This window comes from Acomys minous, assembly GCF_964271855.1.
Source record: "Acomys minous genome assembly, chromosome: 7".
NCBI lineage: Eukaryota > Metazoa > Chordata > Mammalia > Rodentia > Muridae > Acomys > Acomys minous.
The window spans coordinates 106,643,749-106,932,106 of record NC_140488.1 but is presented as its reverse complement, the minus strand read 5'-3'; the positions used below and the strand labels follow the sequence as shown (position 1 = coordinate 106,932,106).

Sequence of the window (288,358 nt, the reverse complement as noted above, 5' to 3'; positions counted from 1 at the left end):
CCCACTGTAAGCATAGCCAACTATGCATGGCTGGAGAGGTCATGGACTTGAGAGAATGATACTATGGCTATTTTTCTAAACCAATATAATTTCTAACTGTATTCTAAATATTTATCCTTATACCCACAGAGACATCTTAATTGAATGAGCTTCTTTTTTGCAGAGCATGGGGATAATTACAAATATCTACAGCTGGTCAAAATGCAAAGAATATGTGACTGTTGGTTGCCCAGCCCCAAATGGTACATCTACCGTACAGCTAAGGCTCAGGGAAAATTGCAAAAGAGGGGGTGGAAAGATTGTAAGAGCCTGAGAACCAGGAAGTCTGTTGCTAGTTTTTCTAGACATGAAAAGGGCACTGCTGCCTAAATAAAACTGCATAATGACAAGACCAGTTGACATGACAGTATATATAGAGGAAATTCCACAAGGCTGCAGCAGTAGATGAAGAGTTACAGGCAAACAATGGTTTCTGAGATACGGAGAACAGTTTTCCCCAAGGACAAGCTATCCATTTCCATGTGGTCAGCCCTAAACACATGCACATACAAGCATCATCAAATATACTCAGTAGTTTACACACACACACACACACACACACACACACACACACACACACACCATAATTAAAATATTGCTGCTAAAGGGAATGGAGAATTTTTCAAATTTAAATGAGAAAAAAAGGTACTCATTGTAGACAAAGAGAAAATCTTTGTGATTAAGAGATGGTTTCTCAGCCAGGCGTGGTGGCACACGGGTTTAATCCCAGCACTCAGGAGGCAGAAGCAGGTGTTTCTGTGAATTCGAAGCCAGCCTGGTCCACAAAGTGAGTCCAGGACAGCCAAGGCTACACAGAGAAACCCTGTCTTGAAAAAGATAAAAAACAACAAAAATAAAACAAGAGGAAGAAGAAGGAGGAGGAGGAGAAAAAGAAGGAGAAGAAGGAGAAGGAGGAGAGAGATGGTTTCTCATCAGAAGCAAAAGGGAACAGAGAAGTGGGAATAGCTTTACCTTTCAAACAAGTGCATCACACACAGTAAAACTACGTCCTATAAACAAAGAGGGAAGAACGACACTCAGAAAATCCTAGGATCGTTTGTTATTAGCAAACATGGTTTTTCTGAAATACTGGAGAAAGATTTTCAGTGGGCATCAAGTGATTCAAATGCACAGGAAAGCCAGAAAGTAATTATGCAGGTAATTATTCATAGCTGTTAGGCTGATGTATAATATAGTGACAAAAACAATATGTATATGATTGATTTTGTACCTGTAACATTGTAAAGCAATGTGTTTCATAAGAGAAGAAAGAATTAATGTAGTTTAGATTTGGAAATGACAACAAATAGTTATTTGACTACACAATAATCAAAACAAAACTATTATAATAAACTATAAATATGTATTTGAGATCTTTTTATTTTCTCAGTTTTTTTAAGAGTATAATAATGTGATAATTATAATAATACATTAAAGTATATGGATATAATCTATGTATAATCTAATAGCATAGAACAGTATATAAAACCATATAGTAATAAAGTTTCTATATCCTACTAAATTTAAAGTAGTATAAATCTGAAGTAGATTCTTATGTTTAAAATATTTATAATAAACACTAGAGAAAAGAGAAACCAAGATATATGTTTATACATGCACACACCTATACATACGCATGTGCACAAGCAAACACGTATGTACTTACACTAGAAATGTTCACTAATTATAAAGAAGACATTAAAGGAAGAGCAAAAGCATTAAGAACAAGCAATGGAATATAACATTTCTGAGATATACAGAAGCAAAAAGTAAAATGACCAATGCAGGAGCTGGTGACATAATTCAATGGTTAGGAACATATACTATTCTTAAATTCAATTCCTAGAACCATTTTGGGGAGCAGATAGCAACCACTTTTAACTCCATATCCAGGGGATTTAAAGCCTTTGGCCACTTCAGGCACCTGTACATACATGCTCATATGCACACACAAACAGAGAGGGGGGAGACAGACAAATAGACAGATAGATTGACAGACACAAAGACAGAGAGAATGAGAGAGGGAGGGAGGGAGGGAGGAAAGAGAGAGAGAGGGAGGGAGCGACAGAGACAGAAAGAGAGGGGGGGAGGGAGGGAGGGAATTTAAAACAATGAACCTAAATGAATGACCAGGGTAAATCTGAACCACTACAATAAGAATAATATTGCATTTTAATGGAGTAAACATTCAATAAAGAAAAAAAAGATCATCATGTTGGATTACAGAAAGACTCGCTAAAAGATAAGTTAATTTTACAATCACAGAATATTTTTCCTCCTATTATTCCTAACCAAAGTGCCAACAATGTCACTTTATAGTTACAATAGAGTACAGGATAGAGAACTTGGAGATTCTTTAGAAGAGGAGTTTCTAAACAGAGTGCCTAAGGGAGGAGAGCGTTAAGGAAGCCATGAGAACATGCAAGATGAAAGGGGGTTGAAAGGGGCCAGAGGTAAAGGAAGTACAGGGACATCAGGTGTGAGGGATGCAGATTGCATCAGAACTAAACATACATAAAAATGTTTCTGATCATTATTTTCTCAATAATGTAATTTTATTATATTTATATTGTACGAGATAGTTGAAATTAAAAGAAGTTTTCATATGAACCCAAAGTCTTCAGGGAAGGCAAAAACAAGAATATTACTGGAAAGTGAAGCTCATGATGCCTCTATTGGTAGAAAAATATCAAACACAGCCTATTTCGTAGACAGAAAAATAGAACACCTCATACTAAAGATGCAGCTGTCTCTCGTGCTATTATTCGATGTTATATCTGAATTTTCAACCCAAAATGATAAGAAGTAATAAAAATAAACGCAAACATAATGAGAGTTAGACTCAGATATGGTAGGTATAGAATGATCCAACTGGGAAATAAAATAATTATGAGCTCTATGCCAAGGGCTCTCATGGAAAACTGGACACCATGCAAGAACAGATGGAAACTCTAATAAGATCCCCAAATAAATTCTAGGTGTCAAAAACACTGTAAGAGAATGAAGTGTGCCTTTGATGAGCTCACAGGAGACTGGACACAGGGAAGGAGAGAAGCAGAGAGCTTGGAGGCACATGAGAATAGGAATGTCAAAGCAAAGGGAAGAAAGAAGGCAAAAGACAGACCCGAGGCCAGTTAGGAACAATGTGCCGTATGTGAAATAGTCATGGAGAAAGAAAATAAAGACAGAATCAAAATAATATTGAAGGGAGCAATCTGAGAACTTGACAGAATTCACGAAAGACATAGGCCAAGGAAACTCAGGAACAAAAAGCTAAATAACATATTCAAATGTCACAACATCTGAATAAAAAGGCAATTGTGAAACAAATAAGAAAGATAAGATAAAATTCCACACCTATGGAGGAACGAGGGTAAGGTTAACACAACTTAGTACAATGACAACTGTATGTTTGTCTAATGCTACATCTTTTTGTTTGATTTTTTTTTCTTTTGGTTTTTTGGAGTCAGGGTTTCTCTGTGTTACCCTTGGCTGTCCTGGACTCACTTTGTAGACCAGGCTGGCCTCGAACTCACAGAGATCCACCTGCCTCCCTTAAACTACTGACATATCTATTTTCACTGCATATGATAGTCATTCATCAAAACATGTGTTCTAGAAAGAATTCTTTATTTAATAAAGTTTTCATGTGGGAGAAAGAGAATCTTTAAATCTAAAATCCAAATGCCCCATCCTTTAAGAAGGAAAGAAATAAGACCCTTTCAGACAAATAAAAACTATAGGGGTTTGTCACGAGTAGACCCATCTTGCATAAAATGTTAAAAGTTTATCAGAAAGTGAAGGAGAATGATATGATATTGTTTAGAAACTCAGATTTACATGAATGAAGAGTGCTAGAAAATTATTTAATAAGATCAAATAAATTTCCTCCTATTTCTCATTCTTCTTTCTAGACAATCTAAGGGCTGACTGTTCAAAATAACAACATATGTAATAATTGTAACTTATGAGTAAGTGACAGTGATCTTGCGACAGATGGGAAGCAGGAATTAAAAATAAACTGTTCAGAAAATTCCTCTTCGACCTATCAAAAAGTGCACTATTATTTGAAAGCTGAGTTTGATTAATTGCAAATTATATTAAATTAGAAATGTAGTAAGGACATCACTAAAAATTGATCAAAATAAGGATACTTGTCATGCTGAGAAAGGAGAAAAATGAAATTATGAGATCTATTCAATTGAATTCAAAGACGTGACTATTGGATATGTTGATCCATACCTCTATACCTAGCACTTAGAAAGCTGAGGCAAGAGGCTCTTCAGTTTGAGGTTATTTGGAGGTACAAATGAATTTAAATCAAGACAGAGTTATAAAGTGGATTCTAGACAAGTTTGGGATATACAATGAGAGCTTGTCTCATATAAAACCAAATAAAAATATTTCACCTATTTGAGTCACAGAACACGGATAAACCACTCTTGTGCTGACCTGGAAGCTCATCTCTACTGGCTAGCGTTTGAAGTGCTGTGAGATGCTATGAATGCTACCAGAAGAGGAAAGTAGTCACCAGTCTTACCTAGTTGTGAACCTTGTAAGCTACAATAAACAATTGGCCTGGTAAGGCATGCCCACTGGAGCAGTGGCAGCACATATGACATAACTGTAACCACTCATGCTCTACAAGATGATACCATATCTGGCAGCATTATCTGAATCAAGAAACTGTGTCTTCATTATAGGCCATGGGCCCTACTGTTGACATATAATGTTAAACTGATTCCAGAAGATTTCTCATTGTACCCATAGATTGCTGTACCATTCAGTCCTCATCGGAGAAGCTTTTTCTTGCAGTAGATAGCAATTAACACAGAGACCGCAGATGGTCAGGGTCAATAAGAGCCTTACGTGGGAAGTCTATATCACATACTTTCCTCCCAAGCCTCAGGGATCATTGCAGAAGAGTGGGCAGAAAGAGTGCATAAGCCAGAGGTAGTGGATGACTACAAGGAAACAGTGTTTTCTGGACACAGTGGAGCAACTGCATACATGAGTTCATGACATTTGAGACAACATTGACAGGCTCAGGACAGACAAAATATGGAGGGGTTCAACCCCAAGCTAAGATCTATTACCAATGGACAGCTTCTGAGGGGAGGAGAAACTAGTTCTCTTTAAGGGTATGGATACTAGTGTTTTGTCCACTCCCTATTGAGTGCCACCTGGTTTTGATGGTTAAAACAAAAACCTTTTTATTCGGGGGTGGGGGGAACACAAAGTTATGTGAGTAGGGAAATGGGGAGTGGACCTGAGGGGAATTGAGGGGAAACGGTGAATATGATCAAATTGTAATGTATGAAGTTCTCAACCAAGAAACTGAGAGGAAAGGCAAAAAAAAAAAAAATTGAAAGAAATATAAAAAATGGAGCGGTTGAAAAGAAACAAAAAATAAGTGCAATAAACAGAAAAGTTGATAAGCTAATTAGAAACAATCACTTTAAATGTGTGTCATATGACTACATAAATGAAAAGACAGAGGTTTTCAGAAAAAGTAAGACTGTATAACTACGTTCTAAGCAATCTGTAAATATAAAAACATATTAAGACTAAGAAAGGTATGACATGCTAACTATTATCAAAAGAAACCTAAAGTACTAACATGAGTTTCAAAAAGCAGATGTCATAATGAAGGAATTTATTAGAAGTAAGGGAGGTTAGGAAATGACTACAAGAGATAAATGTCTTGACTGTTTATGCAGATACAGGGCCTCAAGATACATGAGGCAAAAACAAATAGGTCTCTGAAGAGGGATGGATGAATACATTATTAACATTGGAGACCATAGTACCGTCCTTCAGTAATTGACAGATCCAGTTGACAGAAAATCAGTAAGGATATATTTGAACTCAACAGCACCATTGATCAACTAGGTCTGCTTGACATTTATAGAATACTATACTCCAAAATAGCAGAATGCACAGTATCCTCAAGTTCACATGATACAATACAAAAAAAGACACACTCTGGGCCATAGAACACATCTCAACTTTTAAGTAACTTATGAAACATATATTAAATCTACATTGGAACTATACTAGAAATAAGTAACAGGAAGATAGCAGAAAATATAAATATATTTGGAGATTAACCAACATGCTTATAAATAAAACAAATATCATAAGGGGAATCCTTTACAGCCTGAACACACACAGAGGTGGAACTGGAATTATTGTGGTTTCATTTTTGCATTAAGAAAAAAACTGTACTCTGAGTTTTAAAATTTGAACTTCTCCATTGACACTCTTAGGATGTTAACCATGTCAGGGAGCCACAGGTTCCACCCAACCATGCGACCATGTAGATGACAAGAACAATACTCAACAGTGTGTATTGCAAAACTATGCTGCTTGGTAGGTTAAGTATATTAATCCACTCTAGACTTGATACTTTAAATATTTAAAAAGAACCATATCATTTAGAGCACCATAATATTAAGTATTTTGGCTTAAGCCAACAAAATTGTAAAGTACCTAAGTGAGGAGAACTCTAAACCTCTGGGCTGGGGATCCTATAGTAGGATACTCACCCAATATACATAGGACTCCCTATTTAATGCTTGATACCACAAATCCAGACAAAGAAACTATAAAACTCAGATGCTAGAAATCAAAGCAGATACAAATTCACAGGATGATATTCCATATTCATGAAAAGGAATACTGAGTCAGTAACTATAAAAAATGGTGTGATGCCAGATCTTCCTAGTTCGATGTCGAACTCAATGAAATTTCAAAAAGAATTTTTAAAAAACACCATTAAATTATATTATGCTTATTGGGAAAACTGTAATAGTTGCATGAAAGGCAAAATATCCAGAATGGACAGTGTCATGACAAACTAAAACAGAGCCATAGATCTCGTAGTATGAAGTTGGGAAGGAGAGCAGGGATTAGGAGGGAGAGAGAATGTGGTCATTACTGTGGGGTTTCTGCAGACATTACAGCTAGCAGATGAATGATCCTCAGGAGGCAAGAGGGCAAGCTGCTGGTTCAACATGACTTAGCCAGTGCTAGTTCCGACTTCTAGAGTTTGACCCAGAGCAGTTTATTCTTGACATCTTTAAGCACAATACAACTTTGTAAAAAGCTTCCCTGTGACAACTATCACAACAAAGCTTAAGGCATGGCTGTTAGGATTCTGTCCCAGTCTGCCTAGCAACCTGTGATGTCATTGCCTATCTGCTGCTAGGCATGGCCCTGCCTAGGACTATATAAAAGGATAAACCTCTCTCTCTTGCCCTCTCTTCCTCTCTCTTTCTTGTTTCTCTCCCTCTCTTCCTCTGTCTTTGTCTCTCTCTCTCTCCCTGCCCCCTTTCCTTCTCTTACTATGCTCATATAATAGACCTCTGAATATCATATGTTGTTTGACACATATTTCATATTTTATAATATATCTCATATCTCATATTCCATTGGTATTTAAAATGACTACTTTAAACTCCCTTGCAAAGCACATGTGACCTATTCCGTATGAACAGGTTCTTTTGACCGAGAAACTATGGTCAGGATAAGGGTCCAGGGACGAAGGGTCTGGAATAAGCACAATAGTAGACTCTGGCAAAGTACATGGGACCCCTTTCATAAGAATGGGTTCTAAGCCAGGCGTGGTGGCACACGCCTGTAATACCAGTACCTGGGAGGCGGATCACTGTGAGTTCGAGGCCAGCCTGGTCTACAAAGCGAATCTAGGATAACCAAGGCTACACAGAGAGACCCTGTCTCGAAAAAGAAAGAGGAGGAGAAGGAGTAGTAGTAGTAGAAGAAGAAGAAGAAGAAGAAGAAGAAGAAGAAGAAGAAGAAGAAGAAGAAGAAGAAGGAGAAGGAGAAGGAGAAGGAGAAGGAGAAGGAGAAGGAGAAGGAGAAGGAGAAGGAGAAGGAGAAGGAGAAGGAGAAGGATGGAATTGGTTCTCTTGACTGAGGAAGCTGGGGGACTCAGGGGAGGCCTGGCTCCACAGGTATCAAAAGATTATCAGCTTATTAGCAGCAACCTCTCCCAGGTTTCTGGGTGGAGGACAGGTGTAAAGTCCTTCTGCTGAGTTTTAACACTACAGGAGTTTTTAAATATTGCTGCTTTCTCTGGTGCCATCTAGGAGAATGAAGACCTCGTGCTCTTCTACAGTTCTGACTAAGATACATTGTACACATTAGTGATATTTGTAAAAACGAAAATAAAGCCAAGTATCCTAGAAGCCATAGTCGTCAAAACAGCATAGTAAAAAATGACAGTGGAACCTTGTGATTACTAGCCTATTCCTGTGACAACGGCATTAATCAATTCATGAAGGCACTACCCCTGTAATCACCCAGATATCCCACTTCTTAGCACTGTTAGAGTGGAAATTAAATGTAAATATGAATTTTGAAGGGGAATTTCAAGGATAGAAGATGTAATTGGTTTTGACTGAAATAAGTAGCAAACTAGACTACCCTTCTCATCAAGACTGCTGCAGCTGCCTGGTTCAAGGTTTGGCTGTCAAGTATTGAAGTCAGAGGGCCAAGGTAGATGTTGATGTTGATAAACTCCATAAGGGGAACTAGGTGAAAGGTTGGTGCACTTCAGACATTATGGAAATCGGACCAAAGATTAGATTTGATGTGGTGATAATAAGAGCTCATCTTCCCTTATTACTCGCCCCTGAATTTCACTACAGAAATGAATATTTTTTCAATTATAAATTAGCGATTGAGCAGTCAGTCTTTATTATCTTCTTTCCAGTGTGCTGAAGACCTAGAAATTAACAGCAAAGTGATGATTCAGACACGGTTCTTGCCGTCGGGAATATCAGAGTTTAAGGGCAGATATATCGATGGATATTTCTAGATTAGTATGAAAAAGATTCCAATGATGGATTTAAGCCCAAGGAATTGTGGAAGCACTGCATAGGGGCATGCGTGCTTGGCTCATTTGGAGCTTCCCCGATGAAGCTTCCTATTTACGGAGCCAGGGAAATAATAGAATTAGCTGTAGCAGTACACTGTGTTTTGTTTCATGGTCTTTCCTGTTGTCATACACTTTCTTGTTTATTCAACAAACATTTCAATATTGGCCATTCATGTTCAGTAGAGCAAATCACTCAAACAAAGGCTCTTGAAAAGTGTTGCAATATTTTCCCTCATGAAAAAGTTTGCCAAGTACTGGCAATAGTGTAAATACACAAGTGTGTGTAATGCAAAGAAGAAATGAACTCCTTAAAAGATACAAGAAGAAAGGCAGAAATTCTAGTTTCCCTCTCATATGTTTAATTTTAGACATGTTGTTTTATGTTATAGACCCATAGGATGTTGAGCCTTGAAATGGGAATAAAAGTACACGTAGGCAGGGTTGTGTTATAGAAGACAAGAAAGGAATGTGTTTACAGTTATGTGTATGTGTAGTAGGGGAGGGAGCTATTGTACATTCAGGAAAGACTAAGAGGAAGAGCTCCTGAAAAAGGACCCTTGAGTATGGCAGCAGTTACTCTTCAAAAGAAGAATTGCCATAGAGTTCAGGTAGCTTTTCAGAATTCTGGAAGGAGTAGGTAATGAGAGACTGTCTACAGGGAATCCAGTGTGCAAAGACTTTCTTCAGAAAAGAAAGTAAGTTGCACATGACCTTATAAGAATGGTTGTCAGAGATGCAGGCATCTGAGCTGACACTTGAAATTACCCAAGAGAGAAAGTGAGGAAATGCTCTTCTAAGAGCAGACAGTGTAACATTACTGCAGAATTGTGGGAGATCACTTCATAATTCTGGACTTTTGTGGCTATCAGTATGAATGAACAGGAGTGTCCCAGAGAATGGTACTGTGAGTTGCATAGACAGAAGGTGAGAGTTTAGTAGGCAGAAACCAGATTAGATAATTTTAGGGTATAGTTATTTTGTGTGTCTTTAGATCTCTTCTGTGTAGGTATTAGTTTTTATCTTTTATTGAATTGTATTAATATTTTATCCACATAATATAAAATTCACACTTAATGTATATAATGCAATGCTTTGATATATTTAAAGGTCTATGAGCAATTAGAAAATTTTGTCATCTAAGAAGAAATCTTGTATACTTTAGCTTTCATTCTCCTGCCACTTATTCCATATCTACCCTGTGTCTTAAGCAACATCCAGTATCTTTCCTATATCCTTGGGCTTCTTTCCTTTTGTATGATTGTGATTATAGTACATGTGATATTCTGTGACTGACTTTTTTGACTAGACATAATGATTTCAATATTCATCTATTTTGTATGGGTCAGCATTATATTCCTTTATAGGAGTGAATGGGTTGGGAAAGAAAGGTAGTACAGATGGAGAGAGAAAGAATAAATGCCACTAAGAATATTATTTTATGTTTTCTTAAAGATATATTACATATGCAAACACACAGAAATGCACAGAGCCGAGAGAAGAGAGAGAGAGAGAGAGAGAGAGAGAGAGAGAGAGAGAGAGAGAGAGAGAGAGAGAGATTAAATGAGGTTTGCCACCACTTGGGTTGATAATGCTTAGAAGAGCCAGCCGATCTAACTAAAACCTCAGCATGGGAAATGTTCCTTCAAGCCATTTTTCATGGGAGCACAACAGAGTTCTAAAACAATTATACTATTGGTATGGTCCTTGGTTGACTCCCAGAACTTGGAAGTCTGTTTCTGAGGACTCTTTCTAAGACTCTTTCTGAAGATACAACAAACTTTGGACACAGGATTTGGAAGGATAGACTTGGAACTAACCATCAGACCTTGGAGATTCTAGCTCCAAATGATACATCTACACGTCAAAGCCCTACACGTAAGGTATGGGAAAAATCAAGGAATAAAGGTTGTAAAAACCATTATAAGACCCAGAGGACTGGATGGGAAGTCTGCTGTGAGATAGTGTCTTTTAGACAGGACAGGAAAACTGCACTCATAAAACCTTTTTCCTAATTAGGACCTGAATAATGACCAGAAGACTTGACATGCCAGTGTAAACGGGAAAAATTTACAAGGCCCAACCCAGGATGAAGAATTACAGCTGGTGAGAGGGGGAGAATCCGTTTTCTCTTGGGACAAACTGACTGAAGTCATCAGTCTTTAACACGTAACATAGAAGCAACACTAAATGAACTCAGTAGGCGTCTCTGTCTCTCTGTCTGTCTCTGTTTATCTGTGTATCCCTGTCTCTGTCTCTGTTCTCTCTGTCTCTCTGCTCCTCTCTGTCTCTGTTTCTTTCTCTCTGTCTCTCTGTCTCTCTCTCTTTCTGTGTGTGTGTGTAATAATAATAATTAAATAGAGGTCATGGATTTGAGAGGTACTGGCAATGGCACGGGGGGAGTTGGAGGAGGGCTGCAGAGCAGTGCCTCTGAGAAGCAAATCTTCCATATTTTAAGGAAGCTCATTAAGACCCAGGTTGTTAAAGAGGGGCGAAACAACAGGATGTTCCAAGGGGAGGGGACACATTCCGTCCTGCTGGGAAGCTTCTTCAACTTCAAAAGTAAACAATGGCTTCAGGAAGTCTCTGAAATGACCAAACTCATTGGGCTCCTTCCTTCCTAAGCATATATAAAGTGTAAGTAGTGCTAAGAGGCCCCTGGGGAGGCAGAGCTGCCTGAAAGAGGCTTAGGCCAGCTGAGCCACGTGAAAGACAGCAGACCAACTTAACTGCCTGGAAGAAGAAACAGAGGACAAAACAAACTGTCTGGAGGAGGCTCACACTAACTGAAAAGGAAACTTTCCTAGCTCTTGTCCTACCTGAGGGCTGTCCTGTATCTCCGGGTTTCCAGCTTTGATGCTGGGGTCTACTTTTGATGATACAGCGGTTAAAACTGTTTGGCTCTCTGAGTTGTTCTCTGGTGCTATCCTTACTTAGGTTTCTTGCTGCTTCCTTATCTGAGGTGAGTAGCCAGCTGTCTATATCGCCTCAGGAGTAGTGTCACACAACAAAGCAGGAGAAAGACAGGCTGAAAGGATGTAAATACATAGGTGAGATTCAGAGAAAAAAATAAAAATTTCAAATTAAAGTGAATGTCCATTTTGCTTATTCACCCATCAACTGATGAACACTAGTATACTATTACATCATTTTACATAGGCCAAATCAGAGGTAAGGGGTAGAAGTAAATACATAGGTGAGATTCAGAGAAAAAAATAAAAATTTCAAATTAAAGTGAATGTCCATTTTGCTTATTCACCCATCAACTGATGAACACTAGTATACTATTACATCATTTTACATAGGCCAAATCAGAGGTAAGGGGTAGAAGTCCCAGACAGTCCAGACAATCTGGCTTCAGAATGTAATATCTTACTTGGTACTTTGCCTACTTCCTGGTAGCATGCAGGGCATTTCTATGAGGGAGTGCGTAGATAGAGGCCTGCTTTGACTCTGTCAGTCATGGAGTCAGCCAGTCCGATAGGTAAGGAGGGAGTCACCTTCCAAGGAACCTGAATTCTAGAGACTTTATTATCAAACATCACAGAAAAAGGACTTCAGGGCACTGCTTTCAATACTGAAGCCACTAATTAGTTTTGTGACACAAGGCAAAGTCAGTGGTTGTTTTGCAGTATATCGATAGTAATTTGGTACAGTTGTAATGATCAAATAAATGAAAAATGCAGTTTTATAGAGTAGGTCACCATAAATGGAAACCATGTCTATAGTGACCTGTTGGCTTATGGAGTTGTCAGTCTGGCCCCCAAAATACTTGTTTTAATGTTCCTAGACAATGACTCCTTAAAGTGCCGTCTAAGTGGAATTCCTTGGTAGGCACATGCATGTGTTTATTTTCTCCCCTGGTGATGTAGAGCAGATCTCACTGGGCACTGGATTGCTCGTGCCCTTCCAGTCGACAAGTACCAGCAAAACTTGGCAACAGTTAAGTGAGGGTAGTGACTCTTATTGAGTGCTACCATTAGCATGGGTACAGCTAAAAAAAAAAAAGAACGCTCTGTCTCAACACCTCTTCTTACTCTCAGCCCTGTAGTAAACTCTGGAGATGTCCTCAACACTAGTCATTTTAATCTATGCCAGTCAAGTTCAGGGACCTTGGCCTTTACCCTCTTTCATAGTGTGTGTTTTTTCCCACTTAGATAAAATATCATACTTCACCCATTTTAATTTGTAGATGTACTAAGGAAAAACTGAACCTGGATATCTTCCTGGAAATGTCATTGTTCAAAGCATGGCTAGGATTAGCTGCTATTCTCAAGAATCTTGAAACTGCAAATCCCAGTAAATGGGACAAAATAAAAACCAGAGAAAGGAGAAGAGCAAACCCCTTGATTTCTCACATATCTATAAATGCCTTAATGTACGTACAGCTGCCACCTAAGACAGAAAACCAAAGGATTTTCTCTCTTCTTCCAAATGTCAGCCTTTGGATCAGGGGCAGTTTTTAAAGGCAACCAGAAACAGGCAGAATGGATGCCCTGCCTGAGGTTATTATCTGCAGGCTATAAAAGAAGTCTTTGGTAACTATCTGAAAGAGGGGACCAGGAGGCTACACTAGTTTCTGTTCAGGCTCCCATGACTGTGTGATGCATCCATGACAAATGGATACACACAGCCTTTCTTGACGTGGTCCCCGAGCATCTGATCTGAATGGGAAAGGGCACACTATGTCAAGTGGCCCTGCATTCCCTAAGGTGGCCCGGTAACTGCTCTTTAACTCTCCCAGAATGGCTTAGAAGGCACTAGGCTCATGAGAGCACGTCACCCTTCTGCTCTGTATCCTCAAATTTAGAGTGAAATAAGGATAGGGAAGGAAATAAAAATAGAAGTTGCTTCGGTCAGATTAATTCTCAGGGCCAGCGAGCAGTAGAATGGGGGAGCCGGGAGCAGTCGCGCTTGGTTCCCCCCATTCATTCATACTGCATGACTATTCCTTCCTCAAAAACCGCATCTGCCTTGAGGATACACTCAATATTCGGCCACTTTTCATTCCTTTTACCACTCACACTGTGGACCAAGCCTCCATTCACCCACTGTAACCTCTTTGTTAATTCCTTCAACAATTAATTTTCTTCAAAGCAGCCAGGGAAGGGTTACTTCTAATTCTCAAGCCATATCACTTTTCTGTTCTAATCATCAAATGTCTCTCATTCAAATTCCATTTCAATTGCTTATGATCACTATATGGTCTGTTCTCTTCTTAAACCCTTTAGCGCCACATCTTACTATTTTGCTTAATGGGTGCTCTCTTTCAACCATACTGACCTCTTGGCTGGTCCCTGGACATGCTGAGTACGCCTGTGTCCCCAAGACCTTTGCATCATCTTTTATTTCCACCTGTTAACAAGCTATTCTGAGTACTCACATAATAAGTGCTTTTTATCTCCTTCAGATCAGATTTATGTCCCTTTTCAGTGAGTTTTTTCCTGAGTGTAGCCAATTTAAAATTGGAGCTACTGAAACTGTTGGTCTCTTCCCCTTTTTATTGTTCTTATCATACCATCATCTTTTAATATGTTGTATTTATTTTATTAATTTTTAATATGCTTTATCCCCCTCCCTTTACAATATAGGCTTCACGAAAGCAAGGCTTATTTGTACTGTTGTTATTATAAGTCAATGAGTAGCCTTTATACAAACCACAAGACCTCCCATTAGCAAATATTCAATAAACATATTGAATGATTTTCACAAAGATTAGTGTGGTTCAGGAAAATGTTCTTTTCTCTACTTGAAGCTCAGGTTCTTTCATTGATACACCATACATATTGGACTGGATGGTTTCTCAACTCTTGTGTATCTGTTTGGCTAAATCTGGAGTTCCTAGTTAAAACCACAGTCCCATGAGCCAGATTTCTTGGGTTTCACCATTTGGTACCCTAAGACAGCTTATTTCACCTTTATGGGCAGCTCAGTTTTCTTGTGTGAAAAATGAAAAGGATAAAAATAGACCTTCTCTCAAACAGTTACTCTGGAGATTAAGTAAGCTCGTCACATATAAGTACTTCTTTAATGTATTCACTTAGCACTACTATTTCTTTTACTGTGATCATAAACAAATAGTTTCCTTAGATTCAAAACTAGTTTCAGTGTCTGGTAGTTATGTATAAAATATAATATATAATATATAGCATATATATTTATATACATATATAAATATAATATATAATATATAGTATATATATAAATATAATATATAATATATAGTATATATATATATATATATATATATATATATATATATATATATATAATAAAATAGCCAAACAACTTCCATAACAATGAACTAACCTGAGGTTCATATGCAGCTCATATGCAACTCATATGCAAACAGCTGGCCTCTCCTCCTTCCTTCACCCATTGCTAAGACAGAAGAACAGCTTGTTCTCCTGTAACCTGATGTCCCCACATAAAAAAGGGAGGGGGAGAGAAGCATGGTGTGATTGTCATGGCTACCCACTGCACCTAAGCTTTGGTAGACAAACAGGACAAGGGCCCTTATTCTCAAACACTCTCAAAATTGTCCTGAGTAGCTTCAACTAAACACTGTAGAATACATGTCATCCCAGTGACAGGGGCCCATCATAGAGGCTATGCCAGATGAGCAAAGAATGAGGTTCAAAGCCATGCCAGGTAGACATGACTTTGACAGCTGCCCAGGTCTTTGGGACCAGAGATAAATGCATAAGCTTGTCACAAAGACAGGTTGTGAAGCAGTTGCCAGAATGGAAACTAGAAAAGGTAGCCAATGAATAAGCTTAATAAGATGATAAGATTATTAATGATAGCTTACACTTCCTGTGAATTTATTATGTACCAGATACTTTATAAATGTTTTAAATTCATTCAGTTCTCCAATGAACCCAGTGATCACTAACTTTATATATTTGAGAACTTGGGTGGTGGGAATCAATGACCAGAAAACACGGTGCCAACAGGATTCGTTTCTGATAAAATTTGGTCTTTTAAATTTTATTCAGATAATTATAATGTACAATCCAGGACTGAGAAGGACTGTAGAAGGACTGTAGTGTGTATGTGTGTGTGTGTGTGTGTGTGTGTGTGTGTGTGTGTGTGTGTGTGTGTGTGTATGCGCGCGCGCGCATGCGCGCGCACTCGCATGCACCTATATGTAACAGATTAGAAAAACAATTCAGATCATTTTATCAAGATTCTCCACTTGAGAATCAGCACCAGACTTTATAGATCCAATGCCAATATTATCCACTGAGGGCTATACCAATTTTATGAGGACAGAACACTGTGATATGGCTTGGGGAAAACACCATGTAAATATCCTGGTGCCAAGTTCAGGATGCCGCTTTGTAGAAGTGAGCAACTGACTCAATTATTACTTTTCAAGAGCAACTGACTCAATTATTACTTTTCAAGTATTAACAGGCTCATCCATTCAGTGTTTAATGACAAAGTTGTCGCTCTGCCATTCACTCTTCTCGTTTGTTCTGTTTGTGGGACCTTAAGTTTTCCATAGTAGTAGCAGTGACATTAGATCATTACTTCTTTACCCATGGTATAGGAATCCACAGAGGTACACAAGATGCTGTATGAGGTAAGCCAAAGAGAATTTCTAGCAGCTATGCATTTATCTTGCCATGTAATAGAAATATCTATCTCCACCACACAGTTCATAATTTCACAGATATTATTAAGCAAAGCTAAATTCATTAAAATATTTTGAAAAGTGACTTTAGTTAAAGAAACATATTAAGGAATTAATCATAATAAAGATGGTTGGCATGAAACTATAGCTCCAAAATTCAGAATGAGATAGAAAAATAGTTGGAGAGGAAGGGACACTGGAGCCTTTCATTCGTTCTCTCATCACTTATTCACTTAACAAACTTTTACTAGATGACATTTATGTGCCAGGTAGCATGTTATACATAATAAATCATTAAAAAAATCAAAGAATGCTTCATACCTTTAGGTATCTCATAGAAAAGAGAGGGGCTCATAACATTATATACAAACAAGCACAGTGTGAACATGTTGAGGGCAGCTTGCAAAGACTGGGGTAATGGGGATTTGAGGAAATTTCTGAGAGGTGGCTCAGCCCTAGAAATGAGAGAGGAAAGAGGGGTGATATCAAGCTGAGAGTAGTATGAGCAAGCCACGGAAGTGTGAAGCAGCGGGGTGTAAATGTGTAATAGGTAGTTGCCAGGGAGAGAGAGAGAGAGAGAGAGAGAGAGAGAGAGAGAGAGAGAGAGAGAGAGAGAGAGAGAGAGAGAGAGAGAGACCTCAATTACAAGAAGAAAAAAAAAACCACGAGTTGCAGAAGGGAGCTAAGAAGACTCTTGACTAAACTGTGCTGGGGCTAACCACATTAGTACACTGTAAGAAAAGGCTTTTGCTTTCTGCTTTTTTTTTTCTCCCCAAAGACTTGCTTTATATCTCAGAACTAGTGTCACTGTCTATAGTCTAGTTCGATCCCGTGTTCCCGTGTGTCGTTGGGTGAGTTATCCAACCTTCCTGAACTTTGTTTCTCTTCATATGTCAAGTAGGAAAATTAATACCATGTCTTTTTAAGCATCAATTCGAGAGGTTCAATGGTAGCTCATATAGAAATAATTTTTCAGGGTACTTAACACACAAGGTAAACCCTACTTAATGTCTGCTCCTTCCTAGCAGGAAAAAAAAAAGACCATATCTCTTGTGGTTTCCTTCTTTGGAGGTAACAACAGGATGAGTTTACAGTACTAGCCAGTCTGTATTACTGTCTCATTTCATCTCCATATTCAACAAATTACTAAGGAACATCTGTTGTGGAGCAAGACCCTTTACCTATTTTCTTTCACTTAACTTGCACAAGAGTCCTGATGACAGGATGACTCTGCGGTGAGAAGCTCAGTGAAAAGGGCATGGCTGTCATGTCATCGTGCTGCCATTGGAACCATAGCACATAAGAATAGTACAGGACCTGCATGATTAACCTAAACAAGGGGACTGCCCAAAATAGAAAATTTGATGGGGATTATGAATTGTGTAATATCATAGCAGAAGTTAGACTACTTTTCAAAATGTGTTCAAAATAACCTGTCATATAAAAACTAGGGAAAAAATTTGAATGATAAAGGCAACTTAAGTGACACAGATACGCAAATGAATCATATCTTAGAATTATCGGATAAATAGTTCAAATCATTAAAGGACCTTAATGCCACATTAAGAAAAAAGGTTAAAACACACAATGGGGGAAAATGAAAATCTCAGATGAAAAATAGAAGTTATAAGAAGAGAGCCAAATGTAAACTGAAAAATATGCTAACGTAAGAAGATTATTTCAGATCATTAGGCTGAGTGAAAACCTGCTATCAAAAGGTTATGTATTATATGATTTTATTTACCTAAAAATTGAAATGATAAAATAATTGAAACTGGAAACAGTTTGGTGTTGTCAGGACTTAGGTTTTTAGTTCAAGGAAAGGACAAAATGAGAGATACCTATGATTTTCAGCATACTGACTGTAGTAATTCTTGGCATATAAGTGGCCTGCCTCTAGGTTACTTAGCAACCTGTGATGTCATCACCTGCCAACAGGTGTGTGACAAGACTATAAAAAGGCCTACCTGCCACCTTGTCTCTCTGTTACTTTGTCTCTTACTTTCTTACTCTTGCATTGTCTTAGTCTGTCTCTCTCTGTCTCTCTTTCTCTGTCTGTCTGTCTGTCTGTCTGTCTCTGTTCCCTTGGGGTGCCCATCCTTCCTCCACTTCCTTCTCTCCCGTGCTTCTGCAATAAATTTCTTCATATCCATATCTGTTGCATGCCATCTCATTTTTAATCTTAATAGTAATGTACACAGATATTTCCACATATATTGAGTTATACAAAACTAAAGGAGAGAGGGAGAGGGCAGCAAAAGACAAGAAGGAGGAGGACAAAAAGATGAGAGGAGACAAAAATAGGAGTAATGTGTGTAATACTAGTGAAATCGGAATGAGATGAACATATTGTATGAATGCCGACATTTTTGTTGTGATATTGTATAATTTTCTGGTTTAAGGGGGAGTGAATGAAGCAGGCATGGATTTCTCTATATTGTTTTATATTTATTTTATTTTTGGTGTGAAAGTCTGTAAATTGAATATAGTGTTATTGTGATTTCTCTGTTCATCTCATACAACTAGGTGTGGATGACTCATTCTTTCAAATTAAAAGTTCAATAACAAATGAAGGAGCATGAATATAGCTCCATGTTAGACCATATGTTTACTATGTATAAGGCTCTGCATTTAACCCTCAGCACCCAGAAGAGTTAATTAATTAAAAGGTAACCTCTGTCATAAGCACTTAACTATAATAAAATTGATTCTTTGGTTTGTGAGATTGAGAAAATAACATCTTATAGTAATTCATGATTTTTCTTTGTGTAAATGCAAATTATGGAATAAACTTGTGAGTTTTCTTATTATATAAATAACTTTGAAAGTTACCTTACTCAACAATTTTGACATATGGAATCTTAAATTTCACTGCAGATTTTATAGCAGCAGTACACTTAGAAGCGAAAACAACTCCATCTATTAGGTCTTTCAAGGATTAGAAATTACTTTATAATATTCATGTTTTCTCATCTACATTCATTTTTAAAGTATTATAAATATATATATGAATTATATTAAAAAATAGAAATTTTATGCTAGTTCCCATTTGGCAATGCTGAACAGAAGCCCAGTATAAATTCTTTATAAATTATTTGCTAGCCATCAGTTGGCTGAGATATTTTTGCTCCACCTGTAAAGAAATTGTGAGGCGGCAAGGAGACATCTAGTGTTGTCAACCTTAGGCCTTTGAGTACCAATGACCTAGTGGATGTCCATCAGGTATTCCCAGATGCTTATAGTTCCAGGCCCTGACATTGCCTTATTGTCCCTACCTAATGCAAGTCAGAGATGTACCCCTTAGGTACTGACATTCAGGTTAAAGATGCATTGCTCTGACATTTAGTTGCCAGAAGCCCTGGCACTTAGAAACTATTGCAATCAATGGCTTCAAGCAGCAGTGCTCAGCAGCACCAGGCAACACTGGTAGTTTTACAGCTCCTGAGTGGACCTCAGTTCCTATGATCATTAGCTTCTAATGCAGATAGGGTTACAGATCTCAGGCCTAGGGTGACAGGATTCTCAGAGCTTAAGGTCTGACACTTTCCAGAAAATCTTCCAGTAGATACACTCCAGTACTGAAGACAAAGATTTAAAAAAAAAAAGCAGAAGAAAGCACCACTAGAAGGAGAACTTTAAATAAGATTAATAGTACAATCCTTAAAACAGCACATGAGAGTATCTCTTGGCTGACTCAAAAAGTGAGCTGAACAGACTGCGTATATATTACAGAGGTTAATGGGTGGCAAGGGTGTTTGCAGCAATCAAGGCTCTGCCTTTCATGTGAATGAGGAGCTGTGCGTGGATGAATCATGAAACAACTCTTCCTGCAAATGAATGCTAGTGTTCTTCAATCATTTCACATCCTTTCCAGCAAATGAAAGATTACGCTTTCACCGGCCACAGAATAGCTTTCCGTGGAAGTGCAGGATTGTGTCACTACAGATTATGGCCTAACCTTCATGCAAATGAAGGACTGTGTCCATGTCCTATCATACCAAAGCCCTTTTATACAAATAAAATAAAGTTTTGTTCCTCCACCAGTAATGCCACAGCACTTTAGGCAAATGAAGGAAGGAATCGTTCTACCTATCATATGAAGGACTATAAGAATCATAAGAATATAAGAATCATAGCTATGAGCAATCATGCATACGCAGTATTATGTACTCAGCAACCACAGGATACCCCTTCATGCAAATGACATATTATGCCTACACTCGTCATAGGATGGCCCAGTATAGAAATGATGGATGTATCTGAACCAATCACAAGGTAACCCATCATGCAAATGAAGGATTGGGATTCTGCCAGCCAAGACATAACCTTTCACACAAATGGATAGTGCCTGTACCAATCATGGCATAGTATCATTTAAGGAATCTTCTTGCACCAATCAAAGCACAGCCCTTCATGAAAATAATAGGTTGTGTGCCCACAATCAAATCATAGCCCTTCGTGCAAATGAAAGATTGTGACTGCATCAAACATGGCAGAGCTCCAGGTATTTTAAGGGATATTCCTGCAAATCATTCTTTTATGGAAATTTTGGTATTTGATCCCACCAATCAAGGCACAATACTTCATGCAAATAAAAGATTGTTACCACACCAAATATAACAGAGTTTGATGCAAATTAAGGAATGCCCCTGCACCAATACAGCCCTTAATGCAAATGATGGCTTGTGTCCCACCAATCAAGGCACAGTCTGATATGCAAACTACGGAGTGTGACTGCACCAATCATAAAAGAGCTTGCTGTAAACTAAGAAATGTCACTGTACCTAGCACATCACAGCCCTTCATGCAAATGATGAATTGTGATCCCGCCAAACAAGCTATAGCTCCTCTTGCAAATGAAATACTGTGACTACACCAATGATGGCAGCGCTGGATACAGTTTAAGGAATATTCCTGCACCGTAACACAGCCCTTTATGCAAGAGATGGGTTGTGCCTCTGCCAATTATAGCACAGCTTTACATGCTAGTGTAGGCTTGATTGTTCATTGACCACTCTTGCCACTGTTCTCTTTGAATAATTGTGTTACCATCAATTGCTCTACAAATACAATGTGTTCTTGCAACAACCAGAAGGCTTTTCTGGGACACCAGGGAATGTAGTTCTCTCTGTTCTTGGTGAAAATAACTACATGTAGAATAATCTATAATTCACTGAAATCTCTGATTGGAAAAAGACCAGAGAGCGCTGTTTGAAATAATCATGGCTATATGGTGTCATTTGAAGCCAGAATTGTACTTTTGTAGCAAGGAGCTGCAGTTCCTGTGTAGCTTCATCAAAATGCTCATGAAAGGTTTAATGCATCCAGGCTGATAAGAAGACAGTCCTAATGGCTTCCAAAGATAGGCTCCTAGGGACACATTCCTCTCATTAAGGCAGTAAGACATCAGAGAAGGGCGCAATTAAACAGCATGCTTTGAACACTTTTAGTTATTTACAGAAAACATTCAAATATGTCTCATGAAAACATTCTATCCTATGGTGCTTGTTTTGTAGGCAGGTATGATAGAAAGCTGAGGAGTTGATGGGATCTTATACCACAGTTCCAGAGAGTGACTGAGGCTAGGCAATGTATGGCCAGATTGGAGACTCTTTATGGAGACACTCTTTCTCCCCCCCCCCCCCCACGCCCCATCCCCAGGAGGCCATTTCACAAATATGTGAAGGTGAAACTTAATTTGCAATTGAAATTCCAGGATGTTGGAGGTGCCAAAGCTATGGGATATCTGCTAAGTAAAGCTGCACATGTGGAGTAGAGTTTACTCAAGAGAGAGGTTGTACCTCAAGCAGAAGAGGTGGAGAAGCCCCTTAGTGTGATGGTTTGAATAGGCATGGCTCCCAGAGACTCGTGTGTTTGAATGCTTGTCCATAGGAAGTGGCACTATTAGGAGGTGTGGCCTTGGAGGAAATTTGTCACTGGGCTCTGAGGTCTTAACATATGCTCAATCCAGGCCCAATGTGACACATGGTCTCCTTATGCTGCCTATGGATTAGCTCCTTCTCCAGCACCATGTCTGCCTGCATGCTGCCATGCTTCCCACCATGACAATAATGAACTAAACCTCTGAAACTGTAAGGCAGCCCCAATGAAAAGTTTTTCTTGGTAACCTGCTATCCTTCTTCTGAGTGCCACCAGGTCTTCCCATCCAGGGGATGTGGTCAAATATGAGGCACCAGAGTACATGTGAAAGTCAGTCCTCACTCTCCACTCAACTGTGGAGAATGTCCTGTCCATTGGCTAGATCTGAGTAGGGGTTTGAAGTTTATGGCCACTTGATACCCTATGAGCATATAAAGGGGGAGGAAGTCACCCTCAGTCACAGTCATAGAGGAGGGGAGTAAGGGGAAAATGGGAGGGAGGGAGGAATGGGAGGATACAAGGGATGGGATAACCATTGAGATGTAATATGAATAAATTAATAAAATAAAAAAGATAAATGCTGAATAGAAAAAAAAGTTTTTCTTTATTAGAGTTGCCATGGTCATGGGTGTCTCTTCACAACAATGAAGCCCTGAGTAAAACATTTAGGATCCAAATTGTTTCCACAAAGGTACCAAGGTGCCAGACATGGAGCTATAGGATTTAGTGCTTGATCTGATGGCTTTTACTCTTGCTTTTGCCGATTCTCCCTTATGGAATTAGAGTATTTACCCTGTGCCATTGAGTATGGGAGTAGGTAAGTTGGTTTTAGATGTTATATAGGGGCCCATAATTAACAGGCAGTTTGTGTCTCAGAAAAGACTCTGAACTTCTAGAATTTTAAATAGTGCTGAAACTATTATAAAGACTGGGGGGGGGGGACTTTTGAAGTTGGACTGAACATAGTTTGCATTAAAAGATTACCATAAGCCAAGGAGGAGAAGAGGGGGAAGCTTCCTGTGATGGCTCATCTTGTTATGAACTTGACCACACCTTTAATCACCTAAACCCCAAAGAGCTGTGCAGGCCTGGGAGATATTTTTCTTCATCACATCATTGGAGGTGGGAACACCCATCATAAGACCCCACCTTCTGGTGGTAGCATATATAAAAGGTCTTAGAAAAACAGAACACCAACAGCCCAGACATTAATGTCAACAATTAATAAATGGGACCTCATGAGGCTGAGAAGCTTCTGTAAGGCAGGAGACACTGTCAAGAGAACAAAGCGACAGCCTACAGACTGGGAAAAGATCTTCACCAACCCTACATCTGACAAAGGTCTAATATCCAAAATATATAAAGAACTCAAGAACTTAAACACCACCAAACCAAATAACCCAATTGAGAAATGGGGCTTGGAACTAAACAGAGAATTCTCAACAGAGGAATATCAAATGGCTGAGAAACACTTAAAGAAATGCTCAACCTCCTTAATTATCAGGGAAATGCAAATCAAAACAACTCTGAGATTCCATCTTACACCCATCGGAATGGCTAAGATCAAAAATTCAAGCGACACCACATGCTGGCAAGGATGTGGGGAGAGAGGAACACTCCTTCATTGCTGGTGGGAATGCAAACTAGTACAGCCACTTTGGAAATCTATCTGGTGCTATCTCAGAAAAATGGGAATAGGGCTTCCTCAAGACCCAGCTATTCCACTCCTTGGAATATACCCAGAAGATGCTCCAGCACACAACAAGAAAATTTGCTCAACCATGTTCATAGCAGCCTTATTCATAATAGCCAGAACATGGAAACAGCCTAAGTGTTCATCAGTAGAAGAATGGATAAAGAAACTGTGGTACATATACACTATGGAATACTACTCAGCTATTAAAAACAAGGAATTCCCGAAATTCGTGGATAAATGGATTGAGCTAGAAATGATCATAATGAGTGAGTTAACCCAGAAGCAGAAAGACTCAAATGGTATATACTCACTTATATCTGCATATTAGCCCAAGGGGCAGGTCCCACGAAAGCCTACACTTACCAGGAAACTGAGACAGAGGGGAGGACATTCTAGTGGGACTCTAGATGAGAGAAGCATGGGAGAATGGCAAAGTAGAAGGATCCAGAGGGTCCTAGAAGCCTACAAGTAGAACATTATGATGGGCAGATTTGGGCACAGGGGTCCCACTCAAACTAAGGCACCAGCCAAGGACAATACAGGCAGTAAACCTTAAACCCCTACCCAGATCTAGCCAATGGACAGAACACTCTCCACAGTAGAGTGGAGAGTGGGATATTACTTTCTCACATACTCTGGTGCCTCACCTTTGACCATGTCCCCTGGTGGCACTCAGAGGAAGGACAGCAGGTTACCAAGAAGAGACTTGATACCCTATGAACATATACAGGGGGAGGTAATCCCCCTCAGGAACAGTCATAGGGGAGGGGAATAAGGGGAAAATGGGAGGGAGGGAAGAATGGGAGGATACAAGGGATGGGATAACCATTGAGATGTAACAAGAATAAATTAATAAAGGGAAAAAAAAAGAAAAAGAAAATTCAACCTTTTGAGCTTTTCCTCCTTGCCCAAATTTGCTGACACAGTCATCTATCCAGCTACTGACACATTCCTCTGCTGTTATTAGAACCTAGTTCTTTGGGATTCCAAGGTAGATTGAAGATCAGAAGCTCCCTAGAAATTCCCTGGCACTCCAGCACCAGACTAGGACTTCTTAGACATCCAGTCTCCAGTATTGAGCAGCTACTATATTCTTTGCTTTCTGTCAGAAGACAGCCATTAATGAACTACCCAGACCACAGCCTGTGAAGGAGTCTAATAAATCCCATACATGTATGCATATAAGTTCATTCTATCAGCTCTATTCGTAACACAGTTAGAAATTAAAAGTGATGCTTGAGTATCAAGGTGACGAGGAGTGGTGTAGTGGTGGTTACTCAATTGTCAAACTGATGAGCCATACAATTACCATAGTTTCTTGATAAAGTTGTGGTGTGAAAACCTACCCTAAATGTGGGCAGAACCATTTTGTGTTGGGGATTCTGAACTTTTAAAAAGAGAGGCAAGTTAGATGAGCACCAGCCCTCATGTCACTGGGGAAGCAATGTGATCGGTTATTCCATCCCCTTGCTGCTATGCCTTCCCCAGTAGAATAGATATAATCTCAAACTACGACCCCCAAATACTTCTTTCCTTTCAGTTGCTTTGTCTGATACTTCATCATAGAAACAAGAAAAGTAACTAATTTAGATGCTTTTAGATTCTTTTCAAGACTCTTATTTTCAATATTGACCGAACACGTAAACAGAGCTAGGTTTTGCATTTTATTTTTAATTAAAATTAGGAAAATTTGTTCCTTGGTACATAGTTCTTTATTGTCAAATAAATACTGTTATCTAGCTACCACTGCAATCAAGATATGTAACAATTACATCTCTATCCCAAGTATCTACTGCTATCATCTTGGTAGTCAAACCTCCCTCCTCAACCCTCATGCTATGTCACTGGCTGGTTTGGCCTCTGTCCTTCAAGGGTTTTCCTTTTTCAGAATGTCACACAATTAGGGACATAATCTAAGGCCTCTTGAGTCTGGTTCTTTTCACTTCAAATAATTCATTTGAGATCCACCTAAGTTGCCCGCATAAATAATTTCTTTTTAAAAATGACGAGCGAGTGATATCTTAATATCCGGGTATACCTCCCCATTTGTTTATCCACCCATTATGTAAGAGATATTGGCATTGCTTATAGTTTTGACAAATTATGAGTAAACCTACACTAACTATCTGTGCTTGCATTTTTGTTTGAACTGAAATTTTATTTCACTTTAATAATGAACAGAATGGGCATTATAATATCACATGCTAAGCATACACATCTGTATTTTTAAATGAAATTGCCAAAGTGTTTTCCAGGCTACTGCACCAATTTCTGATCCCCACTAATACTGTCTGAGTTTTAGTTGCTGTGCATCCTTGCCAGCACTTGGCAATGTTAGTGGTATCATATTATGGTTTTAATTTTCATTTCTGCAATGTCCATTTTTGTACTGTACCAGCCACCTGTACTTTAAAAATGATCTTTACCTTATAGTGATTTTCAATTCCCCAAAAATGAATATATAATAGAGTTTGCATACCACAGTCAATTATCTCATTGCTCATACTCTATATTAGTAAATTCATCATAATTAACAAACTAATATTAGCACATTACTTGGAATCTTAATTATTCATATTTTCTTGGTTTGTTATTTAGAGTCACTTCCTGTTTAAGGATCCCATTTAGCCATCATTTCTATGTAAGCTGCTATTTTTTTTTCAATAGAAGAATCTGCTTGCTTGTTTTCTTTCTTTTGTTCTTTCTTTCTTTCCTGTGTGTGTGTGTGTGTGTGTGTGTGAGAGAGAGAGAGAGAGAGAGAGAGAGAGAGAGAGAGAGAGAGAGAGAGAGAGAGAAGAGAGTGAAAGACACAGAGAGACAGAGACAGACAGAGACAGGGAGACAGAGAGACAGAGACAGACAGAGACAGGGAGACAGAGAGACAGAAAGAGACAGAGAGAGGGAGGGAGGGAGAGAGAAGGGGAGGGTTTCTCTGTATCACTGAACACACATGGAGGTCAAGGGACAACTTTGGGGAATCAATTCTTTCTTTCTTCCTTGTAGAGGCAGGGTCTCTCTTGTTTTTCTTTTAGTACTGTTGTGTACCCTAAACTAGCTGGCCCTCTAGCTATAGGGCAATTGTCCTGTCTCTATCTCCCATATCACCACAGGAATATTTGGATTTCAGATGCATGTCACAACATCTGGCTTTTCCCCCTCATTTTTTATTAGTTCTTTGAGAATTTCATACAATGTAGACTGATTTGCATTATCCCCTTTCACAAGCTCCTCCCAGATCCACTCCTCCTTCCTCCCCACACATTTTCTTGTCTTTAAAAAAAAGTCTATCAAGTCCAATTTACAATGTTGATGTACTTTTTGATGGCCTTCTGGACATAGTAGGTCCACATATGAACTCACAGCAGTTGAGACAATATTCACAAGACCTGCACAAACTCAAGCAGACAAAACTCCAGCATGGATCCTGAAGTTGAACATGAAGTCCCAGGCCTATTTAGGAGCTATTGCTAATCCATAGCTTCTGGGAGATGGAGAGTCAGTTTCCCCTGTTAAATTGACCAAACATCTGGCTTTTTATTTTCCATCAAACATGGCCTGTCAAGCTTATAGAGTTAGCACTACCATATACTGGGCTCCCCCTGTTCCCTGTAAAATACTCTTGACTAAGCCAGGCACGGTAGTGGATGCCTTTAATCCCAGCACTCAGGAGGCAGAGGCAGACAGATCTCTATGAGTTCAAGTCCAGCCTGGTCTACAAAGTGAGTACAGGGCAGTCAAGGCTACACAGAGAAACCCTGTCTCAGAAAAACCAAAGGAAAAAAATACTCTTGACTATAATATTTCATTAAACTTTCCTTGTTTTTGATACGTTGACAGTTTTGAGGAGTGTCCTTGTGGTAGAATGGAGCATCCTTCGGATATAAATCCCAGAGCGGTATAGCTGGGTCTTGAAGTAGAACTAGTCCCAATTTTCTGAGAAATTTCCCATATTGATTCGCATAGTGGCTGTACAAGTTTGCACTCCCACCAGCAATGGAGGAGTGGTCCCCTTGCTCCACATCCTCACCAGCATGAGCTATTATTTGTGGTTTTGATCTTAGCCATTCTGATGGGTATAAGATGGTGTATCAGAATCATTTTGATTTGCGGTTCCCTGATGACTAAGGACATTGAGCATTTAAGTGTTTCTCGGCCATTAGCAATTCCTCTGTTGAGCATTCTCTGTTTAGCTCTGGACCCCATTTTTTAATTGGATTATTTGCTTTGTCGATGTCTAGTTTCTTGAGTTCTGTATACATTTTGGATATTAGCCCTCTGTCAGATGTAGGGTTGTTGAAAAATATTTTCCCATTCTGTAGGCTGTCACAAAGTCCAAATGACAGTGTTTTCTGCTGTGAAAAAGCTTCTCGGTTTCAAAAACAAATAAATAAATAAATAAAGCTTCTCAGTTTCATGAGGTCCTATTTATTGTCAGTCTTAGAGCCTGTGCTATTGGTATTCTGTTCAGAAAGTTGTCTCCTGGGCCAATGCTGTCAGGGCTATTCCCTACTTTATCTTTTATCAGATTTAAGGGATCCAGTTTTATGTTGAAGCCTTTGATCCTCTTGGACTTGAGTTTTGTGCAGGGTGACAAATACGGTTCAATTTGCATTCTTCTACATGCAGACAACCAGATAGACCAGCAATATTTGTTAAAGAAGCTTTCTTTTTTAAAATTTTATCTTATTGATCATATCCCCTGAGAGGCTCCACCCAGCAGCTGTTCAAAACAGATGCTGAGACTCACAGATAAACAGGTGGAGCCCAGGGAGCCTTGTGGAAAGGAGGCGGGAGTATAGAAGGACCAGGAGGGAACAAGAACTCCACAAAAAGACCAACAGAGTCAAATAAGTTGGACCTAGTGGGGCTTACAGAGACTGAAGCAGCAACCAAAGAGCATGCATGGTCTGGACCTAGACCCCCTACTTATATGTAGCCAATGGGCAGCTTAGTCTTAATGTGGGTCCTTCAGTAAGAGGACCAGGGGCTGCCCTGAGGTGGACTCTGCTTTCCAATCACAACCCCCTGATAGGGCTGCCTTGCTTGGCCTCAGTGGAACAGAATGCATTTAGTCCTGATGCTACTTGATTGTGCTGGGGTGGGTTTGGAGGGGTTCCCTTTTCTGAGGAGTAGGGGAGGGGAGATGAGGAAGAGACTTGAAGTTCTTGTCATACAGGTCTTTTACTTGCTTGGTTATAGTTACAGCAAGATACTGTATATTGTTTGTGGTTATTGGGAAGGGTATGGTTTCTCTAATTTCTTTCTCAGCCCATTCGTCATTGTATATAGGAGGATTATGGATCTATTTAGTTCATTTTATATCCAGCCATTGTGCTAGAGGTGTTCATCAGCTGTACTATGAGATGTCTCCAATTTCTTTATGAAGGTACCTAGTGCTACAAACTTTATTTTTAGCGCTGTTTTCATTGTGTCCTGTAAGTTTGGCTACGTTGTGCTTTCATTTTCACTGAATTCTAGGAACTCTTTAATGACACAGTATCATTGAGTAGAGAGTTGTTCAGTTTCTATGAGTCTGTAGGCTTTCTGTTGTTTCTGTTGTTGTTGAAATCCAGCTTTAATGTTTTCTTTGACTAATGCATATCTTTTATTGTATCTTCCACAGCTGAGATTCTCTGTTCTGTCTCTTGTCTTCTGTTGGTAATGATTTTGTCTGTAGTTCCTGTTTGCTTACCTAGATTTTTCCGTTTCCAGGTTTCCCTCTGTTTGTGTTTTCTTTATTGCTTCTATTTCCATATTCAGGTCTTAAACAGCTTTGTTCATTTCCTTCAACTGTTTGTTTTTTCTTGGCTTTCTTTACAGGATTATTCATTTCCTCCAATTTTTTCTTTGCCTTTTCGTCAATTTCTTTAAAGGATTTATTCACTTCCTCTTTAAAGAACTCTATCATCTTTATAAAGTTGTTTTTAAGGTTGTTTTCTTGTGCTTCAGCTGTGTTGGAATAGTCAGAGTTTGTTGTAGTAGTAGGATGGTTGAGTCCTAGTGGTGACATATTGCCCTAGCTATTGTCAATTGTGTTCTTACACTGACATCTAGGCATCTGGGTTTGAGATGTTTATAGGTCTATATGCCAATTTCTGAGTTTGTCTTTCTTGGATGGGTGTCTTTTTGTGGTGGACCTGATTTGTGTAGGTAAGAGGATTTTATAAAGGTATTAGAGGCATCACAGAGGGGTAAGTTTAAGGAAACTTTTAACATTTCATCTTTGTTTCTTTTTCAAGTACCTACCAATGTCACGGCATTTCAAGGCAGAAGGGAGCAGAAATACCCTACACTGCAGTTATCATCTGTGTTTGTCAGAGAATATCAGGGCCACAAGACATCCATGCTTGTTTGAGTGAGAAGTTGTTAAAAATAGGTGATGATGATGACATGTGCCTGTAAATACCAACACTTCCAAGACTGAGGCAGGAGGATAGCCGCAAGCTCAGGGCAAGGCTTGGCTACAGAGGGAGCCCCTATTGAAACAAAACAAAAGATGACAAACAAACAAAAACAAAAATAGATAAGAATAACCCTGATCAAAAAGCATTTAATTTTTGTAAATCTTTGAAGCTGGCTACTATAAGCCAGAGACAATGACATCTGTTTGCTTTGCCCAAAGACTTTCAGTATAAAGTCCTGATCATAGCAGCAGCTTACAGATTAGAAGCAAATGGGAATGACTAGCATGTTCTGTGGTATCTCTACCTGTCCTTTCCTTGCTCCTCACACTTTTTTTTAATCTTCAAATGTCTTGAAGCTGACACAGCTGAGGAGAGGTACACTCTGCAATCCTGGTGGCACACACCTGTAGCCTGCAGATCTAGGAGAATCACCAAATAAAGGCCACTCTGAGCTGTATAGTTAGCTACAGGACAGCCTGGGCTATATCGGAAAAGTAATACATTGAGAAATCAGATACACATACACAATGAAAGAGAGATAAGAGAGAGGGGGGAGGGAGGGAGGGAGGGAGGGAGGGAGGGAGAGAGAGAGAGAGAGAGAGAGAGAGAGAGAGAGAGAGAGAGAGAGAGAGAGAGAGAGAATCTTGGAATTGGACAAAACAGGACAAAGACAAATTTACCAGGTGTTCCAGATGGAGAATACATCTCTATGAAGTCTCTATGAAGATTCTTGCAGAAAGAATTGACTTGATAATAGACTTCTTATGCTCAGTTGTGAACACAGTAGGACAATTGAGTGATATGTGTGAAGAACTGGATCTGTTGTGCTTAGTGACTTTGAGCCTACAATTTCACAGTCATCTCTTGTTTTCGTTTAAATGTATCCAAATAATCAAAATATGCTGGGACATGCCATGTCAAAGGAGGTTTGCCATACAAGTCCCTCCCTGAAGATAATTTTGGAAGAGGCCATTAAATGAGAAAGCATACAAAAGATGATGCGTGAGTCATTGATAATAAGAGTAAATATAATACACACACACACACACACACACATACACACATATATATGTACATGTGTATCAGTATGCCATGAGATATCTTCCTGACAAGTGAAAAAAATTAATGGGGCACTGAAAATAAAAGAAGAAAGTATGTACATCCATATTAACCCATAGTTAAATATTTTAAACATGAACAAAATGCAAAGCGTTAGGGTCAACGTGGTAGATCTCAAAGGACATATGAAAAATTTCAAGTGCTTATATTAATAAATTGAAAAATAAAAATGAATACATTTGATAATTGATATGGTTAATTAAGTATGGGTATATTCAGAACAACAATAATAAAACAAACACTAGAGGAATAACTAAAGCCAGGATAAGAAAATTCAATTTACACTATAGAAAGCTGGGAAGAAGAAAGAGATAAATGAATCAAAAGTGATCTCCATTTTGTTCCTCTACGTGTTGAAAATATCTGTGTCATGGATGTCATCTGTTGAAATGAAGAATTGAGGTATACAGTGGAACTGGGAAGCAGAATTGGTGGCAGTTCTCTATGAATTCATTGCCAGAGATGAGAGAAAAAGCATTTGTTGTTAAGACATACATCTTTGGGTTTTCCTATCGTCTTTCTCAAACCTAATAATTTATGAGAAATGAGAAAATGAGCAGATTTCATCAGAAAAAGCTGTATGGAAAGTAGTATCTTTAGGGTAAATATGAGATCTCAATTAAGGAAATATATAAAGGAGATATTCATATAAGTGAGTGACAAAGAATTTCTATTTTTATAGCATAAACTTGTACTATGCAAGAGTTAAAATGATGGTTGTGGGAGAAGTGAAATAAAGACCAAGCGATGATGCAAGAGAACTGGGGAAGGAATTCATGGTTTTATGAGGATAGAGTGAAATAGTAGGAGATGGAGTAAGAGGTAGTTGTCTTTGGGAGATGGATGGAGAGTACAAGCAAGAAAAGCACAGATGGTATTGTTGCCCACAAATTCCCAAGCATTGCTTCACAAAGTTTTATGTACAAATGAATGGATGCTAAGGAGTCTCACTAGACAGGTTGCTGTGTTCAAGCAGAGACAAAGCAACCCCCCTACAGCATCTACCCTCATCCCATCTCTTTTCTTCCTCTCTTACCTCCTTTCATATCCCAGTAACACATCACTAATAATTACCTCAGGACAGTTAGATGGCCAGATCACTAGACAAACCCACTGAAAACATTGGTCAACCTCAGGGGCAAAAGACAAAAGTCGCCACCTAGTGGTCAAACACCAAAATAACCAAGAGGAGACTTCCATTAAAATGTATATAATAATAATAATAATAATAATAATAATAATAATAATAATAATAATAATAATAATAATAATAATAGTAAGTGTGTCTTGAATTTAGGTTTTGAGTGTGACTCACAATTGCACTGAAGGCTTGTTAAAACAGAATGCTGAACCCTACTCCCATAGTTTGATTCTGGGTTGCGACACAAAAACTATGACTTTTAATTTTATATTGATGTTGCTTTTCAAGGACCAGACTTCTCAAAGTTTCAAACTATTGCTTCGGACAATCCACTTTGAAAATATGCAGGCTTTTACTTGGCTCTACACAACTGATTGAACTAGGGTTCCACATTTTCTGCGTCGTGACTTTGAAATGCATGTGGTATTGCTTGTGCAACAGTCACATTCGTTTTCTATGTTCGCTAGACAGAGTAAGCACCTAACAGAGGAGGGAGTATCATCTATTCTCCTGAAATAGGTTGGATGTACTGTTATACTTCATATGTTCTCTATTGTTGTTTCACACTTTTTCATAATAATTAACCATTTTAGAGTTAAATCCTTTCTTCATAAATCTGTCTCTTACCATTTGCTGATATAATTAGTTTACATTATGTGTGTTCTGCACATGAGTGCAGGTGCCTGCAAAGATCAGAGGCATCAGATGCCCTGGGGCTAGAGTTATAAGTCATTGAAACATTAAGAGCTACTGAACCTGGGTACTGGGAAGCAAACTCGGGTTTTCTACAACAGCAAATCAATGCTATTAAATGCCGAGCCATCTATCCAAGCTCCCAATGCAGATTTTGGTGGATTTTTTTTCCATTCTCATAAGTCCTGTTAGTGACAATACCAAACAGAACATGGAAGCCATGAACCCTGACCTACAATAGACAGCATTATAAACAAAATTAGGCATAGACTCTTGTTTCCCTCTACAGAATACAATTCAAGAAAAGACTTAAATATAAGGTTGGTGCAAAAAGAAAAAAATAGAACCAGACTATGATTTTTAAATCATTATAATTAGGTTCACTAGGTACTTATTAATCAAAATAGGATAATTGGAAGTAAGCTTGTAGCCCTCTGTAGTGTAAAAGTCCATGCTTAGGGACTTTGGACCCAGCTCCTGGAAAGCATTTTCTACATCCTGTCAGTCACGGCAGTATTTTGACTGCAAAAGTTGAGGTATTTGAAAAATATGTACTTAGTTGGCAGGTGTAACAATGGATAAGGCAAAACCTCTTACCCAATTCATTCAACCTTTGAAGTGTTGCTGGTGTGCAATCCAGCCAGTGTTGCCATGGAGAACTGGGTACATTTTACTGACCAACAGCCACTGCAGGTGTAGTGGCTCTGCATGCACCTTACAGATCTGCTGAGCCTACTGCTTGGATGTCAGGATTTAGCCAGGATTCAAAAAGCTGTAATGAATCAAATTGGTAGTGGAGCATTGACAGTGGCCATGACCGTATGTGTGTGTGTGTGTGTGTGTGTGTGTGTGTGTGTTTGTGTATTTTCGCCAGTTAGTGCAAACAAGCCACTTTTTAAAAAAGCACATGTTTGATCACAATCTAATCAAGAAGTGGCTCATTTTTGCATAGACTGTGAGAAGACAACAGTTAAGTACCATAGTTCAGATGATGCTTTTTTTTTTAGTGCTTTCTCAGTCAGCTAATGAGGCACCCCCTCGTCAAGCTTTTCTGCTGTTCCACTTTGCTTCAAAGGCTGAATGACCCTTAAATTGCTGACAATGAATTCGGGCATGGAATTCTTTGGCAGGTTCTCCAGCAATTTTAAGGGGATTGGCTTCGATGAATATTTTTCACTAGTCATGGTCAACTGCTAATGGTGGCCACTATGCTTCAAGGCTCTTGTCTCATTTGCTGACTTCTTGGCCCAGCACCGCACTGTATTCTCATTAGCTAATCCTGGGACAAATGAAGTCTTGATGCTGCTACTTGGCTGCCACTATACAGCCCATTTTGAAATGAAATAAGAAATCGCTTGTCATTAGCTTTTAGTCTAACATCATTTCCATAGTATAAAATAAATATAAAATATATAGCAGATAATAAGTCACTAGCAAAAACTCTGAAGTGAAAAAAAAATGTACATTAAGATGATATATAACTGAGGGCGAATCTAGCAATGGGGCATAAGGAGTCTGAACCAGCCATCTTCTGTAAGCAGACTAGGCTTCCAGTGGTAAGACTGGGGCATCAACCCCGCCACAAAACCTTTGACCTACAATTTGCCTTGCCTGCAAGATGTGCTGGGGTAACAGTGGCACAGAACTTACAGGAGTGGCCAACCAATGATTGGTCTAATTTAAGGCCTATACCATGAGAGGGAGCCCACCCCTGACACTGCCTGGATGATCAAGAGCCAGAGGCTGCACAGAACAGAAGCCTAGGATTGATAACAAAAAGTCAATAAAATGATTCTTAATTATCTTCTGTTATACTCATAGACTGGAGCCTAGCCCAGTCGTCATCAGAGAGGCTTCAGCCAGCAACTGATGGGAACAGATACAGAGACCCACATCCAAACATTAAGCAGACCTTGGGAACCCTGAGGAGGAGAGGGAGGAAATATTGCAGAAGCCAGAGGGGGCAAGACCATCACAAGAACATGGCTCACAGAATCAATTAAGCAGGGCTTATAGGGACTCACAGAGACTGACGTGATAAACATGGGCCCTGGACCGGTCTGACCTAGGTCCTCTGCATATATCTTATGGTTGTGTAGCTTTGTGTTCTTGTGGGACTCCTGACAGTGGGAGCAGGAATTATCTCTGATTCTCCTCCCCCGCTTTGGTTTTCCAAAACAGGGTTTTTCCATGCAGCTCTGGCTATTTTGTACACCAGGCTGGCCTAGAACTCAGAGAGATCCACCTGCCTCCGCCTTCCAAGTGCTAGAATTAAAGGCATGTGCCACCACGCCTGAGTGTCTCTGACTTTTTTGCCAGCTTTTTAGACCCTTTTTCCCCCTATTGTGTTGCACTGTCCAGCTCTTACTATGAGGGCATGTGCCTAGTGTTATTGTAACTTGCTATCCCCGGAAGGGTGACTTTTTTCTGTAGGGGAATGGAGGAGAAGTACTTCTGGGGAGAGGAAAGGTGAGGGGAGGAGGATCTGGCAGGAATAGAGGGAGGGGAAACTGCTATTGGAATGAAATATATAAGAGAAAGAATAAATTTAAAAAGAAGAAGAAGAAATGATGCTGTGTAGCTGTGAGGCCGTGGTGGCACACGCCTTTGATGCCAGCACTCAGGAGCCAGAAACAGGTGGATCACTGTGAGTTTCAGGCCAGCCTGGCCTACAAAGTGAGTTCCAGGCCAGCCAGGGCTGTAACTCAGAGAAACCCTGTCTCAAAAAACCAAAAGAAAAAACCAAACCAAACCAAACCAACCAACCAACCAACCAACCAACCAACCAACCAACCAACCAACCAACCAAAACCCTGACATATAACAGAACCATGTCCAACTATGAATCCATATCAAGTCAAATGAATTTCAACAAAGTAAAATACACAATTACTTCTGTATCACCCACTATTAACAAAGCAGTCATGCAAAAAAAAAAAAAAAAACCCGTAAATTTGTGGCTATAAAAATGCTATGAAGGGCTGGAGAGATGGCTCAGAGGTTAAGAGCACTGGCTGCTCTTCCAGAGGTCCTGAGTTCAACCCCCAGAAGCCACATGGTGGCTCACAACCATCTATAATGTGATCTAGTACCTTCTTCTGGCCTGCAAGTGTACATACAAGCAGAGCACTGTATACATAATAAATAAATCTTTTTTTTAAATGCTATGAATGAGCTGGGCATGGTGGTACACATCTTTTAGCCCAGTGCCCCAGAAACAGAAGAAGCCAAATCTCTATGAGTTGCAGACTAGCCAAGGCTAAATAGTCAGACTCTGTCTCTGAAATGCAACAACAACAACAACAACAACAACAACAACAACAACAACGCCTCACATGCTATGAATGGGAAATGTAAGCCAGGCAATCATTTTCAGAACATTGTTCTCAGACTGTAGAGTTAGACTTTCAGACCTGGCCACTGACATTTTGCTAACAAATTCATTATGTTATTATTACTGATCTGTAATTTCAAATGTGTATCCACTTTTGAGGTGGCCTTATGATTTTCACCTTCTGGTATCCACATGTTTGTGTAATCCCTTTCCTCTTGAGTGTGTGTGTGGGACCTATCTATGGCTTTTTCTATTGGCCAGAATGTGGCAACAGGGATGGATTTTATGTTCTTGATTATACTATAGGAGGCTACTTCTTGTTAGATGACTAAAAAAAAAAAAAAAACTGTCCATCTATCTCTGCCTCTCCCATCCCACCCCATTGCTGGCTTGAATGAAGCAACCTGTCATCATAATTCTTAAGGCAAAAGTTCTGTGGGTTGGTACAGGAGTAGTTGGGTTTTTTTTTTTTTTGTTTTGTATTTTGTTTTTGTTGTTTGTTTGTTTTTTGTTTTGTTTTGTTTGTTTGTTTTTTTGCATTGTTGAAATTCATCTTAGCCAGCTACTAGGCCCAGCTTGGAGTGGAATTTTTTAAAAAGATGTGTTTATTTATTTATTTATTTATTTATTATAGAGTATTCTGCCTGCATGTGAGGCAGAAGGCCAGAAGAGAGGGCACCAGATCACGTTACAGATGGTTGTGAGCCACCATGTGGATGCTGGGAATTGAACTCAGGACTTCTGGAAGAGCAGCCAGTGCTCTTAGCCTCTGAGCCATCTCTCCAGTCCTTGGACTGGAATCTTAAACCTTCTAGATGACAGTCCAGCACTGACCAAGACTAAGGGGGACCCTGCAGCTGATCAGGGCAGGGAAATGAAGCACCAAGAGGTGAGAATAAAACTTGGCTCAGATTGACTTTCTCAAATAGGAGTAAGACTTTGGGGTGTCTAATGCCAGGAGGTTTGTGGCCAGCATATTTAAACCCAGTATAATTTAGGGAAAATTCCCTGCTGTAATACAACCCCCAGTGCACAGAAAACATAATTACATTGAAACTCAACTCATGGTACGTGCCATTTCTTCCAAGAAGATGGGTTCTGGAGATAGGCTACCTGTCCTAGCTTAAGGGCCCAAGGAAGGACCTGGTGTGGTCTTAGTCATGCAGATAATGCAGAGGTCATTTGGGCTTTTAGCCACATCTGTTCCTGGTTTTGGGAGCTTGGGGGAGCCTCTGGCTATAGTTAATTTAAGGGTCATTTAGACTATTACGTATCTCTGGGGCTGTTTATGAGAGCTTTGTGGAGCCCCTGGCTGTAAGGGTCATTTAGATTACGAGCCACCTCCAATTCTGGTTGGTAGGATCTTATTATATCCTGGCCCAACAGATAACACAGATCACCAGACTGTTAATTACCCCAATTCCCAGCTTTCTAGATGGAAGAACAGGTTTTATACCTTTCCCATTGGAAAAACAATCCTGCGTGCTTAGCATTCCTGGTTTCTCTGGAGATCTGTGAGCACAAGGACCTTCATACTCCCAATACAAGACCATGATGGCAGCACTACTAAGACTCAGCCAAGCTGTGCCTGGAGTCTTCCGTCATAGATACTGACATTTAAAATGTCTCAATTTTTAGAAAATAATTTAATTTTTAATAGGCTGAAAAGGAGGGCAATCTACAAGTGTATACTAAAGTATACCACTGTCTAAGCTCTCCTCAAAGGTTAAAAACAACATTACCAAAAGAGAAAACAGGCTTTAATTAAGATGATGTAGACTTTCTTTTTAAAAAATAATTGAAATGTCTGCTGTGACAGCTGCTCTCTCTCTCGGGGACCCATAGCCATCAAACTTGGCTAGAACTTGGGTAGACTAACCTTGCCTTCCTTCTCCTCCCCCATTCTGGACTCCCCAGATTACTTTTGGACCTGCAACTTTCCACTGACCTGAGTCCACCTCTGTCGCCTTGGTACCTGCCCTCATCACAGTTTCATATGCCTAGATGCCAGCACAAATTCACACCGCAAATAACCAAGACAATATGCTTCCCCCAGAAGCCTATTCTAATAGGCCCTGGGAAAAAGCATTTAGCTGAAGGGTGAGAAAAGGATACCCCTTAGTTATTTACTGCCACCTCTTTCAGCCTTTCTTTCTAGCCCATCTCCATTCCTTTGTGACTCCCCAACTACCAGCAGAACCTCCCTCTACCAGGGAACCCACAACCACCACATTTGGTTGAAACCCAGAAAAGTTTTTTTTTAACCAGAGACCCCCACAGCCACCATACTTGGCTAGTACTCAGAATTGCTCGCTAGAGGAGACCCCACATCTACCACACTTGTCTAGGATTCAGCCACTCATTCTAGGCCATCTCGATTTCTTTGCAATTCTCCATCTACCTGAAGAATGAAATATCCACTCAACAAAGGCATTGCCAAATACCTACATCGAGAAACACCTCAAACATCATAGTTACAGAGGTCTAGACAACAGCACAAAACCACACCATGAATAACTAAGATAGTATGCATCCCTAAAAGCCTATTGTAACAGGTCCCAGGAAAGGTAATTTAGCTGAAGCACAAAACAAGGATTTTAAAGTTGCAATTATGAGTATGTTCAAGAACCTTAGAGGATATGAATAAATACCTTAATGAAGATCATAAAAATACAAACAATTGGATGAAATAATGAAAACAATTCAAGACATGAAAGTAGAATGTAAAAAAGAAATAAAATTACTTAAGAAAAGCCAAACTGAAATAAAACTCAAAATAAAAAGCTCAGGACATCAAACAAAAGGCTCATAGGAAAGCCTCACCAACTGAATGAAAGGGGGGGTGCGGGGGGAGAGGACCTCAGGCATTGAAGGCAAGGTAGAAGAAATGGATAGTAAATCCAAGAAAATGTTAAGCCTAAAAAAAAAAAAGTCCAGTCATGAAGCATCCAGAAAATCTGGGACACTATGAAAAGACTAAATTTAAAAATAATATGTATATGAGGAAAGAAAAGAAACCTAGGCCAGAAAATATTTTTTTAACAAAATCATAGAAGAAAATCCCTCATTCTGGGGACTGGAGAGATGGCTCAGCGGTTAAGAGCACTGACTGCTCTTCCAGAGGACCTGAGTTCAATTCCCAGCAACCACATGGTGGCTCACAACCATCTATAATGAGATCTGGTGCCATCTTCCGGCTGGTGGGTGTACATGCAGGCAGAGTACTGTATACACAGTAAACAAACAAACAAACAAACAAATATTTAAAAAAGAAAATTCCTCAATCTGAAGAAAGAGATGCCTATTAAGGTACAAGAGGCACACAGAATACCAAATAGACAGGGCCACAAAGAAACTCCTAGGATACATAATAATTAAAATATTAAATGTACTAAATCTCCTAGAATATTTATGATTATGCCAGATCCCTCTTCCCTAGATCTTTATCTTGAGCATTGTTTCTCAGTCAATAGAACCCATCCTTAGGAGAGATGTCTCATATACTTTTTAGCATGGTGATACATTATCTGTATGACAGAGACTACATCACACCCTTAACCTTAACCTATAGACTCCATCTTTATGTAAGAGGTCATGTGCTGTTTGCCTTAAGCTTTATTGTGCACATGGGATTGAGATAATTTTTTTTAAATCAGGAAACATTTTTCCCAAAATTTCACTGCACTTAAACGGTTAAAAACTAAACTGCCTGACACTAGACTCTAGAAGTGTGAACTAGTACCAAGTAGATCAGTGTTGAAATGGATTTCCTTCTTGTCAGCCTTGGTGCTTGCAAGGACCCCCCACAAGTACCAGATGGATTCAGCATAGAATTCTATTAGACCTACAAAGAAGCAGTAATGCCAATCCTCCTCAAATTATTCCACACACACACACACAAAAAAAAAAAACCAAAAAAACTTAAGGAACATTTCAAAATTCTTTTTACAAAGCTCCTATCTTGATACCAAAATCACAACAGAAAAAGATCTCATAAAAAACAGACTAAAACAAACAAATAAATGTGATCATCTCATTAGGTGCAGAAAATGTCTTTGAAAAAAAAATCTAATGCCCCTTCATAATAAAAGCACTGGAGAGATGACTCAGAGGTTAAGAGCACAGCTGCTCTTTCAGAGGTCCTGAGTTCAATTCCCAGCAGCCACATGGTGGCTCACAACCATCTATAATGAGACCTGGTACCCTCATCAGACCTGCAGGTGTACATGGAGGCAGAACACTCATATACATACAAATAAATCATTAAAAATAATGTAATAAAAATAATTAAAAAGCCCTGGAGAGACTAGGGATATAAGGGTTATACCTAAACACAATAAAGCCAGTCTACAGGAATCCTATAGTCAGCATAAAGTTGCATGGAGAGAAATTCAGAGGATTTTCATAAGATCAAGAAAAAGACAAGAATATATCCACTCTAGACCTATTCCATACGTACTTGAAGTCTTGGTTAGAGCAATAAGACAAATGAAGAAGATCAAGGAGATACAAATAGGAAAGGGAGACGTAAAAGTATTTTCCTTTGCAGATGGTATGATTTTTATAAATTAGTGAATTCCTACAGCTGACAAACACTTCCAGCAAAGTAGGAGGATACAAAATTAATACACAAAAATCAGTAGCCTTCTTATATACGTATCAGAAATGTAATGGAAGTTTTGGGGTTTTTTTTTTTGTAAACTCACTTATGTAAATATGTTTTTGTTTTAATCGCAAGTGTGGGATTTTAGTTTGGGCTTTAGTGTGTCCACAGCTGATAAGTGTGATAAGTGCCTGCTGTGGGGTGTGGTCTTTGCCAGCTGGCCTGCCACATGTGGTACAGAGAGGGATGTGGTCTAGGGCTTGGAGGGAGATAAATAGGAGAGCCCATAGAGAGAAAGTGTGGTGTGCAGTGGTGGTGGCATGTGGCAATGTAGCAGTTTGGAGAGACCAGAGACTGATGGTGTGGCTGTTTGGAGATAGACTGAGAGAAACATTTCAACACAGTAGCTTGGAAGAGGTTGCTTGCTGCATTTGCTGTTGATGGAGACTGGTATTGTCCCAAAAGAACCCCGATTGACCCTAAGCAACTGGGGGAAGTAGAGGGGGTCTACACCCCTTCTCCTCACTAACCTTTCTCTCTTACACAAGGTTAAGGAGTTTGTGGAAGGGAGGTAGAGGCATCAATATCCCAAATAAAATAGAATTTTAAAAAAGAGTGTCAATGGAGAAACAGAAAAAGAAATAGGGTAGACAGTACCTTTCACAATAGCCAGAAAATATAAAACAGATAGCATTATATGAACTGGGAGGAGTATGTGGGAGGATTTGGAGGCAAGAAAGAGGTAAGAGAAACATTATGATTTCAAAAAAATGTAAAGGAAAAATAAAAATAATAGTATCTTGGAATAACTCTCACCAAGCAAATGAAACACCTGTATAATCAAAATTTTAAGAAACTGAAGAAGACATCAGAAGATGGAATTATTTTCTGTGGTCATGGGATGGTAGGATTAATATTGTAAAAATGGACACCCTACCAAAAGCAATCTATAGACTTAGTGAAATCCCATCAAAATCCCAACACAGTTCTTCACAGACACTATTATTAGAACTATGAAGGACTGTTGAATGGGATAAACTGTGAGTCGATACCATAGTATGAAGTGAATTCGGCATTGTCAGCTAAAGCACAGAGCACTGAGGCTGCATGGTTCATATGCAGGATGAGCTTGAGCTTGGGATGAGTGCGGAAGCTGTCAGGAGCGTGAGACAGAGGCATCTACAAAAGACAAAGACTACGTAAGGACTTAGGGCTTCGTTCTATGAGCAGTAAGACCAATTGGAAGAGCTTGGGTCAGTGGGCTGCTTGAGTACCAGATGTGAGCATGGTGTTGTTACACCTTATTCTCAGAGTCTTGAAGGCAGGGTGTTACCTCCTTAACACTCACCGCAGTACCCCTTTCACTGAACTGAGAGGAACATTAGTTGCAGAGTGTGGCATATATGATGTTAGGTATGAGCTCTGAGTGCCATTCCAGCAAGGTACAAAGGCTGCGATTGCTTCCACACCAGACTACACTTAGTGAAATATGCAATTGTTTATAAAAGATTTTTTTATTAATTGTTTGAATCTTATGACATGTTTATTTGATAAAGAAAATAGCCACCAGCATGTAGGAACGTGACCAAATCCTGTTCAAAATAGATAACATTATCTAATTTATTTACAATTTCATTAGTTTTCTCTGTCTGCCTCTATTTACTCTTACCTATTTTGCTAGAAGATAAGTAATGTTTCTATATTTGTAAAAAGTCTTTAAATATATAGTCATCTATAAGTCTTGGGAACAATATCATTTTAAATTTAGCTCAAATACAGATTTTTCTCAATTAGAAGTTGTCATTTGTTCCGTCCAGTAATGAGTTTAGTCTGCTATTTCACATTTACCAAACTGATAAGTGAAAGATATCCAGACAGGGATTGTATAGTCTTTAAGTACTTTGATTTATTCACATTTAACCCAAGGCAATTTAAAGTCAGGAAGACTCTTCATTCATGGCCTTTTCTAAATTATTTCCTCAGCAAAAATACAACCAACTCAGTGCTGGAGGAGATGAATTCCTTTAATTTCTCTTTAAGAAAGGAAACGAAAAGCTGCGGGGGTGGGGGCGAAGGAAATGAGGATTCAAAGACATGCTGCTCCTTTTACTTAGCTATGGACAGTGAGCCACTCCAGGGTGAAGGGCCCCAATTCCAAAAATGAGACCCATGGACAGAGCATGGCATCTTACACTGTCAGAACCCTATATTGAGCCTTTGGCCATGATTGAACAATCTACAGAAGGGCAATTCCCATGTGATGTAAGTTAAGTGTTGTTGTTGTTGTTTTCTAGTAGTGGAACTCAACCTTGTTGTCTAAACTGTTCCTCAATATGAATTTGTCATTCCTTTCATAGGCATTTAAACATTCTCGACAAAGGCTTGAACATATTTAAGAACAACATGTTTTATACACATGTGTGTATGTGTGTATGTGTGTGAGACCAACGACAGTCACACTAGTAAAATATTCATTTTCTTCCAAGGTATCTTTTTTTAATTCCATGGGAAGGGCCTTCTGAAATTTATGTTCTTAGTGACAAATTTCCAGTATGCAATGTAGTATGGCTGCTAATGATATCACCCTGCTGTGTGTTAGACCTCCAGACTCCCATCCTATTCTCCTGACTGTGGCATTGGCAGCCTCCTCGTGTCTCTCCCCTTACTATTCACCATTCTATTTGGTTTCTGTGTTAATTAAATACTTTTAGAGTCTGCATATGCAACATATTTCATCTCACATTTCACTTATTTTATTTAAGGTGATGCCATTCAGGTCCATGAATATTGTCACAAATAGTTGTTATCAAAAAGAAAAGAAAAAAAAATGTTTCTGAGTGTGTAGAGAAAAGGGAAGCCTTACACATGGGCGCCGAGGAGATAAATGATATCAGCAGTAAATTGGAAAAGAGAGAGAAGGTTCTTTGAAAATTAAAGTAATGTGACATGACCCAGTGATTTTATTTCTGAGTGGACAACCCAAGGAAATTAAATCAGTATTTTGAAGAGATAACTATATTCTCATGTTCACTGAACCACTAATCTTTGCTGAAAAATAATGTAAAATATTCTAGTTAATTTAATAGCAAAGAGAGTTGATTCATGGGCTGTGAAAATCAAGAATTGGTTTGGTGTTCCTGAAACAAGATAAAACATGATTGCGTATTCTCATTGTGCATATGTAAATACTGTGTAATCATAGATTGACTGCACTATCAATTTCATTAGGGCAGAGGCTTTACAAGAATGGGGACTTCTAGCTTTTTTTCACTTTTAAATCCATTTCCCTTTATGAAGTTTACAAACAGCAAAACATGCTCATACAATTCTAAACTTAGATTTAAAAATTAAGAAATTTAAGTATCGCAGTAAAATTTTTAAAGATTAAAATGAAGATTTTTTTAAAAAAATGAATGTTTGCATAGAGAAATGGTGTGTGAAAACACATAACACGGGGTAAGGGACTCCACATCAGAAGATGTGTTTGAAGACTATGGGCTTTCCCACAATTCTCAAATTGGAGCCCAAGTAGACAGCTTGCAAATTAGGTAATCATTTCTTTTCTACTAAGAATGGGGCATTTTCTTCAGTCTATATTCTGTCATCTTACAACTGGCTTGTAATTTGTTCTTGGAGGGAGAATGTTGATAATCGCAGCATTATGGTTATCAGAAATTCTCCTTTCTGAGGGAAACTCCTTAGCCTGAAAATATTTTATCTGCAAGTCCAAGGAAATCTTTATCTGGTGTGCAGAGCAGGGTGAGGGAAGGAAATCGTGATTTGTGGAAGTCCTACCATATGTCCAATGTCCAGGAATGAACTCTGTTCTTCGCATCATGATAATCAGGGTTTTTTTTTTTTAATGGGAATGAGACAGAGGAAAACAAGGAAATTTTTATATAAAAAGTATCCAGAAATGATTCACGTGTCTGAGATGAACAAAGCTAAAACATATAATCCAATACAATAGCCTTATAGTACATTGGAAGAGTCAACCACTCATGGTGATATTCTAATTTTAGAATGTTCTCATGACCATCTGCAGAAAAGTCATGCTCCTTATCAGTCATTCCTTAGCCCCTTGGTATTTAGGCCATGACAAGCACTAATGTGCCCTTTGCCTATATAGATTTCCCTATTTTAGACATTTGGAATAAATTGAATCATAGACTACGGTTCTTTGCTTTTGGTTCCTTTTCACTTAGTATAAAATATGTTGAAGGTTCAGGCCTGTTATAGCATTTATCAAGACTTTATCAGGGTTTTTTGTTTGTTTGTTTCTTTGTTTTTTGAGACAGGGTTTCTCTGTGTAGCCCTGGTTGTCCTGGACTCGCTTTGTAGACCAGGCTGGCCTCGAACTCACAGAGATCCACCTGCCTCTGCCTCCCTAGTGCTGGGATTAAAGGTGTGCGCCACCACACCACACCCAACTTATTATTCCTGGCAGGTGTAATAAGTTGGTGCCCATTGTGATGCCTGTTTATATATCCTTATCAATAGGAAAACTGACCACCTATCCCTGTGTTTACTGTATGCATATTTTCACAGACTGAATGTTTGTGGCATCTTGAAATTTTTTTGTGATTTGCAAGGTGATAGCATTTAGAGAAGGGGCCCTTGCGGAAACAGTTCTGTGAAGATAAGATCACAAGCATTTAGCCTTCAACTGGATCAGTGCCGACTTAAGAAACAGAGGGGGGGGGAGGGAGGGAGGGAGGGAGGGAGAGAGAGACTTCTTTCTCCCCACTGTATGAGAATATAAATAGGTGTCCATCTGCACAATAGGATAGGGTCCTTTACCAACACCGAATCTGTTGGTACCTTGATCTTTCAGAAAAAAATAGCTGTGTTTTATTCTCGGAGTATTTCATGTACGTATGCAAATGAAGCATGATCATACCGCCCATCGCCCCTCCGGGTCTTCTTGTATCTCTGTCTCCCCACTCAACACACTGCTTCCCAGCTTCATCCCTCCTCCTCCTCTTCTTAATAATCCACTACGTTCAGTTAATGGTGGCCATGGACTATCTGTGCTCCATGACTATAAGAAACCAATGTTTGTTGTTCAATTCACTCATTGTAATGGTGTTATGCTACAGAAATTCAAGCAAGGACATATAATTCTTTGGAGCAGCTTCTTTAATCCAGTCATGTTTTCTCTCTAGACATCCAGCTGTACCAGCACTGCTTATAGAACAATTATTGCCTCAATTTTATGTATGTGACTTATGCATGTATGTGTACATTTGTTGAACATTACTATAATTTTCATGGTTTATTTCTTAATTTTTAATTTCCATTTATTTGTATGTATGTCTCTGCTTGTAAATAATGACTTCTTTTACTCTTTATTTGTAATAAAAGTTGAAATTTGGAAGGCTAAGTCCTATATTTTATTTTATTTAAAGCTAGTTTTGACTATTTTAAGTCCTGTGTAATTCTGTATAAATTTTTGGATGATACTGTAATTTAGGCAAATAAATCAGTATGAATTTTCTTAAGAATTATGGTGAATTTGTAAATCAGTTTGAGGTTTATAATCATCTTAGTGATAGTATGTCTTATCAATAATGAATATGGCACATTTTTCTGTTTAGAAATTCCCTAGTTTCTTTTATTGATATTTTATTGTTTTAATGGAAAAGTCTTGCATTTTTGTAAATATATTTCTAGGTATTTTATGCTTTTCTATGCTACAGTAAATTGAATTATTTCCCCCTTAAAACCATTTATTTTCTATTTAGAATTTACTCCAATAATTATACACATTTCTGAGAATACAGCATTACATTTTTATACATTAACAATATATAGATGAGGCAATTGATGTAGCCATCACCTCAGACATTTGTCATATTTTTTAATAGCAACAGTCAGGGATTATTTTATTTCCTTTTCAGATTGCTCCTTCAATTTTTGTGTATTGCTACAGTTTGGATGTGTCTCCCAAAAGTGTGTTTTGAAAACTTAATCCTTTTTGTAACAGTGATGGGAGCCCGATGGGAAGCACTTAGGCCATAAGGCCTCCGCCCTGAAGACTATATTGCTACTGATTATAAAAGCAGTTAAGCTCTGACTCTGATCTCTTTTTTTTTCTCCCTCACTTTCCCCTTCTGCCATGAGGTACAGAAAAAAGGCTCAACACAAGATGCTGGACTTTTGATCTTGGACTTTTCAACCTCTAGAACTATAAGCCAGTACATTTTTTATTTACTATAAATTACCCAGTCTTCGATATATTGTTATAGCAGCCCAAAAATGAGGTAAGAGATATATCAACTCTGCATCTGGAGACCTTGATTAATGATTTGGACAACTGTGATCAAAATGAGAAAAGATAGACTATATTTAGGATATAGAATCAAGACTATAAAATGGTTATTCTTCCAGGCTATGTTGGAAACATATTAGCAGTTCCAAACTTTAATATTAAACACATGAATCTCCCAGGGATTTAATTAAAAGTTAGACTTGTCACTGGCTACAGGATGGGGCCTGGAATTCTGCCTTTCTAACAATGCCTCAGTATATACCTAGGAGCTTTTATTTATCTTCCAAAATACAATTTATTTCAAATTATAATACCTACACTAGATTATTACTCCAATTTTACAACTAAGATGGGAGGCAAGGGTAGAGGAGTGAAGGCTATGACATTTGTGCCACCATTGCACTGGTTCGATTGTTTTGCCAGGCCAGTTTTTATTCTAACTTACAGGACTCACAGCTGGGTGAGACTGGTGGTTAATTTTATCTTTAATAGCACTTGTAGTAGGAATGGATGCCTAAAAGCTATTCTTCTAAGAAGGCTATGAAAGATCCTGTTCTGTTACTGGTGATAATGAATGAAGCATTATTAACACTGTCCGTAAGGTGTCAAGAGTGTAAGTTTAAGAATATGGATAAGGCTTTGGTCATATAGCTGTGTAGGAAAGACTACGGATAAGTAACCACATTCCTTGCTATTATATTTCATCAGACTCTTAGAGGATTTCTCTTCCATAAGCAAAACATAAGAGACAGTTCCTTTTGTCCTTAGCACCTTTATTGAAGTATTACCCTTGATGACAATAAGGCTGGCATATCAATGTCAGCCAAGAGGGGAGTGGTGGAGGACACAAACGCAGAAACAGGATTCAGAAAAATAATAGCATTACATGGGATAGACAACTCCCCAAATTGTACAGCAAACACTGATTCTGTATCTATATACATTGCCCCACGCCCACCCCCGTCTAAGGAGTTAATCCTCAAATAATACAATATTCTGCCATGGAATTATTATTGGCATATGCAGCTCCTCTAGCAAAGAGAGGGAGCTGCCAAGTTCCACGTGGGTAGCTAGAAGTATACCCACCTTCCTCCATCTGAGGCTTGCCACTAGAAGAGCAGCACCTTCAGGGAACCTAGAGCTGAGGAGATGGTTCTGGTACCCCTGAGGCAGCTTTCTTGGCACATGAGGTTAAGTGGCAAACAGAATTATGAACCCAATCTTGAAAGAGGCTTTCTATTTTCACTGTCTTTCCCTTCCTAGGCATCCAATCTCTCCATTTTTAGGGCTTTGAGTTCAGTATTATCTGTCCCACTCTCTGAGATTCCACTTGAGTATTTACTTCTATATCTTAGCTGAGTCTTCACTTGTGGGACTTGATGAGAGTCAATTCTCTAGAGCCCTGGGGATGGGGGAAGAATAGGCATAGGATAGTAATCGTGCATTGACTCCCTTGTATCCGTCACCCTGCTTTCCTTTTATCCAATGAGATTTATGTAAATATTTGAAGGGAAAGAGTGGAAAATCAGTAAACTTTTATGGGGGACATCGATATTTTACCCTACGTTCACACTGCGATCTTCTCAGAGGCCTTTAAAAAAATGGCTGATCCCAGAAACCAAGACCAGAGAGAGATGCCCCATGCCAGTAGCACTGGCACTTTGCAGCGGTGTTCCCCACTGTGGAAATGCCACAGCAGGAGTAGGGCAAGCCAGTGTTAGTTTAGTGTGTTGAGCTTTATTATTCCATAGAGTTTTGAAGTTCTCTTTCAAATGCTTCGGAAACTCAGCCCTGTATTCTGAATCCAACTGTACAAACTCTTTTGAGGTGGGAAGAGTGACAAAATTGAGAATTAAGGCTGGAGCTCTAGCTCAGTGATACAGCACTTGCTCAGTATACATAAGACCTTGGGTTCTACCTCCAACAGTGCCAATCAACAAACAAACACAAACCACAGATAATAATATTTTTGGTATCATATATCATAGGTATAATAAACCTAACAAAGGCTACAAATACCCAGCCTATGGCCATGATATCCAGTAAAGTGACTGCTCCTTGCTCTACTGGAGCCAAACACATCTTAGAATGATAGAGCACACAACTCTCATCCTAGTATAAGACATTCCAACTTCCTTATTGATTGTCCTAGGGCCCAGTATCACAAGAAGGTAAGGCAAGTGTGACTTTTATTCAAAGCCATTTCCTTTGGGTAAGTTCTCAGCTGTCCTGAATAAAACAACAGAACAGGCCTGCACAGTGCCTCGCAGCACACCATAGCACAGACAGCACAGCACAGCACAGAACAGCTACAGAGCTTCACTACTCAGTATAGTTTTAGGACTATGCTTAAAATCCTTGGTAATCTTCCACTTGAGGGGAGAATGACAGGACTGATAGACTAACTGTGCTTATCGTAGAGGCAGCAATGCTCAAAAGCATAAAGGTTACCACCTCTTTAGAATACCCTGCTAACCAAGATTCTCCCGTAGTTGTCACACACAGCCTGAAGAGCATGGAAGATAGTGACGTGCATTTGTAGCAGCCTTGAAGTTCCTTGGCAAACTCTTTGGTTGGATGAGGTAACACTGCAGCTACAGTGAACCTCCGGGGAACCTGAGGAACTCAGTGGAAATAGGTGGTGATGCTGGGGCTTGCTTTTTTGGGGGGGCGGGGGGAGCTTCTGTGGTATTGCTAGGAGATAACATTGAGGAATGCACCCAGTTAGTAAGGAACAGTGGATTGAGCGAGATCAAAAGGAGCTTTGGTGGTAAGTCCCCTGTTGCTATTGCCCCGCTGAATGCTTTTCCAGGGTAGAAGCAGGCTACCAATGTCAGGCCTTGGTAAAAGCACCAGCTTTGGTTCTTGGTATGTAAACCTCTCTTATCCCTTTCACTGTGCACTGTTCCAGTTCTCATGATCAACCACACTTTGACAACATTCAATAGACTATGAAATAATTAAACAACTGGTAAGTTTTAAATGATGTGCCATTCTGAGTAGTGTGATGACATTTTGCTCCATCCCACATGGCTCATCGATCATCTATTTATCCAGTGTATCCATGCTCTAGAGGAGATCTCTCCTTAGCCACTTATGAGTCCCTTCGGTGATGACATTAATAATTGTGGTATAAACAAGCTTTGGTACGATCCAAGATTCCAGGCGTCCACCAGAGGAGATGCTTTAGTACATAGGCCCTGAAGATAAGGACGGCTCCTGTTTGTCTAGCTCCTGGGTGGATGAGAATTTGCTCTGAGGCCTGGCCCTGGCTGAAAATACTCTCATGGTTTTGGTTCCTTGAGCTAGCCACTGGCTGAGAAAGCAGTTGTTAAGAGAGGGCCTTCCATACTCTGAATTATTCATTCATTCATTCATTCATTCACCATTCATTCATTCATGTAGTCTATAACTATCAGTTTTAGGAGAGTACTCTGGTTTCAGGACCGTTAAGGTTATAGTCACCCAGACCCCAGGGAAATACATAGCCAAGCGATGGTAGGGAGGCTATGAATTCAAGGGGAGACATCTCTTAGAGACTTAAAGCTATGGGGAAGAATTCAATACCTTGGCACTTGCTTACGTAGCCAGGGTGGACTCAGGCTTATGTTTTCCATCTGGCTGACTTCCCCCTCTCTAACTTATTTTTTTTCTCGCCTCATTAGTTCAAACCAGAAAAAGAAAACATACATCTCAATACAAACCAAAGGTGATTTAAAGTATAATAAGAATACTCTCCCCCAATCAGGAAGCTGGAATTGAGATATTAGAGGATCGGAGAGTGAAGCCCCGGTGTGTGACTGCTCGAGACATCAGAGCCAGACACACTATAAAGCAGCAGGTCTATCCTGTGGAGACAGGCTGAAGGCCACAGTAAGAAGGCTGTCGACTAGCTGTCGGGGAGGGTAGACATGGAGCCACTTTGTTTAAGCCTGGCTATTACTGGAGGGGAGGGAGAATACAGGTATACCCCCATGCTTGTGCCTGTTGTATACAATCTCCCCTTCTGTGTCTCCTGCTGCGAAGTTGGGGCGAGGTCCTGAAACTGGTTTGAGGTGAATGTATTGAAGTCAAGCAAATCCGGGCGGACAACGGCTAGCTAGCTCACTAGCCCTAGGGAAGAGGAAACATTGCACAGACAGATCAGCTCTGAACCTTAAGGAGGGTAGTGTGTGCGAGGGAGAGTTTGTGGAGTCTTTGGTGTCTTAGGACAGAGATGAAGGCACTTTTCGGTTCCCACTCACTGGGAGAGAGCATGGTAGCATGGCCACACCTTGCTGTGACTCTGTAAGGTAGAAGCTTAGGGCCCTTGCAGGCTCTCCTTGATGGCTAGCCAAGGTAGAGATAGATGGCTGGAACCATCTGTTAAGTCATTTCTATATACTTGGCTACCAAATGGCTATTGAAGATTGAAAGCACTTTGCACTGTGCATGGGCAGTCATGCAGTGGCACACGCCCGGTAGAATTAGAAATTACTGGGCCCCAAGTGCAGGCTCTCTTTGAGGCATCTCAGCTGCTCTTCCCCAAGTTTGATCTTCTCCTCCAGCTCTCGCTGTTCAATGATGAGAGCAGATTTCATCTTCACAAAGTGCTGGTAATCTTGGAGCTGGTCCTGAGGCAGGTAGCGGGAGACCATGCCGAACACCAGCTTCTCCCTGTGGTCCACGTGCTCCTTCAGCTCCTTGGCATCTGCCAACTGGCTCGTCAGCTGCCGTTTCTTCTCTATCAGCACCAACTGGGGAAGCAGAGAACCAATTAAAGGCTGGTCCCAGGCACCAGGCATCTGTACAGCAGTCTTTCACCAAGGAAGCAGCCACAAGGCAGCTACGCATTCTGCTAATTAATCAGCCTTAGATCTCCTGCTCTGAAGTTTGCATTCACGCATAAATCTCCCTTTCCTATAGCTGGAGGAAGACAAGCATGACAGCAGTTTTGGACAGGGGGTGTGCAATCCCCTCTTTCGATTTCTAAGGCTGTCTTTAAAGCATGGGTCATCACTTGGCTTGGCACAGAGGCCACCTCCGACAAAGCCATTCTAAGTCCCTTTCATTTGCTGAACAAACATCACTATGGTGATGCTTTCTATATGGTGTCTCAGTGTGAGCGGACATGCGTAGGGGTGTGTATGCATGTGTACGGAGCTCTTACTGTGGATTCAAAGCCACTTGTAAAGCGAAAGGTAATGGAGTTTAATTCGGATATAATCACAGAATGAAATAACCTCTAAAATTGAGGGCCTCTTTGCAGCTCTAAGGGGATCAGAGGCAAATTTGCTGCTGCGTGCTTTTCCTGTTGCTGCTGCTCTTACTGCTTCTGCTACCACCCCCACCCTTATCGGTACCATCACCACCACCACCATTAGCAGCTAGCACTAATTCCCTATTTACTCTGTTTGGGACCCTATTTTATGCAATTACCTTGGATTATCTCAATCCTTACAGAAAACACATGACGCAGATTGTATGCTTATTTCATTTTGTAAATGAAGCAACTGAAGACAGAGTAAGGCTAAGTAAGTTGCCCACACAGCTGACGTGCAGAACTAAAATTTCAGAGCGCTTACAAAGCGCTTAAAAGCCAGCGCTTACACTTTTAATGCTGTTTTTTCTCCTCCCCCTTAAAAGCTAGAGACATTTCTTCCATTTACACCCCCAGAGACCCCCCATCTGTTACCTTCTCTTGGGTGGCCTCTGAATCGATGCTATTGAGAGCATTCTCCACCCGGGCCAGTCGTCCAGAGAGTGACAGCAACAGGTTGACCACTTTGTCCAGGTCCCCAATAAACAACTGAAACTTTTCAAGCTCATTGGGCTTGCAGACAGCCTTTAAGGTGACCTCCACCTCCTCCCCAAGGGCAGCGTTGGCATTGATGTCATCCACTAGTCCTCGCTGGGCCTCCCGCAGGACCGAAAGTTTCCGACCAATGCTTTCAATGAGCTGGAGCTAAGAGAGTTAAAAGGAAGACAAAGGGTGACCATGGACATCAACAGACACCGGTCTGGGCTTGGGCAGAGCACATGCCTCTCTTTCTAGCACTTGGAAGGTGGAGTCAAGAGGGCTGCAACCTGGCCTACACACTGAAGCCTTGTCTAAAGGGAAAGACTAAAAATGGAGGGGGAGGGGTGGAGGATAGGAGAGAGAAAGAAGGACAGCAGGGATGGAGGGAAAAGATGGCTTAGGGGTAAAAACTTGAGCAAATGATAAGTAATTCTAGGGTTGAGTAGGTACCTTCCCTCCCTGTTTGACAGGCATCTCCATGTCCCCACCGAAGTCGTTGGCACTACGCAAATATTACCCATGAACCAAGCGGCATTTGCAAAATGCAACTGAAACTATAACAAAAAGGATCTAGAGAACTACCGAGATTCTACATTGGAAAGAACTGTCATCACGTATCTACTAATCACTTTATGTGTTTTCTTTCAGTGGTCATGACACTGGCCTATGTCTCTGTCCCCTTGGATCACTTTTGAGGCCTTTGGATGAGAATGGAAATTCTGCAGTCACAATGACTGGGTTCTTCCAGCTCTGCCAATTTCTATCTTGCAGGACCTTGGATGACTTCATTTAATTGAGCCTCACTTTCTGTCTTTGTAGGAGGATTGTGGGTAACTGTTGCGACCATTACACCAAGTGGTAATGATACAATAATAATTTAAAAGGCCTAGCACAAAAAGTGTTCAATAAAAGATTATTATTACTGCTCAATATGACCTATTATTTCCACTCTTCAAAATCATTCTGGTTTAGCTCTCCACTCTGCTATATTCCCGACCCTCATTCTTGATTTCCTGATTTGATTATGCAGTTTCACTTCCTCTGGACTTAGGCTATTCATTCCTGTTCTTTCTGCAAGGCCTAGCTTTGTCCCCACCCTTCTTAGATGAACACTTCCTTTGGAACTCTTCTCTCAGTGCTTTTTCCTCTTAGAGCTTTAAAGTATTTTACTACTGGGGGGGGTGGTATAGTACAATAGTGCAGTGCTTCCCCAGAATATATAAGGTACTGAGTTCCATGCCTAGAACCACAAACAAGCAAACAGATAACCATAGACAAAATTACAAAAAAAATCAGGACTTCTAGAATTAGAACTTTATAGTATGTGGTGGTTTGAATAGGAACAGCCCCCATAGGCTCTTATATTTAAATGCCTGGTCATTATGGAGTGGCACTAATTGAGAGCAATTAAGAGGTAGGGCCTTGTTGGAGTAGGCATGACCTTATTGAAGGGAATGTGTTACTAGGGGTGGGTTTTGGGTTTTTAAAAGCTCAAGCCAGGCCCAGTGTCTCTCTCTTCTTGCTGCCAATAGATCTGAATGTGTAGAACTCCCAGCACCATGTCTGCCTGCATGCTGCCATGCTCCCCGCCATGATGACAATAGACTAAGCCTCTGAACTGTTAGCCAGTCCCAGTTGAATGTTTTCCTTTAAAAGAGCTGCCTTGGTCATGGTGTCTCTTCACAGCAACAGGACATTGGCTGAGACACAGTGCAATTTGAATTTGTTATAATTCTGTTTCATGTGTGTGAGTCTAATCCCTCACTGTTTATTATAAGTTTCTCAAGGGAATTACTATCTATGACCTAGGTTTTATTGGTTTTTGTTTTGTTTTGTTTTTTTGGTGTGGTAAAATGTCCAAGAAAAACACCTTAAGGGAATAAGAGAAGAAATGTGTTCTATGGCTCACAGTCTCAGAAGTTTCAGATCATAGTGGCAGCCAGGAGCACAGAGGGAGAGTCTGTGCTATAGGTTTTCCTACTCTTCCTTTATTACATCTGGGCCTCAGGCTATAGGATGATGCCATCCACATTCTGGGCCTGCCTTCACCCTTAGTTAATCCTTTGTGGAAATGCCTCACAGAGCTCCCAAGGGACTGCTTTACAGCCTCGAGGCACCTGTCAATCTCATCAACTTGACAACCAAGAGTAAGTACTATATAGCCCATGTTCTCCAATTTATAGCAGTAAGCAGTTGTGCAACTGGACTCATAGGAAGGCAATGGGGTACTGTGGAATTTTGGAGTCCTATAAACCCCTGGCTAGCACTCCTGTCTTCTACAAACTCTGAACCTTTTGGTACAAAGAACTTTTACTTCTTCTATAAACTAGAGTAGTCTACATTTGTCCAGGGTTGCTGTGACAATTTATAGTAAATATGATCGCAGAAGCAAAATATTTAATGTTGTGTTTTGAGACCGTAAGCGCTTAATGCACATTTATTTGTGTTATCTTTATCATAATCATTGCTATTAGTATGACTATAAGGAATTCAGGCATACATGTCTAGGGGTTGGAGTGATGGCTCAGTGTTAAAGTGTTTGCATGCAAGCATAAGGACCTTAAGCATGAGGATTATGAGAAGCCAGGCACAGCAGAATGTGTCTGTAACCCAGCACTAGGGGATGATGTAGACTGAAGCACCCCCAGAGCTCACTGATGATCCAGTCTAGGCAGTCAGTAAGCTCTAAATTTAGTGACATCAACTTTCTCAAGAAGACTAAGGCAAGAAGCAACTGAAGAAAAAACGTAGTGTTGACATCCAGCCTCCACACACATGTGTGCATCCAGTTACACATATATACCAGAGCGAGTGAGAGTGAGTTAGCAAGCTAGAGAGAGTCGGAACATTCAGGGGAGGGGGCAGGGGAGGGGGAGAGTGAGAACATCTTGCTTAGCTAAGAGGCTCTGAATGTCATGTTGCTACATCCTTATTTTCCTACAGTTTTTGCAGCCAGTAGTACATGCGGTTAAGATCATGGTCTCTAGCAACAGACTATCATGAATTTGAATGACAGGTCTGCCAGAGAGTAGTGGCCTAACCCTATGTGCCTCAAACTTCTCTACAGGAAAGAAGGTAGGATAATAATGATACCCATATTGCAGAGCGGTTATGGGAATTAAATGAACTAATATATGCATAAGCTAATATCTTGTACACAGGAAGTAAGCGCCATTCAGTGTCAGATCTATTATCATTCTACTTTAGGCATTCTGGGATGCTTAGGTATGGAGTTGCCCTTTCTAGTTGTCCTGGAAATGTTGATGGTGACCAAGACTAGGTGGTTCCAAAGCCCACTGTCAGGAGAAGTCAGGAAATCATCATGATGGTGCCTGCGAGTATGAGGGAAATGACCACATCCACTGAGACCTGGGTATCCAGTGATGTGAGTGGGGAAACATAACTAGGTCTCCACGCATTCTCAATTCTCAATTACTTTGTCACCTTCCATTCTCTCATATAAAAGTCAATGTCACTGTCAAAGGATGGCCCTCTTGATTTGTCACTCATCCAGGATGCCAACTTCTGGGGATGGAGAGAAGAATGGAAACGGGGGGGGGGGGCGGGGGAGGGAGAAGCTTGTTCTTTAGTCCCTGGACACTATATCCTGACTCTGTAGCCTGGAGAAGGTATACTGTATGAAGCTTTGGATTTATTACAAGCTCAGCCAGGACTCAGCCGTTTTTCTGGAACACTGCAAATGAATGACCTTCCTCCCCTCTCCTCCTTACACACAAACATAGCCCTGCCCCATCTGTAGTCATTACAAATCACTCTCTGTTATTCTGTGCCTTGCTATTTCCAGTCATCTTTCTTCCCCTGGCTAGACTTTCATTATGTTTGTCCCTGGAAAGGCCAGGCTTTCAATAAGCAAGGACCAGCTCTGCCATGGTCAAGAAACATAGACTCCAAGGAAGAGCATCTGGATCAATAAAATTTGACACTTCCATGGTCCAATTATTTCCCTGACATTTTGCTTCAGATGGGAAATTGGGAGGACAGCTTCTGAAACTGGCCTTATGTTTTCCTACAGGTCATCTCCTGAAAGAGAAATATGGGCAGAAGAACAATTTACATTGAGTTCACATGTCCACAAAATGGTAAATTGGGCCTTTGAGGTTACCATGACAACTCTATTTGCTTATGAAATAAAACAGGTAAGTGCAAGGGGTGGGGGTAAAATGATTCCAGGAACTTGATTAAAAAACTAGGCTACTGGTACTTAGAGGAAGAAAGGGAGGCTTGGAACAACAACAACAACATCCCCATTTACCTATTTTGTATTTTCAAGAGATAATTGACCATCATTGCAAATAAATAATAGTCTGCCAGCCTATAATTTCTCCTTAGTCAGTCTGTTCTCTCTCCCAGAAACTTACATAGAATACAAATTAATGGTGCTGCCATTGGCTAGAGCTCTGATGTGCCTTAGGCAGTGAGTTAGATTGCTTAATTCAAAAGGACAGTATGGCAGAGAAGAAATCCAGTCCTGCCTTTAAGTCCAGGACCTATAATTTAGTCTGTAACCCTTGGAAAAGGTAGTTCCTTTAGCTGGTAAAAAAAAAAAGGGGGGGGGGAGCAATAGTAACACTTACCTTGCAGGGCTAGAGCTTAACTGAGTGGTAAAATATTGGCCTGCCAATTACAAGGCTCTGGGTTCAGGCCTGGGGGGTGGGGGGAGAGAGAGAGAGAGAGAGAGAGAGAGAGAGAGAGAGAGAGAGAGAGAGAGAGAGAGAGACACACACACACAGAGAGAGAGAGAGAGAGAGCGAGAGAGAGAGAGAGAGAGAGAGATACATAGAGAGACACAGAGAGACACAGAGGGAGAGACAGAGACAAAGAGAGACAGAGACAGAGAGAGACAGAGACACATAGAGAGACACAGAGAGACAGATGGAGAGACACAGAGAGAGGGGGAAGGAAGGAAGGAAAGAAAGAAGGAAGGAAAGAAAGAAGGAAAGGAGGGAGGGAGGGAGAGGGGGGAGCAGGAGGGAAGGAAGGAGTTTGGGGATGCAACTCAGTGCAAAGTGTTTCTCTAACACATGCTAGGCCTCAAGTTTGATCCAAAACACTTCAAAAAACTTGACTGAGACTCTTTCAGGTTGAACATTTAGATCAACAGCAAAGCACCAGCTTAGTGCCCACAAGGTCCTGGGTTCCTTTCCCAGTGAGACACACACAAACACACACACACACACACACACACACTCCTACCTGAGTTCAGTCCCCAGGGACACACATACAAGCACATATACCCCTACCTAGGTACAATCCCCAGTGTGTGTGTGTGTGTGTGTGTGTGTGTGTGTGTGTGTGTGTGTATCTGTCTGTCTGTCTCTCTGTCTGTCTGTCTGTCTCTCTCTCTCTCTCTCTCTCTCTCTCTCTCTCTCTCTCTCACACACACACACACACACATGCACACACCCTTACCTACAGTGGGATGGTTCTAAGGATTACAGAGGATCACTGTTATTTCAACTGATTAGAGAACAGACAGAGGAGGAACACAGGAGTGAAAGACATGCTAGGAGCGGCTGGTTGTCCTTCAGACACCTGGCTAAATGCTGAAAATCTCTGGGAATATACCAAAACCTTACCTTTTTTTGAGCCAGTTCATAGTCAACAACCTCATCTCCCAGGCCTGCCTCTGCCATCTCAGGCTGCTCCTTTAATTTATTCAGCAGTTCTGCCTTGGCCACAGAGATGTTATAGTAGGCTGAGTAAGAGGTAGGGACTCCTGGGCCCCCCGGAGGAGGTGAGAAGTGCCGAAACTCTTGTCTGTGGAAACAAAAGGTGACCACTTGAGCACTTTTGTTGAGAGACCAGTGATGTTTCTCTTTTCTTAGTTTTCTCTACCTATAAGATAAGATAAGATACCACTTTCCCTAGCTGTTATAAGAAGATGAACCAGAAGGCACCATTCAAACATAAACAGGCAACATGAAGGTTCTCTAAAAGCCAAGTGTAGGCAAACTTTAAGCACGTAGATGTCTATTTCTATGTTCTTCTATGCCCTTGACCTTAGTAATTCATAGGACTTCTTTATCATTTGGCTTGGTCCTTAACACCCTATTAAATTATAGAACTTACAAGACCTCAAAATTGTGGGCTTCTTGTGATAACCGATTCTCCTTAGTTCATGACCTTCAGGGAGGAGCTGGGCAGCAGAGAAATCAGTGTTCCTTTAAGCCTGGTGACCTCGCCTTTACCTAACTAGCGACCCTCCTCAGCCCAGCTTTATCTGATCTGCTTGTTTATAAAGGTACCCCATGACTTTCCTCATACTCTTTTCTTTTATCCTGATGCTACTCCTGCTTGAACTGACCCCCTCCCTGCTGGAGTTGTTCCATAGCAAAGAGGGCACCTGTGAGCTCACCCAAGGTCACCCATCATTTGAACACTGGGCCTAGCATCCCTACCAAGGACTTGTCATAGCCCATGACATCTCTCATGAGCTCTTCTGACACTGCCTCTTGTAGAGCAGCCCTTTGGTCTGATAATGAACAGCGTCCCTCCACTTGTAGCTTACTCCCACTAGCCCCTGTGTCCTGCATGGTTGCAGAGGGAAATGGGGATGATGAAACCAGTAACAAACACCGAGAGCCAGCACCAAGACCCTATTTACCGACCCCTGAGGGGACAGAATGGTGCCTCTCAGAGTCCCAGCCCGTGAGAGAGAATTTCTCCTCAGGAAAGAAGTAGCTCCAGCTCTACCCTGGGTTGGGTTTGGACTGGTGGAAATAAGGGAAAATGAGAGCTATAAAGTCAGGTTTCAGTAATGAAGGGGAGAAAAATTCTGCTGTGTGTGTGTGTGTGTGTGTGTGTGTGTGTGTGTGTGTGTGTGTGTGTGTATGTATTCCCTTTGCGTAGCACCTACTTCCACCATCCACCTGTCTGTGTCATCAGCCCTTTCTAACCTCTAGCTGTTTGAAAGAGAAAATAGGAGAAACTCATTAGTCATTTTTGCAGCTATTTGTAGCTCTTAGATAAAGGTCAAATATAATGGCTTAACGGGCTCCACAGCTATTTACTGATTCATGCTAGGCTGTCTCTTAATTCATCACACAAAGGCAACTTGGGCATGGCAATATTCCTCATTACAGAGACATTTATTTTACAAATAGGCTTTTGCGATTAGAACTATAATACCAATATATGGACAGTGCTCGCTATACCCTAGCAACTGTCCTAAGACATGTAGCACACATGTGCACATATGGACACACACAACTGAATGATCATCATAGCCAGTTGACAGACAGGTAACATGAAGAATCAAGAGGTAAAATTACATTCTCCGGGTCACCAGCCAGTAAACTTCATATGAATGGCACCCTGATTCCACATCTGTGCTTTTATCCTTTATATTACGTGATAGTGACAAATGAACAACTTGATACTCTACAAAACCCTATTGTAAGGGACTTTCCACCTGGACTATGTCTTTGATATCACAGGAGACATAATATTATAGAGGTAATACAAATAAATGGGTTTGAGAGCTCCTATTTATAAGAATTTATGGTACGCGTCAACACTCTCAATCAGAAACAGGAAAGATCAAAATTCCTGGGCTACATGGAAAGTCAGTTCCTCAGCAGATATGGCCCTGCACCATGTCACAGTGGGTCATATTCAGCACTGTGCCCTACTGTTCTTTTCCTCACTATCTTCATGAACAGGAAAGGGATTACCAGAAATCTCTAAGAACCTAATCTGACTTTGAAAGTGAACATTAAAAATGCAAGATCAGAGCCTTCCCCTGAGCAATGGCAGACGTGCTTAGTCTGCAAAGCAACCAAGATCTACATTGGTACTAGTTATTAGAGCGGAGCAATGTCTGATCATTTCTATGACTTCCTTCCATATGTGTTCCTGAACCTGGAACTCAAATGACAACACGTGGTAGGGATCCTGTGGTTAAGCATGGCTGAAATGTGGACATCTTTATGTGCAGTCCATACTGAAAACCCTACATGTCTACTGGCCCCGGCATTGTCATGTTCTTTCCTAGGGTCTGAAGAGAAACTTCTTCAGGGCCTGAGATACTGACTTCACACTGTAGGTAATGAGCTAGCCTGCCTGGGCTCTGGCTACCTGGAATCTTGTGAAAAACTGGCAGTGCCTCCTTTAGCTTCTCTTTTCTCATCTGAAAGGTGGAGGGGAAGAGATTTAAGTCTTAGGTTTATTGGGAGATGCCCCAGTAACCCTATCCTGAATCAAAACTACTGATACTACACCGGTCTTCGAACCCTCACAGCTCAGCAGCGAGGCTCACTGTAGAGGGTCAGTGGTATCTCTTGTGATTCCAGGGCTCAGGGCCACTTCTGCTTCCCAGCAGCAAGAACGGTTATTATACAGCCTCTCGCCAGCTTAGGAAAAAGTCAACACTCCCCCCCCCCACCTTAAAGTGTCATCTGTACTGAGTGCATGTTGCTTTTGCCCTTTGTAAACCCTAAGAAAGAGTACATCACATGCCAGGGATGATCTGTACACAGTTAATCATGCTCAGCTCATGGTAAACAGGTGGAGATACTTCATCCGGGCCAGAAATGATGCTCTTCCTTAAATCTTTATCATTTGAGGAAACATCTAGAATTGATTTTTTGCACCTAGAAGCCAAGGCTGTGTGAAGGGAATGTACTCCCTTGCATCCTATAATTGGTTACAAAGAAATCTCTGGAGCAGGCTAGAAGATGTCTAGTAATAGCAATTTCTTTCTCAGTGGTCCAGGTCTGGACAACACAAGTTCCTAAATGAGGAAGGGCCATAGCCTGGGACTGCTGTTCCAGGCACATATCACCCTATAAGAGAGAAGACAATGTAAATTCCCAGCCAACTAGAAGAACAAGACCTGTTTGAGAGAGGCTATAGAAGGAGGAGGAAGATGACAAGGATGACAAGGGGGCCACAGCAGCTGCAGTAGCCTGGATTTAGAGGCAGAGAGATCTGGATTTGAGCCTTTGCTGCACAACACTGAATTAAGTACACCTTTACTTTACGCAACTTCAGCTACCTCCTTTGTCAAATGGAGACATTAATGGCCAACAGGGACATTGGGAAGAGCAACTTAAATCATGTACATTAAACACCAGGCAGTGTCTGGCACACGGAAAATGCTTAATTGAAAACTTATTTGATTATCTGTTTTATCTTTTGAAATATTAGCTTAATGCCTACTATCTGCCAGGTAATCTTTCAATCTCCTAACTGTAATATACAACAACCACGGCACAGTTAATTTCTGCAACCTATTTTCCAGTTGCAATAAGGCAGCTTGAGAAGCGGCCACATGTGGTCTGCTAAGGGCTTCTCGCAGAGCCCAGGAGCTGCGATTTATAAATGCTTTCTTTATGGCACCTCAGAGAACTGCTCAATCAGCTCCAGATAACCAAGTAACAAGATTAGCCTGTCCATAAAAGTCACACAAACAAGGTACTTCCAATAGCGACTCCTCCCAGGAAAGATCCTGCTATTAAGAAAAAAATTGAAAGAAAGCAATTAGGGGACACCTGTCTGCTCGTCCCCAGTGGAGCTCTGAAAGAGGGCAGGCAGAGATAAGAGCCCCAGCACTTAGCAATGGAGAGCTTGACGGTTCTGTTTGGGAGCAAAAAGGACAGACACACAGTGTGATGCCCAGATGAGCACTCACATAGGTGGCAGTGGCAGTCCACCGTCCTCTTTTGATCTCCCAGCTTACCCTGTCAACTCTTGCCTATTGTCTGGCAAAGCAAAGGCAAAGCAGGGGACCAAGAGGGTGGAAAAAAGGTGGAAGAGACAAAGAGCGTCATTAGCTGATAGAATTACCATGGAGCAAGTGCCTAGCTCCAGCGACACGTTTCTTCTGGAGCTGGGGGAAGAATTCAGAGGCCTAGGCTAATTGGCTAGAGCAGAAAGGAGGCACGTTTCAGGAAAGGCCTAGGACAGGCCACGAATGCTTTATGCTTTCATGATCAGGGGCCAGATAGCGATATAACCTGAAACCTACACTGAGAAGCAACATCATCTTTTCTTAATGATGTGGCTAAAAGGTTTAAACTTTGCATTTCCTGAGCACCTACTATGTACCAAGCATCTGTCTGTGTCCTTTAAATGCAAGATCTTAATAGTCAGAACCATGTACATCAGGCACATTGTCATGTCTGCTTGCAGGTAAGAAGACTGCGGAGCAATATCAGACAGTTGGCAGCCTTTTCTGGGACCCAGTATCTTTCCCAAACACTTACTTTGGGGTCACAGTAGCTTCCTGCTCAGTTGTCCTCCATAATCCATGAGTGCCATAATAGCAAGGAGGTTGAGCTCTCTCAGGCTGGGCTCCGACGCGGCCCCTGGCTGGAGGTGTGCAATCACTGGGATGCAGAGCCAAGGCTTCTTGCTCTGGGATGCTCTGGGACCCCTGCCTTGAAGCCTCCCGGTGGCCCATCTTCAGGGGCTGTGGCTGCTCCAGGCCCTCGGCTGGATTAGGGGCACAGGAAGCAGTGGTTTCTGAACTAAAATACCGGGGTAGTACATCTTCCTCTTTTCCTCCCTTCTCCTCCTGTCCTTGTTCCTCCTCCTCCTCCTCTTCTTCCTCCTCACATCGCTGTTGTTGCTGCTGCTGCTGCTGCTGCTGTGCTGCCCGGAAGAGCCTATATTTTTCCCAGTTGGGAGGAGGAGGGCGAGGGGGAGGAAAAGGCTTCTTCCTTGCCCCTAGATGGTCTGGCTGAGTCTCACTGCCTTTAGGAAATGGTTCCCTCTGAGGCTTCCCCCAGGCCCGGGTGTTTTGAGGCTCGAAGCTGATGTGACTCTCTGAGAAGGCTCGGCTGCGCAGTGGGCGGGGCATGGAGGCAATGGAGCTCCCATCTTCATAAACTGAACTTTCCTCTGGTTTGCTTTTGAAGTCTCCAAGGAGGTCGAGGGAAGAGACTGCTCGATGGTTTGACAAGTCCAGTGGTGGGTTCTCATGGCAAGGATGGAAGGGAGTAGACCGGGACAAGCTGGCCTTAGAATGAGCCATTTCCCTGCAAAACAGCAGATAAGCCTTGACCAAGGCAAGCATGTAGTGGACGGGCCCCATATTCTGGAGGACACACTTTCTGCAACATTAAAATGGCCATAACATTCTAATATATGTAGTAACCGTAATGGCCATAGAAATAAGAATATAATAATGATGACAGCAAGCACCTTTTGCGCATAAACAAAGTGCTAATAAATATTTGTACTAGCGGTTCTCAACATTCCTAACACTGCAACACTTTAATACAGCTCCCCATGTTGTGGTGACACCCCCAACCATTAAGTTGTTTTCATTGCTACCATTATGAATTGTAATGTAAGTAGCTGATGTGCAGGCAGACTATCTGATATGTGACCCGCCGCTCCCCCGCAAGGGGCTGAGAAACATTGTACTAGTGCATACTTCCAATGCTTTCCATGTTCAAGTGTATTTTATTTGCCCCTTATATAGTGAACCTAAGAGGTAGCTCTTAAGAGTTTGGATTCTATAGTTTGGAAGCCTGAGACATGGTCAGAATAGGTAAACAGTCCGTGGTTATAAAGGTTATGTGGCAGAGCTAGGATTTGAACTGGAACTGTTTAGTTACAAAGTCTAAATATACACCTAGTACCTCAGTCTGTTCATAGCATTTAGATTAGATTTATACTCATCTATGGCTTACAATCCGGGTTGTCCTGCTTTATTTGTTGATTTTACATACTTAAAAAATATTTATTTATTTTCATTCTATGTCCATTGGTGTTTTGCCTGCATGTGCCTCTGTGAGGCTGTTGGACCCCCTGGAACCAGAGTTAGAGACAATTGTTAGCTGCTATATGGGTGCTGGGAATTGAACCTGGATCCTCTGGAAGAGCAGCCAGTGCTCCCAACTCCTGGGCCATCTCTCCAGCCCTGATTTTATCTATTTTTTAACCATGAAAAGTTTCTAGTGTTTACAAATGTATAGTGATTTTCATAATGAATATCCACATTCCACTTACTATACAGAACCAACACACACACACACACACACACACACACACACACACATATTATTACACATGTATAAGACAAACTACATACAGCAGGGAGAACCATGTGACAATCATGAGAATAATGAATTCTATACGTGTTACATTCATAGTGACTTGGCCATCTGCATTTGTCTCATTTGAAGTAGATGTTTTTCCTGTCTTGTTGGGTCTAAATTTCTGAATGATATGCAATATTTATCCTATCTCAATTCTAATAGCTTAACTTGTTTATCTTTATCTAAAACGATCTTGTCCCCTAACCAACTAAGCTTGGTTGTAAAACTATACTATCTTGTCTTCAATGCCCCTCAGAGACTTGAGAAGGAATAAAACTTAAATTCCTGAGTGAACCAGCAGTGTGGGTTAGCAGCTTCCAAAATGTATAAATTGCCTTAAGACAGTTTACTGCCTGACCAGTCACCCAAAACACTTTATAACGTTAGAGCCTCATCTTCAGCTTTCTGGCCTAATATCTCTGCCAGATTTGTTCGCAGGGCAGGAACTATTGAGGACTTGCTTACCCTGACTTGGCAGACTGCTGCCATTGACTGCCTGCATCTAAGTAGTCCATTTTTAGAACCAACACATTTTAATACTTTACTATTTAATGCAAAATATAAATGAACACATAATGCTTTCCAGTGCTTATATGTGCAATAAAAATACTAAATAATTTATTCATAACTATCTGCTACTTTTGGATATATATATATATATATATATATATACATATACATACATACATACATACATATATCCTTCTGTTACGTCACAATCTGAAATTTCAAAATTATAGGCTGTTCTGAAAACTAACTTTCAAAAGTGTGCAGAGTATTGTATTAAGGAGTACTCTGATACAGAAAGATTGAGGATTGGATAAAGAAGGATTAATAACATTTGCAAAGTTCACATGAACTCACAGAGTCGGAGGCAGCAAGCACAGGGCCCGTACAGGTCTGCACCAGGTCCTCTGTGTATACATTATAGCTATTAGCTCAGTATTTTTTTTATGGAATTCCCAAGTGTGCAAACGAGCAGGTCTCTGATTCTTGTGCCTTTTCTTGGGCTCTTTTCCCTCTTTTGGTTTGTCTTGTTCAACTTTGATGCGACAGTTATTTTGTCTTATTGCATTTTATTTTGTAGTATTTTTTAAATGAATGAGTGTAAACCTAGCCACTAGGGTAAAGGTTAACAACTGAACTGTCACTCATACCTGCTGGAAGAAGGAAAATCAATTTTCCCCCAATAAAGTGACATGAGGTATATCAACCCGTCTAGGACAGGCCTCATGGGCAGGGGTAGTTGACCACCATATAATGGATTCCACAGGCTTTTTGTTTGTGCTTATATTTGGCTACAGTTTGTTTGTGGTGGTAGTTTTGTTTTCTTGGTTTTGAGATTTTTGTTGTTTTACTGGGTTTCTGTTTGTTTTTTTGAAAAAGAACTTAAAGTTGGGTGGGTAGAAAGGGGAAGTAGATCTGGGAGGACTTGAGGAAGAATATGATCAAAATATATTTAAACTTTAAAACTGTTTTAAATTGTGTGTGTGTGTGTGTGTGTGTGTGTGTGTGTGTGTGTGTGTGTTTGTGTATTAAGCATCTTATGAAGAAACTGTAAGTAAAAGTATATTTTTGACTTATGGAACAAAACAGTGAATACAGAAATAAGATAAAGTAGCCAAGCATGTTAGCACATGCCTTTAATCCCAGAATTCATGAGGCAGAGGTCAGTGGATTTCTGTGAGTTCAAGGCCAGCCTGGTTTGCATAGTGAATTCCAGGACAACCAGTGCTATATAACAGAGGAACACTGCCTCAAAAAAGAAAAAAAGAAGGAAGGTAGAGTATAAAAATATGCTATATATATATATTAAAAACTTCCAAAACAAGGAGATAAAGACTACTCAGTAAATCTTTTTAGATGTTTGATCAGTGCTATATATGTGTATATATACTTAATATTATATTTATATAAATAAGAAAAATTGAAATTTAAAATATGATCTCTCATAAGAAAAAATAATATTCTTTTAAGTTATAAAAAATTAATCTCCATGTATTAAATGTCAAATTTCTACATGGTAAGACATCAAAATTAAATGACATCTCTTCAGTTGATTATAAAGAGTTAAGATCTTTAAATTTCTGATAGGTTTCCTATGGTACCCTGTGAGCAATCAACATCATGCTGAGTCCTGACTACTGCCAGGAAATTCCCAGGGTTCAATTAGATCAGCAGATAGACTATGCATTCAACAGTCATTATGATGGCTGGGAATGTTTCTTTTTTTAAAAAAAAACTATACATAATGCTAACCAAGTTCAGATAAAATGGAAGCAAAACATCATTCCCCTCATCATTAGTTTCCACATGGAGGAGAAATTCCTACCCAAATATCTCCACTCTTCTCATTGGGTCTTAGGTTACCTGTAGATACTCACAGACTATCCAACTAGTACATCCTCTTAAGAAATAAAATGAAAACAAAAGGTAGTAGGGGGACAGCAGAAAAGATGACAAATATATATCAGGCAGAGACGGCCCTGCCTGATGACCTTCTCTATTATTTTTAATTACTCTGATTCTACTTTGCATTTATTCCTCCTAGAAAAGAACACCATAATGCTAACATGATAAAGATCTAATTACACAAAAAATCTTTCCTTTTTTCCCTTCTTGCTCTTCGTGTGTGTGTGTGTGTGTATGTGTGTGTGTGTGTGTGTGTGTGTGTGTGTGTGTGTGTGCACGTGACACGCGCGTGACAGAGTATTGCTGTATAGTCCATGCTGGCTTAGAACTTGAAATCCTCATTTGTTAGCCACATAAGAACTACTGTTACAGGCATATCTTGTTATACCCAGAAGCCTGAATATATTTTACCCAAAAAAAGTATAGGATCAAACATCATAAGCAAACTATAGGTAACAGAAAGGCAAACAAAGTCAGAAACAAAATTAAGGTTATTTCAACAGACAACAGACCATAATAGTTAAAACTGAAATAAGAGAAAACTCTTAAAACTACACTTTCGTTTCAAAACTACAGTAAATTTTAAAATTGCCTATATATTGAGCCATAGGCAGTACAGACCACATTCTCTTATATTTTTGGTTAAAAGACTAGCCTTTTAAAGTGGCTGAGCCATCTCTCCAACCCCAGACTACATTCTTTAATCACAATTCAGTAAAACTGGGTATACTGGAAATAATTCCAACCATGAAAGGAGAAAACATTTTAGGTGACTATTCAGGTAGCAAACTGTCTCTGTCATCTTCTCATTTGGAAAACTACTAACCTGCACTCCCAGCATACTCAGGTAATCAAGTTTATTCCTTCTCAAGTCTCTGATGGGGTTGTTTAGTTTTACAACTAAGCTTAATTGTTTAGGGGTTAAGATGTTTTTAGGTCTAGATAGATGTTTTAAGTTAATAATGATGAGACATGATAGATATTGATTTACATTCAGAATTTTAGATGCACCAAGATAGAAAAGATGTTTTCTTCAAGGCTGCCAAATACAAACAGCCAAAACACTAAGAACGTAATATTTACATAATTCCTGATTGTGTCATGGTTCTTCTTGCTGTAGGTAGTTTATTATATATATGTGTAATACTATAAATGTATGTGTAAAAAATTTAAAAATATTTAATAAAAAGTAGAAAAAAAGAAAATAAAAAAGAAAATGTATAATACATAGAAAACAAACAGGAGAAGCTTTCCATGTTAGGCAAAGAAGAAACCTGAAACTTAGAATATCAAGAAAACATCTGAAGCTAGAGGGTATGTTTCACCAAAGTGGCAGGTCAAGGAAAATTCACAACTCTCAACACTTCCATTAAAAGATGACCTCAGAACATTCATAGGGTGTCTCTATCAAATTCCTTTGGGAGTTCAGGGAATAGAAGAAGAAGAAGAAGAAGAAGAAGAAGAAGAAGAAGAAGAAGAAGAAGAAGAAGAAGAAGAAGAAGAAGAAGAAGAAGAAGAAGAAGAAGGAAGAGTGTAAGAGCCAGAGAGGATCGAGGACTCCAAGAATACAAAGCCCTCTAAATCAACCAAGCAAAGGTCACATGAACTCACAGGGACAGAAGCAGCAAGCACAGGGCTGCACCAGGTCCTCTGTGCTTATATAGTATAGCTTTCAGCTTAGTGTTTCTATTGGACCCCTGAGTACGTGATCTAGTTGGTCTCTGCTTCTTGTGCCTTCTCTTGGGGTTTTGTCTTCTGTTGGTTTGTCTTGTTCAATTCTGTGTGATAGTTTGTTTGATCTTATTTTATTTTATTATTATCACCTAGAAGCCTTGTCTAATGAGAAACAGAAAGGAAGTGGATCTAGAAGGAAAGGGAGGAGGGGAGAACTAGGAGAAGCAGGGCAAGGGAAAACTGTAATCAGGATAAGGGTCTATTTTGTGAGAAAAGTATCCATTAAAAAAAAGGGATACTACCAAAATAAAATAAAGGAATTAAGTACTAAGTCAACAAAATGTTAAAAAGATAATCTAAAAATTGATCTAAACAAAGCAGAAATATATTAAAACTAATACCAGAAATGAATATAGTAGAAAAATAAATGATATAACCGATAATGAAAGCTAAAAATAGAGGGGTACATGGAAGGGTTTGAAGGGAGGAAAAAGAAGGGGGAAATAATATGATTATATTATAATCTCAAAAATAAAAGAAATTCATTTTTAAAAAGAAAAAAATGAAACAGTAAAATTGTAAACCACTTACTAACCAAATAGAACACTCTCAAACACTACATTGCTAACAAACACGATAGAAACTTGTCATACTTTCCAATTTTAAATCATGAATCAAAAATAAGTAATAGCTACTGCAACTGATGGAAACATATGCAGAGACCCACAGCCAAACAATAGACAGAACTCAGGGAGTTTTGTGGAAGAGTAGGAGGAAAGATTGAGGGAGCTGGAGGGGACAAGAACTCCATAAGAAACCTACAGAGTTAACTAACCTGGACCCATGGGGGCTCACAGAGACTGAACCACCAACCAGAGAACTTACATGGGCCAGACCTAGACCCCCTACACATATGTAGCAGATGCATAGCCTGGTCTTCAGGTGGGTCCCCCAGAAACTGGAGCAGGGGCCCACTAACTCTAATGCCTGCCTTTGATTCCCATTGCCCTACCTGGACTACCTTGTCAGGACTCAGTAGAAGAGGATGCTCCTAGTCCTGCAGCAATTTAATGTGCCAGTGCGGGTTGGTACCCAAGGGGACCTCCTCCTTCTCTGAGGAGGAGGAGATGGGAGAATGAGGGGAGGGGTGTGTGAGGGGAGACTGGGAGGAAAGGGGGTGGGGCTGAAATTAGATGTAAAGTGAATAAATACATTTAAAAAATAAATTAGAGAACTCAACTTGTAAAATATACAAATACAATATGTTACAAATGGAGAAATAAGTACAAATATGGAATAAATGCAAGCAGTAAGAATAGCTTTTGATATAACAGTTTTGAAAACATGGGGCAATTTCCTAAGAAAGCACTAAATACCAATATTGATTGGAAAAGAGACTATACTCATTAGTTATCATTGGAAAAAGCAATATATTTAACTAAAAAGTACACAATCATGCAGTTTTATGTTGTTACTCCAACTTTAAAGATACATACAACACTAATATAATGTATACTTCCTAGACTCTGAAATCTAGAAGCGGTCGAATATACTTAATTCCAACAAGTAGGAAATATAGAAACATATAGTAGAGACAAATTTCATCTAAGAATGTATGCACAAAACCACAAAGTATTAGTGAGGAGAATCCAGGAGCATGTTTAAAAAATGCTATATCATAAACATGCATGTTCATCTTAGAAATGAAAATCTTGTTCAGCATTAGAAAATCTGTTCATATAATTGACAATTCTAATAAATCACAGAATAAATGGTATAAAACAGCTTCTCTAATCCTAAGTATATCTGACTGTAATTATCAAACCTTTCCAGGTTTAAAAAGGAACTAGCAGGAAAATGTGGCTAGTTCTATAAAAATCACTTTGTTGTTATATCTGGGGCTTCACTCATGTTGGGCAAGCATTTTAGCATTGAGCCCCAGCCCAGCTAAACAGTAGAGATATTCCTATGAAAATGGGAACAAGGGAAACTGCCCACTTTCCCAACTAGTACTTAATATTGTTCTGAAAATGCTATATATGTGATTTGACATGAAGAACACCTTAACAGTGTAAGATGGTGTTATGTAGACATGGTATTATTTTTCTGAAAATTCATAAGTAGAAATGTACTACCAACAATAAGAAAATCCAATAAGATGTCAGGGTATAAAATGAATATATAGAAACCAACAACTTTCTTATGTGTGCAACAATTAGAAAATACAATGGAGGGTAAGATCATACATACTTGGCATAGCAATTAAAAATATAAAATATCTAGAAATAAATCTAAGCAAGAAATATCCAGGACCCCTATACAGAAAACTTTAAAAACTCTACTGAGGGACATAAAACAGTATGTCCATAAATGAAAAGAAATACAGTTTCCTAGCAAGGATGACTCAACACTGTAAAGACATCAAGTCTACCTAAATCAATACATAAACTTAATATGAGTCCAATAAAATTGCCAGAAGATGGGACTTTTGGAACATTATTCTAAATATTATATGGGGAAAATAAAATTGTGGTGATTACCATGAACAGTAGAAAAGAGGTAGGAGAGAGGAACCGGAGGATACAAGCGATGGGAAAACAATTGAGATGTAATCTCAATAAATTAATAAAAAAAGGAAATATGCTCTAAAGTTACAGTGAATAAGGTAGTCTCACAAATAGAAAGGTAGACTCATGGCATAAAACACAGACTACTGGCCAGAAGTGGGAGTACATACCTATAATCCCAGCACTTGGGAAGGAGGCTGAGGCGGGCAGATTGCCACAAATTCAAGGCCAACCTGCATTACACAGCAAGACTCCGTCTCTAAATAAAGAAGCAATAAAAACAACAAAACCCACAGAATGCTAAACTGGTAAAGTAAGCTCAAGCACATGCAACATTAGTTCATAATAAGCTAAGCTAAGAAAGAAAGATGACTAGATTCAGTCCAGAGCAAGCGGGCAAGCTAGCAACCTAGCAGCTAGTGGACAGCAGGCGTGAAGCACTGCCTGATTCAAAGGAACTTGTTTCCTCAGGCTCTTTAGGCAGTGATTCTGACAGCAAAGTTGAAAACCAGTTACAGAGGAAAAGGCAAGTTGTTCCAGAAAACCCTGTGAAGAAACAAAAGCCTGGTGAGACTTCAAGAGCTCTGGCATCTTCCAAGCAGAGCAGCAACAGCAGAGATGACAACATGTTTCAGACTGGGGAGATGAGATACGTCAGTGTCCAGGACTTTAAGGGGAAATTCTAACTGATATTAGAGAATTGGATGGACCCAGAAGGTGAAATGAACAGTGGAGCCAACTGAAGGAACAGATCTCTGACATAGAAGATGCAGTAAGCAAGCTGTAAAATTTGAGCCATAACAAATCTGTACCTGTTGTAGTCATTTTACATTGGCTTTTTCCCCCTAAATGTTATTTTCCAAGCTGTTGTATATTTGGATTGTAGAACGATTTGTAAGATGAATACATTTTTAAAATGTGCATTATTAAAAAGTTCTAAGTGAAGCTAATTGTCAACTTTATATGAAGGATTGCTTTGTGTCCCCTACCTAGTATAAAATAAAGTCAGATCATTACAATCTCAAAAAAAAAAAAGAAAGATGATTAATTTGCATATAGATTTGGAACAACTACATAGCTATTAGTGATAAGGTCAAATCTTCATGTCACTCTTTCCAATTAAGTTCATGTATGTATATATGTATGTATGTATGTACGTATAACACATATGTACACACACATATATATACATATGTACATCAAGTACAATATATATATATATATATAATTTCAAATGTAGAAAAATGTGCTAAATTCTAGAAGAAAACAGAAAACACAAGAAAAGCTCTAATCTTAAGGTTAAATTCAAATGTAAGTCAATAAATATAGAAGTAACCAAAGAAAAGTGATGTTTGATTTCTAAACATTTTAAAATTCATGATGAAAAAAGTATCATAAACAAAACCAAAAGGTAATACTGAGAAAATCTGTTTTTCTATATACAACTAAGAGTCAGTGCCTTTGATGTGTGAAGAACACTTACTAATTTACAATAGAAACCAGCAATACAACAGAGAAAAAAAGTATACAGTCCATAGCAAAGTGAGGATGTCTTATCAACATAACATAAAGTCTTTAACCACATGTAAACTTTTAAACTGCATAGACAAATGATAAGAATTTATAAGGATGTTTTAAAAAAACAGGCGATCTCATACACAGTTGGTGGAAGTGTAAGCTGGTGTAATTTCTACAAAGGTCATTTGTAAAGAAAGAGGAGTCAATAGTGCTTATGCTTTGACCTAGCAATTCAATATCTAAAGATTTTACATATTTCTATATTACATATATATACATAGATATTCTGTTTATGTTTCAACATGAACTCAGTTGGATGTATATAAGGACACTCATTATAATAGTTTTGTATATAATCACAAGGATGGAAATAGTCTAAATGCCTTGCTATAGCAATTAAAGGTAAATAGGAAGAGCTAGATATAGAATACTATATAGCTGCTCAAAATAATGCAATAGATCTGGATACAACTTACACAAAAATGTATAGAACTATCATAAAATTTAAAAAAGCGAGGTATAGAATCAAGTGTACAAATATATATATATATATATATATATATATATATATATATATATATACACACACACACACATACTAGTTTTTGGGTATGCAAGAAACTTCTAAGTGTTTGGTGTGGAGCTTGTGGTGGTTTGAATGAAACTGTCCCCCACAAACTCAGAGAGTGGCACTATTAGGAGGTGTGGCTTTGTTGGGGTAGGTGTGGCCTTGTAGAAGGAAGTCACTGTGGAGGCGGGCTTTAAGGTCTCAGATGCTCAAGCCACTTCTAGTGTGGCATTTAATTCTGCTGCCTGAGAAACAAGATGTAGAGCTCTCAGCTCCTCCTCCAGCACCATGTCTGCCTGCATGCCACCATGCTTCCCACCATGATGAGAATGGACCAAACCTCTGAACTGGAAGCCAGCGCCAGTTAAACGGTTTCTTGTAAGAGTTGCTGCTGTGGTCATGGTATTCCTCCCCAGCAATAAAACCCTAACTAATATAGAGCTGTACTGATGGATCTGAGGAAGGTTCTTCTATATGTATGAGCATGTACTATGTATAAGTGTATGATCTACTCAGAGAAACTTCCTTATGAATTATATTACTATGTACAACCAATATATATCTATAAAAAGTAAACATAGAAATCTAAAATAATTAGTAACAGTCATGGTTAACATAAAGCATAAAACTGATGTTATACACTTCCCTGCCTGGAGTCCAAATTATTAAAAAAAAAAACCCAGGACTTTGCGTTTTATAAGGGACCACTTCCACACTTCCTATATTCCTTGCCCATATATTTTCTGTTCCCTTTTTATCTCATTCTCTGGTCATCATGTATTGTGTCACCACAGGCCCAAAGTGATGAACCCAGTGAGTCAGTGGTGCAAAGCCAAAATAAAAACCCTATCTACTTTTCAATACTTGGTACCTAATGCCTAGGGATTAAGCCTAGTAATAAGCACCTTGGTACTTTTGTGGGTCCTTTCTCCTTCACTGGTGTGGAGGGGTCTGTGTTTTGAGAATGATTAAGTCACCGTTCTACTGTAGTTGTATTTTAAAACACTCGACGTTCCTTTTTCAAACTTGACTCTACAGAAGCTAAGGAAACAATCAATCAAGTGAAGTGGAGGCCAACAGAAGGGGAGAGAATCTTTGTCATCTATATATCTGACAGAGGATGAATAATATCCAGACTACGTAAAAAACTAAAAAAAAAAAAAACCACCAAAGATTCAAAACAAACAAACTGAAAAATGGGCCTGAGATGCAGAGAGTTCTCAAAAGAAGAAGAAAAAAAAGGTTAAGAAATATCTCAAAAAAAATGCTCAGCATCCCTCGCAATTAGGAAAATCCAAATAAAAGCATTGATGTTTCACCTGATGCAGCCAGAATGACAAAGATCAACAAAACAACAAATGCTGGAGGAGAATTGGGGAAAAGGGAATCCTTATTCACTGTTGGTGGGATTCAAAACTGGTTCCACCAGTGTAGAAATCAGTGAGGAGAATTCTCAAAAGGCTAAAAATAAATCCACTATGACCCAGCTATACTTCTCCTTGGCATACACCCAAAGGATTAGATATTCTACTTTAGAGATATGTTGCTTAGCCATGTTCATTACCACCTCATTCCCAATAGCAAGGGAAGGGAAACAGCCTAACTGTCCTTCAACCAATGAATGACTAATGCATACACAGGACATATCCACTATAAATACTATTCATCTGTAAAGACAATGATATCATGAAATTAGTAGGTAAATGATGATCCTAGAAAAGATGTTAATGAGTGACGTAACCCAGAACCCCCACCCCAAATGCCGCATCCCACCCCCACAACTCTCATTGGTAGTGCCTAGCTCCAGAACCTCAGATGTGAGTGCGCAACATGGATTAACAATGGAGAACAGGAAAGTATAAACAGATCACAGGTCAGGGAGGGTTTTGGGGAAGGGACTAGCAGGAAGCAGATGATCTAAACGCAGAAATGGAATAATGAGGTGAGCTCCAAATGGGGAGAAGGGGTAGATATCAAACCAGAAGGAGGAGGGATGTGTAACATGTAACACTATGTTTGAGAAAGCCTTAATTGTATGTTATACTTACCTAAAATTATTCAATTGTCCTTTTCCTCCCTCTCCTCTCCTCTCTCTCTCTCTCTCTCTCTCTCTCTCTCTCTCTCTCTCTCTCTCTCTCTCTCTCTCTCTCTGTATTGAAGGAAGCTAAGCCCCTTTAGCTGACAGTGTTCCCCATAAGAATCATAGACTAACAAAATCCATAGAGCCTATTAGGCATGAGAAACTTCCATTGAATAGTTGGCCAGGGTAGTCTATGCAGCTCCCAAAACAATCTAGATTACCAATGTAGCCCTTGGTTATCTCTCAGGGCACAAGGGTGAGACCCTCTTGCTGAAGATACCACCCACTTAGGAAATAGGACTTGAATGTACAAGCTCAATATGACTTGAAAGATTTTTTTTCTATGATATAGATTCATGGTTTCAAAAATACTATGCAAACTTCCAAGGGAGGGAAGCAATGAAAAAATCCTACCCAGCTGTAAGACCTATGAGCTACAGCAATGGCAAGGATTGTTAGGGTAGAGCACCACATTAGTCTCAAGGTATCTCAGAAGCCCTTAGCTCCTCGCTGAAGAAAAGGGGGGAACGCATGAAAATTAAGGAAAGGCTTTGTTGACACCATGGAAGAGGTTATATGGCTATATCTAAAAAACAAAAGCCAATTACGTGCCAAGGCTTGGGCTGTTTTCTTGTCCCCTTGGCACAGGGGGCCTTTTCTTCTGACAGATACAGTTTGCTCCTTTGGTAAAAACGTTAGGGAGATCTAATTGAAAATGAAAAGCTGTACTGTCAGAGACGGGCTCATTTCCTCGTGTCTCTTCCTCCAGTCTTTTGAAGTTTTCTTCTTTGGAAATTTTAGTTTTGAACTTGCCACAATAGCGTGGCATTCCAGGATCATAGTAGCGAGAGCACACAGCGCCAATCTCTCTTGCTTTTCCCTTCCCTGCACAGCCAAGAGAGAAGACTGCTTCAAGAGAAGCTGCCACTCCCAGGTTATTTATTACAGGAAGAAACATTTCAAGGTCCAGGAAATAAGACACAAGGAAGCTACGAAGGAGAAAAGACCCAGGAGCTTGCTCTTGTCATCTCTTCCTGTCCCTAAGCTCACAGAAACTTCCAGTTGTTAATAGCAATTGCCAAGTGCCAGGACTTACCCTAGACCTTCTTTCAGTCTCCAAGAGGTGAAAACAAACTGGCTTTCAAAGAGACAGGGAAACCCTTGCTTTGGTGGTGTTGCCATGCATAAAGCTTAGTTCCCCACTCCTTGGCCAAATGACTCTAATTTCTATATGTCAAGATATATGTAACTGAAGTTACATTGGTAGACAGAACATGTGCTTTCCCCCCTTATCAACAAGACACTGATTGAATGAAAGTATTTTTAAAATTTATTTATTATTATATATACAGTGCTCTGCCTGCATATACACCCACAAGCCAGAAGAGGGCACCGGATCTCATTATAGATGGCTGTGAGCCACCATGTGATTGCTGGGAATTGAACTCAGGACCTCTGGAGGAGCAAACAGTGCTCTTAACCACTGAGCCATCTCTCCAGCCTGAAAATAAAACACTATGTGCTTTCAAGTTGAGTTGGTTATATTTGATTAGATACTCTCCTGAATTTTCCTTCAAATTCAAAACATAGTTTAGTATTTACCTTCCTGGGGTTAACATAATTACAAATCCCCATTTCTGTGAAAAGTCCTGGATTTGTGTAGCTATCAATTGCTAGTGGCTGCTCTACTGTAGCCCATCATTTATGATATAATACAGTGCTAAGTCTTTTCAATGACCATAAGTAGAACTAGAATGAGTATTTTTTCAAGAAATTAATTTTATCTTTTGAAGTTTTTCCTTGGGTGTATATGTTAGGTCAGAGAATGCCAAATAATGTATTCTTGTCACATATTTCCAGGTTGTCCTCTAGGATAACGGAACCAATATATACTGCTTCCAGGAAAAAAAAATGTTTACCCACGCCTTGCCTAGGTAGGATTTTATAACTTCACTTATCATTTCCACAAATTGCCGACAGCTTAATATGAAGACTATAATACATTGAAACTGATTTTTATTTATATTTCTTTAATTGCTACAGAGGTTGTAGTTTTCCACAAAATGATTTTATAGCTTTTTCTTTCCTCGTGTGTAAAGTAAAAAAAAAAGTCTGCTTATTTTCTTTGTCCACTTAGGAAGCTCTATCTTCAAGCTGACCTTCTCTATCTGTACCCATCCTTTACAGATGTTGGACAGGCAACAGATGTCAATAATGTTGTTCCCATGCATTTCCCTCATTGTGCAGCTTAGCTTTTTTTTTTATTACATTTTGTTGTGCAAAATTTTTTTCCCTAACTTTTTTATATTTCAACCCATCCATCTTGTCTCCAATGACATCTTCAATTTAACAGACACAGATTTATCTTGCATCCTCACAGCCGGAGTAACTATGTTATATTCCACTGATTTACCTGCAGGCTAGCATATGCTATGGATCTAAGTTAGGCATATGATTTGTAAGTCAATTTTCCTTCGTGTGGATACCTTAAATTCCTTAAAGTTCTTAAAGAAAATGATTTTTTTTAAAAAAATCAGCTTTAGGTTTCTCTCCAGTGTGGTCCATATTTTCAAATTAGCTTGTTTGATCATAGAATTCTTTTCAAAACTTTTTTTTTGACACCTTAAGTCAACTATCACCTTAAGTCAACTATCATGTATTTGATAATTGTCACTTTAAAGCAGGGCTTTAAGTCTGAAAGCGCAAGTCCACTATGTCTTAAATCTGAGAGGGCAAATCTACTATGGTTCTAGCCAATATCTTCTTCCAGATTCATTTCACTATGAATTTGACAAGTTCTACAAAGCAAACATGATGATTGTAGTTGTAATATGTTACATGTGTATATTATCTTGGGAGACTTGTATCATCACCTTATATAGTATTTGCAAGCAGAAGTAGGTCACAGAGATGCATATATTTCTGTTTTTATTTCTCTCTTTAGAAGGTTATACTTTCCTAACTGTTACGCACCTAATGTTAATACTGCATTATCACACCTTTATCACACTTTAAAGATTTACTCTGTCACACTTGGAACGAGTCCTACATGCTTTTAAAAGTTGCAGTTCTACATGTGAGGGCTTCCTGAAAATGCTCTATTTCTTATGCAATCCAATTATTAACTGGATTCAATTTTAATTGATAACTGCTCATTGAGAATTGATCATTCCATTGATAACCTGCAATCAATTCAACTATCAATTTTCTTCTACTCAGCCAGAAATCAGTAAGTGTGTCTTGGATCCTGGATCCCCCACGCCCAAGTCAAGGTGGAATAGGGCAAAGAAAAGGAAGAGAACCCTGGACCTAATACAGTATAAACTTAGAAGTAACAGAGTATAGAATGTGATGCCTGCCTGACCTTGGGAAAGAGACTTTAATCTTCTTGTGAGTCAAGTTTTCTCATTGGCAAAACTGTGCCATGAATAATAAAAATCACACAATTTATGTAAAGAGGCTCTGAAACGTAGCAAGCACCCAAGAAATGTGGGCTCGCATATCTTTGTCTTGTCACTGAAAGTCTAATGATCTCGTTCCTTAGTTTTAGTTCCTTCCTTGGTATTAGGTTCCTCAAGAGTGAATTAGGAAAAATGAAGTGTGCAATGGCGTTGGGGAGTTACTTGTGGCTGTGTACATGTTAAGTATGTATTCTGAGGTTACATGCAAAGGGATCATGGTAGGCAATCACAAGAACAGACATCCAAGAGAGATAATCCAGAAAAGAATGTTTGTTGGCTTTTAAATACCTACAATTATGTAACTTTTTCTCCCACTAGATCTACTCAGAATTTTACCCTCCTACTGCTACCCAAATGAGGTTGCATTCTCTCTGCATGCAAAGCAAATAACAACTAAGAGCGCCGACTAAGAAGGGAGCTACTTAGAATTAGCTGCTTCTAGGCGGAGAGTGGAGCTTAAGGATTATACTTTTGATTTTCCCACCTACACCCATCATTCCAGTTGTGACAGAAATGACATAATAAATGTGAAAGTATATGTGTGTGCTACTAAGAAAAAGTGTGGGGGGGAAACTTCATCAGGATTTTTCCTTAGAAATGTCATTTCCTCACTGGATCTTTTCTAGTACTTCTTGTCTGAAAAAAAAATCCTTTCTTGTATTTTACTAATTTGTAAAGTTAGCATATAGGATAATATGCTTCATTATGCCACTTTATATATGTATATAATCATAGTTTTCTCATAACTACCCTCTATTGCCATATCCTATCCACTCAGTCACCACTGGTCTCCCTCATGTACCAACTCCAGCTACTTTCACATCTACTTATATATTTCCAAATGTAGGCTCCTCATGAGAAGAAATGCAGAATTTTGTTTTTCTCTTCCCCTTAACCTCTCATCTCCCCCCCCTTACCTCTCCATTTAATGCCTTCTTCTCTCTACACAATTTCCCACTTTTATACCATATATAGATACACACATGGACATATATGTATGCTCAACGTGAGAGTAAACACGATAATTTGTCTTTCTAAATCGGACTTACTTCATTTAACACTATCATCTCCATCCGTTTTTCTACAAATGGCATCATCTTATCCCCCATTATGGCTGAATAAAACTCTTGTCTCTCTGTCTCTGGTTCTCTCTCCCTCCTTGTCTCCCTCCCTCTCTCTGTGTGTGTATTTTCATTATATTTACCTACTGGTAGGCATCTCAGCTGATTCCATATCTTGGTTATTGTGACTAGTGCAGCAATAACACGGGTATGTAAACATCTCTGCAGCATGCTTACTTGGAGTCTTACAGGCATATAACTAGTTATGGTATAGCTAGGCCATATGGTAGCTAGGTTTGTAAGTTTTTAATGAACCTCCAGACTCGTTTACATAGTTGCCTTACATCCTTAACTGTGACCTGCCTGTTCTGTTTTCAGCATCAATATTCTTAACCTTTCTGTTCATCTTTCCTTTCTATATTAAACTTAATCTAGTATCCAAGATGTCTACGAAACCATCACTTAAACAACTGGTTTTCAAAACTTATCAGGTGTCAAAATTGCATAGAAGGCTCGATAAGACACAGATTGTTGGCCATTTTTCTAATTCACTAGGTCTGGGTAGAGCCTTAGATTTTCATTTCTACGAAATTCTTGGATGAAATTGAGGTCGCTGGGCCTGTGATCATATTTTGAGAACCACTAAATTAAATTTAAGTGTCTCTAATTTCCCTGCCTTTCCTTAGCCAGTTTCTTTTAAAATATTTCTAAACATCTTAACACACAATAATAATAATAATAATAATAATAATAATAATAATAACAACAACAACAACAACAACAACAACAACAACTAGAAACTAGTGAAAAGAAGTGGCCTTCTCCCACATTGTTGGTAGAAATGTAAAATGGTTCAGCCATTTTGGAAGACAGACAATTCTTCAAAAAGTTTAATATAGTGTTACTATATGGAACAGAAATCTTACTTCTAGGTATATACTAAGGAAAAATAAAAACATATCGACCTAGAAGATCATATATTTGTAACAGAAAGTGGCACCGATGTGAAATGTCGACTAGTTGGGTAAAGAAAATATAATGTGTGTGATTTAATCATGCTATTTGGCAATAAAGAAGAATGGAGTGTTCAAATATGCTACCATGGGGATGAATGGCTCCAATATCATCCTAATTAAAAGCCACGAGACACAAAAGCACTTCTTTTATGTGATTCCACCTGAATGAGATAAACAGGAAAGAGCAAATCTATGAAGGCAAAAGAAAGAAATCAGCAATTGCTTGAGGTTGGAAACGGCAATGGCAAGTGACTGCTACAAATGGACATGAGAGATCATTGCAGGATAGCGGAAACATTCTCAAACTGAGTTGGGGTACTGATCACACATCATCTAGTAAACACACTCAAACTGTACACTTGGAATAAGCAAATTCATATGGATTAAAGCTGTCTTCATTCCTTATTTGTACAGCTCCTTTACAAGCAGTCATGCTGTCTATTCTCTCTACCCAATACTTTGCCATTAATGCTGTCTTCACGATGGCAGTGCATTGACAGATTGTTCTTTCTACCATTTTAGCCACTTCATCCTTTACTGTCTCTGTCTCTGTCTCCTCCTCCTTCTCTTCTCCCCCAAGCTGGATGCTTGGCAAGCATCCACTAAAGAATCTGCTTATAGATCTCATCCCCTTCCTCTCTAACACGTCCCAGTTGTTCTAGGCTACCATCTTCTCCTCTAAACCTCCTCCCTTTCTAGACTGTCCCATCTATGTCAGTAACTTCTCAGGTCACCAGGACACAGCTAGTTTTAATTATCTCCTTTGTTCTGAAGCTCTTGAACCAGCTATCTCTACATGCCCTCCAAAAGATGTCTTGTAGTTGTAAGCGAATAACATGAACACATAAAAAATGTTCAAATTAGAATGATCAAGGGCAGCAAATGAAGATGGTAGCAGGTATAACTATTGCGTTAGAAAAAGTTTCAATCACGGCAATTTTTGGTGTAAAGAACTGTTCTAGTGTATTGCAGATGGTAATGCAAAATGCCTCCTGAGGGAAGTCATTTATTATATCTGTGAAGGGTTGTAAGAATGTTCATATACTGTGAACTAGTAATCCAAATTCCAGATAGTAGATTCTTTAATAATTGTTTTAATGAGATAATCCAAAATGAGAAAAAAAAATCTATAGCTATTTGAAGTGTTCTAGATAATTATTTTCTAATAATAAGACCTTGAAAACAATCTGATTATTCAACAATTTAGGAATGATTAAGCAAATTAGTATACAGTAAGGAGATGAAATATTCTATAGCCATTAAAATTATAATTATTGAGGAAGCCTGAATGAAAATTATTTATCAAATAATGCTTAGTGTATCAGGATACAAAAGTTCATTTGCATAGTTATTATAAACATGGCAGAGATAATCTCCACATCTATAGAAAAAGCCAACAGAAAATTTGGAGTATTAAGGTTGTTAGGATTCTGCTTCAGTCTGCTTACCTGTGATGTCATTGCCCCACCTGCCTTGGGGGCGTGGCTCTGCCCACTAAATAAAAGGATAGTCCTACCTCGGCCCTCCCTCTCTAACTCCCTCCCTCTCTTCTTCAGTCTCTGTCCCTCTCTCTCTCTCTGAGGTACTCCTCCCCCTTTCCTTTTCCCTCATGCTCACTTAATAAACCTCACATAATATAATATCTGTTGTCTTGGTATCTTATTTTCTTATTATGTATTAAACATAAAAAGGTAGTATAAACAAGGCTACGTTTTCTTGTGTTTAGTTTTCTGTAGTACTATTTCCATAATAAACAATTTTTTCCTCCCAAAGCATCACACACATTTCTGTCTTTTGCTGTGTACTTTGAGTGCACCTCCATATGCACCTCCCTAGTCCGTAACACACATTTTCATTCCTGGATGACTGCCCCACTTGGTTACCCTCCAGCTCATCTAGTTTGCAAATGCTGCCAAGTCACCTAAAATGTCACTTACCTGATTGTCTATAATTTTTAATTTGAATTCATTTTTGTTTGAAAGTTTCGTGTGTTTATATAAGGAATTTTAGTCATTTTTCGAGTCCCACCCTCCTCTTTCATTACCCCCTTTGAATTTATTTCTAATCGATACATATAAGTCTAAAGTTGTACATATTAGTGGGGTATCAGATATTGCTTGATATATGTATACAATGAATAGTGATTAAATCAGGGTATCTCTCCCTCTCCTCATTTCTCATATATATATGTATGTATGTATCTCTCTCTCTCTCTCTTTTTTTTTTTTTTTTGGTTTTGGTTTTGGTTTTGGTTTTCTCTAGACAGTGTTTCTCTATGTAGCCTTAGCTGTTCTGGACTCGCTTTTTAGACCAGGCTGGCCTCGAACTCACAGAGATCCACCTGCCTCTATTTATACTTTCTTTATGGTAAATGTTCAACACTCCTTTGTAGCTCTCTGAAATGTCCAGCTCATTACTGCTGTCTGTTGTCACCACCCCACACACACTACATCAGAGCTCCGAGTTGCTGTCTAGTGGGAACTCAGTACATGGGGGATGAGTGAGCCAGATTTGCTCTTGGGGCAGTCATCCTATCTAGTTCTCCAGGCCTACCTATCCTGGCCTACAGCTTCATTACTTATATAGCTCTGCTCTTCTTGTTGAGTGCACTCCGCCTTTCCCCCATCTCAGCCACACAATAAACATTTACAGCGCTAAGTCTTCTTTGGCAGGGCTTCCTCTATATTTCCTCATGTGATTCGCAGAAAGCTTTGGTGTTGTTGCTTTTACTATATCTTGCAAACAAGAAGACATGAAGACAGTGACAGAGATAAGAAAGGAAAAGGAGGAAGAATCACAGGAACATGGGTTTCAACTCCAAGGTCGTCATTTTAATAGTATGGTAGATTCCCCCAAGACACCTGCTTAGTTGCCTCTCCTACCACTTTCAGTCTTCAGTTTTCTTTTCTTTTTCTTTTCCTTCGAGACAGGGTTTCTCTGTGTAGACCAGGCTGGTCTCAGACTCACAAAGATCCACCTGCCTCTGCCTCCTAAGTGCTAAGTGCTGGGATTAGAGGCATGTGCCACCACGCCCGGCTCGTCTTCCCTTTTCTTATCCTCTCATGAACTGACACAAAACACAATAAATACTTATCATGTACTGGGACCTGCTGTTTCTTGCTTAAGGTCAGTGTCCTTCTGGAAATGTTTGCAAGGGAAAGCTTGCTTGAGAGCTGAGCTGATGCCCTGAACAGCTTTGAGAACTTGACTGGATAACTTGCCCTCTCGGAACCTCAAATCCTTTCTTTGAATTAGCAGTTCTCAATGTGGGGGTCCCAGGACTACCTGTGCCAGCATTACCCCAGGAGCCAATTAGCAATGCTGATTTGGAGCCCTACTTCACACCTAGGAAATGAGATATTTCTGGGGGGGTGTCCAACTGGTTCTCTTGTTTCAACCAACTCTCCAGATGTTTCTCTTGCATACTCAACACTGAGATCCAATACTGACCTGCTGGAATTGTGAGGAAGTTCTGCCATAAGTTGTGCAACTCAACTCCTAGCACATAGGCTGTTTTGCAGATAATAGTGAGTTATTACTGCTGCTGCACTTGGCATGGGCTACTCTTTTCTGCTCAAGCTGTGGGCAGACACTGCTTTTTGTTGCTCTGCCACTAGTATCCACCACCTTGCTAAGCAAAAGGCAGTACACGTGGTAAGGTTTTAGTAAGGCTCTCTTATTTCACTGGCAAGTGAGTAGAAGCATTTTGGAGTCTGGTAAGATGTACAATACTAGACAGGCTCGGTGGCGCATGCCTGTAATCCCAGCACTGGGGAGGCAGAGGCAGGCAGAGCGCTGTGAATGCGAGCAAGGCCAACCTGGTCAACAAAGTGAGTCTAGGACAGCCAAGGCTACACAGAGAAACCTTGTCTCGAAACCCATTTTTTTTTTTACAAAAAGATGTACAATACTGTTTCTGAAGTGAGACTACTTGAGAATTTATTTACCAGCTGAGGCGCTTTAGGCAAATGAATGCATTTGTGAGTGCCTCAATTGCTTTTCTGCATTAAATGTAGAAGAAGTTGTACCTATACTGATTGTACCCACTCTATGATCTCACAGTGATAAATAAAGACTTATAAAGTGCATTCAGTGGTGTCCACAGTATATAACTGAGCTATTTACTGCCTTGAGGTGCTGCTTCATGGTGAAGCATTTGCCTAGTATACACGGGACCATGGATTTTTTCTCCAGTGTTGAAGCATATAAAAAGAAAGAAAAAAACAGGAAAATTTTAGTTAGTATTCTTGTTTTTGTGTCTTTTCACCTATGTAGTGGTGAATAAATTCTATTCCTTCTTTTGGCCTACAGATGATACATACCACTTGAAAGACCTCTCTATATTAAGTACATAGAATAAGACTATGCCCAAGGAATCTTATCTTCTTTTAAGTGTTTCAATCTATTTTTTTTTTGTTTTGTATTTTTTTGTTTTTTTATTTTATTATTTTTAAATATATTTTATTAATTTATTCATATTACATCTCAATTGTATAATGTATGAAACTTGACAGTGCCACTAGATTAAGATAATACTCCTAAGGATATAGAATAAACCAGTCTAGAGTTTGTGGTGGTGGTGTGATAAGAAGACTAGCCACTAAATCCTGCAGAAACTACCTAAGGAATTGGACTCCTAAAATACTATGTTGAGGAATCTTTTACAGGCTGTCCTTTATGGATCCCAATGGAAGCAGGTGAAATGGGGGGGGGGGGAGAGTGCAGGCACTTTGGGGTCAGACTATCTGAAGTCTAACACTACCATTTGGTATGTGTGACCTCGGTTAAGTTATACAACTTTCCTGGATCTTATCTATCAAATAGGCAACAAAAGGACTACTGTGGAACATAAATGCCATTTTGAATATACAGTGATTCATCCTGGTGAATGATAGGCAAAGATGTTTGATATTGGGCATCATGGTTTTTCTCATTGCAGGGGAAAATGGGTACATTTCCTAGACTTTGGAATCAAAGAAAAATCAAGCTAATTGCCAACTATACTATCAAATACAGAGGCAAGCATTTAGAATGCAGTTAGGAATTATGCCAGTCAGACAAACTGGCTTTTCCTTTAAGCAGTAGTTTTTAGCTTTCTCTAAGGAGTAGGTCTTCCTCTAAGACAAACTCAGTATCCCTGGGTAGTTGGCTAGGTTTCTGGTACAAATTAGGATTTTCCTGTTGTTGAGTGGGCCTTAAGTCCAATGAAACAACTGTTGGTTACGACCGTAGCAAACCATAGCTTATATCTCTCATCAAAGAAGCTTCCGATTAGTGTTCCCCCAGGGAGAATAAATAACCCCTAATTGGTTATCTAATACCAAGTGGTCATGTCATACTTAAAATCATATACATGCAAGCAAATCTAAATGGACTCATCAGGTTGCATTTATACACTTGTGCATACATGTACTGTGACACTAATAAAGAAAAAGAGGTCATAAATGTGAGAGAGAATTAAGGGGAGGCATGGAAGGGGGTGGAGAGAGAAGACATGGAGCCGGAAGCTGGAGGTGAGAAAGGGAAGGGCAAAATGACATAAATACATTGTAATTAAAATTAATGGAGATATAGGAGGCACATTAGAGTCTATCTATGGCAACATGTCCTTGGTGTGAAAAGCATACCAGTTTTGTCAAAGAAACTCAAGCAAACCAAAAGCCATTCCAATTTCTAAAGAAGCCTCAGAGGCACTAAGTCATCTCCAAATCCCCGAGTGGTCACTTACCTCCCTGAATGAGTAGCTTTCCTGTTTCCTGTTATTGGCTTCCACTTGTCCACAGGAAATTCCTGCAAAGGAGAATTCAGTTAAATTAGGGAACTTTGAACAGCCAGGTGGTTAGGTAGTTTCAAAAATAGCAACCTGGCCAGGTTCCTCGGTTGGTAGCGTGGACTCTCCCAGACAGGCTACAGAAATGTACACTTGGAAGGGCACCTTTCTTTTGGGAGGCCTGCTGAGCTATTGCACTCATGCAGATAACCCAGAAAGCACTCAGGGACCCGGACAGCGTGGGCTAAGAATGTTGAATTTTCCTCTTGCTCCACTCCCCTCTCAAACCCCACCGAAGACCAGTTTAGCATGCTTGCTATTTGCTGTGGCTCTTGCTTGCACTGAGGGATGGAGGTCTTTTTGTTTGTCCTGCTGGATGGACCTGTTCATCTCGCCTGCTTCTTCCAATACAGAAGGGCATCTTCTCAGAAGCACTGACCTCGGAGGGAGTTTTGAATCAGGAAATCCTGTTGCAGAAACCCTTTCCCAGGGTGGGCAAAGGTAGAGCTGAGATGGCAGCTACCCTCATCCTGCAATTGCCCTTACTCCTCTGCACACATCTTCAGACAAGGGCTGACATGAGCTCTTCTCCTGGAGATCAAGTATGGAGTATCCTGGTCCATGTGTTATAGAAGACTGTCTACCTCGGACGGAATTTCCTGAATTGCTCAGCCACACATGTCATTTATAAAACTTGCCCTCTCTTCTCACTAGAGCCTGAATCTGAAGGTGTGTTTGTTTTTCAGCTTCTTCCTGCTTTTACATTTAGAACCCTCTGCCTGGCCACTCAGAGCTTAACCCAAGAGAAGGCATTTTTCCTAAGCCGCGCTGATCTTCTAAATTCAGTTTGCTCTAATACTGCTATTATTAGTTCTTTCCGAGGTTTATCGCCTTATCCCCAGCAGGCCTCTCTTTTGGGGACAAATACCCGGCAAAGCAGAATGAATATATGTCTTTGGTGTCAGTTATCCTGGCTAAGACATTTATTATCTGTGCTGTGAGAGGGACATTCTGTCACCACTTCCAACGTGAGCTTGCTATTTGGCAAATAAGGATTGTCAGTAAGGATCAAATCAGATGTGTGGCGTGCCTTGCACAGTCCACGGAATACAGAAGGCGCTGTGGTCACAGCCCTTGGGAGTCTGTGGCAGGAAGATCACTTGAGTGCACAAGACCAGCCCGAACAACAGACTCAGCCTCAAAGAAAGCTTCATGCTGGATGTTAGAACAAAGGAGGTGAGGTTTATTTCCTGGTTCACAAAAATCAGAGAAGGGTCTCTGGGGGAACAGCTGAGCAATTCTCACAATTTCTACTTGAGGTTCTGTCTGCCTTCACACATTTGTGAGGTGTCACTGGCCACAAAGCACTGTAACTTGTTCGGCCACAGTGAGTGCCAGGATTTCCTGTCCATGTTCTGTCTAGTCCTGGGGAAGTGCTTAGAAAATAGCAGTGGCTGAAAGAGCTAAAGCCTGCTCCCACCGACCTTCCCGGATTCTCCCAGCGACCTTCCCGGATTCTCCCAGCGACCTTCCCGGATTCTCAGTGTTACTTTGACTCTTTATGCCTGAGCTGCTTAGTTTCCTGTAACCGGCCTGTGCAATTTGAAACAAAGAAGCAATAACCACAACAGGTGGCGGCAGCTGAGGATCACAGGAGAACTTGCTGCCTTGGTGAAGGTGATACTGCTAGGAGCTCCCTAAGAGAGGGCCCAGGCTTGGAAATCTACTTATGGAGAGGCAGGCAGCACACACTCCACTACACAGTCTCTGAAGCCAGAAGCAGAGCTTGGGATTCCACATCTGCCCTTCACCAAGTGGATGGCCCTTAAGTTAGTTATATGGTATGTTATACACACTCACATATGTTATACATGACACACATATGTACAATATATACATAGCACACATGTTATGTATATACAGATAAGTGCATATATAAATTGATACTACATGTTACATATATTACAATATATATACATATAGATATGTATATATATATTAGTGCTTGTATATATTATACCACAAACACATGGTACTTGCTATTTGGTAGCAAATTCATGATTTCTTGATTATTAGAAGACTCAATGTTTTGATCCATTTAAAGTATCTAGAATCCACTGGACAGCCATATATGCTATTTTCCGGTTGTTCAAATCCTAGCTCTGCACCTTGTGAGATGTGTGATCTCTGAGACTCGGTTTCCTCAGCTGTCTCGGGTTAAGTGGTAAGTGAAATCATCTGCTATGTATGTAAAACTAACTGGCATAAAATATGTGTGCTGCAGGTATATGCTGGTTTCACTTCTCTGGCCACCACAGGGCCAGAGCTCGTTAGCGCCTCCACCTTCTCCATGGGTGAAAGAGCAGGCTCTCACCAGAGCAACTACTTTAACTGGCAGAGCTAGAACCCATGCTGTATGGCTCACAGGGTCAAGACTGTAGGGTTCAGGTGACAAGGGTAGGGACGGCACATTCCTACAACACAGCCATCCACATGCATGAAAGCCTAGTCTCTAAGCAGATATGCTTTAGTCAGTCTAACAGACATTAGGAACCCAATGTGTCCCTTCCTCCAAGTACCAAAGGAGAGGTATGGCATAGGCATAACTTGTCTATACTGCTACAGCCAGCTGCCGTTCCCTGCCAACTAAACTTTCAGAGGTAGTGTTCCTGAGAGGACACCCCTGTTGCCATCTTTCCTTCACCTTCGACCTCCTTTCCCTTATTACTTGCTTATGAATACTTCTTTCAGGCAAGACTTCTCAAGCTAAGCCAACTTTTCCCTTCATCTTAAAATAGCTTTCTTATAAGATGCTTACTGTCTGGCGGTCACTGTTCTAGAGGCTTTGCACATGCTCGCCATATAATCCCACTTATGAAGCAGGTGCTGTTATTACCTCCATTTTTTTTAGATGGGAAAGATTAGGCAGTATAAATTCTGGGGAAGGAATTTAAACCCAGTTAAGTCTCGTTTCAGCTTCAAAGCCTTTCGGGCCATTATCTATATCTCCTTTTCTCTTTTTCCAGCATTGTGAGTATTTTCAAACATACCAAAAAGATGAATGCAGTTCACAGTGAGCATCCATGCCTCCTGTCTAGATGCTACAATTAACATTTTTGCTGCATTCACCTTATCATGTGCCTCTTTACTCCTTTATTCATCAACCAGTGCATTGTAATTCTTTTTTAAAATTTTAATCAATTTATCCAGATTACAACTCAATTGTTATCCCATCATTTGTATACTCTCATTCTTCCCTTCCTTTCGCTTTCACCCTATTCCCATCCCCTAGGTCTAAGATTGAGGGGCACCTCTTCCCTCACTATATGGTCATAGGCTATCAAGTCTCATCTTGGTAGCCTGCTTATTCTTTCTTTGAGTGCCATCAGGCCTCCCCAGCTCAGGGAGGTGGTCAAATATGGGGCTCAGGGGGGTCTGCTCAAACTATTGCACTAACCAAGGACAATACAAGTAGTAAACATTGAACCCCTACTCTGATCTAGCCAATGGCTAGGACATTCTCCACAGTTATGTGGAGAGCGGGGACCGACTCTGGCATCTTAAATTCTTAGGTGCACTTCAAAGTAGGTTCCAGCAATTTGATCTGCATAAATGTTAGAACGTAAATGAAATAGAGGAATTCCTTAAAGGCTATCAGTTACCAAAAGCTCACCCAAGAAGAAACAGATAATCTCAGTAGATCTGTGACTATTGGGAAAATTAATGTGCAGTTTCAAACATTCTCACACAAAAAAATTCAGGCCCAAGTGATTTCAATGATAAACTTTACCACATGCTTAAGAAAGAAATAACACCAATGCTATATAACTTGTTCCTGGAAAATAGAAGAGAAGGGAGTGCCTCCATCTCACTTCGTTAGCATTGCCCAGTTAGAGTCCACAATAATTTTATAATATAGACTAAGATAGCTAATGGTTGTAGATGCAAAGGGCCTTAAGAAAATGTTAATAAATCAGATCTCAGAGCATAAAAAACTTAGTAAATTATGACCAATTGGGGTTTATCCTGGAAATACTACATGGATACTTATTCAAAATCCAATCAATATAGCTCACTCTATAAATTCAGACAAAAATTAAGACTGTATGGTCAGGCGGGTGTGGTGGTGCACGCCTTTAATCCCAGCACTAGGGAAGCAGAGGCAGGTGGATCTCTGTGAGTTTGAGGTCAGCCTGGTCTACAAAGTGAGTCTAGGACAGCCAAGGCCACAGAGAGAAACCATGTCTCAAAAAACCAAAAAAAAAAAAAAAAAACCCAAAAAAAAAAACAAAAAAAAAAAACAAAAACAAAACAAAAAAAACAAACCACACCAAAAAAACAAACAAAACAAAAGATTGTATGGTCATCTCCATAGATGCAGGAAGAAACATGTGAAAGAACCCAAATCCATTTATTTTTCAAAAATGCCTTTCTTAACCTAAAATTAAAAGAACATTTTGCAACCCAATAAAGGGCAACTACAGAACAACAATTACTGTAAGCCTATAGCCACTGAACTTCCTAGGGAAGCACTGTAAATAGCCAACAATATTGCTCTCCGCATGCATTCTGAACATTGTATTGGGGATCTCAGGCAAGGCAGTTAGGCTCCTTTCCCCAGCAAAGAGCATAAAGAATGTGAAGAAGGTACAGAATTCCTTCTATTCCAAGACGAAGTGACTGCCTATGTGCAAACTCTTCTCTAACCTACCAAAGAGTGACTAGAATTCATCAGTGAATTCAGCAAGGCTATAGGATGTGGAATCAATATACAAAGTTCAACTGTATTTATATGTAGAAGTAATAAAGTTTTTTTTAATATTCAGAAAGCAATATTGCTTACCATAAGCTTCAAAACCTATTGGCATATTAGGCATATGTAAACCAAAATATGTTTAGGATTTATAGGTGGGAAATATTAAATTATGTACATCAGTATACATCAAGAATACTTCAGCATCCAAGTTAAAGTTGATCATTTGCTTATAATGTTTTAGGCAAACTTTGTTTTTATGACATGTACAAGTATTACTGTAAATTTACTGGCTGTTGGTGAATATGTTCATGTAAATATAATCCATGTCAAGCTATTTAATGTGCTTCTGTGTCTTGTTCCCCTCAACTTCTATGTGAATACATATTGGCAAACCCTGCTCTCCACCTTTTTTCCAACAGGAGAGCCACGTTATCCATTCATCTGTGGATAGGCATCTCTGCCAGTTCCATTTCCCAGCTACCGTAGGTATTGTGGCTATAACTGTGAGTATGCATGTATATCTGTCATAGGACTTAGAGCCCTCTGGATACTATGCATAATTTAATTTTATTCAGTCACAAAGAAAAGAATAATCATAACATTTGCAGAAGAATTTTAAAAAAATTACGTTAAGCAAAATAAGCCAGACTTGGGAAGACAAATGGTACATATTTTATCTCGTATGTGGATCCTATCTTTTAAGTTCATTAGTACTAGCTGTTTTATAAGGTGGACATAAGTTTTCCCTTTAAAGATGGTGCAGCTTCAAATTATAATGGATTCTTGGTTTGCTTACGGTCACCCGGATACTACTTTTACAGTTAGGACAAATTCCAGTTCTGTTAGTTTTAAGGAGCAAAAGTTGCTTTCCCCAACCTCTAAAGTTGCACAGGTATACAGAAATCTTCGTGGCTGAGTGCAGAGAAGGGGCTATGTCATTGTAAGTAACTGCAATTAGATTATGGAACAATGAATTTCACTTACCCAAGAACCAAGGCCTCACCTGTATTGCTGCCTTTCTGGATTTCCAAGCATTGCCAGGTGCCACGCTGCTGTCCTCGAGGGCACCATGCTGAGGACTATGGTAGCAGGCTGTATGCCGGATGCACTGGTGGTGGTGGCACCTATAGTTGTGGCAGTTTGGCAACAAGTTTCTCTTTAGCAAGGCAGGGCAGATTTCTCCAGAGCAATACATGTGAGGATCATGCATTACAGGGCCCTGAGCATTGCAGGGACAAGAACAGGTCCTGTGGTGATCAAAATCCCCACAGTGCAGTGCCTTACAGCACAGGGAATTTTCCAGGCCTTTGGTGGCAAAACATTCTGGGTAAGTGGGAGTTTCTGACTGATGTGGCGAATGATATGATTGGTCTGCAGCATGGCACTGTTGTTCTGTGGAGTGATATGATTGGTCTGGGGGATGGCACTGTTGTTCTGTGGAGTGATATGATTGGTCTGGGGGATGGCGTCTTAGCTCCCGATAGCTCACTGACTGGAAGTTGTGGTCTATAGGTTTTGGTCTCTGGGTAAAAGTCTTGTTGCCATGAGTAGCTAAGCCTGGCAAATGAGATGTAGACAGAGATTTGCTGCTCTCTTCAAAGAACTTTCTTCGGTCCGCAAATGGCAAGAGGACAGCTTCCTCCTCAGCTTGAGCAGTAGATGTCTTCAATTCTTTGTTGTCATCTGGGTTGGAAGGACCTTCTGTGGAGAGGGCCACATGTCGCTGTGGGTTATGCTCTGGAGACCATCTCCAGTGACCTCCGCAGACCCCGTGGTGAGCATTTGCTTTCTCCGTGTTTAAGGAGGGTGAGTCCGATGCCTTCCACCAGGTGTTTGGGCCCGCAGAAGGCTGGCCAGACCTCTGGCCAGGGCTTGTTCTTTCCTCTAAAGCAAGTCTAGCTTTGGAGCTCTCTGGTACTTGGCTGAGGCATTCTGAAGATCTTGCCCTGAGAATCATGCTTCTGTTGACGGGCTTCTTTGCAGGGATAGGGGCTTTCTTATATGAAGACGGAGGAGGCGAGTTCGAAGCAGAGAGCGGTGGGCTTTCTAGAGGCTCTTGGATTTCTTGCACTGGTTCCTTAGTGTCACACAATTGTGACAATGGGCCCTTACTTTTCTGAAGCTGGGCTTTCCTCCTCTGAATTTCATTACGGAGATTGGTAGCAAATCTCTCACTCTTCCGCCGGTTTTGGATAGAGCGGCCCCGGGAGCTTCCACTTCTTCTGCCACCTAATTGGCCACACTCCTTCGGCTCATTGTCACCTTCTTCAGTTGTTTCTGTTGTACCCGCTACTTTAGGGGTTGAAAAGAACTCTCTGGTTTGTTGCACAGGGGAGCAAGTGGCAGAGGGCTGCTGGCTAGTCAAGTCACTGCTCGCTCTGCTTGCTCGGTTTGGGTCTAGGTAAGACAGTTCTGATGGGTGTCCATCAACCTCTTCAAGGGGGGAACCACTTGGACTCTGCTGTACAGAACCCATCAGCTTCTCATCTGTGGGCCTCGCCTTCCTTTCTTTGTTGGGTTGGTCCTGGCTGCTTCCTGGGGGGAGACCTGGACTCTTCTTCCCCTTAGGGTTGTTGTGCAAAGGGGACACAGTCCACTGGTGTCCATCCTCCATCCCCTTGCTGCCTCTGGAATCAAGACGCACCTGCTGCAAGTGGGATGCCAGCAGCTGCTCAGGAGCACTATGCCGATGCTCTGCGTTTCCTCGGAGGTGTGGAACGGCACCAAAGGACAACGTGTTAGCCAAATTGGCTGAAGCCTCCTTAAGCAGGCTAAACTCTCTGCTGGAACCTTTATCGTGAGCTTTTGGGGAACCAAAAGCTTTGGAGGAGCCCTCTATCAGTAGATGCTCAGAGTCATCCTGGCTGGATTCAGAAGGCTTGCTGAGCTCACAGCTCTGGTGGTCTTCATCTGTCATTTGGTCTTGCCCACTAAGGCAGAAGAACTCATTAGGGTTCTTTGGGGGGAGCACCGTCTCTACGTCTGGGTTCTCCTGCTGTAAGGAGTCTATAGGTTCAGACACAAGGCACTGCTCTCCATTGAGAAGTTGGGCCCTAGAGGCCTGAAGGCTGTCTCGCCTCACTGGAGGCTCTGGTGGACCCTGGGCCACCGTGGCAGGTCCTGAGTGGTGGCCCTCTTCTGGGCAGGATGATGCAGAGGTTACATGACCTCCACTGGTACTGTGGCTACTTCCTGAGGTCTCAGATACATTAGATTGGTCATCAGTGACTTTAGTTGGCCCTAGGCCTGACATGGCACAGTCTGTGGAGGGTGCTTCCTCTGGTTTAAGGGAAAGGGCACAGTCAGAAGCATTTGAGCTGGCTGAGAAGGAGCTATAGGCTGAGTCACGCTGGCTGGGGTACATATTCTGGTCAATTGGCAAGAGGTGGCCCTCGTAGTTAGCTTGGCCTGGCTGTTCCAGGCTTTCCATGCTGCCAATAGAGCTGCTTTTCTCAGTGCTGCAATGCCGTGACAGGGGACACCACTGTGCAGACACGTCACTGTAAGACACAGGGTCCATGTGTTAGTTAGCCAAGCAACCCGACACCTTTCCTACTTTGGCCAGTCTTCCATGGAAAGGGACAGGTCAAGTCAGAGCCACCCACCCATACTACAGAGGCACAAGGGAAAGAAAGGGCAATGAAGCAATGAGACTGACACAGGGAGGGACACCACAGGAACAAGACAGAACGACAGACAGAACTTCATATAGCGGAAGAATGAACAAACATCCCCAAGAACGGGGAAACCCCGTGGAAATGATGCACTGCATCACTGCTAACAGCAAGTTTGGAGTTGCTTTTGAGTAGCCCCTGTCGAGTGAGTGTATGGGTTGCTGGCAGGAGAGACAGCCCCAGAACAGCAGAGTTCGAGAGGAGTCCCACAGGACTGACTCAGCTTCAGCCATTCCACTTCATAACCTCGTGATTCTCACATCTGAGTAGCATGACAGTCACAGGGAGGGCTTGCCATCACGCGGGCCACTGGGCCTCACCACGCTTTGGCAAACCTCAACGAACCAAGCTCCACAGAGGGAAAAGACATTTCAACAAATGAATAAACAAACTCTTAACTAGTAGCACAGTCAGCGTCGGAGTTTAACTGTTTCTTTATCCTGGAAACTGCACACCACTTTATTTGTCGTGATGGTGGTAGGACTGAGGGCCTGGAACATGTCAGCCAAAGGCTCTGTTGCTGGGCTATGTGCCCAGGGCCTACAACTTTTCTTGGTAACAGACATTCTGACTATTCACTGAGGCCCTTTACAACCGTCCATTTGAAGCCCAAATGCGATTGCTTTCTTTACTTTCTAACTCACGAAGTAAAGCCAACTATTTGAACAAGCTGCTAAAGAAGCTGAGCTGCAACTGGAACCCAGAGCTCTCTCGGCCCAAAGCCTTAGCTCCTCCCTAAGAACACTCTCTGCCAGAGTGCTGCTGCATAGGGGAAATCAGATAAGAAACCACGCCTAGGCATCACTATGGGGCAGTAGCTGCTCTCACTTGTTGCTGTATCAGTAGCCTTTCTACTACTACAAATGATATAAGGGTGGGCAATGCTCATCCATGTCTCCCTTATCTCCCAACAGCAAAATCACACCAGGAAGAACAAGGATAAGACATCATTTTGAATGTTAAGTACCATTTCCCACACACAAAGCCAGACTGAGCCAAGAAATGCCATTAACTATATGTGCCTAGAACCTCAGAGGTCACAGGCTGCTCTTAGAAAGAAAGATACACCTGGGCTGTAACAGCATCTCATGAGAACTCTAGACCAGTTTCCCCTTATATTCTTGCTCACTGCGTGGTCTTAACCTCTCTGCTCGCTTGACTCTGAGCTAGGTGGAATACATGCAGGCGTGCATGCACTCAGACAGGAGCCAAATCTAGAATATATTTCTGTGTATTCATTCTCTGTGAGTCCTTAGCTTCCAATACAAAACTCATCCCTTTAGTTTTAGCTTCCTTAAGCCCCCACCATAAGAACCCCCTCTTAGAGGGAAGATTTGATTACTGAAGGGGCAATGCAGCTGAGGACTACACTTTGGCTGTCTCTGAGACTGGGGGAGAAAAAAAAACCCAATCAACAATTAGTTTGTCCCTTAGGTAGCTGTTTCAATAAAAATGGACAACACCAAACTCCTTGCGGTGAGCTAGAGCCTGTGACATGGGGAGGTCCCTGCTCTGGAGATTCTATAGAGACAATGAACTTCAGAGAAAGTTCCTAGTGTATGATTAGAGACAAAGGAGACTGCCTCCCTAGGAATCAAGAAAAGAATACAAGACAGAATAACTAGAGAAATCAGATAAGAATCAGAGCAGAATGGTTGTCTTTGTGATGCAAATGTACTGCTTGGAGGAACCACTATCAAGAAGTAAAGATGCAACCTCAAAGAGTGGTGCTTGCCTGTTAGCTATATAATTAGATAAGAACCCAGGGACTCTAGACGGCCTTGCCACTTTCTGTTATACGTCGCCAGCCCTAAAACATCCAGTAGGGACAAGATCAGAGGAGGACAGTGGCCAGGCTGTCCATTCTCCAGCCCCACCTTGAGGAGAGACTCCTAGACTCACCTTGTATTGCAACCGGAATGCCAGGATAAACTGAAGGCTTCAGAAGGGAAATGCATGGTGGTGGCCGCTTCAGGGCACCCCTCCAACAGCTTGGCCACATGCCATGAGTGCGGCCTACTGACAGGGGTGTTTCTCCTACAGCAAGAAAGAGCCAGGAAGTCAGTGCTGAAATCACTTCCCAAGCAACTTCCGTCCCTACCCCCTCTTGCCATTCAATGGGCTAGATTATCTTACAAGGAGCTAGTGTGGACAAATAAGTGTCCCCCCTCGACTCTACTACTCAAATTCTTTTTTATCCTATGGATGATTCCTGGAGACATAAAATGCCTGCTTCAATAGAAATGTTTTGTTCATTAACATATCCAAATATGAACACTAACGATTAACATACAGTACATGGTCAATAAATATTTGTGGACTATGCATGAGTTGCTGCAAGCCTAGCTGCATTTGTCTTTGAAGGAAAAATATTAATATGACCCATCTTTTCATTTTTATTGGCAAAAGTAGGCAAGTAGATAAGACGCATCAACAAATCAGCATTGGAGTTCAAATTTTCTTCATTCATTCTAAGCATTTATTGTGTGTTTACTGTATGTCTTGTAAAATACATGTACTTCTGGGGGTACAGCCATGAGTCAAACACAGTCTATACCCTTGAAAGTTTGAAGATTCATGAAAGAGAGCCAACTGAAATAAACTATCATAAATGCCCCTAGAGAGTGAAGGTTAAGCTAGGCACAGACCCACAGAAGTCAGATACTTGAACTAGTAGGCCAAGTCATGGCAAAGAGTCCAAACTCTTGTGAGGAGAAAAAGGACAGAGTAGGAATAGGCTAGGATGACAGAAGATGGGCTGTTTAGCAAGCCAGGGATGAATAACTGGAAACAGGTCTGTGGCCAAGTCTCCCAATATAACCAGAGGTTCTGTCTGGTGCTAAATCCTACAATTGCAACTGTTACATTGACTTGCTTATACAAGACCCATCCATATGTCAACTGGCACACTTCGCATGATTAGATGTCACCCCTACAAATGGGGAAGATAACTCAGGACACAGTAGAACTAGGACATAAAGAGATGACTGGGGGGAGGGACAATAGAAGCAGCAGAAGGAAGTCATAGAGATGAGAGAACAAGAGGTGTGGAATATAGAGATGGGGAGAGGGTGCAGAAGAGCCAGGCAGATGCAAGAGACAAAGAGAGATGACAGAGGGATAAACAAATGTCAGAAGGGAAGAAAGTATGAGATAGCTTACAGAAATATACAATGGATTCTATGTAAACAAATGATTCTGAGACAAACATATACTAAGTAAGTAGGTAATCGAGTGTTGTCTAGATGATTGGTTACTTACTGATTTATTCATGGGCCCCAAATTGGGCACTGATAGTGCAGACAAGAACCCCTGCTATTAGAAAGCTTGCTATGCAGTGGGATAAATGAATTCTCTACTTCCCATGAGCGCCAGTAGCCAGAATCAAGAGGGAGGATTATGAGCTTTCTGGAAATGCAACAATTCTGAAGACCCAGAGTAGCACAAAGACAAAGAATAAGAAGGTAGTCCTGGGGAGCAGGCCTTACCGGAGGTGTAAGACTGAGTGGTAATAGGCCAGACTCAGACAAGGAGAGAGATGTGATGGGAAGAAGGGCAGAGAAAGGCAGTTGTCAATGGTCAGAGCCATAGATCAGAAGTAGTGGCTAACATTTACGGTCAGGCCCCATCCTCATAATCACATAGATTCCAGAGGGCTCTATGCTTGGTTGGAATATCACACCCAAAGCTGGAGGGTTGGAAGACCCCTGCTGCTACTCTCATCCTGAAGTCATGTGGTCAACAAATACTTATCAAGCATCTCCCAGATGGAGGAATGTGTACTTTCAGGTCTGTATCTACCTCCTTGATGCTTCTAGGCACTTAGACTGTGGTATGAAATGGGGGAACGCATGCTCTGTTGGGACCTTCTTTCATATCCAGGATTCCTGAGGTTCTTCTGAGTCTACAATGTGAAGTAGAAAGCACTGATGTCCCCAATTGTTTAACCCACTATTTTCTTAACCTTCTTTTATGATGTATTTTTGGCTTGTCTGTCCTCTCCATGTATCTACCCTTTCCCCTTTCTCTCTCTTTCTTCCCTATCTCCTCCATTTTGTTACCCTTATAGAGGTAGAACTCTCCTTCCAGAATCTGCCACTACTACCTTTCAATTCTAGTCCATGCCCTCAACATTGTGCTCAACGTACTATGTCCACTTGCCAAAGAGTATATTTTGTTCTACTTCGTCATGGCTTTTAGATCTTACCAGGCTAAATAACAACTAAATTAGAGGGACACTCTTTACTCAAGAATCTTCACTAGCTCCCAATTTCTTACCCTGTCCTTCTTGAAATGTAAACTAGACCAGACTTTCAAAGTAAAGTCTTTATATCGTATCACAGCTCAATCCCCCTGCTCTAATCATGCTCTGTAGCTAGCTCTGGTCTTTCCCCACTCTCCTTTACTGTTGTTCATTTTCTTATAGAATTTATCTCAGTAATTGGACTGCTCTGATTTAAATCCCATCTCTATCTCTTACTAGCTTCTGCTGCTGTCAGTAAGTGTCAAACTTCTCAGAACTATCATTTCCATGGCAGTAAAGTGGAGATATTCCCAATGGTCATTAACTTGTACATCTTTATGGGCATGAGGCTGTAAATATTATACAAATTAAAGCAAATAAACAAGTACTGCTAGTGTCATCTCCTCCAGGGAGTCAATCTCAAGTAATTTAGCCCATCATAATGTGCTACTCTGTATTGCTTATCAGCATTACATACATATTAGCTTTGCCCTAACAGCTATACTAAGCCACCAGGAAATGGGAAGAAAAAGCTGAGCATTTTACATGTATAATCTATAACAGTCAAACCATCCGAATTACTGGGTTTTGTTGTTGTTTTGTTTTGTTTTTTGTTTTAGAAATGGTTCTTACCTGGCTAGGTTATTATGGAAATTAGAAATAGTTATTCTCACCTACCTAAGTTAATATGGGTATTAGAAGTATTCTCAAAGCATATCATAAATCATCTAGTGTTTTGCCAAGCGGTCAGTAAACAACACGTAGTATAATACTGGCTTTTAGCTATTAGCTCAACTTGTCCTCTTAGATGGCTCAAGGGTACTTCCTGCCAAGCGTGCTTGAGAAACTTTTATCAAGGCTCTGCTATACAACTCCCTAGCTATACTTAAAACACTAACTTATTTGGCCCTTTACTCTCTTGAGTCTCTCCGGTAGTAGAAAATAGTCCCAAAGGAGACCAAGGAATATAGTGAGGGCTTCAGAGACACTAAGGAAAAAAAGGCCTGGAGGAAGGAAATCTCAGTAGGGAGAATTGGAGCCAGATCCAGTGCCATTTAACTTCAGCTTAAGAAAGAGAAGAATCACTCCATAGAGCCCTATACCTGACCTATTATCATCTGTGAATTGTCTAGACTCAGCCCATACTTGTATTCAAATACTAGTTGTGTAACCCTAGCCAAGGCATTTTCGGAGGTACTGACTTTTACTTGGGGCAAAAAAGTTGGGCTGGAACCTAGGCCATGTATGCCAGGCTAGTATTCTACCACACCGCTAGAGCTTGGGTTATATATTCTTTATATGTAAGATGGGGATGCTGGCCATCTATTCTCAGGAGTTATGGCCTGGAATAAATGATGCAGTTCCATGTGTGGAATCAATTAGCATAGTACCTGACACAGACATTCTACAAACTTATAAAACAAGAACAACAATAAAAAAAGAAACAACAGGGAACTCTACTGAACACTGAGGCTATGTCAGATACCAAATATTTCCTAAGCATAAGCTGATTTAATCCTTACTTCAACATCATGTGCAAGAACTATTTTTATCTGTGAATTTTATGACTTTTTATTAAAATCTGAGTAGTATTCCATTGCGTAAATGTGCTACATTTTCATCATCCATTCATCTGTGGATGGACAGATAGGTTGTATCCAATTTCTGGCTATTATTAAAAGAGCACAGATAAACATGGATGAGCAATTGTCTCTGTAGTAGGATTTAAAGTCCTTTGGGTATATCCAAGAGTTGTGCAGCTAGATCTTTTTATTTTTAATTTGTTCACTTTACATCCTGATTGTAGCCCCCTCCCTTGTCGGCATCCAGTCCCACCCTCCCCCTCCCTCCCTCATACCCCCTCCCTAACCACACTACAATACACAGACCTAAAGAAGCAAGAACTATTATCATCTTATCATCAATGAAGAAAGAGAGATAGAGAAAGCTTAAATTATTTGTCAGAAACACACAGCGGGTTAACAGATTGGTGGTTAGAATTATGATCAAAATTCAGATCTCGGGCTAGCCAGGTGGGTCAGTAGGTAAAGCACTTGCCATAGAAGCCTAAGACCCTTAGTTGAATTCCCAGAGCCCACATAAAGGTAGAAAGTGAGAGCCTCTTCCGACTTCCACAAGCAAGCCTTGCTTCACAAAGGCTCACACAAACCATCATTTTGAAGGAAAAATAACTCAGACCTGCAAGGTTTTTCTAGGATACCATATAGCCCCTCCTGCCCAAATGGCTGTCTCAGAGAGTTCCTATACATAAGGCTTGACATAAGCATACCTTGAGAGGCAGTAAGAAAAAGGAGGTCCCGGTGGTTCTAGACTTAAAAGCATCCCCTCCAGTATAGAAGGGGTGGGGGTGCGGGGTGAGAGACAGGCCGTGTAAGAGAAGCTCAAGCATCAATCATGCCGCCCAACGCAACTTATGGGGATGACTAAAACCGGCATCTTTTGCCCTAAAGCTGGGTAAGGCATTGTTACTGAACAAATTCTATAGGCCACTAACCTCAAATGCCTGCCTTAGGGAGAAAACCAAGACACTGAAGCAAGACAGCAGCAGGAGACAGAAGTTGGACACTGAGGCACTACCTACCATGGAAGTTGCTCTGAGAGGAGAGAGGGCTTATGGGAGACTGGAGTATCCAGCTACACACTCTCACCATCAGCCATTCCAGTGTCTTCTCTTAGCTGGGGATCATCAGCCCTCTACTTAACACCTCCTGTTGTGTGAGGTCAGCAGCCCAAGATCCTAATAGTCATCCAAGGAGTTCATGGAGACTCCAAGGCACAGCCAATATCAGCCTGCTTGGGTTTTTCTGTGGCCACAGCCTTAGAGAATGTCTTCCAGTGTCAAGGCCTGGCTGAGAGTGAAGGCGCTGCTCCAGGAACCAGCCAGCGCCCTAGTGGCAGAGAGAAGGAGGAAAGGCAGTTCCAGCAGCAACCCTCCCCCAGCCTGTTCCTAACTCCTACCTCCTCTGTGCCCTAGCCCATCCCCTCCACAGCTCAGAGACCAATAAGGAAACTGGGCCCCTGGCTACAGCTAGAACTCAGGAAAGGAGTAAGGAAATGATGTTTGGGAAAGATAAAGAGGGTGTCTAAAAAGAATTTTTAAAAATACACGTAAATGAGAGAGAAAAACACCCCAGACGCATACACTTAAAAGAATTCCTGCACTTCCTGGACTGAGTTGACCCCACCCAGCCATCTCCGCAGGTCCTCAGGGCCCCAGGAAAGGAGAACTCAGCCAGGCTTAGCAGCCTCCAGGTCTAAAGAAATGGCACTATAGCTTATTTTTATAAAACTGGGGACCACTGACTTAAACCTTTTTCAAGGTAGAGGTCCTTCTGGGAACAAAAGTTTATGAACATTCCAGGCTTTAACTTCCAACATACAACTCTGAGCATCTGTTCCTTTCCAAAGAAGACTTAATTTCACACTAAATACTCCAATTCCAGAAAAGGAGCTTATTATCAATGCTAGAATAGTGGCACTAGGGAGCATTCCCGGATCTTCTAACAATTTACTCTAAACTCTGGCAACCATACCTTCTGTGGGCTTCTATTTCTTCTCTGAAAACTAAAATGAGCTCAGAGCTCAGTTTCCACGAGTGATCCTTGCACTTACGGCATTACATATTGTAGTGGTCATAGATCCAAGCCTGACATTCCTAGTAATTTCCTACTGACCAATGTGCTGGCCAGAACCTAGAGCATTCTAGTAAACATTTGTTATGTCCTGAAGGCCAGAGGCCCAGGTATCAGAATTGCATTTTTCTTAGGGATGTCAAGTTAGGGCTTTGCCATCATAATTAACTTGATCCCTACTCCAATTTCCCTTGGCCTCTGGCTTCAATTCCGGTAATTTACGGTCCCCATGAGGGCTTATGCAAGCTCCCTCAAGACAAAAAGTATGCTAGGGCCTTTCCTCTCTGGGGAAATTAGTCCCTTCCTCTTGCATTCCTCTGTACCTCACAGAAGTTTACCGATTTATAAAAGTACCATTGTAGGGCTAAGTTTATGGGGAATATGGCTCTGACTCGGAACCTTGACTTTACTTCAAATAGTCTTTCTTGGCTTAGTGAATGGCACAGAATTTCAAGTTCCTCATCTATAAAGTACAATTGGCATGTAATGGGCACTTGAAAATGATATATGCTGTTAATATTAAGTTTAACCAAAAAGAACAATGCACACGGTGCTACTAGTAGCAAGAAAATGGGGTTCTTCAGTGCAACCAGAGGTGGATGAGAAAGCTCCAGTTAAGAGAAGGCTCAAAGTTAGACCTAGTACTCACAATCATCACTTGTCAAACTTCATTGGGTATAGGGGGTCATGGGGTATCAGACTGTGATTTAGAACAGGGATAAGGCTATGACATTCTAAAGAGCTCTACATGACCCTGCTCCTGTTCCTGTGATGACCACAAACGTAGCAATATACTGGGCAAATAATCCCCATTCCAAACAAACAAACAAACAAAATTACAAAGAAAAACTAGTTTATTCTCACTTCAATACTCAGGCTTAGTTTTTCCTCATCTTCTGGTCACCAAATATCTTTCGTTTTTCATTCAGTGCCCCTGGCCCACGCAAGCGCTTATCTGATGATGTTTGTTGAGCCCTAGGTCTGGGTACTAACACGGAGGCTGAACCATGACTAGAGGGAGAAGCATGTTCTTGGGAGTGGCTATGAGGTAGGGAGGCAGTGAGAGTAGGAAGGTCAGATAGTCCCCAGGTGAGGTGCTATGCAGGTGGGCACATATGCAGAGGAATCCTTGGGCAAGGGAAGGTAAGATAAGAACTCAAGCAATCGTTTGGCCGGTTATGGGATTTTCCAGAGGTTAGAAAATGTGGTGACTAATAAAGGTTGCTTAGTGGAGTAGAGAGTTCCAGATAATATGATATAATCTCCTATGCTTGGAGGAAGGCACTTTTTTTTTTTTTTTTTTGAGAATCAAGACAAGAACTCAGCCTGGAGTAGGAGGATGGTAGGTACACGCAGTGAGAAGTGTCAGGTCAGTCAGAAGCTGTCTCCCAAAAGAGGTCTTCTAAAGACTGTTCTGATGGGTGAGGGGAGGGAATGATTCTGGGAGGCATTAATCTCCAGCTACGCCAGTCAGCTGTGGTCTTGATATATTTTTACAGCATCTCCTGTCTTTGTTCTTGGTTCAGTAAACCCTTTACAGGCAGTGGATAGGAGATGACAATCAAAAAGGGACCCACGTCTCTTTCCCACCCAGGGCAAGAAGAAAATGTGACCCCTATTATTTGAGATTGTAGCCTGGCCATAATGCCGCGTGGACTCTTTCCTCTTCTCAAAGTGTTTGGATAAGGCAAAGCACAAAAGAGTGTCCTTGATTAGCTCTGTTTACTTTCTGTGGCTCTTTCAGTCACCCCACAAATAGTACATTCCACCTTCAACACATGAAGAAGGCCAAGCACATCCTGGCCCACTAGGCAGGAAGAGAAGCCTACAGATGCAGGGGGGCGGGGCAGTGCAGTGCAGAACAATACATGGCTTGTTTATCTGACAGAGAAGGGGAAAGGCTTGGCCATGGAGAGACACGGAGCTCTGAAGGCCTTTCCCTACTAGACAGCTGGCTGGGGGACATTGCAGCCTAGTGATTCAGATCCCTTCTTTATCAAAGACCTGATCCAATTGGGGGGCGGGGAGATAGAGATAGATAGATAGATAGATAGATAGATAGATAGATAGATAGATAGATTTAATTTTAAAATTCTTTTTTATTGTTTGAAAATATCATACATGCATATAATGCTATGATCATATACACCTCCATTTCCTCCCCTCCAGTTCTTCCCCTTTCCTACCCACCATTATTTACTCTAAATTTCATGTGTTCTTTTTCTGTAAACTCACCGAGCCCACTTGGTACTACCCATAAATGCATGGAGGTAGGGCCACCCGTTAGAGCATGGAGCAGCATCTTAAGGGCTACATCCCTGAAGAAAATTTATTTTCTCCCATCAGCCATCAGTTGCAAATAAACCTTCACCGGGAGGTGGAATTTTGTAACCTCTTCACACACGAATGCTGGAATTTTCTTTGGTTTGATCTTGCACAGGTCTTGTGTTCCTGCGCACTCAGGTGTGTGAATTCCCTGTTCATCTGTACAACATTGTTTAGCCATTGTTTATTTGGGCCTTTTCAGGTTTTTATGCTTATTATTATTCTCTTATACAATACATCTCTACTGCAGTCTCCCCTACAAGTTTTCTTCTTAGGACTATCTTCATTTTATCCTGTTAAGAGTTGGGTGTGTTGCATTTACATTTTTATTCAACTCTGGGAAAATTTAAATTCTTTTGGTGATTCTTCAGTTACCCATTCATTATTCAAGTAAGTGTTGTTCAATCTCCATGACAATATGTACTTTATGCGGTTTATATTGTTTTATATCTAGGCTTACTCTACTCTGGTTAAGAGCAGATGTAAGGAATTATTTCATTTTTGCTGTATTTGTTGAGAGATGCTTTGTGTCCAAATATTTGGTCTATTTTAGTGAAGGTTTAAGGGACCCAGTTAGATTTGACCTTTTGTTTCTATCATTTTAATTTCACAGTGTAATCTTAAAATCATGGGTGTACTTTTTTTGTCTAAAATAGTTAGAAGGAGGTAACTACACCAATGGGCTAGAGGACTTCGTGCAAATTTGGAGGACTAAAATGATGCTGAGAGAAGTTTATAGCATTAGAATTTCTTGAGCATCAGATGAAAGCACTGGCTAATCCCATAGGCAAGAGACAGGCCTTGGGAATTCCAAAGCACGAAAGAAATACGGCACAAGCAATATTCAGAAAAGCTGTTCTCACATCCATTCACAAGAGAAATTATGTAGATAACTGCTGCAGGCTTGGAGAAGTGGGTAGGCTAGCGTAACAAATATGATGAATGGCCCAAGTCAAACAATAACAGTAGTGATGAAGCAGAAAGGAAATAGATGAGAATCAGCAGGATTAAAGAACTCATTAGATAGGGAGGAGGGGAAGGAGATGGCTTTGAAGCACCCGTGGAATGATGACATTACTAATCTAGAAAACTTTATAGTCAGGCATGCCTAGCAAGCAACATAGCAGGGCATGGACAGGATATGGATATGCGGTCAATAGCTACAGAGGGCAGGCTATTGTGGTGGATATGAGTGCCAATGATGAGTGGACATAAAGGAATGAGAGCTGAAAGCAGTTCCCCACAGAGCAGCTATTCTTCAGGCAGAATGAAAAGAAGGAAGACAAAGCAATAAAACACAACTTTCAGTGATATTGGCATAATCTTTAAAGGAAGATTCACTCCAGTCAGAATAGGTATCATTATTATCCATTCATCATATCATCAATAGATGTATGGATAAATAAATTGTGGCGCATAATTCATTTATAATGAAGAATAGAAGTTTGTAATTTACTACAAATGGATGCAACTGGAGATTATTATATTAAGTGAAATAAGTTCAATGCAGAAAGACAGATATCACCTTTCTATCATTTTGGATCATATATATATCACATTTTTTATCATATATACATGGATCATATCACATACACAAAGCACTAGCCCAATTCCTTAGCTACATCCTCTGACAAGTTTTTACACACAGCACTAACATTGAGAACTGGTAGTTGCTGTAAGATCAGACCAAGGCTGGAAGAATAAGGAGAACGTTTTAGGGGAGGCAAAGTAGCAGAAAAGGGGGAAATTACACAGAGGTCAGTATCAGAGCCATGCTCTGTGGGCTGAAGATCAGACACATGAAGTCTGCATCAAGTATGAAGCTGTCCACCAGCTAATACTTGTATACAGTATTTGTTGTCCATGAGGAAGTTTCATAAACATGATCCCAATAAAAACCTCACAGTATATATCTGACAAACATATTTGTGAGGCAGGAACTATTGAGGACTTGCTTACCCTGTCTGAAGACGATGCTTCAACATTATAGAGAGTTTTGGGTGACTGTTCAGGCAGCAAACTGTCTCTGTCATTGTTTTTTTCCATTTTGGATGCTGCTAACCTGCACTTCCTGTTAACTTGGGTAATTAATTTTATTCCTTCTCAGGTCTCTGATGGAGTTGAAGACCAGATAGTTTAGTCTTACAATTAAGCTTAGTTGTTTAGGGGTTATGATGTTTTTAGGTCTAGATAGATGCTTTAAGTTGATAGAGACGAGATGTGATAGATATTGATTTACATTCAGAATTTTAGACTCACCAAGATAGGAAAGATGCTCTCTTCAAGGTGGCCAAATACAAATAGCCAAAACACCATGAATGTAACATTTTATAATTCCTGATTGTTTTGTGGTTCTTCTTGCTTTAGGTAGTTTATTGTATTTATGTGTAATAATATAAATGTATATGTAGAAAAAGAATAAAACCCTCACAATGACCTCATGGATACTACTTTAGAAAAGAAGACACTTGGATTTCAAACACTTAAAAGTAAATCATGTAAGATATATTTTAGACAACTGTCTGTGTTTTCCCCATAAACAGTGTTTTTCAGAGGCTTTTCTAAAACACCAGTATTAGCATCTCCTAGAGGTATATGAGAAATAAAAATCCAGAGGTCCCACTTCAGAACTTAGGAATTGGAAACCAAGAGGAAGGCACTACCCTATGTTTCTAGGAGCTCTCAATGTGATTCTGGTACATGTATGCATGTTCAAGCTTGAGGCCCTTTACTCGACCACACATTTTGGAACAGATATTCAAATTGCTTTTCAAAGTACTAGTGATGGCCATTGGCTCTTGCTGCTTAGACAGATGTGGAATCTTGCCCTCTAAGGTAGGCTGGGAGTCTCCCTTCTGCTGTCAGTGCTAAATACATTAATAGACAACAGCTGTTTGAAAAGTTCTTGGCCTCTAGGGGTAGGAATGGACTTCTCTTTGATAAAGAAGGCTTCAGAACTACAAAAGCAATTTCTGGGTCACAACTGTTTTTGTCAGAGGGACATATGGGCTAACAAGCAATTTCCATATACAAGACTTCCCTGGGAGGCCTCACCTGGTTGAACAATAGTCTCTGAAAACCCCTGGGAATTCCTGAAGTCTGAAGTATTTCCAAACTTGTAGTTTATTAAGCTTTCCATTTCTGCGATTATCTTTCTTTTGTAGCATTATAAAATTCAGTTGACAAATACACATTTTACATTTTTATTGGATTCCTGATGATTTACATATGCAAACATTAATGCTTAAATTATGATAATTAATACATTGATTACATTATAGAGGTTGTGTGTGTGTGTGTATGTGTGTGCGTGTGCGCGCATGCACGCGCGTGTGATTAGAGCATTTAAAAACATTTAAGATGTAACTTAAGTCTCTGTGGTGGCAGGAAATTTTTAAGCTTCAGACCAACCAAGAATATATAATGAGATTCTACGTGAAAAAAAAAGCCTACTTTCTTATAGGATTCTCAACAAAATAACAACAAAATTTGTGAGGACTACATAATCATACTGCTGATATTTTGGATTTCTGGAATTAAAAATATATTTTAATATTATTTACACCAGTTCCTTCTTCCATCTACACCATGTATGCCCCTTGCCCTTTTTCAAATTCTGCAAAACCTTTAAGGAACACTAATACTGGTTTACAAAACAGAAAGTGAAGGAACACAATCAAAGTAATTCTATGAAGCCGGCATTATTGTGTGATATAAGAACACAACAACAAAAAAGAAAACTATAGACCATGTTCCCTTATGAACACAGACACAAAAATCTCAATACATGAGACTTAAAAAAACATTACATATCATGGCACAAGTTGGTTGTATTTCCAAGGATATAAGGATAATATAACACATATAAATAATACATAAGCAAAGAATGAAATGATTATTTCAAGATACAACAAAGTTCCTAATAATGTTGCTAATAAAATATATGAAATTTTAGTTACAGTAAAACAGGCAAGAGAAAGAAATAGATGGGATATAAATAAGAAAAGAAGAAGTCAAATTCTACTTGTTTGCAGATAAAATTATACTATACTTATAAGAGCTTCAAGACTCGGTAAGAAACATCTAATATCTGATAAATAATTTCAGCAAAGTATCAGACTGAAAGCCACCATACAAAACTACTAGATTTTCTACATGCCAACAACAAATATCTTGAGAAGGAAATCTAAGGGAAACAAATCCCATATATAACAGGCTCAGAAAGATAGGAAGAATATTGTGAAAATAGCTGTTACCCCAAAGTGCCTAGAGTTTAGTTCAATTCCTCCTGAAATGCTAATGACATTCTTTAAACAACTAGGAAAACAAATCTTAAAATTCACACGGAAGCATAAAAGATCCCAGCTAGGCAAAGCCGGCCAGAACAGAAAGGGCAACGCTGAAGATATTACACTACCTGGTTCAAGTCACACTACAGAGATACAGTAATGCAAACAGCCAAAGCACCGCACAGAAATAGATACACAGACTAATGTAAAGGCCGCAGAATTAAATTCACGCTGCTACATCCATTTGAGATTTGAAAGAGGGGCCAAAAGCAAACATTGAGGAAAAGCCTCTTCATGAGAAAGGGTGCAAGGAAAACTGAATATCGAAAGAGTAAAAACAAACATGGGGGAAATGGACATAAAACTGGAGACTACTATGAAAAGTACACAATCCATATTCAGAAAGAGAAATATTTACAAATGTGGAATCTAGAGTAACACACACACACACACACACACACACACACACACACACACAAATAGAAAGGAGACTATTTGGGGGAGGGAAAGGACTAATAAAAAAGAAAGAGAAAATAACAAGAATGAATAATTGGAGAGGAGAAGAAAGACAAGCATTATATAGTTTTCTCTCATATGCAAAGCCTTGATTTGATGGTATTGAATATTTTGCATATAACAGAAAACCTAAACACATACAGGGGAGTGGATGCGAGCAGAGCACAATGATGTGTGTGTAAAATATAATAATAAAACCAATTACTTTGCATATGAAGCTTTTAAAACTAGTTTTAAAAAGTAAGAAAAAATTATTGGAGAGAACCCTGGAAATAGGCCTAATGATACATCAGCAAGGAGAGGCACAGGACAGTGTCTCCTAGCTGACTTGAAAGCTAAGTCAAAAATTGTTGCTTATGTGACCAAAGGGATCGTTGCATCAAATGTATTTGTATTAACCAAGTACAGTTTTTCATGACTATGAAGGGTTATACCTATAATAAACACAGGCCAATGCTTCATGCAAATGAAGGATTGTATGTTCACCAACCATAGCAGTTTTTTATGCAAATAGGTTCTCTCTGTCCAATCATTTCAGCCCTTCAATGTAAACAAAAGTTTGCTGCACCAATTATGGCTCAGCTCTTCATGTAAATGAAAGATTGTTCTTTCACCAATTACGGCATAGTCTTTTGTGCAAATGAAAGATAGTTTTTACAGCAATTATGTCAGAGTTTATCATGAAAATAAATAATTGTTTTTATACCAGTCCTAGGGATTTTGATGGATCTTCAAGAAAAGTCTCCACTGTAGCTTTGATGAAACTAGCTGCAGAGACATCTTTTATTCATAGAAGTTTGTAATACCCAAAATACTAGAAGAGAAGTCACATCAAAAAAGCATAATGCAGAGAGGGAAACAAATACATGTATTCTTTCAGATGTTGAATATACCCAGAATATATATATATGAGGTATGATGTATCAAAGATGATATATATTTTATCACACAGAAACACACACATGCACATATGATGAAAGTAGAAAGAGGGTCTATTGTGGAGAAGACAGGGACCAGTAGGACAAGAGGTGGTCACAGGGACATAAATATGAGCTAAGCAGAATGATATACATATATGAAAAACTATCATAATCAGACAAGACATTTTGCATGTTAATTTAAAAATCTAATTTTCTATATTATTTTATTACTATACTAACTCTACACAATCAGGTTTTCTTGTAGTATCTTCATACATTACAATAATTTTCATTAAGACCTTCTTTGTCCATCATCCGAGGACCAAGCCTCCTGTGCACCATCCCTAGATAGGGCCCCCCCCATCCCCAACATGACATTACCCCTGCTGTCAGAGATACACAAGTTCTGAGCACCCCAACCAGGTAGTATCACCTACTTTGGCTGTGACCCCAGGCTCTGTCACCTATGGACCACCTGTAGAAGTATGTGATCATTCTTTACACTTTTGAGGTCTTCAGTGAGAACTTTGTAAGTCTACAGAAGGTTTACTGTGACAACATGCACAAAACTTGCACAAATTCATACTAGACAAAATCCCAGACAAGGAAGTAGGCATAAAGTCTCATCCCTAACCAAGAAGCTATTTGCAGTTGATAGCTGCTCAGTTGTTAAGAGCACTTGCTTCTCCTACAGAAGACCAGGGTTCTGTTCCTAGTACCTGCACTGGATGGTTTGCAACCACCTGTAACTCCAACTCCAGAGAATCTGGTATCCTCTTCTGGACTATGTAGGCACCCATTCTCCCATTATATGCAAATAAATAAAATATTTTTAAGCCTGGCATAGTGGCACAGGCCCATAATCCCAGCACTCACACTTGGGAGGCAGAGGCAGGCGAATCTCTGTGAGTTCGAGGCCAGCCTGGTCTACAAAGTGATTTAGGAAAGCTAAGGCTATACAGAGAAACTCTGTTTTGAGAAAATCTGTGTGTGTGTACATATACATATATACATATGTATATACATATATGCACCTACATACATATATATATGTATGTATAATCTGATTATGGTACTTAATCCTCAAGTTACTCTTCTGTTGGTATTTGGAGGTAGGGCCTTTCAGAGAAATTAGGATTAGATAAGGCATGGAGGGCCATAATGCTTCCATTGGTCTATTTATAAAATCAGTGCTCTACAACTAACCTGGCCTCATAGGGGACTCAGAGAGACTGAACCTACAGTCAGGCAACCTGCATGGGTCAGACCTAGGCCCCCTGCATATAAGTTATGGTTGTGTAGCTTGGTGTTCTTGTGGGACTCCTAATAGTGGCAGTGGGGGATGTCTCTGACCCTTTTGCCTGCTTTCGGGACCCTTTTTTTCCTACTGGATTGCCCCTTTCAGCTTTAATATGAGGGGATGTACCTAGCATTATATATGCCATACTGAGTTGATATTGCTGCATGTCTTGCCCTTTTCTGAAGGAAACTGGAGAAGGAGTAATTTGGGAGAGAGCAGAAGGGTTGGCGCTCAGGGAAAGGAGGCACAGGAAACTGAGGCTTGGATGTAATATAAGAAAAAAATTTAAAATGTTAAAAAGAAAACACCTCAGTGACCTAAACTACAAGGCTTGCTCTATTTTGTCACAGAGTACTGCCCAGAGTACTACCAACAAGTCCTTCCCTTGAGGCAGCCCTTTAACCCAAGACAGCCCAGCCTTCAGAACTATAAAAAAATGAATTCATTTTCTATATCAACAATCCCATTTATGATAGTCATTATAGCAGAAGAAAGAGAATAAAATAGTACACCTGACCCTAGATGTGAGGTGTAAAGAAAAAGAGCCCAGAACGAGTACCAGACGTCTTAGTATTCAACCTGTAATCTGCATCAGCAAAGAAACTGTGGCTTTAGGTCAGTTGATTTATAAACTGTCCTGATTTTTAAAAAGCAATACTTATAGAAAGCAAATCATTCAAACTGTAAGAAGCTACATATAATGAAACAGGAGTTCCACATTCCTTTAAAAATATATTCGACCAAGCAGCAATATGATACAAGATTAAAAACATAATTTCAAATAGGTATAGTGGCACGCACACTTGTCTCTAGTCCCAGCAATGTGGAAAGCTAAGGAGGGAGTATTGTTAATTCATAGCCAGACTGATAACTTCCTTGCTCCTTCCTCTTCAAAAAAACAGCTCTCCCCCTGGCAATGGGCAAAGAGACACATTTTTGGTGGCGTTGTTCTTATATCAGTCAGGGCAGAGCAGATGCCAGTCTTTTGTTCATCCTACCTTGATGCCTGGCTTGGTGGCCTAAGCCTAGGACACATAAAAATTAAATCAAATTCAGGTAGTGCAGTATGAGAGAAGGAAGACAGACAGAGACCTGTGGACCACAATGCCACCAAGAGACCTGCCCTCCAGTGTACAACACAGGTGGGCCATAGATACCCGCTTGCCACCATGTTACACAGCATGGATGGAGGATATCACCCCAGGGCCTTGCAGCCATGTGGCTGGTTTGCAGAGGGAGCCACCCCAATGTGTGAGTATGTAGTGGTCAGACAGGAGAGAAAGAGAAGTGGAGTAGCTTGAATATTATGGAGAGAGATGGAAGAGCAGAATTGAGGGTGGAGAGGCGTAGTCTGTTGTGAGGGTGTTTTACTGCATTTGCCACGGGGCCTAGCTTTCAACATAAGTGCTGTGAATCAAACTTAGGTTCTCATGCTCACACAGCAAACACTCAACCAACCAAGCCATTGCTCCAGCCCCATGGCAAGATACCTTATAAGAAACAGAAGGCATACTGCATTGGATGGTTCAGAAAAAGACCTATGGTAGCAGTACTGCTGGTTTTGCGAGAGTGAGTTTATTAGGTAAACAGTAAGCCAAAGCTCAAGAATAAATAGTAAGTGATAGATAGATGGTAGATAGATAGATAGATAGATAGATAGATAGACAGATAGACCGACAGACAGATAGATGATAGATAGACAGATATCAAAGTATCATCAAAATGAGTGCTCAAAACATGGATCAGAAACTGACTGGGAAAGCTCCACGCAGCTGAGTTCCCACAGAGAGAGACCTTGGCAGAACAAGTAATAGCATGAAGGTAACACCATCAAACTGGGAGCTCATAACATCCAGAAAAAAATTGACTAGGAAAGTGGAGGCAGTTGGCTGGATTCTAAATTGATTTTTCTCTCCATGGCTGAGCTTCTCATGGCTGAGTTTGTAGCTTCTCTCTCCCACAGCAGGCACTGTTGTGTCATTAAAATAAACAATAGTTACTTCTGCTGGCAATAGGTCAGCCTCTTGTTGTTCTCAGGGCCACAATGCTTTTGCCCTCGGGTTCTTGTGTTGTTTTCTTCCCGGGGATGCCACAGAACTGGGGGAGCATCCCATCCCTAGACATTTATAGGTCTTAGGCGATACTTTGGGACAAATATGCTTGGGTCTGAAATAGGAGGTGCAGCCCCACTTCCAAAGCCAACTTCTCAGTGTACTCATACACCACAAGACAGTTCGCCAATATGATGTACATTGCTGTCTGAGGGAAGAAAGGAAACTGGGCAGAAGAGAGAAGAATCCATGGGAGAGGAGAACAAAGCAGAACAAAGTTCAGCGAGACACACACACACACACACACACACACACACACACACACACACACACACACACAAAGTCCATTATGAAGTCCAATACTTTGTACTCAAACCTAAAAACAATAAGAAAAGAAGAAAGGCTAAAGTGATGGCTCAGTAGTTAAGAATACTTCCTCTGGAGAGCTGACCTGCCTCCTGATGATGGTGGCATCAGGTGGCCTAGCCAGAGCAGTGCTGGGGAGCTCACCCTGGTGGTGCAGATAAGGAAGAGCCAATGAGCTGACCAGCTCAGCTACCACCCAGGCCCAGATCCAGGGCTTTGAGTTGGCCTATCCCAACATCCCTAATCTAGGATCTCCTGAAGCATGTGGAAGGGCCAGTCCTGCTGATCCAAAGCTGCAGGATCTCCATGACACAGGGCAACAACAGGATAACAGGGGGGAGTCTGGATGAGGATCCAATACAGAGGCTGTCACAGATGCCAGAGACCTCAGTCCAGACCAACGGCTCATTGCAATGAGCATTTGCAAGCGAAGATGTGTGCACAGAGGGCTAGAGTGTGGCACACACTGTGACACACTACAGCTTCCACGATGAGGTGTTTTCCATGCTTTGTTTTTGTTGTTACTGTTGCTGTTGGGTGTTTGTTCATTTATTTGTATGGTTTTCATTTTGGGGGGAGGTTGCAAGGGCAAAGGGTGGATTATGAGGGGATGAAGAGATAAGAAGGGCTAGGGTACGTGCTATGAAACTCTCAAATAATCAATAAAAAGTTAAAAAAAAAAAAAAGAACCAGAGTGTCTGGAGTTGAATTCGTCTTCTTTAACTCTGTGGCCTTGGTTCTGTTAGTTAACAGCTCCTCTTCACTTATTATCTCTAAAATGACAGTTATAATAATTGAACAGAGAAAGTATACAATACTGGCTGAATTCTTGCTGTTTGTATTCAGTAATGTATCTTGGAGATTATTTCATATATTAAAATATTTTTAAAAATATTTTAGTAACTGTGTAGTAGTTCATTGAAATTTCCATACAATATAAATAATGAATATTGAGGTCATTTCTAACTTTTTGCTACTAGAAATTAACTGCAAAGAATATCCTTGTATTTCTTCAACCATATATCTGATTACATCTCTCAGACACAGTTCTGCACATGGAACTCTGGATCTTAGGTTATGTGACTGAGGTAATAAAAGTCCATTAAAATCCAAAGAGGCTATACAATCTGCACTTCCACCAACAGTTTGTTAGATCTATGCTGCCCTTTAAGCCCTCAAGGGCATTGCCAAGTGAGCTCTTTAAAATGCAAATTCTGGTTGAGTAGGTCTGAAGTTGCGGAACCTACAGACACAGAATAATGACTATGCTAAATGATGTTTCTGGATCAATTTCCAGAATTAATTATGGCTCATTGATCTGTTTCTTTACATGCCAGTACCAAAGTTTTTGAATTATTAGAGTTTTATGATGTCTTTCAACAAGACTGGTCCTGTTCTCCATTATTATTCTTTCTCACTATAGACTGTTTCTGACAAGTCTCATATATATATACTTAAGAATCAGGCAGGGCGTGCTTGATCATGATGTGTTTTGGAGATAACATAAGGTTGCAAATCACAGCGACTGGGAGTCATCAGTCATATAATCTCATAGATTAAGACTGGCTCTGTGATGAATCCCTAACCGTTTTAAGGTTCTATTCTCAGATCAGCAACATCATCATTGCCCGAGAACATATTGAGTCTCTATGAATTAAAAATTATGGAGAGAAGAGAGTGGAAAATGCATTTCATAGTCCTCTGGTGGAATCAAAGGTGCACTTAAGCTTCAGGGTCATTACTTTGGGGCACACAGTGGCTCAGAGACAAATTAAAGGGAAAAAAGTTCAAGGTAAATAGGATGGAAAGAAGGAGAAAGAATTCTCATGATAATTAAATGGAAGAAATTTCCAGAAAGAAATGTTTAAAAAGTATCTTGTTGCACTGAATAAACTAATACTTATGAATCAAATACTATCTCTATATGGTTTCTTGCAGTGTGTCATTTATTGTACAGTTATATAAGGTAGATCATCCTCATTTTATAGATAAAAATGGTGATTAACTAACTTGTTGAAAATCATCCAACAGACAGATGACTTGATCACAGTTCTAATATAAGTGGTAAAGTTCCTTCCCTTACTTTACTATGCTGATGAAAAATATTCATTGGAAAACAAAGAAAGATAATCTTTGGTGTTTTTATCAAGCTGGGAGTCACGCATTCATCTTAGAACCAATACAGAGCAGAGTGCCACAGGAAAGAGTATGAGCAGAAGTAATGAGAAATCGGGAAGGGAGGAGATAGAGACAATGAATCTAAGACTACGTTTTGAGAGTTAAAGAGGTTTCATTGTGAAAGGAATGGCATTAGTACTTGGAAGAACATGAAATTTTAAAGTCAGATTGTATGTGAAGAACGAAAGGACCATTTGCCCATATTTAAGTGGGATTCAGATTATCTTGGTAACAGCAATATGCAGGTGGAGGAAAATCTTTAGTTCTAGTCTCTCACCAAAACACTACAACACATATTTATTTCACAGGTTCCAGTTGGATCTCTGTAACCATCCATTTATCCACATATACAGACACATATTTTACATATATAGTATACCACCACATATCACACACACACACACACACACACACACACACGGAAAACCATTCACCACAAAGTAAAATTTAAAACCAGACAAAAGTAGATACCAATCCCACAGCTTCCTATTTTATGTTTTCAGGGTTTTGTTTGTTTGTTTTAAACCCTTAAAGATCTGACTAAACCTTTGCAGTCACTGTATATTACTCTTTTTCTTTAGCACTTACAATGAATTGGTCACCAGGTGGTGGGTGTAAGGCATCTCCCCTCATTAACTCATCCTCCCCATTGTAATTGTCACCATTCCTTTCTCTGTATAGGCAACCGTGACACCCGAGCAGCCTACATCTAATTATGGTCACTCCAATATCCTATAAGTGTCGATTTCTTTCTTCATTCACCAACTCACAATCCCAGGTGGCTTTCCTCCTGCCAACGAAGGAAATCTTGCTTCTGTGAGTCTACTATGGATTGTTCCATTGATTTGTCACTTCTCCCTGACCTCCTTAATATTCCTGAAACCCTGAGTACTCTCCATCCTATCTTTACGAGTTTACAAAAACCTTAAAGCCAACATCCCTGTCGTTTCCTGTGAACATAGTACTGTTTCCTTCCTCTAACTTTTGAAATTATCCAATACACCTATTATTTGCCTCACTAAATCCTTTATTTATTTGCTATTGTTTGTTCTTTGAAATGTTCATTTTGTCTTGAGACACATGCACATGAATGCTAGTGTCTGGGTATCTGAGGTGGACAGGGGCATTGGATCCCCTGGTACTGGAGTGAGAGGTTGCTATGAGCCACCCAACATAAAAGCTGGGAATTGAACTCTGGATGAGCAGGAAGTGCACTTAGCAACTAAGGTTATCTTTGAAGCCCCTGTTATTAGGCGATCTGACATTGGTATACAACTTGTTGGAACTATTCATTCCTCCCACCTTCTCTTATTTCCATCCTATTCAACTCAACACACACACACACACACACACACACACACACACACACACACACACACGTATATAATCTCTTTGAACTCGAATATGGGGTGGGGCTAGGACATATTATTCCCACCTATTCCCCATCACACTGTTTAAAATACACGCTAAGTACTAGAAAAATGACTTATAAATGGAAATCATACGTTGAGAAATTGATAGAGATCATTTGTGAATTAATTTTGGAAGTACATTTGCTTTGTTTTTAATCACAAATGTGATATATATGCATGCCCTCAGTATCAGGTACTGGTCTAGCACTTTTTCATGAAGTGGCAATTTATTGCTTGTCAGATACCTATCAGGTGAGAAGCACTGCTTTTAAGTGCCACAAAGGTGAAACCATGTGATGGGTAAAAACTTTCTCACAGTATTTCTACTATTTCCACTCACTGCCTAGAGACTGCACTTAAAACCCAAGTCCAGTGCTCTAGTCACAAAATACAGATTTCTTTCATTCATGTTTACTTTTTAAAACAGGATCTCCATTGTTATTACTTGAATGATGCACATTACTTTTTATATATTTGATGTAAAAACACAAATTAAGAAAATAGGTAAGCCATGAATACACCTCCTCTTACATTTAGTGTATAATTACAGTTACTATGAATAATCAGAAAAAGTATCTTTGTGTTCCTGAAATAAACAAAGGAAGATGAGATCCGTAGTGCGCTATATTAACATTCATAATTATGAATCTTGAATCTTTTGTTCCAAAATGAATTGTTTGACACCCATGGAAAATGATAATAGGAAGAATTATGACAAAAGTACATAAGGTTAATTGACATGTAATTGACTCTCAAATATGCACAATTTAGATGTTTTCCTTTATTGGTACTTATTATTTAGAAACTCTGCAAACCAATCTACTGGAATACATTTCCCTATTAAAGGTACCTGAAATGAAAACATACACATATAATGTGAATTAATATTTTACAATACAGATTAGATATATCATCACTTAAGGGACATTTTGTTCCACCAAAGTAATAATCCACAAATGATGAGATGTCATTTTTTCCCCAGTGATACTTGGTGTAAAATATATACATGTACACAAACACATTCTTTGGAGGCCATCTAAATCTACTGGGAGAAAAAGACTAGATTAAAAAGCATGTTTTGTGTATCTCCTAATGCACACATTATTAAACAGAGCACATCCCAAAGATACGACAGGAGTGCAGAATAGAAGTAATAATGTTTTGCTATTGGCTGAGGCTGACTTAGCCTCTGCTCAGAAAAAGAAAATGCCTTCACCCAACAGATGCCTCATAATGGAAGCAGCAGCAATCATACTGGTTCAGTGGTTAAGTAGTCCCTTGCCTAGAACCTTCACTCTAACCCCATCCAAAAGCCAATTAACTCAGTTCAGTCTTCTGTGGAGACTGGAGGGCACTCTAGGTCAAGGCAAAGCTAAAGCCTGAGTAACATGCAAGGAATCAATTATTAGCTCAGACTAATTTACGCTTTCACTCTGGGCTCATACAAGCTTACTGCTGAGGATAACCTTCGCAGGGGAAGGCAAGCGAGAGTGCATGCATAGCCTAAGGATTTGTAAATTGATACAAGAAGTTTTTAAGAACTCATCTAAATATTCAATTTAAAGTTTTTGAAAATATTACCGAGACAGAAGTGGGTTAAGTACCAACTTATGTGGCTCCAGAGGACATACTAGATATAAAGCCAGATGCATTTGGCTGGAAGGGAGTGGACATGTCACCTCATCCATTCCTTTGGAACTAATCTCATCTATGAAGCAAGGGGGCATTCATTCCTATCCCCCAAAAGACAGGCATGACAACTAAATAAAATGATGCACTTGAGAGCTACAAGCTACTAGCACCGTAACTGATCCATAGCAAGTGGGGAATAGCGGGGCAGAGCTAACATTTACAGAGAGTCTATTAAATCTAAAGTAATCTGAGTTCTTGCTAATCCTCCTTAATATTAAATTGGAAAGTTCCTTGGGGATAAAACCCTTTCATTCTACATTCAAATGTTTGAGGACAAGACTCTTAACACCTTTAAACCAGCTGTTGGTTCTGGGCTGATTATTTCAATGAGATACAGAATTACGGTAGTCTTGGTAACTGGAATTTCAGCAATATCTATAGAGTGGGGAAGAGATGGGTACAAACACAAGTATTAGATTTGAACTGCAGCTCTACCAGTTATTAGCTGCATGGCCTTAGACAAGTGACATCCATTCTGAGTCCTGGTTAAGCTTCATTATTGTGTTAGATGATCTAACAAGGTCTCTGGCAAAGCAAACTCTTCCTATCCTTGGATAATACACACAGATAATACAAAGCTACTTTCTTAGTCCAGCTGTGACAAACTAATGGCCAATGTCAGTGTTAATGTCACACACACACATTTTTGTGATGGATGCTTACTGTGGCACAAAAGGGGCTCCTTGAAATTCTTCCTCTTCTGGAAGATTCATTATAACGGCCTTTCTGAATCATATATAAAAGATCATTCATTCTCCGCATTGCTTCAAGAATATGTTCTCCTACTCATCCTCAAATTTTCCTTTATTTAACCTTCAACTTTTCCAGAAAAGACAAGGTAACAAAGAATCACATATAAATAGGAAGTGAGAGGGGTGGGGGCAATGTGCTGGCTAGTCTTAGGTTAACTTGACATAAGCTAGAGTCATCAGAGAAAAGGGAGCCTCAGATGAGAATATGCTTACTTAAAAGCAGGCTGTAGATAAGCCTGTAGCATAGGTTCTTTTATTTATTTATTATTTATTTATTAAATTTTATTATTCAGATTACATCTCAGTTGTTATCCCCTCACTTGTATCTGCCTGTTCCTCCCTCCTTCCCTCTTTCACCCAATCCCCTCCCCTAGGTCTGTGACAGAAGGGGACCTCCTCCTCCAACATACGATCACAGCCTATCAGATCTCATCTGGATAGCCTGCTTCTCCTTCCTCTGAGTGTCATCAGGCCTCCCCACAATGGGGAAGTGGTCAAATAGGGGGCACCAGAGTTCATGTCAGAGTCAGTCCCTGCTCCCCACACAAGTGTGGAGAATGCACTGTCCATTGGCTAGATCTGAATAAGGGGTCTAGGTTTACTGCATAAATTGTCCTTGGTTGGTATGGCAGTTTGTGCAGGCCCCCCCTGAGTCCAGATCCACCAGCCTTGATGGTCTTCTTATAGGGTTCCTGGACCCTCTGGGTCCTTCTGTCTCCCCATTCTCCCATACCACTCTTACCTAGGGTCCCAATAACAAGTCCCAGCATCTGTCCTGATACCCCGCTGAGTGAAGACTCTCAGAGGACACTCATGTTGGGCTAGTGTTCAACTGTAAGTGAGTATATACCATGTGTATCTTTCTGGGTCTAGGTTAACTCACTCAAGATGATCATTTAATCACCGTGCACAAAACTCAAGTCCAAGTGGATTAAAGACCTCAACATAAAACCAGACACACTAAATCTGTTAGAAGAAAAAGTGGGGAAGAGCCTTGAAGTCATTGGCACAAGAGACAACTTCCTGAACAGAACACATCAGCCCAGGCCTTAAGGTCGACAATTAATAAATGGGACCTCATGAGGCTGAGAAGCTTCTGTAAGGCAGGTGACACTGTCAAGAGAATAAAGCAACAGCCTACAGACAGGGAAAAGATCTTCACCAACCCTACATCTGACAAAGGTCTAATATCCAAAATATATAAAGAACTCAAGAAATTAAACACCACCAAACCAAATAACCCAATTGAGAAATGGGGCTCAGAGTTTAACAGAGAATTCTCAACAGAGGAATATCAAATGGCTGAGAAACACTTAAAGAAATGCTCAACCTCCTTAGTTATCAGGAAAATGCAAATCAAAACAGCTCCGAGATTCAGAATGGCTAAGATAAAAAACTCAAGTAACAGCACATGCTGGTGAAGAACACTCCTTCATTGCTAATGAGAGTGCAAACTTGTACAACCACTTTGTAAATCAATCTGGTGCTTTCTCAGAAATTTGGGAATAGGGCTATCTCAAGACCCAGCTATACCACTCCTGGGCATATACCTGAAACATGTTCCACCACACACTAAGAACATTTGCTCACCTATGTTCATAGCAGCCTTATTCATAACAGGCAGAAACTGGAAACAACTCAGATGTCCCTCAACTGAGGAATGGATAAAGAAACTGTGATACATTTACACAATGGAATACTATTCAGCTATTAAAAAAAAGAAAATCTTGAAATTTGCAGGCAAATGGACAGAACTAGCATAGTTTCCTAATTAGTGATTGATGTAGCAGGGCCCAGCCCATTGTGAGTGGTGCCACCCCTGGGCCAGCGATCCAGAGTTCTGTAAGAAAGCAGGCAGAGCAAACCATGGGGAACACTCTGGCAAACAGCACCTCTCCATGGCCTCTGTATCCTCTGCTGCCTCTAGGCTCCTGCCCTCCTTGAGCTCCTGTCCTGATGTCCTGTGGTCAGTGATGAACTCTAATCTGGTAGTGTAAGCCCAACAAACCTGTTCCTCCTCAACTTGCTTTTGGTTATGGTGTTTCATGACAGCAATAGCAAACTTAACTAGAACAAGCAGGATGGGGGGGGGCAGTGAGGGAGAAGGAGAGGGAGAAAGAGAGGGGAATGACTACAAATGAAACTTTCTTAATCTCTTATAACATGCACTAATCAAAATTAGTCTGTAAATTTGTTTTCAAAGTGTTCTGTCCTCTCCAACAGTCATATGGATTTTAGGAAGTCTTTTCTTGAAGCACAGAGACAATCTCATATAAAGAACCCTTGCTATATGTAAACAAACCATTCTTATGACTAAGTTAATGAGAAGGGAGGTTGATTTTTTCTGTTCTTTCCTTAGAGGAAAAAAAGCAACTTACCCTATGTAACTTCTCAAAGACCATTCAAAGATATACATTAACTTTATACTTAGGAAAATTGAAAAATATTCTGCATCCTCATCACAGGAAAAAAAGGGAAAGAATATATTAAGAATATATTGCTGCATTAGGAGCCAGAGACATAATCATTTTTAGCTGCGTGGAGATGCCAGAACAGCCAACTAATGCTTTCCCTTTGATTAGCTGGAAAGCAATCAATGCACTCTGGCTAGATTGGAGCTTTCACTCAAAATAGAAACTGGCCTGAAGTCCAAAAAAACTGGTAGCTCAGAGACAAATTCCCCAAAGGGATCCTGACACTTGCTCTAAGATCCAGAGTTGGCAAGCTCATCAGGACCCAAGTTTAAAGTTTAGGCTTAAAGCAGCTGTGATATTGTAAGAAGGCATACTCAAAGTCTTTAGGGGTTATAGGATTCTTCCATTTAGTGAAAAAAAAAAAACCCCACTTTAAATGTTTAAGGTTTGGTTCATTTAGCAACTTTAGTGAAGATATGGTACTTTTTTCTTTTACTTACCCTTCTCTCATATATTATATCCTGCCCAAGTGCAGTTTCCCCTCTCTCCTCCCCTCCTAGTCCATCCTGCCACTTCCTCCATCATCACCCACTCCTCCTTTCCCTTCAGAAAAAGGCAGGCTTTCCAGGGATATCAACCACACATGGCATATCAAGTTGCAATAAGACTAGGCACCTCCTCTCTTATTAAGGTTGGAAGAGGCAACCTAGTAGGAGGTAAAGGGTCCCAAACGCAGGTAAAAGGGTCAGAGACAGCTCCTGCTCCCACTGTTAGGAGTCCCAAGCTGCAGAACCCTAACATATATGTAGAGGACCAAGTTGAGACCCATGCAGACTCCTCGATTGGAAGACATATGAGTTCTTAATCAAATTTTTCATTTCATTTTAATTTTTATAAAAGGTATATGGAAATAATATATGTAATTCTTAAGGGGTGGTACTAAAATATTATCAAGACTCCTGCTCTGGGAAAATGGAGATGAATTTTTCCTGTTGTTGTTGTTGTTGTTGTTGTTGTTGTTGTTGTTGTTATTATTGCTTTGTTTTGTTTTGTTTTGTTTTGGATAAGTAAAATAATCATTAAAGGACTCATGTCTGACTTTTTCTGATACCACCCATTAAGAGAAAATGTTTGCAAATAAATATCTTAAATAAAAAACTCATTACCAAACTCTTGCAAAATTCAAATCACACTAGAAACACCAAACCTAGAAATCTGACTTGAAGGGTCTCAATGTAAGGAAGATGATTTTTATTACAGGAAGTAGACAGAGTACTTAGGGAAGTTTGAGTGCTAGGGCATTGGCACAGTGTCACATCCCCTGAGTTTTCTTTTTGTTCTGTGGAGTCCAATAGTGGGCACAAACAAAATCACCCTCAAGACATATCTATACCCATTACCTAAAAGAGGAGAATGCTAACAAGACAGAGAACTTCTAGAAAATATCTACCCTGCTCAGGCTAGCCACCACAGGAGAACTGTGATTCTGTCCTTGATCATGTTAACAGAAGCTCAACAATGAGCCTAGATTTCCCCAGTAGTTACTCTGTAATAATGTAATCCAATCCTTATCCTACCCACTACTCAGGCATTGGCAACACAGGCTACACATGGAATCAGGACTTCCATATTGTGGCAACAAACTTTTATCAGTATCAATGAACATTCCAGAAAATGGGATTATTTGCCTCAACGTGTCAAGGGCAAAGAGTCTGTTCTTGTCCTTGCTGAGGTGATATCCGAAGAAGGCACAAGGAAAGCAGCAAGGGAAGTTGGAGTAGAAGGTCTGACAGGAACCAGGGACCCCTTCCTTGGGTGTTAAGTCAAGTAGGGGAGTCTGCCTACATGTGACATAGGCTCTATGCTCTGAGAGGGTGGCATCAGAGGAAACCAGATAAATGTAATCACAATCTCTAATAGAATCCTCCAAATTATGCGTACCAATGGAAAAATCATTCACCATGCTATATGAATCAGGAACAGACAACAATAACAACAAAAAGATAACAGACACCAACACTAGAAGTGTACAACAAAAGCATCCATCATAAAGATACATCAGTGAGTAATTACAGGTGTGCATGAAATGAATGACAAGGAAGAACATCTCACCTAAGAAATGGCATGTCTTGACAAAAATATATAAATATAACGAACCCTCAGGTGGGAACTTTAAAACTTAAAAATCAATGAAAAGTCCCTACATATTCTCAGAAGCAGTTTCAGAGCCAACAAAAAGGAATCATTGAAACTTTCAGATAGCACTAAGAATTACCCAGTATAAACAACAGAAAGAAAATTGGCTACAAGATGAATACAGCTTCAGGAATCTTTGGGACTGTGAAGAAAGGGTTAACATTCATAATATCAGTGAACAGGAAGGGAGGACTGGGCTGAAAAATGTCCTACACACACACACACACACACACACACACACACACACACACACACGCCTGAAACTTTCTGTATTTGACAAAAGCATTTTTGGATGAAGAAATAAGAGTAATTACTAGAAGACTGATTCTAAGATAATGGTTAAAAGAAGAGCTCTAAACAGAAAGGAAATGGCCACAAAATCCCAGGTAGCAGGAAGAAACAACATGACAATATATACATTATTCCTTAGACAACATTGTAAAATAACATCAACAACTTAATAGATGGTATATACTTATTACACATATGTAACAGCCACTAACAATTTATATGACAAAAATACTTAAAAATATTAATGATGCCCAGTTATGATGCCTATGAAGCACAATAGTATCAGTTCACACACACAAAAAATTTACAAAAAAGGGTAACTATATGTATTTTAAGAAGCGGAACTGGAAAAAATGAGATTAATTTTTTTTTTTACATCTTAAATTGTTAATCTGTGCATGGTAGTGCATGCCTTTAATCCCAGCACTCAGGAGGCAGAGGCAGGTAGATCTCTGTGAGTTCCAGGCCAGCCTGGTCTACAAAGTGAGATCCAGGACAGCCAAGGCTATATATATAGAGAAACCCTGTCTAGAAAACAAGAAACTAAATAACAAGAAGGACCCTAGGGAGAAAGCTTAATTCTCATCCAGAAGGGAAAATAGAATAAACACCAGAAGCAGTTGAAGAGAAGGAACAGGATGGGAGCCTACCACAGAGGTCCTCTAAAAGACTCCACCCAGCAGGAGACCCAAGCAGATGCTGAGACTCTAGGGTGGATCTCATGGAATCTTATAGAAGAGTTGGGGGATAGAAAGACTTGGATGGGACAGGAACTCCACAAGGAGACCAATGGAGCCAACAGATCGTGTGTGTGTGTGTGTGTGTGTGTGTGTGTGTGTGTGTGTGTGTGTGTGTGCGCACGCGCGCGCACGTGTTGGGGAGACTGATGCACCAACCAAGGACCATGCATGGTGAGGACCTAGACCTCCTGCTCAAATGTAGTAGAGAGGCAGCACAGTCTCCCATAGGTCCCATAATATGCTGAGTATGAGCTACTTCTGACATGGACTCTGGTGCCTATTTGTTGGTCACTCCCCCCCCCCCCCCCCGGCCAGATAGCCTTGCCAGGCCACAGAAGAAGAGGATACAGGCAGTCTAGATGAGACTTGATAGACTGGAGTTAGATGATAGAGGAGGAGGGTTTCCCCTTTCTGAGGACTAGGGGAGGGAGGGAGGAGGATGAGGGTGAGGGAGGAGACAAAGGAGGGGGCTACAATGAGGATGTAAAGTCGATAACTTAAAAATTAAAAAAAATAAAACAAGAACAACAACAAAATGTTGAATAAGTTAAATAAGCTACCTAAGAAGTCTGCACTTGAAATAGTGATTGTTGCCGGGTGTGGTGGCTCACACGTTTAATCCCAGCACTCGGGAGGCAGAGGCAGGCTGATCGCTGTGAGTTCGAGGACAGCCTGGTCTACAAAGTGAGTCCAGGACAGCCAGGGCTACACAGAGAGACCCTGTCTCGAAAAACCTAAAAACAAACAAACAAACAAACCAAAAAACCTCAAAGTGAAATAGTGATTGTTAACAGCTTTGTAAAAATGGAGAATTATTTCTAGATTTTAATGCCTTTGGTTGCTAATATAATTCAAGTTCTCCATCAGTTCAAATTCCAGAAGAACAGTTGTTTTCCTAGGTTACCAGTCATAGATAACTGCATTAAGAGAAATAGAATGCAAAGGAGAAACAGATCAACCTACAGTTATACAGTTCTTAGAGGTTTCTCTGTCCATCTATGAAGAATAGTTAGAGAAAAGATTGTAATAAGTAAAGAAACAGTAGGATTTGATCATACCATTCACCAACAAAATCTAATTGAGGTTTATAAGAAATATTACGTAACATAAGAATGCAAATTGTTTTCAAGTGCTCATGAGATATCTACTGCAATAAATTATATCTTTTTCCATTAGACAAGTCAACAATTTTGAAATAATTTGTTTTTTAAAATATGTTTTATTAATCTATTCATATTACATCTCAATTGTTATCCCATCCCTTGTTTCCTCCATTCCTCTCTCCCTCCCAAATCATACATAAATGTCTTCTTTCCACAATGAAATTAAACTATGAATTAGCAATAAAAAACAGCTAGAAACTAAACAATGTATTATAAGAAATGAGTCCAAAGTAGCACTTTCTCAAGCAATCACATATTGTATTAACTAAATGAAAATAATAATACAGCAGATTAAAATTTGTGAGGTACAGTTGAAGTAAAACCTTCAGGAAATTTATTGTCATGAATTACTCTGTTATGAACAAAGAAAGGAAGGAAGGAAGGAAGGAAGGAAGAAAGGGCTCAACTAATTGGAGCAGAAGGGTGAAAACAAAACAAAATATAAGACTGAAAAAGTCAATGAAACTGAAACCAAAAATTACAGTAGCCAAAAAGGAAGAGAATTGTGAATTTGAGGCCAACCTGGGCTATGTAGCAAGTTTCAGTCCACCTTGTACTATATATTAAGACTCTCTCTAAAAAGAAAATAAAAATCAGAGAGAAAGAATGTGAATTACCTACTTACAGAGGATGTGTTTAAAATCTCAAGAGATATAAAATAAATAAAAGAAACTCAGAGAACTAATAAATTCAGCAGGTTCAAGTACTCAGACTCAATATTTAAAGAGTAATCATATTTTGAGCACTAACATCAGATATGTAGAATCAAATTTAAAATTTAGTTATTTTTGTTGGCAAAAGTACAATACTTAGGTATAAATCTAACAGCAATGTACAGGATGCGCATGCTGAAACCTACAAACCATTGACGAAAAAAGTGGTATTGGTGGAGATTTATATGCTCTTCCGCAAATGGAACTGACAGAAACACAACAAATAGACACCCTAGACACACCAAACTTATTTCCAAGAGAAAGTTGCAGGATCAATTCAATAGGAGCTAGAAAGATGGTTCTTGTTCAGCTTCAAGTAACATTATCAGATAGCTCCCAGCTGCCTATACAACTGCAGCCCCAGGGTATCCCTCTTCGGGCCTCCATAGGTATCTGTATGGGTATAGTGTGTGCATACGTACATGCACACACACACGCACACACACACACACACACACACACACACACACACACACATACACACTAATAATAATGATGATGGTGATGATGATGATGATGATGTCAATGACAGTAAAATCTTAAAACAAAGCCATCCAATGGAGGAAAGGTAGCCTTTTCAGGAAATGGTGCTACAACAATTGCACAACTATACATCTGGAAACAAATCTCAAGATGCATAATTAAACAAACACACACACACACATTCAAAATGGATCAAAGATTATATGGAGGGGTGAAAATATAAACTTTTAGAAAAATAAGATAAAACAGTCTTTAGACTTGAAACCAAATCATCACAAGTCCTTTAATGAATCTTGGATTGATAAACTTGGATTTTACATTACATAATTCATTATTTGACTAATATTTACTATGGACTATGATGTGTTAGGTGCTGGAATTTCAAAGATGATGAAAGTGCATTTCCTGCCTTCCAGGAGCTTACAATTTGGCAGGACAGAAAGATGCTCAAAATGCTACTTATGCAATAAGAACACAAAGGAGAATCATTTCATGTCTGTAGGAATGAAGGCTGGTGGACCATTAACATAGTAGGGATTTTACTCATCAAAGGGGGAATGGGAGAATATTCTAAGCAGACAAAATAGCATCTGCAATAGCAGAATCCTGAGAGGACACAGCTCTGGGTGCATGGTTAAGATGTTGAAAGAAGCTCACAGAATGAGATTGAAAAGGAAACATATTAATAAGGTTTGTCACTGATGTGATAGAGAGGAAGTAAGTAGCTGAGAGAAGGGACAAACTGAAATGCTTCATGACATCCTACTTTAAAACACCACTGGATATGATCAAGACCATGAGAGGAAGAGATGAGGGACACATCAGAATATACTGTATTTGAAGTTTCTATATAAAAATATGGTAAGAAAACTGGAACTATATCGTTGGTATTCAGAAAAGAGTTTTGCTAGAAATGTAAATTCAAGATGCTAGTGAACTATGTTTTACACTCAAAGAACAAATAGTAAGATAACATATTCTCTCTATGTCTGTCTGTCTGTCTGCCTTCCCCTTCCTCTCTCCTCTCTCCCCCTCTCCCTGACAAAACATCTGATAAATTGATATAGAAAAGTCCAAAGTTCTTTTCTGACTGCTTGCCAGTTTGTCTTCACGAAAGTAGTTTCTTCAATGTATCAACATTTAGAGAACTCTGGCTTAAATAAGAAGAGATGAAAAGGCTATAGTTAATTCATTTCTCTGCCATTGCTGCCAACTCCCTTCTCTTCTGTCTCAGTAAGACTTCCCTGGGGAGGAAATAATTTGCTGAAGTCAGTAAAGAAAATTCCATAGCTTTCCTTTGTGCATTATCACTGACTTCAGAAAGTGACTTAAAAGTCCTCTAGAAGATCTGGGTAAAATCTCTCCTGCTACAAATGGTGCAATTTCTTCTGTTCTTTAACAGAAAAGGAAGACAAAAATCTCTTGTATGTATCACTAAGTGTAATTGTATTTCTGGTATGGATTTCAAGGAAAAGATTTGTCAAGAATAAAGTGGCTGGTGGGAGGCCTTACAGTTGATGAGGAAAAATGGGTGGATAGAGGAAGCCATCAGAATCAATTCCTGGCATTCTAAAGGAGCAGAGCTCTTTTTTTTTTTTCTAGAGAATATTTTCAGTACTTAAAAGCAGCTCATAAATCACTTCTTCCTGTCTTACAAAACAAATATATAAAGAACAAATTGGGCAGGGTGGTGCAACTCTGGAATCCTAGCACTCAGATAACAAAAGAGCAAAAGAAGACTGTGAGTTTAAGATGAGCCCAGACTACATCGTGAGACTGCTTCTTAAAGGAAGCATCACAAGCGCAAAGCCAAAATTCCAACCTAATGCATTTTCTAGGTTTTTGCTTTGTGTTTGTTAAACCTTTTGAGCAAGCGTCTAACTTTTCTAAGGATCAAAAACATTATTTCTTCAGGCTGAATACTCATGATTCATTTACAAAGCTTTCATTTGAATGGCTTTTCTATTCATTCATAATTTTATAGTGCTTTCATGATTGCTCACCAAGTTTTCTGCATCCATCTTTATAGTTGTGATAAAAACTATAAACTCTGATAAAAAACTGACTGTTCTTCAAAACATTCTGTTCTGTGCAAGGGATATGAGCCTCTGGGAAAATAAAACATTTCAGAGGGAAAAAAAATGTGTTGGGCACTGTTGTTAAAGGAAGCAAGCTCGTCTGGGATTTTAATTAAGTCCAGTTATTGTATCTAAATTAAAGTGGAGTCTCCTAACTGTAGCTTTAAAAGCTCCAAAGTGGAAGGAAGAGAAGACATGCAAAAGAGAAAAGGCTGCAAACATCTCTTGTTTAAGGAAAGAGAGAAAAATCTAGTTTTTTATACTTAGTGCTGTCACTTCCTTAATGAAGTAATTTTTTTTCTAGAAATGCTGTCTAGTGGGGGTGGACAAAAATAACACAAGGAGGAAATTTGAGAGCAATTCAGACATGTAAATTTGGACTTTTCCCACTGCTTCGGACCAACAGCCAAGGCTAGGGGAAGAGCTAGCTTATCAGCTGTAGCCAACATAGTGTGAAGGACAGTTAACCACTAAGAGAGGCACACTTGGGTATTATGGGATATTGAACGCATTCCAAGAATGAAAATATGCTACCCGGAGAGCACTGTCAATTTATTTTATTTTAAATTTGTTACAAACTGATACAAACAAGGTGAAAGACCACTGTTCCTAACAGCATTTATATAAATAGATACATACACATATATGCAAGTAACAGCAGTTAATAAAAAAAAGAGGCCATGTATTTGAAAGAGAGCAAGGAGGGCTATTGGGAGGATTTGAGGGGTAAGAAAGGAAAGGGGGAAATGATGTAATTACATTATAATCTCAAAAAATAAAAGAAATATTTTAAAAATAACTCTAAAATTGATTGTAGATACTGGTTAATGTTAACCTAAACTGCTTTTAATGCCAATATCTGTGATTTTTTTTTAAAGAGGAAAGCATAACTTTCTGTCTTTTCATTGTGATAAAGCAAACAGAAATGTTGACTTATACGAGAAAATGAGCTGGAAAAAATAGAGGGAAAGAGCTAATTCATTTTAAAATGCTGGATCTGAATGCTTTGGTGTCATCCTCAGAAGAAATTGTTGAAAAAGAAATCAGAAGGTGACTCAGAAAGATACCATGTCTAACCTATCAGTTCATTGCCATATTATATTGTGGTCCTGCTCTTTCTCTCTCAAAGTACCATTCATTAGCTGCTCATCCTTTTATTGCTTCATTCAATCATCAAATGCTGTCATCCAGGCATTAGAGCAGCATCCTCGAAACCGATGGTAAATAACTCAAAAGGTTCAAAGTTTGTGGTGCTTTACTTGTCTTGGACTAATTTTTCCAGTTTGGGGGAGTTCTCCCTTTCAATCCACTGGATTCCTATTATACATTCTATTATCTTCCTATCAATGGGAATTCTTTCTATGTATGCCTGTGGTCAAGTGTGAGTCATTCAACAGAAGGAAAACAAAATGATCAGCCTGGTTTTTTTTTCTTTCCTCTGACACAATCAGCCAAATTAGTGTAGGAAAAAGCTATTAGGTCACATCCAGTCTACCCCTCTGGGAACAGAGCAAAACCACTCCTTCTATTATGCTACATTCTTTTCAATGACATTGTCCTGTCTAATTGTTAATAATTAAAATGACTCAGTGGCAGAGTTCCAGTATTTCTTTCCAAAGTTTAGCCCAAAACACAGTCCTTTTTTTTTTCTGTCAACATTCAGTTTCTCTGATAGTTAGCCTAAACAACCTTTGTCACTAGCTATGATCTGACTCACCTTGATCTCATGCCATGCGGTCCCTAGCAGTTGCTGAATTTCAATCATTCAAATGCAACTATAAGCCTATTATCCATGCTCACCTCTCTCTCCTCTCCACTGTGGTTGTTAAACTACTCTCAGAGGAAGCTGTAACTCGGTACAAGGGCTGGGTATCAGTATTTCCTACGCCCTACAGAAAAGCACCAACTGATTCCTTGGAGTTCTTGAGTTAGACTTTCGACATGTCTACCTTTTGTAGGGAAAGGGTAAGGACTAGAGACCCCAGATTATATCCAAACTACCTCTTGTCATCTCCACTGTTTTTGCTCCTTGGCGGAACAGGTGCATGCCTTTAGAGATCTTTTCCAAACATGTGTCCAGAAGGAGCACAGCAGACAGTTTTTTTCATAGGATACCTTTAAAAGATTCTGTAGATTCTATGTGCATGCAGAATTTGTGGGTTCAGTCATCCACTCTAACAGTCAACAATGGCTAGAAACCACCAGTACCACATCTTGGACAAGCTACTATAGAAAGGACTATATGACTTTGGTAGGTTACTTTTTCTCAGGGAACTTATAGTCTAATAGATGATAGAAGTCAAATCCTCTCAGCAATTTGCCTCTGCCACTTTCTACTTCCAGAAGGATCGTTGAGCTGGGATGTAGTTCAGTGGTACAGTGTCCACTGATGATGGCCCATGCCTAATACCCCCCTATATCACAAAAAATTGTCTACATGTACAATTCCTTGCCTTCAATGGCTTCTTTTTGTTGGAGAGGGTAGTAGTGATGGAGTTGGGAGTTTTGTAGATATTAGGAAAGTGCTATACCACTAAGTTATACACCCAGCCCATTCATATTTACTTGACACTGAACCCTTAGTACTAATGGGTTAATGAAAGCTTTTCTGCCAAAGCCAACTAATAACGTCTGAACTTGCCACTCAAGAGTATATTTTCAGTATTCATCTAAGTTGATGGAACTATTTGCATGACGCCACTCTCTTCTACTTTCCTTCCTCTATGTCTGCCTTTTTCTATCATTTAAAGCCTCTTTACTCCCTGCACTCTTGGCTGATGGTATTCCCTCATATTTAATTAAACACTAGAAGCAGTGAATAAAGAAGTCTCTCTTTTGCCCATCACCATGTCACCAATTTACCCTCCCGTCCCTCCTCATGAAGTAGGAAAATTCTGCTTATTTTCACCAAAGCGGGGTTTTTTTTTTCTACTTCTATTCTAATATTCCCAGAGACCTTACTGGTATAATTATTTCTTCCTTTCTCAAACACCAGTTTATCTGTTTCTACTAAATTAGTCTCATTAGCAGCTCGATATTTTATGTCTGTGATTGAAAAGAAAACATCTCTCTTTAGCAAATGAGTACTTTTGATAATTGGCAAAACGTTCATATCTTTCTTCCAACTGCCCCTTAAGCTAATACTTCATTTCTTTACCTCCCATTATTTTAGCTGCAAACAATCCATTTAGGCCTCTGACTCCAAATTCTATTGTCGAGGTTGCTAATGACCTCTATGTTGCCAAAATCAATAGTATATTCTCAGAATTTGTGTTTTTACCAATGCTTGACACATCTGAGCTCTCCCACTTTTTGCAAAGCAGTCTCTTGGCTAGAACTATTGCTGTGAGGCTTCTCTGGCACCTCAGTGGCCACTGCCCAGCTTCCTCTGTCTGCTACTCTTTTTCAACCTACGTAAGGATGTAACTATCTCTAGGATGAGCGATAATGCTTTGTCTTTGCTGTTCATTAGTGATATCATCCAGTCTCAGATCTTCAGTGACCAGAGATAAATCCAAAATTTGGATATTCACTTTGGACCCACTTTCCTGAGCTGAGCTCTAGACACCTCTATCACTTCACATTAGCACATCTAAGTAGATATATCAAATTTAATATGCATAAAATTCAAGCAACTAGTTTGCCATTTCCCCATACTATCCAACTTATTTCCAAACTCTCCAGTTTTTTCTGCCCTAGCAACTGGTACCATCCAGTTACTGAAGCCTAAACTGAGGGACTTTTAAATCCCTTACCTATTCATTCTCTGCCATAACCCTGTCCAACTCACATTTTTACATGTCGGCAAATCTTCCGCAACAAATCTTAAATCCTACAAATTTTCACCATCTCTATGACTGAACTTTAAGCCAACCACCACCATCTCCTATCTGAATGAATCACTGCAGTTCACCTCCTGATAGGTTTTGTTGCTCCCTCTCCCCCTCCTTCTTTCCATACAGTTGCTACAGTGATCATTTCTAAGTTGAAAACCAGTCTTACTGCTGTCCTATTCAGAATCCTTTAACAACATGCCCCTCTAATTAGAATACATTTAGAATTCTTACTGGAGCCTATAAGTCCTTATGCAAGTGTGCTTCTGATTACCTCTTTAATTTTCAATTCTCTTCATGTTTCATTTACTAGGTTACTAAAGTCCAGTTTCAATTTTGTTGTTTTTAAAGTTTTGGTGACATTATGGTTTTCTCTATCTGAAGGTCTTTATATTTGACATTCTTCTACCTTGTAATATTCTCATCCTATCTGTAGATTTTCACAGAGCTGCATCTTTCTCGTCATTTAGTTTTTCATGTATAGTTGGTAAAGTGCCTAACATGGAAGCATGAGGACCCAAGTTCAGCTTACTAGCCCCAAAGTAAAGGTCATGTGTGGTGGCATGTGATTATAATCCTAGCATCCAGGTAGAAACAAGACAGACCATCTAACCAATTGGTGAGCTCTGAGTTTAGCGAGAGACCCTAACCCTAAATCAAAAAATAAGATGGACAGCAACAGAGGAAGGCATCAATTTTAGTCATGTACATACACGCGCGCGCGCGCGCACACACACACACACACACACACGGAACATCCTTGACCTAAAGTCTCTTCTATCCCTGTTGCCTCTAGCACATTTCTACCTTACCTATTTCTGTGCTCTTACACTTCTTCATTTTCCTTCATAGCACCTATTACTGTAAGTATACATTTGCTTCCCTAAAATTGTTTATACATCTCCATTAGAAGATCAGATACATGCGAAGAAAGACTAGTTTGCTCAGTGTCCTCAGTTCCCACCATAGTACTTGGCATACACAGAATATGTGTCTAATAAGTATCTTTGGTTTAATTAATGAAGGGATCTTCTCCTTGTACTTAGCTAATAAATGTATCTCACCAAGTATTAAGTATCTAAACCTCTTCCACTTATTTTTTTAAAATTTCTGTTTCTGGAAAATCACATCCATCCCAGTGGCTTCAAGTACCGTCTATTTTAATAATGTCCCATTAATTACTGAGTATAAACTTCTTTTCTCTATCCTAGAACCATAGTTACAAGCACTTATTATAATTTCTACTTGGATTTCCTAGATGGTTCAAACACTACATCTTCAAAATTAAATTCTTTTCCTCCCTTCTTATATAAGAAATATAAACCAGGCAGTAATTGTGAACACCTTTAATCCCAGCACTTGGGAGTCAGAGGCAGGTGGATCTCCATGAGTTCGAGGTCAGCCTTGTATACAGAGATGGTTCCAGGACAGTATGGTTACAGAGAAGCCCTGTCTTGGAAAACCCAACACATATACACAACACACGCAATGCTCACTGCTCAGTAAATTCAAGTTTACCTATGTTTGAAGTTCATGACTTATACTCCATCTATCCTGCTACAAAATTTTGGACTTATCTTTGGCGCTTGTATTTTTCCTTTACTGAATCCACAACCTCAATTTTCAAGTATTTGGATACCTAGCAACCTAACACCCCTGATATTCTTGGCTTCTCTTTTTCAAAAGAGGAACTCTCATTTTCTTTGCTTGGTACATATATGTTCAACGCACTTAATAATACAGTAGGTGCTCAACATGTAATATGCTAGGCACTAAGATGGCCATGTTAGAGATACAAGAATGATGATCATATAGATTTTGCCCAAATGTTACATGGTAAAACAGACAAGCAAGCATGCTGTCACAGTCCTCCATAGAGGAAACCAAAGTTTTACCTATGTAAGAAAACACTACATTTCAAGGCTGCACTGGCTAGGGAAAGCATGAGAACTGATAAAACGTGGGCCAATTCTGAAGTGTTGAGTAAGAGTAAACAAAGCAAAGCAAAGGAGAGAACAGTTATAATTTTGAGTAGAAAGGGCAGGATGTGAAGATGCAAAGAGAGCTGAAAAATGATGTTAGAGTCGGAGAGGTACAAGTAGTTGAAAGCAAGCTTTTGCACAGAGGGTGGAGATAAAGAGAATTCCATCTCAGGAGACCTGTTCAATCATATTGAGGAGCATGGATTTCATCCTGAACACAATGGGTCCCCTGGAGTGGTTTTGCTAAGTAATAGGTTCATAAAAGATGACTCTGGCTGTAGCTCGGAGACTAAATTCAGGAGGTAAAGAGAACTACAAGACTGAAAATAGGTAATCTGCTAGGATGCTGTTGCAGCGTGCGCGCGCGCGTGCGCACACACACACACACACACACACACACACACACACACACACACAAAGAAAGAAAGAAAGAAAGAAAGAAAGAAAGAAAGAAAGAAAGGAAAATTTTCAGTAGATAAAAATGATCAAAGTGGAGAAAACTGGCTTTATTGTGTACCATTTATGCTTATGGAGGCACACAAAACCATGGATTTTATCAGGGTTTAGAGGTGATATTTAATCAGTTTTTAAATACATTTAAAGGTGAACATAATCAGGTATGACGGCGCACACCTTTAATCCCAGCACTCAGGAGGCAGAGGCAGGTGGACCTCTGCGAGTTCAAGGCCAGCTTGGTCTACAAAGTGAGTCTAGGACAGCCAAGGCTACACAGAGAAACCCTGTCTCAAAAAAAAAAAATAAAGGTGAACATATATTTTCAGAATGGGAGGAACCCATGAAGGTTTGTAAAATTAGGAAAAAAGAAACAGGGCAACAAAAGGTGACAGGTTGACAATAGCTGAACAGGGGAGAATAAGAATTAAAGAAGCATTTCTCAAGTAGAGGACAATAAGAGCCACAGCACAGGTAAAAGAATGTACAAAGGGGAAGTTGTACTCTTTTGGATTTCAGGAAGTTAAGACAGAAAAAAAAAGTCAGGTAGATCCAGCTATAGAGGATCATAAATGCTAGGACAGAATACTTGTATTTATTTTTGGAGACAATTGGGGCATATTTGAGAAAGGGAATTACATGACCCAGGCTGGCACAATAGAGATCTCATAACTCATGAGGTTTACCCGAAGAACAATTATTGCTGATTGAAATAAATACTGAGATGTACTTTAGGAAGATTAATTTGGCAGAAGTGCAAAGAATGGGTTGGAGGGCATCCAGATAAGAGGTAATGAGTCTCAGGCAGTAGTAGGAAGAAGGCAAAGAAGATGGATGGCGTGGATATTATAATCACTGCAGAGGGAGCTCATAAAGGACTTGGTGGATAAAAAAGAAATTGAAGAGATTCTATAGTTGTGAGCTTGACTTATAGAGATGGGAACGATGCCACAGGGATGGGTGGGGCGAGAAGGAGATATCAGGACAGAGGTAATGCACATGTTGAAATGGAAATCTGCAGCTCAAGAAGAAGTATAAGCTGGGGAAAGGATCTGGCAGTCTTTTATATCCATGCAGAAGAGGTATTGGAAGTAGACCATTTCATAAAAGAAGAGTTGGCCAAGGGAGATGGTAAGGTAAAGGATAGGATCCCAAGCTTACTTTAGGTACAGGAAGGGTTTGCTTCTCTCAAGTGCAGGAAGGCTCCCCACAGGAGGTAGCAAATGTGAAAAGCTCCTGAAGCATGAGAAAGCAAGCCAGACTGGTAGATGGAAACTGTGGCTTTCAGCACTGCTTCATCATTCTGAGTTGGGTGGTGATAGGAAAGTCATTCCTCATTGTGGGAATACAGTATGGTAGACTTATGGAAAATAATGACTGCAGGTAGTTCTAACAATGCAGAGCCTTTGCTTGAAGCTTTATTCTAGTGTATGGCCAGTCTTTGTTTTAGCAAAGAAGGGCAGAAAAATTTCTAGGTTGAGGAATAAGATAGAAAAATGCAAAAGATGGGAGTTGGAGGTCTGTAGCCCAGTGGTATTGAATGCCTGCCATGCACAAAACCCTTTAGTTTTAAAAAACCATTATATGGAGTCTCAAAGTCTTTTTCTGAGAATGATTTATACCAGAGACCAACAAATTTCTTTTGTAAAGGGCCAGGTACTAAATATTTATGAGTATAAATAAATAAAATACTTTGTAATCATTTTCTAAAATACAGTATTTTTATTCATTCTTTGAGGATTTCTTCTGTGCATACAATGTATTTTGATCCTGTCACTTCCTCTGCTCCCTCCAACTCCTCCCAGGTCCACCCTCCATCCCACCGTTCCTTCCTAAACTCTTACGTTCTTTTTTCTACGGCCCACTGAGTTCAATTTTGTACTGCTCATATTCTTATGAGTATCATCATCTTTGACCGATGCAGGGACGCAACTCTGAAAGAAAACTGACTCTGCAGTCCCAAGAAGCCATCAACTGTCAAGAGCTCCTCAGCTATTGGTGGGGCTTTTAGCCCCTCCCCACGCCATAGTGGAATGTTGACTGACTTGATTCTGTGCAGCAATTGTGGTAGCAAATATACCTGGTATAAGCTCATGAGTGCAGTGGTCCTGTCAGATCTAGAAGATACTATTTTGTTCTGCTCATGCCCAAACTGACTTCTGGCTTACAATCTGTCTGCCCCCTCTTCCGTTCTGGTTCCTGAGCCTTTGGAATAGGAGTGTGATATGCATGTCCATTTTTATATTTAAGTTTCATAAACTAAGGTAGAATGAGGATTTTTTTCCTACATCCTGCTATAGGGGTGTAGGAAAGACTCAAGTATTTTTGGCACATATCCTGAGATAGTGAAGTGGTTATAAATAACACTACATGATAATAACACAACAATGAATAAATACTCTCCTCACCCTTCATGGTCCTTGTAGTCTAGGTGTGAGAAAACTTCTGATTCATATGGGTTATACTTGCTTACGATTTATTGGTGAAGAAGGCCCCAGGGACATCTCAAACAATACAGGCCATTACCATTAGCTTTAGTTTACCCTCTATAACTAGCCAGTAACCCCATATTGCTGAAGGCATCATACACTTCTGTTTCAGGACACAGAAAATCAGTATTGAACCGACAAGGAAACTCTGTCTGTTGGCTAACTTTCATAGTTCTGGAAGGTGTTTTGTAGGCTTCTAGGAGAGAAAAGATATTATTTTATATAGACCTAGACCCTGCATGATATAGTAGTAACCTATCAGGTAAGATGTGTGCACTGGTGTCATAGTGGCAAGACTTGTTTGGGGGGGGGTGTGTGTGGAGTCACTAAGAATTCTTATGATTATATTTTTTTGGCCTGATCCACAGGAGTAAATTCATACCTGATAATATATAGTGAAAATCCATGTCTAGGGAAGTCATAGGCCCTTGAGCAGAACATATTGATGTTGTTTTTCTAAATAGTCTAAACTAAGTTTTAAATATTTATATTTATGTCCATAGATTTGTACTGCTTCTAACCTTGGTCAGAGAAGCTTCTTATTGTATGACTATAGCTAATGTAGAGATTCATTACTGTTGAAAATGCTGAGAAAAGGGGGCTGTGTGTGCTCACCCATAGACAGGATACCTAGATCAACAATGTCTCTGCCCCTAAAGACTAGGACACATTACAAAAGATGGGCGGAAAGAATGTAAGAGCCAGAGGATGTGGAGATATGTTGTGAAACGCTAGCCTCTGGATATAATATGGCTGTTGCACATATGGACTCATCGCAGCTGTGGATACCAACACATGAGCAAGCCAGTTAAAAATTCAAGTAATAGAAGGGAGAGAAGCTCTGGAGGCCCCCACCGCAAGCTGAGAGGACCTATTGACTGTTGATGGCTGCTAGGAGATGGATTGTCACCTTTCTTTAGGGGGTTGGAGATGTGGCCACTGCTAGGTAGATTGCTCATGCCCTAGTATATAATCTCACACCCATGTACATACAGAAAGCACCAACTGGACTCTGGGTTAAAATAAAGGAAGGAAGAAAATACGCAGTCAGGAGGGAGATATGATGGTGGGATCCTGGGCAGGCCATTGGGAGAAAAAAGTGAGGGGTGGTTATGATCAAGATACATCATATACATGTATGAGATGTTCAAAGAACAAAAATACAAATATACAATACTCAATTAGTAGGCTGTATTAAACAGGTGCTACGTTAGACTGGCTTGCCAAACCCTGGTAGAATCCTGTAGGGGAAAATACATTAGCAGATTCTTTCAGTGCATTGGGATACTGACTAGAATTCTGCAGGAACCAGAGAAGGGCTACTTGAATCAACTGAAGGTGTCTGAGAAGGGATCCTAGAAACAGTCACCCCAGGGCTGTGCTTTCTAGCCTGTGACTGCTAATGTAAAAAAAAAAAAAATGGAAATGGCCAGTTCTGGTAAGAAGTAGAAAAATGAAGAATCATAGAGTTGATAATCAGCATGATAGTCTTAGAAAATTCATTGCTCCAAGAATAACTAAACAAGGTACAACAGATGAAGTCCAGGTGTGAGCAGAGATGGGGATAAATAACTCGCTCTTCTTACTGCCCTCTGGACAAGGAAGGTCACTGAGAAGTTTTCGGCAGGGGATAGATATAAATGGATCTATATTCTGGATTCATCTTTGTACTAATACCTTGGCAGACAGAGCTGAGACAACTGGGAGGATAATGAAGTACTTGAGAGAAGAAATTAGGAGGGACTGACTGGACTAGGGTAGTCACATGCTGGGCATGCGCATGGGCGGAGCTCTCAGTGACAGACAGCAATGAGTCAAGAATGACTACCGGGTTCTTCACTTGGATGTCTGAGTGGATGATGGTTCTGCCAACTACTACTGGTCGGGGGGGAGGGGCATTGTAAGTGGCTGCAGAATGAGTTCAGATTTATACATATTGCATTTGAATTTCCCGAGGTGACTTTTTATTGGTCTTCTGAATGTATGAATCTGAATTTTAGGGGAGATTAGAATTAGAGTTATACTCCTTAACACTGAGGTGTTAGCTGAAACAGCGAGTGAATGGAATAGCTCGGATTACATGAGTAGAGTAAGCAAACGATGAGCCATGTGGTCAGAAGGCGGTAAATAGAAGAGGAGAGAATGACATTGGGGCCTTGATAATATAGAAGAAGAAGAATGAAGAGAATGGAGTGTGAGAAGCCTGACGGAGAACAGGTTGTTACTACAGAGCTGAATGTAGTTTTGCTCTACTGATTCTGGAGGATTGAGCCCTGATGCCTCAAGGTAGTGTTGCTCAAACCATTGGCTTTTCATTAGGAAATGTTTACTAAAATGTGTAACTGGAATAGCTCCTAATACTCAAGAGTTTTTGATTTGGTAGACCTAATATGGCTTACAATAAAATGTATTTGTAATTACTGCCTATGCGATGCTCACTAATGACTACCAGCTCTAAAGTATCTATCGTGTAATTAATTTCCCTCTAATGGATCTTCTTTTGAAAAACTGAAATAATAGTCACAAATTATATTCTGTGTTCAGTGACTGTGGAACCCTGGGCAACAAAGACTGTAAAGGTCAGGGGTCAATGAGAGCAGGGACTATAACTATGTTCTTTATGATTGAATTTGGAGACTCAATCAAAAATCTGACATTCAATAAATAATTGCTAACTTAAATGCTTGCCAGAGCTAAGGATAGTGCTGCATGCCTGTAATTCCAGGATCTTGGAGGTTGAGGAAAGATGATTATGAGTTCAAGACCACCCTGGATAAGGCTTTGTTTCCAAAAGTGGGGTAAGAGGTTGGCATAGCCCACTGTACAATCAGGACAGTAAGTAATTGTTGATCCAGAAAGAATTTTTTTCCCCTTAAGATTGACTGGTCCTCTCAAAGAACAGTGACATTTCTCAGTATGACATCTTGAATTGGGATAGAAAAGATGCCCCTGAATCAGGTTCAAAAGTACAAAACACAAATGGAAACATGATCCGGAGGGCGACTGACATTTATAAGGAAGATGGAATGATAAAGGCTGCTTTGAATTGCAAACGTTAAAGGATATCACATCAGAGTAGAGGAATAACTAACTCCGAGCAAGTGAAAATATTTGTTTATTACATGATTACTTGGGTTTTGTTTGTATTTTTTGTTTGTTTTTTTGTTTTTTGTTTGTTTGTTTGTTTTTTAGACAGAGTCTCATGCTGCCTAGGCTGTTTTTGACCTCATTATGTACCTAAGGCTGCCCTTGAACTCCTGATCCTCCTGTCTCCACCGCCCAAGTACCACAAGCACAAGTACTAGGATTACTGGCGTATGCCACCACAGCTGGCAAAACAAAACAAAACAGATGAAAAAAACTCAAAACAACAAACAAACAAACAAAAAACCAAATCAATGAACCAAAAAATTGTGTGGTTTTATCCATTATTTTTATTTTCTTTCTGCCCCTTCCAGGTTTTATTTTAAAACACACATTTTTTTTTAAATGCTTCTGGGCACTAAGCCAAGGGCCTCGTGCTAAGTAGGCACTATCCCACTGAGCTTTTCTTGTTTTGCTTTGCTTTGCTTTGTGGTCCTGTGAATGGAAAACTGAACCTGCGGCTTCACATATGCTAGGCAAGTGCTCGACCACTGAGCTGTATCACCAGATATTTAAAAATCACTTTATACAATATCACTGAGCTATTCGCGTAATCAAAATTATTTGTGCACACTTTTCAGTGGAAGCTTTGTTTTGAAATATCATCCATACATGTCCTTCAGGGCACTGCCAAGTGTTTTATGTGTCTAGCTGATACCATGAGTCGGAGCTCTTTCGTTGTATAGTTTCTAACTGGCTATTGCAGTCTAGCGGTATCTTTTAAATCAAATTTGTTCTTTAAACGGATTCCAACACCTTCCAGTTTACTTATTAGAGTTAAACAAAGTCCAACATATGTTCATTTCTAAGTCTGTATGCACCAAGATTTTTACCTTTTGTTCAAAAAGTATCTTTTGACACTTGAACTGCTATCATCCTAGATTTCTAAATTATATTTCATAGGCTTGCATTTATGGACTTTGCATCTCAACTCAATAATTAGAAGATCCTGTTTGCGAGAAGTTGTATCAAAGTATCAAAGTAATGCTGGCTTCAAAAAGAACCTGAACAATTATGCAACATTTTCAGATTTATAATGTTGTAACAGGGTCTAGGCTATTCCGAAAACTTTGAAAGCATTCACTGATTGAAAGGATGTGAACCTAATGTAATGCTGGAAATTTCAGTTTGATTATTATTGCTGTTTTCAGTGTTTCTGTTGTTTTAGACCCTTTTATTATACAGCATCTCAATAATTTTGGCATTTAAACTGAAGTAGATATGCTCACCTCCTCTGTGATTTCACGATTTCCTAAAATATAATTATTGTAATCTATAGCTAATTCCAGAAGCTATTTCTATGATGTTATTTATCACTGATCATTTACATTTTATTTATAACTCATCTTTGTTTACTTGATTAAATTTCATAGAGACTTATCTATTTAATCCATCTTCCCAGTCCCCAAAATCAAGCCCTTGGCATCAATATTATATTGGATTCTTAGATGTGTAATTGTATCCTTCATTTTTAATAAAATGCCTAATGTTATAAATTTACTTCTGAAAAGTAATCTCAAAGTTGTGACAAGTCATGCTCAAACCTTTATTGTTTTTATTAGTTTGCTATTTCTCTTTGATCTTATATTTGCATATAAATGTGCTCTGATATATTAAAGTTGTTAAATATTTTTGTTTAAATTTGTAAAATTTGTACATTATCATCAGAAACAAAGGCATTGCCGCTTCTGCTGCTAAGAATTTGCATATATTTTCTCTGCAGCATAACATGTAATCATTTTTGATGTTTCATGAATATTTGAAAATAAATTACTAGGTATAAAATATTTTTAAATTTTATTAATTAGAATGAATGACATGTTTTTCAACTCTTCCAAGTATTTGCATTTTGGTGTTCTTTGTTTTCATACTTAAGTTATATCAAACTCTTCAATACGGACATTTTCATAATTGTTCTTTTTATACTGCTAATATGTTTTTAACATATTTTTAAATATTATGATTTTTAGCTAAACACGGTCCCTTAGTCACAAAGTACTAGTCCTAACCAAGGAGCTGGTAACAATCAATAGCTGCCAAGATGGGACAAGTTCATTTCCTTACGGGTATGATCCTGGTAGATCAGAAATGGTTCAGTAGATGATCACACAGCCAGGAGTATATAGGCAGCATTAATTGGATTGACAGTATTTTTTTTTATAATCCATGAAGGTATAAAGTTGGGTGGGTATGGAATTAGGGGTTGGATCTGGGAATAGATAGGGAGGGGAATGAATATGATCAGAAATCAATGCATAAAATTCTTAAATAATTAACAAAATATTCAAAATGGCTAATAAATATGATATCTTTAATACAGTTAAATATTCTACTCATATAAAATAAATCTTTTGAGCGTGGCACAGGTTTATGGTTCTTATTTTCTTCCCAAGTAGAAAGTGACCTCCTAAGACGCCTTTTTTGAAGCATGGATTGATTGGAAAAAGATTAAACTGAATGCTGAGAAGCCAGTGGGAAGGCTCTCAAAATGGTACAGGTGAGAAACTATGAGTGATTGAATAAAGACAAAACGAGAGAGGTTTAGAGCAGGTTAGACATGTCAAGCCTTGAAATTACTTGAATTGGAGGAGAGTGAGCCAAGAGGAGGCATGACAATGACATCCTGATTTCTGATGAGTTAACTGTCATTTAAAAGGCAATATAGGGCTGGCCCTGTGGCTCAAAGGTAGGGGGCTTGCATAGCAAGTGCAAAGCCCTGGGTTTGATCCTCAGAAGAGGTGTGTGTGTGTGTATGTGTGTGTGTGTGTGTGTGTGTGTATGTGGGTGGGGGGAACAGCAGGCTGGATTGGGTTTTCTGAATAAGCCATTTTCTGAAGTGTTTCTTTGAATGTTCATCTTCAAAGGACTTAATCAATACCTAAAGGACAGCATTAGAGCTTTGTCAGTGATTTAGTTAAACAAAAGTCCGTTTACTTATGTCTAAGACAGTAAGATGAGCACTTATAAACTATAAGCACATCATACTTCTTTTATGTGCTAATTTATGAACAGATACCTCTTGCATAAACTGGATGGGAAATTGGGATAAATAAGAAGGAACTACCTTCCTACACCATGCCCACAGCAGGCCATAAGGGAAGAGTAAGTTCTCCACAAGAGGGCAGCATCACTTCATAATTTATGCATTGAATACCTTCATCCATAAAGGCTGATGTGGGGGTGCTGAAAAGGTAGAAAAGGTAGGTACTGGGAGCCATAGGGCCTTTCACACCATGAAACCCAAAGGTCCCTGCGATCTCCAAGGTTATAATTATAGCCACTCCTACATGGATAGTTTGTAGTGGCAGATAGTGCTATTATAGAAAGAAGACAGGGTGAGTGGTTAAAACCCCAGCATCTTCATGTTCATTTGTGAGAGGAAAGGCGAAAACATCTCTGACATTATTCACATACTAAAGTGTGTTTCCCTTTCTACATCCAGCATCTCACCAAGAGCCACATTTTCTGTTCAGATATTTGCCATGCCTGATTGGTTTCCCAGCAAAGCACACTCTGTAGACTAGGGTCCAATGCACATTACAGTTCTAATGCCTTTCCCATCGAACAGTGTTTGGCCACTTCAATTATGGCTCTTTTATACCTCAGAGAAGGGAATGGAACTGAAATTCCCTGATATAATATTATGTATCTACAGCCAAACCACCTTGATCTTGGAAGCTAAGCAAGTTCAGGTCTGCTTAGAACGTGAAAGGAAAAACCATTATGTAAAGGGTATTTTGTATGAGTTGAGTTATTTAATCCTTACAATAATAATACTATTTAAGGAATCAAAATTTCCCTGTGCTAAACAAGAACTCTTACCAAGTGATCCCTCCATGGAGTTTTACTTAAAATACAAATCATAACCAACCCAAAGTGGCAAAGACTTGACTAGCCTCCCCAAGGCCTTGGATTCCATGCCTAGCATAGGAACAGCAGCCTTCCATACAATATGGAATCAGTGATAGTGTAGCTATTATGTTCAAGCCACTGCTTACCATGATGCCTAAATCTGGAAAGGCATGACTTAATACTAGGTACCAGAAGAGCAGGCAATAAACCAATGGGATGCTATATATTCTACGTCATGTAACCTAAAATGGCTACCTTTTCTCTTTTAGGAAAAGATTGTTTGGATAAACTGAATGTTACATGAGATCGATGGAAGAACTGATGATAGCTCTCCTTCTCGCTTGGTTGCTGCAGTGTCACCAAGATGGGAAGCTTTTGTGCACAATAAGGTGATATGTTAAGCTTGGAATAGCATCCTGTACTGGAAATGCTATAGCTACATCTAAATATAAATGTCCAAGAGGACAGATCTGGTACAGAAGAGACAGAATCATCCACATATAGATTCAAATTGAAATAGAAGGGGTCAGTGAGATTGTCCATATTATAGTTTCTATATTATGATGACCTTAGAAAGGTGGAACTACAGAAAACACAATGTTTAAGGCATGGTCAAGGTAATGGCCAAGTAATATAGGAGTCTGTTTAAAACATGGGCAAGAAGACCTGGAGAGATGACTCAGAGGTTAAGGGCACTGACTGCTCTCCCAGAGGTCCTGAGTTCAATTCCCAGCAACCACATGGTGGCTCACAGCTATCTATAATGTGATCTGGTGCCCTCTTCTGGCCTGCAGGTGTACATGCAGGCAGAACACTGTGTATATAATAATAAATAAATACATCTTTTAAAAAACATGGGCAAAAAACCCTAGAACACAAAGAAGTAAACAGAATATTTTTGAAAGTCAGACTTTCATATAGGAATCTCATAATACGGACCAACTGTATCAAATGTCTTCTATGCATTATATATGATGAAGACTGAAGAAAATCTACTAGCTTTGACAATAAGGCAACATTTTGTGAACTTTAAAGTAGTCACATTTGAATTATAGATGCCAAGTTCAGATCACAGAGATCTTAATAGAAGATAGACAGAAAAGTGTATACAGTACAGATAGATTCTGCTTTTGAGATTAAATATAAACAAAAGGGGGAAAACTGCAGTAGCCAGGGTGAGAAATATCATAGAAGGTAATTTACATTTTTCTTCTAATAATAATATAGAATAAATAATTTTTACCATATATGATGTAATATAATAATCATTCTTTAATAATAACAATGATGTAAAAACGTGAGCATGTAGATAAGACAAAGGAAACCAGCCAATGAAAAGGAAAAACATGAGCTGTAGCAGCCCAGAATAGAGACGCTATAGGAAAATGAAAGAAATGATCTGGGAATGGAGCTCAAATATGAGAGCACCTCCCAAGCATCATGAGGCCCCGCTATCCATCCCCAGCACCACAACAAAAACAAGTGTGTGTGTTCCTAAGTATATATACAACATGCTAAGTCCATATTATGTTACTTGAATGCCCATGTTTTCAGAGCTGACCATTTGGTATTGGATAACCAATTGGTGTTGGTGTACTCTACCCTGGGGAATACTGTTTCTCTGGCTCTCAGTAACAAAGAGAAAGAGGCCATGAAATTGAAAGAGTACAAGAGGGCTTTGAGGGAGGAAAAGAAGGGTGAAATTATGTAATTATCTCAAAAACTAAAAAAAAAAAGGTAAAAAATTGAAGAGAGGTCATGTGAATAGGCAGGTGCTTTGGCAGGAACACTGGAATGGCTACAGCTAATGGTGTCTCTGCCCTCCATTTTGCTTGTAGAACTCCATTTAGCCAGAATCTATTTGTGATGCTTTACCTTTCTAATTCTACCCAAATTTCTGCTCAGATTTTACCTCCTCTTTTGAATCTAACCCCGTGAATCCTATCTAACATGATTTCCTCTTCTCTTTAATTAGCAATTTCTGTCTGAACAATCCATGTAACAAACAATTCTGTGAGACTCTTTTTTGTTTCTTTCAAAATACAGGTATATTACCGATTCTTTGACACATTGATGCCTCCCCCACCCCCACCCCGCCCCCTGCTAGACTATATATTCCTCGAGGGTAGCATTTCTGTCTTGGAGTTTTCCATAGCCTCCAGAAAGCCTATCATGGCTGACAGTAGGGTTTCTTTACATCTCTGCTGATAAATGATAGTTGAACAATGACTGTTATGACAGAGGAGATAGAAAAAAAACCCTGGGTTACATAGAGCCTTGCAAGTTTTGAGTCATCAAGTCCTCAGAATAGAAAATGAGTCATGAAGAAGCCATTCTAGGAAGGGGTACAGTGAGTGTAAGGCAGTGTCAAAATACAAACGGAAGGCCCTTTGCCCATTCTGCTTTAGTTGTCTACACAATTCTCTTCATATGAAAATCTCTCTTCATGATGATAATGATAGAGATGCCACTTTATTGAGGTGTTATTATCAATCAAGTACTTGTCAGTGGCCTCTGCACCTGGACCTTACCTCCTGACAATCAGCTTGAGGATCCTGAAGGAGCCTTTGATAAGAATCAGGGCCTCTTGGCGGGAACCATACAACGGAGTGCCATTGATATTCACCAGCTCATCACCAGTTCGCATCTTCTGGGACAAGGCTGCCTTGCCTCCATCTTCGATCTGTGTTGCAGAGAACAAAACAGAAAGCAGGTGGTGAGGGGACTTCTGCCCCATAATTTTACTTCCTCACTTTTCCCAACGTTGTAGACACAAGTCAGAGTGGGAAATAGGTCCATTCAGTTCCGAAAAGAGCTGAGGAGTTGAACACAGGCCGTTGGTTACTGAAGGCAGAGCCTGAACAAGCTCTTGAGAAAGGAAGCAACACAGGAATAAGGCAATTCTTCTTTAAAAGAATGAACACTTCATCTGGGAAGATAGCGTTTCTAAAAAAAGAAGATGATGCTAAGAAGAAGGTCCATAGGTTAGCTAATGTTGACCCATGGCATTGCAAAGTGTGCACACAAAATTAGAGCCAGAAGAGCGCCCTCAAAAGTTGACAAATCTTTTCCTACCTTTAGACAGGCTTTGAAGTCTGACAAATTTGTGTTTGACCACTTTCTAGCTGTGAGATCCTGAAAAGGTTACTCACCACTTTAGAATTAAACTGCCTTACATGTACACTGTAGATAACAACAGCACCCGCCCTACATGACTATGAGATCACCTGTTTGAGAGCTCCGAGGTCTTAACTCAAACGACTTCTGATTATTATAACAAGGGGGTGGATGCTGAAAACCTTGATGGGGACTTCCGGATCAAAATTCTGTAATCAGAACTCCCCAATTCTAAGCCTATGAAGTAAGGACAAAGTAGATCTTCTTCTTTTCAACATATTCCTAAAATACACCAATGATCATTTGGCAAATGCTAGGAATGTGTTTACTAATCCACTACAACCTAAACATTTCCCGTGACCAGGGTCATCTTGGCAAAAAAAGTTTTCAGAGTGAGGGACTCTGAAAACAAAAATAGAAGCAAGAGCCCCTAGGATAGGAAAAGTAAAGCAGAATGGCCCCCAAAGACTCAGGTTTATAGCACATTTGGCACATAATAATCTACTTACCACAAAAGTGAATTCCATCTGTTAGACTATTAATTCTATCTAGAGTAATGGGGTCATCTCATCCATTAGAAATCTATTCCCCAAGTACTTAATATATTTTAGTACACACACACATACACACACACACACACACACACACACACACACACACACACACACACACACACACAATGGTAAAGATACCCAAAATAAAATAAGCACTAACTTCCTAGCCCCAGAAGGGAATTAGTGTCCAAAGATTATATGCCCACTAAAAAGATCAGGTTAAATTCAGCCCACCTACATTAAGTGTTCTGGGGAGTACGGGAAGTAAGAATGATTAAGCCATACAATTCTTAGGGGAAGGAAGATGTTTAATGAGATCACTAAGGGCTGCCATTTGCTGCAGCTATGTTTATACTGCTTTCATTATAATCTTTCTCTTAGTTTTTTTTTTAAATCACACCCTCTGAGCCTGTGCCCACACCATGAAAGTCAGAATATTGCTATAAGTTGGTCAGCTTTTGTGAACAGTCAGGAGGGATCTTTTGAGTTAAAAAAAAATATTCATTTGGGATTTTTAAAGATCCCATTATATATACTGGAATTCTGAGTAAATATATTCTGACTTATTAAATATATTGCTGCTAACCGAATATTTTTTAAAATTGATCTCTGAGAAATCATAGGATAGCCAATTCTCTCTCTCTCTCTCTCTCTCTCTCTCTCTCTCTCTCTCTCTCTCTCTCTCTCTCTCTCTCTCTCTCTCTCTCTCTCACACACACACACACCACCTATATACATATATTCTTTTTCCAGTACCTGGGCAAGCATTCAGGATAAAACAACCTAATAATGGCAAGTGAGGAAGAACTCTCAGCAAATTAATTAGGATTACACTCTTGTTTCCAATGTTATTAACATTATTGCTTCATAGACACTGTTGCCTATCTTAAAAAAATTACCTACTAAGCCACATATAATGGCACATAGTAGTGAGGGGAAGGCAAATCAGGAGTTCAAGGTCAGTCTGGGCTATGTGAGACCCTGTTCAAAAAATTCAGTAACAACAACCACAAAGATATTAAGAGGAAAATCGAAATAAAGTACTGTAGTTGAGTTTCAGAAAATGCATCTGACTGACTCATTCTTCTGGCTTGCATGAGAAGCCGTTAGCATTAGGCTTTTTGTCACTTAACAAATAATCATAAACAGGACTAACTAATGAATGCTAATAGGTTTTATCCACTGATGCACATTAGTCTTAATTTACTACCCACATTTTGTATTCACACAACTCAATTATCCATATTACTGCTACCCATAGAAAGCCGTCTCTTTCATGTATATTGATGTTAAGTAGAACCTCTGCTTAAGCATTCAGTTATAGCAGCAAGATGTCTTTTCTTTCCAGACCACAAGATAAAAAACCTTTTAAACTAAAATGCTTAATTCATGCTGCAGCTAAAGCTTCCCTGTTGCTGTATTAGCCGCCACTGTCTGCATTTAGGTAGAGACTAGTTTTTTGGACTATACTTGTAGGTCAACTTTTTGGTCTTTTCTGTATTCCACATCCTTTTTCAGTCACCAGCAGAATATTCCTCATGACAGATGTGTTGAGTGTAAAAAGGCCACTTCAGTACAAGTCTGAGGATGCTCAGAGTAGAAACAAAGTAATTTTGTTGTTGTTGTTGTTGTTACCAGCATAATCCCAGATCCCAGATGTATGCGGGTTAGGAAATAAGGGTCCATTTGATTGAAGAGCTATTGAAGTATACCTCAAACTAGTCATTTGTAGAGGCAGCTATTTACTGCGCAGTATAACTACTTATCCATCAGAACTTTTGGGTTGTTTTACATAAATGTTCACCCCTCTACTCTATCTTCTCCCTGCTCCATGTCCAAATTCTTCCATTTATTATTTGTCCTTTTGACAGCTACACTTCCAGGTCAGTAGTTAAGACACATTTATTTTTATGGACTATTTAAAAACGCTTGTTCATGTTTTTAGTAAGGAAAAAGTAAGAGGGGGAAAAATGAATAAAAAGGATGAGGAAGACCAGAGAAAGAAACACTGGAAATGAAATGCCCAAGAAACCAAACAAAAGACAGAGTAGAAAGCAGCACTGATTGATACAACCAAGCAAAAGAAAGACTATCAGGGATAAGATATAAGGTTAAGGGAATACTGCACCCAAGCACTAATAAGGACACAACCAGATAAAAATGATCACAACAAGCCATAACTCCAGGACATAATCAAAAGACCAGGCCTAAGAACCCATGGAACTAATGTGGAAGCCTCTTCCATGAGAACTACCTCTATATTATCCAAAGGTGCTATGCAAGCTTCCAAGGGAGAAAACCAGTGATATTCCTACCCAACTGCAATGTCCATGAACTACAACAGTGACCAACATGACAAAGGCTGATGGATCGCGACCAGCAGGGCCTACAGGGACTGACTGATGCACCAAGTAAGGACAGTGCAAGCAGTGGACCTGGACCCCTTGTTAGGGCATAGCCAATGGACAGTTCATTCTCCACATGGGCAAGTGGGAAAAGTGGGGTGAGGCCCTTTTGAAGGAGTTGGGTCACTAGAGGTGGGCTTTGAAGTTTCAAAAGGCTTAAGTGCTATTCTGCCCCAACCCTCTACCTCATCCCCACTTGTTGATCAGATGTAAATTCTCAGTTACTGCTCCACTGCCACGCCTGCCTGCCTGCTGCCATACTCCCCACTATAAGGAACACGGACTCTAACCCTCTGAAACCATAAGCCCCTAAATTCAATGCTTTCTTTTATAAGTTGCCTTGGTCATTGTGTTTTGGCACAGCAATAGAAAACGTAACATTATGAAAGCCAGGTAAAATTCTTCGATTAACACACACATTCTTGGCTTCTGTAGTCATTGCACTTTGACTTTGCTAGTGTTTTGCTCCATCAAAATGGAATGACTACCATCTATCTCTCAGTTTTCATCCTTTGTTTCAGAGTAATCCTCCAAGGTTGGAATAGTTAATAAGGCACACGGGAAGTAATGGGGAATAAACGATTGCCAAAGACTTATGGGTTTTTTGTTTTGTTTTGTTTTGTTTTGTTTTTTACTAATGAGCAGGTGATTTGAAAATATTTGGAAAAATTCTCTGAAAGTTTACAACAAAGTGTTAAGTCAGCCCCTTGAGAGAAAAGGTGGAGACCTTTCTGGATTTTAGTTAGTTAAATAGGAGCAGATATTTGTTTGGACCTTTTTAATAATTTTAGGAGATATGCAAAAGCCAAAGAAAGAAATATGTAGATTATGTTTATATTTGAAAGCTTCATTCACTAGGACATATACTAGTGATATAAGCATAGCTTACAGACACGGAATGTTTTGACAGTGGTATAAGAACAGCATCAAAAATAAATGAGGAAATATAGACAGCCAATAAATACCTGAAAAATAAGAACTTTCTTTAGGCAGCAGGGAAGCCAACGTCAAAACTACATTTAGGAGTTGGCAAGATGGTTCCGCAGGCAAAGGTGCCTGCTACCAAGCTTGACAACCTGAGTTCAATCCCCAGGAAGCACATGATGGAAGGAAAGAATTGACTCCTGAGATTTATCCTCTGACCTCCCCACATGTGCCTGCACACATATAAACAAATTTCAAATTTTAAATTATATTAAGATTCCACCTTATTCCAGTCAGAATGGGAATCATTAAAAAAAAACCCTAAACAACAAATGTATAGATTTTGGGAATAGGAACCAACCCTTATACATTTGGGTAAACATATGTTAGTCCAGCCAGTATATGCTCCTCATAGGTGAAAAATAGAACTAGCAAATTATCCTGTTACACAACTCCTGACAACAGGCTCAAAAAATTCAAAATCAGCATACTACAGAGGTATCTGCATACCCATGTTTGTTTTAACACTATTCGTAATAGTCAAGTTATGGAATCAGCCTGGAAACCTAGGTGCCCATTAACTGATAAGAAGATTAAGAAAATGTGATATACATACATAATGGGGTTTTATTTGGTCATGAAGAACAGATAAATCAATAATATACTGCTTTCAGGAAAATAAGTGTAACCAGAGATCCTCATAGTGAGCAAAATAAGTCAGACTCACAGAAAGTAGTGCGTATTTTCCCTCATATGTGGGAATCAGTAAAATGAAATGTGGAGGTGAGGATTAAGCTGGCTTTGGCAAGCTCAACTATTAGGAAATATACTCATCAAAGAACAGATAAAACCCTTGCTCCTTCAGAAAGTTGGTATGAAATCGTAAGCACACCTCGGATTGTAGGCTGTTTCTGATCCTGCCCCCTTTCACTGATACTATCTGTTAAGATCTCTTCATGGCAGGAGAAATTCATCAGGGTGTCCTGAAAAGAGCAGATGTGGCCTTTGAAACCTCTGCAATCTCTTTGCCATGGTTGTCAACATTTCAATTCTAGTTTATAGACACTGTCTACCTTAACTTGTCTCTCAAATTACTTTCAATCACCAAAACAGTCTAGGGGAAAACAAAACAAAACAAAAACTCTCTTGCACCTAATTTCATTTTCCCTATATTATCCTCTAAGGACATATAAAAAAAAACCAAAAAATCTGTTTTATACATACATATTAATTTGAAAACCACAGTGAGTTTAAAATATGTAAGAAGTCCTATTTCAACCCAGTAATCTACACATATAGCTGAAGTGAGGAAACAGACATTAGGCGAGAAGCCATGCTTGCCCTGTGCCAGCTAAGAAGCAGGTAACCAGATCCTACAATGAGCTTCCCTATGGGTCTGTCCCAAGGACTTACCTGATCTTAAGAGTCAATGGAATTGTGATGTGGTCCATAGTGTCATCTATCCCTACAGACAGCATCTTCCCCAACTGCTTAATCGCCATCTAGTTTACATAGCCTCACAACAAAGGACGTCAAAGCCCTGAATCATTAGATTTCTCCAGGGATCTGTCTAAGTCAAATTCTAAGCTTCTTTGCCAAAACCTCAGTCAGCCCAGAGCCAAGCTCTCAGCTCTAGGAATCTGGTGGTAAGAATGAGGCAAGACATTCGAAAACAGTGATCCTACTCAGCAACCAAAAGTAAGATTCTTTTTGTTCCTGCCAACACAGGACTCCCTCCAAGGGCCAGGTAAGATAAGACAAACATGACTATGAAAGTATGAATTGAAGATTGCTTCCATTATTAGCAGGCATGCTCATAGGGGTCTGTTTGTACTTTATCAACTCAAATCATTTATCTGTGATAACATCTTTTGCTGACATTAATGCTATTGAACATACACTATATTATCCACAAGTAAAATTGGTTTTATTGGGAATGTATGCTGAAAACCATTTTATAGATATATGTTTACTTAAAAAAATAGATCTTAAACCTAAAAGATTAAAAAAATGAAGCTTGTAGAAGCATGCATAGGAATATAGCTTGTGATCTTGAAGAAGATAGCAGCTTCTTGGTAAGGATGCAAATGTCAGAAACCACAAAAGAAATCAAACATTGTATTTCATCAAAGGTGAAACTAAATAAAGTAAAAACAAAAACCACAAGCTGGGAAAATGTTTATAATATCTGACAAAGCGCTAGTAAGCAATGTCTGGGAGGGGTTGAGGGAAGGAAAAATGACCAGAATGTATTGCATAAAAGTTAATAAAAGAACGACTAGAATATATTATAAATTTAGAATACTAAAAACTGCAACAAACAGGTAATTAGCAATTGGCAAAAATATTTGAGCAAGCACTCTACTCAACAAGAGAGCCAAATGCCAAATAAGCACATGAAAATGTGCTCAATATAATTTTTGATCATGGAAATGTAATCTTGAGTCACAGAAAAATATCACCATAAATCCTCTAAAACAGCAAAATAAATTAAAAATATTGAAAATAATAGCTACAGGAATAAAAGGGAATTTGAACACTTAATATTGCTAGCAGGACTCTACAACTACATACACATTGTAGAAAGCACCACATCCAGGACATACCTAGGGATACCCAAGGGGGAAAAGCGCATGTTCATAAAAACTTGCTTGTTAACACAAAAGAAAACTGAGAACAACCCAGAAGTCCATCAGCACATATATTTACAAAAATAAGCAATACTATATAGCAAGAAAACACATGAATTTGAGGAACACCATACTGTGTTAAGTGAAAGAGTCTGTTATATGATTCCATATGACATGAAGGTTGGGAACAGTAAAAGCTAATCAATGGGGGCTGGAGACTTGGGTCAGCGATTAAGAGTGTTTATTACTCTTAGAGAAGATCCAAGTTTGGTTCCCAACACCCACTTTAGGTTGGACACAAATGCCTATAAATACAGCTCCAGGGAGGGGATCCATTGCCTTCGCCTGACCTCCACAGGTACACGTATTTGCATACACATACACATACTCACACAAAGATACACATGCACACATATAATTTAAACTAAAAAAAAATTTAAATTAAAAAAAACAAGCAAGACTGGGAACTTTGAAAATTCTTTAACTATAATTGTCAAGTCATGTGAATAGTTTGCTATGGGTGCTTGAAATGTTATACATATTCATTTAACTGTTTATTATAGAAGAGAAACATTTCTTAACATTTCTTGAGACTTGTGTGTTTTACTGTATGGAGATGAATCCTTTTCAAACTAAATATTTCTAGAGCAAACAGCTTATATTTCTGCAAGAAAAGATAATTCTTATAAATGGTTAGTTTCTATAATAGGGCTTTAATGTATGAACTGACACATTCCATAATTCTCTCTCGTTCTGAGACAGTTTTTCATCTACACCTGGCCCCCAGGGCTGACACTTTCAGTAGGAAACTAAAAAAAAAAAAAAAAAAAAAGGATCAACACTTCATTTTCTTTATCTGCCAACTGGTAAAGGTCAGAGGTTTGGTTTTGTTTTACAGCTCCTGTCACTTTCTCTCCTAAACAGAGGATCAGTCCTCACTGATGGCTCCAGTCATCATCTGCTGCTCCGCTCATCTATACCAGATACATCTTTCTCTTGTGCTCTGGGAAAACTAACACCCATCCCTCGAGGTTTAACCTTATCAGTCCAAGTCACACAGAAAACTAAGTCCCCTTGAGCATCATTACTGCCCTCTCATCAGATTGCCCATGATTTGTGGCTATTCAGTACGATTGAAACTAAAACGGTACAAATGATCACCGAAACTTGCGAAGCTGATGTGGTAGGGAAGGGGTAGGGAGGACTGAGGGAGGAGAAACTTTAGGGAAGGAGGTGCCTAGATACAAAAATGTGGCCTCCTGACTTCTAGAAGTTATCATTGGAGTTCACTACCCATGCTCATGATCTCTATATACGGCAAAACCCAGAAACTCTAAATGGCCACCAACATGAAAGACAGCACTATGTGAAAGCCTAGAGATAAGCCTGAGACTCGGAAAGGACAGAATCCAGCATACCAGTACTGTGGACTGGGTATATAACTCAATGAAAATGTAATTGTGTAACACATGGATGGCTCTAAATACCAATCACACAGGATCGTGAAAAAGAAAAGAACAACAACAACAACAACAACAACAACAAGACCACCACCACCAACAACAACAACAAGAAGCCATGCTGACGTATCAGCTCATTGGCATTTCTAAACTGTACATAATTACAAAATCAAAACAAGAACATGTGTTAAAGTCTAGCAGATTGTTAAAGAGAGATGGCAATAATATTGCTTGGAGTCACATAATCCTTATTTCTAAACCATCAACCTATTGCTAATATTAAAGCTCTTCATCAATTTGATCAAAATCTACTTTTAAAAGAGCCTGCTGAATGCAATGAAATAGTAACGACCTTCTGATCTAAAAGGATATGATTAACTATTTGGAATCTGAACCATCCTCAGGCCAAGCTCATTGAGTAACTCGATGCTGGTTTTCTAAAGTCATTATTCATAACCTATTATGCAAACGGACTGAATAGAGTTTCTAAAGACTCTACAAACCAAGCAGTACTTATTTCTGACTGAAAAAAATATATCCAACACATTAAATAATCTTCAGGGGAGAGACTAAAGGTTGTCCATGGGACCACTCGATCCTTTTACTAGGTACTTGAGTTGCTCGCCCAGATGTGGAAGAGGTGAAATGGAGCTTGCTTTCTGTTTCCAGAGCTAGGCATCTGTATTCCATGCCCAAACTACTGTTTGTTCCTGTCCAAGCTCCCGTTTCTCAGCGGTGAGTTGAATCTCTGGTCTCCATGTATCTCTCTGCTCAGTAGGGAATGAAGTAAAAATTATTTAACCCCCTCCCCACATCCTCTGCCAGGCTGCCAAAGCAAAAGGCTCTCACCGACAGACAGAGCAGGGCAGCTGTGTCCAGTGTGAAGACTATTCTTGATCTGCCTCAGGAAAGCTCTATCTTTAAAGTAAACTGCTATACTTGCTGTCGTTTTCACAGAGGGCTACAAATCTAAGAGCAAGTGAGCCATCACACTGTCAGTTCTGAGTTTCCTGTTCACATAGTGACTATGAAATGACACAGCATCGCTTTCCTGCTCAGTGAGATGTGTCTGGCATGGATTTTTCTCGCAGAGGATATCACTTTCCCTTTGGAATGCCAGGCTTAGCTTTGGCAGGAGGGGGGATGGTTAAGGAGAAAAGAATGGGCATTTGATGTCCAGATCTGGGGAACCAACAGTGCAGGAGCAACTCTTTCTGCTTTTTTGGGTTAAGTTCGGACAAAAATAGGGAAGCATATTTATTACTATTATTCATGTCCCTGTTTATTTGTATTTCTCTGAGGTAGAGCCTTGTCTTTCACTCAATAATAGTGGAGCCTGTCTGACAGTAGGCTCCATATACTTTGACACTGAGGGTGTTTTCACAGGCAAGATTACTGTGGTGCTTTTTAATGTCCCTCACCAGAAAACAAAACAAAACAAAAAACCTCATTCAAACCCCCCTGAGCCACCCCATCACTTCTCTCTTACGCCCCTGCTAAGGTATTTGAGACTGTCCTGTGTCGCTGTGCCCTCCTAGCTCTTTTGCTCTGTCTCAGTCCCTCATTCTGGGCCTCCTGTGGATAAACTTTAACTTACCATTACTATCTGGTATTCATATTCACTAATTAAATCAGACAGGCTAAGGAATGATTTTTACTATGTAAATCGCAGAAGATCAGAAGCTCAGTGTGATCTGAGTAGGCACATTTTACTGAAATTCTTTCATACAGTTCTAACATAAACACCCCCCCACACACACACACACACTCCCAACATGCTGCTCTACAGAGAAGGCCTTCCTTGACTTTCTCAATTTTCCCACCCTAATCTGTAGCATAATGGCTTTACCATAAAACTTATCATCAGCTTATAACATGTTATTTATTTCTATATATGTTAACTTTCTGCCAAGATACTTACAGTATAGTGAGAAAGACAGTCATTGTCTTCTTACATATCCATTGCTGGCATCTAAGACAAAAATGTCTGTATAGAGCACTTTGCAGTTTCTCAACAAACATTCGTTGAAATTAGAAGAGATTGCAGGATAACATCCAATTAATTTGCCTAGTTCTGCAATATAACTCTGTTTTTACTTTGTTGCTCATCTAACTGAAGTTTGGGGTTATTACATGGTTTGATCAAGTTAGAATACATTTAGAAATACATTTCCTTTGATGAAGTTGTGACAAATCTATTTGTTTTTTCATGGGTATGTTACTGTTTGTTATTCTTAACTAGCACCCGAAGGAACTTTTGCTGAAAGGATACACACACACACACACACACACACACACACACACACACACACACAGTTATTATGAGCTCAGAATACTCCAGGATAATTACTCTTGAGCCAAACATTCCTTGTTTGTCATGAATTGCACAAAGAGTAAATGTTAGATTCCTAATTTACTGTAAGGAATGAAGCCTTTATGGAAACTTAGATGCACTGCAATAATAACTTATGCCAAGACATGATTCTCCTTAGTTTTTAACATTCCAAGCTTTGGGATATGAATGTAACCCATATATAAGCCTTTACAAAGTAACCATGGACACTGGGAGATTTAACTACTTCCAGCATCCGGAAATTAAAAATAACATGTATTACCTGCCTGTACACAGCCATTACAACAGACTTTTTCAGTGTAGTATTTATAAAAAAAATTTAAGAGTTAATATAGACCATGAGTATAAACCATATTTCCCCTTGAGTTAATGCTTATCCAGTTCCATTAGACTCCTAAAAGTTGTGTCTAGGAGGTTGGTTCTCCAGTGTTTGAAGGACAGTTTGTCACAATCTGTCTTCATATGGCAATCGTTCATATTTAAAGGCCATTTGTTCAGCAGTTAGAAATTTATACCTTAGTGATTTTCATGTTTATGCCTTTATAAGATTTTCATATAAACAAATTCACAGGTCAGAAAGTAATCCTTTCTCAAGCCATGCTTCCTGGTTTGGGGGCTTAGAAAACATGGCCACCACAATATAACGCAAAGTATGTGACTATCTGTAGTGTGCATTCGGCACTAATGGACAATAAGTGATAGTGAAGTTTTGTCAGGTCTGATCCAAATTACCTGTGGCTGCTGTGAATTATATGGAATTACACAGAGTTTAATGGTTCTCTGGCAATTTGCCTTGGCCCCAAGCCAAGGTAGCTAATGCTTCAATCAAACTGCCCTCCCTACCCCCCCCCCCCACCAAGACATTTTGTGTTCCTGTCGGGATGTGCCCGTGATGAAGCCTTCAACGCCTCTCTCAGAATGCCAAAGAGTTCCCTGGCCCTCATATCCTCTTCTTCTTCCTCCTCCTCCTCCTTCATCTGTACACCATGACATATTAATGGCCTCTGCAGTTTCGCAGAGACAAATTGCTTGGCTAGCAGTTATAAAGAGAAGACTTTTTAAAGATTTGATTAAAACAGAAGAGCCAGCAGAGGAAAGATGAGAAGGATCAATTGGCTCTTGCCCTTTTCCCAGTAGTTCCATCAGCTACATCAAAATTATCCCGATGGCCAAGAACAGGCTCCACACTGCAGCATCACCTACAACAACAGCCTGAGCCTCATCACAACCTGGGACCACATCCCACCAAGCGCAGGTAAGCTGCCCAACAAAGGAAATCCCATTGTGCAACAAACTGCCATCCTCTGGTTTAGGAACCCCACTGGCCTTAGGCTGGGACTCTGCCAGACTGTTGCCATCACTTTGACTGGGTTGAGACAGTGGGAAAAGTCCAAGTACACAAAGCACCCCCCCCATCCTAAAGCCCCCGGGGTAAACTTGCAGAAACACAGTTTACAATCCTGAGAAGCACTGTTTCCTGGCGTGATTGTTCTCACCAATCCCTGTTCACCTCCAACCCCAGCCCTCCTCAGTTGCTTTTCAAACTTCCAATGGAGCTTCAGCACCAGTACCTCCCTATACTTTGGCAAAGGTGAGGCCTGGCTCCTTTGTCTAACCGAGATTTGAAAGTCCTACTTAACTGGCTCCACGAGGGAGAAAGCTCATTTAAAGAGACTAGCTGCCATGGCACCAGCAGGAGGGAAGGGTGGAAACCACAGGATTCCTACTCTGCACTGATTGCTGCTAACTCATTTCAGCTGCTAAGGAGAGGCCCTGGTGGGGGAGCCACAAGAGGAAATGGGTTCCATGTACAGTCCACCTTAAATTGCTCACAATCGTGTGCTTGAAAATAGTCTCCGCTAAACATTTCACATGCCTATTAGCACAAGCTGTAAAGCTTTAGGCTTTGCTGCACTTTTTGCCCAGATTGCCTGAGTCACTTTCCTATGGCAAAGATGATTAAACAGTTGGCAAGTGAGATACGTGCAGGGAAGATAAAGGAGCTCCAAGGATAGTTAAATCTGGACCCAGGAAGGCTGCTTTAAATATGACTTTTAAGGGGCATAAAGGATTTGAAGGATTTTAGAGGATGAAGACCGACTGTTCTCAATTTGATTGAAAACAAGGTGGGGAAAAGGAAGCGAAATTGAAATTATAACAAGAGGTCTTATGAGAGCAGGAAGGAAGAACATTCTGCCAGGAAAGGTGCATGGTTATTAGATGGAGTGCAGTGGTCAGTGAGTGACGCCTATGGAATACTCTTTGGAGTGGTTCTTCCAGCAGTAGATGGGAAAGATGAAAGGCAGCCGAAAGCCCAAGTTCAGGACCCTCCCTTACCCAGACTTTTCCTCTCTGTAACATTCCAAGATTTTGAGAAGGGCCACTGACATGCCTAAGGGCAAAAACAAGAGCAACGAGCAGCTTATTGCTGCTCGCAATTGTTTAAATTCACCCCAACTCTTTAGACATTTCTATGAGCCAAGCCTGTACTCTGGCCCCCACAATTTAAAGGGAAAAAAAAGGAAAGGCTCACTTTTGACTTGCCAGGGCCCCTAGGCCATGCATATGGGAATAATAGTTGCTGAGCCCCAAAGCAGGACATGGTCTAACAATTATATTTATGGGGATGAAAGGACCGAGTACGTGAAATCAGAGCTATCCTGGGAAATGTGGGATGTATGGTCTCCATAGCCACATATTATCTCCTTTTGAGAATTCTGACCCAGGAGAGAGTTGATTAAAACTGTGCTGTGTTGTTTGTGCCTGATTTTTTTTTTTTGTCTACAACAAGATCAGTTACGACTGTGAAAAGCTCCTTACAAACTGAAATGTCCTCCTGTGTAGGTTGTTGTGTGTCCTCCCAGACTCAAAAAAAAAAAAAAAAAAGAAAGAAAGAAAGAAAGAAAGAAAGAAAGAAAGAAAAAGAAAAAACCGTCACAAAAGCCAAGGGCCTTGCCTGTTAACTATGAACAGCTTTGTGGGATATTATAGAAGAGAAGAAATGTGAAATAAGGAATACCATCCATTTATTCATTTACTAATTTCTTCTTTTGTGACAGCAGTGGGTCTCAGAGTCAGCCCTAGACCAGCAGCTTTATTATCTTCTGGCATGCTTGTTGGAAATAGAAGTCAACCTACCCCAGCGCCTACTGTATCACAAACTCTGGAGCACAGCCAGTAATGTGTGTTTTAATTCCTCTAGGTGATTATGATGAGTTCTAAAGTGTGAAAAATCCTTGGATTAGACATTCTCCTGGGGATGCTTACATTGACAATCAGCAACAATGCCATTCACCAAGAAAATGAAAGCCGCGGGCATGTTTGCTAAGGACACGGATTAGCCTTCAGTGCCTCTGTCAATCTAGCCTCTAATGTCCCTCACAATCTCGGGATCAGAGTCATCTGACTCTTACCAAATTGTCCTTGGACTTGAAATTCCATAGGCTCCCCATTGGCAGATTCAACCATTGGGAGACTAAAAATAATTCAAGGCGTGAAAAACCCTTTGTTTTGAAGAGCCTTAGATGTCTCCTTTTCCACTATTCCATAAATAATACAAATTGAAAAACCATGGCCAGTGTATTACGTGTCCTGGGTAACTAGAAATATTTCTTAGTTCCAGAAGCAGATGTGCAGGTCCTGTGCAAACGTTATGCTTTGCTGTATGAGGTACTTGAGCATATGAAGATTTTTGGTACATGCTTGGAGGATTTCTAGACTCAATCCTTCATGGACACTGAAGAAGAACTGTAATCAGAGGCTAGGTTTCAAGGGAATCACTCAGCTTGCCTGCTCTAAGAGTTCTTTTTTCAAATAAGCCAAAGGCTTTCTCATCTAAATGCAGCTCAGACACACACACACACACACACACACACACACACACACACACACACACACACACATCTCTTGTGCATCCTGTGAATGTTAGCCTCAACATGGGACTCAATGTACTAAGGCTCACCCTACAGACTGAGCCTGGAATATTTTCTGTTCAGCAGCCTTATGTTTTACTTTGAAACACACATAAATAAAAGAACAACCACTTAATGCTGTTCCTTAAACCTTACTAACATTAAATTACAATTAAATAAAACAATTATTGTTTCATCCTGATCGAAACTGATAAATTTAATCATAATGTCTGCTTAAACAGGAAAAAGAAATGCTTCTGGGTGAATTAATTATCAAAGTGAAGGGCACTGACGACCAAATCTTATTAAGTGCCACCTGGTTCTCCCCTACAGTATCAGTTAGTAAAGAAAAAAGAGATCTGAGCACAGCCTTGTAGTTAATCAACTACTTCTGGCTACCAGTAAAGCTGCTGGTTCTGTTAGAAAAGTCACATAGCATAGTTAATTAACATCAATTCATGAGAGACAGAGGCCAGTCTGGTCTTTGTAGCAAATACCAGGCCAACCAGGATCACACAGTTAGGTCTTATCTTGAATCTTAGAGGAGACCCTACTAGTGTCACGTTCCTAACCCAGGACAATTTCTACCTGTATAAATACATATCCTATACCCACACATTAGTGTAGCTCTCACTCCCTCAAAAAAGATTCATTTTGCAGAAGACAGAGACCATCACAGAAAGCCACAATGAGTCAAAATACAGATATCAACTGACCATAGGCTGCCCATCCCCAATGAACACATTTACAATGTAACCTCAACACTTAAGGCTCAGGAAACATTTTGGAATAGAGGGCAGAAAGATTTGAAGAGCCAGGGGGGCGGGGGAAGCCAGAGGACCACTTAGATAGTGTCTTCTAAGAAATGATCAAAATATGTTGTATGACTCTCTAAAAGAATAAAAATATTTTATTTTTAAAGGAAAGTATAATAAGATGTCCACAAAATCTAGGTGATATGTGCTTACAAACTTAATGTAAATTCTGTTCCCACTTTTGTATATTTTAATTTTTCCACTATTAAATGTCAGAAATAAATGCAAAAGATGCAAACAGCCATTTGGTTTAATTATAAAGCAGACCTTTTCATTAATTTATTTATTTCACAAAGTGTGTAAGTGTGTATGTATGTGCACGCACTATATACACCACTTCAAATCCTGACTCTCCCATATAATACAACACTGTGACCTTGGGCAAGTCACTTGACCTCTCTAGAACCTGTTTATTTACCCATTAAATTGTCTGCGTTAAAATGGGGAGAATGAAGCCTCAGAGTAGTTACAGTTGGAATAGCATGTAACCTGCTGACCACTTCATGAGAGAGAGTGTTTTGTTGACTAGGGAACACTCTGAATAAGATACTCCTTATTCATCTCCTTGGTTTCCACTGGTTCTCGACCACAGAATGCCTTTTGTATCAAGTTCAGCTTGAATATTGACTATCTGTATTTTAGTAGGAATGGTTTGCAGATTGGGCCAAGCCTTTGGATTATGATGTATGTGCTACAAACCAAATGATTAAATTTGCATTCAATCAAGTATTGGCTTGCAAATTTCTTCTTGCAAAGAGACAAGACAGAGGAAACTTTTATAAAAAAAAAAACCAAACAAAAACAGAAACAAAACTACCAAGCCAATTTTAAGGCAAAAAGTGATGCTAGAGTGCGGTCCTAGGTAATATTTGTGCCTTAGCTTGATCTCTTACTTTCTCCCATAGCTCCAGCACCATTTCCAGCTCAAGGATGGTGTTCAGTGGAAAGGCAAACCATTCATTCCTTGTTGGTTTCCTTTTCAGTTACTTTTCTGCAAGGATTCTCTCTGCATTCTTTCTTTTAATATATCCCCTTTTATTCACTAATTAATGTGTAACCAGTGAACCATTCCGCTGTTTTAGGCTAAGCCCATGGTCCTCTGTCAACCATCACCCCTGGCTTTACTTTGTCCTCTGGCAGGTTGAGAGCACCAGAGGTAATCCCCCAAGAAAGCAAGGTCAAACTTCGGGGCCCAGGAAGCAACTCATCAATAGACGGGTGAATACCAGTCTCAGGCTTTTATAAAGGCCAGAAACTGCCAAGAATGAACCATACAGTCCAGGAAGCTATTCAAAGGAACACTTTATGAAATTGCTGTACAACAGCTTGCTCTGTAGCATAGGAAACCATGCGCCAAACAGGCAACCAACTCTTTCGCAGTTCAAATACAATCTTACTATGTCTAAAGCATTTAAGGAGATAGAAGATAGCAAGGTGGGTCTCCGTAAGACAGGGATGTCAAGCAAGTCTTTGTCATGGGCCTCAGCATATAATTGAAGCTTGCTTTAGGAATCAAGGAGTATAAATTGTACTTGGGCTTCCAGCACCACCGGGAACCCTTATACAGTTTACAGAACTCTTAGTACTCAGGAACATGGCCCTTGAAACACATGCATGTGGCTGTATATTTAAGGATTACTCACCACTTCAAATGTACTTTAACAGCTTGAAATATGATTTAATTTACTGTACATTAGGATAGCCATATCAGATAAATAGTAATTTTTAATATGGGGCGTGTGGCTGGGAAGTAGCCAGACTAGCATAATGAGTTAGGATAGATCATATCTGCCCGGTTATTGAGCCTCAAGCTTATTAATAAATCTAATAAGCCTCTGTGTCATTTATTTGAAAGCTAGAGCAGGTAAATAGGGAAGTGCCCCCCCTCAATTATAATTTATCTCTTCAATAGGATCTGAGACTATCACTAAATGATCTTTACTGGGAAAAACTGGTCCAGAGGCCCCCAACCAGTTATCACGGACCTGTGCAGTTTCTAAAGTATATGACGAGGCAACTTCAGAAGAACCTGTTCTGCCTGCAAGGAGCAGAGCACAGTGGTACTTTTGAGAGTGCGTTACCAGGGAGGTTTGTTTTCAAGGCTGCTGATTAGGAGCTACAAGGAACCTTGGAGGTTCCCTGTATAAATTGGACTAGGGGAATGACAGTGCATTTGTTAATTACTAAGAGAGTACATTTCATGTACTCTACCAGGAAAATGCTAAGTATGTAAGGTCCTGTATATGTTCATTAGCTCAATTTAGCCATTCCTCAATGCGAACAGATTTTATTTTATTTTATTTTTATCTTTTTGCGGAAATATTTTAAAACATCCTGTTGTATATCTTAATTATACTTTCTGTCAATTAAAAATAACTGTTTAAATGTTTAAATAAGCTACTTGTGGGAGTGAAATAGGAGGATTCCAAGTTTGAGGCCAGTTTGGTCAAAAAATGAGACCCCGTCTCCAAAAATGTAAAATACACAGACATCAAATGTGTGTGGCATCTTAAATAGGTGATCAAATGTTCTTCCATTTTCTTGAAGGATCCCTGTCACCAGTCTGCTGGAAAGTAGGTTGCTTATTAAGGCATGTGATTTCTGACAAGAAGAACTGAATTGGCTCAGAGCAATTACCTGAGTCCCCTAAGGATAAACACATAATACGAACTCAGGTATTCTGAACATACCCACCTGTTCTCAAATGCCTATATTGTTCACCTACCTATAAAGACTGACCTGAGAAAGTCTTGATACTGACATGATTTCCTGGACTTCATAGTTCTTCAAGTCCTTTCTATTCAGCTCCATAACAACAAGGCAATACTTTAGCTACCTGCTACTATCAATCGTTAAGATCATCTGAATCAATTTGAAGCCCATCCTTCCTGTTGATTTCATGCATTAGTTACTTGAAGCCTACCTGGTGAATGTGGAGTGCTTCCTAAGAAAGACGTGTGTGTGTGTGTGTGTGTGTGTGTGTGTGTGTGTGTGTGTGTGTGTGTGTAAGAGAGACAGTGAAACAAGGAGAAAAGGAGGGGACAGGGAAGAGGGGAGAGGAAGGGAAGGGAGAAGGGAAGATTGAAATAGACGCCTATACATGCTATGCCAGCACATACCTAACAGCCCCAGCCTTCTCAATCCTGCTTTCACTTGTTATTTTGAGCCAGGGTCCCACTAAGTTGTTCAGGCTGGCCTTGAATTTGCTCTGTAGCCCAAGCACAACAATGTGATTGTAATCTTCCTTTCTCAGTTTCCTAAGTGACTCGGATTACAGGTGTGTGCCCACAGACCTAGCTCAGAAGATCTCATTTCTTGAAGCTGGGGTTTAGTTTCACTGAGCTTGGCCTTCTCTATAGTGCTCATAACTTGGCTTGCTACTGTGGTACATTAGGCAGGCCTCGGAGCAAGGGAGTCAGAGAAGTTCCTGAAATGGAAGGTAAGTTGGAGAGAGTAGTAGTGAATGCTTACATTATAATCCCAGCCTTTGGGAGGCTGATGACTATGAAAAGTTCAAGGACAGAGTGAGACCTGTCCCAAAACAATTACTGCGTAACAACCAAAAGTTATTAAAGTTATCGAATCTAGAACAGCAGCAGCTGAGGAACAGATCAGAAGAAACACAATGTATTCTTCATATCAACCCCATAATCCCTTTCCTTCTCAGTGGTACTAGGTGTGGAGAGGCAAGAACACTCATATCCTTATCACTTCCAACAAGTATTCCCCACTCCACTGTAGATGACTTCAAGCTGACTCCTCTCTAGAAGGCAGCAGTCTTGAACTGCTTACATTAGAATGGACGTTTCCAACTCCAAGTCCCCCTAAACTTTCTAGCTCTGTAAGGCAACGTTCCACAGAGCTGACTATATATACTTTAATGCATATTTAAGTAGATACCTAATCTCTCTCTCTCTCTCTCTCTCTCTCTCTCTCTCTCTCTCTCTCTCACACACACACACACACACACACACACTCACATTTGGTTTTTTGAGACAGGGTCTCTCTGTGTAGCCTTGGTTATCCTGGACTCGGTTTGTAGATCAGGCTGGTCTCGAACTCACAGAGATCCACTTGCCTCTGCCTCTGAGTGCTGGGATTAAAGGTGTGTGTGCCATCACCACCTGGCTATGCATCCCATTTCTATTAAACACTTACTGTGTGATCAAGACACTCCTGGAATGTCTATTTCTTTAATCAAATGGAAAGAGCCTGGCCCTTTCCCTTCCAAGTATACCAAAGCCATGAGACATATCCATTAGCTCTATATAAAAGATCTGAAACGTGCCTTGTACCACCATCAGGCCCAAGCATGGAGTTATTTAGAGGATTATGAACAAGACTCAACATGACAATTCCAATTGTAAATATCCACCATGGTACAGAAAACACATAGACTGGGTGGCCACCATGGACTGGGCTCTCAGCTAAGCTTTGGGGTATGAAGATTTTCTGTGTTTCTAATATATTGGGGAGAGGTATTAAGCAATGAAAGCAGAAAATTTTAGTGTGGATGGGATGAATCATAATTGTAGAGCTACTATTCGAAATACTGAACAAGCAACAAATTAAAACCAGTTCAACAGGAGCACCAACCAAGATGAATGAGTCCAGTCATGATATGGAGCAACGTCCTCCAGGCCCCTTACTGAGTTAGGTACTAGAGGTGGGTCCAAGAATAGGAAAGAAGTCAGATGAAAGCTTAAGGAACCCACAGGAGCAGCCATTAGCAAAGCATTGTACACTTTTTAAAAAACAATAGGCATCGTCCTATCAGATCTTCCTAGTGGAATACAGTTGAATGGGCGTAACAGTTATATTGTGAAGATCCAGGAGTATGGAAATGTTATGTAGATTGAAAACTATCCTTAGCAACTTTATTCACTATGGGATGGAATAGCAGCATACAAAGAGGAAGACAGATAATAAGTCTTGGAAAGCACAAGGGAAGATGGATGATAGCCTGAATTATTGCAATGGCAAGAAGCATGCATTTCTATATGTGGGTCCGAAGATGCTTACCCAAATCCCCAGTTCTACATATAATCATTGTTCTCAAGAGTTGTCTAGGCCTTTTGTTCTTCTGGTTCTGATCCTCTGTCTTATGGCATCCTTACATATTCACACAGGCACACTTGCACACGGGACTTGGCAGGGGGGAAGGTGCCATGGGATGTTTACTTGTCTGACAGATTTTGTCTCAATGTACATACTCAACTAACTAGTAGCTGTCTGGTTATAAGTACAGTAGGCAACAGGCCTACTAATTTTTTTTTTCATTCAAATACTGAAGCTGTATTTCCAGCTGTAAGAGAGTAGTTTCACTGTAGACAACTGCCTTCATAATCCCAAGCTTTGAATAGGCTTCTCTACTATTCTAAACACAATCACATACTTATCTTACTTTTTTTCTCTTAATGTGGTCAATAAGGTTGGCACTATACGGCCCCAATATATAGATGGGAAAACTGAGCATCATAGAGGAGGGACTCCCATAAGGTTATTTACAAGGAGATAGCAGTGACAGCAGAACTAAATGCCTACTGCATCCTGGTTTCATGTTGCCCTCATCCTCTATATGGTCTATTTCAGACATAATTTCACATTGTTGTTGTTCCTACTTCCTATAAATCAGTGATTATTCTAGCCATTTCAATGGTTATTTCTAAGATAATACTTAGATTATTAGTTAAGCATATATGCTAGGAATAATTAGAACACTTAAAATACACAGATGACTTAGAGACACCAAATCTATTCCCTAAGGTCCTGCTCAGGTCCTACTATCAACAATCAAGAAAATTCCCCTGTTGACACCAATTCAATGACCCCAGCCCACTGCTTTTTACACGTTCCCTCTTGTGCTATCACATTAACGCTTTATTCTCTACCATTGTGTGTTTTGCTAATCAGTCTCTGACTTCTACTTTCATTGTTTCTCCCTTTCTTATTCCCATCTAGCCTAAACCAAAGCTGGATACAAAAAGGAGCACTTAGTTAATGGATGGCTTGATTGATTAAAGCCAATGTCTCTTGATTCCCAGGTCAACAATGGACTCTAAATATGCATGTATACATACAGGAGTGTGTGTGTGTGTGTGTGTGTGTGTGTGTGTGTGTGTGTGTGTGTGTGTGTAGTGAGTCTGTATGTGTTTGCAAGTAAGTTTATGTGTGTGTATATGCCTGTGAATAAGTGTGTGTGGTATAGGGGCTACGTGCATTTTTATCTATTTACCACTTATCCAATGACCCTGAGGGTAACTAACTCAATGCTGTCAAAGCACAGCATCATGCACATAGTTATTTTACATTCCAACAGGAATTGAAGCAAGGAAACTTTTACCCTTAATTTTTCAAAACAAATACTTCTCTTGTTCCAAGTGGTATATTTTTGACATCTTGTGTACATTTCTGAAATAAAGTCCAGATGAGAAACCAGTTCATATATATGTCCATCCCAATATAAGGATAGTCAGTTTTTTTTCATGGTTCTTTCATTTCTGAACCCCCAAGTGAAATGCGCACGTGGCAGGCAGGCAGGCGCGCGCGCGCACACACACACACACACACACACACACACACACACACACACACACGGTGGGGGAAGACAGACCGACACAGAAAGAGACAGAGACAGAGACAGAGACAGACAGACAGACAGACCATGGCATCAGGTTCCAGAAAGGGGGCAGGCCAACATATGAGAGATTGTTAAACAATTTCATTAGAACTGTGGCAAGTGTGGCAAGACTAGGACTAGGACATGTGAAAGACAAGAATGAGGTGCTATAATAGCATCTGTCTCCTCTCATGCCTGTCCACATAGAATTCTTAGGGTCATAAATGAGAAGGCAGATAAACCTTGTTCTTACTAAGACAGGACACTTGCAGAACATGCTTTATAAATGAAGGTGATCAAAGCAAGCAAACTCAAAGAAGCCAACTAGACAAATATAGTGCAAAGAACAGCATCCTCTTGGTCATTTGGAAAGAAACGTTTTCTAGTTGTAACCATGGATTTCTATTTCTTTTACAATATGCAGCACTGGCCAAGTACACATCATTTTCCAGGTATAGTGAGTGACAATATCAATTCTTTTGTCCCATTGGGATTGTTATTGTCATTTTACAAATGGGAAAACTGGTATATCTTTATCCCTTATCATCACAGTTTCAACACAGACTCAATATGTTCCTTCCTATCGCTGTACCTTCCCAGTATGCTCATGCACTTGGTTTTAAACACTGTGTAGCACACTCTTAACAGAGAAAAAGAAGGCAGGGGCATTCGCCCCTGGGTAAAGGACTAGCAGACTCAAAGAAAGAAGAATATTCAAGTTAATGATGAATACCTTCCTGGGGTTCCCTTGGGGAGAGACAGGTGACAGAACATGAGGCAGCAACAGATGAGGCAGACTGTAAATCAGTCCCTAGCCCACATTAAGTAGCAAGGCTTTTCTACTGCGGGAGCCACCGTGACAGACTAGAAGAAGGCAGAGAACCAGGACAGGTCTTAGTTGGGAGAAAGCATGGGTGGCCGTGAGGACAGATGATTCAAAGGAGAATAGGAAGCCCTGGCTGTGGGGATGTGGACGGGGAGACAAGAAGGGATGGCAACAAGTCAGTCTGAGGCCCAGCTTTGAAAAACGCTGCTTCTAGAAGAGTCGCTGTGAAGTCAGCCTCCGTGTTCAATTTCAAAGCAGGGCCTGCAGGCCTTGCAGCCTCTCTCCCCTCGGCCTTGCCTTGAAACGCTGCTGCATATGCTACTCTGACTTACAAACTACTAACAAGTTTTGTTTGCTCCTCTGGGGCCTCCTCGTTTGTCTCTATTTTCGAAGCTGGAGGCTTTTGTGGCTCCCCTGGGCCCAGCCTTGCCCAGATGGCTGGGGCAGGCAGAGGGAAATCAGGTAGGCTCCAAATACAAAGAGCCTTGATTAGCACATGCTTCCCATTCCCCACGCTGCATGGAAATTCACAGAGAAACCCTACAGGATTGTTTTATGAAAGATTTGGGATGAGTCTGGGGCTTCTCCTTCCTCCTTCTCCTTCTTCTTCCTCCTCCTCCTCTTCTTTTAATAAGTGTGTTTCTGGGCTATAGCCATTTCCTCTGTCCCTGAGTTAAATAATAGCAGAGGGAAAGCGTTTACAGCAACGCAGAAAAGATGTTATTACAGATCCTGAGGGTGTGGGGGGGGTGGGGTGGGGAAGCGGGGTGTATGTGTGTGGAATCCAGCATGAAAGACCACAGCCATGTTCACAAAAGAACAGGGAAATGAGGCTGCCAGGGGTAGGCGGGTAGGGGGTAGGGAGAGGGTAGGGGCAGTTTCAGCTAGCACAAGTGAACAGAAATCAGGCCAAATTACCTGCTTGCTACTCAGGCCAGCTCTGTCCCTCAGCTAATTTGCAACTAGTACGCAGAGCTGATTTTGTTCTGGTCACATCGGCCTAAGTGTAACCCCAAGGTGTGGACTTTCTCCATTAACCAAGGAAACTGAAGCATACAAATGAGGCACGTGAATTTCATGGATAAAGGCCGTCAGCAAAACATTCATGGGAAATCCATCTTCCTAAAGAACAGGATGTTCATTAAAAAAAAAAAACTTCCAGGTTAACATCTTTACATGTAACTTCTATTTATTTGTTACTACTAATTTTGTCTCACAAAAATAACAGCCATTTTCAGTCATATGTATCATTGCACATTGCTGATAGCTGCCCTCCATTACCTACCCTCACACCCCACCAAAAGTGGTTGCTTCCACTACCTAAATAATGGCTCTCCTTTCCTGATCATATAATATATATGAACATTATACTATATAATATAATATAATATAATATAATATAATATAATATAATATATGTTTTTGAAATAGAGCCCAGGTGAAGAAACTTTGCATATATATCTACTCCAGTCTGGACTCAGATACATGAGCAAATGAGCAGTCTCAGTGCTGAAATATCAATTGCAGAGAAAAACTGAGGAAAAGACAGTTTTTTCTCTTCCTCCCTTCCTGTCATTTCCCTTAAGGTATACACAAACACATACACACACACACACACACACACACACACACACACACACACACAGAGAGAGAGAGAGACAGAGAGAGAGAGAGAGACAGAGAGAGACAGAGAGAGAGAGAGACACAGAGAGAGAGACAGAGAGAGAGAGAGAGAGACAGAGAAAGAGGGGGGTGGAGAGAGAGAGAGAGAGAGACAGAGACCGAGGGACAGAAACAGAGACAGAGACACACAGAGGGAGACAGATAAAAACTGAGAAAGCTATTTTGATCATTTTTTTAGTTAGCTTTACCAAGATAATTTATATACCATGCAATTGTCATATCATAAAGATTCATTCATCTTAAACACAATTCAATGTCTGTTACTATTTTTGCAAAGTGGTAAATGGTGATCACCAAAATCTCATTTTAGAACATTATTATGATCCAAAAAGAAACTTTTAGCTCATATATGTCTATGCCCCTATACCCAGCCCTAAGATACCTCCACAAAGCATGACTCTATAAATTTGCTTTTTCTTATAAATAAAATATCATCATTTGTGCATCTGGTCTCTCTCTCTCTCTCTCTCTCTCTCTCTCTCTCTCTCTCTCTCTCTCTCTCTCTCTCTCTCACGTGTGCGCGCGTGCATGTGTGTGTCTGTGTGTCCACAAATGAAAGCCAAGAATTAACTACAGGTTTTGTTTCTCAGGTGCTGTCAACCTTGTTCTTTGAGCTATTGATTGTTTATTGGCCTGGAGCTCCCCCAGTAGGAGGCTGGCTGGCCTGCAAACCTCATGAAGCCACTTGGCTGCCTTCCCAGTAGGATCATAAGCACCTATAGCATCCAAAGTTGTTACTGGGTTCTGGGGATCAAACTCAGGTCCTCATGTTTACACAGACAGCGCTTTGCCAACTCTGCTGTCTCCCTAGCCCTGGTTTCTTTTACTTAGCATAATGTTTCCAAGATTCATGCATCTCGTGGAACATATCGGAATTGTAATTCTTTTTGTTGCCAAATATTATAGGACACAACCACATTTTATTCATCTGTTTACCTCTTGATGGACATTTTGCTTACCTCAGTGTTTTGATACTGTGGATAACACTGATAAAAAACATTCGTATATACATTTCTGTATGGAAGAGTTTTCAGTTTTTGGATGATATCTAGAAAGCTATGTACAACATAGGTCAATGTATGTTAAGAAGCAAAGGACCTGCCAAAGTGAGTTCCATATTTCCCAAGAAGCCTACTCCTTTTTATATTCCTATCAACATTTATAAAGGTTCTAGCAAACATTTGCTAGTGGACACTATGACAAAGCCAACCACTTAAAGGCCACTGAAATTGTCCTAATGGCATACAGATAGGAGAGAAATGGCTAATCAACTGTATCTCCTGAACTATGGTAACAGTGGATCCAGTGGCATTTGAGACATGACTTGTCCCTAACCCACCTCTTTTCCAATATTATACAAGTTCTATTCTAGGCAGCTACTACTGAAAGGATGGGTGTTTCCCCATTTTCTTATCCTCACCAATACTTGTATTATCTGCCTATTTTATTGTAATTACTAAAGAGGGTGAAAATAATGTGCTATTTTGACTCATCTCCATTTCCCTAATAAATAATGATGCTGAGCATCTTTTCCTGTGCTTAGTTGCTATTTGGTCATTTCCTAGGGAAAGATAACTCTTCAAATCCTATATTTATTCTCAATAGGTTGTCTTTTTATTATTGCATTGTAAACCAAATTGTTTATATTCTGAATATAAATTCCTCTTAGATAAATGTTTTGAAAATATTATCTGCTGGCGAAGAGGTTGTTGTTATAGACAGGGTAGTTAGTATCAAAGATTAATCTTTAACCTGTGGAATACGTGAGTATTCATACATGGTGAAAGAGCTTTTTAGATATGATTATGTTAAGGATCCTGAGCTGAGGAAAATCCTTGAACTATAAGAATCCTTGAAACTACTGTATTTATTCAGGCTGTGGTCAGGAGACTGCACAAGAGGAGTGAGAAAAGAGTAAGGAGCCAAGGACTATGGATACCTCTAAGTCAGAGAAAGATAATGGAAGTGAATTCTCTAGAGTTGCCACATTCCAGAAGCATGAGCTGAATAAACCTTCATTTTCTCTACATTATCTAGTCTGATGCATTCAGTTATCATAACAGAAAATGGACTAAAAAACCGTATCATATTTCTAATCTGTAAAATTGTCAAATAATTTGTTATAAACTACTAAAGTTTACGACAACTAATTATATCATTGGTATAGAACTAAGCTAACATTCTAGTTTTTAATAGTGGGTTTCAGAGTACAAAAAAGTGTGTTTTATAAAGTCCAATGCTTATTTGTAGTTTCATCAGTTGTACCTTTAGAATTGCATGTCAGAGACCATTGCTGGTGGTACTTCCAGAATGGAGCCATGGAGAGTTTGTGGATCCTTTCTCCAGAGTGGAAACTATGAAAAAGCCAACCATTTAAAGGCTCTTGACATTGTCTTAATGACACACAGAAGCGGAGAAATGGCTAATCAACTATAGCTACTGAACTGTGGTAAGAACAGTAGGTGTTGGTGGCATTTGAGACATGACTTGTTCCTAGTGTTAGGGTTAGAAATAAGTAGAGGGAAATGCAACACATCTGATACAGAGAGATTTATTACAGAAACATGGGGAGAGAATGGGAGAGGAGTTAGGGCCTGAGTGGGCCCTGAGGGTAGAGACAGTGTGTGTGGGGGGGTGCATCCTTAGAGAAAGTGCAAGATTAACAGTGCAAAAGACAAAGTATGAGTAAAAGAGCAATGAGTAGAGGGTTTGTCCTTTTATATACTGGGTCCCTGGCACACACCTGGTTGCAGGTAGCCTGTGATGATGTCAGAGGTTGCTAAGCAACCTGGAGGCAGGCCGCTCACAAGCCAGCACCTAGGACATCTCTTCCCCAATGTTATAAAAGCTATATTCCAGACAAATATGGTTGCAGACAGGCTCCCTTATCTTCTAGAGTGTCACTGGGTGAGGGGAGCAGCTTTTGTTATAGAAGTGTTGCTCTAGGATGCTATCATTAAAAGGATGGGTACTACCCCCCCCCTTCTACCAATATGAATACTTTGCTCCAGGCAAGATCAATAGCAACAGTGTAATCACCTTGCCATTACTGACAAAGAAGTTTCATGTTTGGGGGGGCAAACAGAGAATACCAAGGCCTGCTATCCTCCAGGAACATGCTCATGCAGCAGTGCTGGCGCTTCAGAAGCAACAGAGCCACAATTACTGCTCTCAGTCCAGGGGTGCCTAGGTTCTACTCAGGGGGAGAGGAAGGTCATGAAGATGGAAGTTTCCAGCACCTCCATCTGAGGTGACTGGCTTTATTTGAAACAGTATGCAGAAGGCCCTTATCAAAAACAATAGAGATCTGGGGAACCAGGAACTCTGTTACATTAGGAAGCAATGAAATGTCAAACTCATCAGAAGGTTTAAAAAGACACAGCTAAAGCAGAGCCCTCCTGGGCCCACCAACATCTGGAAGTCTGGAAGTCTGTGTACATATATACTTATCTGGGAGCAATCTGAGTGAGAAGGCGGGCAGACCAAAAAATATTCTCCAACTACACAGATCAATCAGATCAGGGGTCTTTAACACAACCTTGATAAAACACTAGATTGAACAACAAGCTATTTTTATCCAGGAGCTACTAATAGGAATCTAGGCCTTTAAAAAATCACATTCAACCCTAGAAGCACAGAGAGAAAGGGAACATCTGACCAAATTTGGGGTGGGGGGTGGGGGATCATAAATACCCTGAACTGTGAAAACAAACTCCAAACTACATACAAGTTTGAGAGTAAGGAGTCAAAGGTTAGCAGGCTATGGGGAGTAGGCCAAAATGTTTGATGAATAAATGGTCCCTGTGGACCCAAGAATGATCTCTATGAAGCTAGGCCAAGAAATAAAAACAAATAAAAATTTAAGCATGAACTCCAGAGAATATATATCGTAGGAGAATCAGACTTCGTAGAATTAGTCCAAATATCATCATCAGCAACAACAAAATCAGATGGCTAAACAAATAACAAATTATATATATATATATATATATATATATATATATATATTTAAGAACAGCATTATCTAAAACTGGTACACAATTGCAGTGATAGAACAGACACATGGTTTGTACACACAAAGCCCTGAGTTCAATCCCTAGCACCCCAAAACATGTTTTTTAAAATTGCTATACAGAGCTGGAAGATGGCTCAGAGGTTAAGAACACTGACTACTACTCTTCCAAAGGTCCTGAGTTTGCTGGGCATGGTGGTGCACACCTTTAATCCAGCACTCAGGAGGCAGAGGCAGTTGGATCTCTGTGAGTTTGAGGTCAGCCTGGTCTACAAAGTGAGTCCAGGACAGCCAGGGATACACACAGAGAAACCCTGTCTTGAATGGAAAAAACAGAGCAAAACAAAACAGAGGTCCTGAGTTAATTTCTCAGCAACTACATGGTGGCTCACAACCTTTTATAATATAATCTGATGCCCTTTTCTGGTGTGCAAGCATACATACAGGCTGAGCACTGTATACATAATAAATAAATAAATCTTTTTAAAAAACTGCAATACATATCATTGATATAGATGAGAGTTTACATATTATTTTAAATGTATAGGTTTATTTGCAATTATATAATGAAAGAAATAGGAAACTATAGCCTATACACAGGAAAAGACATAGACAATGAACACAGCCTTTGATGGAACCCAAATGTTGTATTTGCCAAAGATTATAAAGAAGATATTTAAAAGATGTCTTCTTTTTTTTTCTCTGCTGCTAGGAATCAAACTAAGACCTTGAATATGTTAGGCAAGTTCTCTGATTGAGCTATAGCCCAGGCCTAGAAGCTGTTATAGATGTTAAATTAACAAAATAGATGCATATTGAAAGACTTAAAGTAAACTATAACCAAAAATTAAGCAAAAAAAAAAAAAAAACCAACAACAACCAATACAGAGACATAAATTATAAAGATAACCATATAGAATTCTGGAGTTGAAAAGTACCACTGCTTGCTGGGCAGGGTGGTACACACCTGTACTCCCAACACTTGGGAGGCAGAGGCAGGTGGATCTCTGTGAGTTTGAAGCCAGCCTGGTCTATCCAGGGAGATGCAAGACAGCCAGGGCTACACAGAGAAACCCTGTCTCCAAAAAGAAAAAGAAAAAGAAAGAAAAGTAGATCTACTCAAATAAAATAGTCACTGGAGGGACTCAAGTACAGATCTTAGTTGGCAGACAAACAAATCAATGAATATGGGTACATGTTACTAGCAATCAGAAATATAAATATATAACAGAAAAAAAGCAAGACAATGAACATAACCTCAAAGAAATGTGAGACACCATTAAGTACCCCAATGTAGGCATACTGGGAATACTGAGAATTTGAGAAGGAGAAAAGAGAAGGTATCTGAAAAAATATTAGCAGAGCAATGACTAAAACATTTAAACTTTGATGGCAAGGTTACTTTTCAAAGCCAATAAGCTCAAACTCCAAATATGAGAAATGCAATAGTTCGAACACAGCTTAGTTGAAATGTGAAAGACAAAGAGAAACAGGAAAGAGTGAAAGCATCAAGAGAAACATTACTCCTCTCCTACAAGAGAATGCCAAGAAGACTAGTAGTAGAGCTCTTGTTTTTTTTAAAATTTTTTATTATTAATTTATTCTTGTTACATCTCAATGGTTATCCCATCCCTGGTATCCTCCCATTCTTCCCTCCCTCCTATTTTCCCCTTATTCCCCTCCCCTATGACTGTTCCTGAGGGGGATTACCTCCCACTGTATATGAGCAGAGCTCTTGATAAAAAAAAAAAAAGTAATGGGAAAAAATAATGGAAGTTGGGTGTGGTGGCACACACCTCTAATCCCAGCACTTGGAAAGGGAGAGACAAGCAGATCTCCATAAGTTCAAGGCCAGCTGGGTCTACAGAGCAAGTTCAGGACAGCCAAGGCTACACAGAGAAACCCTGTCTCGAAAATCCAAAACAAAACAAAAACAAACAAAAAGTGATGGATAGCAAAAAGTAGTGAGATAAAAATTTTAAAATGAAGAAAAAAATGAGAGCAACAATGTATCATATACGTAGTAAAGGTATCTAAAATATTGAAAGCAAAATGATACTGCTATATGTTTCCATATAATGAAAACTAAAAGAATTATTTATATTCCTTTCTTGAGAAATTCTTTAGCCCTAATGAAAGTAACATCAGACAGCAACTTGAATAATAATGAAAACAAAAACACAATAGATAATAGCAATATATGTATTTCTTTGTCTTTTATTTAACTTGTTTTAAAAGTGCATAAAACTACTACTATACATCATATTTTTGGGCATAGATTATATAGAAATGTAACATGGAACAATCACCACACAGGAGGGGCCTTAATAAAACATGTTAAATTATGTAAGAAAAGGACACTAAGTTCAATAACTAAGTTCAAAAGAAAGACATGAAAAGGAAAACAAATTAGCATATGAGGCTATTTTTAATTCACTTTATTTTTCTCTTATTTTTACTTACTTGTATGTGCCAGAGTGGGGTGTGTGTGTGTGTGTGTGTGTGTGTGTGTGTGTGTGTGTGTGTGTGTGTGTGTTCGTGAGCGGGCGGGCATGCATGCATTTTGTCAAGTGCCTGCAGAGGCCAGAAGAGGACGCTGTGTTCCCTTGGAACTAGAGCTGTTGCCATGTGGGTGCTGAGAACCAAACCCAGTCCTCCACAGGAGCAGATTCTTTGAAGCTCCTGCGACGTCTAAGTGAAACAGATGAGAAATGTTGACAAAAATCAAAAGACAACCATGTAAAGCCTCTAGAAGAGGTCCTAAAGCAAAGGAAGACACATTTTGCGAGTACATCTATGAAAATTTGCAAGAAAGGCAAGTGTGTGGCTGAAAACTCAAACTGCTCCGGCCTGATTGCCCCTCTTCTTTTGACTGGTTGCACCCTAGGGTGCAATGCTCCTTTTCCCCTCCCTCCCAGAAGGTGGCTTTCTTCCTAGGAGCAAAAGGGATGCAGTGGTCTCATTTACCCACAGCTGCACATGCTTAGGATAAATTCCAGGTAGCTGAGGCCAAAAAGGAGAGGCACTCTGCCTTTTTTCTGCCGTAGCTAAACGTTGGCCATGGTTTGCCTGAAATATAAGAGATCCGGTAGTCCTGCCCTAACTAGCTCACAGCTGGAGAAGCAGAACCAAAGGGCTACCGACCCCTCTCAATCTAACATTCAGACCCTATAGTGGGAATGCCACGCAAGGGAAAAAAAAAAAAACCAAAACACCATTAAAAAAAAATAGCTGCTGGTGGGCGTGGTTAGGGACTGTTGTCATTCCAGGTAGAAGGAAGATGATCATTGCAAGTTCTAGGCCAGCTTGGGCTATTAAATAGTGAGGTTTTTTTTTCTCACTGAAAAGGAATAAATAACAGCTAGGATCGCTAACGCAAGCTTGTAAGCCCATCCATGCAAAGAACAAAGACAGAGTATCACAGGTTCAAAGCCAGCCTGGGCTACAGAGTGTGCTCAAGGCAAGCCTGAACAACTTATTGAACCCCCTCTCTTCTTAAAATGAATTTTAAACAGACTGAGGATGTGAGCCATTACTGTAGTAGCATGCCTGGGGCCCTGGGTTCAGTCTCCAGGACTGTGAAAGGCAAACAAGCAGGCAAACAAACACAAAGCCTCACTGCTACTAACCCCTTTCCAAAGGTGCTACCTTTATACTTGAGACAGCAGAAATAAGAGTAAACCTAGAAACACACTGAAAACTGTGGAGGCTATAGTGAAAGGAACTGGGAAGAGACAAGCTCTAAAGATACCTTACAAGTGAGAACGGGGTGCCGGGTGAGAGAGCTGGGAGGAACCTCCCTGGAGCCAGGAGGGAAAAAAAGCACTAAACACTGACCCCAAAGTACTCATTGCAAAAAGACAATCTAATCTGATTAAAATAATAGACTTCAAATCCAAGGATCCAACTATAAACAATAGGGCAATTAGCCAGCAATTGTTGGGGTTTAGGAGCTGGACATGGCCAAGGAAAAAGCCATCCCAAGGAAAAGAGAGCCATACCAGTGTCACCCAAAGTGGTTTTGTGCATACCCCAAAGCTGTGCTGCTCCAAGGAGCAGTATCAGAGGCTTGACACCACATGTGGGGATACGCTTTAAAGGTATACAGCTCATCACAGACTAAGCAAAATAGCAAGCTTGAGAAGATTCCAGTCGGCAATGCTTTCTAACAATGTATCCGAAGTGATATAAAGAAACAACAACCAAAAGAAGTGTGACACATACACTAGAGGAAAAATGAAAAGAAACCTGTGACGGTGACCAGATGTTGGGTTTAGAAGAAAATATTTCAAAAGTGACATCCTTCACAAAACCTAAGAAAAGCTTGGCTCAGGAAGTAAAAGCTATAATCACAATGCCATATGCAATAGAAAATATCAACAAAGAGACAGAAATATTTAAGTGGAGATCCTTGTATGTTTCCCAGGCTGGTCTTGAACCCATTGACACAGGTGATTCTCCTGCCTCAGTTTCCTGAATAGCTAATAATAAAGGCATGCACCATGCCAAGGGGAGGTTTTTATCCTAATATACTAAATAGGCCAAGTTTCATTTAGTATAGAAAAAATGTACCACGATATGGGATCATTGACAGAAGAGGAGCTGAAAACTCATCTTTGGAACGCAAACCACCCTTTGTTCACTCTAATATATCACTGCCAACCTTAGGGAGCTCCTGCCACATCCCAAAGCCCTCCATAAAAGAGAATTCCAAAGGTACTGCTTTTTATCAATGTGGTCCTGAGTCCTCTGATTTGCAGTGCACTTATGCAAACCCACATTGCCCTGTCAGAGGAATTAAGAGCATCATTTACATAAATGTCCCTCCTTCAAAAGAACACAGGCCACATGCGTATTATCCAGAAAGTCTGTGAATGCATTCAAAGTCAGGCTACTATTTTGCCTGTTTATATGACAATGGACAACAAAATGTGGATTATATTCCAAAAATCCATGATGAGTCCCTTTGGATCTTGTAATTTTTTTTTTAAGTTCTCAAAAATAGCCATACCTGTATATATAGGGCTCTATTTGGGTGAGTTGTGTGGGAAGTTGGCAGTGATGATTCTTAACTAAGTTGAGACCATGCTACCATTCTCCAGTTTATGCTACATCTCATGCAGGATAACCACTGTCTATGGAGCTAAAAGTGAATTAAATTCAACAGGTCTATTTTACTCAAGCCACAAAGAACTCGGGTTCAAAGCAGTTACTATCTCTTCTCAGTAGAGGGCGCTAGTGGGCAGGGTAAGGCTAGCAGTAAGAATCACTAAGACAATAGCTTGTCTGGTATATCCACTAAGTGCTCAAATAAACCACTTGAAGCTTTATAGACACTATTATATGCATCCTGATAATTACCCTTAAGGTACAGATCACTAACAATGTAGCCTTCCAAAGAGTTAATATAAATGAAACATTGAACTGGTGCCTTCCAATTCAACTATATCCTGTTGTTTCCAAGGAACCATTAAATTGCAAAGTCGTATAATTGAGAGCTTATAAATATGAACTAAAAAGTTGGCTCATGTAGGACAGAGTAGGATCCACATAAAATATAGGTGACTTTAAAATATCTGGGCTGCATAGGAGAATAGTAAATGCTTCACACAGATAATGTGCAAAAGGTATAAAGGTGCTCGTACTCTGGTGGTCTTCTTGTGGAACTTGTGTCACCTCTGGTCCTTTTATCCTTCCCACCCTCTTTTCCACAATACTCCCTATGTTTCTCGCAATGTTTGGCTGTAAGTCTCAGCATCTCTTTCAAACCACTGCTGGGTGGATCCTCTTAGAGGACAGCTCTAATACGCTCCTATCTGCAAGCATAGCAGAGTATCATTAATAGTGTCAGGGGTTGGCTCTGTCCCATAGGATGTTTCTTGGGTTGGGTCAGGCATTGGTTGGACATTCTCCATGGACTGGACCTAGGTCCTCTACGTATATGTTGCCAATGGGCAGCTCAGGCTTCGTGTGAGTCCTCTAGTAAGGGGCTGTCTCTGACATGAACTCTGCTGCCTGCTTTTTGATCACTTCCCCCTCAGGGGACTGCCTTGCCAGGCCACAGGGGAAGAAGAGAAGCTCAGTCCTTATGTGACTTAAGAGTTAGGATGGGTGGGTAGGGCTCCCCTTTTCTGAGGAATAGAGGAGTGGGGAGGGGGAAGGAGGGGGAACTGGGAGGAGAGGAGGAAGGGGGGCTAAAATCACAATGTAAAGTCAATAAATACATTACTTTTTTAAAAGGTGCTCATACAGCTGGGCATGGTGGTACACTCCTTTAATCCCAGCACTGGGGCGGCACAGGCAGGTGGATCTCTGTGAGTTCGAGGCCAGCCTGGTCTACAAAGTGAGTCCAGGACAGTTGGGGCTACACAGAGAAACCCTGTCTCAAAAAACAAACAGAGAGATAGATAGATACATAGGTAGACAGACAGACAGACAGACATAGATAGATAAACAGTGCTCGTACATGGAGGAGAAGTGAATGTACCAATATTAGGCAAAACCTAGCACTTGGCTTTAGCTATCTAAAGGGATGCTGTTTATTCATGCCACTGTCCCAGAACTTGAAGGCTTCCAGGTCAGTTTCAGCTCCATCCTTTCAAGTCCTTTGCCTGAAATGTATGATGTCTTCCGCAATGTGCTCTTGCCTTCAAGTTCTGCTACTGAACCATTGGAGATGTCTTACCATGCTGGCCATTGTTGTGGCTTATAGGCTTTACAGCTAGTAGGATAACAGTTGTTTGGTTTTTCTTCCTTGAAAGCTTTCATAGCACCTTTGGTTCAATAGCAGCAATTTTATTTTGATGTTTCCCAACAGGCTTCTAATTGGACTTAAGGCCTTCTCAGCAGGAAGGAAATTGTTCCTGATCTGGGACACCTAGCCAACTACTTGTAGCTAATGATGTCATACAACCGAACAGAGAATCTACCACTGTCATTTTCTTAAATCTGTGTAATTCCAAATTTCATCTTAAATACTTATCTATATACCCACAGACAAGTGTCGCTCGCACCCCTCATCAACGAAGCCTCTTTTGCAGCACATGGATACCACCACAGAAATCCACAACTGTTCCAAATACAAAGAACAATTGACTGTGCAGTGCCCATCCCCGACTGATATATCTAAAACACACAAAACCCTACACCTAAGGCTGAGGGAACATCTCAGAAGAGAGGGTAGAAGACTGTAAGGGCCAAAAGAGCAGGTTATGTCTGCTCTGAGATAGTGTACTCTACGCATGAGAGGGAGTTGCACCCATGAATTCTTAGCAATGTGGTCACCTAAACAAAACCAGCTGCCATGCCAAAGTGACTGAAGGAAATACTATGAGACCCCACCCCTAGAGGAAGAGCTGCAGGCAGTTAATGACTTCCAAAAGAGGGAGAATCAGTCTTCTCCAGGGATGAGCCCCCAAATAGGTTTCCTAGTCCCCAGTGATCAGCCCTCAAATAGCATACCCCACTCGAGTGGTCGGCCCTAAACACATAGAGATACAAGCAACACTAAATGGACTCAGCAGGTTGTACAATTATTGTTTAACTTTTATTGTTACATATATATGTATTTATATGTATACATATAGTCACTATAGTCACTAAAGAGATCATGAAGTTGAAAAGGAGAGAGTAGGTGGCAATGATGTAAATACAGAATGCATGTATGAAATTCTCAAAAATAACAATAAGTAGGGGGGAAGGTATGAGCAATTTTGTGTGGTTCCAAAGGCTGGGACCTGAAGCGACAAGAGGCCAATTAAGAAGTAATCTTCTGAAACATAAATCTCAATAGTGAGCAACTCGGAACTGGCATGAATTACTTTCTGAGATTTGGACGTAAAGATGACCTCCAGGAATCTTTTCTACTCTAGGAAGCTGAAATTCTAAGCTAACAGGAGCTTCAGCAGCTTTCCAGTTGGTTGCAATCCTTCTCTCTTGTCCTATGATGGTCTTAAAGATTCCCAAGGAAGAACTGGCATACTCTTTAACACTTCAGAGTGAAAATACTGAAATCACTCAAACTCTCCTAAGAGGAATTTGTCTACAGGGCTCCTAAGAAATTGTAGAAGAAATTCTAAGAGTACCTCACAAGAGGGAGCCAGTGCTGTTCCACTGGAATACTTGCATTGGACAAATTTGCTTGAAGGCTACAAATGTACCTTTAGCTCAAAGCAATAAAACCACATGGTCCAAAGTCTAAGCATTTGAGCACATGAGTAGTTTGTTTGCTACCCCAGGTCCAATCCTCAGTGAAGGAAAAAGAGTCCCTTAAATATACACATGGTATAATACCAGAGCTTAATGATGACATAACCTAAGGGTATGGAATTATAAACATACCTGGGTAAATGATTCTATTACTCAATCAGCATTTACTTGGCTCAGGGTTTCTATGTCAGCATCTGTTCTGGCCAATGCAGAAAGCATATAAATTGGGCACAACTTCCAGTTTTTAGGTCATGATTTACCCGAAACACCAACACAGACTTTTTTTCTGGTATGAACAATCCTAAAATACAAATATATACCATAGTTTCTATTGGTACAGAAAGGTAGATAGTGTATAAAAATAGATACAGAAAGAGAAGGACTGAATGAGAGAAATGGTAAAGAGTGAATATGTCATGTGATCTGGACCTAGAGGAAAAGCTGAGCATTCACCATGTAGAAAGGGAGAGCAGGCATTCTTAACAGGGGTAAAACATACATAAAGGCACAGAGATAGGGTGACCTTCTTATGCATAAGGAAGGCGATTTAGTTATATAGCACATAGGATATGCTTGGTATTCTTCTATAGGAAACTTTGATTTGCTAATCCCCAGAACTGGTTTCCCATGCTAACTCAAACTTGGCTGTGTCCTTGCCATTGGAATTCTGGTAATTTGCAGACCACTATCACAAGTGTATCTTAAGAGTGATCGGGTGTGTGTGTGTGTGTGTGTGTGTGTGTGTGTGTGTGTGTGTGTGTGTACACAAACCTGCAAATGAACAACAGAAAAGCTTCTTGAGTGCATCAAACTAACTGTAAAGCACCAACACACATAGATAGGCATCTCATTACTTTAGCCTCTTTCTGGAAATAATTCCAGAAATGGAATGCTTGGTATGGAGATCTTTCCTAGAATCTATACTCGGATCTTCCCACCATAAGATCTTAATTCCAATAAACCAAAAAAGAATGTTATAAATGCTAGGCTTTGTAGTCAACACTGCTAGCAAATATATCAAACCTAGGCCCCACTGGCTGTATAGTCATACTGAAACTCAACAAAATCATACTTAGAACATTATGAGACTTTTTTTTTAAGAATTCAACTATGTAGTTCTCAAGCGTAAACTTCACAGATTATAATATCATACCATGTTGTCAAAAGGTAGGGCATGCCTGGTGTCTTTTTTTCCAAAAAGAATTGTTTAGGGGATTCCAATCAGATATCCTGACTTGTGGTATTTATTATAGAGCTCTCCTCAAGAGCTGAACTTCCAGAGATAGGGATTTAACTCAATGGTACAGCACAAGGCCACAGGTTCAGCCCAAGTGCCAGTGAAAAGTAAATGTTGTGGGGAAACTTACAAATTTATGAGTAGGCTCCATTTAACAAGGTTCAAAGACCTACTGTCTCATGCCTCTGCCCCTTCGAAGGCAATCAAAACTCTGAATTAGTTCTAAAGAAGAACTTAGTTGACCTCAATTATTTGAAGGGCTATAAGGGAAGGAACCTTAGTTATAGTCCTTACCCCTCATCATTCTGAAGCACATGGTCAGGCTGGAAGATGGGGGAACAATAGTACGCCATTTAAGGAAGGCTCTGAAACACTCCATGGTTTAAAGGTAGTCCAGGAATAGGCTGCTGTAAGATTCCAGTCATTAAGACTTGTCAGGCCATTAAGACATCACTTAGTACATCAGTGTATATGCAATAATAGAAATCTGTCTTGCTCAGTAAAAACATAAAATTTTAAGACTTGTCTTCAATATCTCACTCAAGTTTTTGTAACGACATGCAAATAGAAGACTGTAATTTAGTGTCAAATTATACCTATCTTTGTTCGTTTTGACAAGTCAGCTGATTTTGTTAAGGCTCACGAGGCAATGATTGAATTCTGCACCTCTAATTGAAATCATGGAGTCATGCTAAACACAGTTTATAATATGGATGGATATATGCTGTACCCCCACTTTGAACAGCTGTGAAAGTATTGTTCCTAGGGTGATGTGATAAAAGAAAAAAAAACCGAACAATGGAATCTCTATCTTCAGAAGTATCACACACTCCAGCCCTCAGCTGTACATCCTGGGAGAACAACAGAGGACTTGCGTTTTTCCACCCACTGTTAGAAATCAGCTCTAATCTGCCAAAAGGGTATCTACCTATCTGGTAAAAAGAACAATGGCTAAGGAGCTAACGATACCTTATACCTAGGAATAGCTGGAGCTCTTTGTCAGATTTGGGTCTAGGATGCTTCTACAGTAGGTTAAAAAGAAAGGTGACTATTGCCTTTAGCAACAGTGGGCTATGCTGTTGACATCTTCTTGTCTACTCTTCCTGCAACCCAACATACCAGTCTCCAATACCATCAGGGAAAACTTGGGTCTTACCTTCGAAGTGTTTGTGATCGTGCCTATACCTGCTGTCTCAACTGCATAATCGTTGCTTAGTTATAATTAACATAGTACTTTACGTTCTCTGGCTTTTTCCTCTAGCTAAACAGTAAGGTTTAAAATAGCAGCTTAGGTCAGTGGGAAAATGGGCTCGGGAGTAAGGCCTGGCCAAGTTTGAACTGCTCCTGCCCTTGGGTAACTACGCAAATCACATAAATCTGTGAGTCTTATTCTCCTTATCTATGTCAAGTGGAGAGAATGCACTGCAACACACAGGATGCCCTAAAATATGTAAGGACTGAGCACATTTCTGTAAATAGAATTTACCTTGCCCTTTCCTTTGTACTGTTCCTACATCTTAAAAGAGCACAGGATGTTCGGAGCAGGTGTTCACTAAATCTTAAGTAAAAATAGAGTAAAAAACATTGTTCCGGGCTTTTAGTGCCCAACTGTGAATGGAGATCAAGCTGCACTCCGCTGCATGTTACAGCATATTATACAGAGAATCATTTTTCAGACTATGCCTTGTCTCCAGTGACTCCATTTTACAAATCAGAAAACACTGAGGCAAAATAACCACCCTTTGTTTGTGTGAGTGGTGAACTAGCACAAACTACAGGGTTAAGACTGATAAATAATATAAAGAAAATATTAGCACTTATGAACTTACCAAATGAGAGCAGGGGTACATGGACGAGAGCACAGGGGGATATAAAAAACAGTTTCAGAGAGCTGAAGGTCTACCTCAGTAATAGTGCTTGCAGAGTTTTGATCTCTAGTGCCAAAATTATGTCAGAGATAGTAGTGCATGAGGTTATCAAAATATACCAGATGTATGCATGATGCAATGCCCTCACCTGGTTCATATCAAAGGAGAGGCACTTAATACTGATGTCCAGTGGCAAATATAAGCCAGTCATCAGCTTTTCGACACCATGCCAGCTGAGGTATGTTTTATGGATCAACAGATAAAATCTCTTAGCTCCTTGGCTTCCTGTGGCCCTCTAAAAGAATAGCTCCTCCAGACTCAACATGCCTGTAAGGCCCTTTGTGTTCTGAACCTGCCCTGCACTTTGGCTGTCTGCTGCTCGAACAGCTGTTTATATTCTTTGTGTTAATACCTAATCCAACCACCTGTGGGGAGACTCCTTTGCATCTCTTGTCAGTTCCCTTGCCTTCACTGAGGCCTAGGTGAACCCTACGATATATTTAATCCCTGTAAACCCACTGTTAGCCATTCTGTCACCCAGACAGCATAGAATGAATAGTTTATGTGATCTGAGGGTTCGTATTAGCAATTAAGGTGGGAATAAAAGAACCTGTGTTTACCAGTGGCTGCCGTTACTGCTTGAAATTAACAGAGAATTAAGGCCAACAAGACACATCGTCACAGCTTCTGAAAACTTTCTTTAAAACGCAAGCTATGAACATGCCCATTTCTACTCAGGTTGCTCACCACAGCAGTCTTCGAAGGATTTGCTGCTCTGACATCCTTCGTGTTTTAGAGCCTGGCTTAGTTTGCCCTGGTTTCACCCACAGCTTGAGCCTAAGAAATGTGCCTTTTTCTTCTTCTGTTTTGAAATGATGTGTATGAATGTTTTGCCAGGATGTACGTGTATCAAATGCCTGTGTGGTGCTGATGAAGGCCAGAAGAGAGCGTTTGATAGCCTGGAGCAGCAAGATGGCCACCTGCCTTGACTTTCAGAAGATGAGTCCATTTTGCCAGATTGCAGTGAGTATCAGGCTGAGATGACACAAGTCATTCATGGAGAAGGGTTCCCCTGAAATGCAATGACTCACACAGCTTACCTTTCCTCTATACATGCAGAGATTACAAAAAAGAAAACCCGCCTTCCTCAAGGGAAGGCCCTCATTTAAAAAGCATATTTCTAAGTCATCAATAAAGGAAAATGACTGGTAATTGTGGAAGCCTTTCATGTGAGGAAATACACGTAAATTACTGTCTTCCAAAGGTGAAAGGCGGAGTGCCAGTTTTGAATTCTCCTTTGTGTTAAACCATCCCTACAAACAACAAAAAGTCTAACACAGCAGTTGTCAGGTGATCTTGGGGCCTAAATTCCAGCTCTGTTATTTCTTCCAAAGGGACAACCACCAGGAAGAATCTTCTTAATTATATCATTACCTCCCATTCCTTCCATAGCTGACCCATAATAGTCATGACAACGCTTATACCTACCAGCAGCACACATTCAGCCTTCTTAACAAATACAGTCACACACCCCAGCATAAAGAAGAGAGATGGAATTCCACAGGGATAGATTGGTCTAGAACAGTGCTTCTCAACCTCCCTAAGGCTGTGACCCTTGTCCTCATGTTGTGGTGACCCCCCCCCCAATCATAAAATAATTTCATTGCTGCTTCATAAGTGTAATCTTACTACTGTTCTGAATCATAATGCAAATATCTGATACACAGGATATTTGATATGAGACACAGACACACCCCAAAAGGTCATGACCCACAGGTTGAGAACCATTGTTCTAGATGAAGAAATGGCCCAATGGAGAATGGCAGGGATGAGAGGAACAAAGTAATTCCCAGGGAGAAGTGAGGATTTTTTTTTGTCTTTCCTGTGAATTAAAGGACTCAATTGACTAGGAGGTAGCTCTTTCATGACCCTGAAGTCCCTAGCTTAAATCACTTTCTGCTTTATTTCACAGTCAAATCTGTAGAGGCTTGTGTCTTGCTTGGCACAGAGAATGTTCACAGAATAAAAATGATGCCCTGTTTTTTAAGAAAGTTCCTCTCCCACCTCCTGGTGGGAGACTTCACAGATCTATTTGTTAGTAATCAGGCATCTCGGCGGCCAGCTGCAAGAGACTTGACAACGGGACAACAGGCATCTCTGAGGCCACCCCAGAGAGTCAGTGACAACAGAAATCATCACCAGCCACCAGGATGCTATGATCCCCTAAGCCACATGTGCTCTGGGTCACCTTATAAGAGGACCTGTTTCCTGCCTCACCCCCCCCCCCCCCAATTCTTTCTTTCCATCTCCCCAGAGACAGTCTTGTAACTCTGTCTCCCTAAGAAAACCTCTCATGTGGACCTGTCATGTGGCATGATTTGTGGTCACATAATTCTGCCGCCTGAATCCCAACACTAGTGTCCTGCCTCTCAATCAGCTCATGCTCTTTACATGCTTGAATTTACAAACGAACACATGAGATAACAAGGCACTGGGCAGTAGTAAAAAGGAATGGTGTGCTCATCTGCAAGTTAAGCCTTTGATATCTTCTGGGGGGTCGAAGTCCAAGATGGGGGGATATATATAGCTGAGACCCCTCTATATCCTTTTAGAGTCCCTGTTTTCTACTGAGTGCATCTGTTGTTTTGGTTTGGCTCTCCTGAGAGTTGAACATGCTAGGTAAGCACACTACAACTGAGCTTTGCTTCTAACTTGGATTTCTGGGCGCTGTCAATTTTGATTTTCAAAAAAGGGCCCTTGCTAGCTGTGTTGCTCCTGAATTCTGGGGTTCAAGAGATCCTTCTACTTCATCCTCCCGTGCAGTAGAGCTTCCCCCAAATTCTGCTTCGTTGAAAGAATATTTTTGACAGGCATGGCTGTACAATATGATCCTTACTCATGTCCATAAAAAGGAAGCCCTTTTCAAAAATTCCTTTCAAGTGTTGAAAGCCAAAATATAAATTTTGAGAATTGGAGAATGTGGCAATCAGGCTATTCCCTAGTGTAAGCTACTTTATACACAGCAGCTCTCAGGCTCTGCCTTGAAGTGAGTGCTTCAGTTTTATAAAAGCAGCAGTTGGCTGACTCCATTTTGAATACAAATGTGGTGGCATAAGGACTTTCTATCTTGTTTGTGCAAGACACTACCTACCACCTGTCCAGCACAAATGAGGAGGCATAGATTGAGAAATAATTTACTCCTATATGCTAAAGGGAACAAAGCGTGAACTCACTGAAGTAGGTTGAGGGTATGGATGCAATCTCCCAGACAGTAAGATACTCCTTTGAGCAAGAGGCCAAGAAGAAAGTCTGACCATTTGCACTTTAAGCCTAGACAGCAATATGGGGTAGGAGGCTGGGGAGACAAAAGCTGTTCAGATAGGCAAGCCCTTTCCTTTAGTTAAAGAGCCACTTGGACCTTTTGGAGCATCTTGGGAGGGAGAACTTGTTTTACACCAAGGTGAAAAAATAAACTCAGAGATACCCTTGCCAAAGGCTTATATCTCAGACCCAGGGAATTTATTACACACACACAGTCCCTGGAAAGACAACAGTAGTGATTCATTCAAACCTCAGCAGAGCCTAAGTGAACACAAAAAGGTTGGGGGTCCAATCCTGTGCTTCTAAGCCTCTGATTGGCTACCTCCATGTGCTGAATAATCTTCACTGTCACTTTGATACAATTTAGAATTACCATGGGGATATATATCTAGATATATCTCTGTGTCTGCTTCCAGAAAATTCGATCACAGCAAGGATGACTCACCCTAAGCGGGGGCAGTGCTAGCCCATGGGTTGGAGTCCCAAGCTTGATCAAAAGTAGAAAGTGAGCTTTTTTTTAATCCTAAGAACTTATTTCTCTGCTTCCCAACTGCAGGTATAATGTACCCAGCTGCCCTATGATTTCCATGCCAAGCGGACCATGATCTCAAGCAATGGACCAAAAGAAATCATCCCTTCCTTCAGTTGCTTTTGTCTGGTATTTTGTGGCATCAACTAGAAAATTAGCTAACACAATCCAGTTCACCAGGGATGCTTGTTACTGTGACAAAATTGGAGAACGCTCTCAATGCAGTAGGACTTCTTGGATTCTTAGCATGCTTGATTGAGGAATAGCATGGGAGACATTATATGTGGGCCAGAGGGCTCTATCCCCAGCTCAAGAGGCTTCCCAGTTACTGCCTGTCCTCTCACAAAATATTGTTTCCTCAGAGCCCCCAGAGCCTCAAGAATTACATAAAATTGATGCTGACAATCAAGATAAAAAGAGGCAAACCATTTACTATGACATCATCTGGCCCTGATATATGCTGAAGAGTAAAGGGGTTTGAACAAAGAATGAAAGGACCTATACTTGGTCCTATTTGGTGTAACCCTGCCTGAAAGGAAACAGAATCTAGAAGCTAGAACACATGCAAGCCACTGGCTGTCTGCCTGGACTCTGCCAGACTCTGACTGAATTAGAAAGCCCCAAGAGGGACCCATACATATAGGCTGATTAGTAGAGAGCCTCTCCATAAGGAGCCTGGTAGCTATGGTAAAACCAGAGAGGTTAGAGAGGAAAGAGACACACATCTTGCTTATTTCTCATCAGGCTACTGAAGGCGTTTGAAATATTAAGGTCGCCTCAGCTGGTCTCCTCTCCTACTTATCTTTTGAATAGAGAAAAAGGTGCGTAACTTAAGTAAACATAACAAAGCTTTATCTCTTGATACTTTTTACTTCCACTGGGCCTGTCTTACATCTCAAATATAGACAGATATTCCTTCTTTGTGTTTACTACAGCATTTATTATCATTGAATGCCATTGTGTCCAATGCTCATGATAATTGCTTTAATGTTTATGTATGTCATTCTGGGCCTAAAACAGTGTGTGGCAAAACTCAATATTTCCCTAGAATGCCTGAAAATAACTATAGCGAATCCTGTGGTCAGTTCATTTTTCATTTTCCCATTCATTGCATGCTAACATTTGTATGCCTATGTGGAGACATGAATGTGGGTATGCATGCAGCGTGGTACTTGTGTGGAGGTCAGAGGACAACTTTGGGGAGGGAAATCGATCTCTCCATCGTGGGTTCTATGGACTGAACTCAGATGCTCAGATGTGTGCAGCAAGCACTTGTGCCTGCTGAGCCATCACTCTGGCTTTAAAATTACAAGTCCTAGCATACCTAATATATAATGTACATCTGAATATGAACTTCTAAAGATGATTTTTAGCTTGAAATTATGGCATTAAAGTATAGGACTTATATTACTTATTGCCTGTTCTTTGTTCCCCTGCCCCCTGCCCTCGCTTCTTTGGCACACGCGCACACACACACACACACACACACACACACACACACACACACACACAAAACAAAACACAACAACAACAACAAAAAACAAAAAACAAAAAACAAAAAAACAAAACCAGTCATTTCAAAATGAAGCTGTTCCCACTACCAACTGAGCATCTTTAGAGGAATCGTAAAGTTTACTTATGTGGAAAGAAAACTCAAAGAAAGGAGATGAACACAAACAAAAGAAGAAATGCCAGATTTTAATCTTGCCTTTAGTTAAAAAAAAAAGGAAAACAAAAATGTCCAAGGACCAGCATGTTTTACTTGTGTTTCAGATACAGCTTCTTGTACTTTAGGTGGAATTTAGTAATTCTATTCAGAAAGAAATGCTTGGCAACAGACCGAGTTGTTTGGGGGATTTCCCGAATACCCTTTTGGCCAACAGGTAAATTAGATACAACCAAATCCTGGCAATAGACGTTTTGTTTGGTGACAAGTTGGGACTCTGCTTCTCCCAGTATTTGATGATTTCGTTTAGATCACCTTCCTATATGGATATATCTTAAGAAGTTTCTACCCTACTTAGTTTCCATAGTATTCCTCAAATCCCCCTTAATTTTAGCTATGTATCAACATACTATCTCCCTCAAGCCTGTCCCTTTCTCCCTTCGCTTTTGATCCTCTTGTTCCAGCTCCTCCATCCATCTATAATTGTCTCTTCTATTTCCCTTTCCTAACAAGATCTTTATGTATCATCTAGTTACTTATTCTATCACTACCCTCTGTGGCTCTGCAGACTATAGCTTTGTCACCATTTATATAACAGCTGATACCCATATATAATAAAATACATGCCACATTTGCCTTTCTGAGTTTCAGGAGGATTTCTTTTTATTATTTCTTGTCATCTACTCCTTTGGAGTTGACTTCTGTTTGTTCTCAAGCTTTTAGTTGTGCTGTGAAGTTGCTCGAATGAGACCTTTCCAGTTTACTTATATAGGCACTTAGTACTATGAACTTGCCTCTTACAACTGCCCTCATTGTGTCCCACAAGTTTGGGCACGTTGTGTATTCATTCTCATTCACTTCCAGACAGTCTTTAATTTTTCTTGAGCCATTTCTCATTCAATCAGTTTCCATGAGTTTGTAAGGTTTCTGTTGTTCCTGACGTTGATATCCAGCTTTACTCTTTGGTGCTCAGACAGGATGTAGAGTGTTATTTCAATTTTCTTGTATCTGTGGAAGCCTTGCTTTGTGTCCAAGTATGTGGTCAATTTTGGAGAAAGTTTCACGTGGTGCTGAGAAGAAAGTATACTCTTACGTGGTTGGGCGAAATGGTTGCTTACCATAAACTGATACCAAGACCCTATTGCTGAAGATAACACCTACACAATTCATTGAACATGGAGACAGCAAGCTGGTGCCTACATAGAGCCACTACCTCCTACCATCTTTGGTACAAGAAGGTACACTGCATGCTATCAAAAGAGAAACATAAACACAAAGCCAGCCACAAACACTTTGGTCTACAATGACGTCGTATCTGCGAGATATGCTAGCGCAATGGTGGCACAAAGCTTGTTGAAGTAACCAACCAACATCTGATTTGACTCATAGCCTACTTCAAGAGATGGAACCTATTTTCCACACTGTCTGGGTGACCAGAACCAGAGCCTAGATAGCTCATGGACCTCAGGTAAACCCAAATAATACTAGTCTAAGAAGAGATTTTTTTAATGTAGTAATAAAGAACTCCTGACGATATTCTGCTAAACTGACAGATCAGTGTCTTGTTCAGCCATAGTCAGAAAAGCTTCCTCTTGCAGCAGAGAGGAATGGAGGCAGAAGTCCACAGTCAGACTATAAAAGCAGGGAAAGAGACCTTGGAACATACAGCTCTTAAATCAGATGTCTCCAATAAATCCCTCCCCTCAGAGCTCATGGAACCTCATAGAAGACAAGGCAGAGAACTCTAAGAGCCAGAAAAGATGCGGGGATTCAAGATCGCAGCAGCTGTGGGACCAAAGACAAGACTGAAGAGCCTACAGCATCTCTACAATAACTTTTCAAAGGCAGGCCTTATGGGAGGATGCTTTTTAAAAGTGGATTCATGAAACTGGAAGGAGAGATGACGGGGCAGAACCTTGTACTCCATGGAAAATGGTGAACCTAGAGACACAGTGGCAGAGGGTATGGAGCAGCGCCATGGCCAGCTGGCCCACAGGTTGCAAGCACAAAGGTGAAGCCTGGTGAGCCTTGGAGTGACCTGCATCAAGGGCAGGGGTGTGTGTGGTGGCCTGGGGCTCTCCTGGAGCCTGCTTCTGATGACCTGCCCCAGCACAACACCTCTCTGATTCTGGGCAACAGCAGGATATCTGAGAGGAGTCCTAGCAATGGCCCAGTATTTATGGTGCTTCAGAAACCAGAAACCTTGAAGTAAACCAATGTGAGTATTTGCATGTAAAGCTGTTTTGGAGAAAAAAAAACCTGTGTGACATACTGCACTTTGCAATGCCACTAGGATAAGCAAATATGTGATAGAAGGTAGGAAAGGGGGCGGGATGGAGCAGTGTGTGTGTGTAGTGGAGAGAGGAGGAACTAGAAATGCAGACACAATGGTGGGTATGGGAAAAGGCTGAGGGAAGCCATTGAAGAGAAAGCTACAGAACTTTGCCCCCATCTGCAGAAAGGGAAGAGTCCTCTAAGAGATGCTCTCTTGCCCACTGACTGAAGCTGCAATAAGCTTCCTAGTAAAAGTTCCAACCCAAGTAACTGCAGACAACCTCTGAAAAGCCTCAGCTAGCTCTTGGCATGGCAGGTTAAAATGTTCATTTTTCTTTCTAATATTAGAGTGCCATTCTCTGGCTTCATCAATAACCCAAGAGTATTTAATAAATGCTGGAGTCAAAAATGCAGGAAATGTTGAAAACTCAAGGAGTTATTGCTAGCCCCAGACTTAGAAGCTACCTTATACATACCTTAATATAAAGCACAACATTGGAAATCCTCACCTGAAAGTTAAAGGCCATTCCTATACCAGTACCTCACTTTTCCAGCTACTCTGAGCCATGCAATTAGGATGTTTAAAAGCTACAGAGGTTATGCAAATGCCTTAAGTAAGATAAAACTTAATAAAATGACTAGTGGATTCAAGAGAAATACAGGATTCTGTTGTTCTAAATGGATGAAAGAAAAAATCATTAAAGGACTTTATGACTCATGTTATCTGGGAAAGACATTAACTATTTTAGTCAGCTGTGCCTTTAGGGTAAAATTGTCTATAAAGTCTACACTCCAAAATTTGGTAAAGGCCTGACTGTTCTTTTCATAACTATCTAAAAGGAGGAACTAAGCAACTACCTTTCATTAACTTTTTCAAATAAAAGAGCAACAATTAGATTTCAATCAAATGTTTCCCTGTTGAGGATACAAACATTATCTTCTGATGTTGATGAGACCTGCTTGGGTCAGATAAAGTCTTGCCTCACCCAGAGTAGGTGAAGAATTTATTATCTACAAGAAAACATCTCCCTTCATAACAGTCTCAGAAACTGTCAACCGTTGAGACTTAAGAATTCTCTTCAAATAAGAGGAAAGGGTATCTTAACTTATTTAAATGCAGAGACAAAGACTTATTTATAGGTCTATCACTAGCTGTAATCTTAATGTTTTGGGTTTCTTCATCATTTTTCTTTTAACATGTTGACATAATATTATATGCTATGATTCAAACTTATTATTACTATCCTTTAAATCTACTCCACCACTGTATTCCTTGTTTGAAATATTCTTTTCTATTTGGTTACATCCCCTCTATATAAGCATCACTTTGTCTGTCTGTCTGTCTGTTTGTTTTACAGTCCTAAGGATCTTATTCCTAAACACAGAATGTTAAAATTATGAGGACAGATGTAATACAAGACCTGATGTCTGTAGATATTGTAACAGCAGTTCAAGTTGGAACATGCCTCATGCTCAAAAAGAAATGCTTATTTAAGGATAGCAGGATGCAGTAGGCCCAGACAAGCTCCATGTGCTACAAAGATTCCAGCCAGGCCCTAGCACAGAGGATCCAGACCTTCCTCTCCAATCAATATGCAGAATACATAAGCGAGTTCATGGTCCTTGTTAGAGAGGGAATCTATCTCAATGATGCATTGAAGTTGTTGTATATGACAAATCATCACCATTCAGCTTGCCCAGAAGGTTTCTGGGGCTCCAGCTCTCAGTGGAGAATTAATGGAGCAGAAAGGAGTACAGGAGTAGAAAAGACCTTGTTCATAACTTTACAGGGTTAGCACATGAAAAAAAAAGTTAACAATGAAAAAGGATGCATACAAACAGCCCAGGCCAGTGAAAACTAGGAGGCAGTACTGGTGCAGGTGCAGAGACACTACAGATTTTCCAAAGATAACCTCTAGCTAATCAAAATGCTTATAGCACACACTCCTACATGGAGATGTTAGATACCGATACATACAACACATAAGTTGTATGTATAACTATACATAACTGATCAAGAATGGAAAAGTCCACACTGTTCAAATAAGTCAAACTCCCACAGTATGGAAATAGGCCCAAAAATCTCTCACTAGGGGAAGCCCCCAACTCTTTGTAGGACTGTGCCAATGGAGCCACTAAACTCTATAGGCTCCATTTTCTTAACAATATTTTATTATGAACTTACTAACCGAGTGTACCTCACTTATAACCCGACTAACCTAAACAAGAGGAAAAGGAGATTAAAGAACACAAAAATGAAACCTTCTGGGTATCAGTTCCAAGGAACGATTCTTCTGGCGTAATCAGCAGGATTTCTTCTGCTGGAACCTGGAGCAACTGGAACCACGAGCCTCAGCCAGATCCCAGAGCCCAGAACCCGGAAGCCTTCCCTAAAGCAGTTCTCTCTAGGAGGGTCTCGAAGTGGAACAATGAACAACCAAACAATCCCAAGTCTCCAAAAACACCCCGCCTCCTGCTTTGGCTCACATTTATATCTCCTCTCAGGATCTGTTCAAGGATATTTTTCAGCTGGTAGCAACCAACCTCCCCCACAAGGTGGTTCGACTTCTAAAGGGATAAACATCACCTGCTTTCTCACAAGTCTGTTACTCATCCCACACTTGGGATCTAAACAAAAACATGTTTATCTCTCCTTCAAAACTCTCCTACTTGTTACATGGAAAGTGCAATTTTTTTCCCTAGCAAATTGTCTGCTTCTGTGGCACCCAGCTGTCTCTGTTCGATTACCTGTTTAGAGACACAAGAACCTGGAAATCCCTGCCCCCAAGAGGTGCCCTGAAATGCCCATATGAGCTGTTTTCAGTGTCATCTGATCAGCCAGTGTGCATGCCAATGGAATGTTGGGTAGAGAACTTTGGTCGTTCCCTGGTTTCATCTCAACACCGTCGCCAGTGCTAAACTTGGGTGGGTCCCTTGAATTGCTTCTTACCCATGCTTCCTTCCATCTCGACTTTGTTCTGCACTTTGGCCTAGGGTCCTAGGCCTTTGTGGCTAGGCTTTACCCTGTTGAAAGCTTTATCTCTTTGCTTCCAATGCTTTCCCACTGGGTTTCTTAATGTCTTATTGTACCACCTGAAGTGACTCTCTTTTCATCTGTATTAGCTGTCTCTAGAATGTATACTTCTTAAAGAGTATGTTTGAAAGAAAAGGCTCTATTGATATGGCCCTGGCTATGCTCATATAAAATAAGCATTTTATTGAGAGTATCCAAGTATTAAAGGCCAAAATTAAAACTTTGGGAGTTGGAGGTAGTAGTGATCCAGCATCTATGTCCTCTTTAGCCCTTGGGTAGCTACTCCAACCTACACACACACACACACACACACACACACACACACACACACTATTTTTAAAGTCTTAATAAATATTTCCCAAATCAACAAATAGTAACACAGAATGTAAGCTAGCATAGTAGTATATTTGCAATTGTTAAAGAAAAGCTGGTGAGCTGAAAATAGATGAGACATTTTAGTGCTGTTGCCTTAAAAATTTCTAAGGAGAGACTTGATTTGCAGTGATATCCAGGCCTGAGAAAGGCACAGAGTTCATCCATCCATCATCTTACCAGCTTTGGAAGAAGAGGCTGGAGAACTGAGAGTTTAAACACAGCCTAGGCAATAGTGCCATAGCCTTGTGTCCAGGTACTTTATCCAATCATGAACGCTACTAAACACAAAATCCATGATCTCTAAAGAAGGCACGGACCTGTCACATAGCTAATTCTAGGCCTCTCACCTGAAGACTATGAGTGATGTTGTTCCAGCCATCTCTGACACTAAGTATTCCCCAATAGTCAAGAAGTTCTAGTCAAGTAAATCAACGAAAGGGTTAGAAGGTTTCCTCCTTACACCACGCATCTAGCTTCACTGCCTTTCTGCTCAATATTCATAAAAAGATTTCTCCCAGTATCTAATAGTGTCAGAAATGTACAGCAAGTGATACGCTTATGCCAAAAGCTCATGAAGTGAACACTATCCCAGACTCTACCACTGAAAAGGTGCACTGTCTTGCTGTCTCTAGTGCTAGCTTTTCTCCAGAAGGTGCCATGGGAGAATGAAAGTAACACGAATTTCTGCTGACATCAAATAATCAGGATACAATCTTAGCTGAGCAGATTTTAGGCAGGTACTCCTTGACTCTCTGGGAGTCCATCTCCTTACCTAGAGAATACATGTTTCCATTATAGGATCATGGAAAAGAGTACAAAAAGTACATAAATGGTACATGACATTCAAGAATTACTATTTCTTTTCTTGCCAAATTATATATTTTAAGCTCGCAAAGTTCTTGCCTGGCATGCTTGAAGACCTGGGTTCAATTCCCAGCACTACAAAAAACAGGTATGGACCACACCTGAAATCCTATTACAGTTCTGGAAGTAGAAACAGGATTAGAAGTTCAAGAGCAGCCTTGGCTAAAACCAAATTCTGATCCAGCTTCAGATACACACAATGCTGATTCCAAAAATGTTCAAGGATATGTTAGAGATAGTTTAGAAGGTTGTGTGTGTGTGTGTGTGTGTGTGTGTGTGTGTGTAATTGAGACTGTATAACTGCCTTTTGGTGGAGGGCTCACACTAGCTAATCCACCAATTATGGTTTAATAGTGCCATGCTAGTAACTTGAAACTGGCCATGGTAGGAGCATAGCCACTATAGAAATCATAAGTGCAATAATGTTTAACTTGTTTTTCTGGAGAACTGATTTGCCAGCACAGCACTGGAGTAAACCTCAAGACCTATGGACAGCTCAAAGGCAAAGAAAAAGCAATTACATGTGTGCCATTTTTAAATAAAGACTTTCTATAAGCTAAGCTCACACAACTATGAAATATAACTACTCAAAATTTCTTCAGAGGCTTTGTCACGCATTAAAAGTCTTATTGTTCCACACACATGAAGATGTTGCCGTTTTGGTGTATATCTCACATGTGTACATATATATGAACTCATCTATTTGTGGCTTCTGTATGCATCTTCACATGGGACATATACATATGCATCTCTATGTTGTTCCTTTATATAGCTAGTATGTATTTTTTAAAACGTGTGTTACCCAGGCTACAGAAGAAGATTCTAAACTTATCACAGACATGAGGAAGAGCTGGGATGAGAGAGTTTCAACAAATCATGGATCATTCATACAGATTGTGCATTTAATTATAAATAAATGCTGACTATTAAAAAAAGTCAACGTCATAAGTATCACTATAGGGTCAAAATCTACAGTATGTGTCCAGCAAACATCTGGTAAATGTATAGATGAGCTCAAGAGAATTTATTTGCTACTTCATCAAGAAAACAGGAGCCCGAGTTTTGAGAAATAAAGGCTAGATTTAGAAATAAAATGAGCTTTATTAGGAGAAACAGATTTTGAAGAGAGGGAAGAAGATGAGCCACATACAACACCAGAGAAGGCCTCAAAAGGTCAACATGTTCAAGAAAAAGAGAGGGAAAAGTGGAACACAGAATCCAAAGGTCAGGTTCCATAGCAAGGTAAAGTAAGATACATGGAAGATACTGACAAAACAAATAGTCCTGGAAAAGTACAAGGAATAGCAAAATCTGAGTTACATTTTAACTGGCAAGTAATTTTAAAATGTAATTCATGTTGGTAGTACTATTCTTCCTAAGATAGCTACAATTACTATTTTCTTAAACCACTAATTTATGTAATTTGCATTGATCAATCATGCTCATGTATACAACTGAACACATTTTTAAATATATTTCCAGAATTGTACAACCATCACCAAAACCTCATTTTAAAACATCAATGCTTAAGGAATATCATCCTTAAGAGAAAAAAGAAAAGAAAAATAATTCTGCATTCCCAACATCTAGTCCCAGGTAACCACTAATAATTTTTATGTGTCTATAAAATTGTCTCTTTTGAACAGTTCATAAAGTGAAACCATATAACATATGAACTTGTATGTAGTTAATTGTTCACTGAGTGTAGTATTTTTTTAGGTTCACTCACATGGTACCATATAATAATGTTTCGTTGCTCTTTTTTCCTGAATATTATTTTACTGTGTAGATATAACATGCAATTTATCAATTCATCAGTACATGATTAATAAATATTTAACATGATATACTTTCAGATCAGCATGTGTGTGTGCATGCACGAGCGCATGTGTTGACATGTTTTAATTTTCCTTATGAGTATAAATTCTGGGTTGTACGGTAAAATAGTTAGCCTTTCTTCTTTGTGGAAAAATTACCTGATATAGACAATTTAAAGGAAGAACGATTTATGTCAAGTAACAGGATCGCAGGCTTCCGCCCACAGCCCTTGGTTCTGTTTATTTTGTACTAGTGGTGAGTCAAACATTGTGACAGCAGCAGGATGTGGCAGAGATTAATTGCCTCATGGTGGACAGGTATGAGACAGAAAGGGACCTAAGATTGGATGACCTTCAAAACCATGCCTTTGGTGACCTAATTCTTCCTAAAGTTTCCACACAAACAGTACCACAGCTGCGAACCAAACATTCAACACATAAAACGAAGCATGAATTTCATATTCAAACTGATGCAATCTACTTTTGGCCCACAAGGGCATATGACCATCTCATAATGAAAAATTCACCTAGACCATCCCCAAGCATCCATAACATCTGAACAGTTCCATCACTTCAGAACTCCAAGTCCAAAGTCCCTTCTGAGAGTCAAGGCAAACACTTCAGCTGTGAGCCCCTCTAAAAGCAGAAAATTCATTATAAACTTGCAACATAGAACCTCACAGAGTAAACAGTCCCATTACAAATTGGAGGACTATAAGAACAGCAAAGAGAAGGGGGCAATTATAAGACCAGAACTCAACAGGGCAAGCATTGAATTCTTTAGTTACATGGCAACATCTGGAACATGTGGTATTGGGACCTAAGTTCCAATGAGGTTGGATGACCCAAGCTATGGCTTTGCTTGCTGCAGTACATATGGCCTCTCTTCTTGGCTGCCTCTGCACCTTGCTAGCATACCCTTTCAATAGATGTTCCATGTTCTTGGCATCTCCACCTTCCTCTAGTCTCCACTGGAGCTTGGGCTTCACCGTCACCGCTTGATGCACTGCCCCTGTCAGTAGTGTTCTGCAGGGATCCTGACCCTACCACGCATTGCCTAGCCTCCCAATTGTTCCTGTGAAATCTGGGCAGAAGCCCCTATGCTTCTATCAATTCTGCATGCCTAAAAAAAGCATCACATGCCAGGCGAGGGGGAGCACGCCTGTAATCCCAGCACTTGGGGAGGCAGAGGCAGAGGCAGGTGGATCACTGTGAGTTCGAGGCCAGCCTGGTTTAGAAAGCGAGTCCAGGACAGCCAGGGCTATTACATGGAGAAACCCTGTCTTGAAAAACCAAAAAGAAAGGAAGAAAAAAAAAAAGAAAAGTAAAAGAAGCATAGCATCTCATGCATGGCATCAAATTCTACTAACAGATGGATGAGAGCCATGCACACTGGGACAATGTTTTTACTGACTCCTGCATGTTTATATGGTTGGGCATATCTACTTTCTCTATTTAGGTCAGACTTCCAAGTTTCCTCTACCTTACAAAACAGCATCACCAGCTGAGAACCAAACACCCAGAGCTTGTGAAAAGACATTTCAGAGTCACATCACACTGTAACTTTACGTTTAACATGCTGAAGTACTGCCAACTCTCTTCGAAGGAAGTAGACCATGTCGTATCTCCACCAGCAACGTATGAAAGAATTGTAATTTTAATACTCCACTGTTGCCAGCAATGCTCAGCTCTAGTTTTTCAGGGTTTTTTTTATCATAACAATTTTAAATATCTGAAAAATGTTGTTGTAGCGGTTCTGACTCTCCATTTCTTTAATAACTAATGATGTGCTTACTGGATATTAATATATATTGTTTGAAGAGATGCCTATTCAAATCCATACCCTGCATTTGAAAGCGTGATTTCAAATAAGTAAATAGATAAATAATAAAAATTAAAAATAATAAAATTAAATTGAAAAAAGAAAGCATGATTTCACTTAAGACGTAAGAGGCCCTTATATTTTGACCCCACTGTTTTCACTGATACGCTTCCTTACTGTCATCATTCCATCTGCCTAATCTGAAAGGTCCTTGAGGGCAGGGACTGGGTTTTGGGTATGGTTGACTAGAGTTCCCAGTATAAGCTCCTGTATAATAGTCACTGCATGATTTTTGAATAACTGAAATCTTGCCACCCGAATATATTATAAATGGCATGTCTACTTTGAATCTTTTACTTACTTCATTTATGTAGAATCCCTCAATTTGTTATATTACCACAGCTTCTGGACGCTAATGTGTGTGTGTGTGTGTGTGTGTGTGTGTGTGGTGTGTGTGTGTGTGTGTGTGTGTGTGTGTGTGTGTGTGTGTGTGTGTGTGTTAGGGGTGTACCAGGAATCAAAACCACAGCTTCATGCATATTAAACAAGCATTCGACCTCTGAGCTACACCTCCATTTCCTGCTCCTAACCTCACTGATCCCTATCATAATTTTCTCTGTACTTTATTATAGTTACATAAATACATACATTACTACAGCCATCACGATGCTTCTCTTAGGAGAAAGGTGGAAAGAAAAAGAGAGAATGACAAAAGCATGCACAGAGAGAAGTGGGAAGGAAGGAGGGAGTGAAGGAGAGAAGGAGGGAAAGAGACAGACAGACAAAGACAGGAAACAGAAACAGCACACACTTGGAGAGCCTGGACTTTGCTTCATTTAAGGGGAAAATTGTCATGGTATTTAGTACAACGCTTAGCACACAGGAGGAGTTCAAGCAGTATTTGCCAAATTGAATTGCTAAAACATTTGGATATTAGTATGGAGATTTTACTTTAGATCCATACCTCATACCATATACTTAAATAAATTCCAGATGGGCCCAGGAATTAAACACAAAAAAGAAAAAAAACACCCTGGGGGAATAAGGAAGACAGAATCACATATTTGTCCCATCTGTGGAGGAGTGGTAAATTTTTGAATATTGAAAAATGAAAGAAACATCACAGACAGGACGGATGTATTTGAATACATAAATGTAAAAGAGAACACTTTTCCATAGTGAAAGATGATAAAGCACACATAAAAATGAAAACAACAAAATTGGAAAAATGTGTGACAAATATAAATGATACAATTGACTGCCCGAAATATAAAGAATGAATAAAAATATACAAGATCAATGTCCAGACTTCCTTGCAAAGTGATGAAAGAAAATGATGGAACAAAGAGACAGTAAATATAGACATTTAAAATGAAAAGCCTTGTTAAGTAAATTAAAAAGGAACAAATGGACAGTATACTCACTAACCTGTCAAACTAGCAAAGCTGTTAAAATGATAACACTCAGTGTGTCAGAGTTCTGTGCAAGCAGGCACTCTTAGCTAGCATAGCATTTCGAAATACAGTCTGGCAACATATAACAGCAACAATAAAGCAGCTCTACCTTTTGGCCAAGTTGATACATTTCTGGTAAGATAGCAGAAAGCAATAACTTTCAACAAAAGAAACACAGTTTTTATGGCAACTATTCACAACACCACGATTTGTAAGTGTAAACATTTTTAAAGAACTTCAAATGCCCAGTAATAATAAAATGCCAAAGCACAGTCTGGCAGGCGTCTACTATCACATGCTTGAATTTTAGCAGAGAACGCTCTTCACCTCTTCTGCATTGCCCGTCTTTGCTTTTGGGGTATACCCACACTAGCTGTCCACACTCAGCTTTGACTGTGCCTACTTCTAGAATGTGCTACCTGGCCAAACCTACCGAACCTGCTACCCCTAATGCTAATTCCTTCATTTGATTCTGCTATAACAAAAACAAAAACAAAAAAAAAGCAAAACAAAACAAACAAACAAACAAAAACTAATAGGCTCACAAGAAAATCATGGTCAGTGGCAGGTGCCTATAGTTCCAACTACCAGTGAGTCTGAAGTGGGAGGATAACATAAATCCAGGAGTTCAAGGCCAGCCTGGGCAACAGAGGCAAGCCTTATCTCAAAAATGCAAAGACTGTAAAGAAGGGTAGGAAGAGAGGATTCGGAGATAGGATGGATCAGAGGGAGGGATGGAAGAAGGGAGGGAAAGAAGGAGGAAGAGAAAAATAAAACAAAAGAAAGAAAAAGGATCAGTGAGTTTCTCTGAAGCCATGACACAAACCTCACTCCTCCTGTACCACAGGTGTTATGACAGCTATTTCTAAATGCCAAGGCATTTTTTTTCTCTTTTTAAACTAGTACCATAGTCCAAGCTGTGCTATGAGCTTCAAGATAAGCGAGGCATTACAAAATTTGGTTTGCTTGAATTGTAGGCTCTTAGCAAAAAGTGTTTGCTTTTCATGAGCATGAAGTATGCTAATAAAATTCTTCTAGTTCATAATACAAACATTTTCATATGCAAACACCTCTAGTCAGGAAAGACAGCATAGCCTCTACAAATCAGTAATATTGAGAGTAGATGTGGCCTTGTTAGGAAAAAAGAGGAGCCTAGGAATGGGCCACAATACGTCCACTTATTTTACTCATACTCATTTGTCTATGATGAGCTAAAATATACTTAATTAGATGTTTGTTTTGTTCATTAAAACGCATTATTGTTTAAAAATAATGTGCTTGACTTTCACAAACATATGATCATCACACCATCTTACCGATTCTCTTCGGGGAGACAATCTTAAACTTATATTTTTAAAGCAAACTCATACTTCTTACAGTTGCTTCAAGACTGAAATCAAAACAAGACACACATAGACTCTCCCACAATCACCTTAGAGCAATATTCTGTGAAAGACCTGGACAGCAGCCCAACCAAAGAAGTCAGTGTACACACTAAAGGCAATGGGAAACAAATGGAAGTGAGTCCACTCACTCTTGGTGGGAATGTAAAAGCGAATGATACATTCATTTGGAATAGTATAACCAACAAAATCAAACATTCAAAGAAATTTAAGCTGTGAAAACTTGGCCTTGATGGCAAGGAATTTTAAACAAACACAAACAAACAAAAACCTCAAAGATTCTCCACCTGAGATCTACTCCCTAGGAAAGGCTGGACGTTGAAATTGCTGCTTGCTGTTGGAAACAAGCATCTTAAGAGCTCTAAAAGAAACTGCAGAATAAGAGCGATGCCTTAATTTGGTCATTCTGTGAATGCATTTCCTTTTTCTATGTAAAAGCACTGTTCCTGAATCCTGAGCTTTTTTTCTCTACCTATGAACATGAGCTGCTTAGTGCTTTGATCAGCACACAGTCTCTGCACTATTAACTCAACTTTAACTGGTGTAGTGGTTCCCATGTGCTGAGCATCTGAAATAAACATGCGGTGCAGGTTGACGGGCAGGAAAGAACTCACAGATCCTTAGCAGCAAAACCCCTTTCAGAATCCAGATCTGCTGAGGTCTGGCACCAACAGTCTGGTAAACATTTACAATGAATTAGGTTGGCAGGTTGATAGATTTCTCATTACAAAGTTAGGTTTCTTGAACTTTCCAGAAACTGGAAGAGAATATTTGGACAGCAACCATACCAGCAACAGGGCAGGGGAGTGAGACCTGAGGATGTTGGCTCAGCCATTTCCTGAGCAGATCCAGAAGGGAATGCTTTCAATTACTGTCACACAATGGGCCAGATGAACCCTAGTCTGTTCTCCCAAAACAAAGGAAAAAGAAGGGAGGGGTAGAGGAAAAGAGGAGAGTGGAGGAAAAGAAAACTAAGGGAAAGAAGGGGATAGAGAAGGGAGGGAGGAGGAAGGGAAGACAGAGAAGAAAAGAGAGAGAGAGAGAGAACAAAAAGAAGGAACAGAGGTAGGGAGGGATGAAAGAAAGGAGAAAGGGAGCGGGACCGTCATTGCAATTAAGTCAAAGCAAGGATTAACAATTGTAATAGATATAAAGGTTACTTTTGCATAAAAACGAAAATAGAAAAGGTCAGTTCAGGAAATGTTAACACACTAGCTCAGTCACTCTCAGTTCACAGGCCTGAGTCATCTGGCTTTGCAGGCCCACAGAATATAGCCTTGTTGCTTGGACTTTTATGAGGCATATCTGTCCTGGTGGTAGCTAGCAGACTGGCAGGGCTACAACTGGCATGCCCTCAGGTCATAAACTAATTATGGCACAATCATTCACTTGTTCTAGCCATTCTGCCAATTACTTCATGAGTGGGGAGGGCAGGCCCCTTGTCTAGTGCTAGTTCTGGACACAAAAACCTCGTCTCCAGATCCTTCCTTCCTGGGGTGTTACTTGGGAGTCTGCAGGGCCATCAACAAACTCAACACGCCTTGCTGCTGCTCCTCCTGCTTTGATACTCCATTTACCAGGCATTGTGCTCTGTAGGCTCAGGATGGAAAGGAAAACCTATGAAGAAAGTACTTTCAAAGGGCACAGGGTCTAGAAGAGTTGGAGAAGAAGCTCAGAATCACTCAAAATCTTTGTCACTCATTCAGTTATGCAATACCAGGTGCTCAGCCCTGAGGTCATTTGCATACTGTAGTATTAAACAGACTAAGTAGGTTGTTATACTTAGTCATTTAGGAATCTCTCTCTCTCTCTCTCTCTCTCTCTCTCTCTCTGTGTGTGTGTGTGTGTGTGTGTGTGTGTGTGTGTGTGTGTGTGTGTGTAGAGTTACAATTAAAAGGATCATGAATTTAAGAGAGAAGAGAAAAAAAGAGAAAGAGAGAAAGGGGTAAGGGGTGCATGAGAGAGTTTGGAGGGAGGGAAGGGAAGTGGGGGGAGTGAAATAATTATAATTTCTTTTTAAAATATATTTTATTAATTTATTCATATTACATCTCAATGGTTATCCCATCCCTTGTATCCTCCCATTCCTCCCTCCCATTTTCCCCCTACTCCCCTCCCCTATGACAGTGACTGACGGGACCTCTTCCCCCTGCATATGCTCATAGGGTATCAAGTCTCTTCTTGGTAGCCTGCTACCCTTCCTCTGAGTGCCACCAGGCCTCAAAAAATTAGCATAAAATTTTTTAAAACTTGCTTTTCTTAAGTCCATTTGCATGCCTCAACCCCCAACTTTTCCTAACTAGAAAGTCCTTTTGGAATCCGGACACTGAATTAGTTATCTGAATATACCCTTCATATTCTGAGGGAGAAGAGAGAAGATGAAGACATTTTCTTCCACAGTCAGTGTAATCTTCTTTCCCACCCCCTCCCACCAATGGAGGATGAGCTTTCTGCTCTTCAGAGGCACAATTCAACTAAAGCTTTATGTAGACCTGTCTATCTAAAAGAGGAGTTAATTATTGCCTTTCAGCATCACACCTCCCTGCCCCCAGGACTGCCCCCTTCACACTCCAATCAAACTCCTGACAAAGCCCATACAAAATGCATGCCTTTACACATGCACAGCCATACACCAGAGCCAAAGCCTTCCAGATAGCCTCAGGGAACCAAGAATGTGTACCTTGATATGCATGTAAACACATGAAAAGGTATGCACATTGGTTTACTTACAAACAGAAGAGAAGGTATGTACACTGCAGAGGCCTGGTGAAATTTCACAGGCCAGTGAGCTGGAGAACTGAGTAAAGAGGAGAAAAGAATAAGTCGAAATTCTCCACAGAGTCCTGTTTTTTCAAGGCAGGCAGCATACACATAGGCACTGAACAGTGACAAGTAATCTGCTAGGACTGGAGAGAATGGATTCATAGGGAACCCCCCGTCAGGATAGTATGCTGGTGATTTGACAGTAATACAGTTGAGGTCCTGGAGTAAATTACTTCCATGCTTATTATTGCTTATGGAGAACATCACCCAATTTAGACTCAGACATTTAAACAAGTCCCACTCCCTGACACAAGTCAGAGAAAACATTCCTGCCAGGAGTACCCTTTGTAAGGTGGAGTTTTGCCAAGCACACAGGCATCTGCAGCCCTCTGTGGTCACATATTCTGCCTATTTGCCTCATACAGGCCCCACGGTCTGTTTGCATTCCCACACCTGGCCCTACCTTCCAGCAGAGGCCAAGAGCATCATTCCTGGACCAGTGCCCAGCCTTTGAAGTCAGAGAGAATGTAGCCTGTTAGATGAGGAGATCCAGATTCAAGACTTCTCAACATACACTTCCCTTCCTCAGCCATGCTTATAGAAAAGTCAAACTCAAAAGGCACTCTGGCTACTTAAAAGAAGGGGGAGAAGGAGGAAGAGGAAAAGGAGGAGGAGGAGGAGGAGGAGACGACCACAGAAGACAGAAGGGCTAGTCTCTATTGGCTGGCCAGAGAGTTTGAGCATCTTTACTGAAGGTGTGGCCATGGAATCCATAAACAAGACACTATCCCTCAAGTTTCCCTTAAAGTGTCTTTCTTAGCTGGGAGTGGTGCTGGGAGCCTGCAATCGCAGTACTTAGGATGTGGAAGCTGCATGATTAGGATCAGGAATTCAAGATTGTCCTCAGCTATACAATGAGTTTAAGGCTAACCTGGACACAGAAGACCCTATCTCAGAATAAAACACAGAAAAACCTCTTGTTCTGCTGCACTGTTCCCACTACTATACACAGAAAGAAAGCAGCAAGTCCGACAGGCCTAACTTACCGTGTCTGGCCCTACCTTTTAGCAGTGCCCACTTACAGTGCAGCAGAGCTCAAGCCTAAGGAGCTCTGGAGACGTTGCACTTCAGGTTTCCTGAAAACAGGTTTGGATATTTGCATGGAAGCAGTCATTTTTAAAAGCAACAGTTTCTCACTGCTCAGCCATCTATCGATAAACATTGGAAGTCACATGGCTTTATTTTGGCCAAGGTCACAAACCACTTGTAATCTAGGAAAGAAGACAGGAAAACACCTACCACTGGTAGCAAACGCTGAAGGAAAACTATTTTATAATAAGACCAGTTATGAAACTAGAAAAAGGCAACTGTCTCTCTTTAGGTTTACAAGAGTTCTTCGTCTTGCAAGTTGGTAGAGGGAGTGAAGATGTGTCTCCTTTATAAAAATAGTAATTGCATATATGTCTTTGTCTATATATGCATTTCATGGGACTGAAGAAATTAAGCCTTCGACTTTCTCCTAGTAAAATAATCCAGTAAGTATATGAATATGTATGTATACAAATGGCAATTTTAGCACTGTTTATAGTAACCAAACTTTAGATTAAAATTAAATGACAAGTATAGCCCTTATAAAATGTGATACTGTGAACTCACTGAAATGATTACATAAAATGTAGACAGAAAATGATTCTATAACACACTGTTAAGTGTAAAATCATGAACTATAAGACAATGTACCTAATATTATTTTGTAATTAATATATGTATAGGCATGTAGGAGTAAACTGTAAAATAGATACATACTACTAAATACTAATGTAAGGAATAGAAAGGAGGCCAGTTTTCTTTAAACCTTTATGTGTTATCCAAGTTAACATCAAAACAACAAGCATTACTGTTTTTTAATGACTTTTTTTAAAATGAAGCTATATTCATTTTGAAAAGAAATAGAGATGTGCTGGGACAACAGTAAGAGCAGCCAACCACTTACTGAATAATCACTTTTTGCTATGGTTTTAAGGATACTTATATTTTTATTCTATTATAGTAAGGTTTCTCCTAGTTTGATTAAAATCCTTTCTTCCTATTACCATCCATTCTTTCACTAAGCACCCATCATGTGCAAGGAACTGCAGAGGCATGAAGGTGAGTAAAGACAACACCCCGCCTCCCCACTCTATGCAGTCTGATCTCCAGTGGTGTAGCATAGCAGACCTGCTCTCCTGGAAGGCTGACCTGAGACCAAACTCTAGGGCACAAAGTGCCTGGTGACCAAAGGTCCACTGTAAGAAACAAGGTGATAGGAAATACATGGCCAAAGCACTGTGTGTGTGTGTGTGTGTGTGTGTGTAATTCTATGTTAGGTAGTGTTCCATATCTTACAGTGCCACGGTTACTCTACTGTTACTATTCCTGCTACAAAAAAACAACAACAACAAAAAAAACAAAAGCAGCAGTTAACATTTTATCACACCCTTACTGGCTGTGACATATACCAGGCTCAGTGCTTTATATACAAGTTTTCACAAAGTATCAATCCATTAAAGGTAAGGATTAATATGAAAACAAACTAGAACAAATCTAACAGACAAATTAGAATTCTCCAGAATTCTTTGCATATCCTCTATTTACCACAAGGAAGTTGATACTCATCTTACTCGAGTACGTACATAAATACTTTTGCCTTTCCTTAACACAGATCGCAAACTTAATAAATTGCTGTATAGGGTTCTGTACACAGATGAACTCTTGCAATTCAGTGGTTGGTCAATGGTACTTCAATTCATACTTGTTGCCTTATATGATAATCTTAGTAACTAAAGTATATATCAAATAGTGATAACATAGTACATATCTAACAAACGATATACATTGTCTTAATATATTGAGTTTCAAAATACACCTATCAGGAAGGTACTCATTTTCCAGGTAACAGTTCAGAGAAATGTGGACCCTACTGCTTCAGTGTGATAAAGCAAAGTTTAAACTCGGGTCTGAATTATATCAAGGCCTATGTTCTTTACATGCTTCATGAAAGACACTTCCAATCACTTAAAATATAAATGGTTACACTTTAGCTAAAGCAATAGCCAGATCACAATGAGCAAAAAATTAAAAAATTAAAAAAGATCATAGCTAATGAGCTTGGAGGCTGATCCAAGGAAAAGCAGTGAACATAAAAGAGACATCATCAAAGCTAAGCTTGAAGAAAATAACCTATTCCAAAGCAACATTATCCCTCTTTTGAGATTGAATACAGGCAAGAAAGTACAGTTTACAAAAGAATGTCTTTTGGATGAGGAAAGTCTTCAAGGTGCACAATGTCCAAATGAAGACCAGTTGTCTCCTTGAATTCCCAGTCTGAGAACTTACAGTGACTGCATTCTTGGCGAGGATATATGGTGCTAGAGGTCTGGTTCCCTGACACTAAGTACAAACTTCACCCCGAAGCAAACATTTCAACTTTCTAACAGTCTCAGAATGCTGTCAACTAATGATGTTCTGGTTGGCATGGCCAAAAGATGATGCACTTCGCCTGATTCTCAGAAAAGACCATCTCAGGACTTAAGACTAGAAATGCTGAAGAACAAAAGGATCAGAGGCCATGTAGGCCAAAGTTTTGAAGTACTTCCCCACAAGGTCGATGACTGTTATGTAGGTATTTCCTATTTCAAACATTCCCTCCTGAAGGGAGGCTTCCTTAAGATTCAGGAAATAACATTTAGAAGTCTCAGGAAGTTCAAAAATCTTAGAAGATTCACAAGGCCCCCTGCCAGTGTTCTATAAGCAGTAATAATTGTAGCGGAGAGGAGACTGCCCCAGAGGCCAAGCTGTGTGGGTCAATCCTGCAGGAAGCACACAGGTTACAGTGTTCTTGACTTGACACCCATGCTCGTGTGGGCTTTCTCATGCTGCAGCTGCCTTCGAATCCTCCTTGCTCCTGGAAGTAACCCTGAGAAACCCACTCACCTATTCACTAAGCTATACTGGAGTAGAATAGACATATGTTAATGTCGCTCCAGAAAAACTCATACAACATTTGCCTTGTCCAGTTTCATTCATATTTCTGTCCACTTTCCGGGCCTACTAAGTAGCCAAAAAGATTTCCAAACAAATTTGAAAGAAGGTTTTTGAATTGTGTAAGATTTTATTTTTTTCTTATTTAAAACAATTTTCGTTTTCTTTACACTTTTACATATATATTTATATTATTACACATATATACAATAAACTACCTATAGCAAGAAGAACCATGACACAATCAAGAATTATATGTTACATTCTTAGTGTTTTAGCTATTTGTATTTGACAGCCTTGAAGAAGACATCTTTCCTATTTTGGTGCATCTAAAACTCTGAAGAGCCTGGAGAGATGGCTCAGAGGTTAAGAACACTGGCTGCTCTTCCAAAGGTCCTGAGTTCAATTCCCAGCAACCACATGGTGGCTCATAACCATCTATAGTGAGATCTGGTGCCCTCGTCTAGCATGCAGACATACATTCAGGCAAAAACACTGTATACTTAATAAATAAATCTTCTTTAAAAATAAAATAAAAATAAAATTCTGAATGTAAATCAATCTCCATCACATATTGTCATTATCAACTTAAAACATCTATCTAGCCCTAAAAACATCTTCGCCCACAAACAACTAAGCATCATTGTAAAACTAGGATACCAGGTCTTCAACTCCCTCAGAGACTTGAGAAGGAATAAATTTGATTACCTGAGTATACAGGGAGTACAGGTTAGTAGCTTTTCAAATGAGAAGATGGCAGAGACAGTTTGTTACCTGAATAACCACCCAAAACTCTCTATAACATCGGAGCACCATCTTCAGCCTTCTGGCCCAATATATCTGACAAGACATATTTGTGAGGCAGGAACTATTAAGGACTTGCTTACCCTGTCTTGGCAGAGTTTGGCCGTTGACTCTACCTGCATGTCCTATTCTAGGCAGAATTCTGTCTGTATAATTTGATCATATTCTTCTCCTCTAAGTCCTTCTAGATTCTCTCCCACTCCATACCCACCAAACTTTACGTACTTTCTCAAAAGACAAATACAACTATCTAACAATAAATCCAACATGTTTCCCCATAACCAAGATAATGAAATAAAACAACCCCCAAAGAGAAAACAAACAAAAATCCAAACTGCAACCAAATAAAAGCCACACCATGGAATCCATTATCTAGTACTCAACTATTCTTGAACATGGGGCCTGCCCTGGAGTGGTTGATAGGCCCAGTGTCACTCTATGGGAAAAAACTGATTTTCCTTCTTCAAGTGGGTATAAGTAACAGTTTAGTTGTTAACCTTTACCTTAGTGGCTAGGTTTATATTCATTCATTCATTCATTCATTCATTCATTTTTAAAATAGCAAAATAAAATATAATAAGCTGAAACAAAAACTACCACATTGACTTTAGACAAGACAAACAAACAGAAGGAAAAGAACCCAAGAGAAGGCACAACAGTCATTTGCACTCTTCAGGAATCCCATAAAAAGCACTAAACTGGAAGCCATGATATATACTCAGGAGACCTGGTACAGAGCCGTGCCTGCTGCTCCAGTCTCTGTGCATTCTGGCTCTTACACTTTCTGCCTCCTCTTCCGTGGGGCTCCCTGAGCTAAAGTTCTAGGCATGTAGCTCAGCAATAGAGTCCTTGCCTAGTGTGCTTCATATGAAGCCCTAGGTTCCATCCCAGAAGTACACACACAAAAAAAGCTGTTAGTCAACAGAGAAGAATAAATGGGAGTTGTTGGTATTGTCGTGTTTGTTTGTTCGTTTTTAAGCAGGTGTAGCAGGGAGTGGCAACCAGTAGATAGTCTGACCAAGAACAGTGCTGGAACAAGAACTCCAAAACTCAGAGAAATATTGTCACAAGAAGTAGCCAAGGCCTACCCCAGTTTACCCAAGAGGTGCAGTCTAGAGGCTAGTAAATGGAAAGAGATGCCATGGCCGGGAGTCAAGGTGAAAGGAAGGTAGAAAGAATAGAGTGTCTGGAGAGTACCAGTCTGAATGTTTTTGCTTACTTCTGTTGAGAGACCAACAGCTGGCTCAGATAACAAAGCGAAGGAGGGATTGTTAGGAACCAGGTCTCATCAAAGTAAAAGGTGTGAGAACCCCGACCCCTTGTGCAGGTAGAGGAAATACTGAAGGGTGTGGCAGGAGAAAAGGGGGGCAGAAATACCAGTCAGAAAAGAAATGGGAAGTAACATTTTCCTCCCAATAATGACCAAATTGAAATAGAGTGACTTATTTCCCCAGATTGTTCTTCCAATAATGCTGAAACCTACGTGTACCAGCCATTTGATGAGAAAGGAGACTGAGACAAAGGATGTGCCTGTGTTGTAGGAAGCAGAACTTTCTGCCCTTGAGTCCAGGTGCCTGTGGCTTCAAAGCTTGTACCCTTTGACTCACACTGCTCAATAGTATGAGTAGAGTAGGAACCAGGCCCTGAACACTGGCTGTGGAAGGCAGAGGGGAGCAATGTATATTAGTGCCAGAGAAAAGCTTTCCAATGGCAGAGCTAGACAGACAGAAGTATTAGACCTTATTATGTTTCTACCTATTTTATAGTATTTCTTTCCTTTATGTATTTAACATAACATATTTTACATATGTAAGTATCACTATTGTGTATTTAAACAAAAAGCTAAAACAATTATACATAATGTATGTGAACATATAACTAAATATCTAGAATACATACTGTAACATAAATCTTTTTTTTTTCAATGTAACAAAAAAGTTAAAGGTATTTCCTTGTCTTTTATTTTTGCTTTTTTTTTTGAGGTAGCCATTCCAACAAATGTAAGGTGATATTCAATTGTGTCTTTAATACACACATATGCATACACACACATGCATACACACACATGCACACACACACGCACACACACATGCATACACAAAATAACGTCTTTATTTTTAAAAAATGACCAACATTATTAACCATCAAGGAAACATAAATCTTATGTAACTATAGATATGTAAATATCACTCTACATTATATATTTCTATAAATATAGTTAATGGTATATGGTCATATTATTATAATTTATATTTATAATAGCACACTAACATTATATATTTGGCTATATCCAACTATATATGCATAACCTAACCTTTATTTAAATATATAATGATAGTCATAATAGTACTACTATGTAGTACTTACTGAACATAACTATACATAGGTATAGCACTAAGCGTTTAGTGACTGGGGTTATTTGTTCAAATCAGAATGTTTCCATATTATCTATATTATTATCTTCAACTAACAAGTTAAATGTGAATCCCAAGGTCCCATGAGAAATTAATGAAAGAACTTCCCTTGAATTCTCTTTACATCTAGATTCATAGAACCATAGAAAATATTAATTAACAAAAAAGAGACAATAAAATCCTCCATTATAGCAGCTATATACCCACCTTTTCCCTGAGACTTTCAAGCTGCGGAAACAGTGTTTTGATTCGATCTCTTAATTTTTCCACGTTTCTGGTCTCTTCCCCCCCCCCCCCCAAAAAAAAACCAATAAACCTCTCAGATTCAGTATCTGGGCTCTTCATTTTCTTTTCTTTTTCCTTTGTATCTTCCATTTCACCTCTACTCTGGTTGAGAGCTCAATGAAAAATCATATCTTTGACTGAGGAATCAGAGTAAGGAAACTGAAGACACTGCAGGGCAGCTGAATGGTCCAAGAGATGATTTCCTGAACTAGGAGGCCCAGCAAGAGTTCACTAGCTAATCCTGCAAAAGATGCTTGGGTGCCTCCTTAAGCCCTTCAATGACCTGATTCTTTACTGGAGCATTAAATCAGCCAGTTGTAAATGAGTAAGAAGACTTTTTAAAGAGTTGCTAAGGCTTCAGGTAAATTATCCAACATTCAGATAAGATACATATTTAAAGATGTTCTCTACATCTTTAATTGGATACCAATACAAAAAAAAGTGAGGAAATATAAATAACTAATTTCATGGAACTGGAGTATGATTCATCTACATCATAGGCTATTAAAAAGTAATTTAAAATTAAGTTTTAAAACGAGTTCTAATGCCAAGGGCAAAGGGCCATAATTAACTAAGCAGGAGAACTGGAGGGTAGGATAAAGATAATACGACTGTGTAGTATAATCTCAAATATAAGTTACTTTCATATGTAAAACAATCTACTACGTTAATGTGAAAAAACTTCTAAGAATCAAAATGAACAGTTCGGACCTCTTATGTCATGCCTTGTCGATTGCAGTCAGGTTTTTCTCAGCCACAGTTTAAGTTTCTGTTACATAATCTCATTTGTAAAACAGGGGTGCAAGTAACCAGCAATCTCCTACAGTTGCTGTGCTGATGAAACGAAAAGGATGATGCAAAGCGACGCTAACCATTAGAGTGCCCTTCACCTCAGAGCTCTTGAAGAAATCCTAAATGCTGCACACGTGGAGGGTGGTTTGTGGTAAGTGACTTCTCCCATTTCCACTGTCATAGCCACACCCCAGGCCTTTATGCTCTCAGAGATTGCCCGGATTTCCTTACAGTCTCGGAACCAGATCTCCTTGTTTTTTTCTACCTATCCTCATCTTCCTCCAGGCATCAAGAACCACCTTCCCGATCATATTAATACATCGCTCAGACTCCCACAGAGGGTTCTTATGCATCCATTGGAGCGAAAAGGACAGCACTAGAGATCATCTGTGACTGGGGACACCAAGAACATTGTGGAAGTTCAGGTTACTGTTTCGAATTTGTCTCTCAGTGAATGTAGAACTCCTGTCACTATCCAATCACCAAGAAAATCTCTAAGAAATAGACCTTGCTTGCATCCAAACTAGTCCCAGCTGGGCCTTTTCCTTGTACCTGTGTCATGCAATAGCGTGATCTCTTTGTGGCTAAATGTAACATATAAAATATGTTCTTCTAGCTCAGCTGAAGAGTCAAATCATAAAAAAAATAAATAAAATGCGATAAACTAATTCAGTTTCCACAGTCATTAGGACTATGGAACCTGGAAGCTTCCAGCCCAAAATCAAACATCACTTTCTAATACTTTGCAGCTGGACCTTAGGCATGTACCTTAATCAGCATGCACCTCAATCTTTTTCATCTGTGAAGTGGAGGTATTAATTATAAGCCACCTCAAAAAGCTGTTGTAAGGTAAATATATGAAGAGATAGGACGTTCTTTCAACAAATCCGGCAATCATATTTCAAAATTTAGGCCATCAATAATAATCATGTCAGAACTGTGTTTATGATACACTGTGTGCTGAAAGGAAGCATACAGTAATCTCACTGAACTCTCATAACCCCTCAGAAAGATTTAGAGTAGTCTTTTTGTTTTTCCAGGGGTGAGTGTTTTAAGACTGTCCCACACTATTTCCTGGGCTGGCTTAGAATTCACTATATATCCCAGGACAGCCTCCAACTCTCAGCAGCCATCCTGTGTCAGCCTTTCAAATGCTGAGGTTGCAGATGCAAGCCACCACACTCAGGATAATACCCTTATTTGTCTATCTATCTGTCTGTCCATGTGTCCATTTACCAGTGCTGAGGCTGGAACCCAGGGTATCACACATTCTAAGCAATTGCTTTATCACGTAGTTACCCACCTAGCCCACCCTTATTTTTACAGAAGGCAAAATACAGTACACTAGAATTCATATATGAAGGATTTCAGAGTCTATGTTAACATTTCAGAGCAATGGATTTTACTGGCAACAGAGGAAAGATAGTTGATGGTTTATAGACAATACAGACCAGGTGAAAGCTAATTATTTTCAATGATTTGGAGTGCTTAGATTTTGGAACTCACGATTTAGCTTTCAAGAGCTCATAAACACACTAGTACAGACAATCAAAATATTATCATAGATATTGTAGTCAATGATCTAAACATAAAGTGAACAGATTGTGGAGAGCAAAGTAGTGGTCGTTGTTAACTGAACATCTGGGATTTTCTCCTTAAGTACTCCAGGCCAGAGAGGGTTAATAGAAACTTTGGATCCCCAGCTATCTAGACTGCCCCTGGCCAGGAAATAGGCACAGATATTTCTGTGATGGGATCAGGGAGTCTGGAGCTCACAGGAAGGAGGAGGAGAGTTTCATACAATATGCCTCCAACCCTCCACCACTGGATGTTGTTATCTTTGGTTCTTCCTTCCTGTTCCAACAGTCACCCAGGCACCATTGCCAATCACCACCAGTTAAGGCAAAGTCTCTGCCGCTCATGGGAGTCACAGTGTGTGAGGTTGGTTCGGATAAGGATTCACACTGTTTTGTGTGCACTGAAAACTTGACCAGGTGATGTATTATTAGATTCCCTGACGCATTCCCGGAAAGGGCATCCTTTGCATTTCAATTCCATGTCTGAGAAAAACTGAACGATCCTCTCAGTCAGTCAGCTGCCCAACCAAAGCAAAAAGGAAGATCAGAAATATACTTCTCACCTGTGACAAGTGCCCGACAATGGTTACCAAATGCACATGTAGCTTGGGAGAAAATAAGTTAGGAGACACTCAGGACCCCTATGTACAGGAACACTGGGATAATTTAATAGGAATACCACTAGGATGCTTCTTGTCCTCCTCTACAAATTCTCAAATGGAAATCACACAGCATGGGCACATGCCTCTCCAGTATCTCCATCCACCCCCATCTTCCAAGCTAATTTGAGATTAGCAGGTAAATTTCTTCCTCTTCTATGGCGGCATCCAATATTTAACCCTATCTTCCAAGTTATAATAAAATAATGACAAATATAACAAAGAATAATCTGGTGCTATAAGCTGCTTATTTTCATTTTTGAATGCCAAAACTAGATTATTTTTGTTCTATACTTGGTTTGAATGCCTTCTCCCTCCAAGTCATATGTTGGAGATTTAGTCCCCAAATTAATATGTTGATAGTACTTGAAGGTGAAGCTTTTGGGAGGTAATTTAGTTAGAAGAGGTCATGACCCCAAGGGTTCCCTATGGTGAGATTAGTGGTTTTATAAAGAGGAGGTCAGAGTTTCCCTTTTTCACATTTTTTTGTCATGCTTTGAATCTGAAATGCTCCCCCACAGGCTCATTGTTTAAGGATTTACCCTATAGGTGGTGCTGGTGTTATTTAGGGGAGTTCTAAAAAAAATTTAGGAGATGGGACCTAGCTCAAGAAGGTAGCTAACTAGTGGCCAAGATTCCTGTCACATTATGTCTCCCTCCCTACACCCCTCCCTTTCATCCTCCTCTGTCCTCTATAAAGTAAACTGGGGAGGTTGCTGTTGTTTTGGTTTGTTCTTTTTGTTTTTTTGTTTTTGTTTTGTTTTGTTTTTGTTGTTGTTGTTGCTGTTACTGTTTCTTATGTCATACTGCCTAAAAACAGGCTCAGAATTCTGGAAAGCAACAATGTTTCTTCTTCTTCAGTTGTTATTCTCAGGTTATGTGTTGTAGTAACAACAGGAAAAATAAAGAACCTCTCTAGCGCCGTTCTAATACAGATGTAGCTAGGCCATGGATATGGGACTCTCCGGATTCCACAACTATGAAAAACATCTCTGTTCCTCTTAGTAAGAATACTGACTAGTCTGGACTCTTCTATAACCCTAGATCCTTATAGCTATATGCTGAGAGACCAAGCAAGAGCCCTCCTAAATATTCTAGCTACCGGATCAATGGTTCTGTAGCACAAATATGAGGTAATAGTGGTCTATGTTTGGATGGGAACAGGCTCTATATGGGCTCCAAGCTATCAGTTCTAAACCGGAAAGAGAGTTGGACATCATCCTATACTGTTTCCTGAAAGAAAAAAAAAGCCCAAAATGCTATTTGAAACCAAACAATTATTGTTCTAGTGAAGTCAGAAAACTTAAAAACCAAGGAAATGTACATTCTCCCCTTTCTCCCTGGCTTTCATCATTTGCTCTGACTTTAAATACCATGTGCAGTTCTGATATCCCAGGCATGAGAGCAACAAGCTGAAAAGCTCAAAGAAAATGCGTACCATGATAAATTTATAATAATTACAATAAATATCAATTTTATTGAATTAGTAAGCAAAAATATATCAAATCCAAAATATAGAAAAGCCTAACTATATACTATAATTTTCATTTTAAAAATATAGATAATTATTTGATGACAGAAACAAAAATGAATATAAACATTAAGAGCATATAGTGCTGACTGTTTTTTTTAAATACTAAGTCTCAAAAAATAAAGAGTTGGGGATATATATTCTGCCAAGTCCTTTTCTAGGTGCAATGTACACACTATCTCATTTAATCATCACAATAACTATATGGGGTTTATACTCCCACGGTCCTCGTACTACTGATGAGAAATGTAGCGTCTAAGACAAGTTATATAAGCTAGGCATGGTAGCATATGCCTGTAATCCTGGCACTAGGGAGGCAGGCGAATCTCTTTGAGTTCGAGGCCAGCCTGGTCTACAAAGTGAGTCCAGGACAGCCAAGGCTACACAAAGAAACCCTGTCTCAAAAAAACAAAAACAAACAAACAAACAAAAAGTCAAGTTATATAGTATAAAGAAGTGTCCATACCTAGTATACACACATATACACTAGATGAAATAGTACTTATCTGCTAAGAAAGATGGCTCGGTGGGTACAGGTTCTTGCTGAGAAGCCCGGCTACTTAAATTCAATCCACAGGACCCACATAGCAGAAGGAGGGAACCAACTCCTGCAGATTGTCCTCAGACCTCCACACATGCCGTGGCACATATTCTCTCCCACATAAATAAGTGAATAAAAAGAAAAAGAACAAGGGGATAGAAGGATGGTTAAGCAATCAAGAACACTTGTTCTTCCAAAGGATCTGGGTTCAATTTCCAGCATGCATGTAGTGACTCACAAGCATCTGTAACTCCAGTTCCAAGAGATCCAACACCCTCTTCTGGCCTCTACAGGTACCAGGCATGCAAGTAAATGCACAGACAAATATTCAGGCAAAACACCCATACATGTAAGTTTTTTAATTAAAAAGTTGTTTTTAAAAGGAATCCTGTAACATGCGTCAACATGGACAAACCTTAAAGACATTAGTAAATCATTTATAGAAGGACAAACTCCAATGAGAGATTGAAAAAAGTTGATCTTATAGAAATAAAGTATGGAAAGGTGGCTATAGGGGTTAGGAAGTTGCTAAGCACCTGACATAAAAATTCAGTTATACAAGAAGAATATTTTCTAGAAATTTGTTCTACCACATTGTACTTGCAGATAACAATACTATATTGTATACTTAAGTATCATGCTAAGTGTTCCTAGAAAATGAAATAAAACGAGAAGCTACATGCCATACCATCATACACTGATGGTCAAATCAGGTCTAGATACAGATTAGAAAGAAAGTAAATTTATCACTGTTCATATATGATATGAACAATTTAGATTAAAAATACTCCAAGGAATCTATGAAAATGTTAATAGAACAAATAAGTGAAATAAGTAAGAACAATTTGAATATATTTCTACACAGTAGAAATAAACAGTAAGTAAAAATTTAAATCTAAGTCATATAATAGCATCAAATATGAAAATACATAAGGAGAAATTTAATAAAATGTGTCTGAGACCAGTAAAGGAAAATACAAAGCATGGCTATGATTAACAAGATAGGCTATAAATACATATAAACATTCTTATTCTTAGACTAGAAGAACCAGCATCATTAAAATATTAATTCTCTTACAACTTGATCTACTGATATAACACAGCCATAATCATTATACCAACAGTCTTTTAAAATAAACATTAAAAGGCTGAGTCTAAAGCTTCTATGGAAAATCAAACAACTAAGAGTAAACAAAAGACCTTTAAAAGGAACATTGAAGGACTACTTGATTACAAAATAGTATGTATCAATCTAAAGGTAAATATGTAACTTACTAATATGTAACATTTCCAAAATAAAACCTCATTTGAGAATAGGACCAATGGAAATGAATACAAACAAGTTCATCACTTTAACAAATATGACTAGAACTTCTAGAAGGGAGGGGGCAGAAACAAACAACTGGACACAATGGCTCACAACTATAATTTCAGTACTGAGGAGACACAGACAGGAAGACTGAGTTAGAGACCAGCGTGGGTAAAATAGTGAGACCCTGTCTCAAAAATCTAGGAGCTAGGGATGTAGGTCAGTGGTATGGTACTCCCCTAGCATGTGTGAGGTCCTGTGTTCAATCCCTAGCACTTAAAGAATGAAACTAAACAAAACCCTCAGTCATTTCCTCTACAACATACAAGAATTACACCCCCCACTGACTTTCACACGAACTCTGGTGCCCCATATTTCGCCATGTCCCCTTGATGGGGAGGCCTGGTGGCACTCAGAGGCAGGATAGCAGGCTACCAAGAAGAGACTTGATACCCTAGCATCATATTCAAGGGGAGGAGGTCCCCCTCAGTTACAGTCATAGGGAAGGGGAATGGGGTGAAAGCGGGAGGGAAGGAGAAATGGGAGGATGCACAGGATGGGATAGCAATTGAGATGTAATATGAATGATTTTATTTTTCAATAAAAAAACTGAAAACAATAAAGAAAAGGCACCATGACAAAAAAAAAAAAAAAAAGAATTACACTCCCCAACTTAAGCTTAAGAACTGAAACTATATAACTTCTAGAATCAAATACAGGGGTACAAAACTGTTAAGTTGTACACTAGCATGCGCAGGGCTCTGAGTTTTATGCCACTGTTAGAAAGGAAAAAATACATTTAAAAAATACTAGATTACATACGAGTAAAAGGAAACTTTGGAGTACCATAGATATCTGAATTAAGACAATAGTTTCACAGATAGTGCTAAAATTGATCAAATTATATATGCATTTGCAAGTATTCTTATTGTATATTACTTATTCCTCAATAAAGGCATACAATACAAAAGTACATTGCATCCTCAATAATACTTCTATACTAATGCTGAATATGCTAGTAAAATTGAAAATACTTATAAAATTTACTTACTAGAGATCACTAGATAAAATGATGTGAACAAGACAACAGAATAAGCTCTTAACTTTCTCATCCCAATGGCCACCGCAATTCAACTGCAAAATACCAACAAATTCCTTCATAGGAAATCCAGACAGGAATAGCAAGGGGGCCAGTGGCCAGGGCTCTTGCCACCAAGCCTGATCACCTGAGCTTATTCCGAGACATCTGCTTGACAGGAATGAACTGCCTCCCCAAGTCCTCCTGACTGCCACACCTGTGGTAGAAGCACATGCACACATGTGTGTGCAAACGCACACATGCCAAACAAACAAACGTAAAAGAAATCCAGAAATGATTGAGCCACTCCTGGACCACAGGCGACCGTGAGAATGATCATTTCAAAGCTGATAGAGAAATTTGAAGCAGCCTCTCATAGCCATTACCTATCGCACCACATCATGACTGATAGGAAAGAACCCTGCTTATGACTTCTCCCCAAGAAGAGAACGTTGGAGCATGGATCTAACACTCCAGCTTTGCCAGGAGCTGTCTGAAAGCACAGCCTTCGCTTTAAATATTAGAGTATTGGTGGGAACGGGCATATACGCTAGCCACCTTGTGACCAGTAAGATCTGAGGCGGCCATTGAGAATAATAGTCATCTCAGGCTCTCCCCTAAGGAAGCATAGGAGCCAACAGATGACAAACCCTAGATCTTAGCTTCTCCCTGAAGGAAAGAGCGTGACCAATGAATGACCCAAGTTCTTGGGGCGGGGTGGGGGGAGGGCATGTGAAGTCTTCTGTTGGACTCTTCTAGTGCCTCTTGTAGTTCAGTGATAATATCCTTTAGCCCTAGTCTCATCTGTCCTGAAGAGCTAAGGGAACCTGGCATACTTCTAACTACCAGGTTCACTGTGATCCCAGATGACGATTTATGCTGGCAGTTGCCATAGTGCACCCAACAGGCTCAGCCACAGAGCAAACAGGAAAAACAAAACACAACAAAAACCCTAATTTTTCTTTGGGCTGAGAAAGAGATGAAGAGTGTCTATTGATGCAGTTTTCCCAAAGGTTCTGCTAGAGGCCAGCCTCCGTCTCATTATGGTAGGCTGCTAACTGGACTTGGTATATGTATGAATCCTTGGGGCCACTAACAGCAATGAATACAGGTTAGCTTAGTCCAAATTTGACAGTTTGAAAACCATCAGCATCTAAAGTTGAGCAACTCGATGCATAAGGACTGTATTACAAGAGTTAACTGTCTGGTGCACAGAGAGTAACACAAAAATTCAAGGAACATAAGTCCCAAGCAAAGAAACAAAACCATCTGAACTAAGGCAAATGAAGTAGGGATACATAATTCATCTGACAGCATCAAAATAGCAGCATCAAGATACAGAAGAGAAGAATACATATACACATTAAAATGTTCAACAACAAAGTAGGAAAAACAAAGCAAAAAAATTTTTGGCTGAAGAATGGTAACTAAACTGAAAGATACACTAGGAAAGTTCAACAACAGACTAAATCAATCAGAAAAAATAATTATTAAATTCAAAGGTAATTATCCTATCTTAACCCATCAGGGGAGCAAAGGAAAAAAAGAAAGAGCAAGGAGACATTAAGGCACTCGTGGGACACCATTAATGAGACCAATATATGCAAACAGGAGTTGTAGGAGGAGAAGAGGGAAAGTTTTCCCAAAAAACGTATTAAAAAGTAACGATCTACAACTTCCCAAATGAAGAAAAAGAAATTCATATCTAGAGACAATGAGCAACAGATAGGATAAATGTGAAGAAATCTTCAGCTAGACAGTTTAATGATTGTCTCAAGAAGATAAAGAGATAATTTAGAAATCAATGAGAGAAAAACAATGTGGCTTACATATGGCAGCTTCCATTAGATTATCAGCTGATTTCACAGGAAAGACTTTACAGGTCACAAAGGGATGTGACATAAGGATTCATAGTATGGAACGAGAAAAGAAACCTGCCACTTTAGAATATTGTTCCTGGCAAAATAAGGGCACTAAAGCAGAGGAAGGGACAGGGATGGATGAAGGGAGGAAGAGAAGTAGGGAAAGAATATAGATACGATTGAGAAGCTATTATTAAAAGATCTGCCTTAATTGTTAAAGGAGTAGGTGAAACACAAGGAAAACAAGCGGAAATACAAAAGTGCATGAAACTCACTGATAAAAATAAATATTCAAACAGAAACAGACAATGTACAATAGAGAGATATGTAATATTATGAAAATATTAGGCAAGTGACTTTGAATTCTAGTATAAATACTTAGAGAAACATTAAAAAAATACATGTAAATCACCAAACTTTCTTTCTTTCTTTATTTTATGTATATGAGTGTTCTATCTTCATGTACACCTGCAGGCCAGAAGAGGCCATCTCACCACACTATAGATGGCTGTGAGCCACCATGTGGTTGCTGGGAATTGAACTAAGGACCTCTAGAAAAACAGCCAGTATTCTTAACCTCTGAGCCACCTCTCCAGTCTCAATCACCAAACTTTAAAATATATATAAAGTAGCTGGGTGCAGTAGTTCACACCTGTAATCCCAGCACTCAGGGAGGCAGAGGCAAGCGGATTTCTGTGAGTTCGAAGCCAGCCTGGTCTACAAAGCAAGTCTAGGACAGCTGTGGCTACACACTGAAACCCTGTCACGTTGAAAAAGAAAATTAACCAATACACTAACAAAGCAAGGGATCTCAATATCTGTTAAACTTTTAAAATAGAAAAATAAATAAAATCCATCAGGACTCACCTATGACCCTGAATACCAATCATCATCATCATCATCATCATCATCATCATCATCATCATCTTGAGAAAAAAACCTCACACACTTATTATGGCACTATTCATAACAGTCAAATTATAGAATCCAATAGATAAATGGATTAACAAGATGTGGTACAGGGCTGGAGAGATGGCTCAGAGGTTAAGAGCACTGACTGTTCTTCCAGAGGTCCTGAGTTCAATTCTCAGGAACCGCATGGTGGCTCACAGCCATCTATAATGTGATCTGATGCCCTCTTCTGGCCTGTGGGTGTATATGCATGCAGAGCACTGTGTACATAATAAATAAATAAACATTTTTTAAAATATCCATAATGTAATTTTATTCAGCCATAAATCAAAACAAGTCATATAATCTGTAGGAAAATAGGTGAAAATGGAGAAAGTTAGGTAAATTGAAACCTGGCGTACCTGGATGAAAATATTATGATGAAACCCATCATTGTGTGGAATGAATATATGCTAACAATAAGTAAGAAAAAGGGCAACAAAGCTAGAAGCTTCACATTTCTTTGCTTCAAGTTATGCTACAAAATGACAGCAGTTAAAATACTGGGGTAGTGCCATAAAAGCAGATGTGCACAGTGATGAACCAATATAGAAGGGCCCAAAACAAACTCAGTTACTTTGACAATGGTATCAAGAAGACACACCAGAGAAATGAAAACCTTTTCTATCAATTGAGACATGAAAAATTATAACCCTTCTGCATGAGAAAAGAAACAATATGAAAGGGCAGTGAACAGAATGGGGACGAATATATAAAAACAATTTCTCTGTTAAAGGATCAATAGCCAAAATACATAAGGAATTTACCAGCAAATAACTTGATTTTGAAATGACCCAAACTGGGATGCATAGTAAAGTTCCAGGGCAGTCTGAGCAGCCCTCAACAGTATTTAAAAATAAAAATAAAAATATGGGCTAAGAATATGAGTAGACATTTCTCCAACGAAGACATACAAGCATATGAAATGTGGAGATGACTAATCATAGCTTTACAAAATAGAAAATAAACACTGGTGAGAAAGTCAAGAAACCGAAACACTTGTACATTGTTGGGGAGAATACAAAATGGAACAAAGCATGGTGGTCTATCATAGGCCATGACTAAATATTCAACTTGCAGGTGTTATTTTAGAAGAACTGTAACCAAGATCTTCAAAGAGATATTTGCCTTCCCATGTTCACTACAGCACTATTCCCAATAAATAAAATGTGGAAACAGTGCAAATATCCATCAGTGGATATATAGATAAGGGAAATTTTATACACTACACAGTGGAATGTTATTCTGAAAGAAATTGATATGGGTGGATATGGAATACCTTAAGCTAAATGAGATAACAGTCCAGTCACAGAAGCGGAAAGACCATCTGATTACATTTAGACAAGGTATCTAAAATAGCGAAAGTTATAGAAATAGTATGCCGTGGTGGATGCCAGGCAGCAGATGAAAATGAGAAGCTTAGGTTCCGTGAGTATGACACTGTGGCTATATAAAATGAATACCTTTCTAGAGATCCACTATACATGAAGCCTGTTGTTTATATATTTTCCATGTAAATGTATTCATAATATAGACCTTAAGTGTTCTCGTTGCAATAAAAAGTTAGGTGGATGTAAAATTTTAACAAGACATATGAATATTGCCATGGTTTGGATCTTAAGTGTCCCCCAAAGGCCTATGTGCTAAAGAATTAGTCCCTGGTTTGGTGCTATTAGAAGGTGGTGAAAACTTTAAGAGGTAGGGTCTGGTGGGAGGGCCTTATATCATTGAAGGGGTGCCAAAGAGGGTGAAGGACCTTGGTTTCTTTTTCTTTTCCTCCTTCATTCTTTCTCCTTCACCTTCCTTTCTCCTCCGTATATGTTCACACACACACACACACACACACACACACACACACACACACACACACACACCTCCTCCTCCACCACCACCACCACCACCCTGGCCATGAGATGAATGGGTTTTGTCCACCAAGAGCTGTTTCAATGGTGTATCACCATTAGGCTAAAGCAAGTGGACCAAAGACTCACAGATTAAACTCTTAAAAAGGTGACCAAAATAGGCATTTGCTCTCCGTAATTTGATTTTCTCACTTATTTTGTATGAAAGCTGACTCCAACAAATATACTTTTCTGAATTCAAAGATTTAAAAAAAAAGGCTGAAAAACATCAGTGTCGTCCTTATTTTGTGTTCCAATTTTACCCAGAAGGCACAATCCAGTCTTGAAGGAGCGGCTACATATAATGACTCCCAGACCCTTCTAATACAGAATAGTGCTAGTTAGAAACATACTGGGTCATAAAAGCTGCATAGTACCAGATACCTCAGTAACTAGTATCACTTGTCTGGAGAGATGGCTTCAGGTGTCAGCTGAATAAAAATAAAGAAGAGGGTTATTAGCTTTGGCTTTCTTGGATGATGACATTAAGATGGGGCTACCTGATCTTAAGCCTTGCAATAGTTAAAAAGCAATCTTTGAGCTTTTTCACTGCAGACAGTAGAGGAAAACGAAAATGTGTGGCTCCCATATGGTTCAGTAATAATCACAACCAGTTCCCTTATAGAGTCTGACGAAATATGTAACGGGAGAAGAAAAGGAGGCCTTGTGGAAATTGCACAGGGTAGGGTGGGGTGGACAAAAACTTCGGGCCAGAGAGAGAGAAATCGGGAGTACAATCGTACTTTGCAGGACCAAACTAGAAACGTTTAGGTGCGCTCCTTATATTCATGTAAAATGCCAGCCACTCCATCAATAGACATTTTGAAGTGCCCACTAATGATTTATAGTTAATGTTTAGTGAACTGGAATGCTGCAACTGGAACTACTTAAATATTTCTTGACTTCTGAAATGCAATTCAATTGGTACATACAGGGAATTAAGAGTAGTAGCAAGGTCTTTTAGAGAATGATATGTTACCCATTGAATTGGCCTGTCTGTCTGGGTAGGAAATCATGGTTTTGTCTACTGTACTAGATAAGCATATCTCATTCAACCGAAGAGACTGGCCAACTTCAGATAGAAGCCATTTACAAATTACACACGAGAAGCTACAGTCACTATGAAATTGTGCCTGTGAGGGAGAGAAACAAGGAAATGAGGAAGACAAGGGATGAGCAGAGTAGGAGATGAAGAAGCTCTGTAGTATACAGAATTTTCAGGGTTTTTTATTTTGGTATAAGAAACAAAAATAGTTTATTTCTCCAAAAGAAACCCACCATATCACTCCACATTATTTCTACATCGATCTGTCTCCGTAGCTGTCTCTATCTCTGTGTGTCTGTCTATCCACCTCCCAACATATGCAAAACAATCTAGTTTGTAGATCGAATACAGAAACATCTATACTTTCAAAAGTGCATTTTTTTCCATCGGTTTCTGTAAAGTGTAGTGATAAATGTTAAGAGCAAGGGAGAGAAAAGATCAGATTGCAGCTAAACAAGCAATGTAATAAAACTTTGCCTTTTTATGTTGTTCCTCATTTAGCTCTGGGCATATAGGCCCTGGCTTCCACCCCTGGCACTATAAAAAAAATCCTTTAATAAATAGAAAAAAGTCTTGAAAAAGAACATGGTGAACATGTGAAGAAAAGTAGAGAAAGCTTGCAGGAGTTAGTGCAAGGACGAATAAAATAATGACACAGAGAATACAAGAAATGTTGTTTAGGATGGTCCTCAAATTAGGCCGAATTTAGTTAGGCAAGTGGGACCAGAAATGATGTTGGGATGTTATGATGAGCGAAGTACTCAGTATTTTCCAGAAAGTGTGAGTTGTCACATTTGGGGCTAACTAACAGTACATAGCAGTGACTATGGGAAATAATAAATCAAGTATTGTGAAGGCAGGTCAATCAGTGTCCGTTTGTGAGAGAAGATGTGTAAAAACTATAGCTCTATGACAATCCAAAGCCCTGGCTTGTAGTAGAGTGCTCCTCCTAGGGGGAGTTTGCAAGAGGAACACAGCCAAGCAAGTCTGAGGTGCTAGAAACGGTGTTTAGGCAGGGGGCAGTGTTGCTCAGTGTGGATGGCCTTCCTCTGAGCCTTTTCTATGTGAGGTGATGCGGGAAGAATGTGGAGAAAGGTTGTCTGCGAGGCACTGCTAGGAGCACGTAGTCACAGCAAGCACTGAAGAGAAAGGGGGCAACATTGGGAGTGGCGACAGTGGGAGGCTGAGACACGCTATTTTAACAATTTCTGAAGTAAATGTCAGCGGTGAGAACTTCGGAGACCAATCATTGAGTTCTGCTTCCTTGTGATACAGACAAAGGTTGCTAAGTTTCTCAAATACAGGAAGTGACTTAGAGGATACCTTTAAACAGGAATGGGCCCAGATGCAGCTGAGCCAGCCTGCAGTGCAAAAATCCAGACCTAAAGTAGCAAGGGCTTGAGGGCAGGTGGGAGGAGCATGATTGAAAGGGCTATTTTGAAGGAAGAAAGCCCTGACAGGATGTGATAATTAACCTGATATAGGGATGAGTAAGTGGTGACTCCAAGATTTCAATCTAACTGAGTGGGAGGTGAAGAGGCCAGGGACTATGGCAGTTTTGCAAGAAGACAATAAGAAGTTCCATTTTAGACATTTTAAGGCTTACAAGGAGACAAAAAAGAAAGAAAGAAAGAAAGAAAGAAAGAAAGAAAGAAAGAAAGAAAGAACATTCAAGTAAGCACTGCCCACCACATAGGGTCTTGGGAATTGTGAGAGTTCTTCCCTGTACTTTTTTGAGTGAAAGGTGAGTGATTTTCAAAAGTACAGACTTTAATCAATAGGAACTTTAAGGGCGGACGTGGCAGGGGCGGGGCAGGGGCCGATGACAGAGACAAGAGACAGAGACAAGGGGCTAACCTGTGATTCTCGATTCATACTGAGTAAGGGGGAAATAGAGAGAGGGAAGAGAAACAAGGCCATTCAGAGCCCCGAAAACCATGCTGGCAACAGGATTTGGGGGACAATCAAGTCAAAAGAATATAATGGAAACAACAGCATTGGTAGCAGAACTTGAGGGTTGGTTAAACAATTACAGATAATAGCTGTTTTTAAGTGGAGGTAGCTCTCTCTATACTGATAATGAATGACCTCTAGCATATGCAAATGACAAAAGGGGGCAACAGAAGGCCGTTTCAATATTCTACCTTTTCTGTAAGAAGCAAAATAATATATATGTATATATTCACATTTCCCTGGGTTTATATAGAGAGATACTGTGAAAAAGCACAATAAAAATAAATTCAGCTGGGGGAAATAAAGCTAGAGAGATAGGAGATTAAAACAAGCAGGAAATTCTTCTTTGTCCCCCTTTTCATACTAAGCAGCCTGCAAGCCATGTGCAGCAAAACTAAGAATGAAGACAGAGGAATGTCAGTCAATATGGCCTTCAAGTAGGCATCAGTTAGTCACACTGGAGATGAATAAGGAAGACACGGACAAGAGGAAAACACACTTCTATGTGCCCGAGCCCACACAAAGTACATAAGGAACTGATGTCTGCAGCTGCCATTGGGAAGAAACCTTAGGTGGTTTAGGGACAGGGATAAAGTAAGATGCTTCTGTTTCTATATTTTGAATTTGGGTCCATGATCATTGATTAATCACTCCTCTGCGATAACAGCTTAAACACATAAACTGTCCCAGTAAGAAGCCTGGGAAGGAAGGAGCCTATCCTTCATTTCAAAATTGTTGGCAAAGGTAGAAAAGGGAAAAAGAACAGATCTGTAGGGACCAAAAGCAGCAAACCCAGTGTGTGTTTACTCCCTTCCCACTTTGACAAGCAACGGGAGCACTAGGAAGAACAGGAACTCCCAAACACTGGGGGGGGGGGGGGGGAAACACCATTTGTATACTGAGTGAATGAATTTTGGCAAGTTAATTAAACCTCGCCACCTCCATATCTCTCTCTTAGAATAGGGACATCGATAGCTATCTTTCACACATTATATCCCCACCTCCACCCCGCCCGGAGTGTGTAATTGGTGCCTTAAATGAGCTTCCCAAGAAAGCCTTGAAATGACTGGCCTGTGAGACGCAACTTTCTCCAGTGTTACAACGCAAACAACACAGTCAGAGCGGAGTGAATAGTGGGATTAGAAAGATAATATGAGGTATAAAAATGGGATCTCTCAAACAGAGCTGTAAGGGATAAGACAAGCATATGATTTGCTGTCAGTTAAACGCGGGTTCCGATTCTAGCTCGACTCCGCTTTATCTGAAGAACAATGACTTGCCTCTCTGGACCTCACTTTCTTCATCTGTGAAATCGGACCAGTATGACTTTGTATATGGCAGTGATGACTTTATAGTGAAAATGCATGCCTAATTGCAAGAACACACAAGATCCTTAACGGCAACTTTGATCATCTCCAGCCCAGAGTTAAGGCTCCCAAGCACATAAACACAGCAATGCCAATTTCCTATTGTGCATTTTCATCCCCTTGCCCTTTCAAAACCAGCCTTCAGTACATAAAAGCACATCAGCTAGCTAGCCCTTTGATTTTTCAAGCACCTATGAGGTCACCCAAAGAATTCTCTCCTGCCCTTTGAACCTTTAATTCCTTCTTAAATGATTTACTGGCTGTCTGGCCTCTAAATGACCATGCGAACAGCAATGTCCTCTCTATCCGAGGCTCTGTCCCTTTGATAACTAAGGTACCCCAGGACGGGACTCACCATTCTCACACCCTTAAAAATAAGCCGCCATGAAAATTTAGAAGTAAAGAGCGCAGTAAAACTATCCAAATCTCCCACCAATGTATGCAAATGCCAATTCATTTCCTAGTTAAGAATGCCTCCAATTATTCATACCTCTCTCATACTTACAAGAGATTCTGATAAGGATATGTGCTTCCAGTGGTCGCCCGGCAGTCCAGCTCTGAAAGTCCGTTCCAGTGAAACACACTCCGGAGCAGTAGACTGGTCAGCGGCAAGCGAAGCACTAGGGTGTTGCCGTGCTGTCCCTGTGTATTTTAACACTGATCCTTAACCTGTCCCCTTAGTGCCCTAAGATAACCTCACCGTCATACAGACAAGGACCAATGACATCAAACCTCATCAGGAGGAGGAGTATGTCAGTTCCTTTCCTTTCTTGGCAATCTCGGCTTTGAGTGAAACAGTGAGAAAAGGAATGTCATGGTCAAATAACGAAGACACTTAAGGCACTATGTATAAATACCAGACAGTGACTCATAACGAAGGCCAGTGAGATAGAACACGTTAGGGCTTGTTTAAGCAAAAGTGACAAAGCACGCGCACGTACATACACATACACACACACAGAGAGATGCATACAGACACAGACACACACACACACACACACACACACACGCACGCACGCACACGCACACGCGCACACGCGCGCACACACACACGTGTGCACACACACGCACACGCTGATTTAAAGTCTTCAAATTTTAGCTGAAAGAATGAAGTACTTGAATCAAGCACAAAAATGACTACACCCACTCTAACCAGAGTACCAAGTAGAATGGCTGTGTTACAAGGCTCACAGCATGAGGACCACTCCCTGACACCAGCCTGGGGAACACAGCTCACATACGCAAGGCAGGCAGCCTGGAGACACCCCATCTTCCACTCCTGCCACTCCCTTTTCACATCTCACGTTGCACTGGACCGTCTTAACCTCCCCGCCCCCCACCATTCCTTTCACATATTCCTTCCATTTGTACCTAACATGTGGGTTTGAGATTCCGCACAGTTTCTAGGGGAAGTTGGTCATTTCCACCAGGACCCGTGTGGGATGATGCCCTCCCTGGAGAGCTGGTACTTGCACTGGTGAGAGCAAATAGATGAAGGAAGAGAAGTGAGGAAACAGAGGGTTGCAGGGCAAAGCATGGCCCCGGGAAGCGCTATCAGGCTGGGGGTGACAAAGGGGGATGACACAGAACTTCTCAGTGAGGAGCTTGAGAACAGAGAGGATGCCATTCTGCCTGAAAACCTGGAACGTAACGGGGAAACTAGAAATAAAAAAAATAGAACTAGAGTCAGAGATAAAATGGTCTGTAATACCCGGCAGAAGTACTGTGGGCTCTGTTTTACCGGCAGCAGGAAACTATGAAATCCCTTCAAGGGGATGGGACCGATCAAAGGATGGAAAGCTGTTTGAGGAGGCAAATGTGTTATTTCAGTTGCTCCTCCAGAAAGCGGCCCTGTTCTGCCCATTGTAGTGTTTTGGGGTGTTTTTTTTTTTGGTTGTTGTTGTTTTGTTTTTTTGTTTGCTTGTTTTTGCTTTTGTTTTTGTTTCTGTCTTTGTTTGTTTTGTTTTGTTTTGTTTTTGAGATCCTCTTTCATGGCAGCCTTTCCCCATCTGACCTCACCATGCCAGAGCTCTTCACCATGAGTCTCTTTTGAGTGGAGAGTGACGCCCATACCGATAATGCTTTTCACTCCAGACCAAGCCTCCTACTTTTGTACTGAGGTTGGGTCAGTGAATTGGCAGCGTGAGGTGGGAGAAGTGTCTGTAAAACTCTCAATTTAGATGGAAGGAAGGATGACGTACCATTTCCTCCAGTGACTTGGTCACTAAAATCCCTGCCTCCTCTAAGATGCCAACAGAACAGGAGGAAAAAGATGGAGTGAAGAGAAACAGAGATAGGCAAAAGACGGAAAAGAAGAGCCAGCACAGGGCAATACTTGATTGCCAGGGGCGTTTCAGATCACAATCACTTACAGGCTTAAAGTAGAGCCCAGCCTTAATTAAGGCTCCAGCCTAGGAGATGGGAGATGGAAAGCCCCTCATCTGAGTCTTAGCAGTGGAAATTAACTCTCCCTGTCCCTTTATTCTTTTGGGTATTTTTTGTGGGTTCTGTTTTGTTTTTTGTTTGTTTGTTTGTTTGTTTGTTTTTATGGGCCGGAAAAGGAAAGTCTGTAACTCTAACTCTATTGCAGCTGTAAAGGGCTGAGAGCCAAAAGCTTCCTTCCCTAAGCAGATCCAGTATGTATAGGGTCTGAGCAGGTTTCAGGACACTGCACATTTCTCGAGCCAAGGGCATGAAGAAAACACGCAAAAATTACATACTGGGGCCTTTACATCCTGTGGAGGAGTGTTACCCTCCCACCCTAGCTCAAACAGCAGAGCAGTCAGCAAGCTAGCTCTTGTAAGAGCTAAACACTCAGACAATCTTTTCCACAAAAAGAAAAAAAAACATGTCTCCCCAGCAGCAGCAGCTAGGTATTTGAACGGATTTCAAATATAAATTACAAGTTATTTTACCTGGTCAGAGAGAAGAAGCAAATTAAAGAACCTACATGCCCATTAACCTTATAGCAAACAGTGTCATTTCATCTACAAAGAGGTGGAGAGTAGATTTCGGGCAATTTCCATAGGACAAGCATCTTTACAAAGTTCTGAATTTAGCTTCGTAAGGTGCAGAAAAACAGATGATGCTGCACAAAAGTAGTAATGAGCTAGAAAGCCAAGCAGAAGAGGCTGGTCCTCAAATTGGCCGACACATCCCCACACAAACTGAATCTTTCTAAGGCACTCCATTAAGTATAAACAACGTCAGTGCTATAGTTAATCACTCCAAATTTGTAGAAGTTTCTTTTCCAGCAAGATTTACAACAAAAGAGGTTGAAATGAACCCCCATATCCTCTCTATTTGTGGGTAGTAAAGATACCACCTAAGATGATGAAATCCCATATGGAAGTTGAATAATGTTTTTCTATTTTTCTTATTGTTTTGTGAATCTTATTTTTTAAAAGTAATTTATTCAGATTACATCTCAATTCTTATCCTCTCACTTGTATCTTCCTGTTCCCCCCTCCCTCCCTCTTTCACTCTATTCCCCTCCCTTAGGTCTGTGACAGAAGGGGACCTCTTCCCCACCATATGATCACAGCCTGTCAGGTCTCATCCTGGTAGCCTGCTTATCCTTCCTCTGGGTGCCACCAGGCCTCCCCACCAAGGGGAAGTGGTCAAATATGGGGTACCAGAGTTCATGTCAGAGGCAGTCCCCACTCTCCACACAACTGTGGTAAGTGTGCTGTCCATTGGCTAGATCTGAATAGGGGGTCTAGGTTTTCTGCATGCATTGTCCTGGGTTGGTACAGCAGTTTGAGCAGATCCCACTGCGTCCAGATCCGCCAGCCTTGATGGTCTTCTTGTAGGTTTCTAGGACCCTCTGGATCCTTCTATTTTCCCATTCTCCCATACCTCTCTCATCTGGAGTCCCAGTGGGAAGACCCAGCATCTATCTCAATCTCATGCTAAGTGAAGCCTCTCAGAGGACACTCATGTTGGGCTAGTGTTCAACTGTGAGTATATACCATGTGTATATTTCCGGGTCTGGGTTAACTCACTCAAGATGATCATTTATAGTTCCATTCATTTGCCTGCAAATTTCAAGATGTCCTTGTTTTTAATAGCTGAGTGGTATTATATAGTATAAACGTTCCACAGTATGTATGTATGTATGTATGTATGTATGTATGTATGTATGTATACAGTATTTTGCCTGCATGTGTGCCTGCATGCCAGAAGGGGCACTAGATCTCACCATGTGGTTTCTGGGAATTGAACTCAGGACCTTAACCTCTTAATCTCTAATCCATCTCTCCAGCCCAGAACAGTATTTTTAAAGGTCATATTTAAGAACCCTTCCCCTGGCAGAAACATAAACAATGCTATTCACAGATTAATAATACCATGCCAAGCAGAGAGAATAATACTTCTAACAATGAAAATGGAACAGAAACTGGAAACGCCAGTGGTTTGAGGTTTGCCTCACCAAGCCACCACATTTCGTTTTACATATACAGAAGGCAATTCTTAAACATCTTCATCTTGGTGAAGCCAACTGATGGTTTTTAGCAGCCTCAATCCACATTACCGTGACCATCTGAGGTTTGGCTTTACACAGCTTCTCCCATTTTGTGCTGGATTTCTGCCGCGGTCCCCCTCCCCCACCCCCAACTTTCTGATCACTTGAACTTTCTCTTTGTATCCAAAGAACTCCAGCTAGCGCCACTCTGCTGACAAGGCTTCCTGCAGACTGGAGAAGCTACCAAGACAAAGCTAGGAGAGCTCATTAAATCACAAAGCAGGCCAGTTTCCTATGTCTTGGGGGCATAAGATAGTCCAGCAATTAACTAATTCACCAACAATCAATAGATTAGAAAATTGTGTGTGACCATGGTAGTCTTAAGAGAATGACTTGTTATTTTAATTGACTGGGCCCCTAAGTAAACAAATATAAACAAACCCCTTTCTCTGTCTGCAGCTGCCTACTAGATGACCTAACTTGATTGTCTAATAAACAGTATCAGAAGATCCAAAAATAAAGGACAAACTGCTTCCCTTTTCTAATCCCCATTGTGTACATTTGAAATAAAGTCATCACCTCCCATTCGTATTAAATTCTGCTTCATTCCTTCAGTAGTATACAGTGTCACTAAGCCCTGGTCACCCAAGAAGAAGTCGGCACACTCAGACACTGTTTTAAATGGTCTCTTCCTATCTATTGTTCCCTTTAGGTCTCTCCTCATGCAAACAGTTATGTGACTGGTGCTATACTGGTTGCTTGTTTTAAATGTGTTAATTCTGCCTGCACCTTTAAGGCATTCATTGCCTGTCCAACTACAACAAACTGTCTTCTATCCCCCTAAGATTACCTAAGGACCATGTACCCCTCAGGTCCAGCTTCAGTGATTACTTTTCCCACAAAGCTCCCAACACGGACCCATGGACAAGTGTTATTAGATCATATCCCATGGTCTCAAGCAACTAAAGCGTGTCTCCCCTTTGACGTACAGGAAATAGTTATGTCCAAGGAACAACGCATAAATAAACTTGTCAGCTCGTTGAGAATCCAGAGGTCAGGTCTACTATGGTGGTCATCTCTTGAATTCTGTAATTTGGGGGTAGGCACACTGCAAAGTGCTCAACAAATATGTGTTGACCGATAGATTGGTAGATTGGCTGACTGACTAATAAGTCTTTCTTTTTTTTCTTTTGGCTTTTCGAGACTGGGTTTCTTGGCATAGCCCTGGCTGTCCTGGACTCACTTTGTAGACCAGGCTGGCCTCGAACTCACAGAGATCTGCCTGCCTCTGCCTCCTGAGTTCTGGGGTTATAGGTGTGTGACACCACGCCCTACTAATTGAAGTCTTTAATTGAGAGTTCTTAGGACAACCAACAAAGGATTAACACAGCCTTTTAGAGCTCCAGCTATTTCGATGTGAGGCAGAAACTGTGTCTTGTCTTTCTACCTCTGGCAGCTGCAGACATCACACTAAAGCTGTCCTGACATTTCACACTCATTTGGTAACCTCAAACATTTTAGTTTTTAAGTTCAGAATTTTTTGACAAGAATTTCAGCTTAATAAGGATACCTAGCAGCCCGGTGTGGTGGCGCACACCTTTAATCCCAGCACTTGGGAGGCAGAGGCAGGTAGATGGATGTGAGTTCGAGGCCAGCCTAGTGGTCTACAAAGCAAGTCCAGGACAGCCAGGGCTGCACAGAGGAACCCTTCTCAAAGAACAGAAACAAAAACAACAATAGGATAGCTAGGAAACATTCTATTTCCTTCTTGGAGCACATATATCCCTGAAATAAAGGATAAAGGGAATTATCACTATTGAACCAATCATACAAGTTTACTTTATTGCACTTTGGCGGTTATAAATTAATTACATTCTTCCATTTAAACCCTCCCATATACCTTGTCCTGCTCTCCTTCAAATCCCTGGCTTCTTTTTTCACTACTTTGTTATTGATCATGAAAACTTGATAATTTTCCTTTGAGAATTATGAAACCTAGACAGAAGGGAGAAAACGATCTGCTCGAGGTTCACAAATGCAGGGCAGAAGACAGACAAAGACTGCAGGCTTCTGAAGGCTGCAGGAGTAGCTGTAGTTAAGAAGTGAAGCGTTTTTGAAAAAAAAAATCTAGGCCTGGGATATGGCTCAGTTTGTAGATCGATTGAGTGATCCTATAGTGTGGCCAAAGCCCTGGATTCCATGCCCAGCACTGCCAGGATGGACACGGACACACACACACACACACACACACACACACACAGGCACGCCCATGCACACAGGCGAAAAAAGAAATAATAATAATTGTAAAAGAACCAACCCACAATGCTTCAGGTCATTTGAATCCTAGCACAGTCTCCTTACCCTGACTTGAGATTTAAAACGTAAACTTTTCTTTGACACTAAACCCCCAGGAGCAACTATTGACAACATTACCAGTTTCATCATTAAATGTCATTTCTCATTCCTCTTCTTTCTCCCACACAGTACTCTTTATTTTTGTTCTTTCCTTAACATATATAAGCATGGCGCTGTCAAAAGAAACTGAGATTTGGACTCAGACAGAAGTTTGAATGCCAGAGGTTTAGCTCAGTGGTAGAGCTTTTCCTCACATGTACAAAGGCCCGAGTTCTAGCTGCAGCAGTGCAAGCAAAATCAAAATAAATGATTAAAATTAAAATAATATTGTGGTGGCACTGCAGACTGAAACTCTGTACTACTAAGGCACAGCTCCGCCTTCCAAACAAAGCTTCAATGCCAGCTCTCCCACTTAGCAAAGAATTTAGATTCTGTCACTGGACTTCTCTGGGGGTTTCAACCTCTTCATTTGCATAACTGAGGCATCACTATCCATCTCAAGGAGAATATATGTAAAATACCTAGGATCAGGCACTCCTTTCCTGAGGCCATGTTTTCCTGGTTCTCAGTGTTTCTGGGCCCTCCATGTGTAGGCTCTGACCACCCTTTGCATGCATCAGATTGCTGAAATGCAGCCCAAAGTACAGGCCCTACACTCTGTAAATATCTGGGAGTATCCAGATGCTAGCCTGATCCATTTTGCAGCCTATGATGTTGACCTTTCTTGATTAGCAATGTAAATTAAGAAAGCCCCAACTTCACAGTCAATTCCTCCAAAGAACATGAGTCAGGTCTGACACACATTCAGCCCTGAGCAGTCAAAACACCGCCACTCATACTCCCAATTAGAGATGCCATTAAAAGTCACTTGGCCTGTGGAAGTTTTAAGGGGGAAGACTTTGACTTAAGCAACAAAGAAAAAGAAATGGAAAACAGCAAGACAGCCCAACAAAGACAAGGCTTTAACTTGTCATGGTATCATAGGCGAAGATGAGGCTTTAGCCCTGAGTATCTCTAACCCTTTTCCTGAATAACTAGTCAAACCAGCTTTATTTCTAGCTCTACCTCATCTCACCTCCAACCCCCTCTTTGCAGAAGAAAAATCAGTTTCTGATAGACCGTGAAAGACAATAAATATAAGAGAACCATTCAAAACTCTCTTGCCAGGGGTTTCTGGCAAGAGAAAAGGCAAAACAGCTAGAAATCTGTTGGGTGGCATTGGAATGAGGGCCAGAGGATACCTCAAAGAATCTGATCTTCAGTGGGCTTAACCCTTGATCTTGTCAAATGAATCCTCCACCTCCCACATTCCTTAGAGACGTAACATTAAGAGACTTGAGGGAGAGTTAACAGACCATGTCTGAGAACACACCAGGAAACAGCCGCTTCTGCAAAGATAGGAAGCAGCAGTGTGGAGGAAAGCAATGTGTCCCGTAAGAGCTGCCTGCTGCCAATCATCTTTCCCAGTTCCAAAGCCAGACCCAGAAATGGACTCTCAAGCCCTTCACAAGCCTTCCATGAAGTACAAATTTGCTCTGTGGAAGTTCTTGCCAAAAAAAAAAAAAAATAGGATGGCACAAAGAGGTCGAGGAACGTGTCAAGATTACGCAGGAAATTGCCGAGCATCTCTAAAGTAACTGAAGGTGACCGAATACTTGTCCTTAACTCAGGCAAGACAAAGATGAAGCGTGAGACATCTTCCCTCTCTCTCTACTATAATTTACCGACCCATTTCAAACTTACCAGCCCCAGTTAGCTTCTCTCATGTCCTACCAGAAACACGCCTGAGCCAAGACAGACAAAGCTGGTCTAGCAAAGGAGAAGAGCTCAGTGTAATCAAAGGGGGGTGGGTGGGAAACGGGTTATGGATAGAAGGGCAGGGCAGTCAATGAGCAAATGAACAAAGAGTGAACGGCAGTTGAATGAGAAAATCCCAAATGTAGGCCTTAAACAACCAGTGCTTGTGGGTGCAGGCTGGGAACCAAGGACTGGACGTGATGAATGAAAAATGGCTCTCTTTCTCTGAGGAAGTACTCAATCTGTCCCAGAACACAGGCCCAGACTCACACTGAAAGAGGAGGGTGTGGAGGTGAAGTGAAAGGGGCAGGGTTAGAAGTTACTTTGAGAGCTCAAGTCATCTTGATCTTTGCCACTTCAGTGCCCCAGCAGGATGGCTCTGCCCAAATAAACATGCCAGTGCGGTGTGAGGAAGAAACAGATCATCTCTTGCAAAGCTAACACGCAGGGCAATCTTTCCAGTCGCCTATTTACACTGAAGGCGACTAAAGGACATGAAGAGACACATTTTATTTCATCCTAGGCTTTGGAACATAATCTTTAGCTAGGAGAAATTGTATTTCAGTGTACTCACCAATGACTTAATGAAAGTCTGACGGAAATAAATATTTGAGGAAGCAGCAGGAAACAAAATATTTGGCTTTAGAGATGCAAAGTGAAAGTGCTCCCATTATCAACTTGCCCAGCATTGCAAGATAACACTTAGGTAAACCTACAGTTCAGTTTCTAGGAAAACATCACACATCTGGCCCAGTATTGAGACTATGAACACATTAAGCACTGATGGCAACAGACATCCCAACGTCACCCAGATCTGTGTGACAGAACGATCTAGAGTGCTTTTCCTTAACTCATAAATGAATTGTTTTCCAAGAATCCCTTGTGTACGTAAGCGTCTTGGGATTCTAAATACCCTTTCTTATCGATACTATTGCACAGTGTGGTTACATTGAATAATTGCATTGCTCATACAGTGTGGATTAAACGAGCCCCTCTAGAATTGTTCTGAATGAGCCTAACAACAATTAATTGTCAAGTGTCAGTGTGGGCATGTTCTCTAGACTTCAATTTGCTTTCTCCTGTGATCCAATCTTCTCCCTGGTCTACACTTTAGGAGTAAAGAAAGGTATTTCCCAGCTCAGGTGCTAAGTGGGGAGATGGATTCTTTTAAAAAGCTGTGAATGCATGACTTCCAGCAGAAGTGACTTCTGTGGCTACTCCAAATCTAAACAGAACCCAAGAGTTGCAGGAAGCACTGCAATCACACACACACACACACACACACACACACACACACACACACACACACACCACTTGTGCACACCTTTGTATATACATATGTAAGTTAGAGACCACTTATGTTACATATGGCTGATATTTTCAGTTTGGGATAGTATCGCTTTTCCTAGAAGGGAAATTCAAAGAAGTTAAAAAAAATGGAATTTGGATTTTGACAGCATTTATTAAATGCCACTTTCTCCTCTGTTAACTTAACGATGTCTTTGTTTAGTATATATGCTCCATGAAGGCAAGTCTTATGGCTTCTCTCTCATCTTCCCTGAAGTCTTTTTTTTTCATGGCTGCTCTGGGCTAGGAGCAGGGGAAATTCCACATAAAAAGCAGAAGATGAAAAGTGTCACTCAAAAATTCATTAGATGTGGCTAGGGAGATGGCTGAGTAGGCAATTGTTGTGTCATCATGAAGAGCCAAGTTCAGATCCCTAGCAACCACATAGAAGGCAGGGGATGTGGTACCTACCTAGAACCCAGCAGGGGTCAGGGATAGGCAGCTCCCAGAGGCTCCAAGGCCAAACAATCTAGGTTCAGCCCTGTCTCAAAAACATAGTCGGAAACAACAGAAGAAGACATCCAACATCTGCCTCTGACCTCCACACATACACAAGCACACATACTTGCATACTCTACACTACACACACACACACACACACACACACACACACACACTTCATCATATAGCTTTCCTCCCTGTTTATGTAAAGACCTTGGACAAATAGGATTACTGAGCTGGGCATGGGTGCGCATGCCTGTAATCCCAGCACTCAGGAGGCAGAGGCAGGTGGATTGCTGTGAGTTCGAGGCCAGCCTGGTGTACAAAGCAAGTCCAGGACAGTTAAGGCTACACAGAGAAACCCTGTCTCAAAAAACAAAAAACAAAACAAAACAATAACAAAGGAAGATTCCCCAAGGAGCAGAGGTGTAGCTGAGTGGTAGAGCACTTGTCTCCCATGCACAATATCCTAGATTTGATCTCAAGCACCAGAAATTTAAAGGGGGGGGGGGTGAGGGAGAGCAACGGACAAGACGGAGTGAATCCAGAGTAGGAGGAGTAACCTCCTATCTCATAAGAGTTGAGAAAGTCCATAAAGTTTATTTTTGAAAGTACAGAGCGGGAGGCTGAATCTCAGACCCCATGAAGAAAAAGTTGAGGAAGTACTGTCAGTGTTTGTCTAAAAACAGAGGAAGCATCATTGTTCTGTGTGGTCCAAGATTGCAGAGCTTAGCCCCATAGATGGCAAAGAGAAATATTTGCAACTCAACATACAGTTTTTAAAAATGCCCACAGATAAACCCTGACAACAGTGAAACGGGCAGGTTTAAACACACACACACACACACACACACACACACACACACACACACACACACACAAACTCCCCCATGACCAGTGGAGAACAAAATCAGAAACACTCCACAGCAGGTTCCTTAATGATCATAAACTGGGTGCCTTCCAAGGACTTGAGCTTCTCTGTCTCTAGGTCACCACCACCAGTGGGAGCAGCAACAGGTATAGCAGCCCTGAGGGCAGTATGCCCTTTGGCCCGGGGGGGGGGTGGGCAGTGAGCAGGAGAGCTCATCTTCCTGTAATCTCTGCTGTTCTTCATTAACTTCCCACCGATGGCTCAGCACATTTCCCTCCGCTTCGGAAGAAACCAAACCATAAACACAATTGTGTGCTCGCCCCATGATAATTGTTCCATAACTAGCAGTCTCTGTCCGAAACTATCTCTTTTTTCTCTTTAAAGAAATTCTTGGGAAGTGCTCCGGGAGAAGCAAGGGGGAAAATAGTTTAACCGTTTAAAGAAGAACAACGCTCAAGTTGTCTTCCAGCTGGAGTTAAAGTACGGTCTTTGAGGTTTTTAAAGGGGGAAACCCCTATCACAAGGCATGGACTCTTTTCCTTCCGGGAATGACCAGGTGGCTATCAGCAGGCTACTAGGTATATATGACAGACCTAAAATCCCATATATGCAAATTACATATGACAGCATCTAAAACCCTATGTATGCAAAGGGTTAGCCAAGCTTTGTGAGACATACCATACAGTGTTCTTGTTCTACCTCCCTCTTACAGCCTTAGATAGATTCCTAGTCCAAGCCCCCATATGCTGGCTTCTTTCTGGAAGAAGGCAGAAGTTATGGAATGGAAACAGTAGGTGGTCTTTGTGGATTCTAGTGGGAAAGATCAGGAAGGGATTCATAAAATTAATCAGGCTGTATTCTTCACCTAGAAACCATGCCCCGTGATAGCTTTGGAACTCCCAGGCCTTTGACTTGGGCTGCGGCTGGGGCTAGGTCTGACCTGGAACACAGCTGAAAAGATTGGAAAGGTATATCCCATTGCTCATGGAACCTCTGCATCCAACAAGAACTCAAAGTCACAGCCCAAATTTACCTCCAGTCACAAGAAAACTTCAATCTGATCATCCGGGTCAACTGTGTGTATAGAAATAAGATCAGAGTGGGAAGACAGTAGAGCTTACAAAGAACTTAAAGAACATGCCCTGCACCTTTCTACAAGGTCAAGGAGAGCAAAAGGTTTACCAAATGCAATGGAAGAAGAGGCTGGTATGCCTACTGGCACTCTGTAAACAGTGCCTTACATCTAACAGGAGTAAAATGACAGAAGGATATCCGTGTACATCCCATATGCTTTCTCCTGCAGACTCTTCTCCTACTCCACCCTCCTTTGTTAGAGAACAGCGACTAGCTCCCACTTGCCTCATTGTGCCAAACTGAGAACCTACCAAAAAAAAAAAAAAGCCAGAAAAAGCAAATATAGAGGGCAAGCACCATTTCCTGGCTTGTTCTTTTCACCCTACCTTTCTTCCTCTTTTCCCTGTATCCTGACACTGGTCTCCACCTTCACCTTTTCTTTTCCCGTATGCTTTTCAAATTTCAGGGCACTGTTTTAAGAACTGGAAATTAACACAGGACCCTTAGGGTACAGTTCAGTTTTCCATCCTTTCGTCTCTTCCATGTCCCCATACCCACACACAAGGGTACTTCTTGCGTGTCTAAGATCTCCAAGAGGTCCTATATAATATGGATTCATTGGTGCCAGAACTTTGCAAAGCTTACTTATGGCCTCAAAGAATCATTTTATGCAGGGGAGTCAACTCCATGGATGACTGTCTATACTGTAGAAAAGGACATGACACAGTAAAAGAGACACATCTGATTTCTTGAGAATCCCCATTTCATTAGACCAATACCTGCCCTGGTCTAGTATGAGAAGCTACGCAAAGAAATTAATAATTTTAAGATCATGGGGCCACTCCCTCATAGTCATCTTCTTTCATTTATTATGACTGTAGTAGTGCTGTCGTAACATAAGGAAAAATCACTAACGGCCCCCTAAAACTTGTGATCATCGATAAAACGGGCTTTAACGTACTATCTTTGCCACTTGATTATCAACACACAGCCATCCGCGTCTCCATAAATCAAGCAGCTGGATTCTACACATCCTGGAAACCATAATAGCTAGTTCCACTGATGATTCTTCCCAACCTGATCATTTCCTGGTCTAAGGGTTTGTCTATGACAAATGAAAAGTAAGCTTTCCTATTCCACGCCTTCTCCTCCTACTGATGACTCTCTCTCTCTCAGTTTTCTCCATCTCCTGGATCTCTCTATCTTTCCCAAGCAGGCAAGGGCCAGCATCCTAAACCCAAACTACTTTTTCATTTCCCCAGCACCAAAGGAGGTTTGCTGCCATTTTGCATGACAGCTTTTTGGTTCTTCTGTCTCTCCGAAGCCTAAGTTATTCAGTTACCAAAACAGTCTTCGTCCCCAGCCACCCTCCGCCCCGCCCCGGCTGCCCCTGCCTTGAGCCCAGACTTCATTAATGTATACCTAAAACACAGTCATCATGGAGGACTTTCATGGCATGGAAAGCATTAGTGGAGTTAGAAGCCGAGAAGACCTGACATATCCCTCAAAGTTATTCGTCAGTGCTCCCTCACAACTTGGACTACCAGAAGAATCAAGTGATTCTCTAAGCCACAGAAAGTAAATCAGCTGAGAGCCTTCCCTGAGCCACTGCACGATACAGTGAAGAGAGCCACCAAATGCACTGCAGAGTCCATTTATTTTCCTGCCCGCTTCTCTGTGACCTTCCCTGACTGTCTCATGGCATGGCTGTGATAAGACAATGAAGTAAGGCATGAGCAGCACACTATGCACAGTAGCATCGAAGGCCAAGGAGACAGCTGTCTTCCTTACTCATTATATGGTGGCTCTCGGTGGAAAAAAAAATTGCCAGGGCTATGACGACCAAACCATCATAGTGTCATTTAGAGACTGCCCACTTCAAATTCATCTTAGATCTAGGAATGCCCAGGCTCTCAGGAAAAGGAAAAAATAGTCCCAGGACTCCAGAATGAAGAATGACAAAGCAAGGGTTAGAATCAAGAGACTCTTATTTAACCAGTTCAAGTCTATTTCTAGTCTGCTCCCACCAGTGGATACAGATTTTAAAAGCTACTTGTGAGGAGAAAGCTGTATTGTTCTAAAGCATTTTTAAAAACTAAGGTGAAAAAATGAATAATCCAAATAGTATCTTGCGAAGAAGAAGAAGAAGAAGAAGAAGAAGAAGAAGAAGAAGAAGAAGAAGAAGAAGAAGAAGAAACAAGCAGCAAACATTACACTGAAAAAAGCCCCGCCCCCTTTATGTAATGTCCCAGCTAACCTTGCACATTATACCTGGCTTTTACTCTAAGGAGCCAGGCTGTTTGGGAGGAATGAGTAAACTGAATTTACCTCCTGCATATCCATGCATGTAATAATGAACCTCCATATAATAGGGGCCAAGTGTGCACTCAGCAGAAAGGGAATCATTAAAAGGCACCCTGCCTCTCCACACGAGGCACTTCCTTAACAGTGTGGCCAAGAAAACCCTCATCTGTCCTCAAATAATCCCCCAGCCAGACCACAAATTGCTGGCTGGCCCATACTTAGTAACACCCCCTGCCATGCTCCTATGGGCTCACAAAATAATTCAGGACCACAGCAACAAGCACTCTTGAGAGGTGCCTGGCAGGTTGGGTCAGCCTGAACACAACTGAAAATGACCTCTCCAGGGCAGGTTGTCCAGGCCGACTGGAAATTCTGTGGGCGGCCTAAGAAGGAAAAGAAAGGGAGGAACTGGCACACTACAGAGAAGCCGCATAGCCCTTTGTGACCTTGGTAGAAAGAGAGGAAGAGAGGAGGACTTTGATTAGAAGAAATTCTTCAAAGCTAGGAGTCCCCTCTCCAAAGGGGCTCTTTGATAGGTTTGTTTGGTTTTTTTTTTTTTTTAAAGTGCTTGGCTCCAGAGACCGCCACCGCCGAAGGAAGAGCGTTAAAGGAGGGATGTGAAGGTAGATCAGAGGCATCTATGTCAATCTGGTTAGAAAACCGGGATGGAGATTGCCTAGTTTGGGGGAGGCTAAAGATCCTCTCCAGGTCCCTGCCAACACCCTCCAAAGGTTGCCTCAATATACCCCCAGCCAGCCAGAGCTGACCGGTTCACCCATGAACAACACATTATTACCCTAACACCTGCAGGCCACCCGCACAAGTTAGCTAGGGAGGCATTCCAATGCACAGGGAGAGACCAAAACACAGGTCATTATGAGGGTGGGGGGGGAGTTAATTTCCAGAGTCCAGCTGCTAAGTAAACAACATGAAGGGGGTGGGGCGCAAGAAGCCCTATAGCTACATCTGTTACCTGAAAAAAAAAAAAGCTACATCTTTCTACCCCCTGCTAGATCCCCCACCTACAATCTCAAATGCTTTCTCCCTGCCTTTGGACGAACTCTGGCTCCCTAGCTGAGTCTGTAAGAGAAACAACAACAAGAAAGTGGGCTAAAGTTCATGAAGTCCCTCCACCTGGCAATCTCGTGCTTCAAGGTGAGCCGAGCAGTCTTAACAAGTCACTCTTCCCAGTCACCGCTCCAATTGTCCCCATCCTCCACCCTCACTCCCACTAGAGATGCCTGGGTTTGGAGGTTCCAGAGTTACTGGGAGTGCTTCACTCCCCTGGCCTCTAGCTGCTACTTGGTTCCAGCTGACCACAGGCTCTTAAATCAAACCAACCCTAGTGGCCGCTTCACACAGCTGTGCTCCATGGCACAAAAGTTCCCTCCACACTTCTCAGAGTGCAAGAAATCTCGCTGGCTGGGGGGTGGGGGGGGGGCAGAACTCGGGAGGGAGGGAAAGGCCGAGGGGAACCGGCAGCAGCAACGCCCCAGCGCAGAACGGGCAAGTTTGTGTGTCCAGCTGTAGAAAGAGAGACTGAGAAAAGCCACCAAAATCCAGTCCCCCCAGCTCCGCGCCAGACCCCAGCCCAGCAACCTGCCTTGGGCAGGACAGCCTGAGGCAGAGCCTGGAGAGCTAGCGCCTAGCGCCCACTCCCCTCCCCCAGCTCGTGCCCTCAGCCCCTCACTGTCCAGTTGGGCTCAGGGGCCTCCAAGGCAAGGAGAACCCCCAACAGCCGCCATTTCCTGCAGCCCACACGGAGGTGAGTGGCCTCCTCGCCGTGGGGGGAGCGGGGCTGCCCCGGTGCCCCGCGAGTGTGACTGCATGCAAAGCTCCAGCAGGGCCAGGTGGCTAGGGTCCCATCCTCCAGCCACAGTTAACTGCAGTCCGCTCCGGAGGCAGGACCCTCTCCTTGGGGCTGTAGCCCCTCAGGCTCTGGCCGGCCAAGTCGCAAAGTGGGGCTGAGGCCCGCACCCGCGCAGTCAGCGCACCCGCTAGCCCATTCAAAGTTAGACGCCCTGAGGAGCGAGCCACCGCTCCTTACCTTCGACACCGTGAGCGGCTCGCAGTGCTCCAAGCCCCCCTTCAGGGTGAAGCCCCAGGGCGCCCCCCCTTGCAGCTGCACCGGGACGTACTGGTAGGACCCCGGCCGGCTCTCCATCCTCGGCTCGGCTGGGCAGGCGCCGCCGGGCTCCTTTTCCGTGGGGGCTAAGGAGCCTCCGCCCCCAGCAGCTCAGCCACCATCGTCCTCCAGCGCCGCGCCGCCCTGCTCCGCCTACTCTCCAGGCTGGAGACGCTCAGGCAGCTAGAGAGCTCTAGGAGGAAATGACACGGAGCTGGAGAGAGGGGGAGAGGAGGAGGGGGAGAAGGGGGAAAAAAGAAAAGAAGGAAAGAGAGGCGGAGGGATGGCGCTTAATGGACAAGAAAACGGAGCAATGGGGAGGGGCAGTCACTGGGACCTCGCCTATAGGATCGCTGAGGAGTGGGAGCAACGCAAGGCCTCACATCAATTGTTACATTGTTTCATTCAAGTAGGCCCCCTCTTTGGTCCTCCTCTTTTACTGAGGAGCTACCAGCCCCTCCTTCAGCCCAGGCAAACCGAGGTGAAAGTCACTGTGCATGGTGGCCCTCGTGGCCGCGTGCACTTTTTTGATTAGCTCCTTCATGTCTCTTAGACTTGCCATTTTCTTCTGAAGGTCCTTAGACACAGGTTCTGGGGCGAGCGCATGGGGGTGGGGGTGGGGAGTGGGCACTTACAAGGCTGCTAATCTATGGAGCTTGCTTTTTAAAGGGATGGAAAGTAAAATACACCGTGGACCAGCAAATACAGAGAGGTTGTGCACGTAGGCTGCTCCAAGTACACTCGAGTTGTGTGGAGTCATTAGGGAACATTGCCTAGGTGCATAGTTTAAATAAAGGAACACTGAGAGTGTCCCCTGACCAGGCTCAGCTACAAACTAGCTCCTTGCTGGTGCCTATGACTGGGATTATATATACTCCGCTCATCTGGGATCCTGGCACTGCCTTGCACTTGCCTCCCCCCCCCCCCCCCAAGAAATGACCAACCTAGGGAATCTACAAAGTTTTGACTAGCCGAATACAAGCATACAAGAAAGCTGGCAGAGGAATGATGGGCCTTTTGGAAGAATCAGCTTATACACAGGGCCTGAAGCACACCCCATCACCTGCTTTTGGTTGAGCCTGTTCCTACAGCTTTTAGGATAGGCCTAACAGCTACAATAACAGTCCTGAGAAATGAGTGTGTTACTTCGGCTGATGCTGATCTCTCAACCTTGGCCTAAGCAGTTTATTTCCCCTCTTGGTCGGGGGGGCGGGGAGGATGTCTCTGTGGCCCCAAGTGGGAAGTGACTTTGTTTGTTTGTTTGTTTGTTTTGTTTTTGTTTTTGTTTTTCGAGACAGGGTTTCTCTATGCAGTCTTGGTCATCCTGGACTCGCTTTGTAGACCAGGCTTGCCTTGAAGGGACTTTTTAAAGGGCTTTACACTAGCAGGGAAAGTGTTGGCAAGCCCGTGCTGAATCAACAGGACCTTCTGACATTGTATTGTATTGCCTTCCAGTGCCCTTTCCCATCCTATGCAATTTCATTCTCAGAACAGACAAACAGGACCCAGTGCCTTCCTTCCCTGGAAAGCTTTCTACAATTCAGGTGTCCACTCTCAGCTCCCGGTTTCCTCACTGTTTCTTAAACATCCTGCTGCCTTCCCTATGCCCCATCATGCCAAGGACATTTCTCACAGTGGTCATTTGGATGTTTATAATCTGCCTTGTATCCTTAGAGATGATCCACATTAGAAGCCACGATCAAACACTGTGTTACCAGAGATCAGAAAATGCCATCTCAATTTGCTGATCCCTGCCCCCTCTTTTGTTTTTTGCAATAAGGGTGGAACTTAGGGCCTTGTTCATGACAAGCAAGTGGTCTATCTTGAGATTTATCCCCTGACCTCCACCCCCTTTTTGAGATGAATGTTTTTATATCAGAGCCTGAAACCACTTGTTGGTATGTGTGTGCGTGCACAAGTACAATGCTGGGTACTGAACCTAGGGCCTTTTAAGAATGCTAGACAGTCATTCTGTATCCCTGAATTAAGTCCCCAGCCCCAGCTTGTTGGTTTTTAAGTTGTATATGGACTGAAGCGGCAATGCTTTTGTTTCATCCCGCTCTGAAACTAAGCATTCTTTTACTTTCTGGAGTAACATTTCAAATTGGAACTTAGTGAAACTCAGCGGTTAGCATATTGAAATCTGTAAAGTTCATCTTGCAGGATGTATGATCACTACCCAAGGCCTACCAGAATCTTGTGTCTAAGACGCGAAGGTATTTGTACGCAGGAGACATACTTTGGAGCCCTGGCCTTGTCCCTAATTATAGAGGTGGCCTTGAACAAATCACTGAGCTAAGTCTTTGCAGTCTTATTTTCTTCATCTGTAAACTTTTGCGAACAAGCTCTGACTTTCCTGCCTCTGAGACCTATTGAGAGACTAAGATGAAATAATACATATGAAAACACTTTAGAAAGGGGAAAAAAAGTTCTCTTGACCTTAATATGAAACAAGGCACTGAGCTAGCCTTGAACCAAACTATTTTTCTTCCAAGCCATACTCCACACTGCTGTTGGTTCTTTATCTTCTCCTTTTCAACATTAAAGGGGAAGATGAATTACTTCATTCTTTGCATAAATAATACAGAAATAGTAGACATCTTGTACATATAATGGAGATATCATCTTTCGGCTTTGCTGGAAAAAAAACATCGCTCTTTCTTTTTTACTTTTTTTAATAGAGTCTCATTGCATAATGGAAGTCTGGACTTGAACTCGCAGTTCTTCAGTACTGGAAAAAAAAGTATGTACCACGATACGTAACATGAGAAAATGGAGGGCTAAGCTGATTATGGCTTTAGTTAGCAATGTATATTAACCAAGGCATCTTTCTCTTCTGTAAAATTATAAAGGTTGAGGTACTTGATTTCTTGAATTTCTCTATATTTTACAAAATCTGTGACTACTTCCTGGCTAGGCTCTTAACATTATATATATATACATACATACATACATACATACATACATACATAATACATACATACATATATACATACATACATACATACACACATATATGCAAACAAAGCCTTGATGATGGAGATGAATCAAATGAGAACACAGCAATAGAAAACAGTCATCATGAATTCTTGCACACACACTGGAACCATAACAGAGATGACGAATTCACTCTATGTTAAATTGCCTGTGTACAAAAAAAAAAGTGGAAACTCTAATATGTGGGTAGAAACAGAAAAGTATACATCAACAGAGGAGTGGTGACTGGTAATAACACATTTGACTTGTAATTAAAGCTACTTGGAATAGATAATCTCACCAGAAGAAATTATAATAAGAAAAAGGGGATTTATGTGGAATTCTATATTATGCTAATCATTAAAAATATTCTGCTGGGGGTTGAAGACATAGCTCAGTGCTAAGAGTCATTACCACTCTTGCAGAGGCTCTAAGTTTGGTTCCCAGCACCCATGTCTATCAGCTCTGTAGCTCTAAACCACCAGAAACTCTACCTCCACAGAGATCCCATACCTCTGGCCATCATGGGCACCTGCACACACATGCCTATTAAAATAATAAAATATTTAAAGTATTATGCTAATATTGGAAAGTCAAGGAGGATAACAAAGGGAAATGAAACAATAAGAAGAGGCCAGACTAGGTGTTTCCATCTCCTTTTACCTGTACAAGACCTGCTCTAATCTCCTCACTGAGGCACTAATAATTGATAATGGCTGCTGGGGGAGAGAGAGTCAGTTTTCTTTATGGGTATGGTCCCTGGCAGGCTGACTGTGCTCCTGTAGATGACCTCAGATCCGTGAGTATATGGACAGCACAAATTAGACTTCATGGGTTATTAAAGAAGACACAAAACTGAGTTGGAAATGGATTCCCAGAGGGTTAGTGGGACATGGGAATGAAATGCTCAAAATGCATTGTGTTTATATATGAAATTATAAAATAATTTAAATATATACATATATATGTCCTATTTTCATTAAAACTTGGTCAGCTTACTTTTGAGGAAGGAAGAAGACTAAAATAGTGGTCCTATGAGCTATTTAAAACTTCCTAGCACTATTCTCTTGTTTCCTTCTGTATTGAAGACCTTTTGGGAGTCTATAGTGACTTCTACCTCAAACCTACATATAGAGCTGGAAGTGAGCCTCAATGATGGAGCACTAGGCAAAAGGTGAGTATGAGGGCCACGGTTCCATTCAGTAAAGTCAAAGTGGGGAGGGGAGGAAGACAGGCAAAGAGATTGCAGGAGCTCCCTGTAATAATGCCTTTAATCATCTGTATATTGCAATTTTCTCTGTTGTGGGGGCGGGGGAGTGGGAATCAATTTCCTCCATTTCACTCCATACTGTTTCCACTGGGCAGAATTCATATGTACTAAGCAAGCACTCACCCACTACAACAAAAGCCCTGCCCAAAAGATGTTCCTCTTTTAGCTTCACTAGTAAGAATCTAGTGGACTATTTATTGTACATGGATTCTAGTGCCCTTTCTATCTTTCCTCATTGGTCTTACTCTGACTCTTCTGGATGTTTCTCATGGAAAGAGATCTAGGGCAATGATAATTGTCAGTGGAAAGGAAAGAAAATTGTCAGATGTTGCAGGTATTATTCATATCCAGGTTATGAAAACAGCAAGATCCCCCTTTTTAATTATTTATTAGCTCAGAGTATAAGGCAGTTGGGGGTGGGGAAGCTTAGCAAAAGACAACTCTGAGTAGACTATCCAAGTAAAGAGTGTTTATCTAATTCCTAGGGAATTTGGCCTCGGGCTAGAGAAAGATTCATGGCTGAGATTTGCTACTTGTTAATTAAAGCTAATTTAACACCAGTATACAAAATGCTATAGCCTAGACACCATTTTAGTTAAATAAATCCTTGTAAAAACAGAACTGCTAAAGAAATATGGACCTTATGTTTCTATGGATAACTTTATAAAGAGTACTTCTATCGCTTAAATATGCCTTTTAGATCATCCTATTCTTTCAAGGCCTCTCCTTGAGCTGAGTAATCGGGTCCCTCTGTCTCTGTCTCTGTCTCTGTCTCTGTCTCTGTCTCTGTCTCTGTCTCTGTCTCTGTCTCTGTCTCTGTCTCTCTCTCTCTCTCTCTCTCTCTCTCTCTCTCGTGTGTGTGTGTGTGTGTGTGTGTGTGTGTGTGTGTGTGTGCGTGCGTGCACGTGTGTGTGCATGTGTATATGCCTCCTGTGTCTGTGTGTGAGTTTGTGTTTGTTTTCATGTGTTCTAAGCATACTAGTATTATCTCAATTTGCACTTGGGAAATTTGGGCACCTGGTGCTCATTCAGCTGAGCTGTGGTGAATGCTCACCTTTGCTCTAGAGCTGTTTCAGCCAGTTCCTGACTCCTTCCTCATACCAAGAATGTGAAAATTATATGAACTGTTCAGATCTGATATGTAGGCTGTAAGGTGAGCTCTTCTTGGTACTCAGCTCAGAGGCTGCCTCTTCCTTGATGCTCTGTATTCATCAATCTGTTATGGTTCTCCAGGGCTGTTTTCAGGGAATCATTATCCAGTCATTCATAACCCTTTTCTGTTGATCCCTCCAGATAGGGAAAGAAATAAAAATAACACACGTACCAAAAAGGCAGCACTTTTCTTTTTCAAAACATTTCCATCATTTTTCCTTCTTATAGGGGTAGAGAAGGTAGAACAATTTATTGAGCATTTAAAGAAAATTAAACCCCAGTGTGGTTTTTGGTGAAGCTTTGGAAAAGTACATGGCTGACAGCCAAAAGAAGTATATACGAGGCCTGAAAGATTGCTTGGTGGGTACAGGCATTTGCTGCTATAGTGCTCCTACACACACACACACACACACACACACACACACACACACACACACACACACGGGGGTGGGGGGGGAGAGAGAGAGAGAGGGAGGGAGGGAGGGAGGGAGGGAGGGAGGGAGGGAGGAAGGGAGGGAGAGAGACAGAGATGCATGTACATCCACCAACAATTGCTCTAGGTAGAAATGAATTTACTTTTGAAACATTGACTTGAAAAGAAATAATTATTGTTTTTTTGAGTCAGGGTTTCTCTGTGTAGCCTTGGCTACCCTAGAACCCACTCTGTAGACCAGGCTGGCCTCACACTCAGAGATCTGCCTGCCTCTGCCTCCCAAATGCTGGGATTAAAGGTGTAGACCACCACTGCCTGGCAAAACAATTATCCTCTTATTTCAAATTCATAATGATCCAGCTGAACAAGGAAAGAATGAACAGTTGCTTCATCTAGGAATAATTAGGTGGGCTTCCAGAAAGGATTCTTTTTTATTTTGTCAATTGTTTCCTTTGGGGGATGTGATCACATGCCTAGGTGTGTTCACGTATAATATTCAGCCTGGATAGATGCATGAACAAACTTATACATGATATTTATTTTTAAAGTCCGAGGATACCTAGTCATTTTTCTGAGGACCTGACAGCTCTAGTTACTAAAGAAAAGGGGCCTTGAATCCTCAAATGATAGTGAGGAATCTCAGAACAGTTTCTTCATGCTCAAGTATATAGGACACTTCTCGTATGTTTCTTTTCATTGATATAGAATAAACTTCAGAAACCTAAACAACACCCATCCAATCATGAGACACAATCATTTCTAGTCCTAAATTGATTCTCAAATCCATCCACTTCTCTTCACCCTCACTATCACTTCAGCACCATCTCAAACCATCCTACCTACCTGACATCCATAGTGCTTCCCACTGCTTTTGAATCCATTCTCTACTTTGTAGCAAAAGTTGCTCCTAATAAAGTATAGCCAAGCACAAAATGTATGCCACTTCCCATGAGACTACTCTAATGGCTCCTTTCTGCTTACTGAATAAATGGTTAAGTCCTCTGACTAAGTCTCTTCTTTATATGGATCCTTCCGGCATAGCTAGCATTTATCCTCCATGACATCCCCAATTCTTTGCCAATCTCCCACTCCCACACTTGGTGCTACAGAAACACCAAATTATGAGCACTTTGGCAGTCCCCCTAAAACCAGCCTGTTTTCATGTCGCTCTGTGCCTTTTCATTAGTGATGCAGGGGGTAGAACTTCGACTGAGAACAAAGTTCTGTCAATATCCAGAAGCAACCATCAGACTCTTGATGTTTCCATTGCCCTGTTTCTAATTCATTGTGGCCCTGCTCATATTTTATTGTATGTGTCCCCTTTCCTGGGCTACATGTTCCTTGAAGGTGAAAACCAAGCTACACAATAGCTAACATAGAATCTTCACACACTTGTTACTCAATCATCATTGAATACTTGCCACTGGTCCTAGAAGACCAAACACAATTTTACACGTATGAGGAAGACATTTTTGGATAGTATGTTGATGCATTTTAAAAAATCATGCAATAGATGAAGGCTGGCCCATCCAGAGTTGACAGGAAAGAGGACACGTCCAAGAAGTGACCCCGAACCTAAAAGGGATCCTGAAATATTGAAACGTACTAAATTTCTGTTTATCGAACTGTCTCAATTGACTCTTATTTACTGGCCCATGATACTATGGAACTAATAATAAGAGAAAAATGTGAACATTTGACTAGTTTGTAGATAGTACATGTAAGAAGTAGTTGCTGTAATCTTTTAAAACTAGGTCTGCAGTTTATTTCTTTGGGGTTTAACTCATTTGTGCATGTGTGATGCTGCACATGGAATCTGAGACTTTTCATATGCTGTACATGTCCTCCACCACTAAGCCACATCCCCAGTCCCCTGTCACATTAATAACATAGCACTCCAGGTGCTCTGATGTGGCTATGCAGATTTATCTTTACCTCCACCAACTGTCACTTTACCATCTGGCTACCCAAAATTGAATACGGTACCTGCTATATTGGACGTTAAAATTTGTATCATACAGTCTATCTTGATTATATTTTCCCTCCCTCCCAACTCCACCCATATGCTGTCTCTGTCTCCCCCTACCATGAAGTACCTTTTCCTTTGTTTAAGTAACTTTTACCACAGCTTTGTTGTATTCTTGAGACAGTGTTTCTCTGTGTAGCCCTGACTTTATGTAGACCAGGCTGGCCTTGAACTCAGAGATGCACCTGCCTCTGCCTCTTACGTGCTCGGATTAAAAGGTATTGCACCATCATGCTTGGCTCAAAAATTTAATCTTACCCTCAGACCTAATTATTTCTAGGATTTCTGCTCCAATTAATCAACACACACACACACACACACACACACACACACACACACACACACACACGGAGAGAGAGAGAGAGAGAGAGAGAGAGAGAGAGAGAGAGAGAGAGAGAGAGAGGAGAGAGGAGAGAGAGAGAGAGAGAGGAGAAAGGAGAGAGAGAGATGTGCACATACACAAGTCTAGAGAGTTGTTTGTATGAATTAGGGTTATTTTGCTTGCAAGGGACAGAGAAAGAACACAAACAAGTTTAGGTCAAAAGAAGGGGTTGTTGCTACTAATAGTAATGTGCATGGCTACCTTCAGCATAGGTGCCCAAATGATGTCATTAGCAGCTTTTCATCTCTTGGCTCTGATTTCCTCTGTTGATCCAGTTCTCAGGCAGGTTCTCTCATAACTTGAATGCCAAGATACGAAGAACCAAGAACTTTAGATTTGTATCTCACCACTTAGCAACCCCAGTGGAAACACAGACCTATCTTCTGAAATAGTCCCAGTGAAATTTCCAAAAATGAGTTCTTGCTGAGACCAAATACAATGGCCAGGAGAACAGAAGCCTTTGATTCACCAGAACTAGGTAATGTACCCATCTAGATAGAATGAGCCTGCTTTACCAGAAAAAGACACACTGGGAAGAAAAAGTGCTATCTGCATATTTATACTTTTATTATCTCTCATGATTGTCCCTGCCAATCATCCTTCTCATACACTACATCATCATCATTGTGTGTGTGTGTGTGTGTGTGTGTGTGTGTGTGTGTAAAATGTCTCCTCCACTACACTGTTAGTTCTTATGTCTATTTATCTCTGTATTGCTAGAGATAGTATAGTGATTTGGCCTCTAGAAAATGTTCTCAATCAATAAAGAATGAATGAATGGCTCTGTTGTACATTTTTAACAGATGATTAAATTATATGGAGCCACATTGAATACCAAGTCCAGGGAAATAGTTTAATTTGATATTTAGACAAATTAATAACAAGACATCAATTTACTTGGTTAAATGTATAATTGTTACTGGGTTGCATGGTAAATAGACATAGTGAACAGTTCATCCAACATTCCACAATTATGTAATAAATGCTTACTCTGTGCTAGGGCTTTGCTGGATACCAGCAGTAGCCTCTGGCTATTAATTACACCATTTCTATTAATGGAGATAGTGTAGTATTATTGTATGTGTAGGCTTTAGGGCCCTGGAATGAAATCCTAGTATCTTGCAGTCACTAGATTGATGCCTATCAGCTAGTTACTTAACCACTCTACCTGTATTCCTCTTCTAACAAATGGGAATAGTCCCTAACTCAGAAGAGGTTGTAAGGATGGATATGAAACACTGAGAATAATGCCTGGAATACTAAGTGATTCATAAATGTTAACTCCTGTGATTATTAATACTAGCATCTCCCTGCCTAAATGTCACTTTCCCCATTAAAATTGACCTAAAGCAAGGAACTTAACACTTCTGGCCTCTGAGAAAATGAAAAGAGAAAAAAGGTGAGATGAGGAAGCTTACTGCAGCTCTGGGAGGTCACAATTTGACACAGAATTTTGGACATTGCCTTGCTTGTTGGCAAACGATCATGCCCCACAGCCAGGGGCATAGCTCTGTGATGTATTACATTCATAGCTTTGGAAAGGCCCTGGGTTTTGTCGCTAACACTGCCAGTGAACCCGTGATCTAGAATTATGAATACAGAAATACAAGAAGTTCTCTTTCCACAGCCAAGAGCTGGTTGAGGGTTAATTTTCTTAAATTTTGCCATTGCCAGTAATCAAGGCTCAATTCGAGAAACAGAACAAGCAAATACTTTGTGTGGCTACACAGGGTGTGGTAACAGCATATGCTCATTTGAAGAGGGCCATTTGAGGTAATGGAGAGAGGTGATATTTAGAGGCCAGCAGCCTGGGACTAGGATCCCGGCTTTCTTCTTACATACCTACGTGTGCCAGTCACTGCTCAAAGAACGTGGAGTATATTGCTTCCTTTAATTCTTGAGGCACCCTTACAAGGTAAGATTTTCCTATCATTTTCTTTCGCCAATGGGAAAGATTGAAGGTTGGAGAAGTGAAGATACTTGCCAAGGGTCACATAACAATTAAACTGGGGAAACCCGATTTCCCACCCAGGCTCTAGAACTCAAGCTAATGATCACATTATTAATTATAGCTCTGCTTGTCTACCAGCACTGGCCTTCAGAGGCTTCCTCTGTAAAATTGGCTTAATTGTACTCAACATGTAGAGCTGTTGTAAGATTCAAGATAAACTGCAGGAGCACTCCAGCCAGGGAAGAAGCTAGGATAACCCCAGATCTTCATTTCTCCCTCCATTGCTTTAAATCCAGCCCTCCAGTCTTCCCTCCAGTGTACAGCAGATCACCTGTCACATGCTCCATTTCCCTTGTCCCCATAGCCAGTGGATCACACAGATCTTCCCCTCCAAACTTTCTTCCCACTTATTTCTGTATCCCAGTCCCCAAATCAAGGAGGCATTCCCTGGGAAACCATAGAGCACTCCTTCCAGGGAAGCAGGCAGCATAACTACAGATCTTCACTTCTCCCCTGGTTCTTCAAATTACCTCCATCCCTGTAGGCAGACCACCTGCTGCAGCTTGCCCTTCCTTTCTGCTCCTGTCTCCAGTGGATCTCACGGACATTCTCATCCTGTTATCAGAGGCCCCCAACTCCAGCAGGCCTTCTCTGGAAACTCTCCAGCCAAGCCTGCTAGCGAAGCTGGAAACAAATCTAGATGCCTCTCAACCAAAGAGTGGATAAAGAAACTGTGGTACATTTACACAACGGAATATTACTCAGCTATTAAAAACAACAACAAAAAAGGATGAAATTCACATGAAGGATAGACATCATCTCAGGGTAAAATGAATGGGAAAAGCAAATGGACCTAAGAAGCAAGGAGGTATAGCCAGTTCAAAATCTGACAAGTTAGACTTTAACAGAACTGATCAGAAGAGATAGGAAAGGGCGCTACATACTCATAAATGGAAAATTCCATCAAGTGGACATTTCAGTTCATAATATCTATACACACAAACAAGGACAATGAATTTTACAAAGGGAACACTACTACAGTTTAAACCACATATTGATCCTCATACTCACTTCAATACCCAACTATCACCAATACACAGATCATTCATTCAGACAAAACCTAGACAGAAAAATACTACAGCTAATTAATGTTATAAACTCCAGTGAACCTAACATATTTCCAGGACATTTCAATCAATCAATCAAACACACACACACACACACACACACACACACACACAGATAGATAGATTGATTGATCTATATAGATACAGATATTCTACTCAGCACCTATGGCACTTTTCTCCAAAAAATGACCACTTGTTCAGACACAAAGCAAGTCTCAAAGGTTACAAAAAGTGAAATAACTCTTAGTGCCTCTGAGACCACGGCACACAGACCACCCTTGATTAAAACTGGTTATTGGAGTCCGGCATGGTGGCGCAGGCCTTTAATCCCAGTACTTGGAGGTAGAGGCAGGCAGATCTTTATGAGTTCGAGGCCAGCCTGGTATACAGGGCGAGTCCAGAATAGCCAAGGCTATACAAGGAAACCCTGTCTCAAAAAACAAAACAAAACAAAACAAAACAAAAAACAAAACAAAACAAAACTGGTTATCGGACATAGATGTCTTTTCAGAGACTCCACCCAGTGGGGGGATCAGGACAGATGCTGAGTCTTGCTGCTGGGCTCTGGATGGAACATGGAGAGTGGTATGGAATTATGGGGATATGGAAGGATCTAGAGTGGTCAGAAGCCCCACGGGAAGACCATCAAGGCCAGTGGTTCTGGACCCACTTGGCCCTGCATAAACTGTTGCACCAACCAAGGACAATGCATGTAGTAAACTTAGACCCCCTGTTCAGATCTACCCAAAGGACAACACATTCTCCACAGTCGCGTAGAGAGTGGAGACTGCCTCTGACATGAGCTCTGGTGCCCAAGATTTGATCACTTTTCCGTGGTGGAGAGACCAGGGCACACAGAAGAAGGGGAAGCAGGCTATCTGGATGAGACCTGATAGGCTGTGGTGATATGGTGGGGGAGGAGGTCCCCTTCTGTCACAATTCTAGGAGAGAGGAATAGGGTGAGAGAGGGAGAGTGGGTGGGAATGGGAGGGTACAAGCGAAGGGAGAATAATTGAGATGAAATCTAAATAAATTATAATAAAACAGAAAAATACTGGTTATCAAGCTGGAGAGATGGCTCAGCGGTTAAGAGCACTGGCTGCTCATCCAAAGGTCCTGAGTTCAATTCCCAGCAAACATATAGTAGCTCACAACCATTTATAATGGAATCAGATGCCCTTTTTATCTGATACTCTCTTCCCTCATGCAGGCATATATGCAATAGAGTTCTTATATACATAAATAAATAAATCTTTAAAAAGAAACTGGTTATCAGCAACAGAAAACTTACAAACTCATGGACACTGAATAGTTTTCTACTGAATGAAAACTGAGTTAAGAAATAAATTGAAGACTTCTTATAATTAAAATGAACACAAACATAGCCAAGCTTATGGGCCTCAATGAAAGTAGCTCCAAGAGGCAAATTCATAGTATTACGTGTCTACATTAAAAAATTGAAAATGGGGCTGGACAAATGGCTCAGCGGTTAAGAGCACTGGCTGTTCATCCAAAGCACCTGAGTTCAATTCCCAGCAACCACATAGTGGCTCACAACCATCTATGATGTGATGAGTTACCCTCTTCTGGCCTGTGGGTGTGCATGCAAGAAAAATACTGTATATGTAATGATATATAAATAGATCTTTTTAAAAAATGAAGAGATCTCAAACTAGCAACTTAACAACACACCCAAAAGTTCTAGGGAAAAAAAAGAATTCATGTAAAGAGTACAGACAAGAAGTAAACTCAGGACTGAAGTCAATAAAACAGAAGCAAATAAAAACAATACAAATAATAAATAAAACAAAGTTTATTCTTTGTGAAAATCAGTAAGTTTGACATGTATATAAATTAACTAAAAGGTAGAGATAGAACATGTAAATTAACAACACTAGAATTGAAAAGGGGGCATAACAATAGATGTCGAGGAAATCCAGAGAATCATAAGGACACAATTTAAAACATGAACTACACCAAATTAGAAATCTAAAAAAAATGAATAATTTTCTTGATACATCCACTTACCAAGTCTCAAGGTAAGTCAATACCAGATAAACAATTTAAACAGATATATAACACCTAGTCATATAGAATCAGTAATTAAGTCGCCCAGCCAAAAAGGCCAAGGCCAGATAGCTTTAGCACAGAATGAAGAGCAAATATTCTTCAAAAAATTCCACAAAATAGAAACAGAAGAAATATTTCCCAATTCAATTTATGAAGTTACAGTTATCCTGATATCCAAAACATATAGAGACCCAACAAAGAAAGAGAATTAAAGACCAATTTACCTTGTGAATATTGATGCAAAATTTCTCAATAAAATACTTGTACATCAAATCCAAGGACACATCAAAAACATCATCCACCATGATCAAGTAAGAGTTATCTTAGAGATGCAGAGATGGTTCAACATATAAAAATCAATAAATGCACTCTATCCTATAAACAAAAGGATAAAACTGCATTATCATCTCATTAAATGCAGAAAAGGCCTTTGACAAAATCCAGCACCCCATTATGATAAAAGTCTTGGAGAGATTAGGCATATAAGACACATAGCTCCACATAATAAAGGCAGTATACAGCAAGCCACTAGCCAACATCAAATTAAATGAAGAGAATTTCAAAGCAATTCCACTAAACTCAGGAACAAGACAAGGTTGTTTAATTTCTCCATACCTATTTAATATACTATTTGAAGTCTTAGCTAGAGACATAAGGCAAGTAAAGGAGATCAAGGGGGTACAAATTAGAAAGACAGAAATAAAAGTAACTTTATTTGCAGAAAAATATGATAATATAAGTAACCCAAAAATTTCTACCAGTAAACCCCAGTGGAGTAGCTGGATCACCATCCCAGAACCCAAATTGTACTACAGATCTATATTAATAAAACAACATGGTACTGGTACAAAAACAGACCCTCTCTATAAGGAAAATCTAATTGAAGACCCAGACATTAATATACATACCTATGGATCCCTGATATTTTTATAAAGAAGCCAGAAATACACACTCAAAAAAGACAGAGAGTTCAACAAATGGTGCTGGTCTGACCGGATGGCTGCCTATAGAAGAATCCAAATTGATCCATAATTACTACCCTGCACAGAACTCAACTCTAAGTGGATCAAAGTCCTTAACATAAATCCAGATATACCACACACATGATAGAAGAGAAAGTGGGAATTGGCCCACAAAGACTTTCTGAACAGAACACTTGTAGCACAGGCACTAAGATTAACAATTAATAAATGGGACCTCATGAAACTGAGAAGCTTCTACACAGAAAAGGACACTGTTTTTGTGACAAAGTGGCAGCCTACAAATGGGAAAAAATTTTTTACTAACTACACATTATATATAGTGCTAATACCCAAAAATATAAAGAATACAACAACTAGATATCAAGAAAACAAATAACCCAATTAAAAATGGGATACAGATCTAAACAGTATTCTCAACAGAGGAATCTCAAAAAAGGCCGAGAAACACTTAAAGAAAACGTTTAACATCCTTAGCCATCAGGGAAATGCAAGCTAAAACTATTTTGAGATTTTTATCTTATACCCATCAAAACTGCCAAAACCAAAATATAAGCAACAGCTCATACTGGCAAGGGTGTGCAATAGAGAGAACACTCATCCATTGCTAGTGGGACTGCAAACTTGTACAGCCACTATGTAAATCAGTGTGGCAGTTCCTCAGGAAGATGGGAATCCATCTAGCTTAAGATCCAGATATACAACTCTTGGGCATATACCCAAAGATTGCTTCATTCTGCCACAGAGACACTTGCTCAACCATGTTCTTTGCTGCCCTATTCATAATAGCCAGAAATTGGAGACAACCTAGGTGCCCCTCAATGAAATATTACCTAGCCACTTAAAAAATTAAAACATGTAATTTACAGGTAACTGAATGGAAGTAGGGGGAAAAAAAGCACCCTGAGTACGATAACCCAGACCCAGCAATACAAATACATGTATTCACTAATAGTGGATCTTACCTTTTAAGCCAGTGATAACCAAGCTACAATTCATAAAACTACTAAGATTATCTATAGAGTAAAGAACTAGGTGGGGACAGATCTATTTCCTTAGAAAGGGAAATAGAATACATAGTTGACCGATGGGGACAGGCAAATACTGGAATGGGAGAATCAAGTGAAGAGGAGAAGGGAAGAGTGAGATAAGAGAGGAAATACTGGGAGAGACAGCTAAAATTAAGGGCCATTTGATGGGTAGTGTGGAAACCGAATATATTATAATCTTCCTAAAATATATAAATATATGAAGTTGATCTAAATGAAATTGACTAATAATAATGGAGGAGACAGGGCCCCAAGTGACTAACTCTTGTCACCAAATGAAGCTTCTAGTCCTGGAATTGTGTTACCTCTGAGTTGTTGGCTAAAGGGGTTCCTTGGGAACTCCCAGCAAGGTCTTATTGCTGAAGACAACACCTACACAACACACTGAACATGAAAAAGTGGAGCTGTTGCCTACATTGAAACTTCATCCCTACCTGCTAGCATCTTTAGTTCAGGAAGATTATTTGCAGGCTTTCAAAGGAAAAATGTGAACACCAACCCAGCCATAAACCCTTTATCTAGGATGGTGTCCTCCCTGGAAGATATGCTAGTGCAGTGGTAGCACAAGGCTTGTGGGAGTCACCAACCTAATATCTGATTCGGCTTAAGGAACACTCTAGGAGATACTCATACCCAACATTGCTTCGGTGATCAAGAACCTGAGACTCGATAGCTCAGGGACCAAGGGTAAAACCAAATACTACTGTCTTAATACAATTGCAATAAAATGACTCCTAATGGCATTCTGCTCTACTTATAGATCAGGGCTTTGCTCTGCCTCCTGTAGCAGATGTGATCCAGCACAGAGACATACAAGCAGACATTATACAAAGAGCCCTCAGCCCTAAGAAGGATGTCTCCATCAAATCCCTCCCCTCAGGGTTCAGAGAACTCCACTGAAGAGGAGGCAGAAAGACTTAAGAGCCAGAGGGGATGGAGGACACCAGGAGAACAAGGCGCTCTGAGTCAACATGAGCAAAGCTCATATGAAGTCACATGAGACTGAGGCAGCACGCACAGGCCCTGCACAGGTCTGTACCAGTTGGAGTCCTAGAGCTGAAAGAAGTAGACAAATGCCCCAACACCTAACCCAGAAACTATCTACAGTTGATAACCACTTGCAAAAGATAATTTAGTCCTCTCCAAGGGAGACTCACTGGGGAAACAAAGTACTCTTAAGGGTAGGCTGCATGCCTAGCAGTAGACCAAGAGAAAGTGAAGTCAATAGCATTATTGGAGGTTCCTTGTCTCATAAGGTTGTGTCTGGGTTCTTCTTTTAATTTTTTTTTTACAAACTTTATCTTAGTATATTTTATTTTTATTTATAATTTTTATTTTTTATTTGATAAGCAGCAACATCATGCTTGCCATTTTAATGTAGATACAATTATTTGGTTATCTGTCATATTACAATATTTAAGTTTTTTTGTATCTTTTAAGATACGTTAAATTTTTTTTTGTTCTCCCTTTTTACCCTGCAAGTTCTTTGTGTATGTATTATGGCTTCCAGTGTATTGTTTTTGAGATTCCTGATGGTGTGAACAAGTGAGTCTGTTTCTTGTGTCTCTCTTGGGATCTTTTCTTTCCGTTTGTTTAATCCATTGGTATTTTGCCTGCACGTATGTCTATGTGAGAGTGTCAGATCTTGGACTTACAGACAGTTGTGAGCTGCCATGTGGGTGCTGAGACTTGAACACAGGTCCTCTGGAAGACTAGTCAGTGCTCTTAACCCCTGAGTCATCGCTCCAGCCTATGTTAGTTTTTCTTTGATCTTATTATATTTTCTTTTATTGTTATCCCTTAGAGGCCTGTTCTTTATTCTTTCTCTTTCAGATTAGTGACAGAAAGGAAGTGGATCTGGATGGGAGGGGAGGTGTGAAGGACCTGGGAGGAGAAGAGGGAGGAAAAACTGTAATCAGGATAAATTATGTGGAAAAAAATCTATTTTCACTAAGAGGAAAAAAGGCCAGAGATGGGGAAGAGTTCTTGTCCTGTTTTAATTGGGGGCAAGGCATATTTCTGTCATGAATCCTGATTAGTTGAATGAAAATTGTTGCTCATTTACTGAATCATTCGTTGGCTGGGCTGGATTCTGATTTTGATGCAAATTGTTCTGGACATCCAAGTTTATTAAATAGAGTCCTTTCATTCAGCGACAGCTCCTCCAGAAGAGAATTGTGGGCGCTGAGTCAGAGCTTGAACGGGTAAATGACTTCTGAAAGATGGGAGAATTTCTCACCCTCACTGACTAGCATTCATGGTGCTGGAAGATGCTATGAATACCACCAGAGGAGAAATGTAATTATCTATGTCACCCAGCTATAAAACCTTCAACCTACAATAGTAACTAACCTCTAAGACCATGATTCTCACCCTTCCTACTGCTGCTACCCTTTAATACAGTTTCTCATGTCGCGGTGACCCCCAACCATAAAATTATTTTTGTTGCTACTTCATAACTGTAATTTTGCTACTGTTATGATATGCAGGATATCTGATATGTGACCCTGTGACAGGGTCATTCAATCTTCAAAGGGGTGATGACTCACAAGTTGGTCTTGTTGGAGAAGTTGTGTCACTAGGGATGGGATTGGAGATTTCAAAAGCCCACATCAGGCCCAGTCTCTCTGTCTCTATCTACCTCAGCCTTATGGATCAGATGCAAATGCTTCCCAGCTATTGCTTTTAACACTATACCTAGCTGCCTGCTGTCATGCCCTCTTTTCATGCCGCTCACTATAATGGTCATGGACTGAGCCTGTGAAACTTTAATCAATCCCCCAATTACACGCTTTCTTTTATAAGTTGTCTTTGTCATGGCATCACTTCACTAAGAAACTAAGACAAGGAGACAGACAGATACTAGGTTATTTACGAAGGTGGATACCTTGCTATTGAGGATCTTTTTATCCACCTAGGAATCGAGATTCTACCTTTCTGTTTCCAAAAACATGTGCCACTGGGTCCTCAGTGCTGACTGATGCCACCTGAATCCCTACCTAACATTCCTACCACAGCTCAGACTTGAGCACACTCCCGCCTACCATCCCATTAGAGAAAAGTGGGCCTGAAAAGGACTGCATCCCAGCCTGCTTAGAAACTGAGGACAAAAGAGTATCACAAAGGAACTTTGTAATCCATTCTTCACTGGTACTTTTTTTTTATATCACTCCTTCTGGATATTTTGAGTATATAAATAATAAAAATGATAAAGATCAAAACTAAACTAAGCTGGACCATGGTGGCACACACCTTTAATCCCAGCTCTCGGGAGGTAGAGGCAGGTGGATCTCTATGAGTTCGAGGCCAGCCTGGTCTACAAAGTGAGTCCAGGACAGCCAAGGCCACACAGAGAAACCCTGACTTGAAAAACAAAAACTAAAACAGAAAGAATGGCAACTAAAAGGCTTTCCTATGATTAGAGTCCACCAAAACAAGTGCAACTCAAAAATGCTCCAATTCCTTGTGAAGCCATTTTAATACTTTCCATCAATTTTGTTCATGCCCTTTGACAATGCAATTCCTTTCTGGAGACCATTTTTTGTTGTTGTTGTTCCTTTTTTTTGAGATAGGGTTTTTCTATGTTATCTTGGCTGTCCTGGACTCGCTTTGTAGACCAGGCTGGCCTCAAACTCACAGCAATCTGCCTGCCTCTACTACCCGAGTACTAGGATTAAAGGCATGCGCCACCAAGCCTGGCTAGAGACTCTATTTTTAAAGACCATTTTAGTAGAAGGAAAATAAAAATGTATTAGCACAAAGGCATTATTACTTTTAATAATGAGTGACTGAAAATACTAAAATGTTAAGCAACTTGACATAAGGGCAGGTAAAATAAAATACAGATGATAAAGGGCTTATTTTATAATATTGAATGAATAAAACAAATTGCAAGATAATTACAATGTTTTAAATATTGTTAAGTTGTCTTTAGTAATACAGCCCCAAAAGAACTCTAAAAATATTTTTTTAATCCTGTGTTAAGATAGTGGGTCAAATTATAATTTACCAAATTGGGAGGTTGAACATGTATTTGGCCAGGTGATGAGGATTGAGAAGTAGTTGGAGAATGCAGTTTGAATTTCAGCCCCCTTAACACTTTCTTTTTCTTTTTTCTTTTTTTGGTTTTTTCAAGACAGAGTTTCTCTGTGTAGCCCTGGCTGTCCTGGACTCGCTTTGTAGACCAGGCTGGCCTTGAACTCACAGCAATCCTCCTGCCTCTGCCTCCCGAGTCCTGGGATTAAAGGCGTGCGCCACCACCGCCGGGCAACACTTTCTTACTCATCGTCTTACAAATTAGCCTCCTAAGCAATTGAGAGAATTTTCTTCTTAGTTATACAGATGCATGGCAGGCAGACATGCTCGTCCCATCTGATATGCATACTCACCTGACGCTCAGTCATCAGGCCTTCTTTTTTTTTTTTTTTTTTTTTTTTTTGGTCTGGTTACATTATGACACGAGAACAAATATCTCATACTTCCACCTCTCATTTGTCACTAACGACTCTGTGAGTGATGTAAGCTATGTTAGTGTGATTTGTCTTAAGCAAAACTTTACTTCCTTCATTTGAATAATGAGGCTCAACAGTAGTATTTACATTGTAGTTGCTGTGAAAATTAAACAAGTTAACTCATATAGCATGCTTCACACAATATGTTATATAGACTTGATTTTCTTTATGGGTCAGTGTGTATTTAAGTGCAGAACATGTTACCACATAAACGTTCAGTACATGTTAGTTTCTGCCTACATATTAGGGATAATATCAGCATGTACCTCAGACAACTTCTAAGGATGAAGCAAGAGAATAAATATTGAGCCCCTGTGCAAAAAGCTGGCAAATAGATGATAGTTGTCAACATAAAAATTGTGACACTTGGGCAGCTTTTTAAATAAATTGCTGGCTATGGTGGCCACCAACTGTAGATGGTGAGGCAGGAGCATTGCTCAAGCCCATGATTTTGAGGCCATCATGCTGAGACTTCATGTCAAAAAGAAAAAAATTACCTGATGATAATAGGGACATTTCACGCTGGTGTGAGTTATATCTGGCTGGTGCCTGAGAAACGTACCAGAAGTGTTTCACTAAATAAACAAAGGGGACCCACAGTCATGTGAAGGCCAAGGGGAGCAAAGGGTGGTGACTTAGCAGGGAAAATGTACTGAAAAAGAACAGTATTTTAAAAATATTTTAAGTGTTCTCTCTCTCTCTCTCTCTCTCTCTCTCTCTCTCTCTCTCTCTCTCTCTCTCTCTCTCTCTGTGTGTGTGTGTGTGTGTGTGTGTGTGTGTGTTGGTGACGACAGAGGTCAAGAGAGGACGTCAGCTCTGGAGCTAGGGGTGCAAGTGGTTGTGAGCCACAGTGTCAATACCAGGAACCAAACTTGGGTTCTCTGTAAGAGTAACAGGCATTCTTAATTGCTGAGACATGTCTCCAGCCCATAAAACACTTTTCAAAAAGAACTGAAAATGTATACAGATTCATAGAGAAGCTCCCAAAGGCATATACTGAGAGGCCAATCAATCTTTTCCTCCGTTTCCTGTTATCCAAATCCTCACCTTTCCTTGCACAGACCTCTTCTCATAGTGTCCGGTCAAGAATCTCTCCCTCTAATTTTTACTTCCTTGTAATCTCAAAGTGTTAGCCAGCTTGATGATCATTTTTGTGCTTCCTTTTTCTATAAAGAAACTTCTGGATCTGATGACACTCACTATCTGCCTACTCTCACTAATGTGTTGCCACGATGCTATCTGCTGCCAGTCATGGCATTCCTTTGATTTTTTTTTTTTGTTTGTCATGCTCCCCCATCACAGTGTGGATTACTTATGACTAAGAGTGCTTGTATGTGCTTCCTATTCTATCCTCAGTGCATAGAATTATTTTGTAGTCCTGAAGGAATCCCGGGCTTTGAGTATGCTAAGCAAGCACTTTCCAACTGAGCTGTACCCGAGTCTAGTAAAAAGGTTTAAAAATAAAGGTTGTAGGCATGTGCTTTTCATGTATAATGCCATCCAGGCTCTATAACAACCTTGCAAGGTAAATACTAGCAATGTTTAAGTTTCTATTTCAAAACCAAGGAATGCAAGGTCTTCATTTGCTTCCATAGTAAATGATTTGTTTTTGTTGTATCAGTTACTTCTCTTGTTGATGTGACCACAAAATTTACAAAGGGGGAAAGGATTTACTTTTGCTTACAATTTTATGAATATATATATATATATATATATATATATTTCTTTTTCTTTTTTTAAAAATGATATCTTTATTTTTTATACTTTATTATTTTATTCTTGTTACATCTCAATGGTTATCCCATCCCTTGTATCCTCCCATTCTTCCCTCCCTCCCATTTCCCCTTATTCCCCTCCCCTATGACTGTTCCTGAGGGGGATTACCTCCCCCTGTATATGTTCATAAGTTATCAAGTCTCTTCTTGGTAACCTTCTGTCCTTCCTCTGAGTGCCACTAGGTCTCCCCCTCCAGGGGACATGGTCAAAGGTGAGGCACCAGAGTATGTGAGAAAGTAATATCCCACTCTCCACTCTACTGTGGAGAGTGTTCTGTCCATTGGCTAGATCTGGGTAGGGGTTTAAGGTTTACCACCTGTATTGTCCTTGGCTAGTGCCTTAGATTGAGTGGGACCCCTGGGCCCAAATCTGCCTATCGTAATGTTCTACTTGTAGGCTTCTAGGACCCTCTGGGTCCTTCTACTTTGCTATTCTCCCATGCTTCTGTCATCTAGAGTCCCACTAGAATGTCCTCCCTTCTGTCTCGGTTTCCTGGTAAGTGAAGGATTTCTTTTTCACAACCAGGAAAGACATAGCAGCATCTCCATAAGGCTGGAGATTATATTATCTGCTTGTTCACATCTTCACAGAGCAAGAAGTAGACTGAGGATAGGAAGTGAGCTAAGGCTATAAATCTCAGTGCCACTCCCCAAGCTCCACTTTCTCCAGCTATTTCCAAGCTCCAAAATGATCCACACTCTCCCAGGACAGCACTACCAGCTAGAGACCAAGTGGTGGAACACTTGTGCCCCATACCATAATATTTTACCTCTGATCCCTATAGGCTCAGGGCTACTTAGTAATGGGAAGTGCATTCAGTCCTTGGGTCTTAATAAAGACGTTGTTCAAAAGACCAGTTTTCAAGTCTGTTTTAAGATACAAGGCGATCTCTTAACTGTAAGCCCCTATACAATAAAATAAGGTATATACTTCTAACATTCAACAGCACAGAGTATATATATTCCTATTACCTTTATAATTGCTGTGCCCAAATACTTGGAAGAAACAAGGGAGGGAGGAATTCTTTAGGTTCACAGTAGTTTGAGGGAAGGGAAGGAAGGCATGGCAGTAGGTGGCTCCATGGTAGTTGGAGTATCCATCAATTGCTTGTTACATGCTATTGATCTGAAAGTGGAGAACACGAACCAGAGCAAGGCTTGCCTAAATGTCTGCCAAAGCTGAACAAAGGAAAAGGACTGTGTAGTCCTTTCCCAGATATCTCACATCCTACTGGTAGAATCAGTTTTGCAGCAGACATAGGGAATTATGGGTCTGCTGTCCTGAAAGAAAACTAGAGAGTTGTGAGGAATTCTATAGTAGCTCTGAGGCAAGGCAGGCCATTGGAGAAGAAGTGTACTTTTTGCAGACAAGCGTCTATGTATTTACAGAGAAAAATTAGTTTGTGCCACTGAGAGGTCAAGGGCCTGCTGTGTGACCTCTTTTATTTGCTACCACATCCATAAAGGTGGCTGAGGACCAAGTGCTTTACAAAACGCCTTTCAAAGTTGTCTTTCAGCAGTCTAACATCTAACCATTGTATCTAGTTGAGTTAAATCTCAGGAAAGGTGACATAAGCCCGCACTCAGAACTGTTGAATTCCATCTCACTGATGGGCTTCTATAATCCTTCATTTCAGTTCTGACTTTTTCCAGATCACTTACGTGCCTTTTTTAATCTTTGGCCCAATTATATTTATTTTAGATGAGTTAGGAGGGTAGGAAAACATAGTGTTAGGATAGAAAGAACTGATTGTATGGATTCTTGCCTCTAGATGGGGAAATCTCTTTTAAGATATCCCAAGAATGCTGATCTGATAGGATACAAGGTATTATTTCAATCCTCTTGTATCTGTTGAGGCTTGCTTTGTGACCTACGATATGATCAATTTTGGAGAAGGTTCCATGGGGTGCTGAGAAGAAGGTATATTCTTTCTTGTTTGGGTGAAAGGTTCTATAGATATCTGTTAGATCCATTTGACCCATGGTGTTGGTTAATGATGTAATTTCTTGGTTTAGTTTCTGTCTCAATGACTTATCCTTCAGTGAGAATGGAGTGTTGAAGTCTCCCACTATTATTGTGTGGGGATCGATTGATCACATCGTAGGTCACAAAGCAAGCCTCAACAGATACAAGAGGATTGAAATAATACCTTGTATCCTATCAGATCACCATGCTCTTAGGCTGCAATTCAACAACAGAAATAACAAAAAGCCTACACGTACATGGAAACTAAACAACTCTCTGCTAAATGACACCTGGGTCAGGGAAGAAATAAAGAAAGAAATCAAGGAGTTTCTGAAATTCAATGAAAATGAAGGAACAACATACCCAAATTTGTGGGATACATTGAAAGCAGTGCTAAGAGGAAAATTCATAGCACTAAGTGCCTTTAAAAAGAAATTGGAAACATCGCACATAAGCATCTTAACGACACAATTGGAAGCCTTAGAAAAAAAGAATGCCCATCAGCATCAAGTCTTCTAAAAGAAGAACTAGTTGGCATCTATATTATATATTTTATTTTATTAAGCATTTCTTTTTTTACTTATATAGAACTTATATAGTCATCAGCATTAGTTTATAAAGGAGGAAAAAAAGCAAAGGGCATATAGTCGAACGCCGCAAAAGTAGCAAATAGTAAAATTTGCTTTGTGAGTCTAGGTAAGAGCAAATCTCAGACTTGTCTATCCTGCCAGTTATTGGACATCTCTGTTGGGATATTCCACAGGGTCTTGAAGAGCACCGTAGCTACAACTCAACCCATTGTCTCTAGACTCTACCTCCAAAATCCATTCCTATCTTAGGGGATATAGCCCTTATCCATGCTGATGTTCCAGGCAGACACTTGGAATTTTCCTTTGACTTTTGCTTCCATTACGTGTCTTGAATGTCCTCTCCTTAGTCACCACTCTGTCCTACTACCCTGTGTCAGACTCTCGTCAGTCTGAAAGCATCAGATAAACAACCTCTTGACTGTCTTCCTGTCCCCAGTTCTTATCCTGCTTCATCTCCAGGCCAGAGGGGCCTTGAAAAAGCACGAATAAGAGCAAGTCACGAACACTGCGCTGCCACTGGGATAAAGTACAGACTAGCTTAGTGTCATCTTGCATCCTGTCTGTAGTCTCAGTCATGTGCTCTGCACGATCCTCATGGAAACTTTTAGTCTCTGGAAAAGGATGTGAATCAAGATAATACTTATTGGATACCTATTCAGTGCTAAATTGTGACCAAAATATATCATTTGTAACTGGATAATCAGCAATTGTCCTACATGGGCATTGTCATCAGCCCCATATGACATGGGAAGAAACTGAGACAGAGAGTTAGTAAGTTGACAATTTGGGGTTTAAGTCTTGTTTTGAAGGTATTCTTTTTTTAAAAAAAAAACTTATTTTACAAGATTATAATATAATTGCACCATTGTCCCTCCATTTCCTCCTTCCAAACTCTCTCATACCCTCCTTGGTTGATGTAAAGTTTCATAGCCTCTCTTTCATTAATTGTTGTTACACATACCTGAATTTGTGAAAATATTTTCTTTTCTTTTCTTTCTGTTTTTTTTTCCCGAGACAAGGTTTCTTTGTGTAGCCTTGGCTGCCCAGGACTTGCTTTGTAAACCAGGCTGGCCTTGAACTCATGGAAATCGGCCGGCCTCTGCTTCCTGAGTCCTGGCATTAAAGGCATGTGCCACTGTACCCAGCTGAGAATGTATTCTTAACACATACTCTACCCATAAGGTGTGTAAGTTCAGGCTCTTCACTGGCAAATGTTCTCTGAGCTCTCCACATTCCTCTGGTTCTTCAAACTCTTACCTGTAGCTGAATAAGGTATCTCTTCTCTGACTTCTCTTGGAATCTGTGCACATTTCCAATTACAGCACTTGGTGCACAGCTCCTAATCTGCCTCATGAGGCTTTGTGCTGTTGCCTTGGATCTCAGTATGCACATGGTCCAGTGCTCAGCATACAGTAAATGCTCACTGACCAGTTCTTGAAGAACTCTCATGAATATTTACCAATACATGTAACTTCACAAGTGATATGCTTCACTATTCAGAAACCCTGGCAGATACCACAAAACTGAGCAGGGAGTGTGCTTGTAAGCAGGAGAGAAGACATCACTAGCTATAAAACATGAATTATATAAAGATCACCTACATGCAATCTACTAATCTTTAACTATTGCTAATCATTGATTTTTAGTGAGCAACTTGAGAACATGATGTATGCGTCCCTGATCGTTTTATTCTTCAATACATCACATTTTCTTATACAACCCCAGTAAAGTTATCAGTGCCAATAAACACTGATATATTTTATAATTGACCTTAGATCTAAAATGTTTTATATTCCACTCACAGCTATTAACTGTTGTTTTTAGCATTTTCTATTTATTTTCTGCCAGCAAAGAAACCCATGTAGTATCAGGTATTAAATTTTGATGTCATGTATCTTTCCTTTTCTTTGATGTAGAACATCTATAGCACTTCTGTCTTTTATACTAGAATTCCTTGAAGAATATCATTTACCCATCCCTTGACTTTTAAACGTTATATTCTATTCTTCACTGTGCATAGTCGGTGTATCCTCAAGGTTAAATATACTTTACTTACTCTATGATATGGAGTGCCACACACATGATGTTATGTTCATTTTAGGGAACCATACAGAGAGTCATATAATATCCATCAACCTTGAGTATATAGTTTATATCTGAGCTTCAGTTTCTTGTGGCACATATATAAAATTGGATTTCACTATGTTGCAAAGAAAAATTATGACATTTTCAGGAAATTGTTAAATCTAGAAACTATTATACTAACCAAGATGATCCAGACTCAGAAAGACAAATACCACATGTTCTCATGAGCAGATTCCAGCTTTAAAGATATGTTTGTCTGTGTGTATGGATGTGGGTATGGTTTCTTAAACTATAAAAGGAACCACAAGGGAGGGCAAAGCGTTGTTGAAAAGCAAGAGGAGGCCAACGGACACATGTGACACAGGAAAGGTAAAAGGAAGCTACTGCGAAAGGTCAGGAGGAAGAGATCAGTAGGGAGAGGGAAGGCAAGAAGGAAGAAGGTTAACAGAATCAAATTGCATTTGAAGGTGCCATAATGAAACCTACTATATTTGCTAATTAATAATAACTAATGTGCTGGGCACAGTGGTGCACACCTGTAATCCCAGCACTCGGGAGGCAGAGGCAGGTGGATCTCTGTGAGTTCAAGGGCAGCCTGGTCTACAAAGTGAGTCCAGGACAGCTAGAGAAACCCTGTCTCAAACAGCCACAACAACAACAACAACAACAACAACAACAACAACAAATAATAATAATAATAATAATAATAATAATAATAATAATAATAATAATTCATAAAATAATAGTCAGTGAAAAAAAGGCCAAGAATTTGAAAGAGAGCAGAGAGGGGTGTATGGGAGGGTTTTGAGGGAAGAAATAGAAGGGATGAATTTTATAATTATAATCTCAAAATTAAAAATTTTAAATGTATAATATAAAAATTTTAAAAGTGAGAGATAACACATGCCTTACAGATTAAGTGAGGATGTGTGTGTGTGTGTGTGTGTGTGTGTGTGTGTGTGTGTGTGTGTGTGTGTGAATGTGCCCCCAAAATATAGCAAGTACATATAGAATATCCTCCCATGAAAAGTAGTAAGTAGTTGGCCTGATCAACTAAGTTAATTATCATAGTGATTAGACATGTGGGTTCTGAAGACAGAGTCAGGTCACAACACAGCTTGACCTCTTACTATTAATAGTACATCATCCAATGTATAAAGGTTGAAAATAACCCCTGTCTTTCAAGTATTTTACTATCAAATAGTGATAATATAAGTGTGTATTTCAGTTGTATTAAATTAGACTATGTGTGTAAGGTGTTTATCTGGGTACTTATAAATGTATGTATTATCATGACATGTGATTGATATTTCAAATAATAGGTGCTATCTACTTAAAATTATCAGATTAACACTAACAATTTTAAAACCTCAAATTAAATTTAAACAAATCCTTTCCTTTACTGGCTTTTTCCAGAAACTCTTATAGCATATTATTTAAACTGTTTAATGCTGAATCTATCTTGTCACAAAGAACTCAAGTATCTTACCACAAACCATGTTGTTAGGAACTAGACCCCAACTGCTCACTGAATTATTTTGTGACCTAATTTTTTCTATTGCCTTAGGTAGTGTTCTATTGCTGTGAAGAGACACCATGACCAAGGTGGCTCTCATAAAAGAAAACATTTATTTGGGGCTGGCTTATGTTTCAGAGGGTTAGTCCATGATCATCATGGCAAAGAACATGGCTGTCACAAGGAAGCATGGTCCTGAAGTAGTAGCTGAGAGCTTTATATCCTGATCCACACGTTACAGTCAGAGAGCCAGAGACTGAGCCTGACCTGAGCTTTTGAAACCTCAAAGCCCATTGCCAGTGACATACCTCCTCCAACAAGGCCACACCCTCTAACCCTTCCCAAATAGTCCACCAACTAACTGGTGACTCAGCACTCAACTCTATGAGCCCATGGAGGCCATTTTCATTCAAAGTCCCATGTCTATATTTCTCTAAGTATGATATAGCAGACCGTTTCTAAGTTAGACTTCTCATTCCCCAAGCTACGTGTTCCTTTTCCCCAAACAATGATCTAATATCTAATCAGGGGAAGAATTTGAAGCTATTTAATCACCTCTGAGACCGTGTTGTCTCAGCCATTGCTCTGTAGTTTCTAGATCATGAAAATGAGTTGGAGGGGTCTGGAGGAGGGAGACTGGAGTAGCTGGGTTGAAGGAGTAGTGGAAGGGCAGAGTAGATTGCCTATTTACAAATCCAGACAGAAATACATTAATATATCTTTGTTTTTATTCTTGTGACTGTGAGTGTCTGTACGAACATTTGTCACGTGTATGGGTATCCATGGTAACCAGAAGGGGAAATCAGATCCCCTGGAGCTGGAATTACAAGTGGTTATAAATAACCTGAAATGATTGCTGGGAACAGAACTCAGGTCCTCTGGATGAGTTTCAAGTGCTCTTAACCACTAAATCATCTCTACTCCAGATTTTTCAACACAGTGCATATGAGTCTTGGCCTCAGAAAACACTCTTAACCAACTAGCTAGCAACCATCCTCAATAACTGTTATAGAGAGTTCTTGAATTCCTTGAACTCCATCTGCCAGGTATAATTAGACATGCAGCACTGCAAAAAGATGCTGTGACTAGTTTTCTAAAGGTTTTTTAATCTTTGCACCCAGAACAATGACAATGACAGCAATGGTGTAGATATATTGCCCACAGTACAAAGTCAGTGCTGCAAGTTTATTCACAGACAACCACAACCACAGTAAATTCGAAAAATGTTTTATAACTCTCAAAAGAAATCGTAGACATCTTTATAATCCATTCATCCCCAATGCCTTATCTGCAGGCAACCAATTATCAGTGTCAAGTCTAAATTGATTTTTCTAAGCAGCAAACACCACACAAATGGAGTTGAATCACATGGATTTGATCCATATGCTCTGGGAAACTGGGAATCTTGAACTCTCTGAAATTCATTTTCTCTATTGTAAACAGAAGCAATGTTTCTACCTCATAGCGTTATAATGGCACTCAAATGAATTAATGCCAGTGAAATACTTAGCAGGGCGCTTTATTTTATTGCTGCTTTTCCAAATTGATTTTCCTGATTATTGCTGTCAAATGTATCTAGTGCGCTCTCATTGGGATGAAATAGAGCAGGATACAGGATGATAATTTAAATGTTATCCAACACATATAAGAAATAGACATTAAAGCAGAGCCCTGAAGCAGTTCCTACAGACGCTGCATTGGGCCTGGAGCTGATTCACTACTTTCTGAACTGTGGTGACGTCTAGGGTCCAGAAAATCATTACAGTAATAGAAGAAGTATTTAGAAAACACTAGATGCTGGGATGCTGCTGTTTATCAGTCAGTATAAAATATTTCAAAATGTGGTGATACCCATGTACTAGCTGGACATGAAGCATGCTGATCCTCTTTCCTGTTCTGGCTGCCCTATGATCATACACACCACATTCTTATTGCTTTTGAGTAGCCATACCACCCTACAGTGGGTCCTAATAGTAAAGCCCTTGACCTTTTGTTTTTTGTTTTTGTTTTTGTTTTTTTTTTTCAACTCTGGCTGCTGCTATACTCTCTACTAGGTTGTGATTTGGACCTCTATTCTGAATCTTAGATTTACATATGTAACTTACACTGATTGAATTAGGCTCTGTGTTTAATAATAGACAGTCTAAAGACCCTTCAAGGCTTCCAGGAAGGCAGCCAGGTAGGTCTGGGAATGACAACGATCCCACCACATAGTCTTTTGGTCCTCGCCTTTAATCCCAGCACTCAGGGAGGCAGAGGCAGGCGGATCGCTGTGAGTTCAAGGCCAGTCTGGTCTACAAAGTGAGTCCAGGACAGTCAGGGCTACACAGAGAAACTCTGTCTCAACAAACAAACAAACAAAAGTAATCTCTTTGGCCTTTGTGATCAGTATGAGGAGCAGATGACCTGAAAGGAAGAGACAGGGGGATAGAAAGACTATTAGAAGGGGCCAAACCTCTAGCCTAAGCAAATGCAGGACATAGCCAAACCATTCAGTAGACAGGAAGGCGGCTTTAGCAATGCAGGCAGATCGAGCCTGAGGCAAAGCAGAGAGATTTCAGGACATCTAACAGAAGAAATGTAACTGAAAACAACAAAGGTGATTAGGTAAATGATCCTAAAACCAAGACAGCATAGGGGCTCAATCTTTCCTTCTGGGACCCAGACCAGCAAAGATTCTTTTTTTGAGACAAGGTTTCTCTGTGTAGATCTGGATGCACAAAACTCACTCTGTAGACCGGGCTGACCTCGAACTCACAAAGATAACGCCTACCTCTGTCTCCCAAGTGCTGGGACTAAAGGTGTGCACTATGTCTGCCTAGGATTTCAAGTCTCACGTAGAGGTTTGGGTTTTTTTTTTTTTTGTTGTTTTTGTTTTGTTTGCTTGCTTGGTTTTGGTTTGGAGTTTCTGTTTCTTTATTTTTGCTGTTTGGCTTGCCAGCCACTCTGGAGTGTTGCAGACAGGGAGGGGGAGATGGCTTTTGGACTGGGTTTATCTCAATCTAGGCTGAGGGCAGATAGATGGGGAGACTGTGTTACAATGTCAGCAGCTTATCTAGTGAGGAAGACAAGGAATTCCTTGAACTAAGCAGCTGGTATACCAAGGGAGACTGTTGGCATCTGGGCACCCTTATCTTAGACCTAACCTCACTGATCGTGATACTAATCACAGAATCTCTATTAAACACTCTGCCACGAATACTGGCCATGACAAACCCTAGGGTGTTTAACAAGGCAGAACTGTGGTTTCTAAGTCAAACACACAAGGATAATTTGGCTCTTTTTCTCCAGATTGTACCCTATCACTCAAGATCTCTCTCTCTCTCTCTCTCTCTCTCTCTCTCTCTCTCTCTCTCTCTCTCTCTCTCTCTCTCTCTCTCTGATTTATTCTAGATTCAGATGAATGATCAGAATCAGATTATCGTCTGTGTTCAAGTTCTCTACTGCTTCCCACTATTTCCTTCTAATAAGTTAGTTAACCTTTCTGTGGCTCAGTTTCCTCAACTATACAAATATTGTAAAGGGAGTACCTGTCTCACAGCATTACTGTAAAGGAACACCATACACAGCAAGTGCTTTACACAAGTCTTGGCATGTGCAAAGAATGCAATACACAAACTATAGTTTGGCGTCTGAGTCCAGTGGAGTCCTCGCTCTTTTTGCTTCACAATGTTAATGTCTTTGAATAAGCTACTCAGGAAAATGCTGTAAACACAAAAAGGAATCTCCCTTTCGACATAGCCTCTACTCGAAGTGTGGCACCTTCAACTGGCTGTGGTTGCCTTACATTTCAGCCGTGTTTCACACGTCCAGGACCATTTCTTATGTTCCCTCTATATTACCACCCTCCTTTCCCCAGGATGCTGCTTCTTCTGTCTTCTGTGATGTCTCTGCCTTCTTTTCCTTCTACTTTGACCATCCATTTATTTAGACATGCAAGACAGGTATGTAACACAATCCTAGATCAGGGATCAGCTAACTACTCAGTGATGAGACAAATACCTTTGGCTTTCTGGACCACATCATGTGTCAGTTTCAATCACACACACACACACACACACACACACACACACACACACACACACACACACATACACGAGGTGGCTATGTTCCAATAAAACTAAAACATAGACATTGGGGCAATTTGGTCTGAAGGCTGTAGTTTCATAAGAATTACAGCTGAACATAACTTTTACTTAAAGCCATCCTGTTATTAAACTCATTAAAGGATGTCTAATTTGTCCAATTCTTGCCAGCTCTTTTGCCTCTTCTATGGACCAAACCAGTATCATCTTATCTGGGTCATATGTTACAAAAACCTCGTAATTGGTGCCTTTGTTTGTTTGTTTGTCCTCCAGTGCATTCATCATATTGCATCTACTATATTCTGTTATAATTCCCACCTTATCTTATTATCCTACAATATAAAAACCTTTCAATGGCTTTCTACTTGTCTTAAGACAAAGACTGGAATCATAATATATATGTATGAAATCATAATATGATATATCTATCTTTTAAACATTTTTATTACTGCTCTGCCAATGACTATGCCTTAGACATACTTTAAACATCTTACACTTTTTAAAAAAAATATCATGGGACCTTTGTAGAAACTATTCTTTGTATTGAATCTGCTTTCTTCCTATCTGTCCATATCTTTTAATTAATATGTAATTCAAGCCAATGTGTTCATCACTCAAAGGTCATTTGCTTAGGAAAGGGTTAATCATTCCCATATTAGAAAAGGCTAGATATTAATATGTTAATATTTCAAAATCTTAAATTTTTCTTGCTAAAACATATCTCATCTTATAATTATGTTCTGATTTGATTTAAAGTCTCCCACATAGTAGTTTATAAGCTCAATGACAGATACTAGATTGGTTTTTGAGAAATGATCTCAGTATATAGCCTAGCTACAAAGCCCAGTTTGGCCTCAAACTCATAAACTGTCTGCTTCCATCCTTGAGTGCTAAGATTGTAGGTGTATATCTGTGTGTGACTCAGCAAAGAGTAGATCTATTGCCCATCTTGACACAATCTCTAACTAAACTGGTTTTTAATGAGTTTTCATTTTAAAAGACCATGATCTATGAGTGGCATAAAATAAGCTATGCATATTAAATGTATCTTTATATATATATATATATATATATATATATATATATATATATATATATATGAGTGTGTGGCTATAACTATTATACTACTTATGTCCACTCCCCAAATTTTCTCATGGCCCTTTGTGATCACTCCCTCCTAATGCAATCCTTGACCAGCTACACAGTAAACAGGCTTGCATTCTCAACTTTGGGGTCTTGTTTTGGAACTGGGAAGTTACTTTTATTTTCATATTTTCCTTATCCAGTTAAATCACCACCTTCTTCCTTGTTTTTAATTGTGACATATATATGTATATACATGGTGGCATGTTTATACATATATATCTTAAAATTTGCCATTTTAAGTGTCCAATTCAGTGATATTGTTACAGACATGAAGTTGTGCAATGATTACCACTGTGTATCCATAACATTCTTATCAACAAAACAGAAACTATGTAAGCATGAAGCAATAATTCCACATAACCTCCTTTCCTCAGACACGGCTAATGACTAATGTGAATTCTGACCTTGTGAGTTTGCTTCTTTCAACTGTTGCATATAAATAAAATGAAAACATTTGCCATTTGTGTCTGATTTATTTTTACATATTTTTCCCATGCATGTATATTATAGCATGTACCAGAATGTATTCCTTTATCATGGCTAAGTGCTATCTGTTGTGTCTCTTGACTATGATAAATAATGCTACAGTGAACATTAATATAGAATACTGTTTGAAATGTATTTTCATTTCATTTGGATATGTGCTTAATAATAGAATTAATAAGTCATATGGTAACTCTGAATTTATATTTTTGGGGAATCACCAGTCTATTTTCCACAAATAGTGAGTAACTTCGTGTTTCTACCAGCAATGAATGAAGGTTTTTAATTTCTCTCCATCACTTCAATGTGCTTTATGCTTTGTTTTACCAACCTATAACCATTCAAATAGGCATAAAAAGGTATTTCATTGTGACTTTTTATTGAATCTCTCTAATGAAACAATATTAAGTCTTCTCATCCATGGGCATAAGATGTCTATTAAGTATTCATTTCCTTTCAGTAATGTTTTATAGTTTTCAGTGGTTATTCTTGCTTTGTTCCTGATGTTAATGGAAATTATTTTAATCTTTTTACCATTCATTATGGATTAGCTGAATTTTCCCCTAAGTATCATGAGCAATCATGTTGAGGAATTCTCTTCTGCTTGCTTTGAAAAAGGAACTGAATTTTGCCAAATGCCTTCTCCAAGTGTATGGTTATGATCATGTGGATTTTTCTTTATCATCTACTAATATGATATATTACATTGATTGGATTTTGTTTTGTTTTGTTTTTTGAGACAGGGTTTCTCTGTTACACAGAGCTCTGTCTGTCTTGGACTCTCTTGGTAGACCAGGCTGGCCTTGAACTGCGTTCCAAGTGCTGGGATTACAGGTATGTACCACCATGCCTGACTTGATTGATTTTCTTATGTTAAACATTATATTCCTGTGATAAAACCTACCTGATTCTGGCATATAACTATTTATTAATAGCTTATTGAGAATTTTTACTTCAATATTCAGTAGTGATATTAGTTTGATATTTTCTTTTATTATCAGCGTAGTGCTGGCTTCATAGAATAAGTTCGTAAAATGATCTCTCTTATTTATTGCAAGAGTTTGAGATACATTGGTGTTCAATTATCTATGGCTGTATGAAAGAAATTATTTTGTATTGTTATTTGCTGGAAGTTGTTTCAATGTTTTCTGATTTTGTAGGTGTATTGAGCTTTTTCCCTATTTTTTAATGAGTTAATATAGGTTGTTTTGAGTAATTTATATTTTTCCAAGCTATCTAACATATTGGTGATATGTTCATAGTGCTTTTTGATCTTGTAGTGATTTTGTATCTGTTTTGTTTTTTGTTTATTTGAGACTAGGTCTTGCTGTAGCTCATACTGGCCTAGAACTCATAGTGATCTGCCTTAGCTACCAGAATGCCAGAATTATAGGCATGTACTATCATACCAAGCTCATAATATTCTTTTATAATCCTTTATTAGAATTGACAGCAATTTCCTGGATTTCTCTTTTTAAGTTATTTATGTCTTTTCTCTGTATCCCTTTGACAGAATAGCTAAAGATTTATTACTTTCAGTGATTTTTTTTTCAGGAAACTAACTTTTGAGTCCATTGATTCCCTCTTTCTGTATAATCTATGCTCAGCATTTGCTATTCTTTCTTCCTTCTGTTAGCTTTTACCTTACTTTGTTCTTCATGGTCTATTTCCTCTACATGATTAGATTATTTATTTGAGATGTTCCATCAGTAGCTATGAATTTCCCTCTGAGCACTATTTTTCCTACGTCCTACACATTTTGGTAGTTGCATATTCACTAAAGAGTCTATTTCTTAGCTTGTATTAAGCTAGCCTTTTGATAGGGATTTTTTTTGCTGCCCATCTTAAAACAATGACGTTTTAGATTGGCCTAAGGATGAGCTTGAGGTAAGGGCACAGGGCTGCATTGCCTATTTTAAGACTATGTGCATTGCCTCAGCTATGTTTGTAATCTAAATTCCCCTATGTTCATGATTCTTTTGAGTGTCCTAATTTTCCGAAGAACCTCTTTCCTGTTTTTGTTCCCAGTCTTATACAATCTGCGGTAAAGTTTGAGAATAGTCCTTTACCCCAGGAATCTGTGAGGAGTCAAATTGGCTGACCAGTATTTGCAAATAACAGCTATGTTTTTCTAGCTGGAGTTCTAAGTAAGGGGAAAAGAGGTATCCCTCAGTCTGTCCTTCAAGGTAACACCCAAACAGGTTAAACATATCTATATTTGTCTATCTGTATCATAAATAGTTTGCAAAGCAAGATTCCTCTTCTCTCTCTGGAATTAGGGACCATGATCCCATGCTAGGAATGTAGACAAAAACCAGTGCTA

General features: G+C 40.2%; 1 protein-coding gene and 1 pseudogene across 7 annotated transcripts; one reads left to right on the top strand and one right to left on the bottom strand.

The window, feature by feature from the left end:
* Positions 1-48,474: 48,474 nt before the first annotated feature.
* SHROOM4 (shroom family member 4) lies at positions 48,475-252,652 on the bottom strand. 6 transcript variants are annotated; one of them, XM_084790227.1, is made up of 9 exons: positions 252,385-252,652; positions 150,182-150,333; positions 98,025-98,159; positions 93,452-95,948; positions 87,651-87,712; positions 63,724-64,497; positions 59,095-59,275; positions 53,393-53,662; positions 48,475-52,454 (listed from the first exon to the last, which is right to left on the bottom strand). In XM_084790227.1, the coding sequence occupies exons 1-9, from the start codon at positions 252,499-252,501 to the stop codon at positions 52,185-52,187; spliced, it is 4,458 nt and encodes a 1,485-aa protein (XP_084646353.1). In that variant the 5' UTR covers positions 252,502-252,652; the 3' UTR covers positions 48,475-52,184. The 6 variants fall into 6 exon arrangements, with proteins under 6 accessions (XP_084646353.1, XP_084646354.1, XP_084646355.1 ...); XM_084790228.1 differs by having other exon boundaries at positions 252,476-252,651; XM_084790229.1 differs by lacking the exon at positions 252,385-252,652 and adding an exon at positions 236,189-236,336.
* LOC311602043 (activated RNA polymerase II transcriptional coactivator p15-like) lies at positions 72,193-73,005 on the top strand (annotated as a pseudogene). The gene is made up of 2 exons: positions 72,193-72,210; positions 72,635-73,005. The product of its transcript is annotated as an activated RNA polymerase II transcriptional coactivator p15-like (transcript).
* Positions 252,653-288,358: the final 35,706 nt, after the last annotated feature.

What these genes read in the sequence shown, in the direction of transcription:
- SHROOM4 (XM_084790227.1), bottom strand. Translation starts at nt 252,501, where the DNA reads ATGGAGAGCCGGCCGGGGTCCTACCAGTACGTCCCGGTGCAGCTGCAA. An exon ending in CTCAAGCTGATTGTCAGGAG is followed by an intron (nt 98,160 to 150,181) that starts GTAAGGTCCAGG and finishes TTCTTGCTGTAG; the next exon opens with GAGAAACACCCCTGTCAGTA. An exon ending in CCAGAAAGGCAGCAATACAG is followed by an intron (nt 87,713 to 93,451) that starts GTGAGGCCTTGG and finishes TCTCCTTTGCAG; the next exon opens with GAATTTCCTGTGGACAAGTG.